Source organism: Physella acuta, unplaced genomic scaffold (assembly GCF_028476545.2).
Source record: "Physella acuta isolate Inbredline_101_S28 unplaced genomic scaffold, ASM2847654v3 ptg000114l, whole genome shotgun sequence".
NCBI lineage: Eukaryota > Metazoa > Mollusca > Gastropoda > Physidae > Physella > Physella acuta.
Genome location: NW_026731634.1, coordinates 187,810 through 435,000, shown reverse-complemented (window position 1 = coordinate 435,000; position 247,191 = coordinate 187,810). Strand labels below are relative to the sequence as shown.

The 247,191-nt window shown below is 38.2% G+C and overlaps 8 protein-coding genes across 12 annotated transcripts in view; 3 read left to right on the top strand and 5 right to left on the bottom strand.

The window, feature by feature from the left end:
- Positions 1 to 147, bottom strand: part of LOC131934614 (guanine nucleotide-binding protein G(o) subunit alpha-like) — a 108,930-nt gene extending 108,783 nt beyond the window's left edge. Inside the window, exon 1 of the mRNA XM_059290682.1 lies at positions 1 to 147. This exon is cut by the window's left edge and continues 25 nt beyond it. Coding sequence (XP_059146665.1) covers positions 1 to 17 — 17 coding nt within the window. The 5' untranslated portion in view covers positions 18 to 147.
- Positions 148 to 33,953: 33,806 nt separating this feature from the next.
- Positions 33,954 to 54,977, top strand: LOC131934643 (calmodulin-A-like). Its single transcript, XM_059290712.1, has 7 exons — positions 33,954 to 34,227; positions 39,056 to 39,391; positions 43,804 to 43,840; positions 48,931 to 49,074; positions 49,862 to 49,955; positions 51,175 to 51,323; positions 54,578 to 54,977. The coding sequence occupies exons 2-7, from the start codon at positions 39,389 to 39,391 to the stop codon at positions 54,604 to 54,606; spliced, it is 456 nt and encodes a 151-aa protein (XP_059146695.1). The 5' UTR covers positions 33,954 to 34,227; positions 39,056 to 39,388; the 3' UTR covers positions 54,607 to 54,977.
- A 12,415-nt stretch (positions 54,978 to 67,392) lies between these two features.
- LOC131934632 (uncharacterized) lies at positions 67,393 to 68,613 on the top strand. Its single transcript, XM_059290702.1, has 3 exons — positions 67,393 to 67,400; positions 67,651 to 67,936; positions 68,068 to 68,613. Exons 1-3 carry the CDS (start codon positions 67,393 to 67,395, stop codon positions 68,611 to 68,613), a joined length of 840 nt encoding a protein of 279 aa, XP_059146685.1.
- A 4,830-nt stretch (positions 68,614 to 73,443) lies between these two features.
- On the bottom strand, positions 73,444 to 97,368 carry LOC131934616 (cilia- and flagella-associated protein 99-like). The gene is made up of 19 exons (XM_059290687.1): positions 97,294 to 97,368; positions 95,722 to 95,874; positions 95,011 to 95,155; positions 94,271 to 94,365; positions 93,813 to 93,925; positions 93,308 to 93,399; positions 91,549 to 91,607; positions 91,181 to 91,288; positions 88,976 to 89,125; positions 86,933 to 87,024; positions 86,247 to 86,451; positions 84,815 to 84,873; positions 84,270 to 84,352; positions 83,806 to 83,858; positions 82,341 to 82,481; positions 81,906 to 81,989; positions 80,054 to 80,133; positions 76,328 to 76,508; positions 73,444 to 73,804 (listed from the first exon to the last, which is right to left on the bottom strand). The coding sequence occupies exons 2-19, from the start codon at positions 95,833 to 95,835 to the stop codon at positions 73,685 to 73,687; spliced, it is 1,974 nt and encodes a 657-aa protein (XP_059146670.1). The 5' UTR covers positions 95,836 to 95,874; positions 97,294 to 97,368; the 3' UTR covers positions 73,444 to 73,684.
- A 720-nt stretch (positions 97,369 to 98,088) lies between these two features.
- On the top strand, positions 98,089 to 187,361 carry LOC131934621 (uncharacterized protein ZK1073.1). Of its 3 annotated transcripts, XM_059290692.1 has the most exons (15): positions 98,089 to 98,241; positions 99,274 to 99,324; positions 114,291 to 114,348; positions 114,952 to 115,069; positions 117,266 to 117,301; positions 166,641 to 166,703; positions 168,526 to 168,586; positions 170,587 to 170,673; positions 173,215 to 173,292; positions 175,459 to 175,470; positions 179,096 to 179,211; positions 180,343 to 180,378; positions 180,989 to 181,133; positions 181,539 to 181,590; positions 182,364 to 187,361. In XM_059290692.1, the coding sequence occupies exons 1-15, from the start codon at positions 98,221 to 98,223 to the stop codon at positions 182,561 to 182,563; spliced, it is 1,134 nt and encodes a 377-aa protein (XP_059146675.1). In that variant the 5' UTR covers positions 98,089 to 98,220; the 3' UTR covers positions 182,564 to 187,361. The 3 variants fall into 3 exon arrangements, with proteins under 3 accessions (XP_059146675.1, XP_059146677.1, XP_059146676.1); XM_059290694.1 differs by lacking the exon at positions 117,266 to 117,301 and having other exon boundaries at positions 98,090 to 98,241; XM_059290693.1 differs by lacking the exon at positions 175,459 to 175,470 and having other exon boundaries at positions 98,090 to 98,241.
- A 763-nt stretch (positions 187,362 to 188,124) lies between these two features.
- On the bottom strand, positions 188,125 to 195,775 carry LOC131934619 (putative GMC-type oxidoreductase Mb1310). Its single transcript, XM_059290689.1, has 5 exons — positions 194,791 to 195,775; positions 194,201 to 194,348; positions 191,259 to 191,432; positions 189,658 to 190,595; positions 188,125 to 189,155 (listed from the first exon to the last, which is right to left on the bottom strand). The coding sequence occupies exons 2-5, from the start codon at positions 194,319 to 194,321 to the stop codon at positions 188,415 to 188,417; spliced, it is 1,974 nt and encodes a 657-aa protein (XP_059146672.1). The 5' UTR covers positions 194,322 to 194,348; positions 194,791 to 195,775; the 3' UTR covers positions 188,125 to 188,414.
- Positions 195,776 to 196,616: 841 nt separating this feature from the next.
- Positions 196,617 to 205,806, bottom strand: LOC131934620 (alcohol dehydrogenase [acceptor]-like). Of its 2 annotated transcripts, XM_059290690.1 has the most exons (6): positions 205,640 to 205,806; positions 204,924 to 205,186; positions 203,605 to 203,761; positions 200,403 to 200,576; positions 198,271 to 199,184; positions 196,617 to 197,619 (listed from the first exon to the last, which is right to left on the bottom strand). In XM_059290690.1, exons 3-6 carry the CDS (start codon positions 203,714 to 203,716, stop codon positions 196,963 to 196,965), a joined length of 1,857 nt encoding a protein of 618 aa, XP_059146673.1. In that variant the 5' UTR covers positions 203,717 to 203,761; positions 204,924 to 205,186; positions 205,640 to 205,806; the 3' UTR covers positions 196,617 to 196,962. The 2 variants fall into 2 exon arrangements, with proteins under 2 accessions (XP_059146673.1, XP_059146674.1); XM_059290691.1 differs by lacking the exon at positions 205,640 to 205,806 and having other exon boundaries at positions 204,924 to 205,427.
- Positions 205,807 to 211,182: 5,376 nt separating this feature from the next.
- Positions 211,183 to 236,478, bottom strand: LOC131934638 (uncharacterized). Of its 2 annotated transcripts, none has more exons than XM_059290707.1 (10): positions 236,398 to 236,478; positions 221,908 to 222,020; positions 218,887 to 219,032; positions 216,764 to 216,925; positions 216,053 to 216,183; positions 213,654 to 213,756; positions 213,186 to 213,317; positions 212,679 to 212,764; positions 212,104 to 212,190; positions 211,183 to 211,479 (listed from the first exon to the last, which is right to left on the bottom strand). In XM_059290707.1, exons 1-10 carry the CDS (start codon positions 236,415 to 236,417, stop codon positions 211,389 to 211,391), a joined length of 1,071 nt encoding a protein of 356 aa, XP_059146690.1. In that variant the 5' UTR covers positions 236,418 to 236,478; the 3' UTR covers positions 211,183 to 211,388. The 2 variants fall into 2 exon arrangements, with proteins under 2 accessions (XP_059146690.1, XP_059146691.1); XM_059290708.1 differs by lacking the exon at positions 236,398 to 236,478 and adding an exon at positions 232,622 to 232,688.
- Positions 236,479 to 247,191: the final 10,713 nt, after the last annotated feature.

Below are 247,191 nucleotides of genomic sequence, written 5' to 3'. Positions count from 1 at the left end.
TGTTTATCTGAAGCCATTATCTAGGTGCTCGGATTGAAGATATAATCCAATCAATAGAAAACAGTCTACCGGGATAATGCCGGGCAGATTGGTGTACACCGAAACTCCGAGGTATGAAAATGTTGTAAGAGAATCGAAAGGACGAAAACCATTGAGATGAAATGTAAATACGCCACAGTCAAGGATGACAACTCGATAATTCAGCTGTGGGTTTTTTTTCACCGAAGAGTTGCCGTTCTTGTATAGAGATCTCTTGGCTGATTTTTTTTTCTTTACTTTTTAGTTTTGTCTAGAGTGGGAAGGGGGTGGGGTGTTAGTTTTTTTTTTCTTTTCTTTTTTTTCCCGCCAAGAAGCAGTTTGTCTTGAAGAGGTCACGTGTTCCCGTAAGTGTCGTCTTGCATGTTGGCCCCCCTTAAAATAAATGGGAAATAGATTTTTGACAAGTGCCTGTTTCTTTACTCTGAAAATTTTCTGAAACCGGCCCGACGGGCGGGTTGAAGAGGATGAGGGGGTAGAATCATTTAGGTCAACTTCCGTCTGCCACTTTGATTCTGGCACCAGCGCCGACAACTCTACTCCCCCCCCCCCCCACTTGAACTATTTACAAATAAAGGGAGACGATTTCTGTACTGCGCTGACCAGATCTCGTGCGGACTGGACCACGAGAATTAACCATAGATAATTCATAGTCGTACCCATAGTTCATAGTCGTACCCATAGTTCATATTACTACTCATAATTCATATTTCTACTCATAGTTCATATTTCTACTCATAATTCATATTTCTACTCATAATTCATATTTCTACTCATAGTTCATATTTCTACTCATAGTTCATATTTCTACTCATAATTCATATTTCTACTCATAATTCGTATTCATATCCGTAAGTCACACTGTCACTAATAATTTATATTGGTATCCATAATTGATTTTTGTACCTATTACTGAAGTTATCGTTCTTGTTCTGTATTCGCATTGTTTTCATTTATCTGTTACAATTTGGTCATGCTTTTACTTTTAGATATCTCTGTAGCCGTAACCCTTCCCCTACTAATAATTCGGACGGCTTGGCCTAGCGGTTAAAACGCCCTTGAGTCTACCCAGCTCTGATGAGTACCTAACTCACGTTAGGAAAAGTAAACACGGCTAGGGATACTGCTGACCACATTATTCCTTCATATGCCGTGGTAACAGAAACAGGTAAACTCTACTTCACTTGCCCCATGGACGGTTAGGTATGGAAAAGGGAACTGTAGTTAATTTTCAATCCTAATTCAGATAGCAAATATATCACAATAAGATACGATATTTTCTTTCATGCGATTGAATACGATTCGGAGAATGTTGATTGCATCAACGTTTACAAACAGCTCTTCATTTAATTCAACCATAACATTTACTCGATGTCTGTCTTAGGATTTGTTTTATTGGAAAGGGAGAGAGTAAAGGGGAAGCGGTGCCATCCTTAAAGACATTAATTAATTACTTAAATCCATCAAATATAGACTTCTGGAGATATATTACCGTTTATCCGTCTTCGCCAGTTACCTAGCTTATCAGTTTTGTAGATTTCAGCTGCGTAGTATTCAATTCTTGTTTTTTTTTTTTCTGGCGATATCTAAAACTGTGTGCTCTTTCTCAACATTAGCCGCCCATTAATTAAATTACCCCCCCCCCCCCCCCTACCGCCGTCCCGCACACCTAATTTGACCCATCTTCTGGACGCCTATCACCACACAGTGCGACTAAACCAGTCGATGACCGATGGAGAAGTCTGGAATTCCTGACTTTGACCAACGTCTCTGTTCCTAAGAAGTCAGTCTCCATTGGTTACTATTCATTGAGTCTCCGGAGCTAAGTATGTCAAGATATTTATAGCAATTACTTCAGCCAAGGGGAGAACACTGCTTTGTTTTGAAATATTCAAATGTATTATTACTTCGTAGTTATCTTTTTTTGTTCAAATCGTGTAGCGGTTTTCTTTTAATTGGTTATGTACATTTATGTTTACAATTTTAAAATATGAAATAAAATGTAAGTAATAGATTGAAAGCTGGCAACTAATTCCTTAAATGTTCTAAGAATCTTCGATCCATTTTTTGTAGCTTAAAATAAGGTTCACTAATCGTAATAATTCTTGAACAATTTAGTTTTCATTTATCGTAAAATTCCTTCGTAGATTTGACTGTATAAAGTTTGGATTATGACTGTATTAAATATGGATTATGACTGTATTACATAGGATTATGACTGTATCAAATATGGATTATGACTGTATTACATAGGATTATGACTGTATCAAATATGGATTATGACTGGATTAAATATATGGATTATGACTGGATTAAATATGGATTATGACTGGATTAAATATGGATTATGACTGGATTAAGTCGGGATTGTCCACACACGAAAACAGACGTATGTTTCCCTTTATTTGTTGCAAAAATTTTTCAGTTTGTTTCTACCGAGCGGTGTGTACAATAGTACTCTTCTTCTTCTTCTTCGTTCTTAATTATTAGTGTTGAAGGGGATCGAGATTTATCTGCCAGTGGGTTTAACAACCATGAGCTTTACCGACTCGATCACGCCGACCCTTTACAAATAGTAAAATGAATAGGCTACAGTTGTAGTCTTATGTGATAGGTATTGGGGTTATATTTGTTATTAGATAAACATACGTGCCACTTACATCAGATAATCGTTCTGTAACTATATCTATCATCATTGATGTAAATTTAAAAACAAAAAACAAAAACAAACAAATAGTTTTGGTAAAGTGGTTCAACTTTTTTTTTCCCGCTCTCAGACCAACAAAGATGATGTCGAAACTCAACTCGAACCTAGAATTCACTCCCCTCGAATTCCCTCGGCCTATATCAGCTATCTACCCTAGCTAAGATAATTTGGAGAATGGAGAGGGGGATGGCACTGGAGCTGATCTGACTTCAGTCTGGCTTGAATAACCTGCACATTATTTGCTCTTTAACCAGCCGCTTCGTCTGTCATACGTCATCACGTCTGTCCGTCTGTCATCCTCCGCCTGCCTTACAATATATAGTATCTACATCCGTCATCTTTCGTCCGACAAACAGCATCACTTCTGACAACACGTTATAGGTTGAAGATACATCATTATCGTCGAACATCTGACCATCTGACTTTCAAAAATGTCTATGAATTTCTCCTATAATATATATATATATATATATATATATATATATATATATATATATATATATATATATATATATATATATATATATATATATATATATGTAACTAGGGTGGGCCTAGTTACTAGTCACTATTGTTGAGAACGCGATAGTGCAGGTGTTGGACTGATAAGCCAACTGATAACGATCATAAAGCCACGGCGTAATTTGGAAGGATACGACAAGCGCTGTCAACTTTGACACGACTTGGCTGACGAAACAGTGCAGATGTTATATTAAATCGGACTGTACGACAGAAGCGGCGTAATTAACATTCTGATGCAACAAGTAGAATCGATTACGACTACGATTATGATAGAACCGAATACGACTACGGATACGAAGGGGATATAAGGAAGGCGACGGCTCAGTCTCTCGCTCTCTCGATCAGTCAGTCAGTGTGGCAGTATCAAGTTGGTTATTGAACGGGTTAGCCGTATTGTGTTAAGAAGGACGATAGACATGTGCATTCAGTTATGTGAAGACTAGTGAGGACTGTTGGGGGTCAGTTGATTCAGACTATTATTGTGAAACATCTCTCTTGATTCATTATATTATTGTGAAGCATTTCTTTGATTCATATAATAAAAGGATCAATAATGAACCTGCATCTTCGAGTATCTATACTGTAGTCGATGTTGTGTAGAATGAGTGGTTAGACTCGTTACATTTGGCGTTGTCGGCAGGATAGACTCGGGAAGGTTACATTCGGCGCTGCGAGCAGGGTGAATTCAGAAGATGCAACTAGCCTAGGTCACATTTGGCGTCGTCGGACAGGATGAATTCAACTAGACTTGCCGCTTTAGGCACCCATAGTCAACCTTGTTCATAACTGTGTTTCGTGTGTGTGTGAATTCGAACATTCAGGAACAGTGAAAATCGAGGAACGAGGAAAATTTTTCATACACACACGGTAAGAAACGTCTTTTTTTTATTTGAAGGAAATAAATAAAAGGGAAAACTGAAATCAGAATCGAGGAAATTGAAAAGAACAGAGATGAGACACCTTTCATTATCATTCTCGCTTGGTGTCACATGCTCTTTTGCTGCTGCAAGCATGTGGCTCAGTATACCCCTAGTTGTAGCACCAGCCACCCTGGGGACAGCTATGGGGCTGACCACCAGCATCCAGATAATTGTCATTGGTATCTCCAACTGGGTTGTTGGACAAATACTGGGCAAAGATGGCAACCAAGATATGGATGTAACTCTTGGACACTGGAAATGTGTCATGATCTCCCTTTTGGGCAACACTATCTGCTGCATAGCTGCAACATTTTTCCTTGGTGTGAGTGGCAGACGCGGGAGTGATATTTTAGATATCGGAAAGGAACAAAAACTCCTGCTGGCCCAACAATCTGAGTCAGATAAGATAGGCAACGGTAAAGATGACCCTTTGCCTCCAGATGGACCAGGACAAAATGTGGACAAAAAGCCGATCCATATTGTGGTCCTGCCCAGTGAGTCCCACATCAACAAATTTTACGGGGACGGTGATCCAACCTTAACCAACAGGTTCAGTGAAGAGGTCAGGGCTGCCTGGGCCTCAAGATACATGTCACCAGAGGAAAGATTAAGACTGCTGATGGGAAGTATAGGAGAGACGGTCAGGGCAGAGGTAAAATGCCACGATAAAACCATCCAATCAGATCCAGATAAGGTGCTGGATCTGATTATGGAGACCTTTGGGGAGAGACGGTCGGGTTCGCAACTGCTAACGGTGTTAGTAGGCTTGAAGCAGAGAATGGCGGAGAGTGTGATGGAGTATTCACACCGAATGAACGGGGCCTTTGAAGCGGTAAAAGGCAAAATACCCGACATGGATGCGCGCCTGCTGAGGGACCATTTCATCGAGGGGCTGGCGACCCCTATGTCAAGAAGATATTTGAAAGAAGAGGTCTACAAAGACCCACAGTTGACCTTCCTTCAGGTCAGGAACTCAGCGATCCGCAGGTCCGAGGATGAGGACCAATCGAACTGCTCGGTGGACAAAGTCTCTGTGCCGGAACAGAAACAATCCCCACCCACAGGGACCGGCACGGTGGAAACCATGATGGCTCAACTGTTGGCTCACCTGGATAAGGTTGACCAACGATTGGAGAGGTTGGAAAGCAGGCCAACAGCAGAGAATCAGGACAAAAACGGGACAAAACAGAGACAGGTTGGACAGCCGCGACCCGCCGGTCCATCGCTCCGGTGGACGGCTGATGGTCGACCAATTTGCCTGTCCCGCTCACAACCCGGACATATGGCACAACACTGTCCGGTGAAACGATCGCTCTCTGTAGGGCAGGTCAAGGCTACAGAGCGGCGAGGTTATGGCGTAAGAAACAAAAGGGGACAAACAATGAAAGAGTCTCAAACAAGACTTGAAGAAAAATTATCAGATATTGAAAAAGAACTTCAAATTACAGCAAGGCTGGGATCCATCGAACAGCGATGGGCAGCAGAATTGGCACTCTTTGACCTAGAGATAAAATATCGCCCGGGGCGGTCCAATGACAATGCGGACGCCTTATCAAGGAATCCTTACGAGAGACCGGGCGATGAGGAAGAAACGCTGACAGGAATATGTGAGGTCAGAGCGTCAACAGATATCCCTCACGGGGTGCAAGTGATGCAAAACGGGCAGACCGGGGTGGAGCACATATCCACAGAGCCCGGACATATGGACATTAGTGATTTTAATTGCCTTAATCACAAAGAGATACGAGATGCCCAGAGAACGGATAGTGGCTTACAGCCGCTGTTGAAACACGTCCAGGAACAAAAATTCCCAGGAAGAAGGGAAAGAGAACAATTTGGTCGAGAAACAAAGAAAATACTGAGTCAGTGGGACCGTCTCAGTATAAAGGATGGTGTTCTCATGCGGAGAATTCATGACCAAATTGATGGGACAATACACCAGGTGGTGGTGCCTGGACAATTACGAGAAGAAGTGCTAAGGTTGGCACATGACAGGGCAGGACACCAGGGTCAGGACAGGACGCACAAAATATTACGACGGAGGTGTTACTGGCCCAATATGGAAATGGAGGTCAAACGCCATTGTGAGGCTTGTGTTAGGTGTCAGCATGCGAAAATGCCAGTTGTCAAAATGAGACAGCCATCAGGACACATACTAGCGACAAAACCACTAGAGATTGTGGCTATGGACTTTACGTCGTTGGAGCAATCATCGGATGGGACGGAACATGTGTTGGTAATGACTGATGTATTCACCAAATGGACTGTGGCGGTGCCCACACGAGATCAGACTGCCAAAACAGTGGCAAAGGTCTTAATAGAACATTGGTTCATCAAATATGGCATACCAAGACAATTACACTCTGACCAAGGAAGGGCCTTCGAGTCAGAAGTAATTAACCAACTGTGCAGCCACTACGGGATCAACAAATCTAGAACAACCACATTTAATCCGAAAGGAAACGGACAGTGCGAGCGGTTCAACCGCAGCATGCATGATTTGCTGCGTACGCTAGAACCTGAACAGAAAAAACGTTGGCCTGATTTTCTCCCAGAGTTGGTATATCTATACAACTGCACCCCCCATGCCACAACCGGCTTTTCGCCACACATGTTGCTGTTCGGACGGGAGGCTCGACTCCCTCTTGACTTGTTCCTAGGAAAAAAGGAGAGTATGACTGGCTCATACACTGCACTGGAATATGTGAATGAACATATGAGACGAATTAGAGAAATGTACAGGGTAGTACAGGAAAGACTAGAACATGAAGCACGGCGAAGGGAACCGCCGGTACAGACAAAGGACCCGCCACTCAAACTGAACGACAGGATATTACTGCGTAGCCACCCGTTAGGCAGAAACAAAATCCACGATCTCTGGGGACAGGAGATATGGCAAGTCGTGGAGATGCCTAAAGTAGCAGGTGGCCCCTTTAAGATAAGACCCATCGATCACGCCAAACCGGATCGGTGGGCGAATATTGCTCAATTAAAGAAATATTGTCATAGTCAAGAAGAGCAGTTACACACAAGGAAACCCAAGACAATTAGGGAACCGGAAACTATAACGGAAATTCACATACCCATCCCGGAACCATGTCACCATCAACAGAACAACAGCGAGACACAAGTGGAGGATAACGGCAACGAAGAGGATCCCGTTCCTCCCAGAAGCAGAGAGACAGTAGACCATCAGATAAGTGGTCCGCGGAGAAGTTTGAGAAACAGAAAGAATACGAAATTTTTTGTCAGCAACCATCAATTCTTTCATGGTCGCGCTGGTATGAGAACAGACTGTTCAAAAAGTCATACAAGTGAACTGGTGAAGGCACCAAACAAAAAAAGGTGGATGTGAATTCTAGAACTGTTTTGTGTCTGAGGAAGATGATGTAGACACATTTGATATGTGAAATAGGGATAACGGTCAATCTTATACGAATGTGACGACATTGACAGTGAGGGGAACAATAAATTTTTTTTTTTTTTACGATGGTGCGATGGACATTTAGGAAGTGCACCTACCAAGCGTTGTTTGTGGTTGAAAACACACAAAAAAAGGCGGCGGTGGATGTAACTAGGGTGGGCCTAGTTACTAGTCACTATTGTTGAGAACGCGATAGTGCAGGTGTTGGACTGATAAGCCAACTGATAACGATCATAAAGCCACGGCGTAGTTTGGAAGGATACGACAAGCGCTGTCAACTTTGACACGACTTGGCTGACGAAACAGTGCAGATGTTATATTAAATCGGACTGTACGACAGAAGCGGCGTAATTAACATTCTGATGCAACAAGTAGAATCGATTACGACTACGATTATGATAGAACCGAATACGACTACGGATACGAAGGGGATATAAGGAAGGCGACGGCTCAGTCTCTCGCTCTCTCGATCAGTCAGTCAGTGTGGCAGTATCAAGTTGGTTATTGAACGGGTTAGCCGTATTGTGTTAAGAAGGACGATAGACATGTGCATTCAGTTATGTGAAGACTAGTGAGGACTGTTGGGGGTCAGTTGATTCAGACTATTATTGTGAAACATCTCTCTTGATTCATTATATTATTGTGAAGCATTTCTTTGATTCATATAATAAAAGGATCAATAATGAACCTGCATCTTCGAGTATCTATACTGTAGTCGATGTTGTGTAGAATGAGTGGTTAGACTCGTTACATTTGGCGTTGTCGGCAGGATAGACTCGGGAAGGTTACATTCGGCGCTGCGAGCAGGGTGAATTCAGAAGATGCAACTAGCCTAGGTCACATATATATATATATATATATATATATATATATATATATATATATATATATATATATATATATATATATATATATATATATATATATATATATTGTGATGTATTTGTTTATATAAAGTGTGTGTGAGAGTGGCCTCCCCTTGTAGTGGTGTGCAAGCGAGAGAAGAAGTGTGTGAACTGTGTGTGTCAGCGGTGTGTGGTGTAGAGCGAGTGAAGTAGGGAATGTTTTTGTTTACCATGTTCATTGTTCCCCTGTAGAAGTTGAAAATTATATTGGATTATTACATTTGAACTGTGTTTTAAATTGTGTTATACCTTGTTCCACTATGAAATGGAAAGCTAAGCATAACAAGTGAGGGCTTAAGTCCGGGATTTGAAACAACAAGATTTTTGACAAGTTTTGACCCCTAGACAAAAAGAAAATGGCAGAGAGAAAGCGGACGGTCAGCGTCAGAAAGAAAATAGATGACGAGATACAAGTAAAACTGAAACAGATGGAAATTGATGCACAGAGGGAACTGGAAAGGATGAGAATAGCGAAAGAGTTGGAAATGAAGGATAGAGAACTGAAAGAAAAAGAAATAGAGAAAGAAATAAAACAAATTGAGGCCGATAAGGAAATACAGTTGGCAAGGCTAGAGAGAGAATGTAATTCACAAAGGGAAGATAACCAGAATTTCGAGGCAGTTAAATATGCCAAATTAGTCCCCAAGTTTGAAGAAAAAAATATTGACCAATATTTTACGCAATTCGAAATAACAGCGTACAATTATAACTTCCCAGAACAATGCTGGCCAATGATGATACAACCGGCACTAACTGGGAGAGCCGCTGAGGTGTTCACCTCGCTGACCCGAGAACAACAAAGGGACTATCACTTGGTGAAATCCTTGATTTTGAAAGCCTACGAATTGGTGCCTGAGGCGTATCGAAGAAGGTTTCGCGACTTGAAGAAACAGGAACAAACACATGTAGAATTCGTAAGAGAAAAAGAGCGACTGCTAGAAAAATGGATCACATCCAAAGAGGTGGGTACCAGTTTTGAAAAATTAAAAAATCTAATATTAATGGAAGAATTCCAAAGCTGCGTGCGGCAAGATGTCCGCACTCACATAGCGGACCGAAGAGAAGATGATGTGCACAAAGCGGCAGTGTTGGCGGATGACTATCTCATCACGCATCAATTCGCCGAAATGACATCAGTCAGAGAACTAGATGATAGAAGAAAGGAAAGTGACATAGAGATGTCACCAAGAGGTCAAACCTCTTGGAGAAGTGAGGTTAAAAAACGAGAGGCGTGCACCTATTGTAATAGACAAGGGCACACACGAAATGATTGTTGGAGACTTAACTCAAGAAGTGATAAAAAGGAGAGTAAAGTTGTTGCCTGTGCTACATCGTATCCGACGAGAATCTATTGGCCCACACCCCTCAAACCCAGCAGAAAAGTTGGGCAGTCAGCAGATGGTCGATCAGAGTTATCGAAAACACAAACAGAGACTGAACTTTCAGCAAGAAAAGAGGTGAACTTTAAATGTGTCAGTGAAGTTGCAGATGAGAACACCGAGAGTCTCAGTGAGAAAGACCTGAGGGGAGCTAGTGCACCCATGGCCAGAATGCAGAAAACCTCCTGGCAAGAATTTGGTCCTTTTGTTTCGGAAGGATTTGTATCACTACCCGGCGAGTCGACTAAGTGGCGACCCATCCGTATCCTGAGAGATACTGGTGCGGCTCAGTCATTAATACTGGAGGGAGTCCTACCCCTATCGGCATCTACGGAGACCGGAGATTGTGCGCTGATCCATGGAATAGGACAGGGGGTAAATCGTGTGACCCTCCACCACATTGATATCAAGTCAGATCTCGTCAGTGGACCTGTGATTGTCGGGGTCCAATCTGAATTTCCAGTAGAAGGCATCTCGCTGTTGTTGGGCAACGACCTGGCCGACATAAAAGTGTTCGCCAACCTACATTCCACTCCATTCTCTAACCAACGAACACCGCTAGATGATGACTTGGAGGTAAACACAGTGGGCGCCGTTACCAGAGCCATGAGTTCAAAAACATACCAAGAACCGACTTCCGTTGGAAAAAGAGATGACACTGAGGTAGAATTGGCGGATACATTCCTCGCCAGTTTATATCAACGACAAGACGAAGGGGGAAAACCCACAAAAGAATATTTAATTGAAGAACAGACCAAGGATGTGGAGTTATCCGAACTCCGCGAGAATGCCCAGCCGTTGGAAGAGACTGAACCGGGCCCGTGTGTGTATTATTTGAAAGACGGAATGCTCATGAGAAGATGGAGACCCCCCGAGGCATCGGTAGACGAAGAGTGGAGAGTCCTCCATCAAATTGTCGTTCCGACCAAGTTCCGAAGAGACATTTTGACCTTGGCACACGATACGCCTCTTTCAGGCCATCTAGGAGTAAAAAAGACGTATCAAAGGATAGCGTCACATTTCTTTTGGCCACAATTGAGAAAAGATGTGGCCGAATATTGTCGAACATGCCACACGTGTCAATTAATTGGAAAACCAAATCAAACGATACCACCTGCTCCTCTACATCCGGTTCCGGCCTTCGAAGAACCTTTCAGTCGGATTATCATCGACTGTGTAGGACCACTACCCAAGACCAAATCTGGCCATCAATACTTGTTGACCATAATGTGCGCTGCGACCAGATTTCCAGAAGCTGTTCCTCTCCGGAAAATTAAAACTCCAAACATTGTGAAAGCGTTAATCACATTTTTTACAGTGTTTGGTCTACCCAGAGAGGTGCAATCCGATCAGGGAACCAATTTTACTGCCAGATTGTTCAAACAAGTGATGAAACAATTGGGAGTAAAACAGTGTATGTCGAGTGCTTATCATCCAGAATCTCAGGGTGCCCTAGAACGATTCCACCAAACACTGAAAAACATGATCCGTACATACTGTTATGACAACGAAAGAGACTGGGACGAAGGAATTCCCATGCTGCTGTTTGCTTCCCGAGAGGCGGTACAGGAATCTCTGGGATTTAGTCCTTTCGAACTGGTGTTTGGCCATACGGTTCGAGGTCCACTGAAATCACTTAAGGATATGTGGATGTCTTCGACCCCAACCGAAGGTCTTCTAGATTACGTCCTTCGATTCAAGAATCAACTAAGTGACGCCTGTCAACTGGCCCGATCTCACTTGAAACAATCACAGCATAAAATGAAAACATGGTATGATAGGAGGGCGAAAGCCCGTTCGTTTTCACCGGGGGATGAGGTATTGGTGTTTCTCCCCATACCAGGTCAGACACTACAAGCCAGATATTTCGGCCCATATGAGGTCGAATCCAAGAACGATGACTTGAATTATGTGATAAAGACCCCCGACAGGAAGAAGAAGAGACAATTGTGCCATGTCAATATGTTAAAGAAATATTTTAAGAGAGAAGAAAGCCAAACAGCCCCAGTGAAGACTGTCGCTATGATAAACGTTTGTGATCCTGAGGATGAGATCCCTACAGAAAAGGCAGGACAATATAAATTAAAAAATTCAGAGATCTTGTCCAATTTACCAGCCAAACTTTCACATCTTTCCACTGACCAACAAGAAGCTGTTACGTCGGTAATTAGAGATTTTGCCACTTTATTTCCTGACATTCCAAACAAGACCAACCTCATTGCTCATGACGTAGATATTGGGTCAGCATCTCCGGTTAAACAACATCCATATAGGGTAAACCCAATCAAGTTGGAGATAATGAGAACAGAAGTGAAGTATATGCTGGAAAATGATATTATTGAACATAGCAAAAGTAACTGGAGTTCCCCGTGTGTTCTAGTACCTAAACACGACGGCAGTTATCGGTTCTGTACCGACTTTAGGAAAGTGAATGCGGTCACTAAAGCTGATTCGTTCCCAATTCCTAGGATAGATGACTTGATAGATCGCATGGGGAATGCCCGTTATGTCACCAAGATAGACATGTTGTCGGGGTATTGGCAGATTCCCCTATCCGATCGAGCCAAGGAAATATCTGCGTTTGCTACTCCTGACGGACTATACCAGTACAAAGTAATGCCCTTTGGTATGAAAAACGCTCCGGCAACATTCCAACGCCTCATCAATAGCCTCATCACAGACTTAGAAAATTCAAGTGCGTACATAGATGACATCATAGTCTACAGCAATGATTTCGTGAGCCACGTGAAACAAATACGAGCTCTGTTTAATAAACTAGACGAGGCCGGGTTAACAGTTAACCTGAACAAGAGTGAATTTTGCCATGCCACAGTCGAATATCTTGGTCATGTCGTCGGACAAGGACAAGTGAAACCGATCGCTGCTAAGATAGAGGCTATTCAGGCTATTTCACCTCCCAATGATAAAAAGCAGTTAATGAGGTTTCTGGGGATGGCAGGGTATTATAGGAAATTCTGTGAACAATTTTCAGTGATAGCCGCCCCCTTAACCAACCTTCTCAGAAAAAACGCCAAGTTTATTTGGTCACCAGAATGCGAAGAAGCCTTTGTGAGGATTAAAACCATGCTAACTGGTTCTCCGGTATTGGTAACCCCAGATTTTAAACGTCAATTCCGAATAGCTGTGGACGCCAGCGATTCCGGTGTCGGAGCTGTCATATCCCAGTTAGACGAAGAAGAAGTGGAGCATCCGATTTGTTATTTCTCGAAGAAATTTAATAAGCACCAAGCCAATTATTCAACGGTTGAAAAAGAATGTTTGGGCATAATCCTGGCGTTGCAGCAATGGGATTTTTATATCAGTTGTTCGGCTCAACCAATCCTGGTGTTAACGGACCACAACCCCCTGACATTCCTCAACAAGATGAGCACAAAAAACCAGAGGTTACTCCGGTGGAGTTTATTTTTACAAGAATATCAATTGGACATTAAGCACATAAAGGGGCTACACAATGTCGTGGCTGATGCCTTGTCTCGGTGTTAAATGTTCTGATGAATTGTATTAAAAATTTTGCAGTATATGTTAAATAGTTGTGCAAGATACACCTTAGAAGTGCTGTCTTGTAGGTAGTTCTTGGTTTGACGGAGAGAAGCCAAAAAGGAAACGCAGGCTAAAACAATACCTAAGAGAGTTGGATGGCCTACTATTCCAAAATTAGAATGAGATACGAAGCTGTAGTATAGGAATAGCTTCTAGCTTTCAGTTATCATCATGTAATAGATTTCTTCAACATTTCTCATTTCATATAACCCCGGAAAGGGTAACTACTGTAAAAAGATTTCACCAAATGAAAAGAAGAAATCTATTTTTTTAAGGGGGGAGGTGTGATGTATTTGTTTATATAAAGTGTGTGTGAGAGTGGCCTCCCCTTGTAGTGGTGTGCAAGCGAGAGAAGAAGTGTGTGAACTGTGTGTGTCAGCGGTGTGTGGTGTAGAGCGAGTGAAGTAGGGAATGTTTTTGTTTACCATGTTCATTGTTCCCCTGTAGAAGTTGAAAATTATATTGGATTATTACATTTGAACTGTGTTTTAAATTGTGTTATACCTTGTTCCACTATGAAATGGAAAGCTAAGCATAACAATATATATATATATATATATATATATATATATATATATATATATATATATATATATATATATGCACACACATATATTTACATTTATATGTATATATATATATATATACATAGATATACATATATACACATCTATAATATAAGCGGGCTGAGCGAGTGTCAGTCCATCATCGCTATAGAATTTGGAACCATAAAAGTAAACATTGCACCATGCTGTGCTTTTCAGTGCACCGCAGTGTTTTATTATAAGTACTAGAGTAGGGTTTGTTTATATAACGGCATAGAGCTATTTTATAATTGCCACTGTTTTTACTTTTTTGCATAACGTGAAGAAAATATTAAATACACGCACACTGCTAAAACATATTAAAAGTATTAATGTCAAATATCATTTTCGTTTATATTCTCAGAAAAAGTGGATACATTTCAATAACATAATAACAGTACGGTAGAAAAATCAAATTAATTTAACTCTTTTTTCTAATTTTGCAAAGGAGGTAATTTAAAAATACATTAAACTCACACTAATAAAAAATGTGAATGCAAATATACGTTCGTCATAGAAGGAATTAGTGTTGCAATAATATAATTAGCAAAATATGAATGCAAATTATTCGGATGTGTAAGAGGAAATTATTGTTAGAAAATTATAATTAGCATGGATTGATAAAAGGCAAACTTTTATTTATTTTATTCACTAAATGTAGGCCCCACTGTTTATTACTTATAATTTTTAATCAACTATTCAGCACTATTATAGACGCGTCATCACGTTCATTAGGTGCGCAATGGTTTTAGTTATGAAACTTTATTGTAAATTTTTAAAATTTAAAGTACTGGAAAAAAAATGCGTGAATGGATAAAGTGAAATATTGTAGGTAAAACACGGGTATTTTAAATACTGCCTATTATTTATACTGTTTACTAATTATTATTCTATCTTTCGGTTTGCGGACAAGCTAGGGGTTTTATAGGAGAGGCGTAGCGAGGGGGGGGGGGCATATGTCCCCGGGTGCCGACCTTAGGGGGCGCCAAAGTTGGTTGGAAAAAATATGCGAGGGGGGAGGGTGGAAATCGAAAGTTTTAGGGCGGGGGGGGGGGGGGAAAGGGGTGCAAATCGAAAGTTTGAGGGGATGCAAATCACCGGAAAGGGCGCGATTTGGCGCTACGGGCTAGACTGTGAGCAATATGCCTTTATGATTGTATTTAAATTGTGTTTATGTTATGAGTGTTGTGTTTGTTTTTTCGTTTGTGTTTTTTTCGTTTTGCGTTCGTTTGTGTTGTGTTTAGTTTTGTTCTGTTCCCAAGTTGGTACATTTAAAAAAAAGATTTACCGTGGCGGGATGCAGCTAGTACATATATACGCACATACACACATACGTATAAACATATAATACCCATATAATACCCATATATATATATATATATATATATATATATATATATATATATATATATATATATATATATATATATATATATATATATATATATATATATATATACCCATTCTCTAGTATAAATCGATCGTTTTAATGTTTTAAAAAACTCATTGAATATTTTACGTTATATGTCTTATGAGATAAATCACTTCTGTTGGTTATAAAACCTTAAACATGTTCTACCAAGTTTTGTCAGTTGTAAAAGCATGTATTTATTACAAAAGTCTAATCTTTGTAGTGTACTAGTCTCCTTCGTGTTATACAGATTTTAGTATTTAATGTCTTCTATATGGTGTAAATATCTATTATAGGCTAGACAAGTATTCACAGAGTTTTAAACATCTTCATTTTATCCAGTACGCACTCCATGCCCAAATACAATCAACGTTAATCAGTGAGGAAACGTACGCACAAATTAGCCTTGATAAAAATAAAATTTTCGGAGCAAAGCTCCTAAAACATTGAAATCTTGCGGGTAAACTAAACATACATAACACACGGACGACAAAAGACAAAAACGAAGATTTGTATCTTGTTTTTAAAACCAACGCAATAAGAAACGGCACAAATAATTAGCCCCTTAAATAAACAAATGTTTTTCGTAATCGTTGTTTATTGGCCGAGGTTCTAGAGTGATTAGGCTTGCAGACTGGGAGATACAGACAGGTGAGAAGTTCCTGGTTTATTGTGCAGGTAGATTGAAAGACGAAGTTTGTCCGGGGGGGGGGGGGGAAGATAAACAAAGAAAATTAAGATGGGGGGAGGTACTATCTGATAGGCATGAGGAGATGCAAGACCAACATTTTAAAATTATCAAACAACTTGATTGGATGGATGAGATTGCATTCAGTGATTGAGTTGTTTATTATTTTTATATCAGAATCTTGGTTCTGATTTTGGACGTCCGATTTCTGAACGTGATATGGGATTTTCAATTTTCTGAATCTTGATTTTCGGATTTCCAGATGTATTTAATAGGCGAGTTTCTGACTCTATGTTTGTAAATTCAATTCAAGAATGTTATCTTAAATGTCCAATTTCTTGCTTTACTTATTAATAGGATAATTTCAGTAATCTTGTAAATTCATTTCCTGAAGTGAAAATTCGGTGTAGTTTTTTGTTGTTATCTCTGAGGTCCTAATTTTTTTTTTTAAATCAGGAGATTTTGTTCAACGTTTGAAAGCTATGTCAAGGGTCCAATTTCTAAATATGATCTTGAAATTTCAGTTTATAGTATTAGTCAGTTGTCAAATTTTCGATTAAGATCTTGAAGGTCAAATAAAATAAATAATATCCGTGAACAAATGATTTAGAACGAAATCAAGAAGATCTCAAGCATCTCTAGGGTTAAAGCATATACCGGTTCTAAATGTTTTATGTTATAAACAAATGATTTTTCACTTAGTTTAACTAACTGATGTATAATCAATGATATCCCATCTCTAGTAATATCGTAAACATTCCATTTTGACCGAATGAAACGAAAGCGACATTTCTAATTGAATTCTAACTATAAGCTGATAAATATAGTTTTTCGATTTTAACCAGGATTGTACAATCTGTGTTTGCAATCAATTTAATTTGTTAAAATCACGTGTGTTAGAGAATATCTGATTCTAGGCGAGCTGATCTTAAAGTTAAAATTCTTTCAGTCTGAGAGCCAATAGGTTTTTTTTTAATTAACAGGCAACGTTTTCGACATAAATATTGAGATGTCTGGAGATTGTTAAGATAGGCGTGTTTATGATTGGTTGTGTGGTTATAGCGTTGTTGTAGGGATCTGTCGTGGTGATTTTGGTGTGGTGAGTTAACGTGTTACACAGGTGGTGATACCCCCAACAATACTAAGACGAGTTAGACAGGTGGTGACATCAACGGGTTAGACAGGTGGTGACCAACAAGCTAGACAAGTGGTGACACCCGCCCATAAAATACAAGACAGGTGGTGACATCAACAAGCTAGACAAGTGGTGACACCCCCCATAAAATACAAGACAGGTGGTGACATCAGCGGGTTAGATAGATGGTGACATCAACGGGTTAGACAAGTGGTGACACCCCCATAAAACATAAAGCAGGTGTTTACATCAGCGGGTTAGATAGATGGTGACATCAACTAGCTAGACAAGTGGTGACACCCGCCCATAAAATACAAGACAGGTGGTGACATCAACGAGCTAGACAAGTGGTGACACCCGCCCATAAAATACAAGACAGGTGGTTACATCAGCGGGTTAGACAGGTGGTGACCAACGAGCTAGACAAGTGGTGACACCAACGACTTACTCAGGTAGTGACACCCTCACACAATATGGACAATAAACGATCCACTTGTTATCCCCCCTCTGTCATCACTGCCAACTCTCACCTTACTCTCCAAGCACCAAACTGTGAACAAATCCATTCACACCGATTACCTTTTCTTATTCACGAGTCTAAAACAAGACCTACCTATCTATTTCTATTTCGTCACACAACACTTTGAACCCCATTTCGTAGATCATATAACAATATATCACATTTCTATAGACTCCCACTACTCGTGGCATTTAAGATACCACTCCTTTTGGTTTATTACTTACAATTTATTATATACCACTCCTCATGGGATTTAATATTTCACAATCCCGACCACCCCCACCCTCGTCCCTAGCCCCATACATACACATACAACAAGTTCCGTCCACCCCTTCGTCACTTTAATCGCAGTGGCGTAGCTACCGCAAAGCTAGCGTAAGCAAGGCATAGGGGCCCAAGGCAAATAGGGGCCCTTTTTCGAAAGTTTGAGGGGGGGGGGCGCAAATCGAAAGTCTCAGGGGGGGGGGGGGGGGGTTGCAAATCGAAAGTTTGTCCCCTGTCGCCACGCCTCTGAGTGGCCCACTTACACTTTTTGCATAGGGGCCCAAAAATCCTAGCTACGCCACTGTTTAATCGACTTGTTTTTGTAAAAGCAATTCGTTATTGTCATTGGCAGTCATTATTTTTATAACAAGTCAGTTATATTGATATAAACCAGACTGATTATCTACAGCACCCCTACTAACTTCTGATCCCTCACCCCATCACCCCCCCCCCCCTCACACACACTACCCCTCTCACCCAACTGCACCGCCGAATTCTTCGGATGGTTTCCATGGTAACGGCGTGTGCCGACCACCGTCTAGCCCTGGTCTAGACCTGATGTCTGTCTCAAAGTTTACCTACGTGAGTGCTAGCATGCCAGCTTCAGGGTGGGTCAGTGGGTCTCACGGTGGGTCTTACAGTGGGTCTCACATTGGGTCTCAGTGGGTCTCACAGTGGGTCTCACAGTAGGTCTCACAGTGGGTCTCACAGTGGGTCTCAAAGTTTACCTACGTGAGTGTTGGCATGCCAGCTTCAGGGTGGGTCAGTGGGTCTCACAGTGGGTCTCACGGTGGGTCTCAGTGGGTCTCACAGTGGGTCTCAAAGTTTACCTACGTGAGTGCCAGCATGCCAGCTTCAGGGTGGGTCAGTGGTTCTCACGGTGGGTCTCACAGTAGGTCTCACAGTGGGTCTCACAGTGGGTCTCACGGTGGGTCTCACGGTGGGTCTCACAGTTTACCTACGTGAGTGCCAGCACGCCAGCTTCAGGGTGGGTCAGGGGTTCTCACGGTGGGTCTCAAAGTTTACTTACGTGAGTGCTAGCAGGCCAGCTTCAGGGTGGGTCAGTGGTTCTCACAGTGGGTCTCACAGTGGGTCTCAGTGGGTCTCACAGTGGGTCTTCTAGTGGATCTCTTAGTGGGTCTCACAGTGGGTCTCAAAGTTTACCTACGTGAGTGCTAGCATGCCAGCTTCAGGGTGGGTCAGTGGGTCTCACAGTGGGTCTCAGTGGGTCTCACAGTGGGTCTCACAGTGGGTCTCACAGTGGGTCTCAAAGTTTACCTACGTAAGAGCTAGCATGCCAGCTTCAGGGTGGGTCAGTGGGTCTCACAGTGGGTCTCAGTGGGTCTCACAGTGGGTCTCACAGTGGGTCTCAAAGTTTACCTACGTGAGTGCTAGCATGCCAGCTTCAGGGTGGGTCAGTGGGTCTCACAGTGGGTGTCACAGTGGGTCTCAGTGGGTCTCACAGTGGGTCTCACAGTGGGTCTCGCAGTGGGTCTCACAGTGGGTCTTACAGTGGGTCTTAAATTTGGTCTCACAGTGGGTCTCACAGTTGGTCTCACAGTGGGTCTTACAGTGGGTCTTACAGTGGGTCTCACAGTGGGTCTCGCAGTGGGTCTCACAGTGGGTCTCAGTGGGTCTCACGGTGGGTCTCACAGTGGGTCTCACAGTGGTTCTCACAGTGGGTCTGACAGTGGGTCTCACAGTGGTTCTCACAGTGGGTCTGACAGTGGGTCTGACAGTGGGTCTCACAGTGGGTCTCAGAATTTACCTACATGAGTGCTAGCATGCCAGCTTCAGGATGGGTCAGTTGTTCTCACAGTGGGTCTCAGTTGGTCTCACAGTGGGTATCACAAAGGGTCTCACAGTGGGTCTCACAGTGGGTCTCAGTTGGTCTCACAGTGGGTATCATAAAGGGTCTCACAGTGGGTCTCACAGTGGGTCACACATCAAAAAGTGTCTCACAGTGGTTCTCACAGTGGGTCTCACAGTGGTTCTTTTAGTGGGTCTCACAGTGGGTTTCACAATGGGTCTTACAGTGGGTCTCACTGTGAGTCTCACAGTGGGTCTCAAAGTTTACCTACGTCAGTGGTAGTATGCCAGCTTCAGGGTGGGGCAGTGGTTCTCATAATGAGTCTCTAAATGGGTATCTTATTGGGTCTTACACTGGGTCTCACAGTGGGTCTCAAAATGGGTCTTAAAGTATGTCTTAGAGTGGGTCTCAAGTTGGTCTCAAGTTGGTCTCACAAAAGTCTCACAGTGGGTCTCACAATGGGTCTCACAGTGGGTCTCACAGTGGGTCTCACAGTGGGTCTTCTAGTGGATCTCTTAGTGGGTCTCACAGTGGGTCTCAAAGTTTACCTACGTGAGTGCTAGCATGCCAGCTTCAGGGTGGGTCAGTGGGTCTCACAGTGGGTCTCAGTGGGTCTCACAGTGGGTCTCACAGTGGGTCTCAAAGTTTACCTACGTAAGAGCTAGCATGCCAGCTTCAGGGTGGGTCAGTGGGTCTCACAGTGGGTCTCAGTGGGTCTCACAGTGGGTCTCACAGTGGGTCTCAAAGTTTACCTACGTGAGTGCTAGCATGCCAGCTTCAGGGTGGGTCAGTGGGTCTCACAGTGGGTCTCACAGTGGGTCTCAGTGGGTCTCACAGAGGGTCTCACAGTGGGTCTCGCAGTGGGTCTCAAAGTTTACCTACGTGAGTGCTAGCATGCCAGCTTCAGGGTGGGTCAGTTGTTCTCACAGTGGGTCTCAGTTGGTCTCACAGTGGGTATCATAAAGGGTCTCACAGTGGGTCTCACAGTGGGTCACACATCAAAAAGTGTCTCACAGTGGTTCTCACAGTGGGTCTCACAGTGGTTCTTTTAGTGGGTCTCACAGTGGGTTTCACAATGGGTCTTACAGTGGGTCTCACTGTGAGTCTCACAGTGGGTCTCAAAGTTTACCTACGTCAGTGGTAGTATGCCAGCTTCAGGGTGGGGCAGTGGTTCTCATAATGAGTCTCTAAATGGGTATCTTATTGGGTCTTACACTGGGTCTCACAGTGGGTCTCAAAATGGGTCTTAAAGTATGTCTTAGAGTGGGTCTCAAGTTGGTCTCAAGTTGGTCTCACAAAAAGTCTCACAGTGGGTCTCACAATGGGTCTCACAGTGGGTCTCACAGTGGGTCTCACAGTGGGTCTTCTAGTGGATCTCTTAGTGGGTCTCACAGTGGGTCTCAAAGTTTACCTACGTGAGTGCTAGCATGCCAGCTTCAGGGTGGGTCAGTGGGTCTCACAGTGGGTCTCAGTGGGTCTCACAGTGGGTCTCACAGTGGGTCTCAAAGTTTACCTACGTGAGTGCTAGCATGCCAGCTTCAGGGTGGGTCAGTGGGTCTCACAGTGGGTCTCACAGTGGGTCTCAGTGGGTCTCACAGAGGGTCTCACAGTGGGTCTCGCAGTGGGTCTCACAGTGGGTCTTACAGTGGGTCTTAAATTTGGTCTCACAGTGGGTCTCACAGTTGGTCTCACAGTGGGTCTCACAGTGGGTCTAACAGTGGGTCTTACAGTGGGTCTCACAGTGGGTCTTACAGTGGGTCTCACAGTGGGTCTCGCAGTGGGTCTCAGTGGGTCTCACGGTGGGTCTCACAGTGGGTCTCACAGTGGGTCTGACAGTGGGTCTGACAGTGGGTCTCACAGTGGGTCTCAGAATTTACCTACATGAGTGCTAGCATGCCAGCTTCAGGGTGGGTCAGTTGTTCTCACAGTGGGTCTCAGTTGGTCTCACAGTGGGTATCATAAAGGGTCTCACAGTGGGTCTCACAGTGGGTCACACATCAAAAAGTGTCTCACAGTGGTTCTCACAGTGGGTCTCACAGTGGTTCTTTTAGTGGGTCTCACAGTGGGTTTCACAATGGGTCTTACAGTGGGTCTCACTGTGAGTCTCACAGTGGGTCTCAAAGTTTACCTACGTCAGTGGTAGTATGCCAGCTTCAGGGTGGGGCAGTGGTTCTCATAATGAGTCTCTAAATGGGTATCTTATTGGGTCTTACACTGGGTCTCACAGTGGGTCTCAAAATGGGTCTTAAAGTATGTCTTAGAGTGGGTCTCAAGTTGGTCTCAAGTTGGTCTCACAAAAAGTCTCACAGTGGGTCTCACAATGGGTCTCACAGTGGGTCTCACAGTGGGTCTCAAGTTGGTCTCACAATGGGTCTCACAGTTGTTCTCACAGTGGGTCTCACAGTGGGCCTTATGAACTTTCGATACAATCGCTGGTCCACCTTTGGATGGTCTGTGAACAAAAAGAGACGAAGTAAACACCGGGACCTTGTGAAGCCACTAGTGCTGGTACACTCCATGTGGGTCAAGAGCTGAAACCAGACTTGTTCGTTTTTTCTTCGCGGACAGATTTAGTTGGGCAAAAAAAATCTTAACACGTATGCTTGATCAAACAAGGTGTCAAGAATGACCGCTAGCCATAGAGACATTATTTACAGATGTTTCTTTACAACTCGGTCAAGTTGGGTTTTAAAAACATTGGCAATAGAGTTGGTTTTTCAGGCAGTTTAAAAAAAAAATGTAATGTAAACTTTTATGTTTAGGATCTGGCATTGCAGGTTTAAAAAAAAATTAAAATAAAATAAAAACTTTACATGCTTAGGGGGTCGTCCACTATTGACGTCATACTCGCTAAAGTGGAGGGATTCGAAATTTTGTGACAATGTGTGACGAATGAGATTTAGGGTGGGGGGGGGGGGGGGGTTAAGTTTTTGAGATGTCACAGTTTTTTCTTTTTTTTTTTTAAATGCTAGACAGTAAGCTATTTTTGCGCTCTTGATTTTTTTGAGTCGTAAAAAAAAATTAACTGGATTACTGCAATCAATGTGCACTGAGCTCAGATAGTGTATTAGAAAAAAAAATTCAATTTAAAAAACAAAACAAAATTGCAAATTCAAAGGGGGGTGGGGGTGATGTTGTTGGCTGGGATGTGAGGTCACTTTAGGGGGAGGGAGTTTGTGACAATGGGGAGGTAAACATCTTCAAAATAAAAATTAAAAAAACTCGACCATGCACTTATTAAGAACCCAGCCATCTTTATTTTTTTTCCAATTAAAACAACGTTAATTACAATAAATACATTCCACTGTTTTTAAACTGTTTGTAAAACTGACAGGAATGTCAAGCTTGATTCAATAATCTCGGATAATGTTTACTTTTTTTTTTAATAAGTCTGGATTCCCCTTCATCAAAACAAAAGCCTATATTAAATCCAGAAATCCAACACAACAACAACACCAACAACTGATAATTAAAAAATAATCCAAACCAGACGCCCGCCCACTCAACCAATCCAGGTACCACCAATCACTACGGTCGCGGCAGGTATTGTTACGCATGCGCTAGATCAACATGGCTAGCCGCTATTGACGTATCGAAAAACTTCACAATTTTTCTTCACTTGATTTAGCATTTTAATTTTTTTTTTAAATGTCAGGGTAATGACGCAAGAGTTCGAGGGGAATGGGGGGGGGGGGGGGAAGGATCATATATTTACATGTTTTTTTCTCCATGCTCCAGTTTCTGGACGCCAACTGCGATTCGTAATTAGACATGTTGCTATGTTGATACATTCGTTGTTTTTTTTTTAAACTGCTAGAGTTATGATTGCTGTCAAGTTCAACTAAGGTAGTAGTCAGTTCAGAATCCTGAACTTTTTATAGAACATGAGGGAGATGGTATATCATTTTGTTAAACTGTTATATGGGTTAGGGGTCGTGATATAAGGCAAAGTTATATCGCTATTTTAATTTTTTTTTTATTTTTGACTGCTGACACGAAAGTTACGAGTTCGAATTCAGGTTCAAGTCAGTAGAATGTCACTGAGCCCACCCAGCTCTGATGGGTACCCAACTCTCGTAAGGAAAAGTAAAGGCGGGGTTACTTCACTTGCCCCATGGACTACCGGGTTCGACAGCTTACATGTTGATTTTTTTAAAGTTTTCATTAACTACAAAGCATTAATAGTTATTGCTAATTAAGATAGAACAAGCAATGTTCTTGAATCAAGCTGTGAGTTTAAATAGGTTAGGCAAGCTGATGCCCCTCTTAAAATATAGGCCGAGGACAAGAGCTTTGTGCAAAAAAAATTTTTATAAATACTTTTTTTTTCTTCGGTTTTTGTATTTTCAAAATGTGTAAAGATTTGTATGGTTGATAAATGAAAAACAGCGAAGACAACACAGTATCCTTATATATCGAGGTAATTTAACAACACAAGCATCATTTACAATTGTGAGCCTGCATTATTCAATAATACAACCATCTGTCATCCGACATCCAGGTTATCCACCTAAGTCAAGACATCCAAGTTATCCACCTAAGTCAAGACATCCAAGTTATCCATTAAGTCAAGACATCCAAGTTTTCAAAACTTGACACAACACTTGACCTAAAAAATTACGACAACAAAAGAAATAATTTCCTCTGACAGCCTAGTTGCCCTATCTCCCTCCTCACACAAGTGGACTAATGGCACCATTCTCGGCTATTACAGGAAGCAAAGCTCTTCCGAGCATGCGCCACAGGCACTTCCTTAAAGTCCAAATATAGATTTGACTTACGGCGAGAGGCCACTTTCTGTTGACTCTTCTCGGCGGTATCTGTCAGTCTCTCAAGTCACATTATCTGTCAATCATTTCAAGTCACTTTATCTGTCAGTCTTTCAAGTCACTTTATCTGTCAGTCATTTCAAGTAATTTAATCTGTCATACTATCAAGTCACATTATCTGTCCGTGCTTCAAGTCACATTATCTGTCAGTCCAAGTCACATTATCTCTCAGTCTAAGTCACATTATCTCTCAGTCCAAGTCACATTATCTCTCAGTCCAAGTCACTTTATCTGTCCGTCCAAGTCACATTTTCTCTCAGTCTAAGACACATTATGACTTTGCTGTGTACTGATATTACCTCAAATAAAATGTGAGCCTATGACTTTACTCAAGTAAAATCCAAACAAACTACGAACCAGTCCCTCGTAGACCCAACCGGCTTCAATCAACAGCTAGGAAAGTGTGTGTGTGTGGTGGGGGGGGGGGGAGGGGGGGAGGATAGCTCTGTGTTAGAATTAAAGATCGTTCACGGCCTAATTATAGCTCGTCTCCTGCGTAATATCCGGTCTAAATGAAGATCTATTTTTAAACCGGAAGCCTAATAAGACGCGAGGTATGACGCTGTTGTGACGTGGATCGGCAACAGCGCGCCACAGGTTGTACTAGAGCTAGAACACTGAAAATGTAGTACTCACCTTTAGAAATGTAAACAGTCTCTCCTCCCCTCCCCCCACCGTACCAAATCACATTACCTAAAAAACAAATATCTTTAAAAAAAAAAAAACAACACTATTTTGTGGAGTAGCCAGGGTTCGGGAGATAAACTCGTTAAGAAATTGCATTTCTGTTATTTTTAAAACTAGGGCATAATAAAAAGAAAAATGAAACTTTATGATTAAATTTTGCCAACAAGCTTTTTGTGACCTAAAATCATAAAATAAGCATACATTTACTTTAGCTGTAGCTGTACTCGTAAAAGCGTTGGTTGCTAATTAGCGAAAAAGATCTTTTCATTGCTAATTAGTAATTAGTACTGTCAAGATTTTGAGAGCGACCAATGCTGTTAGTATACTATCTTTTACAAAAATAGTTTTTTTTATGCATGTAAAAAGCATGATTTTATAATGTTATTAAAAGTGTTTTATTTTCTAAGTTTTTTTTTTTTTTTGCAACCGTAACAATTACAAATATTCAGGTAAAATATTAATATTTTTTTAAAATTGTGGGCTACTATTCTTTTCATCACGATCGTTCATGAGTTTAACTATGTAAAAAAAAGTGCTACCAAACTACAAGTAACTGCTATTTTTATAAAAATAATTTCGAGTCTGTAATATATACACATGTTGTTTGTAAACAAATTCCACGTGAACACAAACTCACCCGAATCATAGAGTAATCTCAGTAATCTAGTTGTCTCCCATTTTGTTAATGTACATTGTAATTTTAAATCTATTTTTAATTTTAATGGCTAGTTTATTATGTAGTTAAAATAAAATAATATATTCTTGCCTTGCTATCGAAAATGCACTTCTCTTCAATGATGAAAAATATAATAATATGAGAAAAAAAAAAGGTTGGAATTAAGTTACAGACATTGACATTGTGAAGCGCCCAAATTTTTATATAAAAAAAATCCATACCTGCGAAAATTTGAACACGTTCAAGGTTAAATGTTCCTAATATTTGGGGAACGTGCATAGACTTGTTCAACTTGTATGACAAGAATTGTGTCTATATTTAGCTTATTAACCAATAATTAGGACTTCTTATTATGTGAAATAAAAGTAGACAGAATAAAACCAACATTGACAAAACTATTTTTAATTTTTTTTCCCTTTTAGATTTGACAAATCAACCTCGCCTAATTAACGTTCGTCTTTCATAATGATCGATGACGTCAAGTTACGGGCAATTAAGATTGGGGGACCAGACATTCACGCACAATAAAAATCGATTCCAATGACGTCATAGTTGGAGGAGGACATTACGGATTAAGTTAATTAGTTGGTTTAGTATTACCAAGTTTGTTCAGGTAGACAGGTATAATTGGTACACTCCCCCCTCCAGACAATGGGTCGTCTGTGTTTTTCAACACGCTGCACGTGACTACGATTACTATTTTTGGTTGACTTTGTGGAGTTAAAAATAGCTTTTCCGGGTTTTCCCCCGGAAAGTAACTTTTAGACTTTGACATGTATCAAGTTCTCGTTCTGGTGTACTGCAGTTAGAGATTCGAAAAAAATTGTGAAATACTAGATTTTTTAAAAATATAGGCCTCATTAGAGAGTGGGGGGGGGGGGTCATTGTCTAGGGAGTGTATGTTGGTGTGGAGGGTTAATGTCCATGGGTATATGTTGGAAGGGGTGGGGGGGGGGGGTTGTCAAGAGGTTGATGTTGGAGGGGGGAGGTAATGTCCAAGGAGTATATGAGGTAAGGGGTCTATCGGTAACTATTGCGGTGAGGGGTGACTAGAGTTTAATGTCGAGGGTGGGGTTTTATGTCCCGGGACATATGTCACATATGGGCGGGGGGATATCTAGGGATTAATTTCGAGATTGGGGTTTTATGTCCAGGGGATTATGTCGCAAGGGGGGGGGGGGGGAGGGGAGGTGCTGGTGGAATGTCCAGGGATTAATGTCGATGGGAGGGGTCTTTCAGTGTAAGGTGGTTTTTACGACGACCCTGTGATAAGTGGTACGCTCCAGTGTTATGGCTAAGTTAAGTTCGACATAGGCTTGGAACACCTGACGAGCTAAAAAACATTAAAAAAAAGTCCGTCCTGTACCCTACACAAAGACCTGACCGCAAGTTGTGATCAACACATTCTTCGTTTGATCTCCAACGTTAAAAACAGGAGACGACGAAGAAAAAAAAATTCAACATTAAATCTAACATTAAATCTAACAAAGAAATTTAAAAAATATAATTTAAAAACATAGATCAAAAAGTTTCATGTCTTGTCGTGATCGAAAAATCAATCACCCGTGACGTTCACGCCGTTGTGGGGGCCCTCGTATGTAATCACTTGACTCCCGTCATGCATCGCTTCCCAGCGTAGAGTCGGCGGTCACGGTCGACTAGATCAGTGGTAGGGTTTGGAAGAGATAAGTTGGGTTGATTAACGTGTAAAGCACCTGAAATTGTTTTAAGCTGCCCTTGGACATAAATCTAGCATGTTTGGTTTAAGGGCTTGAAGGATAGGTTATGAGTAATTTGATCTCTGTGTCGGTAAGTTAATCCACAGTTGGGGTCAGTTAATCCACTGTTTGGGTCAGTTAATCCACAGTTTGGGTCAGTTAATCCACTTTTTATGTCACTTAATCAAGTATTTTGGTCAGTTAATCCACAGTTTGGGCCAGTAAATCCACAGTTTGGGTAACTGAATCCACTGTTTGGGTCAGTTAATCCACTGTTTGGGTCAGTTAAGGCTAGGTGCGGTACCAAATTTAGGTGAATCGGGTGTCTGATGTAGAATTTCAGTTTTGACCTAATTATTAAAATACATTCATTTCTAAACATAAAAACATATTAGTTATTACTAGAAAATAGTGATTTGTATTTTTCATTTATTGAGTAGTTTTTAAAATTTTTTTTTTTTTTATTTCTTTCGCGTTTTCTCAAAATTACAAATTTGACACTTCAAATTGCTACTCCTCAGTTAGTTCTACTTGTATCTTACTGAAACTTTACCTTATTATTCTACAGATACATACACATAACTTCTATGTTCAATTTCTATCAAAACTTGCTTTATTTTTATTTTAAAGCCAGAAATAAGCTACATTTGTGCACGTTTTAGCGTTTTTTATCAGTTTGATAGAATTTTTTTTTTAGAAAAAATAGTTAGCTTGGCTTTACTTAAAATGTGAAACATAGAACTTAATAAGCTTAAATCGCCCTATATAATGCATGCATTTTGGTGTGTTTAGCACTTGTGGTTATAGAGCCTTAGCATTTTGAAAATGATAAACAAAAATCCAATATGGCGGCCGTTACCATGGCAACCATATGATAAAATAGATTCTTATACTTTTTTTAAAAATAACTTTCAGTATATATTATATGGGTAAAGTTTTAATGGATTAGCTTGAATAATAACGAAAAAGTGCATTTGGTGTAGCACCTAACCACAGTTTGGGTCAGTTAATTCACTTTTTGCTGGTTCGAGGCAACTTATACTCTGATTGTTTCGCAGCCCTCTGTTGGGTTCGCTTAGCCCTGTACAGATAATTGTATGATTTATCAGACCAAAACACTGGCATCCAAGAGATTTGAACCCAGGACACCAGAACATGAGCCCTAGGCTGTATTCTCCGAAACTAACGCGGAGTCACCCACTCAAAGAAATATAGTGACACGACTTCTCAATTCACAACAGTCAACACGACAGTCAAGAGACAGCAGTCAAGAGACAGCAGTCAAGACATAACAGTCTAGAGACAGCAATCGAACTAAATTTTCGAAATACGAGTTGGATTAGATAAGCGATTTAGCCAGCTTGAAAACATGTTAAATCTGTATTGAATTACTAGTGTCTTATAGCAAGGTATTTTATTAGAATACCCGCAACAGAATAATATCTACATCTTGTTCATTAGCTTGTAGAATGATTATATTATCACGAGTGAGCTAAACATAAGCCCGTCATTGTTTCAACACAAGCCCAACATATTTAAAACACAAGCCTGACACAACTAGGTATAGACTAATCCTATAATCCTATCAAGAGATTAGCCAGATGTGTGTTGACACTGATCCCAATTAACTATCAACATTACGTCGTATTTGTAAGTCTTAAAGATTTACTAGTGTGGATCTCTGGGTACATGTATCTTAATGACGAGACTTAAATTACCGACGCTGTCGGAAGAAGATTGATTCGAGTGGAACACGGTAGAAAATATGGTTCTCGAAAAAAAACTGGACGCTTACTTTTGCATACATAAATAGCCAAGAATATTTTAAATTTTACAAAATTTAAGATTATAAATATTTATTAAGTCTTTTGTTGAGGTTAGTATTATGACTGTTAAAAGAGACGCGTTTTGCACCAAGGTTCTGATTAGGTTATGGATTAACTGTATCATCCTTAGTATCAAGGATATGTAATGAAACCCGTGGAATGGTAAAAAGGAAACATGGGATGGGGGGGGGGGGGGGGGTTGTGGGTTCAGAATCGAACTGAAGGCTAGATAAAGCTTTAAGCTATTTGAAGAAAGTCAAGCCCTTCTATTTGCTTAGGTTATTATACGCCACCAACACTGTTTATGGTCTAAAGCAAGGGTCTCCAAACTACGGCCCGCGGGCCGGATGCGGCCCGCGATGTCCTCTCATCCGGCCCGCGGAGATATTTTTGTGCACGGAAAAATACATTTGTTGGTGATGGCTGAGGAACTTTGCCCAGAAAAATCAAAGACAAGCCTGGAAGAAACTGGCCCCCGAACTGAAATTTGATAGTTAATGCGGCCCTCGGACTGAAAAGTTTGGAAACCCCTGGTCTAAAGTGTTTTCACAAGAACAAATAAATGGAGCATTATACTTTTGTATAAATGACTACGGCTTATTCGGAAAACAATATGGGACTATGGCTTCTTTAGCGCACACGTTAATCCGATACGGAGTGGGTTAGGGGTGGGAGAATTGTTAACGTTTTAGTATGAACTCAGGTATTTAACATTTCAATGATTTAGGTTAATTCCTTTGATTAGGATGTAAAAACGGTTCATTTGATTAAAATAATGTCAAACTTTTTTTGACACCGAAATTAAATATAATATCAGCCCGCTAAAATAAACTACGGTGATTTCGCAATGTATTACTAGGTAGTCTAAATATAGTACAGCGCTATGGGAAAATTGTGACAGTGTATACGTGACCGGTTATAGACAAAGGCACAGGTAATTCTTCAAGGGTAGCGGACCAGGGTTGGGCGATCCAGTGAAGCGTGTCCCCCTGGGTCTCAGAGCTTTTGTTTGACAGCCAGATATACGCGGCTATCTGCATGTGTGTCTGGGATATGTCTGAACAGTGCAGAAATCTCTTGACATGTTCACAAGGTGGCCTAGCAGGGTACCGGTTCTATTTGTGTGATCGTGTCATATTTTTCTTTGGTAAAACTGACATCCCACATAGGAACTTGATCCACTAACTGACGTCATAGATCTAGACTTGATCAACCCGTTTTCCCACCAGTTCCCCCCACACAATTCTTCCATTTGTTCACCATTTCCCCAACAACTGCCCACACAATGCCCTATCAGTTCCCCCAGTTCCTCACCAGTTCTCCACCAATCCCCCGCCAGTTCCATTCCAATTCCCCACGAATTCCCCAGTTATTCCTCACCAGTTCGTTTCCAATTCCCCACCAGGTGCCCACCAATTCCCCACCAGTTCCTCATCAGTTCCCCATTAGTTCCCCACCAATTCCCCACGAATTACCCACCTATTCCCCACCAGTTTGTTTCCAATTCCCCACCAGGTGCCCACCAATTCCCCACCAGTTCCTCATTAGTTCCCCATTAGTTCCCCACCAATTCCCCACCAGTTCCTAATTAGTTCCCCATTAGTTCCCCACCAATTCCCCACGAATTCCCCACCTATTCCCCACCAGTTCCCTTCCAATTCCCCACCAGGTGCCCACCAATTCCCCACCAGTTCCTAATTAGTTCCCCATTAGTTCCCCACCAGTTCCCCACCAATTCCCCACCCATTCCCCACTAATTCCCCACCAATTCCCCACCTGTTCCCCACCAATCCCCCCATCAGTTCCCCACCATTGTCCAGCTACCCTACTGATCTCATAACCATCAAGTACATCCGCACTTATCTTATTGACCAACAGCCCCGACCAATCCGCAAAGGTTAATTAATTCACCCTCTTATCAAGTCCTCAAATGTCCTAAACTTGTCCTCTTAATGAGCTAAGGACGACACGACCTGAAAGATTTAGTACCCTCGACAGCAGGTCGATAAAAAGATTAAAACTTCGCCCATCAACCTCCACACCTTTTCACATATCGGGGATTTAATCTTACATTTGAAGGAAAATCGATGAAATTTTATATAACATTTTAAAGAAAATCGTTTCTCCAAGTCTGAAGGGAGATCAGTTGAGAAAAGATCGAAATGTCATCCGAGTTAACTCCCCATAGATTTCAAATTTTAACTCAATTCTTTAGTTACATTTTAAATGGTTTTTTTTTTAAACTAATGGTTAACTTTTTTTTCACACGGCGACATAACAGATTTTATTTCATGCAACACGTTGATGTGTTGAGATATATGTACACATGATGTAAAAACTATGTTTTCCTAACGTGAGTCAGGTACCCATCGAATATGAGCAGAATCACGGACGATCTTATTGACCGCAACCTGGATTCGAACTCGACACTTACAGGTTGGCTGTCGTAACAACTATCGGCCGGCCATGCCGTTCCTCAATCATAGCACTTAAACCGAATAAACTATATCGATAATCACAAAACCATATTATCGATACATCAAAGCATCGATACTGATAAATCATAGCATCGATACTCTTTAAATAATAGCATTTATTCGGAGTAAATCATATCGATACTTACTTACTTAATCATAGCATCGATACTACCTGCTTGCTATATCTATATATCTTCAATATTACAAAAAACATTCATTTTATTCAACCACTTTATCCTCTCATCGCTGATCAGAAATAAAATGTACCAGCTTAGTTTAACTTACCTGCCCCAAAAAAATATTTTATTAACTGAAATACACTGAAGTTAAACGGGTATCTTTTCCTAAACTTTCAACGTCATTTTTAACCAGACATTAAAACAGCGACATAAATCTTTCAACAACGTGAGTCAGGTTAAAAAAAAACAATTTGAAAACTCAGGGAAAAATATAGTTTGCACGTGATATCATGCACATTCGTGAGTTGTGATTCTCACGTGCCGGTTCTAGAGGTAGAAAAAGGTTGTACATGTATTTTAGAACGTAGAATTGTAGATGGTAGATGCGTGAATGATAGATTTGTTTTTTGTAGATCTGTAAACGGTAAAATTGTATTATTGTAGATCTATTAATGGTAAAATTGTATATGGTAGTTTTGTACAATGGACCAAAAAAAGGTAGATTTGTGAATGATAGATTGCTTAATTGTGAATCTGTAAATTGTACATTTGTGAATGTTAGATTTTTCTATTGTATATCTGTAAATGATAAATTTGTTAATGATAAATGTGTCAATAGTATATTTGTAAATTATATGTTTGTATATTGTAGAATTGTATATGTTAGATTTGTACAAAGAAGTAGATTTGAACAGAGAAATAGATGTGCACAAAGTAAATAGATTTACACAAATTAAATAGATTTACACAAATCAAATAGATTTACACAAATCAAAAAGATTTACACAAATAAAATAGATTTACACAAATCAAAATAGATTTACACAAATCAAATAGATTTACACAAATAAAATATATTTACACAAATCAAAATATATTTACACAAATAAAATAGATTTACACAAAGTTAACAGATTTGTTCAGTTGTGTGAGATAAAAAGCTACGAGGTACATTAGTAGAAGACAGATGTGTGTACAAATGTACAGATTTGTAAATTTTACCATCAGTTGAAGGTACTGATTACTTTGGCCAACAACAAAAGGTCCCTAAACTTTTATTAATCGATGAGTGATTGGGCTTGTTGTTTAAATCCTCCATAATATACTAAATTAAGAACGAAGAAGAAGAAAGAGAAGAGATGAATGACCATCGTCAAACCCCGCAATTTTATAGTCTTGTCTCACACCAAATAACTTTCTTTTATGCATTAATACTTTCTAGAATTATAACCTGTTTATTAGCCTAATCTAATCATATAGTCAAGTTCAAGCTAAAACTAATTAAATCTGATTCCGATAATTTTAGAATTATATTTCTCACGGAATGACCATCAAATTCCATAACGAGCCCATCAATCAGAGCTGCCGTACATTCCCCTACCCAAACAATCGATCGAATGCCAATTGATTGTTATTACAAGAGAAATAGGCCGTTTTGTGTTACGAGTTCCGGTAACTCTTACCTTTCCGAATTTTTTTCATTTTTCTCTCTCCGATATTCTTCTCATGTTGTATTTAAGATGTGATAACTTTAGAATAATAAAGAAAAAAAGATAAAAAAAATAACACGATTTACTCGTTTTCTATTTTTGGTTTACGTATTCTCTAGCATTTTTTTTTTCAAATATGAAAAGGTAAATTTCGATAAAGAGTTTTCTTGCCTCCCCTGAGCAATGACGTACATGTAGCAAGGGAGAGAATCCACCTGAGTGGGGCGGTGTTAATGAAAATAGTCGATCAGAAAATACTTCACGGCAGGCTACGCTTAAGCTCAGCTCCGGTGTACGACATACCGTGGTCTACAGACTTTTGATTCTTGAGGTGGTCTATAAAACTTTGGATTCTTGAGGCTACACCTGTTTTTACGGTCTAGGCGGAGGGAATTCGCAGTCTTGATTTCTTTAGACGTGCTGACTAGTTACGATGGAACTTTAATTTTTCTTGCTTTAATTGCTGGAATACTAAATCAGTAAGTACGTTTGATCTTTTAAAGTTTTTTTTTTTTTTTAAATTTTCTGCGTGGATGTGTGTTACATTGACTACTTGCGTCTTTAATTTGGTTAAATATTACTATAATTATGTACATTTTTAGCGTTAATCAACATGTACAGACAGCTTTAATCCCAAACATATTTAAACAATTTATCAAGCCCTTTATGCTAAGTATATATATATATATATATATATATATATATATATATATATATATATATATATATATATATATATATATATATATATATATATATATACATATACATATATATATATATATGTGTGTGTGTGTGTGTGTGTGTGTGTGTGTGTGTGGGTGGGTGGGTGTGTGTCCGCGTATTCGTGTGCGTGTATTTGTATGTGAGTGTATATTAAGTTTTGTATAGATGAATGCATTTAACGTGTTTATCTCTTATATATATATATATATATATATATATATATATATATATACACATACATATATATACATACACACACATACACATACATATAAATATATATACATACACACACTTATATAAATGTATATATATATATATATATATATATATATATATATATATATATATATATATATATATATATATATATCGAGAAAGAGGGACAAAGAGAGCGATAGAGAAGGAGGAATAGAGAGATAGGGAGACATAAAGCTTTAATTACTCAAATATTCTCAACGTTAATTGAGCAGACTACACCCTAAAGAAGGTCGACATTACACATGAACGCTGCCCCGTACAGTATGCATAACGCTATACCCATACAGACAGCGCTAAATGGCGATAACGCGCAAAGAGAGCAGACAACAGCGCTAAACGAGTGGGTTACAGCGTTAAACGGGTAGACGACGTAAAACATCTGGTATCAGGAAGTACTGTAACAAAAAAAAATTTAATCTCCCAGTCTGGAAGGAATTTTTAGACCGTTTACCTGGCCACTTTCTTGTTTACCTGCCCCCCCCTCCCCTCCCCACCCCCACGCCACCCCCTCATTTACCCACTTATCTTTACATGATTCATATCCCCATTCTGTAGGATTAAGGGTGATGCAAGAACGGCAACTACAGACTAAATTCACCGACTTAATTCTAGTAAACAAATACCACGGTTACTGCGATATTATATAGCAGTTTACTTGGATATTATGTAATAAATTTAATTCTGATTAACTTATCAGTTTACTGGGGAAATTCATACCAGATTCATTTTTAGTAAACATATTCAACTTAACTTGAATATTTTATCACAGAGTAGATTTAGGTAAAAAAAATAATTATCAGTTTACTGGGATAGTGTTGTGTATGTATTAAAAAACAGATTTTATTCAGGTAAAAAAATATAAATTTACTGAGATATTATATACCGGACTAAATTCAGAATAACTATAAACTATAAATAACTTTATAGTTATTTATATAGTAGTGTATTTCTATATATTTAAAGAAAATCATTTATTTGCTACTATTTAGTGCATTATTACATAAAAGCGTGTTATTAAAATGTTTTTAATGAACTTTTTTTCAGTACTTAAAGTTTTAAAAATTTATAATAGAGTTGCATGACTAAAAACCATCGCGCACCTAACGTACATGATAACGCGCGTATTTATATATATATATATATATAATTCTCTTCTTGGAGACGTTAGAAAACAAGCAGTAAGCGCGTCTTGCAGTCCCATCTCTTCCTCTCTAGGAAATTTGGTGAGCTGTGGTTCACGCTAAATGTTTACAATCGTAGAGCCGGGTTTAGTGACGGCTATTAGGGGCAGATAATTTAGTTTGAAACGATTTTAAACTTAGGGGAGGTAGCTAAGAGGAGGCTGCTTTCATTGGGGGGGGGGGGGGGTTAGGGGTTGGGGGAAAGGAAGGGGGGGGGGTTATCGTCCTTAACGACTTACTGATAGTGTTTTAAAGCAAATATTTTCAGTGACAGCAGTGGTACTGTCGAATTCACAAATTATAGCGGCGTATGATAGGCCGCGGGTCGGCTCGTATATATATAATTCTCTTCTTGGAGACGTTAGAAAACAAGCTGTAAGCTCGCCTAGCAGCCCCCTCTCTTCCTCTCTAAGCATATACCCCTACATGGTCTGGTGAGCTGTGGTTCACGCTAAATGTTTACAATCTTACAGCCGGGTTTAGTGACGCCTATTAGGGGCAGATAATTTAGTTTGAAACTATTTTAAACTTAGGGGAGGTAACTAAGAGGAGGCTGCTTTCACGGGGGTGGGGAGAGGTGTAGGATAGGGGTTGGGGGAAAGGAGGGTGGGGGGGGGGTATCGTCCTACTGATAGTGTTTTAAAGCAAATATTTTCATTGGCAGCATTGGTACTGTCGAATTCACAAGTTATGAATTACTTTAAAGTAGAAAATTAAACAACTAAATAGCGGCGTATGATACGCCGCGGGTCGGCTCGTAATAGTAATAGCGCTTAATAGTTGGATAAGACAGCCTACTAATTTGGACACAATTTTAATTAATTCATAAAATTAGGCATCCAATTAAGTCACATTTAATGTCAGATTGTATTGTCTTAATGCCTTAACCCACGTGCCAACTTTGAAACAAATCTATCAGTCAGAAGTGCCCAAAATTTCGCTCGGACTTTTCGATCTATGACAACATACAGACTGAGGACAGACATAGTTAAATAAAAGCTTGTAAAAAAGACCAGTTTACAGGGATATTATTGTTATAAATTAAATTCGGGTCATCTAACATCAGATTACTGGGATATTTTTAAACATGCCATAGGCGAATAAACTTTTTTTTTTGTTTGGTGACATTTATTTACAAACCAACAGTGTATAAATGTACTTTGCGATGGTTGTAGGTAGTGTAGAAACGAAACTTTTTTTTCTAGATTTAAATGAAACTTGATATAGATCTAGTTCGTTCTAAAGGTCTACAAAAGTATGCATTTAATAAAAAAGAAAAACACACTACCTGCATGATTTCTAAAGAGTTAGAGGGCAAATACGACTAGAAAAGCGAGATGGATCGTAGCAAAAGTATCGTGATTACACTATCGTATGACCGGTATCGTAACGATTTTATCATAGCGTCTGAGTCTCAATGACAGTTATGATAGTATCGTAATACCATAATTGTAACGACAATATTATAGCATCGATATTGTAACGACAGTATCGTGACGACATAATGGTATAGACAGTATGGTAACGAAAGTATCGTAACGACAGTATTGTAACGACAGTATCGTTACCCCAGTATCGGGCAAGTGGAATTGTACAATGTTCTCAACCTAGTATCGTAAAGACAGTATCGCAAAGACTTTATCACAACGTAGACAACAAGTGGAATTATGAACTGATCAAAACAGTATCGTATTCTTTGTTTTTATGCCATCATAATGTAGCCTAAAAATAAAATCACATTTTTAGTCCAGTGCGGGGGTTTAATTCAACGACCCCCGCCTGTTTTTAATGCATTGAAGCATGTCGGGGTAAGTTTTTGTATCGCGGATTATGGATTTTCACTTGAAAGGATTACGTCATTTCTGTCAGATATCACGATATGTGATTGTAGGCGTTACATCACGTGATCCTAGCCGTCACGTTACGTGATTCTAGCCGTCAGGTTATGTTATCGTATCCGTGATCCAAGCCACCACGTCACGTGATCACGGCCGTCATGTTATGTGATCCTATCCGTCACGTCTAATGATCAGAACCCTGACTGACTAGAATGGTGGCTGCATGTAAAACAGTCGAGGGGTTAGCAGGGCATTTTGACGTTAGAACCAGGGTAGGACACTCGTTAAGGAATTTATGGGTCAAGAGGTCAGGAGCTTAAGACTGAACATGATAGTTTGTTGTGATGTAGTCGTAAGCCTCGTTTAGATAATCGTGGATCTCACAGTATCTGACGTCATCTTGCATCATATCATATCACCTCACATCACATCACCTCACATCACATCACCTCACATCACATCACCTCACATCACACCACATCACATGCTCTGACATCATCTGACATCATCTGACATCATCTGGCATCATATCACATCATCACACATCACACATCATCACATATCATCTACCAAATAAAACATCTCATTATCTACCAAATAAAACATCACACATCATCTACCAAATAAAACATCACACATTATCTACCAAATAAAACATCACATCATCTACCAAATAAAACATCACACATCATCTACCAAATAAAAATCACACATCAACTACCAAATAAAACATCACACATCAACTACCAAATAAAACATCACACATTATCTACCAAATAAAACATCACACATCATCTACCAAATAAAACATCACACATCATCTTCCAAATAAAACATCACATATTATCTACCAAATAAAACATCACACACCATCTACCAAATAAAACATCACACATTATCTACCAAATAAAACATTACACGTCATCTACCAAATAAAACATCACACATCATAAAACATCACACATCATCTACCAAATAAAACATCACACATCATAAAACATCACACATCATCTACCAAATAAAACATCACACATCATTTACCAAATAAAACATCATACATCACCACACATTATCACACATAATTTACCAAATAAACCATCCCCCATCACCCCACCCCTAAACAAGACCTCCCCATCCCCGAGCTATTACCTAACACGGTCACATGACCACTCTTTCCGCTCCCGTCTGCCACTCAAACCTCGCGCGCTATTGTAAATATTTTAACGAGTCAATTTTCTAGAATTTTCCAGACTTATAATCCCTAAAACATACCCCCTTCCACCCCCTTCTCTTTCTCCTAGGTTTCCGACAGGTTTTAAAAAGCCTGACACGCTGAAAATAAACCCTGTCAGCCATCTTGCTATCTGACTTCTCGGGATATACTGACGTCACACGGCAGGTTGTCACGTGGTTCAAGGTATTCTACACAGACAAGATAAACCGGGCATTTATATTTTCGGCCTGGTTTTTTGAGGATAATTGTTGGATTTTTGTGGATTTTGTTTCTCACACCGGGACCAACTAAAGATTTTACATGTAAAGGGAAATCATCAGGACCAAGCAGTTTTACATGTAAAGGGACGTAATCTGCACCAAGGAGTTTTACATGTAAAGGGACGTAATTATATCAGATTATGGTGAGTAGTCTTGCTTTTTTTATATTTCACGTGTTCATTAGTGTAATTAATTATCACGAGGACTGTGTCGTAGAAAATAATAAATGAGTACTATGGAGACATTTAAGTTAAGTGAAATTTGGATAGAGGGTGAGGGGATTGGGAGGTAGGGGGTGAGAGGTGTGTGTGGGGGAGGGGGGGGGGAGGGGGGGGGGGGGTTGAGATGGGGTAAAGTTTAATGTTTTTAGTCACTGTAGTTCAAATATAAAGCAGTTAGTGCTGCAAGGTTTAAGCTGCTGAGCTTAGGTAGGCTGATGATTTGAGAAGCTGAAACACATATACCTCAAAAACACATCACAAAATTAGATACCCTTTGAAAAACAAATATCTAAAATATGTCGCCCTATACTACATATCTCAATAACATATATTCTGTTACGTAATGTAGAAAAATATGTCCCTCTAGCTCACAACTTTAAAGTAATTACATATCTTATGTTATATTAACATATGTGACATTATATCACACACCTTAATTACATATATTCTGTTATTTAATTCTGTAAAGATATGTGACTTTATATCATATAATTACTTATATTCTGTTACATAAATCTGATGTGACTTTATATCACATATCTAAATTACATAATCTTCTGTTATATAAATCTCTAAAGGTATGTGACTTTATATCACATACCTAAATTACATATTTTCTGTTATATAAATCTCTAAAGGTATGTGACATTATATCACACACACCTAACTTCCATACCTTTTGTAATACTTCACTAAAATACAAATCCAACACCATTCATCTTTTCACCAACATCAACATCACTAACAAAACATATCAACTACATCACATCTTTAAAACCATAAACAAACCATTCACATTACAGCACATTTAGAAAAACACCGTCATCTAATACATTTCTAACCCATACATTCCATACCACATATCTTCAACAATTCCTCACAACAACACATACAAACTAAACACAGTTAAACCACATTACATTTACTAAGTTAAGCCTACGCTTATCTAAAACACAAATCATCAAAAAGCTCTAAAATCTACTTCCTGTTCTACTCATTTCTAAACTACGTTCCAACTCCAACTTCACCACTGCTGCAGACATGTCTCAAGACGTGTGGTGGGTTCAGTAAGATGAAGGCTAATTAACAAACTTGTTGTACACTGCTCTTCCTGCTTCGTTACAGAGATAATTATTTTTATGACTTTATTTATACAACTAGCAGGTGACGTTAATTAAAACGTTTTGAAAAAAAAATGTGAGTAAATATTTCTAACACTTTGCAAATCAACAGCATATGTGCTGACCTGCTTTTAAAATATGGGTTAATCAACATTTGAAATATGGGCTCATCAGCATTAAAAATATGGACTAATCGACATTTGAAATATGGGCCAATCAACATCCACCATCACATAGTTTAGTCAGCAACACCTGCATAAGATGCAATTTAGGAGTTAAAAGGTCACTGTACAATAACTCCAGATTCACAAATAACGTTTCTCATTCCTGTACTGTTAGCTTAAGATTCATACATATCAATTCTCTTTCATTATCTGTTATAGATATAATATACTCTTTTACGCACACAAACAATCATTCACGCTGATAGACTCTCTCTCTCTCTCTCTCTAACGCACACACACACACACACGCACACTCACCCACTGTCTCAGTCCTTCATTCATATATGCGAGTATTCACTCAAACACACACACAAACATTCCTACACACACACACTGACAAACACACAGCAACAACTATCTACCATTGCTGCCAACTGAACCTCTCACTTCTTGAGATTACTGCCTGAGGTACTGTACTGGATTAACCCCTCCCCACCCCACCCCCCTCCATCTTCCTCGTGTACACTTCCACTTGACCAGGCACTCAGGTAATTAAATATACGTCACGCTACCAAAATGGCCGTCTACACTTGAAGTCAAGGGAAGCAAATCTCTCAACACGGCCTCTACACCAAGTCATCGCAATAACTAAACCACTAATTAGTATTGCGATTGAGAAAATAATTAACTTAATACATTCAAAGCCATCTTTAAAATTAATTATCTTACGGAATATTTTAGATTTTAATATGATTTTATATTTTAATATTATCAAAAAATTCAATATTAATTATTTTTTTTAAAAGCAACAATATAATTATCTAACTGCATACAATTTCCTCCCATTTAAAATGAGGTACATGCCTACATTAATATGGATTGAGAATGTATATTTCTGTGTTAGGTGCGTTTGGTTGCTGCTATGATAGGAAGACACAACATATCCCTAGTGTTATGTGGCTAAGACACCATTTATCTTTTTGTTGGATGTAGCTTATCAGACACATTTTATATGCTATGTAGCTACAACAGAATCAATGTATATGTGATCTGTTCCCTTCATAAAATAAATATGTTAGATTTAACTACAACATACATCATGTTATTTACATCGACATAAAAATCCCAAACATCTAAATAAATCAAGAACTATTTATATCCCAAACTCACTCAACCGTGTCTGTCCTTAGACCTCACTGTACCCTCAGGCTTCCAACACACACGGACATAAACTGTAAACATCAGTGATCGATTAAGTTAACCTTATTGATTTTAATTTTTTTTTTTTAAATCAATACGTGGAAGATAGGACGGAAATAGACTTTTAATTAACTTAAGTATTCCTAATGTATTCGATTTTTAATTGAATTAAGTTTTCCTTGTGAATTATTAATTAGATAAGGATACAAATGCAACATAATTTTATTCTATTGGAAGTTTGGTAGTTAAACGTGATTAGATATTAATTGTCGCGAGGCATTGATTAAAACGATTTAAATTAATTACTTGCTTCCCAATTAATTTGGCGTCATATTTAAAGAAACGAATTGTAATATAAAACATTATTTTGTGTTTGAAAAATTAGACCGTTTGAACTAATTAATGGCGTCATAAGGCAATGAACTCGAGTCTGTAGAACGTGTCTGAGTCAACCCAGCTTTGATAAGTACCTGACTCAAAGAAAGTAAGGCGGCTGGACATCGTGCTGACCACGCTATCCTCCTGCATGCCGAGGTCACTGAAACTGTATCTGCTCCATACGTCATGGGAAACTATGTTAATGATAAGTCAATTCGCTCCCCAGGTTAAACGAATTAGGATATAATCTTAGATGTCAAGCGACAGTAAACACAGTCTTTATTTTGATGTGTATCCGTGGGTGTTAATATACATCATTATTCTAAACACATTCTAAAAACTAAACCTAAACTTAAACCGTTACGCAAAATATATGTTACCCTCAACCAGTTTAAAATTCATGTTAAGTTTTACCTTGACCTTAAACCTTCAACCTTAACCAGTGACAGAAATTTGTGTAGCTTGGTTAAGTCACCTATCCCATAATTATTTTACCTATTCTATTTGATTAAGTCAACTGACTCATAATAGTGTACCATTTTATTTCATGAAGTCATCCATGTTGTACCTACATTTTATTAAGTCATAAGTCCCACAATGTTGTACCTACATTTTATTAAGTCATTAGTCCCACAATGTTGTACCTACAATTATCCCACAATGTTGTACCTACATGTGTCCCACAATGTTGTACCTACATTAGTCCCACAATGTTGTACCTACATGTGTCCCACAATGTTGTACCTACATGTGTCCCACAATGTTGTACCTACATGTGTCCCACAATGTTGTACCTACAATTATCCCACAATGTTGTACCTACATGTGTCCCACAATGTTGTACCTACAATTATCCCACAATGTTGTACCTACATGTGTCCCACAATGTTGTACCTACATGTGTCCCACAATGTTGTACCTACATGTGTCCCACAATGTTGTACCTACATGTGTCCCACAATGTTGTACCTACATGTGTCCCACAATGTTGTACCTACATTTTATTAAGTCATTAGTCCCACAATGTTGTACCTACATGTGTCCCACAATGTTGTACCTACATGTGTCCCACAATGTTGTACCTACATGTGTCCCACAATGTTGTACCTACATGTGTCCCACAATGTTGTACCTACATGTGTCCCACAATGTTGTACCTACATGTGTCCCACAATGTTGTACCTACATGTGTCCCACAATGTTGTACCTACATGTGTCCCACAATGTTGTACCTACATGTGTCCCACAATGTTGTACCTACATGTGTCCCACAATGTTGTACCTACATGTGTCCCACAATGTTGTACCTACATGTGTCCCACAATGTTGTACCTACATGTGTCCCACAATGTTGTACCTACATGTGTCCCACAATGTTGTACCTACATGTGTCCCATAATGTTATACCTACATGTGTCCCACACTGTTGTACCATTCCCACCTTGTAACGATTTTATATCATTGTCCCCAGGCAAGCAAATACAAGTTTTCGGCTGAACAAATACAAAGTAAGTTTTATCGATCTCTCTAGTGACTTGAAACATAATTCAGAAGATTTCATTCATTAAATATGATCGTGTATATTTACTTAAGATTTATCTATCTCTCTACTGACTTTTAGAAACTTATATCTAAATTCATTAATTAATTAAGATCTTGTTTGTTTACTTAAAGTAAGACATTGATCCCTCCACTGGCTTTTGAGAAGCTTAATTCTAAAGACATCATTCATTAGTTAAGAACTTGTTTGTTTACTTAAAATAAGACTTATCTATCTCTCTATTGACTTAAAGGTTTATTCTAAAGTTTTCATTCATTAATTCAGATCTTGTTTGTTTACTTAAAGTAAGATTTATCTATCACTCTACTGAATTTTAAGAAGCTTAATTCTAAAGACATCATTCATTAGTTTTAAAAAATCGTGTTTGTTTTCTTAAAGTAAGATTTATCTCTCTACTGAATTTTAAGAAGCTTAATTCTAAAGACATCATTCATTAGTTAAGATCTTGTTTGTTTACTTAAAGTAAGATTTATCTATCTCTCTACTGAATTTTAAGAAGCTTAATTCTAAAGACATCATTCATTAGTTCAGATCTTATTTGTTTACTAGTCTACCTTCAACCTTGAACTCTCGACCCACTGAACCACTTAAATTATCATTCTCCCCCCCCCCCTCCCCCCCCCCCCTCCTCACCTTCATGATAAAGCACTTCTGCCACGTCCTGATCAAAGGGGCAGATAACGTCACAAAACTGGGTATTTAATGTGTATCTACACACACGAGAGCGCCTGGGTATTGACCCATTTGTGTATCGAACTACTAATGAAGGCTGTACAAGTTTGGTTGTGATAAAAACACTCTTCGGTTAGCCGTACCATAGTTAGTAACTGGAATGAAATTAGAAATTTGGTTAAAATGTATAGGGTTAATGGCTGTGTGGGTTGAAGAAATACTCTTGAGTAAAGAATTACGTCGTGGAATATAAAACTATGATTACTACATAACCGACTTCAGATAATCCATAAAACATCATTTATAGATTGAGAAAAGACATTCAAATGGAGGTTTAACGTAAAAAAAACAAAAAAATCAATATTTTATTGTATGAAAAATAGCGTCCACTTTCACAAAATATGTTTAATCGTACATCACTAATTATAAGCATTTTCATAATTACAACCTCAAACTACTAAACTTGTCTAATATTCAGCATAACATTTTTTTTTTTAATTTCCATCTAAGTTTTCATATTTCTGTCCAGCTTTTAGATTTCAAATTTAAATTTCTTAAAAATATAAAAAAATAAATAAATACTAACGAACATCATAAAAAATAAGGTAAACGTTTGATTTAAAAAATGCACATATAAAGAGCTTTAAAAAAAAATTTGAGATATTTTCGGAAGCATTGATCACCATGGCAACAGATAGACGCCATTCATACCAGCCCATCCTCGCTGTTAGGCCGGCATTAGATTGTCGTGAATCGGTTGTCAGAACATTCGCTCAAGTGGAACAAGGTTATTATCACGTAACCAGCGAATAGATCAGTAGCGAACTGGGAAAGTTGATCTCAACCTACCCGGTTGAATGGGGGAAATCTACTTCAATCGTTGCTGAGATCTAAGCAACTCTCAATGATGAAACGTAGGCATGGAGCTAAGCAACACTGAATGATGAAACGTGGGCATGGAGCTACGCAACTGTCAATTATTAAACGTAGGTATAGATCTAAGCAACGCACAATTATGAAACGTAGGCATGGATCTAAACAATCCTCAATTATGAAACGAAGCAATGGATCTAAACAATCCTCAATTATGAAACGAAGCAATGGATCTAAGCAATCCTCAATTATGAAACGAAGCAATGGATCTAAACAATCCTCAATTATGAAACGAAGCAATGGATCTAAGCAATCCTCAATTATGAAACGAAGCAATGGATCTAAACAATCCTCAATTATGAAACGAAGCAATGGATCTAAACAATCCTCAATTATGAAACGAAGCAATGGATCTAAACAATCCTCAATTATGAAACGAAGCAATGGATCTAAGCAACTCACAATGATGAAACGTAGGCATGGCTCTCAGATACTCTCAATGGTAAAACGTAGGCATGGATCTAAGTAACTCTCAATTATGAAACGTAGGCATAGATCTATGCAACTCTAAATGTTGAAAGGTAGGCATAGATCTAAGCAACTCTCAATTATGAAACGTAGGCATGGATATAAGCAACTCCCAAAGATAAAACGTATAGATCTATATCATTCTACATTATAAAACGTAGGCATGAATCTAATTAACTGTCAATGATAAAACGTAGGCATGGATCTAAGTAATTCTCAGTGACAAACGTTGTCATAGATCTTACCCACATCTCACTAATAGATCGTGCACTACTCACAATTTTTTAATAGAACGTAGGCCATCGTCTACACAACTAAATCCTATTTAAAAAGACAGACCAGCATGACAGTGAACTCATTTCCCATACCATAGTCCAGTGTTATGCAATCAACTAAATTATGTGAGTGGATTAGAGGCTTTATTCCATGAAAGCTGTATTAGCACCAAGTGGGTAACGGTGGCTTATCTATTGGTTATGTTATTGGTTGAACTATTGGTTATGTTATTGGTTGAACTATTGGTTATGTTATTGGTTGAACTATTGGTTATGTTATTGGTTGAACTATTGGTTATGTTATTGGTTGAACTAGTGGTTATGTTATTGGTTGAACTATTGGTTGTGTTATTGGTTGAACTATTGGTTATGTTATGGGTTGAAGTATTGATTATGTTATTGGTTGAACTAGTGGTTATGTTATTGGTTGAACTATTGGTTGTGTTATTGGTTGAACTATTGGTTATGTTATGGGTTGAAGTATTGATTATGTTATTGGTTGAACTATTGGTTATGTTATTGGTTGAACTATTGGTTATGTTATTGGTTGAACTATTAGTTATGTTATTGGTTAAACTAGTGGTTATGTTATTGGTTGAACTATTGGTTATGTTATTTGTTGAAATATTGGTTATGTTATTGGTTGAAGTATAGGTTATGTTATTGTTTGAACTATTGGTTATGCTATTGGTTGAACTATTGGTTATGTTATTGTTTGAACTAGAGGTTATGTTATTGGTTGAACTATTGGTTATGTTATTGGTTGAAGTATTGGTTATGTTATTGGCTGAACTAGTGGTTATGTTATTTGTTGAAATATTGGTTATGTTATTGGTTGAAGTATAGGTTATGTTATTGTTTGAACTATTGGTTATGCTATTGGTTGAACTATTGGTTATGTTATTGGTTGAGCTAGTGGTTATGTTATTGGTTGAACTATTGGTTATGTTATTGGTTGAAGTATTGGTTATGTTATTGGCTGAACTAGTGGTTATGTTACTGGTTGCACTAGTGGTTATGTTATTGGTTATGTTATTGGTTGAAGTATAGGTTATGTTATTGGTTGAGCTAGTGGTTATGTTACTGGTTGCACTAGTGGTTATGTTATTGGTTATGTTATTGGTTGAGCTAGTGGTTATGTTATTGGTTGAACTAGTGGTTATGCTATTGGTTGAACCATTGGTTATATTATTGGTTAAACTATTGTTTATGTTACTTAATATAGGGTAGGCTGGCTTCACGGAGCAATGCTATATAACACCCTCGTTGAATTTAAGATTGCTTTTTAGAAAGATTCCCTTAAACTATGCGATAAGTAGCTAACATAGTAGTATGGGAAAGGACAGGACAAATCCCAGGGGTACTATACATTCGGAGAAGAGAGTAGGGATGGACAGGCCACACTTTAAGGAAACCGCTAACACGTATTTCCAGACAAGGCATATCATGGTATACAGAAGGATAAAGACAAAGTATATCATGGAATCCACAAGGATTTAGAAAAAAATAAAAGAAAAGCCCAAAAAAGAGCATAGGGTCAGTAAAAAGACGTGAAAATATTGAGAAAAACTGGAATAAAAACGGAAAAGTTCAGAAAAAACATGGATGGATGTTGTGAATGGTGTGGTGCATGCATTACTGGTAGTTGGAAAGGTGATGTGGAGAAGAATATTAGAAAGGATGGTAAAAAAGTTGCATAATGTTATACGTGTAGGGTCGGCAAGAAAAATTCCCTTGCTTGGTACGCAAATTGTGCACTGTGTGACGTCCACACGTCCTTAGCACCATGTGACGTCCACACGTCCTTAGCACTGTGTGACGTCCTCAAATCGTTAGCATTGTGTAACGTCCCCCACTTCCTTAGCACCATGTGACGTCCACACGTCCTTAGCACCATGTGACGTCCACACGTCCTTAGCACCATGTGACGTCCACACGTCCTTAGCTCTGTATGACGTCCACACGTCCTTAGCACTATGTGACGTACTCACGTCCTTAGCACCATGTGACGTCCACACGTCCTTAGCACTGTATGACGTCCACACGTCCTTAGCCCTGTATGACGTCAACACGTCCTTAGCTCCGTCCACAAGCCCTATGACGTCTCCATTGAGTACCACAAGAAGTTCCACCGCTGATTCGTATTGTTCCTATCTTTACATTTCACTGACCGCGTTCAGCGCTACCTAAATGTTAGATCTCACCAAATCAATAGGCTCTTATATTCCTCTAATCTTCTATGCGATAATGGAACGATCTTGTTCAGATAATAATCAATACAGGTGTCATATAAACAGGTCCGCTCTGCTTAATTAGTTGCTTTTGTTTAATAAAATTGTAAGCCAAACGTTAATTCTACAGGAACTCATGTTTATACCTCGAAAATTTTCCCAACGTAGTTTTCTGACAACATTCCTGCGTCGATAGTAACTTGACGTACTGAATATTTTTGTTTGTTCAAAATGTTTTTTTCTTTAGAATTTACGCTTTGTAAATTAATATTATAGGGTCGCTTTATTATTTAGTTATAAGAGAGTTTTATCATATACACACTGAGTTTTACATAAAAACTTACTTGAACAAAAAGTGGTGTAATAGGAGTTTATATTTTCCCACTACGAGATTCCAAATTCCAACCTTTCAAAATGCTAATTTAAACTTACCCCCAACCCCACCCCTCATGTTTCAGCGTTCAAAGAGGCATTTGCTCTTTTTGACAAGGATGGCGACGGGCAGATAACTGCCACCGAACTTGGTATAATCATGCAATCTCTGGGACATAAGCACACACAGGCGGATTTGGAGAGGATGATAGCAGAGGCTGACACTGATGGTACGGGGTTGGAACTTTTTCCTATGGTTTAACACACATATACTAATATATCTATATATACAAAAAGTAAATATTATATATATATATATATATATATATATATATATATATATATATATATATATATATATATGTGTGTGTGTGTGATATGTGTGATATGTGTGTTTGTATATAGAGATATCTCATCATATAGTGCCACCTGTATCTTTATATATCTATAAAATATATTAGTTCTTTCTAAGTTAACTGCCAAGCCTACCCCCGCCCCCTTCCGACAAACCTATAATTCTCTCCCTTTAAAAATATGGTTTTTCCATTTAGTTTGTACAGATTTATATCTGAAACCTTTAGATACTCTATACAAACCTATATTTTATAAAGAGATACTCAATACAAACCTGGATTCTATAAAGAGATACTCAATACAAACTTAAATTCTATAAACAGATATTTAAAAAAAAAACAGATGAAAACACATGATCATCCAAATGTCAACAAAACATTAGCATTCAATTTTTACATTTTTCTTGTAACCCTTGGATACTCCGTGACCTACATATGACCTGGTTAGAACATTCAACCCTGTTTGGCACCATCCAGCGACAACCTTCGCTTCAATTTCTGACTTTCTCCCGCAAGCGAAATTTCAAAATATTTTAAGTTTACACAAAGCTTCCCTGAATATCGCTTCCCTCCTCTCTCTTCCCCCGCCCCCTTCCACATGGTTATTGTGAATGTCGTTGCACGTAGAGGTCAGTGACGTCATTTCCCTTTCTTGATTACCCAGGTAACGGCACCGTGGAGTTCAAAGAGTTCATGGACATGATGGGCAAGGTCATGAGCTTGGCTGACCCAGACGAAGTCATCAAGGAAACATTTCAGTAAATTTTTTGTTGACTGTGTTCTTTATTAAGCTCATTAGGGAAACATTTCAGTAAATTTTTTGTTGACTGTGTTCTTTGTTAAGCTCATTAGGGAAACATTTCAGTAAATTTTTTGTTGACTGTGTTCTTTGTTAAGCTCATTAGGGAAACTTTCAGTAAATTTTTTGTTGACTGTGTTCTTTGTTAAGCTCATTAGAGCAACATTTGTCGACTGTGTTCTTTATTAAGCTCATTTGGGAAATGTTTCAGTAAATTATTGACTGTGTTCTTTATTAGCTCATTAGGGAAACATTTCAGTAAATTTGTGTTTTCTTTATTCAGCTCATTCGGGAAACATTTCAGTAAATGTGTTGACTGTGTTCTTTATTAAGCTCTTTTGGGAAACATTTCAGTACATTTGTTTACCGTGTTGTTTATTAAGTTCATTTGGGAAACATTTCAGTAAATTTTAGTTTTCCTTATTGAGCTCATCTAAGAAACATTTCAGTAAATTTATTTACTGCGTTCTTTATTAAGCTCATTTGAGAGAACTATTTTAAAGAACTATATTTTCCAACCTAACCACTTAGATCAAAGCGCCATTAAAACTGTAAAACTAGAAACGAGATCTTAAGTACGTCAATTATCATCAGAGAACTTTTTTTTACAAAGCGCTAATTGGGTCAACATAATCACGTGGTCGCGTATTTACAGTTAACAATAAAACGAGCTGTTTCTTTTTAGTTGGTAATTGCTGCTGACATTTTATGTTGGGCCTCTTTTGTGTAAATAAGTTTACAAGGGCAATACTAGTTCTTGTGTAGTTTGTCTTTTATTGATGCTTACGTTGGTTTAAGGCAAGGGTTGGGAATAGATACAAGTCTAGAGTTAGCATTAAGGATGCATAAAAGACGCTTAAAGTATTTTTTTGCCGTTATAAAAGCTGCCTAGAGTATTGTTTTTGCCGTTACAAAATTTGCTTAGAGTATTGTTTTTGCCAGTACAAAATTTGCTTAGGGTATTGTATTTGCCGGTACACAAGCTGCTTAGGGTATCGTTTTTGCAGTTACAAAATTTGCTTAGGTGATTGTTTTTGCCGTAACAAAATTTACCTAGGGTATTGTTTTTGCCGTTATAAAACTTGATTAGGGTATTGTATTTGCCGGTACTAACGTTACTTAGCGTAACCTCTGCTGCTTGATACACAACGCCAACTAACGACCTTGACCTTGAACAGGGTGTTCGACAAGGAGGGCAAAGGTTACATCGCAGCAGAAGAACTGAAGCGGGTCATGTCGACCCTGGGTGAGAACGTGACGGACGAGGAGCTCGACGAGATGATCAGAGAGGCGGACGTCAACGGGGACAGGAAGGTGGATTTCAACGGTAGGTGGAGGGTGGTGGATTTCAACGGTAGGTGGAGGGTGGTGGATTTCAACGGTAGGTGGAGGGCGGTGGAGGGCGGTGGAGGACGGTGGATAACGGTGGAGGGCGGTGGATTTCAACGGTAGGTGGAGGGCGGTGGAGGGCGGTGGATTTCAACGGTAGGTGGAGGGCGGTGGAGGACGGTGGAGGGCGGTGGAGGACGGTGGATTTCTAGCGGTAGATGCGTATAAGTGTTGATGGGTTAAAATGATAATCGGTGTTTCTTTCTGACTATATTCTCCGGGGTGGGAGGCACTTGAAATTTAAGATGGGGGGGGGGGGGGCGGACTTGTTTTTCCGTGGGGGAGGGGGGGGGGGGGGGGAATGGGACACTGGTAAAGTATGTAAATTTCTATATAGATTCCATTTCGTGGGGCAGGGGGTAGACTTTTCCCCAGAAGAGATGCCTGGAAGAATCTGATGATAAAGAAATAAAATGGTTGTGGAGAAATACACATTCTATTGATGAGGGGATACACTAACAATGGGAATGGACTAGCATAGGAGAAATAAAAGATACAGTACTGAGGGGAAAACATGGTAGGGTGGTATACTGGATCTAGTAGAAATTAGGATTATAATGAGGGGTGGTATACTAGATCTAGTAGAAATTAGGATTATAACGATGGGTGCTTTACTAGATCTAGTAGAACTTAGGATTATAACGATGGGTGCTATACTAGATCTAGTAGAAATTAGGATTATAATGATGGGTGGTATACTAGATCTAGTAGAAATTAGGATTATAACGATGGGTGGTATACAAGATCTAGTAGAAATTAGGACTATAATGATGGGTGGTATACTAGATCTAGTAGAAATTAGGATTATAATGAGGGTGGTATACTAGATCTAGTAGACATTAGGATTATAATGATGGGTGGTATACTAGATCGAGTAGAAATTAGGATTATAATGATGGGTGGTATACTAGATGTAGTAGAAATTAGGATTATAACGATGGGTGGTACACTAGATCTAGTAGAAATTAGGATTATAATGATGGGTGGTATACTAGATCTAGTAGAAATTAGGATTATAATGAAGGGTGGTATACTAGATCTAGTAGAAATTAGGATTATAATGAGGGTGGTATACTAAATGTAGTAGAAATTAGGATTACAATTATGTGTGGTATACTAGATGTAGTAGAAATTAGGACTATAATGATGGGTGGTATACTAGATCGAGTAGAAATTAGGATTATAATGAGGGGTGGTATACTAGATCTAGTAGAAATTAGGATAATAACGATGCGTGGTATACTAGATCTAGTAGAAATTAGGATTGTAATGATGGGTGGTATACTAGATCTAGTAGAAATTAGGATTATAATGATGGGTGGAACATAAAGCTGGGTGGCTAATAAATCAGCTTTCCAGCAAATGTTGGATTGTAAAAGTTGCTTTAGTTAAGTGTAGGTGGGGATAAGCCTTGTACAATTCAATCACATCTGTGTAGTTACATGGAGAGTAATGTTAAACTTGTCACTATATAGTAGTGAGTTGTCCGTTTCTTATATGTCTTTGTAAGTAATGCTATGTCCCTGCTCTTTGTTTGCTCTGCTCGATCAAGCGCAAACAACGAGAACTGTGTGAGAACCACTGAGCTGAACATATCTAATACCCCACTCTGACGGTAGAGTTCACTCAGCTTTAATCAGTACCTGACATTCATTGGTGTTAGCAAAAGACAGATTTTTGAGTCCTGGGGTCAATCTTTTTGTGAAACGTAAACACACACACACACACGCTTACACACACGCATACACACACGCATACACACACACCCATTCTCAATGGGGCATGACGGACATATACACTTGATTGGGTACAGTAGAGTGGAGTAAAGGGGCGGAACAATACAAGGGAATGAGTGGGATTAGGGATTAAGTTGTAGAAATTAGGGAATGAGGGGATTATTAAAAAAATATACAGAAGACCATGAGATAAGCAGGTGGTACAACCTTCTTCCCTTCCCCCACCCCCACCCCCAACAAGGAATGAAACACAAGAGACACCAATTGTTCTAGAATCGTCCCCCCTCTGAAGCGGACAACCCTTACCCCTGAGACAAGAAAATAGTTCCTCGGTGTCTTGATACCACTTACCTCATACACCTTTGACCCATTTACCTCCATCGCACAGAAACTACCCCCCCCCTATTACCCCCACCCCGTATGAAGCAGCATGATTAAAATAGACGGCCCCTATTCACGTCGTGTTCACCCACCCGTGACCTGGGTTCCCTGACTAATCCCAGACTTGTTCCGGCAGGCTGGAATCACGTCAGGCCACGCTTGGTCGCGTCTGGAAAGGTTTGTTGTGATCCGGTTAAAAAAAAAACCCCGCACACGATCCTCACAGAACCGACACGGTCCGGTTTTTTGTTTTGACAAGATTGTTGTTGTCAACTAAAGAACAATAAACAGAACAATAACCAGTAAAGTTCTGATAGAAATTAAAGTACTAAGCAGCCACTATGTCCGCACCCTATGTATTAATCCACTTTACTCCTCCCCCCAACTCACCCAATCCACACACCCCCCCCCCCACCCCCCCCCCCCCCAAAAAAAAAAATGAAACAAACAAAAATTGCCCCTCATTTAATTTTTTTTTGTCCGAATACATCTAGTAATAAGCATTTTCTAAACCGTGACGGTAATCTCACAAGCAGTGTTTCTTTCAGGCAGCTCTACGGGGGGGGGGGGGGATGGGAGGGGGAGACACCACCCTTGAAGAATGTCTACCGACCCAACACTAACCCCCTCCCAAATAAAATAGAATTTATATAGAAAAAATATACTTTTACCACTTTTACCAGTGTCCCCCCCCCCCCCGGAAATTTTTTATAATTCAAGTGTCGCTCTCCAACACCCCGCCTTTTCAACCCCCCCCCCCCCCCCATTCCGGAGAAAAAAAATCTGAAAGAAACACTGTTTACTAATACTACAGTGGACGGGGCGAAGCTATGCCGTGTGGAGTAGTGGGTTCGGATCCCGCAAGGTTAAAACTACTCTGTCTTTTCAAACGCTATATTGTGTCCCTGTATCTACTTTGGCATCGTAAATTGTAATAATACATTTTGTCTACATAGCTACAACGATATGTGCCATTTTTATATTGCATCACATAATCCAAATTCCCCCCCCCCCCCCCCCTCCGAGTCAGTCTTACATAATCCATTAAAACCACTTTACGTTACATTTCTTTCAGAATTTGTTACTATGATGAAGACAACGTAGCACCAGTTCTCTCCCCGTACATGCTCAAGAATAACGATTCATTCTATTTTTGAAACATTCATGTTTAGGTTTCCTTTATTCGTATTTGTATATTTTTGTTTCATGAACATGTATATTCCACCCTTTTAAAGTGCAACTCTAATGTGCAATGGACATATTTTCCCAATTTCGAATAGCTCTCTATCTCTCTATATGTATATTTGGAATTTTTAACACAGTTTTTTTGTCAACTGTACAGTTTTAATTAAATTTATACATTTGTAATTTATGGAAACAGCCATCAAGATTTTTTATATTGTTTCTCTTAGTGTAGAGACATTCATATATACACACAGTAGGCCACACAAAGTAACACACAGACAGTTATATATATATATATATATATATATATATATATATATATATATATATATATATATATATATATATATATGTATATATATATATATATATATATATGTATATATATATATATATATATATATATATATATATATATATATATATATATATATATATATATATATAGGGGCATATATATGTATGTATATATATATATATATATATATATATATACATATACATATATATATGTATATAGGGGCATATATATGTATATATATATATATATATAATGCATGCTTGCTAGTATGAATGTATAAATATATACGCAATATAAACTATCGAATTGGCCTGTTTGATGTGCCCATCCTATTTGTACAATGATGTACGTATATGATGTACATATGTATATGTATATATATATATACATATATATGCCCCTATATACATATATATATGTATATGTATATATATATATATACATATACATATATATATGTATATAGGGGCATATATATGTATATATATATATATATATACATATACATATATATATATATATATATATATATTTATATATATCTATATATATATATATATATATATATATATATATATATATATATATATATATATATATATATATATATATAATGCATGCTTGCTAGTATGAATGTATAAATATATACGCAATATAAACTATCGAATTGGCCTGTTTGATGTGCCCATCCTATTTGTACAGTGATGTACGTAATTTCTCGTGGAAGCTGTTATCGATTAGGTCGCCAAATGATCTTCATTATCTCCCCTTCCATGCCGGCCAACCAAACCAAACACTAATACAATCTATTCATTGTCAGTTCATGCTATGCCTAAAATAGAACAAGAACAAAAAACCTGTTTGGTCTTAATGTTTACTCTAATTGATTGTGATTGGTTGAGGGGGGGGGGGGGGGGGGCAGAGCGGTAGAAAAAAAACACAACACATTGCATTGATTAGTCGGTATTTAGACTAAACCACGTGGGGGGAAATATTAATGGCGTGTACATGTTTCCGGTTTGGCAAACGCGTTTTTCATCACTTCCGTCCGCCTCATAACAAAGCTCTTGGAGTAATCGTTCGTGTTGTGGGGGGAAAAAGAGTGGGATGGGGGTGTTGGCAACTACAAAATCAAAATAATGTTATCTTGTGTTTTTATTTTATTTTTTTACCACCCAAATGTTGTACTGTTATCGTTCTTTAAAAGAAAAAAAAAATGGGAAAAATAAATAATGACCGCATCAATCGAACATGAATACATCGATTATTTCAGGAATAAAAAAAATATGTTTTGACAAACACGAATCATTTGTTGCGCACTGTTAGCGTAATTAATGCCGATCTCGCTGTGTGATAGTGCACGCTACACTTTATCAAAGATATTCTACTTCAAGTCTTGAATCAACTTCTTTCATCTTGTGAGGCGGTTCTTCTATAGGCGCTGAGGTGTTGTGATGTGGTGAATTGTGGACGAAGGTTAATTAGATTAGTGTAAGATAATTGCTTTGTGGTTTGATTGCCAGTGCGATGAAGTATTCTTGTTTATGTTTGTTTTTTATATTAAAATCATGTGCTATTTTTTAAAATTCTTCGTATGCGGGTTTTCTTTCTTAAGGTTGGGGTATAGTGTCTGTTGTTTAAATTTCACCTAGATGTCCGGTCATTAAATGTTATCACACGAAGAAATTAAAGAGGGGGGAACCTTTGATGTTTCGCAGAGGCAGACTTGGGGGTGGGCGGGGGGGGGGGGGTCGATGGTTAATGTAACTTGTTGGAGTAAAGACGGTCAGGGACCGTAGTTGGGGTTTAAGGGGTCAAGGAATGTGGTTGGAGTTTAGGGAGTCAGGGACTGTAGTAAGGGTATAGGGGTCGGGGACGGTAGTTAGGGTAAGGGGGAGGGTATAGATACTGTAGTTGGGGTTTGGGGGGGAGGGGGGTCAGGGACTGTAGTTGGGGCTTAGGCAGGGGAAAAGTTGACTGTTTATTTTAATTGGAGAGAATGAAGCTGGGGATACGGTAAGGGGGAAACTAGGTATGTATACAGAATAAGGTTAATGAATCGGATATGAAATAGGGCTACGGAATAGGGCTACGAAATAGGGCTACGGATTAGAGCTACGAACTAGGGCTACGGAATAGGGCTACGGAATAGGCTAAAAGAGGGCTACGAAATAGGGCTACGGAATAGGCTACGGAATAGGCTACGGAATAGGGCTACGAAATAGGATACGAAATAGGGCTATGAAATAGAGCTAAGAAATAGGGCTATGAAATAGGCTATGAAATAGGCTACGAAATAGGCTACGGAATAGGGCTACGGAATAGGACTAGATTCTACGGAATAAGAGTACGTCTAGTTGGAGAAGAGCGGCGGGGATCATGTGACCACGATGTGTCTGACAGAATGCCTGGCCGTTTTAGTCTTATCTCAACTTAAACGGGCTCGACATTTTAACACAACACAGATTTCTGGACGTGTTAACACTGAGTTTTGGACATTTTAAAATCTAAAACAACAAATTTGTACACAACCAAAATGTTTGGGACGTATACAAAATTGATTAATTAATAATAATAATAAACTAAAAAAAAGCATGCAAAATTTGCAAAGAAAATACCATTTTTTAAACAAAAAATATAACTATAGCAACATTTTTATCATCATTAATTTTAATTACCAGTTCACTACTTTGTGCATTCCATTTATTCTACACACACCCACACCTTAAATAAATTAACCCTGTATACATTTTTTTCCTAAATTTTCCAATTGTCATTTAAGTTTTTTAAATCCGTTTAACAGAATCACCTGCTAATTAGTTAATTAGTGATTCAGAAACTCGAGTCACAATCTGCACCGGTTACACTTTTTAATCAGCACTTATTCAATTATTTCACCTCGTCGACTCATTTTCTCATCAATAATTCGACGGTTTTTTTTCAATATTAAAAATGAATTCATCGAATGTAAAAAAAAAAAAAAAAAAAAAAAACTTTTTTTATTTGCTAAATCTACATCAAAGCATATGTATATTTCATCGTTTGTAATTTTCTTTCACAATTCAATATAACGAGTTTTTTTAAAGAGATTTATTGATTTTTCAAAGACCTATTTTTTATTGCAAGAATCTTATCTCGTTCTGATGTGTTAGATGTTCTGATTATGTACAGACTTAATGTAAATTTTTAAAAATAAATTATGCCACATACATTGTTAAGTAGTTGGTTATCTTTTTTGTTGGGAATTGCTTTATGATTTGTGTTGTGCGTTGTTTTTTTTGGTGAGTTGTATTGTAAATAGTTTTTTTTAATGTTTTCTGTTGTGAGTTGTTATTTATGTTTTATGCCGTGGATTGCTTTTTGTATGCTGTGAAATGTTATTTATGTTTTGAATAGTTTTGGGTGTGTTTTGAATAGTTGTTTATTTTATTTATTTTTTTGTGTTTAAAAATTAATCTTTGTGCTTTTTGTAGTTCTATGTCCCCCACCCCTCCAGCTCCCCTCCCCCAGCCCGCCCAACAACAAACATAATGTCAAGTAACCTCTTAATCCCAAAAGGTAACTATGGCAGGTGAAGTAGAATTCTTCTGAAACTACACATTCGGTATCCGCCCTTTGTAAAGTTCAATACTTTCTGAACCCCACTTAGGATCGAAGAGTGCAGGTCAAGCAGCAGCCTTGACCTTGAGAGAGCAGTTTGTTGTCTACACTGGCTTACAGTTCTGTCTGGTCAAATCGATAGCGGAGTCAGGCGAGAAATTGGCTGACAGGATTAGAAGTGAGGCGAGCTAATCATAAGTATTCGATTTCACGGTCCAGTGGTCAGATTGATTGATTGGTAGAGGGTTAGGGGGAGGTGGTCAGGGTGAGGTGGTCAGGTGGTCAGGGTGAGGTGGTCAGGTGGTCAGGGTGAGGTGGTCAGGGTGAGGTGGTCAGGTGGTCAGGGTGAGGTGGTCAGGTGGTCAGGGTGAGGTGGTCAGGTGGTCAGGGGGAGGTGGTCAGGGTGAGGTGGTCAGGTGGTCAGGGTGAGGTGGTCAGGGTGAGGTGGTCAGGTGGTCAGGGTGAGGTGGTCAGGTGGTCAGGGGGAGGTGGTCAGGGTGAGGTGGTCAGGTGGTCAGGGTGAGGTGGTCAGGGTGAGGTGGTCAGGGTGAGGTGGTCAGGGTGAGGTGGTCAGGGTGAGGTGGTCAGGTGGTCAGGGTGAGGTGGTCAGGGTGAGGTGGTCAGGTGGTCAGGGGGAGGTGGTCAGGGTGAGGTGGTCAGGTGGTCAGGGTGAGGTGGTCAGGGTGAGGTGGTCAGGTGGTCAGGGTGAGGTGGTCAGGTGGTCAGGGGGAGGTGGTCAGGGTGAGGTGGTCAGGTGGTCAGGGTGAGGTGGTCAGGGTGAGGTGGTCAGGTGGTCAGGGTGAGGTGGTCAGGGGGAGGTGGTCAGGTGGTCAGGGTGAGGTGGTCAGGGTGAGGTGGTCAGGTGGTCAGGGTGAGGTGGTCAGGTGGTCAGGGTGAGGTGGTCAGGGTGAGGTGGTCAGGTGGTCAGGGTGAGGTGGTCAGGGTGAGGTGGTCAGGTGGTCAGGGTGAGGTGGTCAGGGGGAGGTGGTCAGGTGGTCAGGGTGAGGTGGTCAGGTGGTCAGGGGGAGGTGGTCAGGTGGTCAGGGTGAGATGTTTAGGGTGAGATGGTCAGAGTAAGATGATCAGATTGAAACATCCAGAGTTTCAAGTTGTCAAATGACCAGAGAGCGCATCAGTTGTCAATTGATAAAAAGGTATATAAGCGACCAGCATCAGCCACACATCAACCACACGCATAGACCACACCAACCACACGTATAAACCATACGCATAGACCACACCAACCACACGCATAGACCACATCAACCACACTCATATACCACACCAACCACACGCATAGACCACATCAACCACACGCATAGACCACATCAACCACATGCATAGACCACACCAACAACACGTGTAAACCATACGCATAGACCACACCAACCACATGCATAGACCACACCAGCCACACAAATAGACCACACCAACCACATGCATAGACCACACAAACTACACGTGTAGACCCCATACATGACTTAAACACCCTGTACCATTCAATATATTTTACCATCACCCATCTCTGCGATGCCATGATTCCGTGTTGATGTAACTGAAGATGATAATCCTGTCTGAAAGATGCCAGGATGACAGCAACATAAAAAAAACAACAAATAGGATTCAGCCATGCGCCATCTGATGTCACGTGATTTCTATAAATTAATGAGTCTTTCTTATGATTAGGAAATTTTTAAAAAGTTGACAAGATTTGTAATGCATGTGCATCTTGAGAAGTGATATAGGAATGTCTTTATTCACTGTGTCTAAGCTCCCGTGACACCTAATAATACGTGTTCCATACACATTTTGGAACTACGTGGTCGGATCGTAGAGCTTACGCTGTTTACACGAAAATCTCGAGTTCGGATCTTCGGCTCGAGTCTGTTGGGCGTCCCTGAGTCCACTCAGCTTTAATGGGTACCTGGCTCAAGTTGAGGAATGCTAAGGCGGCTGGCATAGTGCTGACCACACAATCTTTCCAGTCTACCGAGGTGATTGAAAAAGATGAGCTCTACTTTATCTGCTCAATGTAGCCCATACCCCCCCCCCCCTGTTAGCCAGCTACCGACCAATCTTCACCAGCACATCATAAACACTATTAACTGACTACCCGAATTGATCACACCTCACAAATACTGACCCCACCCCCACACATACTGACCTCAACTCACCTCTCTGTCTGACTAAAGATTACACAGCCGTCGAGATCAGAGAAGTTCAAACAACCAACTCAACAATATGTGACTCGTATTTAGAACACTTCTTATTATGAGTGACCAAGCTTAATATTGAAAAAAAAAGTAACAGAACCCACAACCATTCTGCCCCACACACCATGAAATCACACAGGGTAAGTACCGAAACTCATTTATGATAACACAAACATGATTTTGTTTTATGTTACTTTTAAAATTGTGTGTATTCAATTGTTCTGACACAGTAGCAGCGCTAAAATTTAAATTAAACTGTTTTTGTTACTGGGCAAGGGCTAGGGCGAGGAGGGTGGGGAGGGGGGGGGGGTTGTTTTTAAGTTTGACCCAACTTCAAAACCAGTCTTTGTCCTCTTTCAACAACCATTTAAGTAGAAAATATCCCTCGAAATAAACGATCAATGTTTTAGATTAACATAACACTAACAAAAATATATAGATCTCACTCATCCTAGGATGTTGGTCTCCCCTCTCTCCTCCATGTTACACTTTCCCATCTGAGACTCCAAGAAACCAAATCAATGCAGTGTTACAATTGCGTTGCCAAGAATTAGTCGTGGTGAGGAGTCGGGGGGGGGGGGGGGGGGGGGGGGGGAGGGATTATATATATATATATATATATATATATATATATATATATATATATATATATATATATATATATATATATATACATATTATAAATACATATACATATATATGTATATATATACATATATGTGTATATATATACATATATATGTATATATAAACATATATACTTACATGTAGATATGTATCATACCATCTCTATCACATAGATAGAGAGATTTATAGATACAGATATATTCCAGACCAAATTTAAGTAGGTATGGGTAAAATTCGTTGTTTTTAAACACTCCTAATCATGCCTTGCGGGTCGGGGTCCATGTATGGTTATGACACCCCCCCCTCCCCAAACACTCCCTGCATACGCCACTAGTCTACTCCAACCATCCAATTTGAAACTGTATCCCAGAGATTTCTCCAGCCATCTAGAGACGGAATAAGATTTTTGACATTTTCAATCAAGGCAGCCATAAATGAGATGTGTCTCCCATAACAGCTCCGTTGATCAACTTCATAACATACGCGCATGGTTTGTTGAGTACATATACACATATATATTGCTCAATACCGCAGCCTATATATAGAGCTGACTTAGATCATTACACGTTCAATACATCAGTACAGCCCCATAGACCATACATCTGAGTACATCTGTACATGTGTACAGTGGCGTAGCGAGGTCGGGTGTCACCCGGTGCGGCTGTTAATTGTGTCACCCCTCAGAGGCGTAGCGACCCTTCCCGGGGACAAACTTTTAATTTTCGATTTACACCCGCTCCTCAAACTTTCGATTTGCACCCCTCCCCTCCCTCAAACTTTGAATTTGCACCCCGTATCAAACTTTCGATTTGCACATTCCCCCCCCCCCCCCCCCCCCCCCCCACCCCTCAAACTTTCGATTTGAACCTCTTAAAACACTATTTAACACTCGAATTATCATTTTTCTCTATATATTTTGCTATTTTTTTTTGCTTTGGTGTCACCCCCCCCTAAATGGTGTCAACCGGTGCGGTCTGCACCCATCTCGCTACGCCTCTGCATATGTACACTGCACCCCGCCCTATCCATGCTGGTACAGCCCACTACACCATCATACATCTACCATATGATTACTAGACAGTAGACACACATTTCTACTGTAATGTTTGACGCTCAAGATACGGCTTTATCAAACCTAATTAAAGTCTTAGGTCATTAAAAATTAATTAAGATAATATACTAGAAAATTCAATTAGGATAATGCTTCACTTAATTGAATTAAGATTATCGAAAAGTAAACTTAATTAAGATAATAGATCAGACACTTTGATTATGATAAAATATGAGTTTTAATTGAGAATAATACATTTCTAAATGTAATTCATATATCACTAAACATAATTCAAATAAAATATTACTTAAGATTATCAGGGTAATCGACCACCAAACTTATTTCAGATAGATTGACAATCTGTCATATTGGTTTAAGATACATATATGAAGGGTGCATCAAAGTTATGTAAACATTTTTTCAAGAAAATATAAATTCACATTTTTTAAAACCCCTGGGCGCTTGTTCAATTCCAGAAAGTCAGATGTGCTTCTGATTTTAATAAATATACGAGGTACATTCGTCTAACTTAATACGATCAGAGATAGATCATATCACATACAACACAGCAAGCAAGTTTTGGTGAGGTTAGAGAGGGTACGTTGTTGAGCTTCTTACGATAATGCTCATCACAGATGTTAAATTATCTGATAATAGAAAGCAACTAAATTAGCACTTAATTAGCAGCAAGCAGTTAAAAGCAGTAAAAAAATACAGCAAAAAAAATCTTTGAAGCTGTATAATATTTAAAACGAGTTTTATCAAAACAGCCTAACGCCACTTCTTATGTTTTCCTCTGCTTGTAAGTTGTTTTGTCCTATAGAATTATTTTATTTTTATTTCTACACATTTAAGTAAGTCCCTTTCAATAGAATTACTTCCCTTCGTGTTCTTGAAAATACACCCGCCGACTGTTTACACAAATGTATGACGGTTCACGCTCACAACACATAATGTAGATCAAAAGTGTACTCGAAGAAAAACAAGTACAAACATAGTCTATTTTATTCAAATGGGTTTTAATAGCCCTACATAAAAATATACCCGGCTGAAAACAAACTAAATAAAAGAGTTGAGGCCCAAACCCATCGAGTTCTAGGTTGCTTTACTAATATCTTCAAGCGGAACAAAAGACACGGTACGTGCGCACCAGAATCACAAGCCAACAATCACGTGATCAATTTCGGTGCACTAGACCCGAAACAGCAGTTTACAACAAACAAACACATCGCTGGGCGTGTGCATACAGTCTTTGATCCAACAACAAACGGAAATATTTTTGGCTATCTCTGTCATACAGACACTGGTATTTCTTCAAACATTTCTTTCTGTACACTTTGTTTTTGTAAACAAAATCCATTATTTTCTGCTCAATTATATACATATGTATATATATATATATATATATATATATATATATATATATATATATATATATATATATATATACATATATACATACATATAATAACGAAATCCTGTCATCGCTGTATGTATGTTTAAGTGTATGTTTATGCATATGTTAGTGTCTTTATAGATTAATAAATAATGTGTATATTTTTTTAAAATAATTAAATGACTAAGGAAGTTGTGTCATATGTTAATGAAAAACAGGCATGATGGTTAGGAGCTAATGAGAGGGATGTTTTATATATGGCTATTTAGTCTACAGTTAAATAGACCGAATGACATCCAATCGTTACATAGATCCAGCCATCCCCCCATTTATGTATTGTTATTCCGGTTTACGAAAAAGCGCCTCCCTCCTCCCAGTTGAAAATATGGATGACTCTTTTTTACCAGTCACTATCATATAAACAAGGGTAGAGGGGGTCATCCTTAAATGACGTCACACTGTTTTGACGATTTTTACCTCCCCCCTCCCCTCCGTCACACATCGTCACAAAAAGCCAGACCCCCCACCATCCTTAAAAGACGTCACACTTCAGCCTACCCCCCCCCCCCAAAAAAAAAATTGCTGTTGAATTTTTCTTTAAACATCGATATTCCTCCAAAATCTATTCTGAGTTCTGTCAACATAGAGTATTTTAATCAATTCCTATTACAATTTATTAGGACAGTTTTCTAAAACGCGAAATAACGGCTAAAATTCGTTTTCTAATATTGCTTTTTTATAATGCAAAAGTGTGACGTCACACCATCTGAACACCCCTCCCCCCCCACCCCCTCCCCCACATCACACACCGTCACAAAATTACGGATGTGACGTCATTTATGGACGAACCCAGAGAGCTAAACTGCTAACCCGAAAAGTCTCGAGTTCGAATCCGGATTCAAGTCAGTAGACCGTCCCTGAGTTCACCTAGCTCTGATGGGTACCTAACTCACGTTAGGGAAAGTAAAGGGCATAATGCTGACCGCAGTATCCCTTCATATGCCGAGGTCACAGAAACAAGTGAACTCTACTTCACTTGCCCCGTAGACCGTCAGGTTTGAAAGGGAATTATCTGAATTATCTGAAGGGAACTTTACTACTACTTACTTGATCCTGTAACAGGTTTTACTTTAGTGTCAAGAATTGTTGTAGAAAACACCTATATAAGTCTGAAAATCCAAATAGCTGTCTATTTTCTTAACCTTTGACTGTGTATAATTCAGTAAGCAGCTCTAGATCTAAATGAACTTTTTTTTAAAAATAATTTTCCCCACCCGTTCAGTGCCTCTATAGGGCAGAGGCGTAGCAACCCCTCCCGACGCCCGGGGACACACTTTCAACAAAACTGCAGCTCAAATCGGCGCCCGGGGACATATGTACCCCCCCCCCCTTTCGCTACCACCCCTCTAATATAGACCCGCGTCCAAGCCTCATTATACGCTTTTATTGCTGCGTATGTTATTGTTATACAGTGAATACCCAAAAACCCTTACAGCGCGCCGATAGTCGCATGCGATTGAAAGAATCGGTTTTCAAAATCCTGATTATTAATTCAAGTATGTGAATTGGGGAGGGAACGAAGGCTGTAGAATAGGTAGGGGTTAAGATTAGTGTTTGTGTTAGTTTGTCATATTTTGTTTGTATTTGGGTAGTATAAGCAATGATTAGGGTTTGAGTATAATTTGATGAATTGTTATATATATATATATATATATATATATATATATATATATATATATATATATATATATATATATATATATATAAAGAAATGTATTATAAGTATTTTAAATTATTGAAGTAAAACACGGGTTTTGTTCTTTTAGAAATTATTTAGTGATGCAGGGAGATAACTTTGACATTATTGTGTGGGGAGATAACTAAAATCCTCTTACAATAATTAGTCTAATATTTCTTTCGAGCTAAACATAAAAGCGCACGTTTATATAATACAAAGCAAAAACACATATAATTAACGATTAGTCAAATTAGTTGTATTGATTGTTTATTTTTATCAGAATAACTAACGCAAATCCTTAAATCAAAACCTTCAACACACTAATGTATTAAATTACTTTCTATCTAAATAGGCTGTCTAAAATTATATATTCTTTACTAAGATATCCGAAAAAATCGTAGTTCTATTAATTACAGCAACAAAAAAAGAAAAAAAAAATTACATCTTTAGACGAGCTTTATCAAGACATTGCTTAGCAGAGTATGAGCTCCTACACAAGTCTGCCAAACGTCCAAAAGTTCAGGAAAGTCTTTTAAAAGAAATTGATAGACTTAAAATAGACATCTTAAGTTTGGAAGCAAAAGCTGCCTTAGCAACAAAAGGTATTGAAGAAAAGACATGCACATCAGAACGTTCAGCAGAGGCGTAGCGACCCTTCGATTTGCACCCCCCCCCCCCTCAAGATTTCGATTTGCACCTACCTCCTCAAACTTTCGATTTGCACCCCCCTCAACCTTTCAATTTATTTTTTCAACCCATTTTGGCGCCCCCTAAGGCCGGTGCCCGGGGACATATGTCCCCCCTCCGCCCCCCCCCCCCCCACGCTACTGTGCCTGGGACGAATCAGACAAATTTATGAAGCTGTATCTGACTCTAGGTGGTCTTGATTCTATAACAGAGCAAAATGTAAAGGCAAGTTTTACTAACAAGTCCGTTAAAGTCAGACTTCAAATTAAAATCAGTACATTGCACATTGCTAAGTTCTGTGAAGAAATTGTACCTAAGGACTGCTATTGTAAGAAAAAATCGGATTATGTATTGGTAATGTTATAAACGTCAGAGCCTGGCTAAACTTGGCCATGGGTTCAGTAGCGTAGCGAGGGGGGGGGGGGACATATGTCCCCGGGCGCCGACCTTAGGGGGCGCCAAAATGGGTTGGAAAAATTCGAAATCTTGAGGGGGGTGCAAATCGAAATCTTGAGGGGGGGGGTGCAAATCGAAAAGTTTGTCACCGGGGGCCGGGAAGGGTCGCTACGCCTCTGCATGGGTTACAGAACGAGAGAAAAAGATAAAAGAAAAATAAAACAAGCCAAAATTTGACGACTCTGAAGACCCAAGTGTTGGAATTACATAATTACTAAAAAAAAACAAATGTAAGATGAGGGAGAAGACGAAATGAAACGCACAATATCCAAAGCTTATTATGAATCACAAATGAAACAAAATAAAGAACCTTTTGGGGGATTTATAATTCCGAAATAACAATAGATATTCAACTTTAAAAAAAAATTACACATGCATTTTTACGATGTAAATTACATGTCCGACGCAGAAAAAAAAAAGCATTTTCAGGTATAAATTGAAACTTGGTAAGACACTCTGTATACTGAAAAGTAAATTATCTTAAATGAATGAAAGTACTTGTCCGAAAAAAAGTATTACTATCGTAAATCTGTATCAGTCTTCACAAGCCAATGATGAAAACTAATACTAAAAGCGGCCCTTTGCTCCTCAGGGGCCACCAAGGAATTATGATGATTATGAATACTAAAAGCGAACATGGCAAGGTATTAAACTAACGCTGGCATTTTATTTTCCCACATAGTTCACCTTTTTGTTCTTGTTATAAACATTTTTGTAAAAGTTTGAATTATGTTACAGACTAACGAACATACATATATATGATGATGTACTTGTTTATATTTGAAAAGAAAAGTTGAAACAAAAAGTATAACACCAGCAGCTGAGGATGAAAAATAATTATTTGTATAAAAAAGTAAGATCTGAATGTGATTGTTATATTGTGTATGTTATAAGGGTCGATCACTATGTCAGTAAGGCCGACCAATGTGTCAGTAAGGCCGACCAATGTGTCAGTAAGGCCGACCAATGTGTCAGTAAGGCCGACTTCTATGTCAGTAAGGCCGACCACTATGTCAGTAAGGCCGACCACTATGTCAGTAAGGCCGACCAATGTGTCAGTAAGGCCGACCACTATGTCAGTAAGGCCGACCACTATGTCAGTAAGGCCGACCACTGTGTCAGTAAGGCCGACCACTATGTCAGTAAGGCCGACCAATGTGTCAGTAAGGCCGACCACTATGTCAGTAAGGCCGACCACTCAGTAAGGCCGACCAATGTGTCAGTAAGGCTGACTAATGTGTCAGTAAGGCCGACCAATGTGTCAGTAAGGCCGACCAATGTGTCAGTAAGGCCGACCACTATGTCAGTTAGGCCGACCACTATGTCAGTAAGGCCGACCACTATGTCAGTAAGGCCGACCACTATGTCAGTAAGGCCGACCAGTGTGTCAGTAAGGCCGACCAATGTGTCAGTAAGGCCGACCTCCATGTCAGTAAGGCCGACAAACGTGTCAGTAAGGCCGACCAATGTGTCAGTAAGGCCGACCAATGTGTCAGTAAGGCCGACCACTATGTCAGTAAGGCCGACCACTATGTCAGTAAGGCCGACCACTATGTCAGTAAGGCCGACCACTATGTCAGTAAGGCCGACCACTATGTCAGTAAGGCCGACCACTATGTCAGTAAGGCCGACCACTATGTCAGTAAGGCCGACCACTATGTCAGTAAGGCCGACCACTATGTCAGTAAGGCCGACCACTATGTCAGTAAGGCCGACCACTGTGTCAGTAAGGCCGACCAATGTGTCAGTAAGGCCGACCACTATGTCAGTAAGGCCGACCACTATGTCAGTAAGGCCGACCAATGTGTCAGTAAGGCCGACCAATGTGTCAGTAAGGCCGACCACTATGTCAGTTAGGCCGACCAATGTGTCAGTAAGGCCGACCAATGTGTCAGTAAGGCCGACCAATGTGTCAGTAAGGCTGACTAATGTGTCAGTAAGGCCGACCAATGTGTCAGTAAGGCCGACCAATGTGTCAGTAAGGCCGACCACTATGTCAGTTAGGCCGACCACTATGTCAGTAAGGCCGACCACTATGTCAGTAAGGCCGACCACTATGTCAGTAAGGCCGACCAGTGTGTCAGTAAGGCCGACCAATGTGTCAGTAAGGCCGACCTCCATGTCAGTAAGGCCGACAAACGTGTCAGTAAGGCCGACCAATGTGTCAGTAAGGCCGACCAATGTGTCAGTAAGGCCGACCACTATGTCAGTAAGGCCGACCACTATGTCAGTAAGGCCGACCACTATGTCAGTAAGGCCGACCACTATGTCAGTAAGGCCGACCACTATGTCAGTAAGGCCGACCACTATGTCAGTAAGGCCGACCACTATGTCAGTAAGGCCGACCACTATGTCAGTAAGGCCGACCACTATGTCAGTAAGGCCGACCACTGTGTCAGTAAGGCCGACCAATGTGTCAGTAAGGCCGACCACTATGTCAGTAAGGCCGACCACTATGTCAGTAAGGCCGACCAATGTGTCAGTAAGGCCGACCAATGTGTCAGTAAGGCCGACCACTATGTCAGTTAGGCCGACCAATGTGTCAGTAAGGCCGACCAATGTGTCAGTAAGGCCGACCTCCATGTCAGTAAGGCCGACCAATGTGTCAGTAAGGCCGACCAATGTGTCAGTAAGGCCGACCAATGTGTCAGTAAGGCCGACCTCCATGTCAGTAAGGCCGACCTCCATGTCAGTAAGGCCGACCATTATGTCAGAAAGGCCGATCAATGTGTCACCTTGAGATTTGCACACGACGTCAAAGATGGCGCTGTGATCTTATCACACAATGCCGTTGCTATGGTAATGCGTCTGTGATTTGATCGATTAATTCTGCTCTGCAAAGGATTTTTTAAAAATCCAGTAGATAAAATGAATTAGACTATTACAGTTTAAATAATTATGCTTTCATTTAAACCAAATTAAAGTGCTCGTCTATAGGATGTCGCTCACACTATTATAGTATCAATGTCAACTATTTTAAAAATCCAAGTGTAGGCCTTTATATATATATATATATATATATATATATATATATATATATATATATATATATATATATATATATATATATATATATATATATATAAAATATATAACTCTTTTAAAATATATCATCAAGACAGACACAGCTGCTTGTAAACCACTAGTGTTATTTGAAACAAGCGGGGTATTGTACATATGGAGCAACCTAGATCTTGACGATGTATACTTTACGAAAACACACTCAATTATAAATTCTGGAGCAACATCTACGTCGAACGTGTAGCCTTTGCTTCTCTTGTAATTAGCAATCAGCTGTTGAAGGTCACAACAGCCCGCGACACGAAAATGGTTGTTGGAAAGGAGAAGGGGGGGGGGGCTGTGATTCGCGTTTCCTGCATCAGGATTATTTTCCATGTCTCTTCCCACCCCCCGCCTTCCAGCCACACAAAAAAAAATGGATGTAAATTTCATAAACAAAACGATGTCATAATCGCCTCTGATAATTTTTCGTTATCTCCCCCCCCCCCCTCCCCACTCCACCACCACCCACACAAACACTGACTGTTAATTCTATAAACAAAACCATGTCATATCCTACACAAACATTTTATCTCACCTGTTAAATAAACATCTTTCACATCACGATTACCTGGAGCCTCTGACGTCAACAAGACGATCAGCCCGTCTTAAAAGATAACTCTCGCATCTTTTGTTGTGGTCAGAACGACTTTTTCTCCAATCTGTAGCTGAATGCAGATGACTCCAGTGATAGCCGCATCTCCGCTTTAAAAATATACCGGGAGCGATCTCCCCTAAACTTTAAAAATAAACTGGGAGTGATCTCCCCTAAACATTCTCGAATATTCTTATATAAAACAACAGGGGATGGGAACTCGGGCTATAGACATGATTTTTAATCCATTTTAAATACTTAAAATTTTTAAAATAGAATAAAATCTCGTAGACAAAAGAATTGCACACCAAGTGAACGCCAAATAAAAAAGTACATAATAGTGCGCAATATTATTAGTACTTTATAAATTTACATGCGTTTTTTGAGAAATCGGAAATAGCGTAAATTAGTACTTCCGGTCAACGAAAATTACTCAAAATTTGACAGAAGGTAGAGAATTAGATCTTTTACTTACATGTGAAATTTCATTTATCTATCTGAAATAGTACTCAAGTTATAGGCTTTTGAAAAATTCAAAGTAGAAAAAGTACCACTTCCGGTTATCGGAAATCGCCCAAAAGTTGATACGGATCTACGATTTTGATAAAATACTTATATATGAAATTTCAGCCCTTTTTTCTAGTCCCGCCACTGGTAAACCGTCGAGATTTGTAAAAATCACGATTTTTTGACACACCCGCACACGCACACACACACACACACATATATATATATATATATACATACATATATATATATATATATATATATATATATATATATATATATATATATATATATATATATATATATATATATATATATAGTTGGTGCGAAAAAACCGCTGTAACTGCTTAGGCATTATTTGTGTTAACCTCTAAGTTTGACAAAATTAAATGTCTTTAGGTTTCTTGACCTTTAATTAGAAACATTTAATTAAAAATGCATCCATACAAATGTGTAATTCAATCAAGGTAAAGCAACACCATTCTCACAGTACCGTGTTTTATGTTTAGGATAACGTATTTTATGTTAGATGTACTTTGCTTTATGTTTGATTCACAAACCCTCAATCGCTAGACGATGGAATATGAAAATACAATAAAACCCTCAAGACCAAAGCCATAAATCATTGTTTCCATATACGGCAGTAGTGAGGGGGTGAAGTGGAGAGGGGGGTGATTGTGTGGGGCACACTTTACGGTCTGTGCCGTTATCAACGGGTCACACGATCGCGCCCGGGGGGCAGGCAATAAGCCCTTTAGCTGTCTGCTGCTATAGTGGTGGGACCCGGGACTTATTCATTGACTATAACTAGAGTGTGTGGAATATGGGGGGGGGGGGGGGGTGCGGGATACAGGGAACGGTTGTCATGGTTACTGGTTGTTTCTGGTTGTTGACCCAAACAACAGTTCACGTCTGCTGGTTCAGGTCACGTGATCTGGGTTGTACTCAGGGGGGGGGGGTGGAAGTAATCCGCTTAATACAGATCTACAGTAGGAGGGGGATAATCCATTTGGTACTAATGTGTGTAGGGGGGGGGGTAATCTATTTGTAGACAGGTGAGGGGATTTGAAAATGTGTTGCACTGGGGTAGGTGGTAGACTGTGTACACACTTTATTAGAAAATTCAGATAGAACCCTGAGCTAGCAGTGTAGCTGCAGCTAGATAAGTACCCTTTACCAATAGTAGCTATGGCTAATTAAATTAACACCCTCCACCAATGGTAGTGATGGCTACCTTAAAACCCTCCACCAATGGTATCTGTGGTAACCCTAACGCCCTTTATTAATAGTAGCTGTGGTTAGTTAAACAACCTCCACCAGTGGTATCTGTATCTACATTAACACCAGCTACCAATCCATCAATGGTAGCCGTGGCTGGTTAAACACTGTACATTAAAGGTAGCTGTTGCTTCCTTAACACATAGCCCCGACGGTATTTTAGGCTACCACTGCATATCAGATAAAAAATTTAAATGCAACTACACTTTTAATATTCTATGCAACACAACTGGGCAATGAAAAGCAAAATTATTTTCATACATCTGGAGGAATTATTTTTAAAATAAAGTCACTAAGTTAGGTCAATGATATTTATAATGGGAGAATACTCAGTTATGATTTTTATCAAGTGTTTCTTGACAATTTCTTGAAAAAAAATTTCATAAAATTAAGGAAAAACACAAGTATTTTCATTCTTAGTTTTTATTAAAGATCATAAAACTCGACCTCAAAAGTTGTGTACATTATTGGTAGTTGTTAAAAAAAGGCGTACATAAAATGGAATGTCTGAGGTTCACAACTTCACATAGTGTGCTAAAAATGACATCAGCAAAAAAATTGATTATACCAGCACTGTCGACATTATGTTTAAATTTTGGCTTTGGGGGAAAAAAATTGAATCACAAAAAAATAAAAAATATAAAAGTGTTTGCTTAAAAATACGCCAAATGGTTAAAAAAAAATAACAATGCAATGTAAAAATAATTCGGATTTTGGCTTACAATTATATAAATTTTGCAAAGTAAAATGTAATTTTGGCATCAATTTCAACAGCTTGAAATATATTTTTGGTTTTTATCAGCAGTAATTTTTTTAGTCAAATATAGAATTTACCAGCTAAAAATATAATTTTGGCTTTTATCAGCAGAGATTTTAACAAGGTAAATATAAAATTTACCAGCTAAATATATAATTTTGGCTTTTCAGACCAGAAACCATCTAAGGTTAATTCCTCATGTATAAAAATAGCATTCAGCGAGTATATTTAACATATTGTCAGCATTATATAAAAACAAACTTTCAATTGTGTATAACTGATAACACAATACTTCAAAATACATTTAAAAAATAATTCATCATTAGATCTGATGGATTTGTTTTATGTTTCATTAAAATAAACAACAAAAAACTAAAATTTTAACAATACTGTTTTCTTTCTTAACATAATGTGCAAACCATTATATTCTATCAGAAAGTGCACTAAAATTTAAAAAATTTTTTTAAATTTACATAAAAATTCAATTTTAAACAAGTGCCTGTGAAAGATAGTATTGATAAAATATGTTCAAAACATTTTTCAAAACATTTTTTTTTCGATTTCATTAGTACTAGAACTATAAATACTGATGAAATTCTGATATCTTGTTTTTATTCAGGATTGTTCACAACGACTTCAACTTCATTTTAATCTCACAAAAACCTTACAAAAAATATAAAATCAACACCTTGGTATCACAGTTACAATAGACCAGAAAACAATAGGTTGGTTCAGCTTGCTGCAGCTAGTCTGAGAGTTGCAGCCCTTATCAGCTGACTCTGGGAGGAAAGTTTGGCTGCTCTCTCTTGGGCCTGCTCCAACTCCTGCCATCTTCTAGCCTCGATGGCTTTCTGGGGAGGGAAAACATAAAAAAAATACAAACAATGAGGTTTATATGATAAAACATAATTATAGCTTTCTGGGTAGGGAAAAAAAAAATTTAAAATAAAAATACACAATGATAAAACATAATTATAGCTTTCTGGGTAGGGAAAAAAAATTTCAAATAAAAATACAAACAATGATAAAACATAATTATAGCTTTCTGGGTAGGGAAAAAAAAATTTCAAATAAAAATACACAATGATAAAACTTAATTATAGCTTTCTGGGTAGGAAAAAACTACAAAATTTAAAAATAAAAATACAAACAATGATAAAACATAATTATAGCTTTCTGGGTAGGGAAGAAAAAAAAATTAAAATAAAAATACACAATGATAAAACATAATTACAGCTTTCTGGGTAGGGAAAAAACAAATTTAAAAATAAAAATACAAACAATGATAAAACATAATTATAGCTTTCTGGGTAGGGAAAAAAAATTACAAAATTACAAAATAAAAATACAAACAATGAGGTGTATGATAAACATAATTATAGCTTTCTCCTATGACTTTATGACTGAGGGGAAAAAGAGATGAGAGTGAATACAAAACAAGCCTGCACATATTTCCTTTAAAAGATCCTTTTTTTTTCTGTCACAATAAAAACAAACAAACTAGGAATCCAATTAATTTGGCTGCATTCAAATGCAATAATTTTATAGTTATGTCTGTTAATTTAATGTTAACAACCTCAAATTAGTTATTTATCTTTTGTGGGTTTTTTTTTTTTACTATCCAAACACTAATTCAGCCCCAGTTCTCTATTGATTGGATTTTTTTATAGGCCAATAAAACAGCTTAATGATTACAGCATTTTTTTTTTACTGTTATAGTTGAATAATTATGTCTAAATAGAACAAGATTATTGAACCGTAAAAAAACTCAAACTAAATAAAAAATAAAACTGGGAAAACATGTAATATCACGGCAGCAATCTCTTGGCATAAACACACAATTGAATCAGCTCTGCTGCACGTGAAAATAGATTTAATTTTGGATTTGTTTATACAGTAGCCAGGTTAATTCATCATTATGGGAGATTACTCTGGTGATAATGATTTTAATACTCTTAAATGTAAAATGTTTATTTTTATTCAATACACACACGTTAGAATTTTAACATGATGTCTCAGAATAAGTTATATTTTAAAAAATAATAAAATGTTAAACTGAAAAAGAAAGTAATTGAAATAAAACAAATAATTAAATTACTTGCCAATTTAAAAAACCAAAAAAAAAATTAATTAAAAATATAGATGAAGAAGAAAATATTGATAGATTTTTACAATTTTTATTTTAATAATTTTCAAAGAAATGAAGAAAAAAAAAGAAGTTTAAAAAAAATTAACATTATATGATATTTCATTACAGCCTGCTAAAAGACGCAAGTAAAGAGGTATAAATAGAAAGAAAGTTTTGCTTGCTGTAAGCCCTTATCACCATAATATAGATCAACACACCCTATGACACAAAACAATCGTTCAAATTAAGTTTGGTGTCTCTTTTACACAAAATAATTATCTTGAACATCATTTAGTTTATAATTTTCATGAAAACATAAATATCTCAATGGAATTTACACAATTCACTTTGTAAAATTGCGGAATAAATATATATTTTAAAAAAGTTGTTCCCAATTAAAAGCAGTAGTGATAAAGTCCACTAAATACAAATATAAAAATATGTGACATATTTTAGTTTAGCAGAGGAGTAATAACATTTAATTTAATTTAGCCCTATACAGTAGGTTAAAATGAATGAACTGGTTCTCACCTAATAGTCTGTATGGTAGATGAAGTAGAATTTATCTATTTTCTTTCACCGATGCATACGTAAGGACTTATGTTCTGAACACTACCCAGCTAACTCTACTTCCCTGCCTCAAGACAGGTACCCACTATAGCTGGGTGAACTCAGGCATTCCCTCTGCATTCATGCTCAGGTCATCCATTAACCAAGCCATCTCATTTAACTGAAGACTCATTGCACAAGCCTAACTAAACAGTGCACCTAACCCTAACTAAACAGTGCACCTAACCCTAACTAAACAGTGCACCTAACCCTAACTAAACAGTTCACCTAACCCTAACTAAACAGTGCACCTAACCCTAACTAAACAGTGCACCTAACCCTAACTAAACAGTGCACCTAACCCTAACTAAACAGTGCACCTAACCCTAACTAAACAGTGCACCTAACCCTAACTAAACAGTGCACCTAACCCTAACTAAACAGTGCACCTAACCCTAACTAAACAGTGCTCCAAACCATAACTAAGAATTGCAGTTAACCCTAAAGTTCTTATAAAACAGCCCAAAAAGTCCTTAAAATCAACATAAACCTTATGACTCATGTAAATTACGAATTCGTTTAACCCTATGACTCCTGTTAATAAATAATGCATTTAACCCTATGACTCCCGTCAATAAAAACGTCTTTAACCCTCCAACTCCTGCAAGTAATCACACGGATAAAGCTTTCTCCAAACCTTTTGAGGGATGAGATTGGCCATCTTACGGCTGGGTGTCTGTGACAGGGGTCGCTGGTTTTTCTGCTGCTCCGCCAGCCGTTCCATTCTCTTGACCTCCAGTTTTTTCTCCAGTTCCAGTACTGCGGAACTTTTGAACTGGGGTCCTGCAGGGGGCTTCGTCCTCCGGCTTTCTTCAAGTCTGTAACATTAATTTGAAAAATACAAACGGGTAGTTAATTTTATAAATCACTTCCCTCGAATCAAACTGTCAAATTTTCAAAAAAACGATGCATATTTTATACTAAAATAAGAGTAATTTAGAAATTTATATTAATCTAAAATTTTAAAATTTTTGATGAAGTATTCAAGATCTTTTAACATCATGTCATGTCATCATGTTTGCCTGTCGTCCCTACTGGGACATAGGCCGCTGACAAGAGCTTTCCAGACGTCTCTGTCCAGGGCTAGTCTCTCCAACTGTCCCCAGGTGTATCCAATCTTCTTGGTGTCTTCTTCCAGGTCACGTCTCCAGGTCTTTCTTGGTCTGCCTCTCTTCCTCCTGCCTTGTGGATTCCAGGTGAGGGCCTGTCTTGTTATGCTGGATACAGGCTTCCTGAGTGTGTGGCCAATCCATTTCCATTTTCTCTGGAGGATCTCTACTTCCACTGGCAGTTGATTTGTCCGTTGCCATAGAACATCATTTCTGATGGTTTTAGGCCAGCGAATTCGCAGGATCTTTCTGAGACATGCGTTTATAAATGATTGTATTTTCTTCTTATTTATAGCAGTTATTCTCCATGTCTCGGCTCCATAGAGTAAAACAGGTTTTACTAGTGTGTTGAAGATCCGGATTTTTATTCTAAGGGTTAAATCTCCCGAACCCCAAACATTTTTTAGTTGGTTGAAGACTGCTCTTGCCTTACCCGTCCTTATTTTTATGTCTGCTTCTGTCCCACCCTGCTTATCAACAATACTTCCAAGGTAGGTGAATCTATCCACTTCTTCTAGGGCTTCTTCTGCCAGTGTTATAGGGTTGTTGTTTGATGCATTGACTTTGAGAACTTTACTTTTCCCTCTGTGGATGTTCAGACCCAGGCTTGTAGAAAAATTTGCAACCCTGTTGGTTTTATCCTGCATTTGCTGTTGTGTGTGAGAAAGGAGGGCCAGGTCGTCAGCAAAGTCCAGGTCATCCAGCTGGCTCCACAATGTCCACTGTATACCGTTTCGCGTTTTCTCTGTTGACATCTTCATAACCCAGTCTATGGCCAGTAGGAACAGGAATGGTGAAAGTAGGCAACCCTGCCTTACTCCGGTCCGTACTGGGAAGGCCTCTGTAGTCTGTTGGCCATGCACTACTCTACATTTGAGACCTTCATATGAAGACATAATAATGTTGACTATTTTCTGTGGCACCCCGTAGTGTCTCAACAATTTCCACATTGACTGCCTATCCAGGCTATCAAAGGCCTTCTCATAGTCTATGAAATTAATGTAGAGAGATGAGTTCCACTCTTGGGTCTGTTCAATGATGATGCGCAGGGTAGCAATTTGGTCTATGCATGACCTTTCCTTCCTAAAGCCCGCCTGTTGATCTCGAAGCTGGGGATCTATGGCTTCCTTCATTCTGTTTAATAATATTCTGTTGAAGACTTTGCCTGGGATGGACAAAAGTGTTATCCCTCTATAGTTAGAGCATGCACTAAGATCGCCTTTCTTTGGAAGCTTTATGAGTAGTCCCTCCTTCCACTCCTCTGGTATTTGTTCATCTTCCCAGATTTTCTTGAAGAGTGTGTATAGTAGTGTGGTGCTAGTTTCTATATCTGCTGTCAGTGCTTCTGCCGGTATACCATCTATTCCTGGAGCCTTCCAATTTTTCAGCTGCTTTATAGCTCTATGTATCTCTTCTTTTGAAGGTGGGTTGCAGTCTATAGGGAGGTCACTTTCAGCTGGTGGTATGTCTTGCGTGCACTCTGGTGTTGGTCTATTCAGTAGTTCTTCAAAATGTTCTACCCATCTCTTCATCTGTCCTTCCGCATCAGGTATTGTCTTTCCATCTTTGGTTTTCACTGGCCTCTCTGGCTTACTGTACTTACCAGATATCTTCTTAATTGTATTGTACACGTCCCTAATATTACCATGGTACAGTGCTTCTTCCGCTTCTCTTGCCAGCAGTTCCAAATAGCTCCGTTTGTCTTTCCTTATGTGTTTCTTTACATTTTTGTTCGTTTCGGTGTATTCTTCCAGTGCTTTTAATTTCGTAGCCCGTGTGCGGCTGTTGTTTAATGTTGCCTTCTTTCTTTTTCTCTCTTCAATAATTTTCATGGTATCTGCTGATATCCATTCCTTCGCTTGTCCTTTGATAGGGCCTAGCACTTCTTCGCATGTTGATGTTAATATACTTTTAGTTTTTTCCCATGTTTCCTCTATCGTCTCTTCTTCTATTAGTTCTTGTAGTACCTGGAACCTATTGGACATATGAAGTTTAAATTCGTTGAGTTTAGATGGGTCCTTTAGCAGGCCTGTGTTGTACCTGTATTTCCTTTTGTTTTCCAACATGTTTTTCTTCAGCTTGAGTTTTACTTTAGCTACCAGTAGGTGATGGTCTGAAGCAACATCAGCTCCTCTCTTGACGCGTACATCCTGAAGTGATCTCCTGAACTTTTTTATGATACATATATGGTCTATCTGGTTTTCTGTAGATAGGTCGGGTGATACCCAAGTAGCTTTATGTATCCTTTTGTGATGAAAGAGACTACCTCCAATGACTAAATTATTTGTGGCACACAAGTCAGCAAATCTTTCTCCGTTTTCGTTCATCTCACCTAAACCCTGCTGTCCCATACATTCTTCATATCCTCTGTTGTCGCTTCCAATCTTAGCATTGAAGTCGCCCATGAGTATAAGGATGTTTCTTCTTGGGCGGTTCTGGATAATGGTCATTAGCCTGTTGTAGAATTCGTCTTTGTCCTCCTCTTTGCTGTCATTTGTTGGGGCGTAGGCCTGTATTATGTCCATGTTTATTCGTCTTATTTTAGTTTTAAAGGTAGCTGTTATGATCCGCGGGCAGTGTGCCTCCCATCCGATGAGAGCCCTTTGTGCTTGATTTGATAGCATGAGTGCAACTCCTTGAGTATGTGGTGCATTTTCATCCTCATGACCTGAGTACAGCAGTAGCTCTCCTGTTATCAGCCTTTTTTGTCCTGAGCCAGTCCACCTTGATTCGCTGACACCCAGGATAGCTATTTTATAGCGTCTCATTTCTGCTGCTACTTGGGTTGCTTTTCCAGCTTCGTACATCGTGCGGACATTCCAAGCTCCAATATTGATGGTGGTCCTAGTGGAAATAATGGTGGTCGACCTGGTAGTTTCCAATACATATTGGCTTTCACCACCCGGCTTCATAAATTCTCCATCGGGAGATCCATTTTTCCCCTGGTCCGAGCTGTCTGCGTTTCTGTAGCGGGTAATTTGTTTTACGAGATAAGGTTGCTTACCTTATGCTCAACCCCCAACCTGGAGGACCAGGATGCTAGCTTTCGTCTGACCCCTACCCGCGCAGACCTTCCCAGCTTGGTTGAACCTGCCAGGAGTTAACACTCCCGCTGGTATAGCTCTGGGGGTCGTCAGGGTACGCAAGCTGCCAAGCCACGACAAGGCCCTAGCACCAGATGACAGATCTTTTAACAAGGGAAACTAATTCAGTTTGGAAAGTTATCAAAGAGAAATGAGATTGTTTCCCCTTACTTGAGTGCAGCAGCTCTGGTCTGTTCTGATCTGTGTTTGGCTATCATGTCCAGTGTGTCAGACAGGTACTCAGCCTTGGCCTGCAAGCATGTCCAGATGATGTGACATATGTATGACATACATATACAAGATACATTATGTACAATATGTTATGTACAATATACATTATGTACAATGTGTTATGTACAAGATACATTATGTACAACATGTTATGTACAAGATACATTATGTACAGCATGTTATGAACAAGATACATTATGTACAACATGTTATGTACAAGATACATTATGTACAGCATGTTATGTACAAGATACATTATGTACAATGTGTTATGTACAAGATACATTATGTACAATGTGTTATGTACAAGATACATTATGTACAACATGTTATGTACAATATACATTATGTACAACATGTTATGTACAATATACATTATGTACAATGTGTTATGTACAAGATACATTATGTACAATGTGTTATGTACAAGATACATTATGTACAACATGTTATGTACAATATACATTATGTACAACATGTTATGTACAATATACATTATGTACAATGTGTTATGTACAAGATACATTGTGTAGAACGTGTTATGTACAAGATACATTATGTACAATGTGTTATGTACAAGATACATTATGTACAACATGTTATGTACAAGATACATTATGTACAATGTGTTATGTACAAGATACATTATGTACAACGTGTTATGTACAATATACATTATGTACAACGTGTTATGTACAATATACATTATGTACAACATGTTATGTACAATATACATTATGTACAATGTGTTATGTACAAGATACATTGTGTAGAACGTGTTATGTACAAGATACATTATGTACAATGTGTTATGTACAAGATACATTATGTACAACATGTTATGTACAAGATACATTATGTACAATGTGTTATGTACAAGATACATTATGTACAACGTGTTATGTACAATATACATTATGTACAACGTGTTATGTACAAGATACATTATGTACAATGTGTTATGTACAAGATACATTATGTACAATGTGTTATGTACAAGATACATTATATGTACAAGATACATTATGTACAACATGTTATGTACAAGATACATTATGTACATGTTATGTACAAGATACATTATGTACAACATGTTATGTACAAGATACATTATATGTACAAGATACATTATGTACAACATGTTATGTACAAGATACATTATATGTACAAGATACATTATGTACAACATGTTATGTACAAGATACATTATGTACAACATGTTTTGTACAAGGCACACTTATGTACAAGATATGCTATAAACTTCTTCTTCTTCTTTTTCTTTGTTCTTAATTTTAGTGTTAGAAGGTACTCCCTACAACACAATCAAGTATACGTGTCAACTGGTTATTCGCCATTGAGGCCATTGACTCCAATTTCAGCCTGCTTTCCTTTTTGGATTTGCTTCCATAGCCTATGTTCAACCAAGAACAAACTACAAGGCAGAAGTTGTTTGATTTTGGAGTAGTCTATGCTAGAGGAGTGGCTGTCCCCAGCTAACGAGACTCATCTGCCCAGGGGTTCAAACTCGAGACTTTTTGGTTTTGCAACCATGAGCTTTACTGACTCAATTATGCCAACCCATGCTATGAACAATATATACAGTTTTAGATAAATGTGCATCAAAGACAAAGTAATATGAAATCTATTCCATTTAAAAATTATCAGTAAACTTTAGTAGAAGCTAACAAACCACTTTTAGTCATCTGTTCATCATGAACAAACTAGATAGAACCAAACAAACATGGAATTAATTAAGTTTGACACCTTTAGGCACCTTTTCACCATTGTTTACCTGCTTAGCGTTGAGTATAATGTCTCTTTTAATTTCCTCGTCTTCTTTATTCTGTGCCTTCAACAATGCCAGTCTCTCCCTCAACTGTTTGACAAATAAATGTCACAATTTTTTTTTATCAACCTTCCATGTTATTTTAAAGTCCCAAAAATTTTTAATTATTTTTCTTAATGTGCGACTTATAATTTGACAATTTATTTTTCTAATTAACCTATCTAGCTAGATAAAAAATACATGTCACAATTCCTTTTTATAATTAACTTTTTTGCTATGCGACAAATAGATGTCATATTTATATATGTAAATTATAAATTATACACATATTGTAAAGCAATTCACTACCTTTATAAAGATTTAATGATAAAAAAAAAAACAACTTAGTTTCACTGATATTCAATAATTAATCCATATTTTGAACAACACACTGGTGCCTACCTCTAGGATACTCATCTCATTGAGCAGGCCCATCCCTGAGGTAGCAGCCAAGTCCACCATCTTGACCCGATTAACTGGTGTAGACTCCATCACTCTGATCTGCTGGATCAGCTCCATCTTACACCTCATTTCAGCCTCGGCCTGGTGGGAGTTAGGAGAGGAGTTTGTACAAAATTAGAAGGAGTTTGTACAAAATTAGAAGGAGTTTGTACAAAATTAGAAGGAGTTTGTACAAAATTAGAAGGAGTTTGTACAAAATTAGAAGAGGAGTTTGTACAAAATTAGAAGGAGTTTGTACAAAATTAGAAGGAGTTTGTACAAAATTAGAAGAGGAGTTTTTACAAAATTAGAAGGAGTTTGTACAAAATTAGAAGGAGTTTGTACAAAATTAGAAGGAGTTTGTACAAAATTAGAAGAGGAGTTTGTACAAAATTAGAAGGAGTTTGTACAAAATTAGAAGGAGTTTGTACAAAATTAGAAGAGGAGTTTTTACAAAATTAGAAGGAGTTTGTACAAAATTAGAAGGAGTTTGTACAAAATTAGAAGAGGAGTTTTTACAAAATTAGAAGGAGTTTGTACAAAATTAGAAGGAGTTTGTACAAAATTAGAAGAGGAGTTTGTACAAAATTAGAAGGAGTTTGTACAAAATTAGAAGGAGTTTGTACAAAATTAGAAGAGGAGTTTGTACAAAATTAGAAGAGGAGTTTGTACAAAATTAGAAGAGGAGTTTGTACAAAATTATGAGAGGAGTTTGTACAAAATTATAAGAGGATTAGAAGAGGAGTTTGTACAACATTAGAAGAGGATTAGAAGAGGAGTTTGTACAACATTAGAAGAGGAGTTTGTACAAAATTAGAAGAGGAGTTTGTACAAAATTAGAAGAGGAGTTTGTACAAAATTATGAGAGGAGTTTGTACAAAATTAAAAAAGGAGTTTGTACAAAATTATAAGAGGAGTTTGTAAAAAAATTATAAGAGGAGTTTGTACAAAATTATAAGAGGAGTTTGTACAAAATTATAAGAGGATTAGAAGAGGAGTTTGTACAACATTAGAAGAGGATTAGAAGAGGAGTTTGTACAACATTAGAAGAGGAGTTTGTACAAAATTAGAAGAGGAGTTTGTACAAAATTAGAAGGAGGTTGTACAAAATTATAAGGAGTTTGTACAAAATACACTTTATTTTCCTTGCGGAGCTTAACTATACACAACCATTGTAATTTTTTTGTTTGTAAACCAGTTAAAAGCAGGAATTTTTTTCTTAACCTTGAATTCATTTTTTTTTAACAATACAAACTTTTACATAATTTTACAAATATTAAACCCAAATAATAAAAAAATTAGCCTACTGGAATACTAGGTCTATTATTGTTACAATAACAACAATAATTCAAATGATATTTATCTCAATCAGTGAGATAATGAAATAAAAACAAAAATGGCCCCCAGTAATTGGCCATCTAATTACCTCCTCTAGGGCTTGCCTCATTAATTCTCTGCTCTCTTCTGTCACTTCTTGCACTGTAACAAGAAATGTGAAAACAATTTGTTTCAGTATAGCCAATATGTCTATATTCTGTGAAATATTACCCAAAAACAACAACAATTGTGAAAATTATATGTTTCAGTTTAGCCTACATGTTTCTACTGTATCACTTCTTGCACTGAAAGAAACCAACAGTGTGAAAATAATTTGATCCTCAACATGCTTCTACTCTGAGATGTACTGCACTAAAACAAAATATGTGAAAATCATTTGATCCTCTATAGCCAACATTATATATTTCTTGCACTAAAAAAAAAAAAAAAAAAAAATGTAAATAATTTTTCTATATCACATATGCTGATATTTTAGAAGACATGGGCTATTCTATGCAGGACTTTATTGATCCCTTAGAGACGCATCACCATTCAGAACTTTACATAGCTTACCTATCTGTCTTTTGTACTCTTTTAATTTCTTTTTGGCTTCTTTTGCATTTTTGTGCCCTGCCATTGTATTCTCAACCAGCGTTCTGGGAGTCAGAGAAATAAAGTAAATTTTAATTAGAAATTTTGATTAAATAATTAATAACTAATAAAACTAATATATGTTTGAATGTGAAAAAAAAACATACAATTTAAAATCCATAATCTATTTCATATTTTTTAGTTTAGTCATTACAATTGTGTTTGAAAAATGTATTCCAAAACAAAATTATAAAAAACATTTACAAAAGTAAATTAAAAAGTTGTCTAGGTGAAAGGAAAACATGATGGAAGCCAACAAAACAAACTGATCAAATAATTTATTCAGCCAAGTCTGAGAGAAAATTTTCAATTTCAAATTTTAAAATAACTTTTTAAAAAAATATTCAAACTTTTGTCAAAAAAAAAACAACAGCAATTACTTTAATTTAAGAGGATTTTTCTTCTAATTGCTACTGCTTCAAAGCCTCTAAGGTAAAAATTAAAATTCGATCACCAGCATTAATTACCTCATTTCCTGTTCCTCTTTAAACTTTTTATCCAGGTATTCCCTCATGATTTCCGCAGACTGAAGCAACAAAACAGGCCGTTAGAAAATACAAATCTAACACAATGTAGCTTGTAAAATAATGGAGGGTTTACAATTTATTTTGAAAATATTTTCCACCCAAGTGTAACAAATTTATTGAACTTAACTATGTTTTAACTGAATCAAAACTGCACATTTTAAAAATAAAACATTATAGAATAAATTTTAAAATTTTTTTAAAAATTTAATATTTTTTGTATAAGTGTTACCCTGTGTATGGTTTATACGAGTTTATGATTATAATCCTAAATGAATTCAAATATTACTGATACAGTTGCACTAGCTTATGATTATAATTCTAAAAGAGTTCAAATATCACTAGCACGGTTGCACTAGCTTATGATTATAACACTAAAAGTGCTAAAATTGAGTTCAAAAAGAAAATTCTGATTTTAATCAGACAAGAGTTTAGATAGAAATGAGAATTACAAAAAATGAGAGATAAGACATAAATTAAAACAAGGCTGAGCACTTAATGGGAGCATGTTGCAAAACTATGATGGTTTGTATAGTTTCAACATAAAGACCAGTAAAGTAAAGGAAAAGTACATTTCTTTACCAAAAGGGAAGTAATAGAGCATGTATCAATATACAGATGTACATATCAGCTGTAGCCAGAGACAAAAGCTAAAAGGTGGGTGTGGTGATGTAATGTGTATGAAAGGTGTGTACTTGGGATGGATGACAATGTGTGTGTTTATATCCTGTAGAGAGATGGCCAGGTGTTTTGACGTGTATGTTGTTGTACGGAGTGAACGAGGGTACAAGGGAAGCGACTGGTCAAGTGACAGCTGGTGTGATGTGAGCAGGAGAAAGAAGGTGGGTTGGGATGAATGCGGAGGGCAGTTGAATGTTGGGGTGAAAGTAGATAGGTTGTTGTAGAACTGGAAAGGAGATTGAGGAAAATAAAAGAGAATGTTATACCTAGCCTTAATGTGTTATTAGTGTTTTCTATGAGATTCCTGATGCCCTCACTGTGGGGTTCTGACAGGGATTGGTTAAAGAAATCCTGGAGGACAGTAGAAGATGAGGCAAGGGCTGACAGGCTTACATGGGCACACAAAAAAAGGACGCTCAATGGACAGTTGTAGTTGCAGCACTTAGCTTCTCAGGGGGACACAAAGGAGTAAGTCAAGTTAAGTCTGACAAGGGATAATGTGATAGGTCCTCCCCTGATAATGAACCCAGCACAACTCATGTGATAGGTCCTCCCCTAATAATGAACCCAACCCATGTGATAGGTCCTCCCCTAATAATAAACCCAACCCATGTGATAGGTCCTCCCCTAATAATAAACCCAGCACAACCCATGTGATAGGTCCTCCCCTAATAATGAACCAATCACAACTCACCTCCTTCTTAATGGTCTGAACGCGGGCTTGGTTCTCAGCCATGACATTGGCTCGAGCCAGGATGGCCTCCTCGTGGCTCAGCTTTCCCATGAGCCGCCGCTCCTCTACCGCCATCAGCTGCCACTCTGTGTCCTTCTGCTTCATCTCTGTCTGCCACTTGTTGAAGAAAGTGTCGTCATAGGAACCAGCCTCCAGCTTCCTCAGCCTAGCCAATCAAAAGTTGTCACACAGTTAAGTCAGTCAGCCTAGCCAATCAGAAGTTGTCATACAGTTAAGTCAGTCAGCCTAGCCAATCAGAAGTTGTCATACAGTTAAGTCAACAAGTCAGCCTAGCCAATCAGAAGTTGTCATACAGTTAAGTCAATCAGTCAGCCTAGCCAATCAGAAGTTGTCATACAGTTAAGTCAATCACTGATAGCAAATACATTTGCTAAACAGTAAACATTGCATGAAAAATCATGCAATAAAAAGTTTATGTTTGCATTGAATGTTAAGCAGAGTTAACAATCAGTGATTTTCACACCATTGCTTTTAATCAGCAGTTCAAGTTTGTGGGGGGAAAAAGGTTTTGAAAAATATTATCCAAGTTTTTGTGCCCTTTAGGTTTTTTAAATCTATACATTCTAGCAGTAAAATCAAGTTTAAAAGATCAGTGACAGGTTTACATTGTAAACAGGTTCTCTTACTTTTCCATGACTTCATTTTCTTGTTTTTGGTACAGAAGAGCTTCCCTCATAATGGCTGCAGCTGTCATTTTCACAGGGGCCACATTACTTTTCTGAAACAAAACAATGTGAAAACACTTCAGAAAAAAAAAACATAAACAAACTAACTAAAAAAATTCTGTTTTACAATTTTTCTGTTTTAACTACCACACTAATACTTAAAATCTTGAACATACTTAAAGGGCAACTTATAATCTTTCGGAATAGAGTTAGAAATATTTATTTATAAAACTTTTTGATAGATTTTGATACTCAACATAATTTTTATTCTTTTAAAATACTTTAATTTTCAATATCAAACAAATTAATCAAAATCATAATCATTTAAATTAAATATTTACATCAACATGTCTCCTAACCTTTTAAAACAAAATACTTTTATTTTTTTTTAAACAAAAAGTACATCAACATCACATTATATCAAATGTTTACTAAACAATGCCACAAAAGAGTTAACTTTGGTGAGTTTAACCATGAAATTTAGAAAATTTAAGTGGTTGGAAGATGTCCAAGACTCCAAAATTAATTAAACGTAGTTAACAATGGAGTTTAGGTTGAAAAGAGATCAAACTCTCTTAAATTTAAAAGTTTGACTATTGCAGAATATTTCTGTTATCAAATACAGGCTAAACAGCACCAAGTTTTAAAACAAATTATAAATTAACACTATATTGACTTTTGTTCTTTTATACCTTATTGACAATTTAAATTTGGTTTTAACAAGGTCGGAACACATTAAATGAGAATGTCACATGTAATTATAGGCCTTATTCACAATAATCTCCCTTGGAACAATAACAAAAATTATCAGGATAAATCTATGTTGAATGTTGCATAAATTATTTTTTAATTAACAGTTTATAATACTGTCTTTACTTGATTGAATGTAGATTTTTATAGCATATAAACACAAATATTTAGATAATTATTCCTGTTGTGTATACTAATTTAAATTTAGAATTTATAATAGTGTTTTCACTTGATTAAATGTAGATTTTTATAGCATACTAGTCGACCCGCAGCATATCATACGCCGCTATTTAGTTGTTTTATTTTCTACTTTTCAGTAATTCATAATTTGTGAATTCGACAGTACCAATGCTGCCACTGAAAATATTTGCTTTAAAACACTACCCCACCCCTTTCCCCCAACCCCAAGTGGGTGGTAGTGATAGTGAGGAAGAGAGGGGACTGCAAGGCGTGTTTTGCAGCTTGTTTTCTAACGTCTCCCAGAAGAGAATTATATATATAGATAAAACACAATGATCTTGATAATTAGGGCTCACAAAAGTTGGGGGACAGAGCATAGTTTTTTCATTAATGGTGGGCAGAGCGTATTATTGCTCAACTTTAAGTCTCAAATTGAGATTGATTCTATAACATATATCTTAGCCCACAATAGCTGATAAGGGGTCGTCCATAAATAACTTCACATTGGTAGGGGGAGGGGGTCCGTAATTTTGTGACGGTGTGTGATGAGGGGGAGGGGGGGGGTTCAGATGGTGTGACGTCACTTTTTTGCATTATAAAAAAGCAATGTTAGAAAACGAGTTTTAGCCGTTATTTCGCATTTTGGAAAACGGTTATTAATAAATTGTAATAAGAATGTATCAAAATACCTGACAGAGTTCAGTCAAAATTTTGAAAAGATATCAATGTTTTAAGAAAAATTCAACAGCAATTTTGAGGGAGGTTATAGGCTGAGGAGTGATATCATTTTGGGGGGGAGGGGGGGGGGGTGGCTTTTTGTAACCATGTGTGACGGAGGGTAGAGGTAAAAATCGTCAAAAAAAAAATGAGCACAGCGCTGAACACAAAAATGCTGCATGTGTTGAACCCTACCTCATTTGCTCTATGGATGGTTAAAAGTGAACTAAGCTTTTCACTTTAATGTGTCTTCACAAAATACAACTGAAGATGTTCTCAACTTACAAAGTCTGGGAGAGGTCTAGCTTTGATCCTGTTGGGATCAACTTTATACAACTGAAGATGTTCTCAACTTACAAAGTCTGGGAGGGGTCTGGCTTTGATCCTGTTGGGGTCAACTTTAGCATTCTCATTGGCAACAATGTCCTCCAGTATCTGCTTGGTTTTTTCTGTCTTTTCATTGTTGGCGCAGGCAAACTGGATCTTGGAGGAGTCCATCAGTAGATCCTGACATAAGCAAAGTATAATTTGTCTTACATTTTTTTACAGTAATTCTTCTTCTTCTTCATTCTAAATTAAAATATTGAAGGGGATTTCCTTCAACACAATAAAGTAAAGTATAATTTGTCTTACATTTTATTACAGTAATTCTTCTTCTTCTTCATTCTAAATTAAAATATTGAAGGGGATTTCCTTCAACACAATAAAGTAAAGTATAATTTGTCTTACATTTTATTACAGTAATTCTTCTTCTTCTTCATTCTAAATTAAAATATTGAAGGGGATTTCCTTCAACACAATTAAGTAAAGTATAATTTGTGTTACATTTTATTACAGTAATTCTTCTTCTTCTTCATTCTTAATTAAAATATTGAAGGGGATTTCCTTCAACACAATAAAGTATAGCATAATTTATGTTACATTTTATTACAGTAATTCTTTTTCTTCTTCTTCATTCTTAATTAAAATATTGAAGGGGATTTCCTTCAACACAATAAAGTATAGTATAATTTGTCTTACATTTTATTACAGTAATTCTTCTTCTTCTTCATTCTAAATTAAAATATTGAAGGGGATTTCCTTCAACACAATTAAGTAAAGTATAATTTGTGTTACATTTTATTACAGTAATTCTTCTTCTTCTTCATTCTTAATTAAAATATTGAAGGGGATTTCCTTCAACACAATAAAGTATAGTATAATTTATGTTACATTTTATTACAGTAATTCTTTTTCTTCTTCTTCATTCTTAATTAAAATATTGAAGGGGATTTCCTTCAACACAATAAAGTATAGTATAATTTGTCTTACATTTTATTACAGTAATTCTTCTTCTTCATTCTTAATTAAAATATTGAAGGGGATTTCCTTCAACACAATTAAGCAAAGTATAATTTGTGTTACAATTTATTACAGTAATTCTTCTTCATTCTTAACTAAAATATTGAAGGGGATTTCCTTCAACACAATTAGGCAAAGTATAATTTGTCTTACATTTTATTATAGTAATTTTTCTTCTTCTTCATTCTTCATTAAAATATTGAAGGGGATTTCCTTCAACACAATAAAGTATAGTATAATTTGTCTTACATTTTATTACAGTAATTTTTCTTCTTCATTCTTAATTAAAATATTGAAGGGGATTTCCTTCAACACAATTAAGCAAAGTATAATTTGTGTTACAATTTATTACAGTAATTCTTCTTCATTCTTAACTAAAATATTGAAGGGGATTTCCTTCAACACAATTAGGCAAAGTATAATTTGTGATACATTTTATTACAGTAATTTTTCTTCTTCTTCATGCTTAATTTAAATATTAAAAGGGGATTTCCTTTAACACAATTAAGTAAAGTATAATTTGTGTTGCATTTTATTACAGTAATTCTTCTTCTTCTTCATTCTTAATTTAAATATTGAAGGGGATTTCCTTCAACACAATTAAGTATTATTTGTCAATTAAGCAAAGTATAATTTGTGTTACAATTTATTACAGTAATTCTTCTTCATTCTTAACTAAAATATTGAAGGGGATTTCCTTCAACACAATTAGGCAAAGAGTAATTTGTGATACATTTTATTACAGTAATTTTTCTTCTTCTTCATACATTATTTAAATATTAAAAGGGGATTTCCTTTAACACAATTAAGTAAAGTATAATTTGTGTTGCATTTTATTACAGTAATTCTTCTTCTTCATTCTTAATTTAAATATTGAAGGGGATTTCCTTCAACACAATTAAGTATTATTTGTCAACCTGGTATGTGCGCAGTTGGCTAGGATTTCAGCCTGCTTTTCTTTTTGGGTTTGCTTCCATAGCCTTTGTCCAACCAAGAACAAACTAAAAGGCAGAAGTTGTTTGATTTTTGAGTTGTCTCTCCTAGAAGAGTGGCTGTCCCCCTCTTTCGAGCCTCATCTGCCCGAGGGTTTGAACTCGAGACTTTTTGGTTTAGCAACCATGAGCTTAAATGACCCGACCACTAAGTAATGATTGTGTTACATTTTGTTACAGTTTACAGCAGTTAAAAAAAAAGACTATAGAGAATAAATGTGATGTAAACCTCTGCCTGTCTCCTGTTTTCCTCCCGCTGTTTGGCCAACATTTCCTGCAGTAGTGGAGGCTTGTACAAAGAGGGGGGAGGCGGCTTGGATTTCATTAACTTGGGAATCTGGTAAAAAGCAAATACACAGGTAACAGCAGACCCACACAGACTGCACTCTAAAAAATTTAAAATGATCATCTAAATAAATAATTAATTTTAAGATTTTTACATAAGCATTCTTTGAGAAAAGATGATTATTTACTCTTTACATAAGTAAATATTAAAATATGTTAAGAGTTAAAAATCACATCATTTGTAACTATTAAAATGTAATTAATCGTTGTAGGTTATGATAAATGATGAAAAACTATAAACACTAGACTAACTTTGTTTGGAATCGGAATAGATCTTGGTCTCGGCTTTGTTAGGTTGAAGGGTTTGACTTCTGTTGTAATAAAAGAAAAAAAAGTTTCAAAGAATTAAAATGTTTTTAAAAATAGCAAGTAATTTACTGTACTACAGATGATATTATACTTGTTATGTAGATCCAACCAAGTGCTTGTTTAGTGGTTGTGTTTTATAGTTTTAACTGGGGACTGTATTGTCCTTGTGGTATTTTATAATAAGATTAGTGTTACAGGTATGAGTGTAAGTGGCTATAAACATATCCTTGACATTTGTATTTTTAACACGTTTTTATTAACTCAGCTTCGCGTGGATGTGTTTGTTGTTAAAATTGACATCGAAAATTAGCCCACTTCTGATTGCTCTATAGATCTGAAATTTGGCATGCAGGTTACTTTCGCCTAACAATTTCAGATGCAATCATAAAAACTAGCAATTAGAAACCGTAATTAGCTTAATTTAATTACGCCCAAAGGACCATAAAATTGAGGACATGATTTCTAAAGATACCGACAAGACTGGAGGCTTGTTGACACAGTTACTTCGGCCCCAATCGATGTGAGCGCGCTGGCCGTGATCGTATAGTGGTTAGTACTTCGCGTTGTGGCCGCGACAACCCAGGTTCGAATCCTGGTCGCTCAAGATTTTTTTAGTCCGTGTATTTATAAACACTTAGTCAATTCATACTTAATCAAGTCATTAGATAAAGTAGAAAATAAACTATATAAAAAACTTTTTTAAAAACCACGTTTTTCATGTGTAGCAACGGACTAAAAAGGAGAAAATAAAATACTTAAAAAAAAAACTTTTTAAAAAACCACGTTTTTCTTGTGGACTAAAAAGTAGAAAATAACTATTTACATACATTTGATGACAAAAAACGTGGGTCGGGCAGATGGGTCGGGAAATTTGATGGTGAACGTACCCACGTTTTTTGTCATCAAATGTATGTAAATAGTTATTTTCTACTTTTTAGTCCACAAGAAAAACGTGGTTTTTTAAAAAGTTTTTTTTTAAGTATTTTATTTAATAAATTATTTTAGTGTGAGTATCCAGCAGTACGTGAGGTGGTTTTATAAAATGGTACATGCACTCTTGTCTAAAGAGAGCTGGACTGCGAACCCGTTAGTCTCAAGTTCGAATCCGGGTTCAAGTCAGTAGACCGTCCCTGAGTCCACCCAACTCTGATGGGTACCTAACTCACGTTAGGGAAAGTAAAGGCGGCTGGGCATAGTGCTGACCACACTATCTCATCATATGCCAAGGTCACAGAAACAAGTGAACTCTATTTCACTTGCCCCATAGACCGTCAGGTTTGAAAGGGAAACTTTACTTTACTCTTGTCTAAATATTTAATTAAGGGGTGCCATCTAGGGCGGTGGCCAACACAAAAGTTGGCTGGATTCAGAGGCATAGCGACCCTTCCCGGTGCCCGGGGACAAAATTTCAATTTGGCGCCCTCTCTGGAGCAAATTTTCGCAAACTGCAAAAATGCAGCTAAAGTGACATTTTTATTTGTTTTTACAACCCACATGTGTCCCCCCCTGCCCCCCCCCCCCCCCCCCCCCATCGCTACGCCTCTGGCTGGATTATGTACTTGGCCTTCATTCTTAACTTAAGGCAACTACGCTATACACATAATAATGTTCAGTTTCTTTGTATTCAACTTAGCTATTCACACAATTAATTTTGTTTGTTTTAATTAGAGAACTACCTTATTCGCACAGCTATAACTCTTACCTGTCACCTGGACTGGTGGTTTTTTGGGTTTGAGTTTATTATCAATTTTATTTTTCATCAACTTCAACAGATCTTTCAGTTCTGGAATCCATCTGGTGATAGAATTTTCAAGTTTAAAAAAGAATTCAACATTTTTTTCAACTTGTGTGAAAATTATAGGATTTAGGCCTACATATTTACTCTATTATACAGCCTGCTGTTAAGTTAAAATAACACTGTTAAAATTGGGTTTAATACAAATGTATGGGTTATGGCGGCTGAGTGGTTGGTCACAAGCATATAACTTAAAGGCTGGTGATACAGCAATTTAAAACTCAACAACTAGGGAAAATCCCTGAGCCTATCCAGCAATGTTGGGTACCCAACCCTCAAGTCATGAAAATCAGACCACACAATCCGTAACATCAGGCAGGATCTACTTGATCTACCTTCTTGACTTGAAGATTGAAACAAACTTTAGTTTTAAACTTATATTAGTTTCATGTTCAATGAAATTCTTCCCCACCTCTGTAATGGGGACAGTATGTTTGTTTGAACATAGGCTGACTCATAAATCAAATTCCAGCTGTCTTTCATCCATGTTGCCAGACTTTTCTCGTCAAACATGAAGTTCAAGAACTGGAATACACAAGACAAATACAATTTATCAATAGCATGGCAACATTGTATATATTATTGACATAATATCAAACACTATCTAAACTAATTATAGGTCTGCTATAATACATTAACCATTTCAAAAAAGAAATCAGAAAACATGAAATTTATATACAAAATAATAGCTAAATATATCACATCAAAAACATGTGAATTTTCATAAAATTAATTTACTTAATTTTGTTTTACACTTTGCAAATGCGTAAGTAATAAATTAAATTTAATATATTTGTTATTTGTTGGGAATTTTAACAAAATTTAGAATCAAGTGCTTTAATTAAGACTGCAGATGTTAAAAAGACTTACCTTAAAGGCAGTATTTATATCCAGCGCACTAATAAACTTTCTGAAGTGAGACACCCCCAGTTCATCCAGACGAAACAAGGCTAGATATGCTATCACTGGTGATAACATTTCAAGTTCAATTAGCATAAATTATGTTTTATACTCACAGCATAGATGGTTATAGTTAGAGAAAATCATAGCTCTGTATCACAGTTTCATTTGCAGGCTTCCTTTCATTAAATTTAGATTAGTATACAACATGCATGGGATAACATGGTTAAATGGTAGAGCATCCAACTGCTAACATGAAAGTCTCAAGTTTGAATCTGGGTTCAAGTTGGCAGAATGTCCTTTAGTACACCCAGCTCTGATGGTTACCTGACTCACATTAAGGAAAGAAAAGGTGGCTGGGCATAGTGCTGACTTCACTAACCCTTCGAATGCTGAGGTCACAGTAGCATATTATTTCTACTTCACTTGCAAGGTTCAAAAGGGAACTTTACCTACTTAAATAACATACTACAATGTTTTAGAAATATATCTATAATAATATATACAAAGAATTAGCATTTAAAATGGTATCCGATATTTTTAGAAAAATTAAAAAAACTTTTAGAGTTTTATTAACACAAAGTTTTTAAGGAGTAAATATTTTCTATGAAAGAAGTAACACAGTAAAACAGGCTTTTCGTCCAATAATGTATGAAAAGTGACTTAATTTAATGAATAGCATTCATACGATTATCAAAGAGCTATCTCACCAATAAACATATTCTGCGTTGATCTCAGTATATTCCGTCCATCTTGAGAGTAGAACCCATCAACAACAACATTCATGACAGCCTTGTGTCTTACGCACCCAGTAAAAACTTCTTTGATAAAAATCACATCATCATCATCCAGTATCTGAAATATTGCATACATCAATAAATAACATTGGGTAACAATCAAAAGCGCTTTAAATACTTAATAATATACCTCAATTAAGTTGGCGTTAGATCTTTCATAATGTACAACATTTCTATGAAATATATAAATGTTATGGTCTATAGATTGCCCATAAGAGTTTGTTTTAAGGGTAGGCTAGTTGTGAGATTTTAGGTCCAATAAACTCTTGCAACCATGTTTGTAGACCTGCATTTGGTAAACTAATTCATTAATAAAAAGTACTCTTTCAAACCTTACAGTCTATGGAGCAGTGAAGCAAACTTCACCTATTTCTATGACCTAAGCATATGAAAGATAGTGTGTACAGCACTATGCCCAGCTGCCTTTCTTTTCCTTAACATGAGTTAAATACCCATCACAGCTGGGTGGACTGAAGGATAGCCTACGGACTGCTACCAGTATTCAAAATGGAGACTTTAGAGTTAGCAGAGAGTTAGCAGCCGAAGGCTCTACCACTTGACCATCGTTCCCCCTTTAAAACAGTTATATTTATTTATTTAAAAATAAAAAAATAAAACAAGCACCCTGTTCTCAGAGAGATACCCATCCACATGCTCATCTACCCCTGTAGTTTCAGCATCATAGAGGTCTAAAAGCCTGGCACAGTGTGTGATAAGCTGCTGGTGTTTAGCATCCATAGTGAGAGTAGGACATCAAGGTGACACAACGAATAATGGCTGGTGAAACAAGCACACATAGAACATATATCAGTGACACAAAAATCTATATAGGACATCAAAGTTAAACAACGAATATTGGATTTTTAGTAGGCCTAATCTATATATTGAAGCAATACCATTGTAGTTAACATTATTAAAATTACCACCAAATTTATCAATATATTAGTCTATATCAGTCAAGTGTTTTAAAAAGAACCACCTAATATAAAAAAATAACATCATTTACATAATTATATGTTTTAGAGCCTGTAAAAACAGTATTTGAAAAATTGAAAACTCTCTGTAACCTCCAACTAAAACTGTTTATGAATATTCATGATGCGTTTTTCAATGAATAACAATCTTTAATGAATTGAAGACAGTTTGGAAGTCAAAGTGAATCCCCTTAGTACCATACAAAACAAACGATTCATAGTCAAGTAGTAACTAATTACCATTAATGGTGAGATGATGATTTAAATATAAACCACTGGACTAGGAAATGGTAAACATACCAACATTAAACTATGGCATGGTACTTTAAAGCAAAAATATAGATTATGGCATACAAAATTTATAAGCTAAGGTTTATTTCACTTTGAAAATAATGATTTAACTTTTTTCAAGAATCGATTATAAAGTAACAAAGACAAACTTGTAACTGTTTCAACATAAAACAAGAATAAAAACCAGAACTTGGGTGTCAAAATCATAACATAAAAGGCCGATTCTAGTCGGAATAAGACACGCTTGCGATACGCATGCGCAATGGAGAGAAACTACGACTTAGCGGCGATGTTTTCGATGGTACTGCGCATGCGTGTGTTTACAACCGCAGAACCCTAATACCAACCCTAATCCTATCCTTAACCTATCCCTAATCCTATCCCTAACCCTAACCCTAACCCTAGCCCTAATCCTATCCCTAACCTTAGCCCTAATCCTATCCCTAACCCTATCCCTAATCCTACCCCTAACCCTCATTCTAGCCCTAACCCTAGCCATAGGTCACTGCGCATGCGCAGAACTATCTTTTGCCGAAAAATCTTATTCCGAGTAGACACTTCGAACATAAAAACATGGAGAACATTTAAAAAGTAAAAAGTCAAGTGCATCTGTCCCAGCTAGAGAAATAAATGAATCTCTCTCAGTCTCTCTAGCTAAATTGCTATCTTGACTTTTCTTAAATTAACCTTTTATTCTTTAGTAGTAGATCTACTCCTATTCATCAATTTAATGAAATGTTTTATGTTTAAATTTTAAATGTTTTTTTTTTTAATCTTTTCTTCTGTACTGTCGACTTCTCAATTCTTATTCTAGAATATAGAATCTAGAGAAGTCTTAGTTTTTTTGTTGAAAATGTTGTTTCTGAATATTGATTCTGATAATTTATAATACATTAAATGCTAAAAATAAATCTTAACAAGAATTTTTTACCAGAATTATAAAAAAAGGTTTTGAAACATAAACAAAGTTGATTATCCAGCCATTTCTATTGCTAGGGACGCCATGTTAAAAACAACGACTTCCGGTATTTAAGTTTTAAGGAATTAATATTTTATTCAAACAGCATTGACAATTTTAAATCAAAGTTAAAACTATTGTAACGTAAAACAAAACACAGATTAAAGTTAACCGATTTCTTCAAATACTTTTATTTAATTTTTCTTTAATTAAAAAAAAACATAGATCTAAGTACCAGGCTTATTTGCTCGCTTTTATTATTAATCAAACGAGCTTCACAGTGAGGGTATATTTTTATTGTTTCAAAAGGTAAAAACGGGAAATTATGTTATTAGATCTAGATCTATAAAAAAAAATATTTAAAAATGATTTGGAATGTAGCCTGCATGGAATCCTATTAAGTCCTAAAATAGAAGATATGTGTATCTATAATGATTAATAAAAACCAATACATAATTCATTTAAGCAACAGAATGCTTTTCAATTGAGAAATATTTGTAAAAATATACCCCCCCCCCTCTAATACTAATATGTGTATGAGCTTATAGTGCATTATAGACTTATAAATATATAAATATATTGCGTAGTTGAACACAAATTATTCTTATATTGTACCCGTCTTATGATACTTCCTCACGGTAATGTTTAATTTCCTGTTAGCATAATTTAATTAGTTTTGCTGCGAAGCCTTTTCCAAGAGCGAGAGAGGTGACAAATTTGTTGATTGCGGCGGCAGGACTAGACGCGAACGCTGGCGTGACACAAACCGTTTGGCTTTTCATGCAGCCCCCGATAAAAATCTGGCTAAGCGCAGCGGACGAACAACATTATTATTAGCATGAAACGCTAGACTTTCGCAACACAGTTGTATTGGACTATCGTACGAGAACGTAAACAAACATGAGTCAAGCGCCTTTAGAGGTAAATTTGAACTTGGTATCTCTTTGTATCGGTGTTGTGGATACGCTTTGGTCGTTTGGTGTTTTGCAATCGTTGCGTGCAGCGATTTATTTTGTTTCTTTTCTTTGACCTTGTTCTCGTGTAAAGCGCGTCGGCTGAGCAAGACGCGAGTCGTGTGCAGAGTTTTCTAGCAAATCTTCTTGGGTACTCACTCGTCGCTGAATACTGATAAGGCCTAATGAGAGAGAAAAAAAATTTAAACGTGACAACGTATAATTGGAGATGACCAGCATCTCTCACATAAAAGTGTTTAGAGACGGCTAGTTGTTTTTTTTAATATGCCTACAATGACAGAAATATAAATCTAAAAATAAATAAAAAATAAAAACAAACCATAATCTATTAATCTTTACATCTACTCCTATGTCTACATAAAAAAAAACAAAGTAGATCTTCTAGTATCTACTCTAGGTCTGTTTTGAATTATTTTTCATGTTGTTGGTTTTTGTGTGCTAGTGTCTTTTTGGTGGGTTGTTTTGTTAAAGTGATTTTTTTTTAATTTGCAATTTAAATTAAATCAAACTTTATAGGCCAAACAATAAAAGTTACAGCCAAAAAGTCAACCATAATATTTTAAAAACATTTTTTTTCCACCATCATAAAAATATATCAGCCTATCATTATCAACTATGACAATATTTAATTATGTATGTGCAATGTTTATTTTGCTGTAAGAGTACTATGAGTATTAAACAGCAGAAGATATTTAAAGTCTAAACAAAAAAATATGTGTATGTAGGGATTGTAGGTCCATACAAATATCACAACTTGTCTATTTGTAATTTAATCTTTACCCCAACTGTTTGATAAATATGAAATATAAAGCATTAGGCCTATGTGAAGGTTTATTTTTCCAAATGTTCAAAAACATCAAAACATTTTTTTCCTATTTATTTAGTTTTAAAACTATCACCTGTACATTAAATATTTTATCTTGAATTATGTTTATACAGTTTCATTAGGTTATTAAATTGGATTAATTTATTCTTGCAGCAACGAGAAATATCTGCCCCAAGGGTCGGACGTTTCAAAGTTTATATTCAGGTGAGTCTTTGATGCTATTAAAAAAGTTAGAAGAAAAGTTTATTCCTTATTTAAAATCTTGAGCTGGTTTGATAACAATATAGATGGCACATGTTTATCAACCCTGCAGCTTCTTCATAACTTTTAAGATTTTTAAATAAAAAAAAATTAAACAAGCAGCTTAGAAATTCAACCTGCTATAAATTAAGTGTTAATGGGCCAACATAGCTTTCTGACAGTATGAGGGGGGGGGGCGGAGATTGGTTGTCTACCAGGTGCCACTTGCACAAAGTTGATGGGTTTGTTTACATTATTTGTGCCTAGCTTTATAGCTTAATGGAAAGCTAAAACAGAATACATTGGAACATCAACACTATTTATAAAGGTATTACTTACTAATGCATCAGGATTATTTTCTATTTATATATATCGAAAGGATTTTCCCGTAAAACAAAAGTTAACATCAAACAACCAAACTGGCAAATTGCTAACTGTAGACAAAACAATCATTGGTCTTTATTTTTAAACCTTAGATCAAGAGTTCGGAAATAATCAAAGGCATAAAGATTCATTGGGTTTTCCCTGATACATTTGTTGTTATATTTAAAACTTCCAATATGTCTGGCGTTTTTTTTTTTTTTTTTTTGGATTTTCCTTAAATCAGTGTTAGACAATAATTGTTACCGCGGCCTTTCCGTGTTTACATCCTAGCTGAACTCTCGTGACCTTCGTGTTTAAAAGTAGGTCACCGCCATCACGCACGCTGAGTAGTGTAGCCCGCCCCCTCCCTCCCCCTGTCCCGTCATTTCAAATAAAAGAAGTTACAGTAGGCCTAATGCTCGAGACGGCTGACAGCTTTGGTCCCGTGTATTGATTTGTTATGTCCTTAACTCCGTATTACAGATGTTTACATGCTTGGGAGGAAAGGGGGGGGGGGGGGGAGAAAGGAGAAGGGATCAGTACATTCGAAGCCTTGTGTGTGCGTGTGTGTTAATTATATAATAAAAGTAGATGGTTGATAATCAAATACAGGTTTATAGATATATCCGGTCGCTATAACGGATGTAAAGATCTATAGCTATCCTGTATACTTGTCTATACAACAATAATGCCCTGATCGCTGTTTAGTATACTCGTTTTTGCAACAATGAGACTCTAATTACCTACCACGGTATTTGCCTGTACGCTCCTGCACAGGACTTACATTATACTGCCCTAAAGCTGACCCTACAACAAAAAGCTGTATACTTAATTTTTCTTCTTCTAAAACAAGGGTCACTTTGAAATATTTTATGTGGTCGTGTTTACCCCCGCCCCCCCCCCCCCCCACCCACCCCCCCCCCACCCCCCCACCCCCCCCCCACCCCCCCCCCACCCCCCCCCACCCCCCCACCCACCCTTACCATTATCTCCCTTCAAGGTCAGGGGGAGAACACTGCGTTGTGGTTTTTATATTCACAATCCCTGAATGTTTAGCAAACAGAACAGGTCTCTGGTTTACGAACCATGACCTATTTATTACCACCTCATCGCCCCCCCCCCCCCCCTTTCACCTTCCCATTTCCTCCTCTCCATAAATAAAGCTGTTTTCTCGCGTGGTTTACCAAACAGGTTAAAAATGTGCGCCTCTTGTATCTGTTTCCCCCCTCGTTTTCTCTGTGTGTATGGAACATCTCTGAGAGAATTTGATATTTTATGAGTTGTTTATCTCATTTGAGTCCTGATATGAATGCATTTTTTGTACGCTTTTATCAGCAGGAGGCATTAGACAATTAGTTTAACTAAGGCTAGTGTTTGTATCCAGTGTTTCTTCCAGACCTTTTTCTCCGGGCGGGCACTTGAAATTTTCGGGGGGGGGGGGGGGGGAGTGGGCGGTAGACTTTTTTTCGGGGGGGGGGGGGGCGGACACTGTTAAAAGTATATATTTTCTATATTAATTATATAATTTTCATTTCGTTCGTGGGGGCGGTAATAAAAATTTCGGGGGGGGGGGGGGGGCAAAGCCCCCCCCCCCCCCCCCCCCCCCCCCCCCCCCCCCCCCCCCGAAGAGATGCCTGGAAGAAACTCTGTTTGTATAGATTTAAGTTATTGACTTGCGTTTAAATAGAATGTTCATTATAAGCCAATTTTGTTACCATGAAACCATTTTTTTTACAAACTTGTTTACAAACGCGGGGTTGGGGAGGGGGGGGGGGTGCATGCTAAAAATAGGTATAGATATAATAATCCGGTTATGTGTTGACGGATATTATATCATTAAAGAAGGTCGTAGACTTATTATCTTAAACTTAAATACATAATTACGGGGATGGAGATTTAGATACACATCATTCGGAGGAACAGTGGCGGTGTGGTAATTCATAATCTTAATTTCATTAAACAAAGCGCTCTGAGAACGGGTTCTTAGTTAACCCGTCTAAGGTCGACAATCAAACCAATTAGTGGGCGAACTTGAGGCGTCGACTGACAGGCGACAGTTCAACAGATATTGACTGCGTTTTTGAGCTGTTGAATATTTTATGGTCTGTGTGTGTCGGGTGGGGTGGGGGGGGGGGGGGGGGGGGAGAAGAGACGCTACGCAGTTGGTGTTGCAATCTTGTATTGTTGGACAGTAGAAGTTTTGTTGTCTATACCCAGGACGTCAGAAGGTGTGTAGTCATCTGGTGTTAAAAGCGAACTAACTCAACTAACTGTAAGGGTTATGGGCTGTATTGAAAAATGGGGGGGGGGGGTCCTCCGCAAATTCTTATTTTAATTTTATTAGGGGTAGTGGGTAGGGAAATGGAGTGTTATATTGAAAGATAAATTGTGTGTGTAGAGGTGGGATGTATTATAACTAGTTGTTTAAGGTTTCTTTTAAACTTTTTCAAAGATACAGGTCTGTTATAGTGGGAGTTACGGGTCTTGTCCAGAAAAAACCCCGCACTAATGCAAAAAGATAATGAGTGAAAAGTTAAGCCCCGCCACTTCTGAATTTTTCTTTTTGTCTAGACATTTTATTATTTAGACAGCTGCTTATCCGACTCTGAGGTTGGGGTTAGGGTTAAAAATACCAAAATATAGACCTTTTCCTGTAAATTCTTAATCACATGTTCCAATTCCACCCTCTGCAATTGAATTAAAAGAACCATTTTGATATCCCCTTTTTTTTACTTTGGCTGGCGGGGATTTAACTTTTTTGCTGAGCTTATCTGGACAAGATCGCTAGTTGCTAAATATTCTATTAGCCAGCTGTAGGCAAATTTTTTGATATAATTAAATATTGCACCTGTACAGACAACATATTTTATTTTTGTGGTTAATTAAAAATTGACCCCTGGTGTTGACGGGCGTCACGTGGTATTGTTTACCTGCTTTATTGCTTGCCAGACATACCATGACGGCTTCATTATCGCCCCTTTTTGTAATTTAAATTTGATTATCACTGCGTCGTTGGTGGTGTGTGGTGGATGTGTGTGGTCATGTTGTTGTCACGTTGGTGGTGTGTGGTCCTGTTTGTCACGTTGATGGTGCGTGGTCGTGGATGTGTGTGGTCATGTTTCTGTCACGTCGGTGGATGTGTGGTCCTGTTTCTGTCACGTTGGTGGTTTGTGGTCCTATTTCTATCACGTCGGTGGTGTGTGATCCTGTCTCTGTCACGTCGGTGGTCCTATATCTCTCTCATCAAACAAACAACACCCCATCCCCGGCCTGACGCCGTAAACAGTACAACGTGTAGATAACCCATTGGTCACGCAGCGTGACATCACCTCTCTAGTTTACCTACGTGTCCATCCATTTCTCCCCGCCCCTAATGAACCACCTAAAGTACGATCGAGTCCATTGATTATTCCATTCAAGGCCTGACGTCATGTCTGCTAAGCCTGAACGCGGTGACGCAGATTTTTGTTTTGTTTCGTTTGTTTTCGTTCCACATTTTATTTTAGCTCAGTGCATGTGTTCTGCCTTCTCTAGAACATCGAACTTTAAACTACTGCTATGGGGCAACATTCTATATTTTGTTACTCAAATCTTAACTGAGTTACAAGTACAAGGCGACATTGTTACAGATCTCGCTCATGCGTGAAGGGGCCAAACTTGACAGAAGTAAACCCCCCCACCCTCCCCCCTCCACATAACGAGCCCCAAACCGTCTTCCTGTCGTTTCAGCTTTCCTTTACCCTCCCCCCTCTCGCTTTAAACGTATCCGTTCTTTTAGCTACCCTTTATGTTAAGGCTCTATGCTTCTATATTTAGCCCTAAGTTATTCAAAGTATTGAGAGAGCAACTCATCCGAAACCATTTCGTGGTGAATTATCTCCCTCCTCCGCCTTATTCCCCCCACACCCGATTCTATTTATAGACACGCTATTTAAAATTGTGGAGTGTGCTATTGCGCGGCACTGTCAAGAATCCCTGGTGTAGTTCACATAATGAGCGAGGCTATCTGGCTGCAATAGTTCTTTTAAACAGGATTTAGCGATGACCAACACATATGTGCACATGAATATAGAGCAACTACTCCCACAGGCTCTAAGACACCGTGCATCATCGTGATAACACTACTGTTTCTTACAGTGTTTCTTCCAGACTTTTTTCTCGGTGGGAGGGGGGGGGGGGGGGCGGACTAAAATTTCCGATGGGGGAGGGGGTGGCGGACACTGTTAAAAGTATATATTTTCTATATAAATTCATTTTGTTCGGGGGGAAGGGGGGGGGGGGGGTAGACTTTTTTTTTGGGGGGGGGGGGGAGGGGCTCTGCTCCCCAAAGAGATGCCTGAAAGAAACTCTGGTTTCTAAACCTGCTCACTCGTCAATCGCCAGCTGACATGCATGCATTCCTACCATTTTGTTGTCGTGACCTTGGCAAGTTTATATCAGTACGCTCCATTGATCCGCTTGTTGCCCCCCGGTCATAAAATAGTGCCCGCGGTTCGATACAGCTCCACACTTCTACTCGATCGACCCAACCTGTCTTAAAGACGTAGAAATTTACACCTGCATCTGATGCGCGGAGAGCCGTTTATCATACACAAAATTACTTGTGTAAATGGGGGGAGGGGGGGAATGGGACGGCGTGGCCTAGCGGTGGAGCGCTATACTGCTAACCCGATAGTTTCGAGTTCGAATCCGGGTTCAAGTTAGAGGGACGTCCCTGAGTCCACCCTACTCTGATGGGTACCTATCTCACGTTATCCCTTTATATGCCGAGGTCTAGAAACAGATGTACTCCACTTCATCTGCCAAATGGATCGTTAGGTCTAAAGAGAAATCTTTCCTTATGTGGGGGGGGGGGGGGGGGAGGGAATCTTTATTCATAAACATAAGTCCAATTCACCACATATTGGAAGAGGATAATACCTGAAGGAAAGCGTTAAAGAAAGTTGCCCAAAACCTAGTCCGGTGTAGGGGTATGGCTGCAGCCCTTTGTTCCCCAGGGGCCACGAAAACATAAGAAAGAAGAAAAAAAAGAATAATTCCCCACAGAGCAACTAAATGCAATAGTACTCATAGACCGACGCATCAGCAATGTCCTTATAGACCTAAGCATGAAGCACCAGCGTCCTCTACACATCGGACTTTTAATGCCACTTGGAATCGATACGATTCTCCCCACCATCAGTACTGCGGTACCTCTGGAGTGTCTGTCTTCTAAATGTCGAGAGCATCTCAACAAGACACTGTGTTCACGCGATCCCATCCTTGTACATAAGTCCAATCTGAATTGCTGCTACCGTTCTTATTTTTTTACTTTCTCGTATATACGAAGTAAAAAGAAAGTCTTGTAATCGTGCAAAAAAAAAAAATCGAGATTTTTACAAATCTCGACGTTTTACACCTCACTGATACGTAAAAACATAATTTTGCAATCTTGTCTGTATGTCTGTGTGTGTGTGTGTCTATCTGTGTGATAACTTGAGTACCGTTACAGCTAGGTTGATGAAATTTCATTTTATCAAAATCGTATATCCATATCAACTTTTGAGCGATTTCCGATAACCGGAAGTGGTACTTTTTCTACTTTGAATTTTTTAAAAGCCTATAACTTGAGTACTATTTCAGATAGATAAATGAAATTTCACATGTAAGTAAAAGATCTTATTCTCTACCTTCTGTCAAATTTTGAGTAATTTCCGTTGATCGGAAGTACTAATTTACGCTATTTCCGATTTCTCAAAAAACGCATGTGAATTTATAAAGTACTAATAATATTCCGCACTATTATACACATCTTTATTCGGCGTTTGTTTGGTGCGCAGTTCTTTTTTTTATGAGATTCTATTCTATTTTAAAAAGTTTAAGTATTTAAAATGGATTAAAAATCATAACTATATTTTATATAAGAATATTCGAGAAAGTTTAGGGGAGATCACTCCCGGTTTATTTTTTACAAGTTTCTATAACTTAAAACGTTTTTTTTTTTTAAATTTATCATGCTTTAGTTCTTTATTTATGAACATCTTTTTGAATATTTTTTTCATTTTTTTATGACTTTTGAAACTAGTTCTTTCAAGTGTAAAAATGCTCCGGAGTTAGGACGCATGAATGCGTTTTTTAAAACGTTTTTGACAGACGCAATCACGTGATGGATTAATCTGTTGATTTCAAAGTACAAGTTTCAAAATGTATTCACGTCTGCTTTGAGATTTTCGAGTAAAATGACAGACTTTAAAATCTTTGAGCTATTGGCAATGCTTTACGTTACTTCAGTCAATCAACCACAAATGAGGAGACGGGTGTCCATGATGTGGGCAGGGTCTTAAGATTTATACACACGTGAACACAACGATGACCTGTAACCCATGGTCGTGTGGAGCTAGTTTAGAGTCGTTTGTTCGTTATTGTACCTTATCCCAGTGTTCGTCTTATTGTTCGTTATTGTACATTATCCCAGTGTTCGTCTTATTGTTCGTTATTGTACCATATCCCAGTGTTCGTCTTATTGTTCGTTATTGTACCATATCCCAGTGTTCGTCTTTAGGGCTCCTGTGTATTGGCGGTGGGGCATGCAATAACATGGTTGATAGGAGTCTAAAAGGCGTGATTGGTGGTATTGTAGGGGCAATGGTTATAGTGAAATATAGTGGGATTCTGACCAGTGGTTATAGTGGGATTCTGAAGACAATAATTATGGTGGGATTCTAAAGACGTGTTTGGTGGTATTGTATAGGCAGTGGTTATAGTGGGATTCTGAAGGCAGTGGTTTTAGTGGGATTCTGAAGATACGCTTAGTGGAATTCTGGAAAACCTGATGGATGGGATTCTGAAAGTCATAATCGGTGGGATCCCAGCTAGAGTGTTTGGTGGTATCCTGTAGGACGTATTAGTTGGTATACTAAACGACGTATTAGGTGGTATCCTTAACGACGTATTAGGTGGTATCCTTAACGACGTATTAGGTGGTATCCTTAACGACGTATTAGGTGGTATACTAAAAGAAATGATTGGTGAGATTCTACAACTCAATTTGGTTAGATTCTGATGACACGTTTGATGATTTGTAGGAAGATTGCAACATTGTCCCAATACAACTAAGATGAACAGATTGATGTGTGACTGAATGTCTATTGACATTCTGTCTGTGTGTCGCCGTTTGAAACAAAGGAATGTAATTGTATGACTTGACTTTTGAAATTTTAATTTTCTTTTCCTTTTCGAGACAAGAAAATGTCATACAAATCGATATTCTCAAGGATTTTTGATAGAAAAGTTGGCATTTGGAGGCCTTGTGGCATTCGATATGTCGGGTTGCGTTGGGGGTTTACTGTGTCGGGTTGTCCCAATATGTGGACCCCATTTTGACATCCGAAGGACTTTTGGCATTTGATATGTTGCATTGGTGGTTTATATAATACGGTTGGGGAAGGGGGGGGGGCGTTCGTAATTTTACTTATTTCTGTTTTACTGTTTGAGTAGGTGGTCCCGTGTTAACTTGGATGACTATGTGGTCCAGTGTTAACTTGGATAACTATGTGGTCCCGTGTTAACTAGCCTGAGTATGTGGTCCAGTGTTAACTAGCCTGAGTATGTGGTCCAGTGTTAACTAGCCTGAGTATGTGGTCCAGTGTCAACAAGACTATGTGGTCCACTGTCAACTAGCCTGAGTATGTGGTCCAATGTTAACTAGCCTGAGTATGTGGTCCAATGTTAACTAGCCTGAGTATGTGGTCCACTGTCAACTAGACTATGTGGTCCAGTGTTAACTAGCCTGAGTATGTGGTTCTATAAGTATGGCTAACACGTGACTATATGTTGGCTTATAACGCGTGACTCATAGAACTGTCACACCTTTCCTAGACACAAAAAAATAACCCCTCGCCCATGAAGAAACTTCCTCTCCACCCCCCCCCCCCTCCCCCAGTCGTCTGACCTAATCAGTTTCTCGTGTCTACTGTAGCATATGGCGACGACACAAAAGAAATATAGATTTTTTTCCCCTTGCTCGTATTGTCCGATAGTTCAAACACATTGATACTACAGCGACGCTAGAGCTTGATTTTTTTACTGTGTTATTTCTTTTAATAAAGTGCCGGCATTAGTATTTGTCACTTCCTCGCCTTTTACATTACAACGATATTATCTATACATACACATTTTAATTAATTAATCAGGGCTAAGCTTATAACTCCACGAAACAACTATAACCAATACAAAAAAAATTGAATAAAGAATTCAGGCAGGAGAGTATTGGTGCATCACAGCAAGAGATCTTGATGTGTTTTTCACTTATTTTTTCTCCGACCGAGATATTTGGAGGTTTAGTATAGCTGTACACGCAGACAATACGGCCCACCGGTGAAAAGTACCGTAAATCGGAATCTTAAAAGCTAATCCTAATCTTAACACCGCTTTTCGACAGAAAATAAAGAAAAACATCTTTTGAGACTGACCGTAGTATAGACTTAAGGCAGTGGTTTTTAAACCTGGGTTGAATCGAACCCTTTGGGCTCGGTGTCTCAGTGTCAGGGGTTCGGTGGAATACACACACCCCGACACATATGATTCACGGTCGGATTTTCGTGACCCACGAGGTCCTCTCATCCGGCTCGCGGAGATCTTTTTGTCCACGGAAAATGTGAAGAACAATTTGTATATATTTGAGGGAGGGGGGGGGGGGGGGGGGGGAGCTAGAAGAAACTCTGGCCCCTTTAACTGATATTTGATAGTTAATGCGGCCCTCGGAAAGAAAAGTTTGGAGACCCCTGGTGTAGACTATAGAACTAATAAGGATTCTGTAAATACGCAAAACTGGTGAGGTTCGGTATCTCCAAAAAGGTCAAAAAATCACCGCCTTAAAGAGAATACAGATATAGCAGGTTTATTCTTAAACTGACGTTTTATGAAACCACCTCATTAAACAGCGCAATGTGGGAGGGGGGGGGGGGGGTGAGTGGTTGTTAAAATACATTCAGTATTCGGGTTAAAAATAATTAGTTAAGTGTTTCAATAATGCCTGACGATAATTACAAGCCATATTGTTTTAACTGATGTGAATCTCACTTTTGACATTCCGGAGTGTCGGCTTACCCCAGGAAAATAAAACTCGTAAAAAAACAAAAAACAAAAGAAATCCACCACTTGGCTCCATTGAGGCCAAGTGTAACAGAACTCTAGTGGGCATTTCAAGTGGTTGAAATTACACTAAACCGGCTATTTTATCTCTGGATAAAGTTGCTGGAAATAGATTTTATATTAGGTGGTACGCAGATTTCGCAACACGCTATTATTTTAGTGCTGAAATAACATTTTTTTTTCTTCTTCTGTAATTGGATTTATGTAACGCTAGAAATTCCGAATATTAGTGTTTAAGTAAAGAGCCGGGTAGTATTTTTAACTTTGTTTTTCATTGAAGGAGTCTAGCGACACATCCGGCCTGTTTACTTGTAGAGCGGGAATACCCGAAAGATATTTATATCAAAGCGTTGTTGTGTAACTGTTTTCCCCGTTCTGATTTGCAAGGCGAATAAAAAAATAAATAGTTTTAAAACTTGTTTAGCTGTTGTTGATGTTTTTAAGCACTGTAACCATTGAAATTTCGACAGCTTTTTAAATCAGCATCGTCGAATTTAACCCCATTGTTGACAGTTTAGCTGTGTCGTAGGTTAGGACACAATTTTCCCGCAGCGCCGTCTAGGCTCGGTTTAATTAAAATTCAGGTGTAATTAACATTAATTGGAGGATTGGGGGATGCTTTGAAAAGTGTAACGGTTATTAAAAAAAACAAACTTAAAAGTGCAACAGAAACTCGGGACAAATCTCAATGAAGGGTAGGCCGATTACAACGGTGTTATCAATATCTTTTTAAACCCCCCCCCCTCCCACTTCTTCCATCCTGTTATTGTCGAATGAAGATAAGACGTAATAGATAGTTACTGAGACCACGGCATGAAGTAGGTCGTCACCTTCTCGGCAGACTGGGAACACTCGGCATCGGCCTCGTGCTGCCTTGTGTGTTTACATTTGATCTCAAGGTCACGACCCTGGCGCTCGGGGTCAACGCGAAGTGCAGCTGCACTTTTATCGAAGGGGGGAGGGGAGGGGGGCGGTGACAAGGGCATACCGGATCGACAATGTATGTGTGATGGTAAACAATAGGGAATTGGGGGGGGGAGACATAAATAGGTTAGAGAAAAAAATTATTTATAGCGTAGGGATAGGTGCATAATATTGATTAAGTGCATAATGAGGGATTGTGAACAATGATTGAAGAGATTTTGGAAGGATTGAAGTATATCATCATTGATCTGTAGGGTTAGAGAGGGGGGATACAATTAATCAAGTGGACTTGGTTGGATATAGGACAATCATCAAGGGGGAAAAAGGAACAGGGGGAGGCGTGGGGGGGGGGGGGGGGGGGGGTAAACAAACACGAAGTCGGCCCGATCCACTTTAGGGAATACAGTGACGTAATTAATCATCGTAAACAGGCCTGTTGCGAGTGGTGACCTTTTCCCACGTCAACACAAACACGTCCCGTCATCCTCACATCAAGGTCATCGTGGGGTCGTTGGTGCCGTGTATTGTAGTCTGTCTTTCTTTGTTGTGACGCGCGGGATGTTGTTGTAGATGCAGAGTGTGGTGGTCTGTCTTTCTTTGTTCTGTAACAAACTGAATGTTGTTGTAGGTGCTTCTTATCCTCCTTTGTTGTGTGACGCGCTGGTATTTGTTGTAGGCCAAATTAAAAAAAAACAACTTGTCACGTATGTTTGCTCTGTGCCATTTGCCCCAGTCCTTAAGGCATTGTGTGTCGACTTATTTACTTATTGCTATTGACAGACGTTGTCAAATGATTTAGTCATTCAACTTTTTAGAAAAAAAAAGTGGTATTCCATACACACAATTTCAAACCTAACCCCAAATGATTCACCAGTTCTAAAACATAATGGATACCTTTGTTCATAGCTAAATGGAAATTCGCATTACACTACACTAGCAATAAACACAAATCCGAAGCAGGTACGGTTAAACAATTTTTCGTTTCCTTTTATATGACCCTCCTCCCCTTCTTTATGATACATGTGATCTTACATGTGAAACCAAATTCCGAATGGCATACAATCACCCGTCCATTCTTTTTGGGGAGGCGCTGCTAATGAATAGACAATGTTATCAACCCCCCCCCCCCCCCTCCCATCCCCAGTTGACTTTCCTTCTAGTACGTACGCCACAGTTGTGCTACGCTAGTACTCCCTGCATTAGCTTTTCCTCCAGATTTAAACCCTCGACAGCTGATCAACAACCCCCCCCCCCCCCCCCCGCCTCGTAAGTACGTCACCGTTCTGCAACACCAGCTTAACTTCAACTGTACCTCCAGATTTAAGCCCTCGACAGCTGATTAACAACCCCCACGCCCCCCCCCCCTCCCGTGACTCTCGTACATACGTCACCGTTCTGCAACACCAGCTTAACTTCAACAGTACCTCCAGATTTAAAACTCACGTCAGCTGATCGATTTTTAAAAAAAAACGTTTCATCTCGTCAATTATCTCGTGCGTTTGTTGGTGAAGTTCGTATCAAGCACCGATGGATGCGTGGTGCACCTTAATGTAGTGGAACACCGGTATCGATTGGTTGGCCTTCGTGGGTTAATTTAAGATTGTGTGGTCGTTTGGTTTGTCGTTAAATGACTGCTGGTCGTTAATCATTAATTTATATATATATATATATATATATATAATATTATATATATATATATATATATAATTTAAATTAGCTAGTAAAAATTTTATTAATGTGTTTTTATTTACTACTCAGAAGAAAATACATACATTATATGTCTATTGTTTATTTAAAACAATTTATAAATCACATTCCTCTATGTTTAACTTTAATAGTGCAGTATCAATTTCGTTTTTAATGAATAGAAGAAATAATTTGGTATCACACAATATAAATCGTGGATCCCTAGCTAAACAATTGAGAACCATCGGGCATATTGAAAGGGGCGTAACTGTACTCTGTCTCATAGTTTTGAATTAGCTTGGCTTGTTTTACGACATGCCTAACCTATAAAATGTAGCGCTACACACTGCTGGTATCCGAAGGTCATTACCGACTCTTTGTATCGGCTACTTGGGTCTTGTCCAGATAAGCCCCGCCACTAATGCAAAAAAATACGCGCTAAAGTTAAGTCCCGCCACTTTCTGCCGGCTCCAATCTAATGCACGCGCGTAACCTTGAGGGTTAGGGTTTAAGGTACCAAAATACAGGCTTTTTAACTTAGCGCCCCCCCCCCCCCCCCACCCCGGGACAAACAATGATCTTGCCCCCCTCCCCCCCCCCATATATTTTTTATATTTATAATGCAAAACTGCAGCTAAAATGAGCTTTTATTTATATTTTTCAACCCATTTTGGCGCGCCCTTGGGTCGGCGCCCGGGGACATATGTACCTCCCCCCCCCCCATCGCTACGCCTCTGACTGGGTTTATCTGGTCAAGATCCAGCCACTTTATTCCCCGAACCTTTGACATTTAGTTAGTTACTGGTCGCAATAAAGGTGACCGTAGTTATAATAATGGTTAACCTATTAAAAATATGACAGTTTTTGTAAATATGACCCTTTTATATAAAAACTTAAATCGCCTACGTGTTTCCGTGTAAAAGCGTAAATTGACCTATCTAAAAATCGCATAAATACCTCGGCCAAATCCATTAATTGATCTCCATTAAGATAGATATCTGCGACTGAAACATAAGGAAATGTATTGTAAAGTCGCTCAGGGGTATCTATATAAGAATCTAACTGCTAGCACCGTTTTCTATTACGCTGCCATACCGGCCACCTCGAGTGGAGCAGAAAGCGGACGCCCAGGGAAACATTAGGTGGCGCTGCCTTGACATTTCAGTTCCCTGATTAACCCGGGTGTTTGTAGCTGCTGTAGAGCACGTGGCCAGGGTTGATGGACCTAGTTGTGACCTTCACATTGGACAGCGAGGCTTGCGATGGGTTAGGACGGCTAGGAGCGTCCTTCTCTGATTATAGATAGTGCGTCCATAACAGAGGTCGGCAGGGGGATATTATTTTTGGAATATAACCCTCTAGGGAACGTCGGGCCCCTTAGATAGTAATGGTAGCTGTACTTGTACGGAATGTGTGTTAAGGTGTAGTTTTTTGTCATCATTTGGCCGAGTTTTTGACCAACATTTAGGTGAATTGTTGACCAACCTTTGAATGACTCAGTTATTGAGCAATATTTGACCAACCTTTAGCAAAATTATTGACCAACATTTGATAACTATTGAGCAACGTTTGACAATTAATGACCAACATTTGATAACTATTGAGCAACGTCTGACAACTATTGACCAACATTTGACAATTATTGACCAACACTTGACTCAATTATTGACAAACATTTGACAATTATTGACCAACATTTGACAATTATTGACCAACATTTGACAATTATTGACCAACATTTGACAATTATTGACCAACATTTGACAATTATTGACCTACATTTGACAATTATTGACCAACATTTGACAATTATTGACCAACATTTGACTCAATTATTGACCAACATTTAACTCAACTAATGACCGCATTCAACTAAATATTTGACCAAGATTTTGCGTTGGTGACAAATGTTGATCACAGCCAGAAGGTACCCCACCTATAACTTTACTGTAGGTACTCATTGAGTCTGATAGGATACCACAAAGTTGATAATAATAATACTTACAAAATTACTTTGCTATCTCTCAATTAAAGTTAAAAGTACCCACAGTCCTTCTGTTCCATGATTTTAATTGTTTCATTTTACATGTGTTTAGTCTAATCTGATACATTAAATACATTGTGGGAGTGTTCACTGATGGTAAAATCATAACAATGTGATAATCACTTGTGTGACTGTAATATGCTATATATAATCCTATAACATGTTTATATCTTGAGAATCCATGAAGCATATAAAATAGGATCATTTTCCCACGAGACATTTTATTCAATAGAAATTTAACCCCCCCCCCCCCCACCCTCCCTATTTTGCAATTATTCACTGATTAAAATCTCATATCTGCTGTAGTAAGGCTGAGAACAAAACGCCACATGAGCCAATTAAAACAGCCCCCCCCCCCCCCCCCCCAACTTTTTTTTTAGGTATCATGTGCATGGTGAATACAACCCGAATCAGCACACAAAACCCTCTATCAGACTTCATGAGCCAGATTGGCTTTCCCCAACCTCCCCAATAAAATGTACTTTATGTGGCCAAAATTTAATCAATAATCAACTTGGCATGTTTGCCAAATTTATCCCTGGCCAGGATAGCACATGAAAATCAAAACAAATAACCCAGTTTTTTTTTGTGTGGCTTTTTCCCCATCTGCACCATAAATTATTTTATGATTCTCTTCATATATTTTGGTCCACGTAAAATATAAAAAACCATTAATTGAATAAAGAAGTAGAAGGTGTATTTTAAATAAGTTTTTAAATTGTGTTCAACAAGTTTAAATATGAATAAATAATCCTAAATTGTGTTTACATTTTATTTTCAGGGGGACCTGAAGCACAGTCAGTTTATCATTTTAACTGTTCATGACTTAGGATGCAATCGTAAGTCAATTCAGTTTTTTTTTATACATTTGACTGCTTCCAAAAATCTTGCACATCACAGTTGACTGTTACAGTTACATATTTGTACCACACATATTATGTATGTAATCAGAGGCTAATATACTGTTACCAGAGGTGTTGCAAGGAGAGGAGGGGGGGGGGGTTAAAACAAAGACATGAAAGCTTTTATGAGGGGGGGGGGGTTGGTGAGGCGAAATAAACAGCAAAATTTAAAGGGATTAAAAAAAGGGGAGCGACACCTGACATAGCGGCACCTGACATAGCGACACCTGACATAGCGACACCTGACATAGCGACACCTGACATAGTGACTCTGCTGACTGTCACCACACTATATAGACATCACACATATAAAGTAAGTAACCATTGGCTAGTTTGGTGTTACCATTACATACAGACACCACACATAACATGTAATCTGTTGCTAGTTTACTCTTACAATAACTCCACGTAGACATCACAAATAATGTTTATCAGTGGCTAATCCACTGTTACCATAACACAGACACCCCACATATAACTTACATCACATGAAAGACTGAATCAATGTCAAGCCAGAAAACTCCAACTTTTGTCCCCCAGATTCCATGTGGACCAACTTCTTGGCCTCACCCTCCATGGAGGAGATCAACAGGCGGGGCGCCTTCATACATGTGGATATCCCTGGCCAGGAGGATGAGGCACCTGACCTACCTGCTGAGTAAGTGACCTTTGACCTGTCTGTTAGGTGACCTTTGACCTGTCTGTTAGGTGACCTTGCCACTTACCTGTCTGTCCCTCTTCACACCTTTTTGTCTTTGCTAAAATAAAAGAATGTGATGCCAGCTCTACAATGAGTTGCCAATGTCCACTACGCAATGTCCACTACTCTTATGGCCCTAGTGGTCGTAGAATGCACTACTGTGGTACCAGTGTTTAATTAGATCTATCAAGTACTGAGAATAATTAGCAATCAGTTTACACTGCATGTAAATCAGGCAATTTATTTTCATGCTCACTAATTGAAATGGGATATAATATACAAAAAAATATGTTGGCTTAATTAAAAAAAAATAGAGCACTTTTTTGTCACATGATCAATAACTGAATTACCACAACTATTATGGAAATGTTTCCTAATTAAATCTCTTTATTTACAAGCTGTTCCCCTCCCAATTACCATATTAACAGATGCTGCTTTGATTCTATAACAAATATTCTAATTTATGAGGGCACTGATATATGTATTATTTAGATTTACCTAGTGCAGTATTACCAAGTGAATTTGTAATTAGTTTGATCATAAATAATATCTAATCCTCTAGAATTTTTTTCTTGATGGTGCAAATTAAAACCAGTTTGTTGTAACTCCCGAGTTACCATTTCCCCATTTTTAAAAAGTCTAAATAATTCTTGGAATTCATACGAGTATCAATTTTGATGTAACAATGATTTAATCATTAACAATTTGTATCAGTTCTAGATGTTTGTAGTGTATAATATAAGGAAAAATTATTTTTTTTAAAAAGTGTTTGCAAAATTTGCCAAATCACCCTAATATTTAATATATTATTTTTTTTTAATAATTATTTTTTAACATACTGCAATTCTAACTTTTAAAAAGAATGTATTTCATGTTAAAATTGTAATGAAACAGAAGCTGCCAGTGTAATTGTCTAGGTAAGATAGGTTATTCAGTGCGAGTACAGGTTAGTCGGGGGGTCAGTTCATATTTTATTCACTGCTGCAGCCATCACTAGTCAGCCATGCCAGTTTGTCATTAAAAAAAGTTTCACTTCGCTGCAGTCAAAAAAAAAAAATTAAAGCCATATTTTTACTATATATATGACGACTGAAGAAGTTGTTTTATCATTTAGTTAATTATTTTCACTTTATAATTTGGTTATTTTATCATTGAATTTTTGTTGTTGAAATGACACACTTCTAAAGTGCCTAGCTGCGTTGTACAATTTATTTTTAAATCGTTTTCATCAAACGCTATTGAATTTAATTTTTAACAGCTCTGGCTAATCTAAATGGTAGCTCTGTTTCATTGTGTGGTTTGACCCCTGAAATCCTGAAGATTTTAAGTCAAATTTTGTAGAAATCCAAGTTATTTCTGTATTGAAAATAACAATAATTAAATCTCCATTTGACTTCAGACTACCCTGTGAGGGAATGAAATAAATAAATCTCCACCAAATGTCTTGTTTAAAGGGTTGTGATAAAAGTCTTGCTCCCACTCCCAGTTAACTGACCACTAGGGCAACGGCCAGCCTTTGCTTGTGATGGTGTGGTTTAGTTTTGTTTGAAATTTGTTTAACACAACTTTTTTATCATTTGGATTGTACATGTCAAAAAAGTAGAGTTGCCTGATTTTAATTTAATTTAAATTTTTGTTTCAAATACAAAAATTGCATCTCAAATGCTAAGTTTTTTTTAAAAAAAAGGTTCTTATTTCAATGTAATTAAAACTTACTGATTTGAGAATCAATGCATCTAGACTATATAGAAGTAGGTTTTTTTGTGTCTGGATTGAATTGTTCATGTTGTTGGTATTGCTTGACCTCATCTGGTAGAAAACATTGGAATTCTGTTCCATGCTAGGGATAGCTGTGGTTCTGTTCTGCCTTCAATTTTCTAGATCTAAATGACGCTGTCTTTTTAATGCCTGGGTTCTTTTTTTAAGACCAGTTGCAGTTACAGTAGAGCTGGTCTGAAAATACAGACTGCTGTTAAATAATTTAAAAAAATAATAATAAAATAAAAAACAGCTTTCGGGGCAAAAAAAAAAATAAATAAGAGGAAAATCAAGCTGTCTGACAGTTTAAAATGATGTGTCAGTTTTTTAGCATGTAGCACACACTGACTAGTTTGGATGATTGTTAACCTTTCATCTTTCTGTCTGCTGCGACAGATACCCGCCCAAGCACAAGTCAGGTTTAAACATGTGGTAATTAATATCTCATTATTTGATGTGAATGAGTTTATGACGTCATCATTTGTGGGTCTCCTGAATGACGAGAGACCCTAGAATGAACCAGCTGCCTGTTATGGCTATTTTTTTTTTAATTTCTCTTTGTACACTGCCATCTATTTTTGCGTTGCCTCGTTCCTCTATATTTTCACTCTATTATTTTTCGTTTACTTTTTACTGTTATGATTTTGCAATTACAGAATGTTTTTTTTTTTTTAATTTCTTCTTTCCATTAGCTTCTTTTAATGCTATTTTAATTTATTATTTGCATTTTTTTCCATGCATTTTCTTTTAAAACGAAAATTTTAACTAGAAAAAAGTGTGCATGAACTACTGACTGCATGGATAGATTAGAATGATACACCTCAACCACTGCGTGAGTTGATAAAGTAGGGATAGCTAAAGCAAGCTATAGATCTAGTCATTTGTTTTTCAGCCATCGTTAAAAAACAACCCAATATTGATAAATAGATATAATTATAATTGTTTCTTAAGTTTTGTTGGTGAATCATTCATTTATAAAAACGATTATTTTGTCCATATTTTCCATTAAATTTCATACAATTTTAAATCATTTCTGTACCTACATTTTTACTTTAAAATAAATCATTTCTGTTCATTTTTACTTTAAAATCGCTAGTGATGGCTGCAGTGTTTCATCATTTTAAAAATGTCAAAACCATATTTAGCTTGTTTGCATTTTTGAAAATCCTAGCAAACAGACTAATTTTTTTCTTTTTCAACATTAAAATGTGTGAGGTTATTTAAATTTATATTGGAATAAAAAGACTCCTCCCTCACCCCCTAACCTTAACTCCTGTTAATGTTCAACAAATGGTTAATCTCTTTACATCGACCATGAACAGTGACAAGGGAGACAAATCCGTGGCCCAATAATCAATTATATTAATTAGGTCACTTGATTGATTTTTTAAAACGGTTTTATGTTGTCTAAAATGTTCCAAAATATACAAACTAGCTTACACTTTTATAAATCGATTAGCTGTTAATTCACAGACTTAAGAGTATTTTCTTAGAAATTTATATAAATCTCTCAGTATATTAGTACTATCAGAAACAATTCGAAAAGTGCTGGTATGTTTTTGTGGTTGTTGTTAGTTCTGATATTGTGGGTACCTTTTATTTGACTTGATGTAATGTCGTAAAACGGCTTAATGTCGTAAGGAAGCTTCGTGCCTAGTGCTGTATTACTTGTTGTACAATGTAGCCTACATTGATCTCTACACATAAATAGAAAATTATTTTTTCTCTAATTAGATCTTTTAGAAAACCAGACAGCCAGTAAACAAATGACTGTAATAATTGGCCCCGAGGCATTTGGGTGCTGAATTAATTTGTTTGTATCATTATAAACCTTGTCTAAGTTTTGTCGTGCCTGAGTGCATAGGCCTTCATCATTACAATCTTATTTTTATTGTGTCTTGTATAAGATTTCATCTCGTTGTTTAGACAGACAGTAATGGCCATAGGCGTACTAATGCGGAGGTTCAACAGTACAGCAGCAGCATCGTTCGCCGATTAAAAAGAAGATTATTATATTCTCATAATGTACAGATTTAACATGTCCAAGAGACAACGAATTCAGATAAAAATCCCAGTGTCATTGCATTTTGAAATAGCCTATTACTTTTTCGCGAGGTTTGGACTTCGGTGGCGGCTAAAGTTTGTAGGTCTATAAACTTACCGTTTGTAGGTCTACAAACTTAACGTTTCTAGGTTTACAAACTGAACGTCTGTATCTCTAAACACTTAACGTTTGTAGGTCTACAAACTTAACGTTTGTAGGTCTACAAACTTAAAGTTGCCCAGCTCATACTTACATCAGTTTGTAATCCCTATATTTAACGACTTATTTTGGTATCTAAAAGTCCACACCGGCATATTACTATCACAGCTCGACTTGACTTAGTCCTCTTTGCTCCTGTTGTAACATTTAGATCGCAAAATTAATACAATTAATACAACATATACTATTGTGTAATTTCAACTTACCAGATATATATATATATATATATATATATATATATATATATATATATATATATATATATATATATATATATATATATATATATATATATATATGAAAAAGTAATATCTGCCTTCCACTAGTCACCCACAGAAATTTCAGTTGGTAGCTCAGATTCGTCTGGCATTTGGTAATAAATAAAAGCCAATGAAAAACGATAGTTACACGGAACGAACAGCACTTTTGTTTACTTCGTGTCTACATTCGTTTCTTTTTTTTTATGACCCCGCGAGTTTCGGTTTTGGCTCTAGGTTTAGTTGTGTGCGCGTGTTGTTGCACTTCATTTTTTTTGTTTGACATATGAGACTGGCCTTGACCCTTAGGGCCCAGTCAATCAATATGAATCTGTACTGTTGCCAGCCAATCCTGAATTCATGGCTTTTTCGGTTTTGGGAGGGGGGGGGGGGATCGGGGGGGGGGGGGGGGGTCGGTGAAGGATTGTGGCAAAAAAAAAATTGTGTATAGAGCGGGGAAGATGTCTGCAATGACGAAGTACCGACGTAGTGAAACTGAAGAAAGCAGAAAACAGACTTATTTTTTCTCCCCTAAAGTATGCTATTATTTCGGGACTTGGCTAAACTTGTAAACACTTTCAAATAGATTTACAACTCGGTCCTGTCAGGATTGTGGAGTCTACTAACGCGAGGAAGTGGGTAGGAAAATTAAATAATAAAATAACACCCCCCCCCCCCCACCAACTTGTATGTTTTTGATTGATGAACCATTAGCACTTTACCAACACACTTTAGAGTCATCAGTCTACTGGGTATTTTTTATTTATTTTTATTTTTGCCAAACATGGCTAAGATTATGCTTTTTAAGTTTGGGTATATATTCTATGGAGTGTATCTGCATATCTAAGTAATTTTTTAATTATTGTTCAACATTTGTTAATTAATTACGTGTTTCATACACATTTTCATGTACTTATAATTTCGAAAACGCGATTAATGTATAAGAACTATAATTTCCCCATTGACAGTCGTCTTCTTCTGTTCCCACCCCCACCCCCCCCCTCCACCCCCCTCACCAATTTCTACCCACTCTCCCATCAACTTTTCATTCATTACCTCCTACTTCTACCAAACGACCAATTCAACGTTCGTAACTTCCTACCATTTCTACCCACCCACAAACTTTTCACAACCCACCATCTCCACTCACCAACCTTTTTAAAAGCTTCCATATCTATCCAACAAATTACCCAACATTCATAATCTCCAATTTCTATCCAACCACTTGTTAATATTCATAACTTCCTCCCATTTTTAACTACCCACAAACTTTTCACAACCTCCAACCAAATTTAAAAAAAAAAACTCCTATATCTATCCACCAATTACTCAAACATTCATAATCTCCAATTTCTATCCAACCACTTGTAAACATTAATAACTTCCTCCCATTTTTAACCACCCACCAAACTTTAAAAACCTCCTATATCTATCCAACCAATTACTCAAACATTCATAATCTCCAATTCCTACTCACCAGCAAACCGACGCGCGTGTCCCACTTATCGATCTATCCTACAGGTTATGTTTGTCTGCGCGAGACAGCTCTCCCTCGTGACCTCATGCCTCGTTTTCGATGTAAAACATCACTTTAATTATTGACGCAATCAGAAGCCCTTATTTTCGCGTTATAATGTTTGTTTTAAATTGTTTTTATCATCTGCTTGTTGTTGCTGCTAAAAAAAAAAAACAACTGGTAAAGTGCGAACCAAGTTCATCCTTCAGTATTTAAAAGCCATTACACCCCCCTCCTCCCACTGCATTCCCTAACGCGAGTAGCGTTAAAGTTGACATGCTCACGTTCAATCAAATCTACTCGGATCTCAATTAGAGCACGATCAATTACGATCGCTCGGTTGATTGATACAAACATAACAAACAAGAGTAATTAAACAAATGTTCAACTTTTTAAAAATTGACCGGCATGATTATCAACCAGACCCCCCCTTCCCCCACCCCTGGGGTTTTATGTTGTCCGGCATCACTTTTAATAAGCCCCCCCCCCCTCCCCTGAGGCTTTCTATCGTCACGTTTTCTGTTCATTATGTTTGCTTTAAAAAGCCCATCAACTAGACTACCTAGAGAATAGTACATTGAGAAAGCCCATAAACTGGATAATCTATTGTCGAAATGGTACATTTAAAAGTCCATAAACTGGATCATCTATTGATGAAATGGTGCATTTAAAAGCCCAGAAAAAACTGGATTATCTCTTGATGAAATGTTACATTTAAACGCCCATAAACTGGATTATCTATTGATGAAAATCGTTGCTGGCGAATCTACTTGTTGTTGGCGAACACCACTGACATTGTTGGCGAACACTACGAACGTTGTCGGCGTACACCACTGGCAATGTCGGCGAACTCAGCTATCGTGTCTCCCTGCATTTAACCCCAGATAACCTCGACCCCCTCAGGCTGCTCACACACAACAGGTGAATTGATTTCTTGCCAAGGTCACCGCGACCCTGAACTTTGTGTGAAGATCTTTGCGTTTTTTAATGAGTGCGCTTAATTCGGCGGCACTTGCACAGACGAGGACTAATTAACCATAACGATCTGGGAATAGCTTTTTGATCTACCCGCAGGAATCTTTGTATTGTTAAATCTGACACCTGCGTGTAAAAATAGGAACATGAAACAACAGCCCGGCGTGGGAGAATATGTGCTGTAGATCAAATTACATCGATCGTTAAATGTATCGCGATATCGAGGGGCATCATATATATATATATATATATATATATATATATATATATATATATATATATATATATATATATATATATATATATATATATATATAATCAAATTAGCATGATTTATTCTAAACGTATGTTAACCTACACAAGTTTTCACTATTGTTGAAGCTTAGCTAAACTCTGACCACTGTCCTTTTATCCTAAAGCCGACTCTTACTATATCCTAGTGCTTACCGTTGAACAATATCACTGTTGTCTCTATTTAACGTTATAAATAGACTGCAACTGCTCGAGAAATGTAGATTTTGTGTTGTGATTTTTTGTTTTTGTTGATCAAACTATGGAACCCCGCCTTGTAAAATAACTGCAATACATTGATATCCTGACGGATGACAAAGGTTACGTCAACACACGTACATGGTAGTGTGGAGCACCAGACATTTGTTTACAATCTGTCACGTGATACCTTCACTCAGATCTGGCGGTCACGTGCTAGTCACGTGCGTGTGTGTGAGCATGTTTGTTGACATCGGCCGTAGGCCATTGATTCAACCTTCCTATCCTACAGGATATATAGGCCTTTTGACATATTGATTTTTTCTAGTTGTTGATGGGGGGGGGGGCACGTTGCATCTGTTAAATATATATATATATATATATATATATATATATATATATATATATATATATATATATATATATATATATATATATATATATATATATATATATATATATATATATATATATATATATCCAACCAGGCAAGCTGCATTGAGCCCTAATCCTAACTTATAAGATTTTCGTCCTTATTGATGTGTTGTGAATTTGATAATTGAGTTACGCTATCAGTTTGTTGCTTTCTTGATCGGCTTACAACTAATGAATACAATAATGACGGCTGTGATTAGGGTTTAGGTTTTGGGCATTGTGGTGTTGACGTAAGTGTTATTTTAATAGTATGCTACCTTTCAGCGTAACTTTTCTATGTTGAAAATACTCAATTATGAAAGCATTAATAAATATCAGAATCATTTTAAAAAAAAAAAAAAAAACCACCCCTTTCTCAGGAGTAACATTAGTTTTCTTGCCAACTTTGACCTTTGGCGTTATATTGTCACTGGGTTTGTTGTTTCACAGATACGAAGAACGAACCTCTGCGCATAACAAAAACAGAGTTTGTTTCCTGGGTTGTGTTTAAAACTTGAGACCACTCTATTCCAGTGTTTACCGTACGTGTTGTCCCATCTCTAAACACCAGCCTCTGACGTCATCGCCTTCAAAGGCGTCTCCGGTGAAGGCATCACCGCACGCACACCCTCCCCGCCTATTTGCACAAATTAGCAAAGGGAATCTTTAATTACACGCTCAATACAAAGGGGGGGGGGTGGATATAATCCACGTGTTCAAGACGCGGATGAACCATTGTAAGTCACGCGATACTCTAAAGTGCAAGGACATTTCCACAGAAATAATCTTTAAAAAAAATAATAATAATAATAATAAAATTCTGAATAGAAGGTTATAATGGTGGACCAAAGGCTCGCGTAATTATTTCCCTAACGATGAACCTACCCGCCCTCTGTAGGTTTCAGCTGCATCCCCCCTTTAATATATTAAATTAGTGGTAGACTCTATGATTTAAAACGAATCAAGACAATTGATAATCAACTTGAATTGTATTAGGAATATATAATGTATTTCAGATTATAATTATTTTAAACTACAGTCTTTTAGTTTTTAATGAAAATAATTTTGCAGAATTCTAAAGCGTTTCTTCTCTATAATCTTCACTTGGATTACTTCTAACACAATTAAGTATTACGTGTCAACTGGTTATGCGCCATGTAAACTGTTGACTTCGATTTCAGCCTGATTACCTTTCTGGATTTGCTTCCTTTGTTCATCCAAGAACAAACAACAAAGCAGCAGTTGTTTTGATTTTGGAGATACAAAGTGGTTGACTGTTTTCCTTGCACAATGCTTAACAGTATAACTTCCCTTTTTTTTGTCGAGCAGAATAGCTGCCCTTTGCGTGGATTGAATACACTACCTTACTTTTCGTTGTTACAGAATTAAGCAACATCCCCTGTGAAAATGGCCATATATATATATATATATATATATATATATATATATATATATATATATATATATATATATATATATATATATATGCATATGTGTGTGAGCTAAACAAAATTCCTCCGTTAACTGCCTGTAATCACCGCCTCATTTGTCATCCGACCTCCTCACAAACCAACGGCCTGGGACGCTGTATGGCTGGACACGGCCGTCGGGATACACGCTATTCGAGGCCCATGTGATTTCCCCTGCTAATTGTCGCCATAGAAGGCATAGCATGTTTGTGTGTGAGCGTTAATCCCACGCCATGATGGAATACGGGAGCCATCAACCACAGTGATGGAATATGGGAGCCATCCAACACAGTGATGGAATATAGGAGCCGTCCAACACTGATGAAATATGGGAGCCATCCCAGGTCACGATGAAATATGGGAGCCATCCCAGGTCACGATGAAATATGGGAGCCATCCCAGGTCACGATGAAATATGGGAGCCATCCAACACAATGATTTAATATTTGAGCCATCCAACACAATGATGGAATATTTGAGCCATCCAACACAATGATGGAATATTTGAGCCATCCAACACAATGGAATATGGGAGCCATCCAACACAATGATGAAATACGGGAGCCGTCTAACACTGAATATGGGAGCGATCCCAGGTCACGATGAAATATGGGAGCCATCCAACACAACGATATATTTTGGTGAGGAAGGCGAGATAAAAAAATATATGGATTCATTGTTATGCCCGGCTTACTGTCTACGTTGGTAGCACAATGGCTAGGTTTATTTCAAATGCTAATTTATGAGCAAAAAATTTAATCACCGTACTGTTGAGAGTAATCACTTCGTATTCTTATTGTTAACGTTTGTCTTTAGAGAGTAGCAAGGTAGTATTAATACTTTATCGTTCTCATTGTAAACGATTCTCTTTTTGTATGTGTAGAAAAACTGTCTTATTTCTTGTCGTTACTGTACTCAATGTAATCTTTGTAACTATTCAGTCAAATATGGAAACATCTTGAGCGAAAAAACGAAGTTTTTTTGTTTATATACTGAGATTAGCTACTGTATGAAATAAATTTATATCTACAACTACCTCCCCCCCCGCCCTCAATTTGCATCCACTGCACTGTATGTACGAGTGCGCTTTCTTGATAAGGAAATATTTGTTTATATTTCAACGTTGCCATGTTTTCTTGACTTTTTTTCCTACAGCTAATTTAGAAAGAAACTTATATTCGTGGTATGTTAGTGGTATGTTTGTTGTATATTCGTAGTATGTTGTTGGTTTTATTTTAATGGTGTGTTGGTGATTATGGTTCATATCGATGAGATGTACCCACATACCGACTAATATGTTAGGGTTACATACAATCTTGCACATTGTAATTACTAGGGTTCGAGCTAGGGTTATATTTGGGGGTGAACTATGATGATCGGCCATACAGATGTATCTGTAGGTTAAATCCACATGAACGTTGTATGTTTACCATACTTCAATATGTCTTGTGAACAAATGTGTGTACTTCAGTATGTTGTACAATTGTAGGTTTTTTTAACGCAAACATATTCTTACACATACGACCTTAAGTTGCACATTTTGACTTTTGGTTAACTTGTTTTCTTTCTCCAAATCGGCACAATTTCATGCATTCCTTTTCGGACAGATATGAGAGACCCAACATTTTGTATAGACGCCCCTACCCCCACACTCCCCAACACAAACTCCACTTTCCCAAATGCCCCCAACACAAACACCCCCACCCTCCCAACGCCCCCAACACAAACACCCCCACCCTACCCAAACGCCCCCAACACAAACACCCCCACCCTACCCAAGCGCCCCCAACACAAACACCCCCACCCTACCCAAACGCCCCCAACACAAACCCCCCCCCCCCCACCCTACCCAAACGCCCCAACGCAAAATCCTCCACTGTACAAACTCCCCCACTCTGCAAAACGTAAAAGTTGGGCTGGAAGGGTAAAACCACCGCTATTGATCCAGTCCAGCAATTTTCTAACCGACCTCTCTTTAAACTTTCCCCCCTCCCCCATCTCCCCCAATCGTCTGCTCAGGAATTCTCATGGCCCTCGCTTCCAAAAGTGTCCTCCGATAATTTCCACCTACCGACGGAATAGCGCTCGCGAGAGGAAAAAAAAAACCGAAGGCCGTAAGAAGAGAGAGCACTTTTCTTCCTGCCCCCCCCCCCCCCCCACACCCCCCCCCCCAGCCTGACAAACAGAGCGTAAAAGGGGCGCCATCGACTGACCAGATCACTGTCAGTCAAGACAGTGGTTGGTGGAGTGAAGGTGGGCGTCCTACGTAAATGGTCGGCTTTTTTTGTTGTTTATTATTATTATTTTTTTTTTTTTACGTAAGACCGTAAGATGATATCGATTTAAAATGAAGTATCTTAATTTAGGTTGTGAAGAACGCTGAAGAGTACACGGATACTTAACTTGAATAGTTCTAATTTGGTCTTCCGTGTTGAGCTTTAAAAAAAAATCGATCCAAGTTTTAGTCATAGATGTCAAGGTTATTGGAATGGTAATGATGACGCATGTGTTTACAGTTGAAACGTAACCAGGTATTTTGTTGATGTTCTGGTCGGCCGTAGACCATTCACAAGTAAAGCATTGAGTTGGGATGTCCAACACAAACTAAGGCCATCCAACAAGGCTGTACAACACAAACTACGGCCATCTAGTTAGGTTGTCCAATACAACCTTGGCCATCTATTTGGGATGTCCAACACAAACAATGGTCATCTAGTTGGTCTATCCAACACAAACATTGGCCATCTAGTAGGTCTATCCAACACAAACAATGGCCATCTTGCCAGGCTGTACAACACAAACTACGGCCATCTAGCAGGTTTATCCAACACAACATTGGCCATCTGTTAGGGCCGTCTAACACAAACTACGGCCTCTAGGGTACGTGTCTCGTCGAGCTATTGCACCTCTACACTTTGATTCAGAAATCCTACCAGAATATACCGTGTAGTCTATCCTACAGAAACAACTGACAAACTTGTGTTTTTGACACAAATGGTACTCCATACAACGCCCCTGGATACAGTAACGATGAATATACACGCAAGGCATCTTTAACATTGACACACGCATAAACCTCATCCTTAAAAAAATTCCTATCAGGCTCGTGGGGAACATTACGCGAAGATTACAATTAATTACATGGCTTTACCTATCGCCATGTACTGACAGCATAGATCCTATAGCGCGCTTAACAGGCATCCAATCCCTGATATTCAATACGTTTTTATCTTTCTACGTTTTGCTATTTTCTATCAAACTAATATTTCAATTTTTTTTCTCCAGTGAACTTAACATGGTTATGTTAATCTGTGCAGTAATCTATACTTACATGAATATCTAGTTTAGCCGTATGAATATCTATTTTAGCCGCAAGAATATCTATTTTAGCCGCAAGAATATCTATTTTAGCTGCAAGAATATCTATCATAGCTGCAAGAATATCTATTTTAGCGCAATAATATCTATTTTAGCGCAAGAATATCTATTTTAGCGCAATAATATCTATTTTAGCGCAAGAATATCTATTTTAGCTGCAAGAATATCTATCATAGCTGCAAGAATATCTATTTTAGCGGAAGAATATCTATTTTAGCGCAAGAATATCTATTTTAGCGCAATAATATCTATTTTAGCGCAAGAATATCTATTTTAGCCGCAAGAATATCTATTTTAGCGCAAGAATATCTATTTTAGCCAACGTTGCTGAAAACTGGCCACACTTTATTAGCACGCGCAATATGTAAATTAATTTATGTTCTAGCTTTGAGCATCTAAGCTCCAGACTTATATTATTTATCTGGCTATGTCATACTTTACACTAAATAAAAACTGAATACACACATACACCACATAACCCGATTATTATTATTTACCTGGCTGTGTGATATATTAGATACTTCAACTAAAAAACGGAACACAATTACACACAGATCTCATATCCAGCTCCATAATTTATGTGTCTAATATATTAATTACTTCAGCTAAAAAACGAAATACATACACATACACACAGACACATATCACATATCCAGCTTCATAATTTATCTGTCTAATATATTAATTGCTTCAGCTAAAAAACGAAACACATACACCTACACACAGACACATATCACATATCTAGTTTCATAAAAACGGAACACATACAAACATAAACATATGACATCACAAATCCAGCTTCATAAAAACGGAACACATACAAACATAAACATATGATATCACAAATCCAGCTTCGTAAAAACGGAACACATACACACAGACACATATCTCATATCCAGCTTCATAATTTACCTGGTTTTGTAATACGTTCGGTATTTCAACTAAAAAAACCTAACACACACACACACACACTTTTAACTAAAAAGTCACACACATGTTTAACTAAAAACACATACATACACACACCACATCTGAGAGTAACACCAAATAGTACTCACAGGGCCACCATTTTAATTATCTACCGCACATTTAAACCAGCTGTACTAAAGTTAGGAAACATTCTGCTCAACATTTTATTTTACGGACGTTCTAATTCCTGTGGTGTCTTGGTCATCGACTGCCGTGTATCTATATTTGACTTATTATTATATAATCTGTGTATACAATCAATTCATTTTATCTTGCATAATATGATCAGCATATTTAGACACCATGTCAGGTCTCAGTATATTTAGACACCATGTCTGACATTACCTGTATATTTAGACACCATATCAGGTGTCAGTAAATTTAGACACCATGTCAGGTCTCAGTATATTTATACATCATGTCAGGTTTCAGTATATTTAGACACCATGTTAGGTCTCAGCATATTTAGACACCATGTCAGATGTTGCCAATATATCTGAACACTTGACCTTCAGTGAACAGTTAGACACGATGCCACCCGTCCTTGACCCTTGAACCTACCATGACAGTGGCTGAGACTGACCTCTCTGGAACCATGACACCAACAAGCGTGTCGCGTCTACCGGCACATCTCGCATCACTCACACGTCCTCACCTGACATGGAGACTCCTGTCATAGTGATAGCACGACTAACACGTCCTTCATCGTTAGTCTAATCCTGACAGAGATTGATGTCATAGTTTTTAACTCCTTTTTTTCAGTTGCAGTTACAAAATCTAATTTCTATCTTTTAAAACAAGGTTGCCGTAGTTATGGTGTGTTTAATTTGTGAGGATTCTAACACTATCCGTTTTATTACTATATTATAAAAATGAACTTTTTATCCCGTTCTCACGTGAAACATAAGAATAATTTCCTAACCGAGTCTTCCTTTTTGATGTTACTGTCGGCATGAGAGACTTGTACGAGCTTACCTACCCTCGCTTTATGATGCCAGATTGTGTTTCACGAGCAACCACATACAGACAGAGACACATACAGACACAGACACACAGACACATACAGACACATACAGACACACACAGACACAGACACATACAGACACATACAGACACAGACACATACAGACACAGACACATACAGACACAGACACATACAGACACAGACACATACAGACACAGACACATACAGACACAGACACATACAGACACAGACACATACAGACCAGCCATAACGAGGTTTGTGAGAAGTCATATGCATGACTGTGTCCTTCGGCAACGTTTTGAGTAGCCGTACACAGGGACCGCGTTATTTCTGATAAAATATGCGTTAAAACTTAAACCGCTTGCAAATAACCAGCGTTAAACTTCAACTCAACCCTCTTGAATACAGGTATGGTTGTGCTAAATGTGTGCTGCCCGCTTGTGTGATTTCTTAGCAGCCATGCTGCACTCTCATTCCCAGAATTGCTACCTTGCTACACTAGCGCATCTACATCCAGAGTCGTTTGTCACCACATCACGAGCTAGCCACATATGCCCTCCCGTGCCCTCCCATATGCCGTGTGTCACCACACCACGAGCTAGACACATTACACCCCCTTGCCCACCCATATCTCTCACTTGTTACCACACCCCCCCCCTCCCCGCTTTAGATCTGTTTCTAATTAAAGCTTTACATTCTCTCGCCTTCCCTCCATCAATCCATCCTCAATTATCGGCTACAACCCCCCTCCCCCAGCACCCCCATCTCCCCCCTGTCGACATGACTTCATTCAGATTTATCAAAACCATTATGCCGACTGACGTCATTTGTTGGTCACTGTCTCCCAAGCCCTCTAATATTGATCTCTGTGGAAAAATAATCCCGCTCTTCTTTATTCCACAATTGGAAAGTGATTTAGGTAAGGTTGCTCTGGCAGGGGATCTAACTACCGACATCTTTTTTTTTTTAACTCATCCCATTTCCTAATGGACTAGTCCAGTTTATTCTTTCACAGTTGAGGGGGGGGGGGTGGTTGAACGAAAAATAACGGTTTTAACAAATACCCCGCTGCTATTGTACATTTATTACTCGCGGATTTTAAAGATCCAGGGCTTAAAAAAAAGAATCGTCGACTGGGATTTGGATGTGATGGTGGTTTGTTTATGTGTCTTTAATACAGGAACTTTGTTTTTTTTTTAAGTTCATCTGGTGCAGTGGTTCTTAACTTTGGTTCAATCGAACCCTAGGGGTTTAGTGAGTTAGTTTCTAGGGTTCAGTGGATGTCAAGACACACACACAACTTGCATAATTTACGATCGAATTTAGCCAATGCGGACGATAGAACTATTTAGAAGGGTTCTGTGAATGCATATATAAAACTGGTGGGGTTCGGTACCCCCAAAAAATGTTAAGAACCACTGGTTATTAAGTGAAAGAAGAAAACGATACATTAAGCTAATGGCCAGTGATCCGCTTACTTGGAAAGGGGGTTGGGGGTAAGTGTAATTTGAAGTAGTGGTAACTTTAAGCCGGTGGTTTAGTGCTGATAAAGTACCCTTTCGGACCTTACGGTCCATGGTGGGGGCAGGTGAAGTAGAGTTCACTGAAGTGACCTCGGCATATGAAGCTATAATTTGAGTTTGCATCATACAGGTTTGCAGTATCAGCTCAGATCCCGTACAAACACACGTTGCTTTAACCTGTGCATTTAGCCTTTAACAAACAAATACACAATATAGTTACCCGTGCATTTAGCCTTTAACAAACAAATACACAATACAGTTACCCGTGCATTTAGCCTTTAACAAACAAATACACAATACAGTTACCCGTGCATTTAGCCTTTAACAAACAAATACACAATACAGTTACCCGTGCATTTAGCCTTTAACAAACAAATACACAATACAGTTACCCGTGCATTTAGCCTTTAACAAACAAATACACAATACAGTTACCCGTGCATTTAGCCTTTAACAAACAAATACACAATACAGTTACCCGTGCATTTAGCCTTTAACAAACAAATACACAATACAGTTACCCGTGCATTTAGCCTTTAACAAACAAATACACAATACAGTTACCAGTGCATTTAGCCTTTAACAAACAAATACACAATACAGTTACCCGTGCATTTAGCCTTTAACAAACAAATACACAATACAGTTACCCGTGCATTTAGCCTTTAACAAACAAATACACAATACAGTTACCCGTGCATTTAGCCTTTAACAAACAAATACACAATACAGTTACCCGTGCATTTAGCCTTTAACAAACAAATACACAATACAGTTACCCGTGCATTTAGCCTTTAACAAACGTATACACAATACAGTTACCCGTGCATTTAGCCTTTAACAAACGTATACACAATACAGTTACCCGTGCATTTAGCCTTTAACAAACAAATACACAATACAGTTACCCGTGCATTTAGCCTTTAACAAACGTATACACAATACAGTTACCCGTGCATTTAGCCTTTAACAAACAAATACACAATACAGTTACCCGTGCATTTAGCCTTTAACAAACGTATACACAATACAGTTACCCGTGCATTTAGCCTTTAACAAACGTATACACAATACAGTTACCCGTGCATTTAGCCTTTAACAAACGTATACACAATACAGTTACCCGTGTAAACAGCCCTCCTGGACGCCCTAATCAGTTCTTACCTGTCTGACCCCTACCTGTTGTTTAACAGCGAGACCTGATTGTGCTCAGGTAAATCTGCTACCTATTAAAAACGGCTTTGCCAAGTCCGGCTACTGTGGATTTGCCACCAGATAATTAACATGAAGATAAAAAACCAGGGGCGATAATCAGCTAAAACAAAATGTTGTCTTGGTTTAATCTAATAAAAAAAAAGTTCTCTGTGTTGCTGACAAAACTACCAGCGTGTTTGAAAGTTTCTAAGAAGTGGGGGTGGAATTTTGGGATTTAATTTATAAGATTCTGTAGGATGAATTTTTTCTTTAATTTTATGCTTGGGACACACACTATTGAAGTGAGCGCAACCAAATAAACTTTTAGTCTCGATTACGATCACATTTAAGTGATATGCTCGTAAGACTGATAAGATGGACATACCCCCGTGTATGCTATCAAGGATATACTTTCGAAATACCAAACATTCCAATTAGACCAGGGGTCGGCAACCTGCGGCTCGCGAGCCGCATGCGGCTCTTTTGATATCAAGATGCGGCTCTCCAGCTCCTTGCACAAATACTAATAATCTTAATCAAAAAATGAAATATTTGAATAAAAAAAAATGTTAGTGGCTCTTTGAAACCAGGGAAATTTTGAAAATTGTAACTTTTGGCTCTTCCGCTTCAAAAGGTTGCCGACCCCTGAATTAGACAATTGTATTGTTCTCATGCAAACAAAGCTCTTTTCACCTCTTTAGAAAGCTAACAAAAAAAATACCAACACAAAAAACTCGATATCTAGCTTGCAGACACCTTTTTGTGTGCGAAATCTTAAAGCTAATGACAGCTCCCCTGTTGTGTCATGTCCTTCTTTAAATGACAGCCTCCCTAATATGTCATGCCATGACAGCTGACAGCACCTGAATGTGAAATCGATTTTTTGTTCAGGTAATTGTATTATCCGGATTACATATCAGGGCCGAGTCCAACTGTTCATGTTTAATTATCCACTGCCAACGGCGCCACTTTGAGCAAACCCCCTCACACCCATCCCCCTTATTTATGTAACAGTAGGGGTCAAGGCTAGGCCCTGTATTGATTTCCTGCTGTTCTTGATGACCCCCACCAGCCTAGGACAAACGGATCGAAGCAATTGTTTGAATAAAATACAGTAGAGTGTTGCACAATGTTGCAGTATTGTGTGAGATGCTACTCTCTAACTCCACTGGAACAATCGTCCCGCTAATGGCGGTCGTTACGTACAACCTTGGTGGATGCTGTCTGTTGTAGCTGACGTTGTATCCTACAGCTATAGTTGTGTTGATGGCAAGTATTGTAGGCTGGCGTTGTTAGCTGCGGCTATGGCTGTATAGCTGCCAATTGTTCGAACTTGACACGATGGCTGTATAGCTGCCAAATGTAAACTGAGGCTATGGCTGTATAGCTGCCAGATGTTCTAACCTGATGCTATGACTGTATAGCTGCCAAATGTTCTAACCTAATGCTATGGCTGTATAGCTGCCAGACACGATGGCTGTATAGCTGCCAAATGATCAAACCAGATACTATGGCTGTATAGCTGCCAAATGTTTCAACCAGGTACTATGGCTGTATAGCTGCCAAATGTTCCAACCTGATACTATGGATGTATAGCTGCCAAATGATCAAACCAGATACTATGGCTGTATAGCTGCCAAATGTTCCAACCAGGTACTATGGCTGTATAGCTGCCAAATGTTCCAACCTGATACTATGGATGTATAGCTGCCAAATGATCTAACCAAATACTATAACTATATAGCTGCCAAATGTTCTAACCTGAAGCTATGGCTGTATAGCTGCCAAATGTTCTAACCTGAAGCTATGGCTGTATAGCTGCCAAATGTTCTAACCTGAAGCTATGGCTGTATAGCTGCCAAATGTTCTAACCTGATGCTATGGCTGTATAGCTGCCAAATGTTCTAACCTGATGCTATGGCTGTATAGCTGCCAAATGTTCTAACCTGATGCTATGGCTATATAGCTGCCAAATGTTCTAACCTGATGCTATGGCTGTATAGCTGCCAAATGTTCTAACCTGATGCTATGGCTGTATAGCTGCCAAATGTTCTAACCTGATGCTATGGCTGTATAGCTGCCAAATGTTCTAACCTGATGCTATGGCTATATAGCTGCCAAATGTTCTAACCTGATGCTATGGCTGTATAGCTGCCAAATGTTCTAACCTGATGCTATGGCTGTATAGCTGCCAAATGTTCTAACCTGATGCTATGGCTATATAGCTGCCAAATGTTCTAACCTGATGCTATGGCTGTATAGCTGCCAAATGTTCTAACCTGATGCTATGGCTGTATAGCTGCCAAATGTTCTAACCTGATGCTATGGCTGTATAGCTGCCAAATGTTCTAACCTGATGCTATGGCTGTATAGCTGCCAAATGTTCTAACCTGATGCTATGGCTATATAGCTGCCAAATGTTCTAACCTGATGCTATGGCTGTATAGCTGCCAAATGTTCTAACCTGATGCTATGGCTGTATAGCTGCCAAATGTTCTAACCTGATGCTATGGCTGTATAGCTGCCAAATGTTCTAACCTGATGCTATGGCTATATAGCTGCCAAATGTTCTAACCTGATGCTATGGCTGTATAGCTGCCAAATGTTCTAACCTGATGCTATGGCTGTATAGCTGCCAAATGTTCTAACCTGATGCTATGGCTATATAGCTGCCAAATGTTCTACCCTCCCGCTCTGGATACCCCCCACTCTGTAGATAGTGCCGGAAGTTGCTGTGTGATTGACACCCAATCGATCTCTTGTATTTTCCTGATCTTCACATTTATTCAAGCAATGCTTGCTACAATCTCATCACAAATTGACGTTTCGTATTTTTCAATCGAAGCAGGCAGATATTGCCACGTATGATAGAAATATTATTGTGATTTTATTTATTTACGTTGTGTTAAAACTGATCCGATTTTTCAACATTCGGCAACGGGGACTGTTTGCGCGTATGGAGAAGTCAAGTTGGAATTTCTTGAATAACTGTTCGAGTTGTGGTACTTGTATGACGCGACCCACGCATTGTAATTATGAACAATAGTAGAACTTTTTGGTCCCCTCTTTGATGGTCCACGTTTTTTGTGATCCACGCTTACATGATCCATGTATTGTTAGTCTACATTATTGGGCTTGTAAGTTGTTAAAGTAGCTTACCAAGTTCTCGCTCCGGTAGTTGCCAGATGGCGTTTTTTTGTTTTTTCAAACCAAATGTGAATATTTTTTATTTATTTTTTTTTAAGTTATGAAATCTACTTTCGTTTTTGGAATAAAAAAAACTCCGACAATAAGTTGTTTTAAGTAAATTAAGTTTAAAATAACACACACACACACAAATATATTATATTTTATATAGATCTAGAATACAACCTGTATAATAATAATACATCTATAGTCTATATAAAATATGATATTTATAGGCCTAAAAGATTTCAATCGTAAATCTGAAATCAAGCCTAATTTAATTAATAAATATATATAGCCTAGATCTAGAGTCTAGATCTAGAATTCTATTTCTAGATCTATGACTTAAAAAAAACCCTCTTGAAAATTCCGACTTAGACAGTAACATACGACATACAGGATTTATTTTTAATTTATAGACTCAAGAGTAGTCTAGAGATCTAGATTCTAGATCTAGTTTCTTTTATTTTACAGTGTAGTTGAGTGGAATTAATTACTAAATTACTAAATAGGCTATTTACTTTAAGACAGGTAGACTAGAATATGTTCAATATCAATTTATATATAGAATCTAGATTATTCTAGATCTAGCGAAGTTTAGTGTAGTCTTGTTGTAGAACTTAAGAACTAAATCTAGAGTGTAGGCAACTGTAGTAATTTAGATCTAGAATCTAGTACTGTGTGACGTCATTTTAGGGGGTGGGGGTCTGGCTTTTTGTGACGATGTGTAGGGGGAGGGGGGGGGGGGGGTAAAAATCGTCTAAAAAATGCGTGACGTCATTTATAGATGACCCCCATGGAGAAGATCCACACAGAAACAGTTTAAGGAAATGGGCCTAACATTCAAACAGGTAGAGGTACCAACATGATTTTAGAGATTATGTAGATATACATATATATATATATATAGGGAGAGGGGTAGAGAGAGAGAGAGAGGGTTCATCTGTAAATTGCATCACACATTTTATGATGATTTTTACCTCCCCCTCATAAAGGAGGGCAGTAAAAAGAAGAATGTATGTTAGCTGGGTAATCCTAATTTATATAAGCAGATTATTGTGGTAAATAAAAGTCAACATATCTAGCCTAACAAAATGCCATGAATTTAAAATATATATTATGACTTAGAGAAAGTTTGGTGAAATGGAAATATCTGCAAATTTGATTTATTGATGATGTGTAACTTGTTTATATTATTCCTTTGGAGCTGATATTAATAAAAAGTTAATGAAATTATAGAGTTTTATCCAATTGATGTTTCTAAAGCCTTGCATGAACTTAATTTAAATATATTTAGCTGCCCAGGCAAAGAACCCATGAATTTTCCAGAATTGGCTTGTCGTTTGACCGATGGTAACAAAGAGAATCACCCAGGATCTTCGCTGATAAGAAAATCTGAAGACATACCTTATTCTTCTATATCTAAATGTGATTTGTCTAATGAAAATATTTATTCAGTGACAATTGCTAAAGATATTTTACCATTATTTCAAACATCATCTTTTGAAATGTTGTTTTCTATCTCTAAACCTTCCACAATTTCTTCAAGTTTCAAGAGATATTTTAACATCATTGCCTACTTCCCACAGTTCTTATGTTCAAAATTTGCAATTTTCTGAGAAACAAAGTAATGATAAATTTGTACCCAGTGTTTTAGTTTCAGCTCCATTAAAATTTAATAAACCAATCAATTTCAAAATTAAATGTTTCTTATCCCATATGAAAGTAGTCTGTTTTATTTAAGAAAAATCACCTTTAAAAAAATTTAATGTTTGAATGTCAATAAATTGTTGACATGGACTGGTTTGCGGGTAAGCTTTTATACTTAGTGTACAATAAAGATTCAGTTTTGATGTCAATATAGTTGCTTCTGAAAGAATTAAACTATAAACAATAGCATTTATATTAATATCTCAATGGCAGTTCTATACTTTCATCATTGTTTTCAAATAACAAAACAGAACTACAGTTTTAAAATTGAAAAAAAAAATGAAAATAATTTCATAAATGGATGGTTTTTTAATTACTTAAAACAGAAGATGCATCAATACAGCATTACAATGTATATGATTAATATTTCTTTTCATGGACAATCCTCATTTAAATTCTTCATTAAAAGTTAAATTCAGCTTCCTTGTGTCTAAAAATCCACATCCATGCTGTTCCATTTACCTAGAAATTAAATAAATAATATTTTTAACAACTTTCTGTAATATGAAAAAATTAATCATTGATTAAAACAGACAGCCAATATAGCAGTTGAATTAAAATTCACCTGTTTCTGTGACATTTGCATGTAAAATTAGAGTGTTCAGAGGTATATACCCAGCCACCTTTAATTTCCCTATCTTGAGCCAGGTACTCATGAGAGCTGGTACTCATGAGACTTAGGACATCATACCAGGACTAAAACCAGGGATCTGAACTCTTATCTTTTAGGATAGAAATGTGAAAGCTACTGTCTGACAGTCCCACTATCAAGCCATACATATTAATACTTACAGTATATAATCTTAGTAGCAACATATTCTTTAAGAATTAGAACACTGAATCGATTTCAAACTTGGGCTTAAGCTGAAAAATGGCTTATTATAAAAAAAAAATTCAGCTCACCTTTAGTTCAAGATCAGCACCAATAGCCACAGTAAAGTGTGAGAAAAGTGCTTGCCAAGTACCTAGGGAATTTAAATATAATAAATTATTAAGTTTATCCATATATTATATTAAAATAATTATTTAACTAATATGAGATATTAATATATATATATATATATATATATATATATATATATATATTTATAAAAGGTTTAATTTATTGTAAAGGTTCAGTTTTCTATCTACTTAGCTTGTCTTAAAAACTAAAATATCTGGTTTACAGTTAACCATATCTTAACTATTAGTTTCATTTTCATTACTTGTAACTAAAAATTGTAGTCAATAGATCTAAAACTTAATTCTATTAACAGCTAACTGTAACCATACTGACTCTGACCAATTTATTAATTTTTGTACCCTGTAATTCATTAATAATTAGGCTTATACTAAAAGGCCGAAAGTTATCAATTGTAGATTTTATAGTCCCTGGTCTAGACTAACAAGACTAGCCTACAAGTCTAATAGTACTTATACACATGATCTAGTTTATAAGTTTACTACTAGGCAACTTGCTAGAAGACTAGTACTTAACCAAACTTTAACTTGCTAAAAATAAAAGGGCCTAATACAATAATAGATGGGTGTGGGGAAATTGCGAGACGCGAAAAGCGAAATGGCGAGGCGGGAAAATGCGAGAAGGGCGCGAAAACGGTCGGTCACGTGACTTTTTTGTCTCGCAATTTACCACAAGCCGATACTTACGCTGGGTGGTGTTGAAATGCGAAGATTTCTGCGAAAAATTTACCGCACCTGATTTTCAGTGGTATCTGGTCCAGACTTCAAAGACGTTTCGTTTACATTGTTAAAACTTCCGATTTTTCCGTCGCTAGACATACTGATGATTTGTCAACTCCCCCCATCTTTTGTGTCGCCTTAGAATACCACCTTGTTCGAAACCGACGGAAATACCGCCGACGATAGATCAACTTCTTTCTTTTGTGTGGAACGCCGAGGCCGCTTGATTTACCGTCTTTGAAGATCGCCGTGCCCGGATCCGCTGCCGCCGCAAACATATTTTCTATTGTTGCATAGAAATTTTGTATTATAGCCGCCGCCTACGATTTTTTTCTAGCTTTTTTTACCATATAAATCTAAGCACAAGGAAATGCCTACATCATTTGGATACAACAAAATAAAGTGACGTCACCGATATTATCAGTGCTCGTGCCATATCGTAAGCTATGGGCCTACTTCAAATATTTTTAAAACCAAGTTGAACTTATCTGAATTCTTTGGTTTTGGTGGTGGTATTATTTGGGGTCTTCCATAAATGACGTCACACTCGTAAGGGGGGGGGGGGGTGTCTGTAATTTTATGACGATGATTGATGAGGGGGAGGAGGGGGGGGGGGGGTAGATGTGAAGTCACACTATAAAAAAGCAATGTTAGAAAAAGAATTTTAGACGTTTTTCGCTTTTTAGAAAACTGTTTTAATACATTGTAATAGGAATTGCTTAAAATACTCTATTTTGACCGAAATTAGACAAGATTTTGGAAAATATCGATGTTTTAAAAAAAACTCAACTGCTGGTGACAACAATGAGCAAGACATTGCCAAAATTACAGAAATGATAAAAAATACAAATTATAAAAAACGGAAAACAGATGTTGAGCGTGCGGATGATGATGATGAGAACATGGGTGCCAGTGTTGTTTGTGGGATGAACGAGGAGGTCAACTGTGATGAGAATGTGAAATGTTGTGAATGTGGATTGGAAGAAGTAGCAAAAGAAAAATGTATAAATGGGAGTCTAATGAACTGGGTTAGATGTACTATGTGTGAAAGATGGTGTCACGAGGTGTGTTTGAGGACTGTTTCAAAAGATTTTGTTTGTAAATTTTGTTTGTAATTAAAATTACTTAATAAAAAAATAAATTGCACTTTTTAGAATTATTTATACTTTTACACTTTTTGCAAGTACAAAAATCCACAAATAGATGTTGCAAAATATCTCTCCTGCTGACAAGATTATACCAATTCACAATGACACAGCTCACGTTTGTATAAACATGAGCGGGCTAGATTTTTAAATTAATGCCGACTGAGACGGGATTTTCCTCTGCTAACAAGAGCGGGCGATGACAGTAGCACAGCAACGATGTTAGGATTTTTTAATAGATAGATCTAGATAAAGATCTATCTATCTTCTTAGTATCTAGATAAAAAAATAACAACATACAACTCTCGTGTTAAATGGTATGGCTAAATGCTTGTTTATTTTAATTTAAATAAATAAAGATGGGAAAAAAAAGGAAAAAACTTTTTTCGCAAAAAGTGTCTCGCTATTTTCCCTTTAATTCCGCAGGTATGTCTCGCATTACCTTCTCGCATTTTCCCGCCTCGCCATTTCGCTTTTCGCGTCTCGCAATTTCCCCAGTAATACTTTTTTTTTACTGTGGTACTTACACTGCTTTTGGTACTATTACTATGATTAACTAACTACTAACTAAACTCTATTGTAGCTTGATGGAGATCTATCATCTTGCTCTTCTAGTAGTATACACTACTTACTACTTAGAAAAGTAGTAGCACTACTGTAACAATTTCAAACTAAATTTAATCTATATATTACTAGATCTACTCATTGCAACACTGTAGTCTGATAAGTCTGTAAGCCCTAAATGTATCTAGACCTAGATTCTAGTCTAATTTAGTTTCAGTCTAGTTATTAGTACCTACACTCTACAATAGTCTACAGTACTCTACACTACACTCTACTACTACTCTAATCACTCTACTGGCTACTGATCTAGATCTAATAAATAGCTAGAGTAGATCTAGTGATCTAGTCTAGATTCTAGATATAAAAAAATTAATTTAAAATTAAAAACAGGTTAACCTTACTAGGCATTACTAGCTCTTACTAAACTTAACTAGATCTAGGGTAGGTTTTTTTTACCTAAACTAGATCTAATCTAGATCTAGATCTAATCTAGAATCTATCTAGATCTACTAGATTCTCTAGATCTAGATTTTAGATCTAGGGCCTACCATACTACCATCTGCAACTAGAATCTAGATCTATTCTACTATCTCTATCTAGATCTAGTAATACTATCTATCTAGCCATCTATCTACAAGCTACTTCTAATAACTAATAGATTCTATATAATATTATTATTAATAGGCCTACTTCTAAAATATTAAACAGTAAACAGTAGGCCTAATCACTGAGTAATCAGTACTAGAGTCTAGTTCAGTAATCTAGCTAGATCTAGGTCTATTAACATTAACATTGTTGTCTAAGTTCTAGATATCTAGATCTAATATCTAGATCTAGAATCTAGATTCGATTAATATTAATTCAATAATTAATCGTAGGCTGAGTGAGACTGGAAGTCATCCTCATTTTCCTGTTGTTTTAGTTTTTACCGTCATCCTTTTCTTAATATTTTTAATATTTTATCTAGATCACTAAAATACTAGATCTAGATCTAATATATTCTAATTCATGAACTTATACTCTTAGAACTAGATTAAAGCAATGTAGATCAGGTCTGGGAATCTTAAGTCTCGTAGCAAAGACTGAGTCAGAGTAATGTCCCCTAGCCTTGGACAAACTATCAACAAAAGAAATAAAATCAATATACTTACCGCCACAAAACTTTTATATTAAAAAATGCATACACATGTGTTTGTTCCCATCCATATGAACAAAACAGCGTTGAAAGTTTTTACAGTTGTTGCGTTTCTGGAACGTTTGATGATTTTGAAATCTTGAAGCGGGACCTACTAACAAATAGCCGCCATGTTTTTTGTTATCAATGGGAAACCCCGTTCACAACAATTGGTTTAGTTCGAAAACTTTTATCTCTCCCTGGCTAACCAGACACGAATTAACGCGAGAAAGAACGATAAACTTACAAGTTCTATAGTCGTTGTCGAATTGGGTGTCCACGTTTTAGTGGTCCATTTTTTTATGGTCCAATTTTTGATGGTCCATTTTTTATGGTCCACGTTTTAATGGTCCATTTTTTATGGTCCACGTTTTAGTGGTCCACTTGTTGGTGGTCTATTTTTTTATGGTCCACTTGTTGGTGGTCCATTTTTTATGGTCCACGTTTTGATGGTCCATTTTTAATGATCAACGCTTTAGTTGACCTTTTTTATGGTTTACGTTTTACGTTTTAGTTGTTTTCGTATTGGTAGTCCACGTTTTAGTGGGCAATTTTTTATGGTCCAATCGTTGGTGGTCAATTTTTTAGTATTGGTGATCTGCGTTTTAGTAGTCCATGTTTTATTTTAGGTAAATACAAATGACGGGCGAACTTGTTTGAATACTCTATAAACCAGAAGCCCTAAAACAGCATCTCTTTCAGTCTCAATTTAGCGCTGCTAAACCCATCTATATCTGAAGCTAAAGTGAAAACCCATGCTATGGCATCTTCCAATGACTCCACTGACTCCCAGTCTGGTCAAGTGCAGCACCTACTGGCTGACGTGCCCACCACTAATGACTCCGCTGACTCTTAATCTGGTCCAGCGGCGCTACTAACACCCCAACCACTCTCATTGATTGGATATCGAACCATCTCTAATCACATAACGCGTTCTTCCGACTGGCGAACCAAGTGGGCGAATAGTATGTTGTCTTCGATAGAACTTGTCCCACTTGTGCCCACCGATGTCACGGCACGATTCAGAAAGTGAGTGAAGCTTTAACATCTCAATAATGATAGAAGTACTAGACACTACATTGATTCTAGACATGACCTTGATTCTAGACCTGATCTTAATGATTTTAGATCTGACATTGATTCTCGGACGTTGGTTTCTAGATTCTTGTCATTAAATCACGCATGTCGAGTCTCAAGTCTAAAGACATCCATTGTTAAACGCTACATCATATCATACACTTTTTTATGGCTGTGGTTTGGCAAAAGTTATATTATTCAAGTATTCAAGTCTTTCTCCTAGTGCCAGTCTTTTGTTTAGCCGTCACACTTCCTTCCCCCCCCCCATCACCCCCACCAAGATCTTTGGTATTTGCATCAGTTAGTGTAAACAGATTCTTCTCGGAACCAAACATCAGCAGGTGACTCACACTGTTAGGTCTGACATACCTGTAAGAAACTGTGGCTAGGTGTGTTTACATTCTCACACCACCCACCACACAACCCCATCACACCAAACACCACACAACCTTCTCACACCCACCCACCACACAACCCTCTCACACCGCCCACCACACAACCCCCTCACACCACCCACCACACAACCCCTCACACCACCCACAACTCAACCCTCCCACATCAGTCAAACCCAACCCTCTCACACCACCCACCACACAACCCCCTCACACCACCCACCACAACCCCCTCACACCACCCACCACAACCCCCTCACACCACCCACCACACAACCCCCTCACACCACCCACCACAACCCCCTCACACCACCCACAACTCAACCCTCCCACATCAGTCAAACCCAACCCTCTCACACCACCCACCACACAACCCCCTCACACCACCCACCACAACCCCCTCACACCACCCGCCACACAACCCCCTCACACCACCCACCACAACCCCCTCACACCACCCACCACTAACCCCCCTCACACCACCCACCACAACCCCCTCACACTACCCACCACACCACCCCCTCACACCAAACACCACACAACCCCTCACACCACTCACCACACAACTCCCTCACACCACCCACAACCCAACCCTCCCACACCAGCCGAACCCAACCCTCTCACCCTGGCTACCACCCAACCCCGACGTGAGTACCATATAACGAGCCGACTAAAATCAAATCTAGCCATTTCCTACTCACCTTCCCCCACACACCAAACATGACACAGAGGGATCAGCGATAACCCCAGCTAATCCCTACATTAATCCACGTTAAGCCACTCAATTGTAGCTATCGGGAATTACAGCTTTCATCCTGCTTTATTAGTATCTGTTATTGCTACCGTATAAAAGTTGAATGATCTTTTATCAGCTCTAGACCCTCAGACATAAACATAAAATACATTTTTATCTGTAATTCTACACTATGATTTGCAAAACTAAGATTAAAACGTGTTTTTTTTTTGTCTTTACTGGAGATCTTTTTTTTTAGTGATGGCAGTTCACGTTGAGTAGACTATCTTGTAATGTACAAGTGTGTACTTGTTGGACTAGAGTTTCCTCGGCTTAACTGGGCACGTTTTAGTACTCACTGATTGTATAGAAAATAAAATCAGGTGATCGTGATATCTGGTTAGTAGTGCTACTGTTAGTAGTGCTACTGTTAGTAGTGCTACTGTTAGTAGTGCTACTGTTAGTAGTGCTACTGTTAGTAGTGCTACTGTTAGTAGTGCTACTGTTAGTAGTGCTACTGTTAGTAGTGCTACTGTTAGTAGTGCTACTGTTAGTAGTGCTACTGTTAGTAGTGCTACTGTTAGTAGTGCTACTGTTAGTAGTGCTACTGTTAGTAGTGCTACTGTTAGTAGTGCTACTGTTAGTAGTGCTACTGTTAGTAGTGCTACTGTTAGTAGTGCTACTGTTAGTAGTGCTACTGTTAGTAGTGCTACTGTTAGTAGTGCTACTGTTAGTAGTGCTACTTTTAGTAGTGCTACTGTTAGTAGTGCTACTGTTAGTAGTGCTACTGTTAGTAGTGCTACTGTTAGTAGTGCTACTGTTAGTAGTGCTACTGTTAGTAGTGCTACTGTTAGTAGTGCTACTGTTAGTAGTGCTACTGTTAGTAGTGCTACTGTTAGTAGTGCTACTGTTAGTAGTGCTACTGTTAGTAGTGCTACTATTAGTAGTGCTACTGTTAGTAGTGCTACTGTTAGTAGTGCTACTGTTAGTAGTGCTACTGTTAGTAGTGCTACTGTTAGTAGTGCTACTGTTAGTAGTGCTACTGTTAGTAGTGCTACTGTTAGTAGTGCTACTGTTAGTAGTGCTACTGTTAGTAGTGCTACTGTTAGTAGTGCTTCTGTTAGTAGTGCTACTGTTAGTAGTGCTTCTGTTAGTAGTGCTTCTGTTAGTAGTGCTACTGTTAGTAGTGCTACTGTTAGTAGTGCTACTGTTAGTCGTGCTACTGTTAGTCGTGCTACTGTTAGTGGTGCTACTGTTAGTGGTGCTACTGTTAGTGGTGCTACTGTTAGTGGTGCTACTGTTAGTGGTGCTACTGTTAGTGGTGCTACTGTTAGTGGTGCTACTGTTAGTGGTGCTACTATTAGTTGTGCTACTATTAGTAGTGCTACTATGCGTTGACGTGATTTTAACGTGACCTTGATCTATATGGGTAGTCGCGTGATCCAGTAAAGACGTGTTTTAAATCAAGTAAAAAAAAAACCCCACTGCGTTCTGGAGTAAGGCTTACATTCCATGCTTTATTTCATGCTTATCTGCTTTAACTTGAAGACAAAAACACTTAAAGGCGATCTGTGATTAAAAGGTTAATTGTCCTCAACAACTCTCTCACCCCCCCCCCCCCCCCCCACCTTCCCATTAAACAATTTATCTGAGGGCAATACGTTCTCCACGAGGTGGTCCCTGTCATGTTTTAGTTTTAATCAGGGGAGGTCATGCAGGACCACACGTAACTCACGAACTGTCGCTTTTGTTATTCTCATAGCGCCATACTTTCAGCAGAAAGTAAAAACCTTACTCTTAAAGTTGGTTTCTTTTTCTTTAAAAAAAAATCGACATGAAAACTATTTTAAGTTATTGATGTGCAATAGTAAAGTAACTTTTTCAGACCGAGAGACTAATAGGGCAATTATAACTGTTCAAATATTTCTTTACCCCGGCATATGAAAGGATGGAGTGGTTAGCACTATGGCCAGCCGACTTTATTTTCCCTAACGCGAATCGAACCCATCAGAGCTGGGTGGACACTGGGGCGTTTTGCATACACTTAACACAAATCCGGACCGAGTACTGCAATATTTGATGTTTTTACTTTAAGGTACTTCTGATTTTGATCAGTCCTTGCTTAGAGCGAGGTATCTAGTATGACCACACTCGTCTATAAAAAAAAAACTACTGCATTCTGGAGTAAGGCTTTCATTCCAGCTTTATTTCATGCCTATCTGCTTAACTTGAAGACTTAAAGGCAATTTGCCAATTAATTATCACACTCGTCTTTGTGTCAGTTAATTATCACACTCGTCTTTGTGTCAGTTAATTATCACACTCGTCTTTGTGTCAGTTAATTATCACACTCGTCTTTGTGTCAGTTAATTATGACATTTGCCTTGTGTTTGTAAAAGAACGACGCTGGTCACGAGTTTCCTTGTCCAATATCTGACACAAATGTTAAATGTATCATGGTCCAAAAATTACAGAACATTTTCGTTTCGTGTTTGAAATGTTTTTAAAAGTAGCTATAAATACGTATATGTGTGGGGTGAATATGAAATCACACAACGGACTTCTAAAAAAGTGAATATTTTCATGGAGTGAATGCTGCATTCGTGAGTGGAAGTATTCTGAAATAATAATATAACACTCTTCGTGATCGCTCAATGTTTTTATGTTGTTATTTTTAAAATAAGTTAAGCTTTGGAACTATACAAAACTTGAAGCTGAATGGGATTCAAATATTGATCCGTTTTAGATTGGAGCTTTGTTGGGGGTTTGTTTAGGGTTTATGTTTACTATGTTATGTCATGATTGGAATTTTGTTGAGGGTTTGTTTAGGGTTTATGTTTACTATGTTATGTCATGATTGGAGTTTTGTTGAGGGTTTGTTTAGGGTTTTATGTTTACTATGTTATCTAATGATTGGAGCTTTGTTGAGGGTTTGTTTAGGGTTTATGTTTACTATGTTATCTAATGATTGGAATTTTGTTGAGGGTTTGTTTAGGGTTTATGTTTACTATGTTATGTCGGGACCTGCTACTCTTAAGCTTTTTGTGGATTTCATTGGTACATGAGCTGATAGGTCCATGTGTTAAAATGTCCATGTGTTTATAGGTCCATGTGCTGATAGGTCCATACACCGATAGGTCCATATGCTAATAGGTCCATGTACTTGTAGGTCCATATGTCACTACCTACTCGCAATCTCTCCATGAACAACTGACAACAGAACCAACACCCACAACCAACTTAACCGCACATGAACCTTTAATAAACATTCATCAAAGTACCGCCATTCCTTACAGTGAAAATCTTCATTACTGAACCAAAAATACGCCTTAAGACCAGAATAACTTGTTTTACATTCAGCTGATGGTTTAACTAAGCATGTCCCATCTTAGCATAGAAGACGGATGCTTTCACAGCATTGAAATAACTTACCACTTCCACAGAACGTGCTAGTGTTTTAGTGTGTTGTTGTTTTCGTGAAGACATTCATCACAGCCCATAGAACGTGTAGTGCCCAATTGTACATTGTCTGGCTTAATCCATAAACAAATCAATCCATGAACATCCCAATACATAAACAACTCAATCCATCAGTAAGAACGCGTAGATCCCGGCTAGAGATTGCTGTGTGAAGTTTTACCCTGAAACATCTCAGCTGACTCAACGTATACTTTTCTGATAGTTCTTTCCCCTACAGCAGTAAACAGCCCAAAGATTCTCCTCCATCCCAACCCCCCAAGCAGCCCATAGACCCCCCCCCCCCCTTTTGCGTGGTTGTGTCAAGCCCTTCTTACGCACGACCAGAGACACCCCCCCCCCCAACAGCTCATAGAGCCACCACCAGTAGCCTATAGAACCTCTACAGCCCAAAGAGTCCCCTACAGCTCCCACTCCCCAAAGCCAATAGACCCCCCCCCCCCTCGTGTGGTTGTGTCAAGCCCGTCTTATGCCCGACCATAGACCCCCCCCCCCCCAACAGCCCTTAGACCCCCCCCCCAAACAGCCCATAGACCCCGCCCCTAACAGCCCATAGACCTCCCCCCCCCATGTCAAGCCCGTCTTATGCCCGCCCATGCCAGGATCGATAAGGTGAGCTACGAGACATGATCAACACACATTGATCCGATTACTTAAAATCCGGTATCGACCCCCCCACCCCCTTAACACTCCACCTGCTCACACTTCGCCCGCGCTACTCGAAGCGCTACAGCCGTCATATACATTTACATATATACAAAACTGCTGACACGGCAACTTCCCCCTCATGGACGGGTATCGCCTTAATACGGTATCGATACCGGCGATGCGATAAAGGAAACGTCGATATCCCTAGCAACGTTTCTGACACGAAAAGGAAGTGTAACGGAAGTCCCGGTCCCATTGTGTCGCAGACGACACTTGTGTTCCCATGATGCATTTCTTCTTTGAAACAGTTTGATTAGGCTGTCGGCCGGCAATCGTCTGCTTGTGTGGTTTTTTTTTTTTGGAAAAATGGTATCGCGTTGCGTGTCGGAAGTCAAGTTGAGTTTTATCGGTGGCTTTTGATGAAGGCTTGATGATAACGGTGTAGAAGTGCTTTTGATGTTGAGGAACGTCGCGTTTGGGGGGGGGGGGGGGACTTCTGAGGGATGGTGCTGTACCTATTGTAGAATTGACATCTGAAGTTTGATTGCTCATTCCGTAGCACTTCTGACTGACGTTGTGTGTTGTATAATATCGTGCGGCGTCAAAACGGCCAATGACAAAACGGTTCCCTCAAATCGGCCCCGACAAATAGGCTCCGACATAAGAGCCCCGTCAAATCGACCCCGTCAAAAGGGTCAGCGACATACGGACTCCGTCATATAGGCTCCCGACAAATAGGCTCCTGACAAATAGGCTCCTGACAAATAGGCTCCCGACAAATAGGCTCCCGCATCTGCTGTTGGTTGGGTAGCAGTGTCATGTGTAAAAAAACAGAGTCCAACCTTTAGTGTACTGCAACCTCCAATTGTTACTAAAGAATATTAAAATTAAGCTTTTTTTGGAGACAAGTGTTGTGTTACCATAGTAACTGAAGTTGTTTTTCAACCTATGGAGCGGATAAGGTAGAGTTAATCTACTTCTCTTATCTCGGCATATAAATAAACAGTATGGTCAACACACACCCCCCCGTCCCCCCCGTCTTAACTTGACCCTGACCCTAGACAGGTACCCGTCAGAGCTACGGCCTTGACCTCAGGATTCAAGATAAATTAACTCCGTACCCGCTAGTGTACGATCAGTTCGTGTTCTTTATCGACGTGTGTTCTGTATACGTTTGTGCCGGGGTACTTTTGTCCCCATGTTTGTGTCGGGTCTCGTGTTTGTGTCGGTGACATTTGTCCCGTTAATACAGTCTTTTAGATTTTAAAGTTCCCCACATTCGCGAACTTCACAACATTTTTTTTTAAAAATCCATTCATTGACTGATATCAACCTCTTCATGAATATCTAAATACCCTCGACCAATTTCCCCGTCTTGTTTATCAAACAATCATTAACTAATTTATCAGTCATTACGACTAATTAGTTAAACCCCTTCCCCCAGCTGTGTCCATCTAAAACAAAGTGCATCAACATTAACTCGCTTAGGCCAGACAAAGTGGATTTACTTCCCCTCCCTCTGTTGTTCCCGGCCATAATGTCGGAGGCGCATGTCATTGAATCAGCTACTGTCTACTCACATTTTGACAGATTTGGCAATGTGGCCTGCCATAAGTTTGACAATATTCATCCTTTATTCAATCGTATCGAAGAAAATGTTGGATTCCTATTTTGTTGAAAATTATTTTCAAAATAATGATTGCGTATTGGTAAAAAAAAAAATTGCTCAACGCTTTTTTTCAAACCGTCAAAAATTATCTAAAAAATTGTCCTAGGTATTTTTTTTCCGTCATGCAATTTTCTTTGATGCATCGGATGAAACCCGACGTTCAAGGCTAATTACTGCCAAGACCTTAATCACAATACGATCCTGTCTTCTGATGAGTGTAGTGGTATCATTTTCTGAAATTTGTAATTGTTAACCTGGTTTGGACTTGGCAGCTGCGTACTCGGTGTAATCGGTTACATGGACTGGTGTAATCTGTTACATGGACCGGTGTAATTAGATGTAAGGACCGGTGTAATTAGATGTAAGGACCGGTGTAATCTGTTACATGGACCGGTGTAATCTGTTACATGGACCGGTGTAATTAAATGTAAGGACCGGTGTAATCTGTTAATGGACCGGTGTAATCTGTTACATGGACCGGTGTAATTAGATGTAAGGACCGGTGTAATCTGTTACATGGACCGGTGTAATCTGTTACATGGGCCGGTGTAATTGGTGTAAGGACCATGGTAAGGAACGGTGTACTTTGTGTCCAGCACAGGTGTAATTAGATGTAAGGACCTGTGTAATTTGTTGCATGGACCGGTGTAATCTAAGTTCTGGACCGGTGTAATTAGATGTAAGGACAAGTGTAATCTGTTATATGCACCGGTGTAATTTGTGTCCAGCACTGGTGTAATCTGTTACATGCAACGGTGTAATTAGATTTAAGGACTGGTGTAATCTGTTGCTTTGACCAGTGTAATTAGATGTAAGGACCGGTGTAATCTGTTACATGGGCCGGTGTGATTAGATGCAAGGATCTGTGTAATCTGTTACATGCACCAGTGTAATTGATGTAAGGACCAGTGTAATTTGTTACATGGACCAGTATAATTAGATGTAAGGGCCGGTGTAATTTGTTACATGGACCAGTATAATTAGATGTAAGGGCCGGTGTAATTTGTTACATGGACCAGTGTAATTAGATGTAAGGACCGGTGTAATCTGTTATAAGGACCGCTTTAATATGTTACATGAACCGGTGTAACCTGATGTCAGGAGAACCATAAAATCCTGTGGAGTTTCTCACAGCACCATTGCCCATTGCCAGCATTCCAAGGGTACCACGAGAGAAAAATTTGAGAACCCTCAGGAAATCAAGACGCTGTGAGATAGCAAAAAAAAAAAAAAACCTCACAATCAATGCTCCCTTGATACAGCTGCTTCTATTGGTCAACACGACCTTGCTCGTTAGCGACATCTACTCCCATTGGTCGACACGTCCTTATCTTCCCACTAATTGTAGTTGACTTTTGGGAGAGGCTTAAGCTATTAGCCGGCCATTCTGCCCGCCAGCTGTTGACTTAAGGCTAGTACGGGAGGGGGGGGGGCTTTCGTTCACCCTCGGGGTTTTGGGGTTTAGTTTTCTACCCCATCTGGGTTCGGGGTTCAGAAGGTAAACAAATGACTGAAAATGAACTTTAAAAAACCCTATATAGAGGGTATTGTTTTAAAATGTCAAATAGTGTGGTCAAGCGAATGTCGAGTACGTACGTAAGTACACACTTCAGCGGAATCTTGTCAAGATAAGCCACGCCAAAACAAAGTTAACCCCCGCCACAAAAAAAAGATGATATGAAAATAATACTTTCAGATTTTATTGCAGAGGGTGAAATTGTGCAATGTTATTAATAATTTCTATGAATAGGTCTGTATTTCGTTACCTTTAACCCTAACCCTCTAAGTTGTGTGCGTGCATACAATTTAAACTGGCAAAAAGTGGCGGGGCTTAACTTTTCGCGTGTGCACTTTTTGTATTGGTGGCGGGGCTTATCTGGACAAGACCCCTTCAATTGTTTGTGAAAGTTTATTGGCTGAGCGTTTTCTTAACCACACAGCCACTTTATACACCGAAGTGTAAGAAATAGAAGAACCTTTAACTTTACATTTGTCAAACAGACTGCTAGGTCGGGGAAAAATTGGTACAAAAAAAAATAACTCCAAGTATTAGAAAACGCTGTTATCATTTTAATCTAACAATGATAATTCCTGATGTTAAAACTTGAATGATTACCCAGCTATTACTTACAAAAGCTACCCTGAGTTCGCATTGAACACAGCTATTACTTACACAAACTACCCTGAGTTGGCATTTGAACACAACTATTACTTACAAAAGCTACCATGAGTTCCCATTGAACCGTTCTTTAGTTACCTTAGGACGGATCCGAGCTAACGAGAAAATGGTGTTATGATGACAGAAAGATTGGACTAGACATTAGCACTTCCGTCTGCTGTCTGTACGGAACAGCCCCCCAGCAGACGATCTGTTCCCAGACCGTAAACTCTGGCGCCACGGTAGCGCTGTCACCTGTCCGGTGCTCGCACCTGTGTGACACCTGTTAATCCGTGATATATTTGGTGTAAGGGCCGTTAATCCGTGATATATTTGGTGTAAGGGCCGTTAATCCATGATGTATTTGGTGTAAGGGCCGTTAATCCGTGATGTATTTGGTGTAGGGACCGTTAATCCGTGATATATTTGGTGTAGGGGCCGTTAATCCGTGATATTTGGTGTAGGGGCCGTTAATCCGTGATATATTTGGTGTAGGGGCCGTTAATCCGTGATATATTTGGTGTAGGGGCCGTTGTTAATCCGTGATATATTTGGCGTAGGGGCCGTTAATCCGTGATATATTTGGCGTAGGGGCCGTTGTTAATCCGTGATATATTTGGCGTAGGGGCCGTTAATCCGTGATATATTTGGCGTATGGGCCGTTAATCCGTGATATATTTGGTGAGTGTTTTAACTCCCGGTCCAAACAAAGAGACGCATTTTATGTTGGATTTGTAGCCTGTCGAGATTGATGTACACCAATTATTGAACTCACCCCCTCGTGGCCACCGCCCTCCTTCCATCCCCTCACTAGTTCATCCCTCTACCTCCTTCCCCCCTCGCTCCTCCCTGTACCTCCCCCCTCCTTCCTTCCTGTACCTCCTTTCCATCCGCGCTCCTCCCTCTTCCTCCTTCCCCTCTCTCGTTCCTCCACTCCCTCGTTTTTCCCTCCTTCCTCCACCCTCATTCCTCCCTCTCCCCCCTCGTTCCTCCTTCTACCTCCTACCCTCCTCCCTTCTTTCTTTATCCCTCCTTCCTCCCCTTCCCTTATTTCCCAATCCCTCCCCCCGCTACCCCTCGTTTCTCTCCACCACCCCATCCTATCCTCCCCCCCCCAAATCCCCAAATGTAATGACAATCCCATAGATTGTAGTCCTGGGGTAGAGAATGTGTTGCATCCCCCACAAATGAACGTTTCACAGACGTGTGCGCGCTCAGAGCGCTCTAGTGTATGTGCCCCCGGTACAACTCCACTTCCGGCCATACACACTCAAGTGCTCACCTTCATTTCGAAATGGCCCGAGGTCAGACATAGACACGGGGTTTTTGTGTGTGGGAGGGGGGTTCTGTGTGGGAGTGGGGAGGTCGATGGCCTGCCTTTACACTTGTTTGTGTCGCTCTATGGGTGGCGTTTGAGGGGCTGGGGACGTGGATATATTTGAGGAATTTGAGTTAAGATTGTATATCGATGATTTTAAACAGTTATCGACGATTTGCTTTGATGAAATGGGAACATACTTTAATGAAGAGGGTGGGTTGGGGGGGGGGGTGCCTATACTACGTCGAAGAGGTTTGATCGAGTAAAAATGTATATTCATCTGTATCGATGTCTTTAAATTTATCAAGGTTTTGTTTTTCCATTATCCCTACTGTTGTGAAAATCTGTTTAATGCCAAACTATGGGTATGCTTTTAAATACGTGTCAATAAAAAATTTATATCTATATTGCTAGACGGAACATTCTATGTAAACAAGGATATTTCCTTTACATTTCTCATCTGTAACTAGACAATGAAATTTCTTTACAAATAATTCAGGAGGAGAGAGTTACCTCCCCGTAAACTACCTAAAACAAAGAGAATATTTTAAAGTAAAGTTAGTTGTAGCCTTGAAGTCTCCACCTTGATAAATAGATTATACACGAATACTGCAGTAGCTTTAGTGTACACGTTTTGTTTGTGATCAGACTTCCAGCCATACTTTCTATTCAACTTGTAAAAAAAATATTCTATTTTTATTTTTCAATTATTTTAAGAAAGTATAGTTTTTTAAAGATAAAATTGCTTTCACAATTAAATACTGTTATTAACTACGATCCCGGCGTATTGATCCCTTACGATTGCTGCTCATAAGATTGATGTCAAAGAGTTTGTGACGCAGTGTTAAAGGTTTGTCTCGTTGTTGATATCCTTGACGGAAATTTTAAAATCTTTTAACCTTGCAAGGAACTGGTGTGTCCCGTTAATCACTGCTACAGCTGGCTAACCCTACCTTTAAAAAAAAAAACATTTCTGGAGAGACGTTAGAAAAAAAAATTAACGTTTCAGTCATTAATTAGCGCGGTCCTGACTGAAGCACGCTACTACTTATCACCGCGACGTTCGTGCTAATGTGAATTGTACGCATGTTCTAAATTTTTTATGTCAGCTGTTTTTTTTTTTTTACTGTGGCCCAGATGTGCTGTTTTTTTTTTTTTTTAAATATATTTTTATTTTTTTATTTTTTTTAAATATAGATTCTATGTTTTTTAAGTACAAATGGATCTGTAAAAAAGTCAAGTTCCCTTTCAAACCTAACGGTCTATAGGGCAAGTGAAGTAGAGTTCACTTGTTTCTGTGACCTCGGCATATGAAGAGATAGTGTGGTCATCACTATGCCCAGCCGCCTTTAGAGTTTGGTGGACTCAGGGGCGGTCTACTGACTTGAACTCGAGACTTACGGGTTAGCAGTCGAGCTCTCTACCGCTAGACCACTCCGTCCCATGATGGTTTATGGTAAAATTGGTGAGTCCTAACCCTGACCAATGAATTTGTTCACTTCGACTAGCCAGTAGGCCGTACGCATGGCTAATCTCCAACATAAGACGTGTTGAAAGAGCTATGGGGATATACTTTAGTAGTGCACCCGAGGTATGCGCATTGAATAAAATGGTTCATGTCCGATTTGGTGTCCCTATCCTTGAATCTGAGACCGTAGTATCATCCTTAAAGCCAGGTGAGCATGTATGTGAACTGCTCACGTGCATCGTGAGTACTCAATTGGAAAGTGGTGCATGACAGAATCCCACGACACAAGTATATAAACATCGGCAAAACCAACAATAATCTTTTATATTTTTTTTTATCTCTGTGTCTTATGGATTATGTTATGTGCTCCAAAAAAAAAAGTGTGTTGAACACTGAAGTAGTTAGTTGGAGACTAGTGAATGGATTATTGATTGGAAAACTTGAATACCGAGTGGAATTAAAACATGGCGGACATGGTTTCAAGTACGTGTATCATCGTTTCATTTTTTATGTTGTTGCATACAGTTGTGTTAGAGCAGTTAAGTCTTGCACTTCCGGCATGCGCCGTAACTCCAGCCAATGGATGGATTGATTGGGTGCCATACAAAGCTCTAGACAGCTATCCATTTAAGCCAAGCCAGTTTTTCTAATGCGTCAAGCGGAAAGATGTTCAGTTTGAGAAATCCTACACGGCATCGCAAACTGAACAGTTTTAGACGGTATTTTTAATGCCCCTTTTTTAATGTCCATTTTTAATGCCCCTTTTTGTAATCGGGTGTTTTGTAAATTAAGTTTCCGTCACTGTTGCCTAGAGCAGGAAATGGACAGATGAAGAATACATGATCATTCTGACGTCATCGATTAGCATACGCTCGAGGGGAGGGTGTAATTAGCATCTACTTACACCCCCTGTAAATGTAACCACCACTAACACCCCTCAATACCCCCTTTTCTTATAAATATAGCAGGTCGACTGTAATTCACCCCTCCACACCCCTGTCAGGTAGCCCCTAACCACCCCCTTACGCCCCTGTAACAATTTGCCACTAACCCACCCCAACACGCCCCTGGAAATGTAGCAGGTCGCCACTAACCACCCCACTTCGCCCCTGGTGTAACAGGTCGCCACTGCTCCCCAGCACCCCACCACGCCCCTGTCCGTGCCGCCCCTGTGACCTCCCCTAACGTGACAAACAGCCTGGCGTCTGACTAGAACTAATCCATGTTATTCGTCAGACGCCGGCCTCTCTCTAGCGTCTCATACACATCTCACGCCGACGTTCTTTGCATTTTTGAACGACACTAACGTTTGTTTTGATACAAATGTTCTCTGAGACCAGTAGCTGTTGAAGCTACAATACTTAATTCTAATACAATCTGTTTTCATTAAAAATTCGTGAAAGTCCAAAAGAAAATGGACTGGATGCTAATTAAATATTTCTAGACCATGTGTAGTCCATCTCTAGACCTTGTTTAGTTCATGTCTAGCCCATGTTTAGCCCATTTCAAGCATTTGTCCATTTCTAGTCCCCCTTGCTTTTGCTATGCCTAGCCCTTTAAGTATATGTCCATACCATTTCTCTCCCTTGTCTTGTCCATATCTAGACCTTGCCCCTGTCTAGCCCATTTCAAGCCCATGTCTAGACGACGTCTTTATTTTGTCTACCCTCTACCCGATGTAAGTCATAAAATCCTGACACGATGAAAATGGAATACATTAACAACTGACAACCCCATTAACCGTTATGTCATACGTCTCCATTAAACAATGCGAAATTTACCGTTGATTGAAATCTAAATTAAATGTCAGTCTGACCTGTTAGCTGACCCCCCAGGTAAATATGTACTTTAATCATTCAATAATTTACAGAACAAACTTCGTTCTGTGAGAGTGGTCTTTTTTCCTTGATTCAAACATTTATAGAACTTAGAAGATCTTCTTTTGTGGGCTAATGTTCTATCGTCGTTAATCCTTATTACAATGTTCAAAAGTCTGATTAAATTTCACATGCCTCAGGCGTTAGGAGCTCTAGAATTGGTAATCTTGTTAGCAGGGATGGCGACGTTGTGGGGGTGTGGGGGATTGGTGTGGGGTGTGGGGGATTGGTGTGGGATGTGAGGGATTGGTGTGGGGGATTGGTGTGGGGTGTGGGGGATTGGTGTGGGGTGTGGGGGATTGGTGTGGGGTGTGGGGGATTGGTGTGGGGTGTGGGGGATTGGTGTGGGGTGTGGGGGATTGGTGTGGGGTGTAAGGGATTGGTGTGGGGTGTAAGGGATTGGTGTGGAGAGTGAGGGATTGGTGTGGGGTGTAAGGGATTGGTGTGTGGTGTGAGGGATTGGTGTGTGGTGTGAGGGATTGGTGTGTGGTGTGAGGGATTGGTGTGGGGAGTGAGGGATTTGTGTGGGGTGTGAGGGATTACTTTTGTGAGCAGGGAAGTTTATGTGTGGGGTGTGGGGCAATGATCTTGTGAGCAGGGAAGGTACGTGTGTGTGTGGGGGGGGGGGGAGTGAGGCATATATAACCGTGTTGAGCCATACAGTGTTGTAACTTCTCAAGTGCCACACGATTATATTTCTATTGTGTAAGTCAAACATCTATGTATTTCACAATGCCACCTTGTTGTATCATACATTTCACAATTAAAATGCTCGAATCGATAATGAAACAGGGAGACAACTCCCGTCCACTGACACAGAGGGGACGCTACTCTGAGACGAGTACACGAACCAGGGGGTGGGGGGAGTAGGCTGGCGGAGCAAGGGGTTAATCCCGGCTATAAATCAGGACGTGACGAGGTGCTGCACAAAAACCGGTGACGTCACGTGCTGGCCACTTGTTGCATTAGCATAGTCAGGAACTCCTCGGAAGGTTCTGAGCTTCTACATTAGAGGGTGAACATGTGGTATGCTTTAGGTGACACGGGCTTCTCGGGGACTTGAGGCATGCTTTTGACATTTTTTTTGAGTGTTGTATTTATATATAGTTTCATATTTTGAAGTGGTTCTAAGGCTAGCCCTTAGGATTTTAACTATATTATAAGCCTCGCTAAAAGCAAACACAAACCAGCATATATATATATATATATATATATATATATATATATATATATATATATATATATATATATATATATATATATATATATATATATATATATATATATATATATATATATATATATATATATATATATATATATATAATGCTCTTATGTATATATATGTATATGATCTTATGTATACACACACACACACATATATATATATATATATATATATATATATATATATATATATATATATATATATATATATATATATATATATATATATATATATATATATATATAGTGTGTGTGTGTGTAATTTGTTGATATAATTTAAATATAAATTATGAATATAGTGCTTAGTGTAAAGAACCCCACCCTGCCTTCCCCTCCTACACTTTGGAGTGTTTGCAAAGGTTTTTTTTTTTACTTTCTCGTATATACGAAGTATAGAGAAAGTATTGTAATCGTGCAAAAAAAATCGAGATTTTTACAAATCTCGACGAATTACATCTCACTGATACGGAAAAAACATAATTTTGCAATCTTGTCCGTATGTCTGTGTGTCTGTCTGTCTGTCTGTCTGTCTGTCTGTGTGTGTGTAAACACGATAACTTGAGTACCGTTACAGCTAGGTTGATGAAATTTCATATATAAATATTTTATCAAAATCGTAGATCTGTATCAACTTTTGAGCGATTTCCGATAACCGGAAGTGGTACTTTTCCTACTTTGAAATTTTCAAAAGTCTATAACTTGAGTACTATTTTAGATAGATAAACGAAATTTCACATGTAAGTAAAAGATCTAATTCTCCACCTTCTGTTAAATTTTGAGTCATTTCCGTTGAACGGAAGTAGTAATTTACGCTACTTCCGATTTCTCAAAAAACTAATGTAAATTTTTAAAGTACCAATAATATTGCGCACTATTATGCACGTTTTTATTTAGCGTTCATTTAGTGTGCAATTCTTTTGTCTACGAGATTTTATTCTATTTTAAAACTTTAAGTATTTAAAATGGATTAAAAATCATGTCTATAACCCGAGTTCCCATCCCCTGTTATTTTATATAAAAATATTCGAGAAAGTTTAGGGGAGATCACTCCCGGTTTATTTAATTAATAAATCGCGTGATACATTTTTTGAAGCAGCTTTTTTAAAATTATTTATATATTTTTGGTAGTGTTAAAGAATAAAAAAGAGTTTTGCCCGAGTGTGTCTGCTGTAAGGACATTGTGAGAACCATTCCGTGCTGCCGTCTGACGGTGAAAGGTCGTGGTGAGAAGAGCAAGGGAAAATAACTCCGGTTGGATTCGGATGTTTGTGATAGATTGGCCAGCACAATTTGACGCGTGGGTTTTTTTGTTGTGCCATCTCTGAAAGCCTTGTTGTTTTTACACCGATTTTTTTTTATCTGTGTGTATTGTTTAACTTGCCAAATTGGGCTTCAGAAAAAAAAAGAGAAACGTCTGGGCCACATTTTGATCTGGCAACTTCAGTGGTTTTTAGACACACAAAGATACACAATTACCGATATTGGCCACAAAACCTATTTGTTAAGGTCCTGTGGACTATTCCTTCTTTGTGTTGCTTTAAAAAAAAACAGAACTGTACTAATAGTCATTAACCCCCTGAGGTCATAATTAACGTCACGTCGACATTCCAACCACCAAGCTTGCGAAAACAAGGATTTTATGGTATTAAAAAAAAATTCCTGTAAAAAAAAAATACCGTTATGTAATTCTGTCTCCATTAGAACGAAAGCCAAAAATAGCCCTTGAGCTCTTGTAGTTTTTCACTACCGAAATTGGACTATTCTAATGGCCTCGCCTGTCCCCGACATTAACCAAAATAGCAGAACACATTTATTTTTTATTTTTTAAAAACTTTCTGACACGATTTTCACCCTCAAAACTTCCCGTTTGTACCTTGTTTAAGTTAATCTTTTTTTTTTTTAAATCCGAACTTCACACAGTAGAGACTGTACTTAATTTTTACAAGCTTTTATTTAACTCACTTCCTCTGTCTGTCGTAAGTCTGTCTTGACGGAAACGCAGGAGTGAAAATTCGGACAGTTCTACTTGACCGACACGATTCACAGTTGGCACGTGGGTCAAGACATGAAGACAATGCAATCTGAAACTAAATTTGACTTAATTGGATGCCTAATTGATTTTTTATGAATTAATTAAAATTTGGACCGAATTAGTAGGCATGTCTAGCCAACCACACCACACGCGTCATCAATAGCTGCGCCATCACGACCACGTAATGGCTGCGTTCAAAAACCATTGCGCGCCTACTGAACGTGATATTCAGTAGGCGCGCAATGGTTTTTAGTCATGTAACTCTATTGTAGATAAAACATGTAAAGTACTGAAAAAAAATTCATAAAAAACGTTTTAATAACAAGCTTTTATGTAATGATGCACTAAAAAGTAGAAAATAAATTATAGACTACTATTTAAATAACTATAAAGAAAAGCGTGGGTGTCTTCCTTAACATTAGTAAAGGTATCCAATAGATACTAAAGTGACCCACGCTTTTCTTTATAGTTATTTAAATAGTAGTCTATAATTTATTTTCTACTTTTTAGTGCATCATTACATAAAAGCTTGTTATTAAAACGTTTTTTATGAATTTTTTTTTAAATATTCTTTTTGGCTTTTCTGTACTTGATAAGTTATTTGGAAGAAGAATGCTATGTTAACGAAGGTTGGGGATAAACTGGGAGGGGTGGGTGGGGGTGAACTGGGATGGGTGTGGGGGGGGGGGACATTTGCCCTTTGTAGCTTTAACCTGACGTATCGAAGATAAATCAACAGTGGCATGCACACAGATCGATTAGGCGGGGGACTAAGAGTTTTGCTGTAGGTCAGCGACTGGTTGTTCTATTGTGCGGGACGTAGGTCTCATCAAATTAAGGGCAGACTTTTTCAAATGCAAATGTCTGTGGTTGGTTCTTTTTTTTTTACCAAACCACAGTTTTCCCGGTGTTAAGCGTTGAGTATTCAGAGCTGGGATTTCAGAGCTGGGATTTCAGAGCTGGGCTTACAGAGCTGGGCTTTCAGAGCTGGGCTTTAAGAGCTGGGCTTTCAGAGCTGGGCTTTCAGAGCTGGGCTTACAGCGCTGGGCTTTCAGAGCTGGGCTTTCAGAGCTGGGCTTACAGAGCTGGGCTTTCAGAGCTGGGCTTTCAGAGCTGGGTTTTCAGAGCTGGGCTTACAGCGCTGGGCTTACAGCGCTGGGCTTTCAGAGCTGGGCTTTCAGAGCTGGGCTTACAGAGCTGGGCTTGCTTTCAGAGCTGGGCTTGCTTTCAGAGCTGGGCTTGCTTTCAGAGCTGGGCTTGCTTTCGGAGCTGGGCTTTCAGAGCTGGGCTTACAGAGCAGGGCTTACAGAGCAGGGCTTACATAGCTGGGCTTACAGAGCTAGGCATTCAATAATACCTGCATACCTTTGTAACCTGCACAAATATGATATCATTTTTTTTTAATCTTCTTGTCTTGAAGGAAAATCTCTACCCCTTCCTTTCTTTCTGTTAAGACACTCCCCCCCCCCCCAAAGTATTTAGCTCTGTTATCTTCACATGTTTGTACACACGCCAACAAAACGTGTGCTCAACAACAGCAGAAAGTCGGTCATGGACTTTCTGGAAACTTCTCTGCTCACGGATGTCCCTGTATCATGCCTGGCCATATTACCGTGGTGTACTATGTGTGGAGGGTGGGGGGGGGTTCTCTTAAATATAGATCTAATAAAATCTTGTGTATTGTGTGTTGCACAATGATTGAACAAACTGAACTGATTTTCTTCAACTTTCAAGTATATAATTAAAATCACCATCTAACGTTGTCATACTTTAAAATGGACCACGAAAAAAAAAATCAAATACTGAGCTTTGAGTTCCTCCATATTACGAGCATGACCCGTTATGTAGCTTGTATCTTGATAACGTTCGCTGTTTTCTCATTGCATTTGGGTAACTGTAATTTCTCTGCCGAGTCTATATTGGTTCGAGATAGACATGTTTTATTGTATTTCTCTTCAAGAAGTTTAATACGGTAAAGGTAGGCTCACGAAAATACAATTATTATTAATCTATGTTGTTGTGGGGTGAATGCATGGGTTAGTAATTCATCAATACCTCCAACTAACTATATAAATTAGCAGGTTTTATTTCGAAATCACTACGTGGATATCTACTTCCTAATGTGTTTACCATCAAAGTATCTGTAATATTGTATTTACTTTCGTGACAGTCATCAATACCTCCATCAAACTAACTATATAAAATAGCAGGATTTATTTCGAAATCACATAAATATCTACTTCCTAATGTGTTTACCATCAAAGTATCTGTAATATTCTATTAACTTTCGTGAGGGTCATCAATACCTCCATCAAACTATATAAAATAGGTTTTATTTCGAAATCACTACGTGATTATGTACTTCCTAATGTGTTTACCATCAAAGTATCTGTATTATTGTATTTACTTTCATGACGGTCATAGTTGTACAAAAAACAATAGTCTCTCTGATGACAACACTGTCAGTAAACAGCTGCTCCTGTTCATACTTAGGTGTCGCCCAGCGCCAACAATACAAGCAGGGGCGGTAATCAACGCAGTTAACTTTTCTTGAGCCGAGTCCCATTTCGCCAGACGGATAATTAATCTCAAGGGGAATTAACGCTGACTCTACAAATATCATACGAGTGTGAGAAAGAAGAAGAAAAAAATCATAAATAATTATAGGACTGTTCTGATGTCAGAAGTAGCTTTGGTTTACGACTTGAGACAATGAACTGAATAGACGGAGAAAATACGAGTATAACATGTTTTAATAATCCCCACAAGAGGTAGCGCACTTACTATGTTTCCAGTACATTCCTGTTCAAACCCAACCTGAAAGCAACTTAGAAAAGTGATAAACGTTTAACGATACTGGATCCAAAGCCTAATCTTAATCCTCCAATCTCAAATTTTAAAGCCTCTGCATTTCGTGTACTGAAATCAAGGTTTAGAGGAAAGTAACGAATTTTAAAAAGTTACCTTGTTAAAGGATAGTTAAACAGTTGCAAGCATGAGCTAATTACAATCTGATGAATTGGCAAGGAATTCTGGGAACTATTATGTCTTGTTTTCATCACGTGACTGTTTACTTGTACGTTTCTTGCTTGTCTACCTGCTGTGACCTAGATGTGTGTTGTTTGACCTGGAGCCTGGAGGTCGGGGGTTGTACAGGTATTGCCGGTTATTAGCTGACCTTTAACTCCAGGTATTTCTTATACCTCAGGTCTACTATCAATTCATTTACCCAATTACATGTTTTGTGTATATGGGCGGGGGGTGTGGGGTGATATAGAAGGGCGGATATGAAATCAACTTTGGGAGGGGGAGGTGGGAATATGCTGATGGAAGGCTTGGATCATAAGGGGTGGAGGTGGTAGTGGTTGAGAGCAAACAAATAGAGGCTGTAGTTGTCAGCTTCTTCTGTGGTTTGTACAGTAGCCGATGTTGGACGGAACGCTTGTCTATAGAGGCTTCTGTGAGCAGCTAATCATTGCATCAAATTGGGCAGCTAATCATTGCATCAAATTGAGCATCTAATCATTGCATCAAATTGAGCAGCTAATCATTGCATCAAATAGAGCAGCCAATCATTGCATCAAATTGAGCCCATTGCATAAAATATAACAAGCTTATCATAGCATCAAATTGACCAGATACTTGACAACTTTGTCCACCTTTACGCCCCCTGCTCACCGCACAAAAATTCCATTCATCGTTAACTCATTGAAAGTAGATCTATACGATTTTCTCATCCCGCCAACTTGTGTAGTTTTGTCTGAGGTACAGATTTTACCTTATTACGACTGCATTTCGTTACCACAGAACGCGATTTGAAGATACCACAACAGTCTAGATTAGAAGATTTTCTAAGACTTGATAAATTTAGCATAAGACAAGATTAGAAGATTACCACGAGACTAGTGTTGATTTGACACAGTATTCTCTAATCTTTTCGCTCCCTCTTCTTCCAAAAATTGTCCTTTTACTCAGTTCCCTCCCCTTGTTGTTTTTCTATAGGGTAACGCGTTGCTTATGTCCCCTTGTTTACGATTTTGTTTTTCACCGAACTGGTGGGTTCGCACTGAAGATAACGTTTAGTCCTTAATTGTTGTCTGAGCGGGGGGGGGGGGGGGGGGGGGGAGAGTAGTGTGTGTTTTGAGACGGTGCATATGCCTAAAATAAGGCTTCTTAGAAAGTAAAAATTATTTTATTATTTAGGCCTATGTCAGTTTCTTTACGTTTTTTTTTAAAAATTAATTTACAATTACATTTTGTTAATTTTATTAACTTACTTACTTAAATGACCTTTTAAAAACACATTCAGTTATTTTTTTTTATTTTTTTTCTGAGTGCTAGACGTACCAAACTTGCTGTAACTTCCAACCAAAAAAAAACCCATTGAACAAGTTCCATCCATTTGACCCGAGTCAACGCTGATAGTTGTTCTCTCCCCTGATAATGGTTTAACTCCCTTTAATTACCTACCCTGTGCCCAGACAGTAAACATTACCTGACTTCTTGTCAGCTAAGTTGTCAGCCTTCCTCCGTGTACTCAACTGTGTATACGTGTACTAAACTGTGTACACGTCTACTTAACTGTGTACACGTCTACCTAACTGTGTACAAGTCTACTTAACTGTGTACACATCTACTTAACTGTACATGTCTACTCAACTGTGTCATTGTGTACTCAACTGTGTACACGTCTACTTAACTGTGTGCACGTCTACTTAACTGTGTGCACGTCTACCTAACTGTGTACACGTCTACTTAACTGTGTACATGTCTACTTAACTATGTACATGTCTACTTAACTGTGTACACGTCTACTTAACTATGTACATGTCTACTTAACTGTACACATCTACTAAACCGAGTACACGTAGTCTGGTAGTACATGGCCGTGCAAATAGTACACAACTCTGTACTTATAGTACACAATGATTTGCATGTACATGCACAATATGTGCACATACTGCAAGCTGCATACGTTTTTAACCTGTATGTTTAAATTATGAAAGTTATGCTGCTCAAATCCGACCTTTAACCTACAGTTTCAAAATCTACCTACGGATGACCTTGTCCATACACAAGCATTAGCATCAACCTCTACCCCATATATCATATGACCTTGCCCATATATCACATGACCTAGTCCACACACAACCACTGACATGACATACCCCATATATAACATAAAAAAAAAGTAAAGTTTCCCTTTCTATGGTGCAAGTGAAGTAGAGTTCACTTGTTTCTGTGACCTCGGCATATGAAGAGATAGTGTGGTCAGCACTATGCCCAGCCGCCTTTACTTTCCCTAACGTGAGTTAGGTACCCATCCGAGTTGGGTGGACTCAGGGACGGTCTACTGACTCGAACCCGGATTCGTACTCGAGACTTACGGGTTAGCAGTCCAGCTCTCTACCGCTAAACCACTCCGTCCCACATATATAACATGACCTTGCCCATATATCACATGACCTAGTCCACACACAACCACTGACATGACAGACCCCATATATCACATGACCTAGTCCACACACAACCACTGACATGACAGACCCCATATATCACATGACCTACTCCACACACAACCACTGACATGACATACCCCGTATATCACATGACCTAGTCCACACACAACCACTGACATGACAGACCCCATATATCACATGACCTACTCCACACACAACCACTGACATGACATACCCCGTATATCACATGACCTAGTCCACACACAACCACTGACATGACATACCCCGTATATCACATGACCTAGTCCACACACAACCACTGACATGACAGACCCCATATATCACATGACCTAGTCCACACACCACCACTGACATGACATACCCCGTATATCACATGACCTAGTCCACACACAACCACTGACATGACAGACCCCATATATCACATGACCTACTCCACACACAACCACTGACATGACATACCCCGTATATCACATGACCTAGTCCACACACAACCACTGACATGACCTTGCCCATATATCACATGACCTAGTCCACACACAACCACTGACATGACCTTGCCCATATATCACATGACCTAGTCCACACACAACCACTGACATGACAGACCCCATATATCACATGACCTAGTCCGCACACAACCACTGACATGACATACCCCTTATATCACATGACCTAGTCCACACACAACCACTGACATGACAGACCCCATATATCACATGACCTAGTCCACACACAACCACTGACATGACATACCCCTTATATCACATGACTTAGTCCAAACACAACCACTGACATGACATACACCATATATCACTTGACCTAGTCCGTATACAAACACTGACATGACATATAACCCCGTGTATCAGATCCTGCATTGTGTGCCCTTAGCATGACAACACATTATATTAACAATCCTTTTGTGACAATAAAACCTAACACAGACCTTTTGTCTTCTTGGATTTGTCAAGTGTGAGACCTCAGTGCCTCACACTATTTTTACATATTACATCAGACTCAAATTACATTACAGTGTGTTGTGTATTGGTTTTAACGCTTTTTTGTTGTTGCTTATTTGCAACTTAAACTGTATAACATTGTTTTTTTTAACTACGTAAACAAGAATAAAAATAATAAATTATCAAATACATTAAATTTCAGCAATTTTTATGTAGACTTTAATTTTTAAAAGTGTTTCTATCTTCAGAAATTGTGATGAATCTAAACTGTCTCTAAATGATACTGAGAGGAAAATTTAGTTTAAAATATGTTTACAACCACCTTAAATGATTGTGTTCTGACAGGTTTTTACCTTCTTCTCTTGCAGCTACACCTTCCCCAGCATGCAGAGTCTCGGAGAGGATCTGGTGTGTGTCCTTGATCAGCTTGAGTAAGTTTGTCTGGCACTACACTTCATTAGTTAATTAGTGTAGGTTAGCTTGAGTAAGTTTGTCTGGCACTACACTTCGTTAGTTAATTAGTGTAGGTCAGCTTGAGTAAGTTTGTCTGGCACTACACTTCGTTAGTTAATTAGTGTAGGTCAGCCTGAACTAGTTTAGCTGACCTGTACATCACTGCCACCCACCCTGCATTTGATCTTCTATTAGTTCATCACATCACTTGTTTGATCATTTTGTTCATTTGTTTTTCATGTATGTATATTGTTTTAAATAAGTGTATCATAATGGTTATATTTTGGGACCATAAAATAATGGACAAAAAAAATCTGATTATAGTGATTGGAAACAAGTATTTTTCTATCAGTTATTTGACCTAAGTGAACAAGTATTTCTTTTAGACAAAATCTCTTTGTTTTAAAATCTTTTTAAAAATATTTAGTAAGAAAAAATTTTCAAAGAAGAAAATAAAGTGTTTGGAATCTTTGCCCAGTATTACAAATCTCAGTCAAACAAATGGCACCCTCTCCGTTCTAGCATGAAGTTTCCACTTACCATTCTAAATGAAATGAAAGTGTTGAGATGATGAATCCATCCTTCTGGTAAATTCTACAGTTATGCGTGATTGGATGGCTTCATGCCAAGGCAAAGTCAAGTGTATTCTACTTGACAATCTCCAATCATTTTACCTCAGTCTTTGATCGTTTCAATCTCTCAATCATCATAAACTGCAGCCTCTAAAAAAAAAATACATTTTTTAATGATGTACACTGTGGTTGGACCAGGGGCTAGTGCCCAGATAGCTTTGGCTAGTATTCTGTCAGTGTAACTTCTAGTTCTCCAGTTTAAAGACAGACTGAGCAGTGTACAGAAATGTTGTTGTTAGTATTTGGAAAAGTACGTAGTTGAAGTTTTCATCTGTCCAGAATGTATATTGTTGTTGTTACTTATTAAATCAGTCCAGAATGTATATTATTGTTGTTACTAATCAATATGTAGGAAGAGAAATGTTGTTTTTTTAGTATGAAACTATTTTTTTAAAATCTTAACATGGAAATCCAATCAGCATACACACACACACACACACACAAACACACACACATACATACTTACACACACGACTGGACATTTCCTGATAATCCCTGGGTAAATGTCCATGTTGAGCCGCATATTGACTCTAGACCAGCCAGCTCTATGTGTGGTCACAGCATTAGCTGGTCACTACCCTCAGTCCTACAGCCCAGCCACACTGCTGGGTTAATGTAATCAACCTCAAGTGACCATTAGCTGACCATTAGCTGACCACCAGTCTCCTGCGTCTCACTTCCTTTCTTTCCTACAGCTCCAGAGATCCTCTAATTTACATAAGCTCCACCCCCACCCTCCTCCCCTTGTGGTTCAGGGTTTGAAATGGGACTTCATTTCTTTTAAAAAACATTTAGGATTTTATACTGCTGGGTTTTTTATGTTTCTCAACAGTTAAGGGGAATAACGCTGGTATAACATTTTATACAATACTTTCTTAGATCAAAAGGTCTTGTATTAAAAATTGTAAAAAAAAAATTAGTAAAAAAAACTTATAGATGCAAAGGTCTTGTATTAGAAATCTTGTTTTAAAATTGTAAAAAAATAAAAACATGATTTAAAATAATCTCATAACATGTTTAAAAAAAGTAGTTGATGTGAGATTGGTTCTGAAAAACGAATATTTGTACATGTGTTAAAAACATAAACATCTATAACATTTCTTCAATTCCATTCAAAAGTAACGACATCAGTTAACTGAAACTTAAATGTCAACTTTTCTATCCCCAGTGTCAAGCAAGTCATCTGTGTGGGTGAAGGAGCCGGTGCTAACATTGCTGCTAGATTTGCTGTAAGTCTGTTGTTGTAGCACAAGTCTGCTGTAAGTCTGTTTTACTTCGTTCACAGAGTCTGTTTGTGGGTTTGTGGCAAATCTTGTAACTCAATTTTGAACCACTTCTAATGCAGAGATTGTGATCAAACTTTCCAGATACCTTCTTCTTTGATGACAATGCAAGAATATATTTCTTAAACTAATTAGATAGACAATAAGTCATTAAAATTTAAATAAATGATTTTGAAGCTATGGGGAGGTAACAAGGATAAGTACTTGGGATTGCTTGATTAGCTAGCTATCAGCAGTGAACTGTTGGTCATGGTTGGTTGCTTCATGCTCAAGAATGGCCAATTATGAATTACTAAAGATTAGAAAAACAAATTTAACAAAACTTGATAATAACATGCATTGAAAATAAGAAAATAAAACTATTTTGTTTTCTTTTTAAAAAAAAAAGCTTTGGTCGCTAAAAATTGTAAAAAAAATCTTCCAAGCAACCAAACCTTTTATTAAAGAAAGTAAGTTTTATTTTATTTTTTCAATCCATCTATTTTATGAGTCTCTCAGTCTGTTTGAAGGCCACAAACTGTTCAAGCACATCGTATTCACCATTCCCACAATCTATTGCCAACCAGATACAACACAAAACCTAGAAAACTCAAGAGCCCACGTATTTCTATTTTATCTTCAAGTTTTTCTCCTCCCCTCATGTGTGATGATAACTGCTGGCCCTGGGGCTAGCTGCGCCCAATCAATGGCTCCCTGACAGCGGCTGCTAATGTTTGGCTGGGGCAACTTGGTTAAAGACAGAATTTACACACGGCTCAGTGCCTTTCTATACAAGTTCTCTGAACTAGCCTCCCATAGAAGTTCTCTGAACTAGCATTCCATACAAGTTCTTTGAACATGCAAATTCTCTAAACTTGCATCCCAAACAAGTGGTCTCAACTGCTGTCCTTTAAAAAATTTCTCTTGAACTAAAATAAAAATTTTCAGTTTGTGGTTGCAAACAGTCTAAAAATATTTGAAACCATTTTCTGTTTAAATTTGATTATAAATTTTTTTTTAAATTCTGACAATTTAAGGGGATATGCTATGTTTTTTTCTATTTTTTACAGTTTAAGATCTAAAGCCTTTTGAATACTTTTATCATATTTGGCATATAATAGTAAGTATTAAACAGCAAAAAAAGGGTCGAAAACAATTTTGGTTGTCATGGAAACCCAAAAAAACTTCCGCCATTTTGAATTTTTCGGTACTTTTAAAAATACTAAGGCTTTTTTATTTATGCACCTATAGCAATCAAATTTAAACTGCTTATATTTCAGTATATATTAAAACTTTTGTCACGACAACTTTTTGAAATAATTACTAGTAAGAATTTTACAAGGTCTAAAAAATCGTACCCTTTTTAGTATTCAAAAGTTTCAAAATTTGCATATTAATTACCAAATACTTTTTTTCTATGAAAGCAATCACAATTCCCTAGTGACAAAAGTTGTATTTTTGCATCAAGAACAATTACTGAAAATGTGGTTGGCATTGTTTAATAAATAAAAAAGTAGTAGGCTTTTTAGTGTTAAAAACATGCGAACTGAGAAAAACAGCCAAAAGTAACAAAAACTAGGTCAGGAAAGTACCATATCTGTGTAAACTGCAAAGCCGATTGTAAGCTTTGGGTGTTTCCGAGATGTAGGAAATTAAGTTTCTTAGATACATGAGAAATCCAGCTTTCCAATGATGTCAAATACAATATAATGACGGATATACAATTTTTCATAGAGAGCTTGTAAGATTGGGAAAAATTGATTATTTTTTAATTAATAGGGTCATAAAAATCGTAATTCAAACACATAAAATATTTTTTTCTCTTTAAAGTTATTATTCTCTTTATACAAAAATGGACAAAGTATCCAAAAGTGCAAGAAACCCATCATGACGAAAAACAAGAAATTTTGTGATTTTTTTCCGCGCATATCCCCTTAAAATTTAAAAAAAAAAATTTTGTTTTCTAGATGGCGCAACCTGAAAGAGTTTTGGGCTGTGTCCTCATTCATTGCACTGGTACCACAGCAGGTGTCATGGAGTCTCTTAAAGACAAGGTAATTAGTGGCATACAGGTAATTAGCGGCATACAGGTAATTAGTGGCATATAGGTGTACACTCAAGGACTGGCTCAGTTTTAATCAGTTTAAAACTTGAATATATTCATGGTGATTTTATTGAATGTCTGCTCCTGTAATAAATTCTAGTGGTCACAACAAATGGTCTGTTGCCATAGAATCCACTCTGCACTAATAGGGCCCCAGCATTAGTTTAGTTCAAGGTTAAAATCTAATAGGCTAGCAACATCAACCACTTTTAGCTAGGCCTTGACAGAGATCTCCATCATTAAGTAGTACATCAGTCACCAGAAACTTTGTCAGAATTTCTGTCTATACAGTGAGATGCTAACTCCAATAAAAATTGACAAGCTTGCTAAACTTTCAAATTTAAAGGTTTTTTAATTTTCTTTAAAATTTGTATTTGATTGTGTTTTTTTTTTTTTAAAAGACGGAAGTTTCTAGCAAATAATGTATCCATTAAATGATTTAAGACAGAGTGTTAATTTACATTCTTTTCTGAGCGTTAATGTCCAGTAGAATTTATCTTGTTACTCCTAAGCCTAACACTACTGGTGATTGAAGTTTTAAGCCTAGCACTACTTGGTGATTGAAGTTTTAAGCCTAACACTACTTGGTGATTGAAGTTTTAAGCCTAGCACTACTTGATGATCGAAGTTTTAAGCCTAGCACTACTTGATGATCGAAGTTTTAAGCCTAGCACTACTTGATGATCGAAGTTTTAAGCCTAGCACTACTTGGTGATTGAAGTTTTAAGCCTAGCACTACTTGATGATTGAAGTTTTAAACCTAGCACTACTTGGTGATTGAAGTTTTAAGCCTAGCACTACTTGATGATCGAAGTTTTAAGCCTAGCACTACTTGATGATTGAAGTTTTAAGCCTAGCACTACTTGATGATCGAAGTTTTAAGCCTAGCACTACTTGATGATCAAAGTTTTAAGCCTAGCACTACTTGATGATCGAAGTTTTAAGCCTATCACTACTTGGTGATTGAAGTTTTAAGCCTAGCACTACTTGATGATCGAAGTTTTAAGCCTAGCACTACTTGATGATCGAAGTTTTAAGCCTAGCACTACTTGGTGATTGAAGTTTTAAGCCTAGCACTACTTGATGATTGAAGTTTTAAACCTAGCACTACTTGATGATTGAAGTTTTAAACCTAGCACTACTTGGTGATTGAAGTTTTAAGCCTAGCACTACTTGATGATCGAAGTTTTAAGCCTAGCACTACTTGATGATTGAAGTTTTAAGCCTAGCACTACTTGATGATTGAAGTTTTAAGCCTAGCACTACTTGGTGATTGAAGTTTTAAGCCTAGCACTACTCGGTGATTGAAGTTTTAAGCCTAGCACTACTTGATGATTGAAGTTTTAAGCCTAGCACTACTCGGAGATCTGAGTTTTCTCCCCTTGTTGCCCTTACCTCCCGACATTAATTGTAAAATCAATTCCATCCCAAAAAGCAAATTGTTTCTTGACCATGTTTGCCTTGTAAAATTGAGTTTGTCATGTAATTACAGTTTGTAATGGCGATAAACAAAAAAAAACTATAAACATGACGGCAATACAAAAAAAAATATTTTGTATTTCCATCATGTATATGCTGAGAGGGAGGATAGTGTACTCACCCCCATAGAGCCGTTGAGTGAAGTCATATCTAGTTATTTTCTGCAACTGTATAAGCCATGTAAAGTAATACTTGCTCTACTAAATAACAACTTTTGTGGAGTTGCTAGTACCTCCCAGCTGTCCGGAATCAAATGTTTACACTGGTTGGATGTACAATAGTGCTCAGATCAAACTGCAGATCTTTTAACATTGCTGTTACCATGAGACCTTTTATCATGACCTGTAAGACCTTTTAACATGACTTTTATATTTCACCATTGACCTTGAGACCCACCTGCACCTCATCTGTAATCTCAAGACCCCCCCCCTCCTCTGTAATACCCCTGAGCTTGACCTATAAGCTGTTCACATAAGACCCACCTGTAATACCCCTGAACCTGACCTATAAACTTAAGACTTAACCGTAATACCTCTGAATCTCACCTGTAAACTTAATACCCACCTGTTAGACCTCTAAACCTGACCTATAAACTTAAGACCTAGCCGTAATACCTCTGAATCTCACCTGTAAAGTTAAGACCTAGCCGTAATACCTCTGAATCTCACCTGTAAAGTTAAGACCTAGCCTGTAATACCTCTGAATCTCACCTGTAAAGTTAAGACCTAGCCTGTAATACCTCTGAATCTCACCTGTAAAGTTAAGACCTAGCCTGTAATACCTCTGAATCTCACCTGTAAAGTTAAGACCTAGCCTGTAATACCTCTGAATCTCACCTTAAAGTTAAGACCTAGCCTGTAATACCTCTGAATCTCACCTTAAAGTTAAGACCTAGCCTGTAATACCTCTGAATCTCACCTGTAAAGTTAAGACCTAGCCTGTAATACCTCAGAATCTCACCTGTAAACTTAATACCCCCCTGTGAACCTCACCTGCCCTCTGTGTCCCCCAGGTGATGAACTGGAAGCTGGAACAGATAGGCATGAACCCCTCCACTGAGGCCTACCTGTGTCTGCACCGTTTTGGCTCGGTAAGTTCACAGCCAGCTAGACACAATCTTACAACTCAACACATCCTTTTTAAACAAACCTTTTTTGTTTCGTTTCTTTTGCAGTGGTTTTTTTTTTTTTTTTTTTTTTTTACTATAATTTTATTTTTAGATCAGTAATTATTGCTATAATTTAAATTTATGTTTGATATGATTTGTTTTATATGTTTTGACCCTATTTTTTCCATAAAAGAACAATTGTAATGTATAAAAACTGAGTTAAAAAGACCAACTTCTGCAGACTAGAGTGAGTGGAGAATTAAACCATGTCTTGTCCAATTGTTTAGAGTGGCAGGTCTCTGGCGGGAAGGAAAGCCACCAGGGCGCCACTCATCAGTGTAATCAAACTGCCCGCTCAGCAGGACTTTAATTATGCCACCCTTTTGGTACTCTCCACTTTCAGGTTTCACTTGTTCTATTCTTTTAGCTCGACTAATTTTTTTTGGGGTTTTTTGTTCACACTTAATCTGATTTGTCATTTTGTTTTACTTAAAGGTTTTTTTTATTATTACTTTTTATTTATTAACAAAACCTACACTATTATTTTTTTTATTATTTTGTTGTTTTCGCTGAAATATGTTTCATGTTTATTAATATTTAACTTGCTAATTTCAAATTTGTTTACTTATTTACATGAAGAGTGTATAACTAGGCATATAATAAAATTAACTAATTTAAATGAATTCTCGAATTTGTTTTATGCGGTAGAAAATTTAATAAATGATAACATAATTCCTTTAGAACTATTTTATTTTAAAAACTGGTTATAGCTTTAGATCAGTTGCATTGTTTATTTTCATTAAGGTATTTCACACAGCTCATCTAGGTGATTATTTGAAACCAATCACTAAAGCTAATCTTAGATGCCTTAGGACTTCAAAGAAAATTTTTTAAATATTATTTATCAAATTATGCTGTTTTTATGTAAACAAAAAATACAAAATTAATTTCAAAGTCCCTTTACAAAAAATGTCTTATGTCTGTATAAAATAACAAAAACTGACAGACTAATGTTAGTGTTGTGTAGCCGTGTCTTCCCCTCTGTGTTGTCTGATATTAAACCCTGTTGTTTTGTACCGTAGTAGTTTGTTTCTTCCTTTCTGTTTATAGCTGTAGCTGTTGTTATCAAAAGGGTTTGATAGTTGAGTGAATGTGTCTGATGGTCCCTTCACCATCTTGTAATGGCACCATTTATTGTGGTTTTCTAATGGATTCCTTTAAACCAGACAATTTGACCCATCTATGTGAATTTTCTATGGCCCTATTTCAGTTTCAAACATCGAAGTAATTTTTATTTTAGATGGGGATCACAGTAAAATACTTTCATTGAAATATGACATTTTGTAGCTCTAAAAATTGTGACGGTATTTTTCTATTTTTTAAATAAATTTATAATCAGCTAGTTTTTCCTTAGGGAATTTTATGTGTTAAAAATGTTTACGGTATATTTCTGCTTTTTAGGATGAATTATCTTGAGCTATGTTTGCTTTTCAGATCCTATACATTAACTTCACAAAGTAGGCTATGTTGTGTATGTTGCCATACAACTTTGTTTACATTAATTCCTGCAGGATACAATCTGTATAACACAGTATTTTGTAGGATGCAGATAATCAGCAAACTCATTTCACTGAACAATATAATAGATGATGTGTGCTGTAATGGTTGAAAACTTCATACTTTACACCAAAGTTTATGTGTTTTGTACAGCTTTATAACTTCACACTTGACAACATAATGTATAATGTGCTGTAAAGCTTTAAACCATCACCCTTTACACCAGGGGTCTCCAAACTACGACCCGCGGGCCGCATGCGATGTCCTTTCATCCAGCCCGCAGAGATTTTTTTGTCCAAGGAAAAAATGTTTGTTGGTGATGGCTGAGGAACTTTGCCCAGAAAAATCAAAGACATGCCTGGAAGAAACTGGCCCCCGAACTGAAATTTGATAGTTAATGCGGCCCTCGGACTGAAAAGTTTGGAGACCCCTGTTTTACACCAAAATGAAATGTGTAAAGCTTTAAAACATCACAGTTTACACCAAAATGATATGATGTGTGCTGTAAACCTGACCAAAGCTGATATCTCTTTCTTTTCCTCCTCTCCCTCCTTCCCCCACCCCCACCTCTCTCTACTTTATGGTAACTAGGTGACACCTGAGGTAACGTACACTCTCTTCTCATGGTTATATTACCACTACTCCCTTCACTCAATTAGTAACTTCAGTTTTTTTTTTTTTTTTCATTTTTTTAAATCATGTATTCAGAATTAGCCAATTTTATTTTTAAATGTATTTTGTTTACTCTTCTATAACCACATTAATCTAGCTGTAACTCACACCAATATTGGGTTCTGGTACACTATAGAGGCATTATTTAATCAAGATTTTATACTGGTCTTGTAATTGTTTTGTTTTTTTGTAGCGTTTGCCAATTAAATTACAAAATTTTAAAATTATTCAATGAAGCATTAGTTAAAACAACGCTTTTTTTTTATTTGATAGATGCATCTGAACTTCGAATAACATTTCAGTCAATTTGTTTTTTTACTGCTTGACTTTATTGTAGTCTATTGAAAAGCTTGATCACTACTTTGTGATTTTTAGATTTTGTTTTGTTTAATTGAAATTTTATGCATTTAAAAATGTGTTTCAGAAGTCTTGTTTGTATTTTCTTCAACACTTACACAATTTTTTACAATAATGCAACTTTGTCTGTTATAATTTTTTTTCTAAATTTTGCATATATATATTTTAAAAAAGTGTATAAAATGTATATTTACTAGTTCCAGAATTAAGAAGAAAAATATTACCTGCACAGGAACACGCACTGTGTTCAATACTAACATGCAGGCCGTGGTTCTCTCCCCTTACAAAAGTCACATAAACATTTCTAGTGCATGCCTTTTCAGTACCTTTATGCCCAGTACTAGTAGTTGAATTAATTCATTACCTTCTATACACACATTACAATATAAAACAGTGTAGGTTTTTTAAGACTTATCCTTAAAAATAATTAAATTAAGATTTTTTTTTTCTAAAAATTCACTTTTAAAAATGTATGCATTTATTTATTTTTTTCATAATTGTTAAATATGTAGTTTAAATTTTTTTTAAAAACCTATTTTGTTCTTAAAATGCACAAATCTCAAAACAAATTGATTCCCATTTCTTTTTACTCCCCATCCTGACTAAACATTACGAGTAAGTGAATACGCTGTACAACATATGCTTGTTTTTTCTGTGTTGTCTTCCGATGTGACTTTGTCCTCTATACTTACTGTTTTAACATAGACAGCCCTCTATATTGACTGTTTAAGATATACGTTTTAGACATATTTTAAGACAGAAATTTTCTTCATTTCATAAACATTCATCGTGAAAATTAATTTAACTTTTTATAAGCTGCCTGTTGGGCCCTATCAGGGATGTTTTTCATTTTTTTTAAATGACTTAAGCAATTATTCTAGTTAGACATTAATTACTGTAGAACTAGAGTGTGTCGTTTAACTGTATTGGTAGCATTGACTTCACTTTTTTTTCTTTAAATATGATAAATAATGACAGCTAATTGCAATCTTTCACAGTGATGCAATTTTTTAATTAATTATTTTAGTGATATTCCTTTCCATGTTTTAACGCTTTTTAGCTAACATGAGTCATTCTTTTTGTCTTAAAACTCAGCTTTAATCATTTACATTCAGACTCTACTAAAAATATAATACCTTTAAAAAATTGTACCATAATAAATTGTACCTGATGTTCTAGCTAATACATGTCTCTATAAATAAACTCATTGTTGTGTCTTGTCCTGGGCAGATTGGTATATTTAAGGGTGATACCAACATTGCTTGTGGATTCTTTACCTTACTCAAGATGTATAATTAATTGTCTTGCTTCATTTCTAGACTAGCACTACTGGTCTAGATTTTAACAATGCTTCTGTATATTCATCCACATTACTCAAGAGAATCAATTCTTGTATTTGCTTTTTAGTTTAATAGGGTAGCTTGGCTTAAATAAAACAATTGACTCAGAGCATACAACTCCTATTATATTTTGTATTCCAATAATGAATTCTTAAACTGAGGTCTAAAGTCATAAGCTTTTTTTTTTCTTTTATCATATAGGAAAGTCCTAGGTAGCTTTTAACTTATAGGCTGCATGCAATGTTACATGTAATCCAGTTTACACCTAATCCTAGTTAGTTAAGTTAAACACTTCTTGTGTAACAGATTAAGATTTACTCTAATCCATTCTATGCTCATTTAATTATTCCATCTTCGTTAAAACATACAATAAGATATTTCCCTTTATTAGTATTTGAACTTTTAAAAATAAGATCAAACATGTATTTTCAACGTATGCATTCAGTTAAACTCAAAAACGTTTTAGTCTACCTTACAATTTCTACCAGGTATAAGATAATACTTAATTTAAAATCTTTATTGATTAAGTTGTTTTCTGTATTCTCTAATACCCCCCCCCCCCCCCCCACCTTATGTTGGACAAGCTAAAGCATGTGTGTGTTGCTTTCAGTTTACAAACCATCAAAACAATGAATCCCATGTCTGGTCCCTTTTAGGTAGAATAGTAACCCCAGTCACGCCATTGTTCCAAACTCCTAATCAAAGTCCCAACTCCCATCCAACACAACCCCTATTACACTCTAACCCCCCACCAATTCTAAGTGTAACCCATCCAACCCCTATTACAGCCTAACCCCCAGACCAGAAATCCCTCCTTTTCCAAATCCCTAGTTTTAAAGTCTTTTCTTAAATAATCTGAGCCCAGTCTGTCTTGGTTATACCCCCACACCCAACCCCACACCCAACCCCACACCCACCACTCATCTACCCCTTCCCCCTCCTACCAGTAAGGTTGTATTTTCTAAAATAGTTCAGGTTGATAGAGAAGCTACACTTTAAGCCCCCACCCCTAATCTTAATCTCCCTTCACTTATCTACCCCCCCCCCCCTCCATGTTTTTTGTGTAACCTGAGTCTGTTTCACCCCAAATAGACTAACCCCACCCACCCAGACCCCACCTCACCTATTCAGCCCTACCCCCCCCCCCCCCCATCTTTTAAAGATGTTTTTGTGGGAGTTGATGCCTCACCACCTAATATAGACTAATCTCATCCACTCAACACCCACTCAGCCCCTCCCCAATCCACCAGTTTACCCCCCCCCATCCATTAGTAATGTCATAGACTAACTCCAGCCATTCAGCCCCACCCCACCAGTCTAGCTGTCCTAATGTCCCCCCCCCCCATCACATGTCATGTTGTGTGATCTTAGACCTGACCACCTGACATAAACTAACCCCACCCACAGCCCCCAACCCACCCATTCAGCCCCCCTACCCCACCAGTCTAGCTGTCACACTTCCCCCCCCCCCCCCCGCCATCCCATCCCATGTCATATTGTTGTGTGAGCTAAGACCTGACCCCCTGACATGAACTAACCCCAACCCCTAATGTTTCCCCTACCCCACCAGTCTAGCCCCCCCCCCCCCCCACCCCTTGTTGTGTGAGCTAACACCTGACCCCCCAGACATGAACTAACCCCAACCCCTAATGTTCCCCCTACCCCACCAGTCTAGCTGTCATCCCCCCCCCATCCCATGTGTGAGCTAAGACCTGACCCCCCAGACATGAACTAACCCCAACCCCTAATGTTTCCCCTACCCCACCAGTCTAGCCCCCCCCCCCCCCATCCCATGTTGTGTGAGCTAAGACCTGACCCCCAGACATGAACTAACCCCACACCCTGGTGTGTCTCTACAGTTTGAGAAGGCTGAGAACAAGGAACAGCTGCAGAAAGTCATCGAATCTTTCCAGGAATCTCTGAGGTCAAAGATCAACCCAAGAAACCTCAAGAGATTTGTCCAGGCTTTCATGAGGTCAGTTTCTTCTAGGGTTCAGTTTCTTCTAGGGGTCAGTGTTAGCCAGGGGTCAGTGTTAGCCAGGGGTCAGTGTTAGCCAGGGGTCAGTGTAAGCTATGGGGTCAGTGTTAGCCAGGGATCAATGTAAGCTATGGGGTCAGTGTTAGCCAGGGGTCAGTGTTAGCCAGGGGTCAATATTAGCCAGGGGTCAGTGTTAGCTAGGGGTCAGTGTTAGCCAGGGGTCAGTGTTTACCAGGGGTCAGTGTTAGCCAGGGGTCAGTGTTTGCCAGGGGTCAGTGTTTTCCAGGAGTCAGTGAGTGCTAGGGGGTCAGTGTTAGCCAGGGGTCAGTGTTTACCAGGGGTCAGTGTTTGCCAGGAGTCAGTGAGTGCTAGGGGGTCAGTGTTAGCCAGGGGTCAGTGTTAGCCAGGGGTCAGTGTTTGCCAGGAGTCAGTGAGTGCTAGGGGGTCAGTGTTAGCCAGGGGTCAGGGTTAGCCAGGGGTCAGTGTTAGCCAGGGGTCAGTGTTAGCCAGGAGTCAATGAGTGCTAGGGGGTCAGTGTTAGCCAGGGGTCAGTGTTAGCCAGGGGTCAGTGTTTGCCAGTAGTCAGTGAGTGCTAGGGGGTCATTGTTAGCCAGGGGTCAGTGTTAGCCAGGGGTCAGTGTTTGCCAGAGTCAGTGTTAGCCAGGAGTCAGTGTTAGCCAGGGGTCAGTGTTTGCCAGGGGTCAGTGTTAGCCAGAGGTCAGTGAGTGCTAGGGGGTCAGTGTTAGCCAGGGGTCAGTGTTTACCAGGGGTCAGTGTTTGCCAGGGGTCAGTGTTTGCCAGGGGTCAGTGTTTGCCAGGGTTCAGTTCCCACTAGAAGTCATTATGTGCTAGGGGTCAATGTTTGTGTGGGGGTCAGTGTTTGCTTAGGTTCATTGTTTGATAGGAATCAATGTTAGATGGGGTTCTTTATTTGCTAGGGGTCATTGTTAGCCAGGGGTCAGTATTTGCTAAGGCTCAATGTTTACATTGGCTAGTTTAGATATAGTAAAGTGACCCTTTTTCATTATTGATATATGCATTACTTTTTAAACATTTTTTTAATGTCAGCAGTTACATAATACATTTCTATCTTAATTTAATTAATATTCATCTTTTATTTTATTTTAGGAGGTCAAATATTGCTGATCAAGTTGGTAAAATCAAGTAAGTTAATTTTCCTGAATGGTCATTTACAATAAATTGTAATGGTCTACATTTTACTAAGGCATCAAGTAGTTTTTTATTATTATTTTTAATGTACTGAAAATATGATATTGTTTATATTGTTATATTTGAATTTTCTTGAATCAATCTTAAAATACCTGTGTTTATTATCATGTCATATGTCAGTCTTAAATTACCTGTCTTTATTATCATGTCGTATGTCAGTCTTAAATTACCTGTGTTTATTATTGTGTCATGTGTCAGTCTTAAATTACCTGTGTTTATTATCATGTCATATGTCAATCTTGAATTACCGGTGTTTATTATCATGTCATATGTCAGTCTTAAATTACCTGTGTCATGTCATGTCAGTCTTAAATTACCTACATTATGTCATGTGTCAGTCTTAAACTACCTGGTCATCTCATGTGTCAGTCTTAAACTACCTGTGTCATGTACGGTGTCAGTCTTAAACTACCTGTGTCATGTGTCAGTCTTAAACTACCTGGTCATGTCATGTGTCAGTCTTAAATTACCTGTGTCATGTGTCAGTCATAAACTACCTGTGTCATGTCAGGTGTCAGTCTTTCATTACCTGTGTCTCTGCCAGGTGCCGCGTCATGATGGTGACAGGCAGCAAGGCATCCTTCAACCACACAGTCCACAACCTGTTCTCCCGCATGAGGGAGAGGCTGGACAAGAAAGAATGTGACATCCTCGAGGTTGATGGGGTGGCCAATGTCTTGGAAGAGAAGGTAACTCTACTTTTTTTTAAAAACTCCTTCCATGATGGGAGACAACCCACAACCTCCATTAAGAAAATATCCCAGAGTTATCTTAGCATTAATTAAAAAAACAAAAATGTAGCTAAATACATCACTGATGTACAATCTTTTAATAGGCTGTTTTAATTACTTCTCATTAGTAAAAGATTAAACACAGTCTAAGAATTACTGGTATTCTCTCCCTTTAAGCTGAAAAACATCTTTCAGTTAAAGTATTTTTAACTATATTTTCATTAGTGGAGAAATTTTAACCAAGCCTTTTAAATTTACATCATTAATCTGATCAAAGACGACACAAATTCCCATTCATTAGCTAAGTCTACAAACACCTGTACACACCTATACCCACCTAATGATAATGTTGTCTTATTACAGCCTGAAAGGTTTGCAGAAAGTTTGCTTTATTTCCTGCAAGGCATGGGCTTAGGTAAGCAAACTTGTTGCAAGTTGATTTTTACTTAGCAGGTGCCGCTCATTAAAATCTAATTAGTATGTTATTTTGGCTCCTCCCTTGTGAAAACTTCGTCAAGTTAATTATAGCCCACTGTTATTAATTAAAATATTTTATTAAAGTTGTTTTTTTTTGCATGATTAACCTAGTGGTAATACAATGTGGTACCCAGGTTCCAAGGTTGTAAAATGTTATTTTACTTTAGAAAAATATTTAGTTAAATATTATTTTCATTCATTTTTTTTTTTGTAGTGCTATATTATGTGTAGATTAGATTAATTATAGACCTGTTGTTACATATTTGTGTGTTTACCTTTAACTTAGAGATTCAACAACTCTTATAATAATAGCACTCTTCTAAGTTTGAACTAAATAATCAAATCCCTCATATTTTGTTTTACACCTTAAATAAAGATCAAAACAATCGATTTTATTTATTTATTTATTTATTCAATAACTATAACAAAACATCTCTTCTATAGTTTTATGCGTCGACCTTTAAGTTTTAAATTTCTTACATAATTTCTTTTTGTGCTCTTTTGAGATTTGCTTTTAACAATCAAATCTCTTATATTGTTTTTGTACAGTTTAATATGTGCTGTGTTGAGATTTGTGTTTACCAATGTCATCTCTCATACAGTTTTGTATGTGTTGTGTTGAGATTTGCTTTGAACTATGACCTCTCTCATACAGTTTTGTATGTGCTGTGTTGAGATTTGCTTTGAACTATGACCTCTCTCATCTGTCAGTTGGCGGTGTCCCTATGCCGCGTGTCCAGCGCTCCGCATCCATCGACAGCACGGGCACGCCCCCCAGCCGCACGCGGTCCATGTCCATGGAGGAGGCGGACATGCCCCGGGGCATCTACTCCATGAGCCCACCCAAGTACGGCTCATCCCCAACCCGAGGCAGCTCCGGCGACGTCCTGTCCACTAGCCCTACAAGCTAAGCTGTTACATTTTGTTGACCACTGATTGACTGTTCATTGATTATTGTAGTGTTTACCTAAATAATCAGCTGTAACTACAATAGTTTTTTTTTTTTTTTTAATTTGTCACATGTTGAAAACATGGCTGATGTTTTAGTTGAAAGTTGGTGTCGACATTTCTGTTAGTATCTGTAACCCTAGACTTGGAGGTCTTAGAAGTGTAGTGGAAACTCCATTTTTAAGGACAATCTCTCCATTCGTGAATCAGGCATGTCTCCTCATACCTATACGCTGCATAATATAATGTTTCCATCCGACAAAGTTTAGATTATCTTTATACATGGCTCATATGAAAATGAAAAAAAAATATATCTAATAAACCCATTTTTTGTAACTATTTGTTTTTATTGTTTATAACTTTTTATAACATTGAGATAATTATGTTTGAATTATTAAATTGTTTTGGTTTTAAAAAATTTTTGCAGCATGAGTTATGTTTTCCAAAGATATTTTTCACTGATTTTTCCTTTAGTTAAAACAGTTTTATGTACGGCAGTGTAAGATGCTGCTTGCATTGCTTCCCCTTTTTTAATTCAATTGTCTATTCACTCAACTAAGTTTAACAACCTTTTTTCTACTATTTAAAATGTATTTTTCCCCTTAGTATAATTTTTTGAAGCCTATCCTTAAAATTATGTGAATCGATCAGTATTCAAAATTTTGATTAAATTCTCAAGTATTTTTTACTTAGTCATTTCCGTAGCATTTACTTTTTCTCTCACCTCGACAAAAAGTATTAAACAATTTTATGTTACCTATTACTTACCTGAACTCTTATATTTTTAATAAGGTTTGTTCAAATTATTTTTGAATTGCATTTAATTTAGTATTATTTAGCATCGGTAAAAGATGCATCCTAGCTCAAGTTTTGTGAGAACTAATTCAAACAAGCAATATAGAATAACTATTTGTATTGTGATTATTTTTAGCCTTCCTATTCTCCTTACAATCTACAATTCAAGTTCTAGAATTTAAAAAAAAATCAGGGTCATATTCTGTGATTTCCTTTTGAAGGATGTTTAATTTTTTTTACACAATCAGGAAATTTGAAAGTTTTATTTATTATTTCTGGTACCAGCCCAGCACTAGAAACTTTGGATGTTTTCTTGTCCAATCTTTAGGGTGAACTGTAAACCACAGTAACAAAGACAGTGGAGTTTCTGTGACATTCTCTTGTATGGAATAGGAATCACTCATTTTGCTTTTCTAACCGATGTTGTTTTTAGGAAGGCTCATTTATTACACTTGTAATTAGAGAATCTGTATCAGTTGATGTTTTTTTTTTATCGTGATTGATGAAGGAGTTTCTATTTAGTTACAGTTTGTTTACATTTAAAAGAACAATTTTTTTATAGAATTTATCAAAAAAAAAAATTGTATTTTTTTTCTGGGTTTGTAATTATTTTTCAATTATTTTGTTTAACGACAACTTTCATATTTTTTACAATATAAATTCACGTAAACTGTTATTGTTATGTTTCACTTTAAAGATCTAGTTTTTATAAGATTCTACTCCTTGAATTGATTAGAAAATACTGAATATTATATTTAACTATGCACATTGTTTCATCATTAGCTATGTTGTAGAACGACTCATTTTGTTTTTTTTTATTCTTTGGTGACAAAAGATTGTACAGGCTGGTGGGATCACCTCATCTTCCTAGATTGTGGTGACCCAATGTTGTGGTGAGTCATATGGTGACACAATGTTGTGGTGAGTCATGTGATGACACAATGTTGTGGTGAGTCATGTGGTGACACAATGTTGTGGTGAGTCATGTGGTGACACAATCTTGTGGTGAGTCATGTGGTGACACAATGTTGTGGTGAGTCATGTGGTGACACAATGTTGTGGTGAGTCATGTGGTGACACAATCTTGTGGTGAGTCATGTGGTGTACAATCTTGTGGTGACACATTCTTGTGGTCATTCATATGGTGACACAATCTTGTGGTGAGTATGTGGTGACACAATGTTGTGGTGAGTCATGTGGTGACACAATGTTGTGGTGAGTCATGTGGTGACAAAATCTTGTGGTCATTCATATGGTGACACAATCTTGTGGTGAGTCATAGGGTGACACAATCTTGTGGTGAGTCATAGGGTGACACAATCTTGTGGTGAGTCATGTGGTCAACTTCTAGAATGGTGACCCAATCATGTTGGCACCTACTCATATGGTGATGTGCTGTCCATCACATTAATGTCCCATCCTACCCAAGGCACAAGAAGTGCTTGTCAAAAGGTCATCCAGATAAAGTGCTTGTCAAAAGGTCATCCAGATAAAGTGCTTGTCAAAAGGTCATATGGATACAGTGCTTGTCTTAAGGTCATGTTGATAAGATCATCTATATACAGTTTGTCTAAAGGTCATCCGGATAAAGTGCTTGTCATTAGGTCATCTGGATGCACAGATATAGTGCTTTTCATAAGGTCATCCAGATGCAGAGCTTGTCATAAGGTCATATGGATACAGTGCTTATCATAAGGTCATCCAGATATAGTGGTTGTGAAAAGGTCATGCTGATATGGGCATCTATATACAGTATTTGTAAAAAGGTCATCTGGATGCACAGATACAGAGCTTGTCATAAGGTCATCCAAATGCAGTCCTTGTCAAAAGGTCTGGATATAGTGCTTGTCATAAGGTCATTTGGGTACAGTGCTTGTCATAAGGTCATCTTGATACAGTGCTTGCCATAAGATTATCCAAATGCAGTGCTTGTCATAAGGTTATCCGTATACATCATCAACTTGTTGGAACTCAATCAACATGAAGGGATTAGTATCCCTGTTAGAACTGATTAGATTTTTATATTACCACAATGACATGTCATTGTCACTGACATGTCATGTCATGACATCATTTTATGTTGTCTATGTATGTACATTGTTTTTTTTATCATGGCAAAATGTGGTTAGCTCGAGTTGTGGTAGGTGGGTGTGGTCCCTATGTTATAGATGAAATGATGGTGGCTATGGGTGAAATGTTGGTGGCTGTGGGTTTAGGTTGTGGGTGAAATGTTGGTGGCTGTGGATTTATGCTACACGTAAGCTAAGTAAGTGGGGAGGGGAAGTTGTTGGCCACTTAGGAACAAAATCTCTACTTAACTTGGCAGGTTTATTATTTTTTTGTTTGTTGAATGTACCTAGATCTGACTGTGTGTTTATGCACAACTTATCTCCAAGTGTACTTGCTTTGTTAGAAGTCCAAATTGTTGATGTCATAGCTCAGTTAGACTGATGTCATCTGCTCATGATGTCATCTGCTCATGGTGTCATAGCTCAGAGTGATGTCATTTGCTTATCATCATGATGTCATAGCTCAGTCAACTTGATGGCATCTGCTCATGGTGTCATGGCTCAGACTGATGTCATTTGCTTATCATCATGATGTCATAGCTCAGTCAAATTGATGTCATCTGCTCATGGTGTCTAGGTCTAGTTTGATTTATGTCTCTTTATGTTTAACATTAAAAAAAAAACTTGTCTTAGTTTTTCCAACATTCACTTTCTCTTGCTGTGGTCTCCCTTTGTTCAGATGACTTCCCTTGGTTGTGTTATTCTTATTGACTACCCTATTTACTTGATACATTTAATTAGATTATTTATATTTAACATATGAACTAAAACCCAAAACATGAAACCAGAACTGAATAAGTCAAGTAACAAAATGTATCTTGCATGTGACACCTATTTGACTTAAAGAAAATAATCAGATGTTTTTCAAGAATTTTTTTTTAGAATTACATTACAAACTCTTTAAATAAATTTTAAAAAAATTTATTACACTCAAAATATTAAAAAAAAACTTTTTTAGAAATGGAAAGAAATACTATGTTCCCTTTTGTTTGTAGTTTCCTAATACATTCTATCGTTGAGTCATGCCTAGACTTAACATTTGAAATTTTTTTGTATTCACTTCGAAAAAATATACGTTCTACCCCAGCTAGAACCTGCATCCGCTTTAAACTTTGTACACGCCCTTGTACACCTGTGTACACATTTTATCTTGTCTATGCTTTAAAGTTTGTTGTTGAAAAGCACCGTGGGGGATATTTTAATTTTTATTTTTCACTGACGACAAAAACATCTGCTGCTTGCCTGATGCTTGTCATGCTCTGCTGGGATTGGGACATTAAAGTTGGCGTTAGAAACTTTGTCTGGTTTGACAGTTAACCATGGTTTGTTGATGTAAGTTTGTAAGTGTAAGTTTGTAAGTGTAAGTTTGTTAATGTAAGTCCTCATCTATGAATGTCATGACTCCCCATATTTTGAGTATCATAAATGCCGTTTATAAATGTCATATGCCCCAATTGCTGAATGTCATACACCCCCATCTATGAATGTCATATATTCCATCTGTGAATGCCATACGTCCCTTATGGGAAATAGATTGGTGATATATGTGTAAATGGTGCCATTTTTTTTCTCATATTTTTTTTTGTTTTTTTATACATTAATCTCATCGTATAACCAAGAAAAAAAACTTACCATAACTCAATGTTATTTCATATCACCATTTTTTTTTAATCCGCAAAATTTTAAACAAGACAATAGTTGTTTTTTTAGTAACTGGTAAAAGCTGTTTTAATTAATTCAGCATTTTATTCAGAATTTTTTTTGTTATTTGTACTTCTAGACAAATATGAATAACTAATGCATATGCATGTTAATTGTAATGGAAAGCTATGGTAAGAGAAAAATTTTTGTTTCCTTTTATTTTTCTGAATCATACATTAAAACATACAAAAAATGCTGGATTTGGTGGTTGTTATTTGTGGTGATGAAAGTTTTATTAAGATATTTTTTTTTTAAATTTGTTTGAGAAGTAACTACACATTTTACCTTACTAGAGCTTCCCACACATATTTATGGAGCTTTATAGTGGCATACACTTTATGCATAAAGATATTTAATTAAAACAGTAAAGTTCCTCTTGAGACCTAGCGATCCTTTAGGCAGATGAAGTAGAGTTCATATGTTTCTTGACATCAGCATACGGAGAGGTAGTGTTTTTCAGCACTATGCCCAGCCACCTTTCCTTTCCCCAGAGGCGTAGCGACCCTCTCAGCGCCCGGGGACAAACTTTCAATTTGGCGCCCACCCCCATATATTTTTTATATTTATAATTCAAAATACCAGCTAAAATGAGCTTATTTTGGCGCCCATAGGTTCGGCGCCCGGGTACATATGTACCCCCCCCCCCCCGTCGCTACGCCTCTGCCTTTCCCCAATGTAAACCAGGTACACATTAGAGCTGGGTGGACTCAGTACGTCCTACATTCACAGGCCTGAACCATCATCCGAACTCGAGACCTGGCTAGCAGACAACCCACAACAAGATATTGTCTTAAAAACAACGGGATGGGGGTTGGGGTTTAGCTGAAGTCATTTTTGGGGAGGATCAGGGAAGTCATAAGCCCCAACAAACAGTGACGTCATTTATATATGACCCCCTTAGTAGCCATTTGACATCAACTTTGTATTCTTTATAAAATGGAAAGACAAAAACATGTAAAGCATTTGGTTAATTTATTTGTAAGAGCAAAAACAAGTTTGTCCTACTTACTTATTGAATTAAATGTCATGTTTTAGAATAATACTTATAAATAATACAATACAGGTTTGTACATCAATTATGTCATATTTAATTAAAATTAAAAGTCAGTTAAATTTCGTGAATATTTACATGGCGAATCCGTAGTGGTTATCTACTTAGCCATTTGGCGTAGGGTTATCCTACTCATATTTACAGCTATTTACACCTGTTTTTAAATATGTTCTGTTGACAAAAGATTTGTTGACAAGTTTATAAAACAGCTGACATGAAGTAGGCCAAGGCCACCGGAAGTGTGATGTACCATTGGCCAGACGTCATCGTTTGTCCGTTGTATGTATCGTCATCCAAGCCGGAGGTGGCGGGGTCAGGTGCGGCGGTGGTGGATGTTGTTGTTGTCGTGGTGCTGGTCGTGGCGGTGTCGCTGTGTACCGTTGGTGGTAGCTGCTCCCCTTTCATCATGTCCGCCGCCTTTTCCCCGATCATGATGACGGCGGCGTTGGTGTTGGTCGAGACGACGTACGGCATAATGGACGCGTCCACCACCCGCAACCCTTCCACCCCTCTGACGCGGAGCTGTGGGTCCACCACGGCCGTCGGGTCATCGGACGATCCCATCTTGCAGGTGCCGGACACGTGATGCAGGGTACGGGGCCTAGCTCGTATGACGCAGCCCCAGTACGCTTTGGTATCGATACCGAACTGCGAGCAACTACTCAACGGTTTGGTATCGGCCAGCTCGGCGCCTAGCTCCACCATCGTCTTAGACTTGAGAACCTGTTTACAGATCTCCACCGCTCTCACCATCGTATCCACGTCTTCCTGACGGTCGTAGTAGTTGGGGGTGATGGCTAGGTCGTCCTTGGGGTCGCGGGATCGAAGCCTGACGGTACCGCGACTTTCGGGTCTCATCAAGAGGGGCCAGAAGGAAAATCCGAAGGTGATGTTGTCTCTGTAGGCTAACTCCCTCACCACATCGTGGTTGTAGTGGTGCTGGAACAGAGGAATGGGCAACGATGAGAGGTTGGATGAGTAACGTAAAGGTACAGTAAGCCCTACAATGTTGGAGGTTAAGTGTTGACGTTTTACAAGACGATAATGGACCTTTCTCACGGTTTAATTCCAATCTTTGTTCTACAGTGTTTACGTATAGTGTGTACCATCTATTCGATTTATTTATTTATAATATTTGCAATTATAATATGATCTGGTGTAAAGTCAACTATGAAATACCCAACCCAAGCCTAATGCTCCTTGAAGAACTAAAGACCACATGGATATCTTAAAAGTAAAGTTTTCTCTTCGAACCTGACGGTCCCTGTGGCAGGTGAAGTAGAGTTCACCTGTTTCTGTGACCTCGGCATATGACGGGATAGGTTTTTCAACGTTATGCCCAGCCGCCTTTACTTTCCCTAATGTGAATTAGGTACCCATAAGACTTAACTCTAACATATAAAAAAAACTAAAAACTTACCACTAGCATCTAAAAACTTACCACTAACATCTCGTACGAGGAGGTCGGCATGAGAGAAAACAAGATCTTGACGTCCGGCCAGTCGAGGGCCTTCGTCTCGTTACTCGTGCTCGTGTGGAAGGCCACGCCCGAGTCTGGCACCGTCAGGGGGCCACGCCCCATCCTCTTGTACTCCTCCACCACCCAATCAGAATTCAGCAGGTGATTGGGCATGTGGACGGGCTTCTTCAACGACGCCACAAGGTCAAAGATCAAATGATCTTGCAGGTTCTCCCCCACGGGGAGATCAGCCACCACCGAGATGTTGAGGGACTCGAGGTGTTTTTTGGGGCCTATCCCGGACAACATGAGAAGCCTCGGTGACTCAAAAGTTCCAGCGGAGAGGACGACTTCCTTAGTGACGTTGACTTGAAATGACCTCCCTGCTCTAGAGATCTGGACGCCGACAGTTTTGTTATTTCTGATGACCAGTCGGGTCACTGTGGTGTTGATCATGATATCAAGATTCGCCCGGTGCATCGCGGGATGGATGTACGCCGTGGCCGTACTCGTCCGCGCCCCGTTTTCTATCGTGGCCTGGGACCGGGCGACCCCTTCAAGAGTGACGCCGTTGTAGTCCTCGTTGAAGGTGTACCCCGACTCCATGAAAGCGTTGATGAGTTTATCGCTGAGCGGGTACACGGGGATCGACCTGGTAATGCTGAGAGGCCCGGATGTACCACGGTACACCGAACTCCTCAACTCGGGGTTCGTGACGTTCTCCAGCTTTTTAAAGTAGGACAGCACGTGATCATATCCCCAGGTCTGGTCGCCGGTGTACTCCGCCCATCTCTGGAAGTCTTGTCTGGCGCCTCTGAAGAAGGTCAGGATGTTGATGCTACTGCAGCCCCCCAGGACGGTGCCCCGGGGCCATTGAGCCTGAAAGTTTTCCATGTGCTTGTAGCGGTCTGGGTTGGGTTCTGGTGAGGGAGAGAGGGTATAACATGAAGCAACGTCCAGAAAGTTCTGAAAGGTCACGTGTTCTATGGAGTATACCTTGCACTATTAGACTATTTTATTTTTAGACTAAAAACGAATCATATTTGTGGTGAAAATAACACCATCAGTCATTTATTCATGTATTCATTTATTCATTTATTCATTTATTCAATTACGGTAACAATAGTAAGCAGGAAGGCATTTTTTTCGAATTGGTCGTTTTAAAATAAACAAATAAAACAAGTCCATTTCTACTTCTAACCACTAACAGTAAGAATGATTTGTGACCAAAATAACTGGGTTTTTAAAATTGTTTTATGCAAAATTTAAACCCAGTTCAGTAAATGAAATGTGTTTTTATTATTTGTTCCAATTTAAAAAAAAACCCAACAAACTGCAGGGAAGTTATGGAAAAATAATATGCTACTGTCTAGTAGTTTAGCCAGCGAACTTACCACTGAAATAGTACTTCATCACTTTAACACTGAGTTAGTATTTCATAAACTTGCTACTGAAATAGTATTTCAAGAGCTTACCACTGAAGTAGTACTTCATTAACTTAACACTGAGATAGTACTTCATTAACTTAACACTGAGATAGTACTTTATTAACTTAACACTGAGCGAGTACTTCAAGAACTTACCACTGAAGTAGTACTTCATGAGACGGGCGTCGCCCCACGTATCTTTAGCAAGGGCCGGTACTCTGATGCTCTCGATATTCCGGTCATCTCCCCCTCGCTCCACTAACAGGACGGTCACGTTGGGGTTCTCAGACAGCCGGTTGGCCACAACTGCGCCGGCAGAACCGGCTCCAACTGTAAGGGGGGGGGGGGGGGGGTGAACAGAACATTTTGTTGACAGGTATTTATATAATATGTCACACCTCATCTTCTTTATCCGTTTGTGCCCACATGAGGCAGATGAAGTAGAGTTCAGCTGTTTCAATGACATATCACACATAGTAGAGTATAATTAATACATCACACATAGAGGTACGCTTGACTTAATGCACAAAACAACTTTACTAATGTAAAGTCGGGAGATGGCGAATTACATGATTCGGAGAGTCGATGGATGGAAATATAGACAAAGAAACTTAAGAAGGAAGCAAATTACGAAATTTAGTGAGTAAATAAATAAAGATACACATTAATGCGCATATGACCCTTAGGAAAGAAAGTTAAAGATAAAAAAACTTTAAAAGATACCGAATTACGTAACTAGTCATAAATATGCAAAAATATGCACATTGATGCATATTTGGCGCTTTGGGAAGAAGATTAAAGATCAAAGGAACTTTAAAAGATACCGAATTACGTAACTAGTCATAAATATGCAAAAAATATGCACAGTGATTCATTTTGGCGCTTAGGAAAGTAAATTAAAGATCAAAGGAACTTTAAAAGATACCGAATTAGGTAACTAGTCATAAATATGCAAAAATATGCACAGTTATTCATTTTGGCGCTTAGGGAAGTAAATTAAAGATCAAAGGAACTTTAAAAGATACCGAATTACGTAACTAGTCATAAATATGCAAAAATATGCACATTGATGCATATTTGGCGCTTTGGGAAGAAGATTAAAGATCAAAGGAACTTTAAAAGATACCGAATTACGTAACTAGTCATAAATATGCAAAAAATATGCACAGTGATTCATTTTGGCGCTTAGGAAAGTAAATTAAAGATCAAAGGAACTTTAAAAGATACCGAATTAGGTAACTAGTCATAAATATGCAAAAATATGCACAGTTATTCATTTTGGCGCTTAGGGAAGTAAATTAAAGATCAAAGGAACTTTAAAAGATACCGAATTACGTAACTAGTCATAAATAGGCAAAAATATGCACATTGATGCATATTTGGCGCATAGAAAAGAAAATTCAAGATCAAAGGATCTTTAAAAGATACCGAATAACGTAACTAGTCATAAATATGCAAAAATATGCACATTGATGCATATTTGGCGCATAGAAAAGAAAATTCAAGATAACAGGATCTTTAAAAGATACCGAATTACGTAACTAGTCATAAATATGCAAAAATATGCACATTGATGCATATTGGGCGCCTAGGAAAGAAAATTAAATATCAAAGGAACTTTAAAAGATGCCGAATTACGTAACTAGTCATAAATATGCAAAAATATGCACAGTTATTCATTTTGGCGCTTAGGGAAGTAAATTAAAGATCAAAGGAACTTTCAAAGATGCAGAATTACGTAACTAGTCATAAATATGCAAAAATATGCACAGTTATTCATTTTGGCGCTTAGGGAAGTAAATTAAAGATCAAAGGAACTTTAAAAGATACCGAATTACGTAACTAGTCATAAATATGCAAAAATATGCACATTGATGCATATTTGGCGCATAGAAAAGAAAATTCAAGATCAAAGGATCTTTAAAAGATACCGAATAACGTAACTAGTCATAAATATGCAAAAATATGCACATTGATGCATATTTGGCGCATAGAAAAGAAAATTCAAGATAACAGGATCTTTAAAAGATACCGAATTACGTAACTAGTCATAAATATGCAAAAATATGCACATTGATGCATATTGGGCGCCTAGGAAAGAAAATTAAATATCAAAGGAACTTTAAAAGATGCCGAATTACGTAACTAGTCATAAATATGCAAAAATATGCACATTGATTCATATTTGGCGCATAGAAAAGAAAATTAAAGATCAAAGGATCTTTAAGAGATACCGAATTACGTAACTAGTCATAAATATGCAAAAATATGCACATTGACGCATATTGGGCGCCTAGGGAAGAACATTAAAGATCACAGGAACTTTAAAAGATACCGAATTACGTAACTAGTCATAAATATGCAAAAATATGCACAGTTATTCATTTTGGCGCTTAGGGAAGTAAATTAAAGATCAAAGGAACTTTCAAAGATGCAGAATTACGTAACTAGTCATAAATATGCAAAAATATGCACATTGATGCATATTGGGCGCCTAGGAAAGAAAATTAAATATCAAAGGAACTTTAAAAGATACCGAATTACGTAACTAGTCATAAATATGCAACAATATGCACATTGATGCATATTGGGCGCCTAGGAAAGAAAATTAAATATCAAAGGAACTTTAAAAGATGCCGAATTATGTAACTAGGCCAAATTTAGTATTAAGATGCACATAATGCATATTTTACGCTTAGGGAAGTAAATAAAAGATTAAAGATACTTTTACAAGATACCGAATTACGTAACAAGGCATAAATATGCATAAAGATGCACATAGATGAATATGATGCTCAGTGAAGTAAATCAAAGATCAAAGCAGCTTTAAAAGGTACCGAATTGCATAACAGATAACTTAATATCATAAAAATGCACATTGATGTATATTTGACCTTTAGGGAAGTAAATTAAACATCAAAGATACTTTTACAAGATACCAAATTACATAACAGCGCACGTGTTTGCATAAAGGTGCACGTCTGAATTGCGAATGTATCAAAATACATGAAAATAAATGCTCAAGTTTAGTGAAATAAAAGTAGGATCAAAAGTATCCCCAACGGCAATGAATGACGTAATGAGTTGTGTTTACTGACCTACAATGTAATCGTAGTCAACTCTAGGCTGTGTCACGAATTCTTTGCCTCCAGCGATACCCAGTATCGTGAACACGTGAAGACTCCACCAGCAAACATTATCGGTACTCCGTACTTTCATCGTCAGGCTGACTGGTCACCTGTTTATCTAAGATGTGTTGTTGTAGCGTTTGAAATTTTTGTTTTATTGATGTGTGCATGGGCCAACTGTACACGTCAACAATATTTTATACATCTCAGAAAGGTTTATTTTAATTTTATTGAAAAATATAACTGATGTTGTTTATACAATAAATAAAGTAGACGTATTGCTAAAAATTGCTTTCAATTTACATTTTTTAAATTAAAAAAATTAAGAAAATCATAAACTAGCTATGTATACGTAAAAAAGAAAGCAAGATGGAACACTATCTTTCACTTTTATAAAGTTATTTTAAAAATTAGAATTCCCTACAAAAAATAAAAAAAGTTAAAAGAAACCAAGATGGCATATAATCTTCCACACTTACTTTAAATTAGATTATTTTAAAAAAAATTCTTAGTCCAAACAGAAATGATTAAATTGTTAAATTAAAACAAAATAAACTTACATTAAAGCAAGCTTACTCTCCAAGACTTGTCAGACTTTAAACCACTTCAAGAAAATCAAATTCCTTTTTATCAAACCAACTCCGGGGCTATTGACCCTCAAATATTGATCCGCATAGCTCTAGATTTGAACGACCAATGACGAAAGTCAATACACCCTTGTTTATTATTGGACCATGGCTCCCCAAACGTGAAAGCCAAACTCGAACAATTGTCGCACCTTCACATTTTCCCAATTTACTTTTGTAATTGCTTGCACCAAATTTTCTAAACCCCACCTCATCTGTCTCTATTCATATAAGATCCGTAAAGTAAACCTTCATTGTAAACGTTCACCTAAATCTTACTGTTCTAAAATTTTAAAAAATAAAAAATTGGATAGGGTAATTACATTTTTGTAACAAACAAAGACCTTTTTTAACAACACGAATGTATCGTGCATTCTTAACATTATTTGTTGGTTAATTAAGCTCACATAAACAGATTATATAAAAAAATATTTCTATTATTCTAATTTTAAAACAAAACGAAGACGACATTGCAGTTGATCACGTTAAGAAATACAATAAGTTATAACAATGGCTTTGTGCTGTGCTGTAGCATTCATAACCCAATGGTAACTAACAAAGGAAGATTATGGACGTACATAAAAACACTGGCCACAGGACGTGTGTGGTCAATAGGATTAGTGCATCTACCTGACAGGTATTGTTGGTAGAGGGTCTTGACCTGTGGGCTAGACCACTCACAACAAGACACAATTATTTTATAGATAGGTAAACAACGTGTGAGCTGACACTTTTGCCGTAGTTGGGTAGTTTTGTTTATGTGTTTGTTTACATGTGTTTGTTTACGTGTGTTTGTTTACATGTGTTTGTTTACATGTTTTTGTTTACATGTGGTTGTTTACATGTGTTTATTTACATGTGTTTGTTTACATGTGTTTGTTTACATGTGTTTGTTTACATGTTTTTGTTTACATGTATGTGTTTACATGTATTTGTTTACATGTGGTTTTTTTTACGTTTTGTTTACATGTATTTATTTACATGTGGTTTTAGATGGGTTTTTGTTTACATGTGTTTGTTGATATATGTCTGTTTGCATGTTTTTTACATGTGTTGTTTTCATGTGTTTTTTTGTTTACATGTGTTTTATTACATGTGTTGTTTACTTAGTTTGTTTACATATGCTTGTTGAGATGTTGGTTTTTTACGTTTTTGTTTACATGTGTTTGTTTACATGTGTTTGTTTACATGTGTTTGTTTACATGCATTTGTTTACATGTGTTTGTTTACATGTGTTTGTTTACATGTGTTTGTTTACATGTGTTTGTTTACATGTGTTTGTTTACATGTGTTTGTTTACATGTGTTTGTTTACATGTGTTTGTTTACATGTGTTTGTTTACATGTGTTTGTTTACATGTGTTTGTTTACATGGGTTTGTTTACATGGGTTTGTTTACATGGGTTTGTTTACATGGGTTTGTTTACATGTGTTTGTTTACATGTGTTTGTTTACATGTGTTTGTTTACATGTGTTTGATTGTGTCAAGGTGGCTTGATTGTGTTCTAGTCTCCCCCCCTCCCACACATACACATAAACATACATACACAAACTGAAATATAAACGCATTAATAGAACAGTATTTAAAAATCGTTAATCGAGTTAAAAACAACAAAAACAGTATATTAAATTACTACCTAGAATAATAGCTTGAAATAAAAATGACATAAGTGTAACGACCGAGTTAAGTACACATAAAAACAATACAAAAATAATAGTTTTAATTAAAATATATATAATAACTATTAATAACAAATCTCATTTTAGTAAAGAGAAAAATTTGTATTCAGAAAAAAAAATCACGTAAATATGTTTCGTTGAAAAATATGTTGATGTCGAGTTGGTCGGTCTTAGAGGTCAAGTCATCGGGGGAAAAAGCATCCATGACGTCACACACGGGAGAGCGGTGGGGGAAAGGTTGGGGAGAGGTGTTTTGTGGGGATGTTCCTCGGGGTGGGGGTCTACATTTTGCGGTAATATACATTGAGTTGAGGGGGGGGGGGTATCAAAATAAAGATCGTTCTCATTTAACTTCAATAAAAAAATAAAAAAAATACTTGATTACTATTTTTTTACATTGTTTTGTACACATCTACGTTTGTTTTATTTAAAATACTACACCTACCATCAAACACATGGCACACATCAAACACAAGCTCATATTCAACCTGAAGCAACTCATGCCGTTGTTGCCTTCTGTAAACGGCGGCAGTGACTTCCCTTTGATCAAGTCGACCACCTTCTCCCCAATCATGACGGTGGCGGCGTACGTGTTAGCTGTGGTGATGAAGGGCATCACAGAGGCGTCGGCCACCCTCACGCCCCGGACACCCCTCACCCTCAGCTGGCTGTCCACCACGCTGGTGGGGTCACCCCCGGGCCCCATCTTGCACGTGCCCACCTGGTGGTAGTAGCTCAACGGCCTCGCTTTGACCGCGCATGCCCAGTAGTTATCCGAGTCGTACTCGTGTTCTTTACACACCGTCAATCGCGTGGTATCCACCAGCGTGGCGCCAATCTCCGCCATGGCGGGGGTGTGGAGGAGTTTCTGGCACACCCGGACAGCGCGCACCAGCGTCTGCGCATCTTCCGGTTTGTCGTGGTAGTTGAGGTGGACGATGACGTCATCGTCCGGCTGGTCGCTCCGGAGCCGGAGCAGGCTGGAACTGGAAGGTCTGGTTGCCATGAGCAACATGGTGAAGCCGTTGGTGACGTTGTCACGTCTGGCGAGGTCAGTCACGGTCTGCGGGTCGTAGTCATTCAGCTGGAACGATACATACATGTCGTTATATAAACCAGAGAGACGTGAACATCATTTTAGTAATAAATATTGCTATTTTAAGTTTTTAATATTTTCCTCTAAAAATAAATGGATTCTTCATGTTTAAAATATACAAATAATGTATGCTTCGCTCAAGGTATCGGATAGTTGTATGAGACTATATTCTACAAAACTTTGCGAAAATCCCGAGAGAAATTGTAAGCTGTTATCTTTTCAACTTACATTTATATACAAGCTTGACATATAAGGTAAGAACAGCATCACCGTTTTACCAACCACAACACTGCTACAACAACACAGCCACCACAACACAACACCATAACAAAACACAGCCACACCAACACAAGAAACCCACCACAACACAACACACCCAACAAAACACAGCCAACACAACACAGCCACCACAACATAAACAACATAACATGGCCACCACAACACACCCACCACAACACAACCCATCCACCACAACACAACCCATCCACCACAACACAACCCATCCACCACAACACACCCACCACAACACACCCACCATAACACACCCACCATAACACACCCATCTCCAAACACCTACCACCACACACCCACCACCGCACACTCACCACCACACACCCACCACCACACACCTGTACTCACCATTGCTGCCGTAGTAGCCACAGAAAAACGAAAGGCGACCTTCACATCCGGCCAGTCCTCACCCCCCGTACTGACGTGAAGATGTACCCCCGCGTCCGATACAGCCAGGGGTCCTTGCTTTAGAACCCTGTACATCTCCCCCACCCACGGCAGGCTCAACACTTTTGGTGGCACCAACGTCTCATTGACAGCCACCGCCAGATCAAACAAAACATGATCCTGCAGATTCTCCCCCACAGGTAAATCAGACACCACAGGTATTTTCATCTCCTCCAAGTGCTTCCTCGGCCCCACCCCAGACAGCAGAAGAAGCTTAGGCGAGCCAAACACCCCCGCAGACACAACCACCTCCTTTGTGACGTTAACCTGAAGAGTTCTACCACTGACAACGTGGACGCCAACAACTTGACCTGCGTGGAAGAGAATCTTCTCAGCCCGTGCGTTCAGCAACACGTCTAAGTTAGGCCGAGTTAAGGCAGGGTACAGATAAACCCTAGCCGAGCCCCATCTCTCCCCTTCTTTAATATTACATTGAGTTCTAGACACGCCTTCGAGTTTCTCCCCATTGAAGTCCTCGTTGAACTGATACCCTGATTCAATAGCCGCCTGAATCAGTTTGTCCGTCAGGGGGTACAAAGAATTTGTCCGGGTTACCGGTATCTGTCCGGTAGTGCCGCGATACACGGAACCCACTAATTCGGGGTTCATCACCTGCTCGATCTTCCGGAAGTAGGGCATCACGTGACTGTACCGCCAGCCTACGTCACCAGTGTGTCGGTACCATCTTTCATAGTCCTGCCGGTCCCCCCGGAAGTAACCCAGGCCGTAGATGAGGCTGGTGCCCCCTAGGGCCGTCGCGGCCTTGAACTTGAGCGTGCCATTCTTTAAACTTTTGTATTTCTCTCCCCTTGGTTCTATGGACATCAGCAAAACAAATATTTTTAAAATACGGTTAGTGTTTCTTCCAGACTTTTTTCTCCGGGGGGGGGGGGGGCACTTGATATTTTCGGGGAGGGAGGGGAGGAGGGAATGGGGGGGGTGGTGGCGGACAGCGATAAAAGTATATGTTTTCTATATACATTTCATTTCCTGTTGGGGGGGGGGGTAGACTTTTTCCGTGGGTGTGGGGGTGGGGGGGGGGGGCTAAGAGATGCCTGGAAGAAACTCTGTTTACGTTTATCTTTGTCGTTAAAAAAAAGTACTCTGTCTTACTCGACCAAAACTGTATATATAAATACAAACTCCAAAACCATAACAAAACAACATCGCATGTGTTCATATTTCAACTGTGCGGGGAAAAAATGTTACCAGAAAAAGACAACAAAGATACCAGTTAAGTTTTTCCTTTTTCTTTAGTATATTCCTCTTTATAAAAAAATAACACAAATTAAAACAGCGCAAGATAAAATAACAAAACAAACAATTACCTTAACAAGACACTACTAATTATCTTAAGAAAACTCCTGAAATCAATGTAATAAAACAAAAGTTACATGATCAAAATAATGTAGAAGAATAACGAAACTAGAAAACAATCACCTATAGAGTAGTGAAAGACAAGTTAGTAAAATAGATGGATAAAGGTTACCTGAGCTATAGCTTACCTGAGGTTAAGGTTACCTGAGCTATAGCTTACCTGAGGTAAAGGTTACCTGAGCTATAGGTTACCTGAGGTAAAAGTTACCTGAGCTATAGGTTACCTGAGATAAAGATTACCTGAGCTATTTGGTTACCTGAGCTATAGCTTACCTGAGCTAAAGATTACCTGAGCTATAGGTTACCTGAGGTAAAGGTTACCTGAGCTATAGACTACCGGAGGTAAAGTTTACCTGAGCTAAAGGTTACCTGAGCTATAGGTTACCTGAGCTAAAGATTACCTGAGCTATAGGTTACCTAAGGTAAAGGTTACCTGATCTATAAGCTACCTGAGGTAAAGGTTACCTGAGGTGAAAGTTACCTGAGCTATAGGTTACCTGAGCTAAAGGTTACCTGAGCTAAAGGTTGCATGAGCTATAGGTTACCTGAGCTATAGGTTACCTGAGCAATAGGTTACCTGAGCAATAGGTTACCTGAGCTATAGGTTACCTGAGGTAAAGTTACCTGAGCTAAAGGTTACCTGAGCTAAAGGTTACCTGAGCTATAGGTCTTCAGGATGTTCGGCAGTGTCCACACTTTATGGGTCAGACCAGGGACGTTGATGTCAGTGTAGTTACGATAGTCTGCCCCTTGTTCTATTAATAGCACCGTGACGTCACGATCCTCTGAGAGACGGCTGGCCACCACTGACCCAGCCGAGCCCGCCCCCACTGGGGAGAAAATACGTTCAATGTATAGGGTGAGTTTTGAGAGGAATTGTAGTGAATGTTACATTAGCCTGGGTATCACCCACATGAAAACCCACCTGTACACCCATCTGGACACACCTGTACGCCCATCTGCACACCTACCTGTACAGGCACCTATAGAAGCACCGGTACAGGCACCTGAACACCCACCCAACCCCCCACACCCACACACACTGATGAAAGTATGTGTTTTCTATATAAATCTTTTCTTATTGGCCAGGAAACATTACATTGAGCAAAAGAGTTACCCAAATTGGCCAACAAAGCTACCCACATTGGCCAACAAAACTACCCACATTGGCCAACAAAGCTACCCACATTGGCCAACAAATCTACCCACATTGGCCAACAAAGCTACCCACATTGGCCAACAAAGCTACCCACATTGGCCAACAAAACTACCCACATTGGCCAACAAAGCTACCCACATTGGCCAACAAATCTACCCACATTGGCCAACAAAGCTACCCACATTGGCCAACAAAGCTACCCACATTGGCCAACAAAGCTGCCCACATTGGCCAACAAAGCTACCCACATTGGCCAACAAAACTACCCACATTGGCCAACAAAGCTACCCACATTGGCCAACAAATCTACCCACATTGGCCAACAAAGCTACCCACATTGGCCAACAAAGCTACCCACATTGGCCAACAAAGCTACCCACATCGGCCAACAAAGCTACCCACATTGGCCAACTACCCACATTGGCCAACAAAGCTACCCACATCGGCCAACAAAGCTACCAACATTGGCCAACTACCCACATTGGCCAACTTAGCTACCCACATTGGCCAACAAAGCTACCCACATTGGCCAACAAAGCTACCAACATTGGCCAACAAAGCTACCCACATTGGCCAACAAAGCTACCAACATTGGCCAACAAAGCTACCCACATTGGCCAACAAAGCTACCCACATTGGCCAACAAAGCTACCCACATTGGCCAACAAAGCTACCCACATTGGCCAACAAAGCTACCCACATTGGCCAACAAAGCTGCCCACATTGGCCAACAAAGCTACCCACATTGGCCAACAAAGCTACCCACATCGGCCAACTACCCACATTGGCCAACAAAGCTACCCACATTGGCCCACAAAACTACCCACATTGGCCAACAAAGATACCCACATTGGCCAACAAAGCTACCCATATTGGCCAACAAAGCTAACCCATTTTGTCCAACCAAGTTACCCACATTACAAAACTACCCACATTTGGCCAACAAAACTACGTGATTCCCTTCACGTGAAATGAGAGCTATAACGTCTTACACAGGTCATGTCAACACGCCCCCCCCCCCCCCCCCCCCCCCCAAATTCATAGTTTTAAGAAAATGTTGAAGAAAAGAACGTAGCTAGGAAGGTCGCCTGGTGTTTATGTAACAATAAAAAATTTAAACCAGGAGGTTGAACGACCGTGTCCTGGATTTAGCACGATTTTAAAATACGCTTAGTCGACATAAAAACTATCAGTTAGACAACTAGTCGACATAAAAACTATTAGTTAGACAATTAGTCGACATAAAAACTATTAGTTAGACAATTAGTCGACATAAAAACTATCAGATAGACAATTAGTCGACATAAAAACTATTAGTTAGACAATTAGTCGACATAAAAACTATTAGTTAGACAATTAGTCGACATAAAAACTATCAGATAGACAATTAGTCGACATAAAAACTATTAGTTAGACAATTAGTCGACATAAAAACTATTAGTTAGACAATTAGTCGACATAAAAACTATCAGATAGACAACTAGTCGGCATAAAAACTATCAGTTAGACAATTAGTCGACTTAAAAACTATCAGTTAGACAATTAGTCGACATAAAAACTATCAGTTAGACAATTAGTCGACATAAAAACTATCAGATAGACAATTAGTCGACATAAAAACTATCAGATAGACAATTAGTCGACATAAAAACTATCAGTTAGACAATTAGTCGACATAAAAACTATCAGTTAGACAATTAGTCGACATAAAAACTATCAGATAGACAATTAGTCGACATAAAAACTATCAGATAGACAATTAGTCGACATAAAAACTATCAGTTAGACAATTAGTCGACATAAAAACTATCAATTAGACGCAATTAGATACAATTAATATACACTCCTATTTATACACTACCTAATATTTTTGACTCATATTCCAGGCCCATTAACTATGAATTTTGATTACTTTAATCAACGTTTGATTCAATGTCGAACTACTTTAGTCATTTGTAAACTCTAATTTATCATTTATATCTTCATCGATACAAAAAAAATATATTAAACGTTAACTAGATTCAAACATTTCTCTAACTAAAAATGCGATTCACAACATTTGTTATTTTCTTAAATATTCACAAGGTCAACCCTACGGTCTTAAAACTATGAGGGTTCATTTTATTTTGAGCCATAATTACCGTGGTCTTAAGATGGATCGCTACAACTACATAGATGCCGAGAGAAGGAGATTACAACAGGAGTTGGTTGAAAAAAATTAATTTGCTTTATCTTTTACCGAAGACAAAAAAGTAAAATGTAATCGAAATTCAAAAATTTAAAGTATGATAAAAAATGATTGAACATCTAACTTAGGGTTCGTAAAGTAATGACCAACAATAACTTTGTGTGCAATGCGCGATTAGTTTTCTTGATGCCATTTTTAGACAAATTCGTAAAGCCGATTTTATTGTAGTTATCTGTTTAAGTAGTCGACCCCTCAGAAAACCCATCGCCACCCCACGGGAGTAGTGACACACGGTGTGATAGCGTCATCTAAACGCGTTGCTAATTGCTAATAAATCACTAATAAATCACTTATAAATCACTAATAAATCACAAGTCACCGACAAATCACCAATAAATCACCAATAAATCACCAATAAGTCACCAATAAATCACTAATAAATCACAAGTCACCAATAAATCACCAATAAATCACCAATAAATCACCAATAAACCACCAATAAATCACTCACCAACAATGTAGTCATATGAAGCTCTGGTTTCTGTCACGATATGGCTCATGACAGCAAAGATGACAGCATTCAGGACAGCACATGACAGCAGAGTGGCCGTTAAAGCACGCATTATGTGGGAAGGTTAGGGACGTGTTCGGTAATTAGTAAACTTGTTCTGAAATCAGAAACAATATGGTGAAATCATGATCAGTGTTTCTTCCAGACTTTTTTCTCCGGGGGGGGGGGGCATTTGAAAATTTCGGGGGGGGGGGGGGGCGGTAGACTTCGGGGGGAGGGGGGCGGACACTGTTAAAAGTATATATTTACCATATAAATTTAATTTCGTTCGGGGGGCGGTAGACTTTCTTCGGGGGGGGGGGGGGGGCGAAGAGATGCTAGAAGAAACTTTGATCATGAAAAAATCAGAATTAGATGAACTGATATTAAAATAAAGAAACAATTAGATTAACTTATACTGAAATCAGAAACAAATGAGCTAATACTGTAATTTAAAAAAACAATTAACTTGTTCAGTAATTGGAAATAAAGCAGTACATTTACATTAATTAGTCATACGAATTAAAAACAAACATATATCCCCTTAATACCCAATATAAATGGCAGTCCCCTGAATTTGATATTTTTACTCATATTTAAAAGAAAAAAAAAACTCTGACCACTCCATTTAAAATAAAAAATGACAGCATTAAATATATACTTTAATTTCTATCGAACTAATGTTGTAGGTAAATCAAGTTCGAGAAATATAATAGTAGATTAAAGAGATGGCAAATACATTCAGTTGCTGTAGTTTCACATGCATGACATAAAATGTATCTGGCACAATACCATCTGCGCGCGGAGGTCGGGACGCACCAATTATTTAGACGTGAAAGTCAGTCACACGTTCCCACAACACTCATTGTGGTACGACGTGGGTAAACAACTAATTAAAATACCTTTGTCATGACCGAGTCTTTTATTCAAAACAACAGCGGGGTGCGTCTTTATGTTCACAAATGTGAAGGCAATCAATTCTTGTTTTAATAAGTCTCACATAAAACATAAAGCTCTCTCGGCTTTCACTGTTTGTGTGGTGTGTCGGACTCACTTGTTAGCATTAGGGCGGTTTTCCTATATATATATATATATATATATATATATATATATATATATATATATATATATATATATATATATATATATATATATATATATGAAAGTAAAAAAAAAATTCTCTTTTCGAACCTGACGGCTCATGGGGCGAATGAAGTAGAGTTCACCTGTTTCTGTAATTAGTTATAATTTTTTTATGGTTAAGTAAACATATAACTTACAATAATGTTGCAGGCCTATTGGAGTCAACCAGATTTTGATGCCGCGAAATGTAACTTTGAAAAAATATTTCACTTTCAATTTCAGTCGAGGAAGTCTTTGACGCTGTGAGCTCTGAAATCTAAAGTTCTGGACAATGGGAATTAACGTACAGTCAGGGTCAGGTAAGCAGCGTCCAGTAGTTACCTACAGGTAGACAGATGTTGAGCCACTGTAAAACATCCGGCACACCTGTCTTGGAGTCTCGCCTTCACTTGTTTATGACCTGTTTTTATACGGCCGAGTTTGGAACACACAAAAAATATATTTAATGGCAAGTAGAGCGAATAAAGCCCATTGCTGTCACGTGTTACTAGACTTCAATGAACACTCCCTCTGTTATGATTCTATGTTTTCGACATTTATACGATCTTGTGCACCCTTGTGGAGCTCAAAGATCGAAACGTTGATGTCACTGCTAGACAACAGTTATCGTTCTTAGAACAGTTAACTCCCCTGAAAAGGGCGGCAACTCAATATTTAAAAAAAATAAAAGCAACGCGACTTGACTACATGAATTGACTTTATGATATCCAAGAACTGAAGTTAAGGAATAAAACTACACGTTGATGATTTTATATTTGAAGTCTTAATCCTGCATGAGCAGCGTAGTGCCAACTACTGCCCTCTACATTTGACATGAGAAAATAAATAAACTTTTAAAAAAATGTATACCTACGTTATAAGAAAAAAGAACTGCAAATATTGATGTCAGAAATAAAATTCACAGCATAAAATATATTTTCCCACACTGCCAAAAGAACTTTTTTTTTTAGCTGAAAAAAAAATGTTTAGATTAAGCGAAAAAATCTAGTGATACGAGATTATAACGGAGTGCATCGTAACAACGGCTGTTTTGTTATGTACTGGGGGCAGGTCTAGACCGTTTCCTGTTGGCTACATCAATGTGTTGTTTCACTCATCGTAAACACGTCTTAATGCACTCGTTAACCCGTAACACAAGTAGGACAGGCTCGTACAAGTAGGTCAGTGAGACAAAACTAGGCGATGAGAGTAGGTCATGTAATATAAGTAGGTCAGACTGATAAAAACCATGGCGTGACAGTGAAACCGGGTGTTGCAAGTAGGTCAATGTGGTCTAAGTAGGTTAACCTGGTACCTATCGAGGCTTATCAATCTGAAAAATGTAGGTCACTACGAAATAAGTAGGTAATCTTGTTTCCAATAGTGACATGTCCATCCGTAACAAGTATGTCACGGATAACACACTCCTGTTTGCACGCTGAGAGAAGCTGATACCGAACTACGTGTTGTAAAACAAAAACTTGATTTTACCCCAGCCTACGTGTTTACACCCAACAGCAGCACACGGATGGTGTTCTGAATGGGGGTTTGGACCACGTGACCGATGTTTACAACAGGAGTCTAATTATAGCAGCTTCGTCACGTGGGTTTTGTTTACAAACTTAAAATGTTCAGCTTTGTCAGTGTAAGCTCAAAAAAACAATGTCTATCAGATTTCTCTAGTGTTAGTCAATCGATTAAACAACAACAACAACAAAACTTTTTATGATCAATTCTGGTTTATTTCCCTGCTGTAACGTGTCGTGACATTATAACACAAATACTGTTGAAGCTTATCAGATTATTGTTTAACAAAAATACATCTTTAAAAAAAACACTGTGTAGCAACAATTTTTTTAAGATGGGTAAAAAAAACCCATCAATAATGATCGTCTATAAATGACGGCACTCTTTGGGTAGGGAGAAGACTTTTGTGATGTGTGAAAAAAAGGGGTGGAGGGTGATATGAAAGTGTGACGTTCGGACAAACATACGGCTGTTTAAAAATTCACCAAAGAGTGAACTGTCATCTATTGACAATCTCACATAAATAAAAACAAAAACACTTGGGGAAAACATTGACTAGATAAATCTTAAAGAAGGGAAATGTGTCACCCTCTGTGTTCAGCTGGAAAAGGGATGTGTCACCCTCTGTGTTCAGCTGGAAAAGGGATGTGTCACCCTCTGTGTTCAGCTGGAAAAGGGGTGTGTCACCCCCTGGGTTCACCACCTGCTTTCATGAAAGCGAGATGTGTCATTGCTGCAGGACAAACAGCTATGCCCCATGGCTGAAGCTATGCCCCATGGCTGAAGCTATGCCCCATGGCTGAAGCTATGCCCCATGGCTGAAGCTATGCCCCATGGCTGAAGCTATGCCCCATGCTGAAGCTATGCCCGATTGGACAGCAATAGCTGTAAGAATGCCCGTGTCTATACGCTTGACGATTGTTCACACAGGTTGTCTATGCCTTCACTAAAGAAAAACTTGGACAAGATCATTCAATGATGATTTTATCACCGGGAATTTAAAAAATGAAGTTTTGATTACACCCACATCATGTTTTATGGCACATTAGTCTTCACATACAGTACAGCCTGCACTGTCTGTCACATACAGCCTGCACTGTCTGTCACATACAGCCTGCACTGTCTGTCACATACAGCCTGCACTGTCTGTCACATACAGCCTGCACTGTCTGTCACATACAGCCTGCACTGTCCCATACAGCCTGCACTGTCCCATACAGCCTGCACTGTCACATACAGCCTGCACTGTCTGTCACATACAGCCTGCACTGTCACATACAGCCTGTAGTGTCTGCCACATACAGCCTGCACTGTCCCATACAGCCTGCACTGTCCCATACAGCCTGCACTGTCACATACAGCCTGCACTGTCTGTCACATACAGCCTGCACTGTCACATACAGCCTGTAGTGTCTGCCACATACAGCCTGCACTGTCCCATACAGCCTGCACTGTCCCATACAGCCTGCACTGTCACATACAGCCTGCACTGTCCCATACAGCCTGCACTGTCCCATACAGCCTGCACTGTCACATACAGCCTGCACTGTCACATACAGCCTGCACTGTCCCATACAGCCTGCACTGTCACATACAGCCTGCACTGTCCCATACAGCCTGCACTGTCACATACAGCCTGTAGTGTCTGCCACATACAGCCTGCACTGTCCCATACAGCCTGCACTGTCCCATACAGCCTGCACTGTCCCATACAGCCTGCACTGTCACATACAGCCTGCACTGTCCCATACAGCCTGCACTGTCACATACAGCCTGCACTGTCCCATACAGCCTGCACTGTCCCATACAGCCTGCACTGTCCCATACAGCCTGCACTGTCACATACAGCCTGCACTGTCCCATACAGCCTGCACTGTCACATACAGCCTGCACTGTCCCATACAGCCTGCACTGTCACATACAGCCTGCACTGTCCCATACAGCCTGCACTGTCACATACAGCCTGTAGTGTCTGCCACATACAGCCTGCACGTCCCATACAGCCTGCACTGTCCCATACAGCCTGCACTGTCACATACAGCCTGCACTGTCACATACAGCCTGCACTGTCACATACAGCCTGCACTGTCCCATACAGCCTGCACTGTCCCATACAGCCTGCACTGTCCCATACAGCCTGTAGTGTCTGCCACATACAGCCTGCACTGTCCCATACAGCCTGCACTGTCCCATACAGCCTGCACTGTCACATACAGCCTGTAGTGTCTGCCACATACAGCCTGCACTGTCCCATACAGCCTGCACTGTCCCATACAGCCTGCACTGTCACATACAGCCTGCACTGTCACATACAGCCTGCACTGTCCCATACAGCCTGCACTGTCCCATACAGCCTGCACTGTCCCATACAGCCTGCACTGTCACATACAGCCTGCACTGTCTGTCACATACAGCCTGCACTGTCACATACAGCCTGTAGTGTCTGCCACATACAGCCTGCACTGTCCCATACAGCCTGCACTGTCCCATACAGCCTGCACTGTCACATACAGCCTGCACTGTCACATACAGCCTGCACTGTCACATACAGCCTGCACTGTCCCATACAGCCTGCACTGTCACATACAGCCTGCACTGTCCCATACAGCCTGCACTGTCACATACAGCCTGTACTGTCCCATACAGCCTGCACTGTCACATACAGCCTGCACTGTCTGTCACATACAGCCTGCACTGTCACATACAGCCTGTAGTGTCTGCCACATACAGCCTGCACTGTCCCATACAGCCTGCACTGTCCCATACAGCCTGCACTGTCACATACAGCCTGCACTGTCACATACAGCCTGCACTGTCCCATACAGCCTGCACTGTCACATACAGCCTGCACTGTCCCATACAGCCTGCACTGTCACATACAGCCTGTAGTGTCACATACAGCCTGCACTGTCACATACAGCCTGCAGTGTCTGTCACATATAGCCTGTAATGTCTGTCACATACAGCCTGTAGTGTCTGTCACATACAGCTTGCAGTGTCTGTCACATACAGCCTGCTGTGTCACAGCCTGCTTTGTCTGTTACATGCAGAAATAACTGTAGCAATAAAATATACATTCACATTTATGTCATGAGCTTAAAAATCATTAAAAACGTATAAAAGCCATTGTAGTCACTGAGTAAGTTGTCTATTAATAAGTAGTTTCTAAAAAAGTAGTTCCAAAATCAGTAATCACAAAATCTATAGTTCCTAAATAAGTAATCAAAAAATATGTAGTCACAAAATAAGTAATTCCTAAATAAGTTGTCCATAAATAATATGACATTAAATCATTAATTTTTTAGATAAGTAATGTATGGTCTGTGATTTTTCAAGCTTGTTTAGTATATAAATAAACATATGAATATATTTATTTAGGTTTTAAGTAAATGTTTTCAAGTAAATGCATGTCAAACTATAACGACACTTGGAATAAAACATATTAACAATAAACATTTGCCTTAATTTGAGGCAAGTGCCACACAGCAACATGTTTTTTATTTAAATAACAAGCAAAAAAAAAAACAGAAACAAAATATGTACCCACTTTGGTGAAAGCAGTGACTGAATCAAATACAACAATTTTTTTGGAAAACCGTTCAATCGAACAACATTTATATTTTAACATTTTTTAACGTTTTCATACACAATATCACATTTTAAGATTCGTATTAATAAACTTCATGTAGTTCTGTTAACAATTACCAAATTTCACTTTAGCGTGGTCCTATAAGCAGTGAGAAATAACAGACATCATAATTTTAAAAAAAATAATTTGGTCATGAAAATAATTTCACAATTTCTTCTTTATTTATGTTAGGCCCGGTTAAAGGCTGACAAATAAAAGTAGTGCAGGCCACATGGGCACCTAAAAAAAACCAATATTTAATTTTAAGAACTAAATAAGACTTTAATTTGCAGTACTGGCGATTTAAAATACACTTAGGCAAAGACGGAATGATAAAATGGATAAATGATTTTAACTGTGAATTTTAGATAATACTATTTGTAAAACAAGTGAAGTGAGCTTAAGGAAGCTTCACAATCCAATCATACTGAACTTAGGGAAGCTTTAGAATTCAATCATACTGAGCTTAATGAAGCTTTAGAATCCAATCATACTGAGCTTAGATAAACTTTAAATATCCAATCAAACTGAACTGATAGAAACTTCACAACTTTAAATATCCAATCAAACTGAACTGATAGAAACTTCACAACTTTAAATATCCAATCAAACTGAACTGATAGAAACTTCACAACTGATCACATATCAGACAATGGAAACATTAGATCAACAAAATACACCAAAAAAAATTCTAACTTGGCTCACTGTACTATTTCAGCCTTGATTTGGACAACACCACATACATCAAAGCATCCATAGTTCAATACAAATAATACTGTCAAATGGTTTTTGAATGACTAGCTCATAAATCTTTTTTACGAAATTTAATCTGTTAAAGAAAGTATGGTTGAATATTTCTAATATATATATATATATATATATATATATATATATATATATATATATATATATATATATATATATATATATATATATATATATATATATATATATATATATTTTATATATATATATATATATATATATATATATATATATATATAAAATATATATATATTATATATATATATATATATATATATTTATATATATATATATATATATATATATATATATATATATATCCTTATATGCATATATATCCCTATTTGTATTTTTTCCTTTTTATACATATATCCCTATATATATATATATCCCTATATTAATATATTATATATATCCCTATATATATATATATATATATATATATATATATATATATATATATATATATATATATATATGTATATATCAGTGTCAGTGGAGGTAAAATGTAGTCTGTATTGTCACATTTCCTAGGGTTACCTAAAGACAATCTGCTATAAAGATTTTATTACCTGTCTTTACCCTCATAGAAATCACCAGACTAAAACAACAACCCACAAATAAAATCAACTGTTGTAAAAAAATGTTCTCCCACTCAATCACTCAAGCTTGGGTTCCTTGTGTGATTGATTTACATTAATTTTTATCCCTCATTCTTGAGCCGTTTCAGCTGTTTCCAGTACTCAGCAACTTCCACACCCTCCCAGTTGGCGTTGTTTAATGGAGCCATAAACCTAGACCAGACAAGACCAGATTAGTGGGTCAGGTACATCATCAAGGGATTAGTGGGTAGGCTACAACATCAAGGGATTAGTGGGTTATGTACACCATCAAGGGATTAGTGGGTAAGGTACACAAACAGGGGATTAGTGGGTAGGCTACACTATCAAGGGATAAGACCTTTACTCATAATGTTAAAAGAAATACAAAATATAAATGTGATAAAAAGTAAAATTATTTCCAAATTAAATACAAAAAGGATTTTGTTAGTTCCATATTAAGTATGAAATAATTGTAATACCATCTCTGTAACATCTAAAGAATCAAATAGTAATGTGTTTTTCTTCTTTTTTTGTTCCCTTCTATATGTCCTTTCAGACAGTGTACATTTTTGTAGATAGAAAGAATTTTATTCCTTGTAAAAATATCAATAGTAATATTGTTTTAAAAAATGTGTATTCCTGCACATTGTTCCTACATTGTAAGTGTAAGTATGCATTTTTTTCTTTACTTTTCCATATAAAATAGCGTTTAAGTTACAGGGGACCTAACTTAAATTATGTCTGAACAGGCTGAAATAAAATAAGGGAGATAATTCTTCAGAAAGTATAACAAGAAAAAAAAAAGAGTTAAATTACTTTTCTATAACATCATTCAACACTTGTTGTTCCTTGTCAGTCAGTGGGGTGGACACAGTGACCAGGTTCTTCTGGAGCTCAGTCAAGCTGAAATGTGAACATGCATTACATTAGTCTTATCATTGTTTTTGTTTCTAAGCTCAATATCCATAGACCATTCACTCAGTCAAGCTGAAATGTAAACATTCATTACATTAGTCTTAACATTGTTTTTGTTTCTAAGACTCAGTCTAAACTCAATATCCATGGATCATCTATCCAAAAACAACAAGGTAAACCTGCAGCCTACAATAACTGAAGCAGTTTATTTTTAGTTTTAAATAAAAAATCAATATTTGACTAATTGATTCAATACACGGAAAGCGACACACTGCAATACACAATATATTTAAGATTAGAAAATACAAAAGAAGTTATTTTAAAAAAATATGGAAAACTAGTGTTGGTTATTATTTTTAAAATGTACAAATTTTTTTTGTCTGGAACATAATAAAAAAAATGTCCAGTAACCATTAAGAATTTTTTTAAAAATGCAAGCATAGAACTAGGGGAGAGAATCATGAAATTATCTTTACCTGGCAGTGCTGAGTAGAGTTGTAGGGATTCCCTCTTGTTCTAATGTAAATTTTATAGCCAGTTTGGTTATATCAACACCCTGGTCCTATGAGAATATGTATAATTTATCTGTTAGTGCTACTTGATGTCATATAGATTAAATAATCGAATTCATTAACGTCAAAATTACATGTCTAATCCTGCTTTATCTCTAAATGATGGGATGCCACATGTTATAAAACAAGTTACTTTGTTATATTTAATGTTTGTTTTTTTAACTTGAGTTAGGAAAACTTTTTTGAATTAGACCGTCTTTGAATTATGTTAAAAATTTTAAACCCAAACATTTAATGATACAATTTTAACCCTACATGTTGAGTGTCACAATTAAACTCAAACTATCCCAAGTGTCAGAATTTAACTTTAAACTATGGCAAGTGTCACAATTAAATCAACTGTGGCAAGTGTGACAATTTAACCCAACTGTGGCAAGTGTGACAATTTAACCACTTTCTGTAAAAATGTACCTGGCAGTAAGTAGCAGCCCTGGCACAGGCTAGTTTAATATTCTCTGGGGCAGGGTGCCAGGCTGGGGGTCCTCTCTCAGACAGCAGACCCATGCTGGTGGGGGAGGCGTTCACCACACCCACTCCTTTACTCTGTGAGGGAATTGTGTTTCAAAGTTTAATGCTGACTTAATACTGTACAAATTGTAACATGTCCAACAAAATATTGTACAAAGAAACTATTTAATAGTGTCCAACGAATTATTGTACAGCATATTATTCTCAAGTGTCCAAAAAAATAATTATTAAATGTCCAACAAAATATGGTACAAACTATTTAATTGTCCAAAAAAATATGGTCCATATAAATAATTGTTAGGTGTCCATCAAAATATGGTACAAACTATTCCATAGTTTCCAACAAAATAAGGTACAACTAAATTATAGTATGATTTTAGACATAAACACTTAGAATTTGTCCTAAAGTACCTTGAAATAGGGGAGCCAACTTTTGAGTGAGTTGTCGTTCATGGTTGATCGGCAGTAGGTCAAGACAAGATCAATCTTTATCGTGGATCTCTCTAAAACACTTCTGTGTACAGTAATACATTATATTTGTCATTGTCAGTGAAACAACAGATGTTATAGTTCACCTTACAGATGACATTTTATTCAATTAACTAGAGTCACGATCATTAATTATCGGATGTCACAGTGAGACATATGAATGCTAAAAGATACACTTACAGATGTGTGAGAGAGACAAAAATTGTGTGAGGTCAAACAAATTTAAAAAAAAATATATTAAAAGCTTTATGATAAAAGCTTTTAAATGCAGTGAAAGTAAGAAAATAAAACAAACTTGCTTTCTTTGTTAAAAGTTTTCGTCGTTAAAATATGTGAGAGATTTCATGAGTGAACAAAGCTTTTAATAATTTAAAAGTGCATTTAAAATCTTGATATTATAAGGGATTTTATTCGTTTTATTTCCCACTTTTTAGTTATTCCATCAAAATGACGTTGACACTTATTAGGCTGTGACAACAAAAATGTGCATCAAAACCTGACAAGTAGCTGGTGATCTCTAAAAGACAGTTATCTGCCCCTACTTTGTTCGTGGTTGGAGCTATATTGAGAAATCAGCCAACCATGACAAAACATTTACCACTGTATACAGACTGATCAGGTAATCGCTGGAGATTTGTTACCAAATTTAGAGATTCTTAAATTAAAATTTTAAGACTAATTGTCTTCTAATAAGATTTTTTTTTTAAAATTGATATTTATGCATCGTCATTGAAGAAGGTACATAGACAGTTTGAACGAAATTGCAAAATTAGCAGGTGAACTCTACTTCACATGACCCAATGACTGTCAGATTGGAAAGATACTTTACAAGATAATTCTGTACATGAGTTTATCATGTTATGCCAGAAAGGTAGAGCATCGACAGAGGTTAATTGGTAATTCTAAAACTTCCAAGTTCAGACCCCCGAGGACAGCAACCTATCTAGGAGAAAGTGGTCAAGTATGTAAACCAAAAAGTCTCGAGCTCAAACCCTCGCTCAAACCCTCGGGCAGATGAGGCTCAATAGCTGGTGACAGCAACTCTTCTAGGAGAGACAACTCCAAAATCAAACAACTGCTACCCTGTAGTTTGTTCTAGGTTGGACAAAGGCTATGGAAGTTAATCCAGAAACAAAAAGCAGGCTGAAATTGAAGTCAACCACATATGGCACATAACAAGTTGACAAGCTTAATTGTGTTGAAGAAAACCCCCTCCAAAAATAAGACTAATAATGAAAGAAGAGTTAGACCAGCCATAAACAGTAAGAAACCTACTGAAAATTGTTGAGTGGGTATCCTGTTATTCCTATAAACTTTTCCTTTCCCATAGAGTTAGACCAGCCATAAACAGTAAGAAACCTACTTAAAAATGTCGAGTGGGTATCCTGTTATTCCTATAAACTTTTTCTTTCCCATAGAGTTAGACCAGCCATAAATAGTAAGAAACCTACTTAAAATTGTTGAGTGGGTATCCTGTTATTCCAATAAACTTGACCTTTCCCATAGAGTTAGACCAGCCATAAATAGTAAGAAACCTACTTAAAATTGTTGAGTGGGTATCCTGTTATTCCAATAAACTTGACCTTTCCCATAGAGTTAGACCAGCCATAAATAGTAAGAAACCTACTTAAAAATGTCGAGTGGGTATCCTGTTATTCCTATAAACTTTTTCTTTCCCATAGAGTTAGCCCAGCCATAAATAGTAAGAAACCTACTTAAAATTGTTGAGTGGGTATCCTGTTATTCCAATAAACTTGACCTTTCCCATAGAGTTAGACCAGCCATAAATAGTAAGAAACCTACTTAAAGTTGTTGAGTGGGTATCCTGTTATTCCTATGAACTTGGCCTTTGCCATAGAGTTAGACCAGCCATAAATAGTAAGAAACCTACTTAAAATTGTTGAGTGGGTATCCTGTTATTCCTATAAACTTGGCCTTTCCCATAGAGTTAGACCATCCATAAACAGTAGGAAACCTACTTAAAATTGTTGAGTGGGTATCCTGTTATTCCTATGAACTTGGCCTTTCCCATAGAGTTAGACCAGCCATAAATAGTAAGAAACCTACTTAAAATTGTTGAGTGGGTATCCTGTTATTCCTATAAACTTGTCCTTTCCCATAGAGTTAGACCATCCATAAACAGTAGGAAACCTACTTAAAATTGTTGAGTGGGTATCCTGTTATTCCTATAAACTTGGCCTTTCCCATAGAGTTAGACCATCCATAAACAGTAGGAAACCTACTTAAAATTGTTGAGTGGGTATCCTGTTATTCCTATAAACTTGGCCTTTCCCATAGAGTTAGACCAGCCATAAACCTACTTAAAATTGTTGAGTGGGTATCCTGTTATCCCTATAAACTTGACCTTTCCCATGTCCTTGACCTTCTGCAGTGCTGGCAGCGTTTCGTTGATTATTATATCAAGTGAGGGGGCGAACTCCATGTCGTGGACCTGAGGGTGGTTAGGTCAAAGGTCATTAGTGGGTTTAAGTTGGAAAAACAACTGCGGGCATTCTTGTGGACATGTGGTAAGGGAACGATGTTGAAATAGGTAACGAAACAAAGGTTTATAGTTCAGATCTAGGAGAATAAAATTTTACATTAATCAACATACACTGTATGAGACAATGTGCCCTAGCGGTAGAGAGCTAGACTGCTAACCTGAAAGTCTTGAGTTCGAATCCAGGTTCAAGTCAGTAGACCGTCCCTGAGTCCACCTAGCTCTGATGGGTACCTAACTCACGTTAGGGAAAGTAAAGACGGCTGGGTATAGTGCTGACCACACTATCCCTTCATATGCCGAGGTCAAAGAAACATATGAACCCTACTTCACTTGCCCTATAGAGCGTCAGGTTTTGAAGGTGAACTTTACTTACTTACTTATTACATACATGGTGCAGGGACATATTTGTACCGTAAACTACAAATTGAGAACAGAAATCAGGAAAATAACCAAAGTGTTACAGTAGACCACACATCTACACCAGGCATCATAGAAAAAGTTTGTCCAGTTATAACCCGAGCTAGGTCACCTGTATGACGTCAACATAGTCCAGCCCCAACCTCTGGAGACTCTCGTCCACACTGGCCAGAGTTCTCTCGGCCGAGAAGTCGAACATCCGCTCCACGTCCTGCTCGTAGCGGCCGACCTTAGTGGACACGTAGTAGCTGGAGCGGGGCAGGGAGGGCAGCACCTGGGGGTCAGAGTAGAGGGTGGGGACAGCTGAGGGTGGGGACAGATGAGGGTGGGGGTAGATGAGGGTAATGATTAGGAGTGGGGACATGAGGGTGGCGATTGAGGGGAGGGGTGGGGGTAGGACAGATAAGGGAGTTGCCTCAGGGTGGGGACAGCAGAGGGTGGGGACTGGGGGTGGGGACAGATGAGGAAGGCGACAGGTGAGGGTGGGGACAACTGAGGGTGTTGCCTCAGGGTAGGGACATGAAACTTTCATGTTTTAAAATGTGGTATTGCAATAGAATAAAGAAAATATATCTGGCTATATAAAAAGTAGAGTGGGCGCAATAGTACTCCCCTCCCTACATCACTTAACATTATAGCACGTCAGAAAATAAAAATAAATTAACCCCCAACCCCCACTCTCTTGTACAGTCATGTTAAATGTCACAATATGTTTTTCTTGTTTTAATCCTTTACTCCATTACGTAAGTCTAAAATTCTCACTTCAGTCGAACGCGTGTAGCGTCATGTATTACATATCTTATATAAAACACCTATTACATGTCTTACACACTATAGACGAAGGTAAAGGCACTATAAGCCCCACACCAACAACAAAAACCACCAAACTGTTGAGAGGTTGTAAACAAAACTATTTCCCATGGTGATCAACATCAGCCTCGTTTTAGAGAAAATATCCCATACAAAAACTACAAAATTAACAATAAAAAAAGTTTGCTGCTAGTAAAAATCAAGTCTAAAATTTACAAAAAGAATTGACGGTATAAAACAACAACCTCAAACCAGAAGATAACACAAACAACCACAGAAAATTGATGAACGCAAGAAATAAGTTGTGAACGTCACAGTCTACAACAGACAAGCGATGGGGTTGTGTTGACCGTCATTTGAAAACGTCACAATCTAGACTTGACCTGTCCTAGAACTGTTCCAGAGCCCTAGAATCTGGACACAGTAGCAACTCGGACAATGACCCCCAAGGGACGCCCAACTTTTAAGTAATTAAATAAACTTTACTTATGAACGTTTTCTTTTTTTTTTTTATTTCATTGAACGAACGGAAACCCAGTTAACGATTCCCCTGGAATGTTCTTGATGGCTGGGAATAGTTGGCAAGTCGGCCACAGACTCGGATGACGTGTTGTGTTGCGTTTCTCTGAATTACAGTGTTTGTTTTTTTATATTTTAAGCGGAAAATATATGTGTCAATTTTCGTTTTGTGCAGAGTTTCTTCCAGGCATCTCTTCGAACGAAATGAAATTTATATAGAAAATATATACTTTTAACAGTGTACGCCGGAGAAAAAAGTCTGGAAGAAACACTGGAGTTTTGTGTGTTGAGGCGTTATCAAACTGACCAAATTTCAGCAACAGCCCGATATGTCAAAAGTCGATGTCAAACTTTTTGGGCACATCCACCGTCTATTGAAAAATGTAAAGTGAAGGAACAAGACCCTAGCGGACTAGAAGTAACAGTACTAGGGGAGTTCACTCTGCCAATAAAAGCCTCTAGTGATTCTGACTTCCGCCTTTAAACGTGGATGTTGGAACTTGTGAAACAATTATCCTGAGCTTAGGCATCTTCAATTCTCACCCACGGAAGTTCAAAATTGATTCATGAAACTTTTAAATAATGGATATTCGTGAGCTCAACAACTCTTGTTTTTTAGTCGCAATTTTTTTAAAGGAAGGAGCCAAGTACAGTTTTTAACAAGCAAATTCTCAAAAATTCCGACTTCAGCGATCGAACGATTTGGTGAGCAAACTACTCGGTGAACGAACGATTCAAAGTACGAACTATTCGACAAATAACTATTCGACAAACAAATTACTCGGTGAGCAAACTACTCGGTGAACGAACGACTCGATGAACGAATGATTCGATGACCGAACCCCGCCCAGACAATAAATTCGCTAACCGAGACATCGCGGTGTAACTCAGCCATGAAGACGTTACCTTCCCTAGAACAGTCTCAGACTTGCCCTGTCCATACCACGGTGCCGTGTCGACGTAGTTGATCCCCGACTTCACGGCCGTCCTGACGACATGGACAGATTCCTCCAGGTCCGTCTCTCCAAACACGCTGCCCACTGCGCTGCCACCTGGTATGGGGAGGGGGTGGAGGGTATGGATAGAAGGGGGTGGTTTAATTTAATATTAGAATATTCTGTATCAATATAGCATACCTACTGTGTGTATGCGTGCGTGGTTGTGTGATTATGACGTTGGTTGTATATGTGTCTATGTGCCAATGTAAATCTATGTATTTTGAGGTGGCGAAAATTTGTGACACAACTGGGATTCGAACCTGGATCTTTTGAATCCAGGTGGCAAAGACCTGACCCCCGTCTATGTAGTAAGGAGGGGGGTGATAAAACAAAGAGTGTGAGGACCGATGTCCTCTGACAATACCTGTGAGATGTGCCTGATAATTTAGAGGCGTAGCGACTCCTCCCGGCGTCCGGGGACATATGTACCCCCCCCCCCCCCACTCACCCCGTCGCTACGCCTCTGAGATAATTAGCTGTACTACTTACTGCAAAACGTTTGTTGGACTTAATAAAGCCTAGAGGACTAGCACCAAGTTTTTTTTTAAATTTGTTAATGAATGAAAACGTCATTTACATATGTTTGTAATTAATTCGGGATACGCTGCCCCAATCAGAATCTTCCCACCTCCACTATCATAAACCTTCTTACCCACCCCTGTCAACATGTCTACAACCCCCCCTCCCCTCTCGCCCCACCACGATAATATCTACTCCCACTTTCTTTCCAAAGTTTCAAGGTCAGGTAACTTGAACCTAATCAACGTCATGAACAGACTGGCGTCTTTTATTTTAAAGACATGATTACTCTAATATGAATCCAACTCAACATCGTGGACTAATGATCGCCGACTGGATCAATACTAAGGGCCGGAAGGTTACCAATACTCTACTGAAAGATTGCACTTACATCTACGTGTGTTCTACATACATTTTCTTTTAATATGCCTCTGATCGTAAGGTACATATAAATGATCATGTTGCTCTTGGTATCTTGATTTCGGATCTAGGACATCCCCCCCCCCCCTACCTCACCGTCCCTGGAGTCATTACTCCATGTCAATGATTGTCAATACCCTTTCCCGCCATCATGAAGAACCCCGACCCCAAACCACAACTTTAAACCTACATCTAACCCTAACCCTATCCTACTGGGCGGGGGGGGGGGGGGGGCATTGACAGGTTGGTAATTGACGGGGTGGGGGTGGGGGAGGGGGTTAATGTCCTGCTCCTCTTGCTTTCAATATATAGCAACACGTCATCACACGTAGCTATGAGTCACATCCACATGTTTTGTAGACCAGTTTACACATACAAATTGGTGTTCCATACATATTGAGTAAAAATATTACATTACAATGGGTCTTACATTGATAGCAGTGTTCCATACATTAAGTAGGGGTGTTACATTAACACTACGATTTTTAAATGTAAAAAAAAAATACCACTACTCATTATTCTTGGTTTGACTCAATGCAAACGTTTAGCGACCAAATCGGCCAAATATTTGGGTGGAACACCTACTCCATCCCAGCATGCCCCCCCCCACCCCCTTCCTAACACACCCACTCCCCCACCCCCTTCCTAACACACACACTCCCCCACCCCCTTCCTAACACACCCACTCCCCCACCCCCTTCCTAACACACCCACTCCCCCACCCCCTTCCTAACACACCCACTCCCCCCACCCCCTTCCTAACACACCCACTCCCCCCACCCCCTTCCTAACACACCCACTCCCCCCACCCCCTTCCTAACACACCCACTCCCCCCCCACATTCTTCACTAAAATACGCTGACATTTCCCCATCCCATCTGACGACCCACTCCTAGATAAATGGGAACACCAGCCACAAAAACAGGCCATAACGTCCACTCGACATTACCTCAGGGCTCAGGTCACGCGGTCCACTAATAGACCTTATCAAAAATTGACCAAGGACACCCACAATAACCCAAATTAAGCCCATAAACCCAAACAACGAAGAAAAAACCCACTAGGAAGTAACGGACGAAGATGATTAAATTTCACAGTTCTGTGAGTATTTATAGCATCCATCCATCCCTTTATTTTTGTGTTTTCGATCGAATTCAGTGCGCTGGTTTAGTACAATCAACGCAGCAGTTTAAAAAGATCTTCCTCCGTCATTTAAAGTAACTCGGTTATTTTGAAGTTCAAACTATTCCAGTTTTTAAATTTCCAATTTTAATTTTATCCACAAATTCTTACGTCGGAATTCCCGTAAAACTAAAAAAAAAAAAAAAACTTAATAAATGGTCCTTGAAATATTGACATTCAAATTGTATTTAAAATTGTATTAAGATAAAATAGCAATTTAAAAATTTACTAATTGCGCCTTCCAAAACGCGGTTGTCTTTTGATGCTCACCAATCTTTTCTCTAAGCATCATTAAATATATTTAAAACGAAGACGTTATTTGAACCGTATTTTTAATTGTTTCTATTTCGGAATTTACACAAACACGTTTATTGATAATTACTACACCAGTATTTAGACAGTAGGCTATTCAGTCTCCTTGATAGACAAATATTCAGACAAACAAGTTTATTTATAGATCTAATTACTGGTCCAGTATTTAGACGTAGTAGGAAAATATAGATCTAATTAACAGACCAGTATTCAGACAGGTACATAATGATGTACTTACTATATATATATATATATATATATATATATATATATATATATATATATATGTATATACTTACTAAAGTGTGTACACATTTACTTACACTATACACACTCATACATCCACATTTAGTTGACGCTACATGTAATGACAAAGCAACATGTAATTAGGGTAACCTAAATATGTGCCTTGAGAGTTGAATAGCTCGTTAACTCGGATGTTAATTACTAGTGACGATCGTAACAATGGACAGCCGTGCAGGACAGCTTTACTCACCTAGGCTGAGCAGTGAAACGTGGAGACCTGTGTTGCCCAGGGGACGGTAGGGCATGACCTTGACCCTGTCGAGGTCATGAAAACCTTCGACGTACGTCTCCGGTAGTTGAGAGCTAAAAACAAAACAAAATAATGGAAAAATGTAGTGATTAAGTCTTTATCATATGTTAATTAAAATAAAAAGAGTAATTATTATACATCTGTTAAAGATCTCTGCCCCCCCCCCCCCCCCCGTGAATCTGTTTGATGAAAACCGCGCCAGTTCATGTCAGGTTTTCTACCAATCCTGACATGATTGACGTCACGTGACTAGCATGCTAATTGAGGTCAGTGACCTCTGCAATGGTTCAGGGTGTCCTGCAACTACTCACAGACAATCTCGGTCGCACGTGCAACAAGTTCAAGCTGAAAACCTCTCGCCCTTTGATTCTCTGTAGTGGGGTTTACAAACATACCAGATTATCCACATAAAGCCATTTGATTCTCTGTTGTGTGGTTTACAAACATAGCAGATTGTCCACATAAAGCCATTTGATTCTCTGTTGTGTGGTTTACAAACATAGCAGATTGTCCACATAAAGCCATTTGATTCTCTGTTGTGTGGTTTACAAACATAGCAGATTGTCCACATAAAGCCATTTGATTCTCTGTTGTGTGGTTTACAAACATAGCAGATTGTCCACATAAAGCCATTTGATTCTCTGTTGTGTGGTTTACAAACATAGCAGATTGTCCACATAAAGCCATTTGATTCTCTGTTGTGTGGTTTACAAACATAGCAGATTGTCCACATAAAGCCATTTGATTCTCTGTTGTGTGGTTTACAAACATAGCAGATTGTCCACATAAAGCCATTTGATTCTCTGTAGTGTAGTTTACAAACATACCAGATTCTCCACATAAAGCCATTTGATTCTATGTGGGGTGGTTTACAAACATAGCAGATTTTCCACATAAAGTCATTTGATTCTCTGTAGTGTGGTTTACAAATATAGCAGATTTTCTATATAAAGTAAAGAATCGTATTTAGACCTAGCGATCCATTTGGCAGATGAAGTTCATATTTCTTGACCTCGACATACGAAGGGAAGGTGTGGTCAGCAATTTGTCCAGCAGCCTTTACTTTCCCTAACATGATTCTGGTTGCGCATTTTTCTGTTTGCGCTTTTTTCTGTGTGCGCTTTATTCTGTTTGCGCTTTCTTTCCGTTGCGCATCTTTCTGGTCACCCTAATTTATATGGGTTTCAGTATTCTATTCAACAATTTAAGCCGAGATTCATATGAATTTTAGTACTGTAGTAAAAAAACTCACCGAATCGATATGTATCTCAGTATTTTGTTTATCAAACTAACCTTAGATATACATTCATCTCAGTACTTTTATAACAATCACATCTCAGGTTTTGAGTTTAATAATCGCGTATTCTTTCGCCATTCCCAGCTTAGATACCAACCCAAAAGCCAGTAAATAATTACACACAAAAAGATCTTACCTAATCAAATGTTTACTTACTACAGCTAACCTCCCCCTGAATTTCCCAACATGTAACAATGAATTTTTGCAGACGTGCAAGAAGGCAGGGTTTAGCTTTGTTGCTTATGGTACTTTAATATTTTGATAGCAACAGTTTGCTATTTTTATCATATAGCTATGTGGGCGTCAGGAAAAGGGGGGGGGGGGTGGGTCGTGGTTCGGGGGGGGGGGGGGGGTACAAAATTAATTTTATTATATTAAACTCCAGTTTATAATCCGCCACGGGTGCAGATATGTGCAGCTTCACACTTGTACTGCTTCCGTTGTAAACTCACACGTGTCGCTAAACAATTAGGTTGACGTTAGTGGGAACTGTAGTCTCTTTAGTGGGAGCTATTGTCACGTTAGTGGGAGCTGTAGTCACGTTAGTGGGAGCTGCAGTCACTTTAGTGGGAGCTATTGTCACGTTAGTGGGAGCTGTAGTCACGTTAGTGGGAGCTGTAGTCACGTTAGTGGGAGCGGTAGTCACGTTAGTGGGAGCTGTAGTCACGTTAGTATGAGCTGTAGTCACTTTAGTGGGAGCTTTAGTCACTTTAGTGGGAGCGGTAGTCACGTTAGTGGGAGCTTTAGTCACTTTAGTGGGAGCGGTAGTCACGTTAGTGGGAGCTGTTGTCACGTTAGTGGGAGCTGTTGTCACGTTAGTGGGAGCGGTGGTCACGTTAGTGGGAGCTGTAGTCACGTTAGTGGGAGCTATTGTCACGTTAGTGGGAGCTCTAGTCACGTTAGTGGGAGCTGTAGTCACGTTAGTGGGAGCTGTTGTCACGTTATTAGGAGCTGTAAAAAATTAGGTTGACGTTAGTGGGAGCTGTAGTCTCTTTAGTGAGAGCTGTAGTCACGTTAGTGGGAGCTGTAGTCACGTTAGTGGGAGCTGTAGTCACGTTAGTGGGAGCTGTAGTCACGTTAGTGGGGAGCTATTGTCACGTTAGTGGAAGCTGTAGCCACGTTAGTGGGAGCTGTAGCCACGTTAGTTTGAATCAAGCCACAACCCAGATAGTTAACACAAAAAAACGTACAACAGATTTACAAACCACATGAGTTTATGCCTCATCTCTTTCAGCAAACCGTGATTAAATACCAGAACATTGTGCCCATCCTTCTAGAGGATGGAAGGATGGAGGCGGCAAGCAACGACATTAATTTGATCGTATTATTTTTGTGATATTTACCACCTTCCCCTAAAAGCAAACCAGGACGAATAGAAGGGGGGTGGTGTAATATTAGAATGTTCTTTATCAATATAGCATACCTACTGTGTGTATGCATGCGTTGCGGTATGATAATGAGTTATAATGGTTGTATGAGTGTTGCGTGCCAGTGTACATCTATGTGAGGTAGCGAAAATGTGTGACACAACTGGGATTCGAACCTGGATCTTTGTATCCAGGTGGCAAAGACCTGGCCCCTGTCTATGTGGTAGGGAGGGGGATGATAAAACAAAGAGTGTGAGGGCCGATGTCGTCTGACAATACTTTTGAGATGTGCCAGATAATACAGAGGCGTAGCGACCCCTCCCGGCGCCCGGGGACATATGTACCCCCACTCACCCCGTCGCTACGCCTCTGAGATAATTAGCTGTACTACTGACTACAAAACGTGTGTAGGACTTAATAAAGCCTAGCGGACTTATCTTAACAATTAGCAACTGATTTCTTTTAGATGCTGACGTCAACAAATAGAAATTGTGAAATTGTGGTTGAAAACAACCCCATGTATATTATTTTAGAGCACCGCGGGGTCGCGCGAGAGCGCGTATTTTTGCTAATTATAAAAGTCCCGAGTTCGGACCCCAGGCAGTTAAAGCTCGTTAATTAATTGGGGACAACAACCCATCTAGGAAAAAAAAACAACTCTGAAAATGAAAATTATTGGACACAGTAAAACAAAAAAAATTTATAAAATAGAAATAAAATTAAATCGCCAAATAATATTTGTTGAGGAAAATACAGTAATAACTATTCACCTTTTTATTTTCCTTTACTTTTGGATTTCTTCCGTGTTAGTAAAAAAAAAAAAGTCATCACACCGAAAATAAATATAGATGTACTTGTCTCTATCTACCCACTTTTCCCTTACACACACACACACCATCACCCCCACTCATTATCTCCACAAACATCTGCTCCGCACGCCCCAGTCTCACCTCCCCCCCCCCCACCCCCCTGACGCCGCTTTCCCTATCCATCCATATGACGTCACGAAGATCACGAGACTTACGATCAACGACCTTGACATTGCCAGCTTCCCACGTGCCCAGCCCGAGCTAAATCCCTCCCCACACGACAATTTTCTTGCATCTCCTCAGCCACCTAGCTCAACAAGAACAAAACAAATATATGCCGCCAGCCGCAGGGTTTCAATTACTTCTGCCTTCTGTAATTGTCTACTGGGCTCAAAGACGCGCGAGTTGATTCTAATTCCGGCGATATCTGAGACCGATGGCTCCCTCCCCCCCCCCCTCTCCTATGTGCTAATGATGTTAAATGTTGATTTCCCCACCCGCCATTCCCCGCCAGAGATTCATCACCATCAGGGTGTTGGGTGGGTGGGTAAACCAGTCGACAACAAACAAGCATCGTACGAACCGGATACTGCACTGCTAAGCTTTCCAACAATGTGATTACAGAGATAGATTTAGAAAGATAACGGGACGAAAATAAATCCTTAAACGAAGTACAAAAGAAAGTCAAGTTTAATTTTAATCACTTTTGTGAAAACCCAGATATCAAATTTATTCAATGTTTTTTTTTGTGTTTTGTTTTGTTTTTGTCATCACGTGCAGCTCAGGTTGGTTTGTATGTAAGGTGTTGTGTGTTTGTGTGACGTGGTGTTGTGTTGCAGTGTTTACAAACTGACACCAAACATAATTTAACACATTCGATGTATTATTTGACAAAGCTAGCTCAAAATGTTGTCAATGATGAACTAACTTTACCAGCTCGAGAATAGAGAATAATAACTATATCTACATCTACATTTATATCTGCATCTATCTTTATCTATATCTACATCTATATATATACATATTATGTGTCTGTATCTATATTTAAATATGTATCTATATTTATATCTGTATCCTTCTATATCTATGTTTTTATTTGTATCTGTATCTATATAGAGATCTAAATATAAATACACACCCACACATTCAGATATATATATATATATATATATATATATATATAGGCATATATATATATATATAGGCATATATATATATATATATATATATATATATATATATATATATATATATATATATATGCCTATTTATACTAAAATCTTCAACCCCCAAACCTCTCCGACAAAAAAAAACAAAAAAAAAACAAGAGGTATCTTCCTCTAAAAGGCCCTATACATCAACACATAACCCATCCATGATTGTGTTTGTGTTATGGGGACACTTTAATTCTTTCACCCTAACTCCTCCCCCCCCCCTTCCCCACCCCATACAGCTTCTGGATAAGAGAGGATACTAAACTTCCAACATTGCTTCCAGCATTTCTACAACACCATAGCAACTTGGATAACCACCTACAGAGTTTGTTTGCTTTTACATTTTTATAGCGGAATAAAACAAAACAAAGCCATTGTTTTGTTTTGTTTTTAAATCATTTACGTATTGCAAACTACTAGCACGTCTTTTGTGATTTCACATCTCCACATAAAATTTTTCCCTACAAAAACCCACCCAACACTGCTGGCAATTCCACCAATCCCTCCTACTTAATTCCCCATATCCCCATCCCTCCCTACTTGTAATTCTGTATGCATAATAAAAGCTTTCTAAATCCCTCGTAGAATCAGCCAGACCTTCTAAATTATACAACTCCAATCGTGAACAAAAATAAAAGTGTTATTTAATAACATGAAATATTACATTATCTAGAAGATTTTTCTTTTCTTTTTTTACTTCTCGGTGTTAAAACAGAAATAAACATCCGTTGAATTTCTAGCCGCGCCAGGAATAAACTGCCCGAGGAATCTGACCTCACTGATCACGTGATGTCGCCCACGTGCGTCATCTCCATTGACGGCCTTGCTCGGCCGACCAGTCGCGTGATGACCGGGAAAAACAGAAATACATCGCCCGGATCACGTGACCGGTTTCTCATTAAATATGGATAATGTTTTGTATGGAGGCGGCTAATTTCAGGTGGACGTCATTTCCGGGTAGTTATTACAGGAGCAGCTGTACGCACAACTATATATATATATATATATATATATATATATATATATATATATATATATATACATATATATATATATATATACATATATATATATATATGTATATATACATATACATATATATATATATATATATATATATATATATATATATATATATATATATATATATATAGGGGGTGAGTGTGGGTGTAGTATGTTCTCTGCAAGTAGGAGTTATTTGGTTTGAAAGGTAGGTAATGAGACAAATTTCAGCCATTTTGAAATGGCCTATTGGCACTTGCCGCAACAGGAAGTCGATACATGACAAATTAGTGGCGGGAAATTTTATACTTTGGCTTTACACTTGAGAAATAAGGCATTCGACGGATGTGCTTTTTGACATTTGAAACATTATCTTCGCTTGCCCATTGTTAACAATGAATCAATATGCTATCATAATTTAAGTTATTGTTTTTTGAAGGTAAAAAAAAATTAAAAGCATTAATTCTCTTCAAGGTGAAAATAATATAAAATACCCAAACTTTTTTTCCAACTACATTAAATATTTTTAATTTTTAATAAAACTACATAAAGATGAAACAGTCGACACAATTTCGAAATCTTATTTTCCCCCACCCCCTCGCTTTTGATAGAATTCAAAGAAAACCTTGAAATTGTTGGGAGAAAAAAAAATTAAATTTGAAATATCTTCTCTGCAATATTTAAACACGTTTGCCCCATTTCGAATGCATATTTTTGCCTCAACAATTATCAATGTTTTTTTTTTTTTTACTAAGTTTTAAACTTTGAAAAAAGATTTAACATCGCTGTAAAGAAATGTTATTTTATATTCAAATAAAATGTCGAAATGCATCCCGCGCAACTTTGCTACCTTTAGGGTCAAGTTAATGGATTGTCTAATCGTCTTCTAGGGGTCAAGTTTATGGCTCGTCTAATCGTCTGCTAGGGGTCAAGTTTATGGCTCGTCTAATCGTCTGCTACCAGTAGGGGTCAAGTTTATGGGTCGTCTAATCGTCTGCTAGGGGTCATGTTTATGGCTAGTCTAATCGTCTGCTAGGGGTCAAGTTTATGGCTCGTCTAATCGTCTGCTAGGGGTCAAGTTGATGGCTCGTCTAATCGTCTGCTACCTGTAGGGGTCAAGTTTATGGCTCGTCTAATCGTCTGCTAGGGGTCAAGTTTATGGCTCGTCTAATCGTCTGCTAGGGGTCAAGTTTATGGCTCGTCTAATCGTCTGCTAGGGGTCAAGTTTATGGCTAGTCTAATCGTCTGCTACCTGTAGGGGTCAAGTTTATGGCTCGTCTAATCGTCTGCTAGGGGTCAAGTTTATGGCTCGTCTAATCGTCTGCTAGGGGTCAAGTTTATGGCTCGTCTAATCGTCTGCTACCTGTAGGGGTCAAGTTTATGGCTCGCCTGCATATAGCAGCCTACGTCACACAAGCACTTGCAATACCACAGTCAACGCTAGCAGTCTAAAAATAAAGCCCATCGGCAGACAATCCGATTCCTGATTATTACGACATAGCAGCGATTTCCCCAGACATTGTCACAATATCCCCTCCCAACATTACATTCTATTTCTCTATGCTCAACCAGACTGGGTACTGCTTTTAGCTGAACGGTCACGTGACCGTTGTTATCATTACACCATAGGCAGCGATTTCCCCAGACATTGTCACAATACCCCCACCCAACATTACATTCTATTTTTTTCTGTTAAACAAGACAAGGTACTGCTTTCAGCTGAGCGGTCACGTGACCGTTGTTGTCATTACACCATAGGCAACGATTTCCCCATACAGTCATAATACCCCCACCCAACATTACATTCTATTTCTCTATGTTAAACCAGACTGGGTACTGCTTTCAGCTGAGCGGTCACGTGACCGTTGTTGTCATTACACCATATGCAACAATTTCCCCATACTGTCATAATAACCCCACCCAACATTACATTCTATTTCTCCATGTTAAACCAGAATGGGTACTGCTTTCAGCTGAGCGGTCACGTGACCGTTGTTGTCATTACACCAAAACTATTTTTGACTCAGCCGACGGTTGGACGTGCGTGGACGACAACACTTGAGTTTCAACACGACAGATGAAACGGTAAATCTCCAAGGTTAAAGTCGACAAAGAAACAATCACACAAAACAAAACACGAACGTATTTAAACACAAAGCTTTTAAATCTGGATGCACTGTTTGTCTCATCCCCTCTCCCCCAAACTCCTACCCCCCACCACAATCTTTGATAATCTCAGCTTACGAGAAAATTTGTAATTAAAAAAAAATTGTGATGAACTTGGCCACACAGGCGGCTAAATCTGGCTCGTTCAATTGGCAGAGCGTTGTTGCAACATAGCAACACTCGGGTGTCGGTTTACTCGGTATGTGGGGCAAAAACAGGGGTCGGCTGACCAAGTCACGAGATGGAGATTTATAAAACGGGGGGTCGCCTGCTCTTAAACCCCCACCCCCCCCCCCACACCTCCTCCATCCCACATATTCAATCTTGATTGCTTTCTCGCTCTCCGCCTACTGTTCAGAAAACCAGGTCTTTCATTAAACGCCCGCACCTTGTTGCACCACTTTCATCAACGATAATGTACCTCTCTCGACGATTTCACACGGCGCCCCACCACCACCACCACCATAATCTACTCAACGCCCGCCCGGTACACGGTCCTACCTCAAACACCCACGCCCTCCTCACTTTAGCACCCCTCCTCCATCAAACACCCCACCCTCCTCACTTTAGCACCCCTCCTCCATCAAACACCCCACCCTCCTCACTTTAGCACCCCTTCTCCATCAAACACCCCACCCTCCTCACTTTAGCACCCCTCCTCCATCAAACACCCCACCCTCCTCACTTTAGCACCCCTCCTCCATCAAACACCCCACCCTCCTCACTTTAGCACCCCTCCTCCCTCAAACACCCCACCCTCCTCCCTCAAGCACCCCTCCTCCCTCAAACACCCCACCCTCCTCCCTCAAACACACCCACCCTCCTCACTTTAGCACTCTCCACACTTAAACACCCCTACTCTCCCTCCTCAAACATCTCCACCCTCCTCCCTTAAACACCCCTACCATACTTCCTCGAACAGTCCCACCCCCTAAAACACCCCGACCCTCCCTTATCTGTTCCCTATCCATCTAGCTCTCACCCACGCAGTAGACACCCCACCCTCTTCTCTTTAACACCCCACACTCCTCCCTCAAACAGCCTGACATTCCTCACTTAAACACCCAAACCCTTCCCCCTCAAACATCCCCACCCTGATCCCTCAAACACCACGACCCCCCCCTCGTGTATACCCGGACCCTCCTCTATCTATCACCTATCCCTCTAGTTCTCACCCACGCAGTGCCCCCCCCCCCCCCCCACCCGGCCTTCCTGCCCTCCCCCCTCCCTTTACCATTTTTAATATCCTCTCACAACAAACATTTTACATCGTCTTAATTTGATTTCTAAACCTGGAAAAAAAACCAAGAACAAATCAAAGTGAAACAAAGTGTTCTGAACATCAGCTCAAGGTGAATCTTCAAGTTACGTGTGGGTGGGCACTTATTCGGATATCGTTGTAGGGCATCGGGGATTGTTTCAGAAGAAAAGTACATTATGAGGTATAAAACTAAACTATATAAAGGTCTAGAACACTAACACCCCACCCCTCCCTGTTAAATATAATCACCCACTGGTTTTTACCTTCTGCCACTACCCCCCCCCCCAGATGAGTTATCCCCTTTGTCAATTAACAATTCGTGTTCCCACTACAAAACGTACCATCCTACCTACCACATTCCTATTAGTTTTAGGGTCAATTAGTAATCGACGGGGGTGTAATGTCCTACTGTAGGTTATTATTTACTTATTTTTGTTTTAGAGGGATTGGTTGGAGTAATTTTTCAGGGGATGATGTCGAGTGGCGTGGTGGTAGGGGGGGGGGGGGGCGGGGAGGTAATGACTGGTGTTAATTGGAAGGGCGGTAATGCCCTGCACACACTTTATATTCTTAAGTTGAATAACAAATCCTGATGCCTTAAAGCTATTTTATATACACTAATTTATACAACAAATTTTACTGTTATCAGCACTTAATACTATTAATTTCACTATCATATCATAAAACAAACACTAATGTTATCCATAGCTACTTTATTTGATACTTTATAAAGGAAACAATGATTTTTTTAGAAAGCTAATTAAACATCTAATTAAGTACCATGTTATGTTACAGTGCATTGTCATCGAAGCCTTCCCCGACGAGTACAATTTGAGAGAAATAGGTCCGGTAGAAGTGATCTTTTTTCGAGAAATCAGAAACAGCGTACAGTAAAACTTCCGGTCACAGAAAACCACCCAAAATTTGAAATAATGAAGAGAGTAAGAAATTACACCTACTTATATAAGTTCGTCCACCTAACTGAAACGGTACTCAAGTTATTGGTTTTTGAGAAACCGGAAGAAGATTAAGTACCACTTTTGGTAACTGGAAACCGCTCAAAAGTTGAAAGGAAACTACAAATTGTATATATTACTAATACATGAAATGTCGTCAACATCACTTAGACGTTGCTCAATTCATCGTGTACATACGCAGACAGACGGATAAGATAGCAAAACTAAGTTTTTTCCGGGTCCGGAAGGTTATAACTATAAGAGGTCAAAACTTGTCAAAATCTCGAATTAGATTTTTGCACGATTACAATGCATCTTTTATGTTCCGCATACGATAAAGTAGGGAGGTTTAAAACGGCAAAAACGGTTAAAAGCGCATTTAGCTGTTGTTGTTGTTGTTTTTTTGTTGTTTTTTTTTTTTTTTGCACGATTACAATACTTTCTCTATACTGTGTACACGTGAAAGTAAAAAAATCATTGAATTAAATCACTGTTACACAATGATACTAATTCTACCAACACTGTATTGACACGTCGCAGTTTTAAATTCTACCAGCACATCCGCGTGAGCCGCCACCTTACCTCATTGTACTGGCTAGTGCAGGTACACGGGTGATTATCCAGCAACACTGACAAAGTTGTCTGCCCGCAAGTGCACATCAACTACAGCATAGCTATAAGGCTCTAGGTGCACAGCAGCTATATTACCTACAGCTGCCTACAGTGACACATTAGCATGCGTGATAAACAGAGGCGGAGATCTACCCCATTCTGGAATAGGGTAGGGGAGAGAACTTCAATAATCAGCAGAACAAATAAGTTGCATAAGCCAGAAAATGACAAGATACCAGTCAGATAGTGGCTAGCAGATAATATATATATATATATATATATATATATATATATATATATATATATATATATATATATATATATATATATATATATGACCTAAACTGTAGAAAATCACAGCCACACCAACAGCGCTAGCTCGTCTCTAGCCGTAAAAAAAAAATGTCTCCGCCCCTGACAAGTTGATTGACATGCAAGCCGAGCAGATCTTATCTAGACCTGGATAACAAGAGACTGCATGCGTGTAAGGGGGAGGGGTGGGTTAGTGTAACACATGCAGACCGGCTCGTTAGGTCACCCGAGTGACCTATTTAATGTGACCTACATTGATACCCGGGTGACCTTGGTGTGACGTCGGGTTTAGGAGCCCACATTGTGTCACACACACACACACACACACATATAATTACACAGACACAGACACCACACATACTTGCATACACACAGAGACACACCACACACACACACACACCACACAAACACGCACATAATGCCAGATATTCCCACACATTACTCTAACATGTGGTTTTCAATGACATCGGTAAACAAGGCTGATAAAAAGTTTACCATAACTCAGTATTTAAACTGACCACAAATGTGCACCAAACCTGACCACAAATGTACAACAAACTGACAACAAATGTGCATAAAAAACTGACCACAAATGTGCAACGAACTGACCACAAATGTGCATAAAAACTGACCACAAATGTGCACCAAAACTGACCACAAATGTGCACCAAAACTGACCACAAATGTGCACCAAAACTGATCACAAATGTGCAACGAACTGACCACAAATGTGCATAAAAACTGACCACAAATGTGCACCAAAACTGACCACATACGGGCAACGAACTGACCACAAACGTGCACCAAACCTGACCACACATGTACAACAGAACTGGCCACAAATGTGCACCAAACTGACAACAAATGTGCACCAAATTTAACAAGAAATGTGCACCAACTGACCACAAGTGAGCATCAAGATTGACCACAGCTTGGCTTTAAGACATCATTAAAACAAAATTTGACCTTACAGTAAAGATCACAACCTATATGAACCACCTGACATTAACGACATATCAACTTCACCCAACCCACAAGTTCAGCCTGTACACAGCTGAGGGTTAGTATACACCTGAACTTTAACCTCGTCACGTGGTTTAGTTTGTATATAAACCAACGAGATAAACAATCTACAGAACAGATTAAAATGTTTGTAACAACACATTTTCATAGGTTAAGTGACATTTTTTTTTTAAGATAGTCCTATATTTGTATTTTTTTGTATTACTAATTACATCATTCTGGTGAAACAAGTGTATATTATTGTATGAAAAAATATTATTTCATATTTAAAGCTGTTTATTTTAAATAACAAATAAAATTTATTTACCTAATCCTAATCAAACTATAAAATATTGAAATAATAAAACGTTAGTGGCGCTTTAAAAACTGGAAAATTTTGAAAATTGTAACTTGGGCTCTTCCGTTTCAAAAGGTTGCCGAGCCGTGTCGTCGACTCAGCTTCTCTGTGGGAGGCAGTTGCAGACGTCAGTGGTTTTTTTTTTTTTTTTTTTTTTTTTTTTTTTTAATAGGTTAGTTACAGTGCAAAGAGGCAAAAAACCTGTTCTCTCATTTCATGTCACCCAGCAATTGTATACAAAGTGCTTTGAATACTTAAATTTAAGATTTGAACTAAAAAATCTATTGCGTTCCTCGATTATTAAATAGCTGGAATATATTGTTAGAGTAAAAAAAAATGCATAAATAAATATTTGCTGAGACGTGAGTAGATCAAATCGTTTTAAAAATAGATCTTGGTTTAGTATTTTTTTTCTAAATTAAATAAAATCCCTGGCTAGTCACCAAAAAGTACACCTTCCATTTTTGTTATCTCCCTTACCTTCACTCAGACCGAACCTTTTTTATTCCTGTGTATTCAAGTGGTTTAAGACAGTGTATCCAAATTAGGAGGTCAAATATTGAAATGAGTGGGGAGTTTTTAAAAATATTGCTGTTAATCAAAGTAGCTTCATTTAACTTCTATTGTGGCATTTTTGAAAATATTATTGTGACTTAAAATAGCGTCCATTAGCTTTTATCGTGGCGATATCTACCGGCCAGATTAATTCCTCCAGTGTACATCCATCAGCATTTAGAAATGTATAAACCATTCTCTATGTAAATCTATTTTGTTTGTACATCTACATGTACATAATATAGATAGGAATATGTGCATGTGTACGTATGTATGTGTATATTTAAATGTGCGTATGTGTGTATATACATGTGCTTATAGGTATATGTATTACACAAGACAAAATGCTTATTATATGAAACAGTGATAGATTGGACCTTATACTGCATATGTCTCGAAGGTTTAAGTTCTACAACTATCCTTGGGTAATTGTGACAATACGTTACAATTAAATGAAAGAAAATGTCAGGGTGAAATATAAATAATATTTTCACCTTGACTATCTTTTAAGTCATTTTGGGATTTCCCGAACTCTGATATATTATACTCTGGTGACGCCTGCCATTCAGATTTTTTCCCCAGGCATTTCTTCACCCCCCCCCCCCAAACAAAATGTAATTTTTATTGAAAATATATACTTTTACCAATGTTCGCCCCTTACCCTCCCGGAAAATATCAAGTGCCCCTCCCCAACCCCTGGAGAAAATAAGTCTCTGAAAGAAACACTACTGACATTAACATCTTATTGACATGGGACGCTAATCTCTAATTAGTCGATTTTGAAACAGACGATTTCAGCAATGCTGTCATTGTATTTTTTCAAAATACAGAAATCATGTAACTCAATCTCGCGAGCTATTTAGCCCGGACTTAATTAACTCACCACATTTAACTTTATACGTCATTGTTTTGTTTTCTAACCTCCCTCGCCACTGTCACTGTGTGAGTGACTGGCGCGCGCGAACAACGCTACATCCCGTCGATAGCCGGTTGGGTGAGTCTATTAACCGTTTGTTTACATCGATGCTGACGCCCCTACAGAGATGGTTGAGCCCACAGCTCACAACGTGGCGGCCGCATCTCGTATCGATTACGTTTTGAAAACTGAATCGATATTTTTGGTGTTATAGTTTAATTTAATAACAGTAAAATACAAAATACCAGTCCGATTTATTATCATTAATGTATTCTGCAGAGTAATTTTAAATCACTAGCTTTATAATTAAGCCACATCATATTGATTGAATCTACATTTTGTTTACGAGTTTCACGAACCTGTTCACATTTTACGATACATAAATCCATTGTCCTATGTTACGCCAAGATTCAAAATGGGATCAATTCATCAGCCATCTAATAACCTCAACCAATCCCGAAGTTTGAGGTAAATAATCAATATCAGCGATTTAGCAACGAACGTACGGCTAATCGAAAAGAACCATATTTTACATCTTATCAGTTATCAATAATCTACAAAACGGTATTTGTTATCTAAATGTAAATATCAAATGTAGCTTACCGTATGCCGTCTGCACTCATTTTCAACGAAGAAGGGGAAGCCACTCTAAACTAGTCGGGTTTTTTTCCCTCAGCAGTCTGGGTCACGACTGAATTCTATATTTAGCCATCGACATGACCCAGTTTTCATTCGAGGTTGTCTTGACCTCGCTGTTATAATAATAATCACGATATTTAACATAAACCATTAACCACTGAACACTTTCGGAGTTTGACCGAATTCGATAATAAAATCAGAGCAGAGAAATATTGTAAAAAACTACGAACACCCGACTCGCTACGACGGGCTATTGATTCGGTGTTTTAAAAATTTATATAACAAAGCAGGCGGTCAAAGTTCAAGGTCGGAATTTCCACCAGTCCGCTGAATAAAAGAAAGCTCATTTATTCTATACAAAATTTAGCAACAAATCTTAGCTAAGGCAGCATAATATTCTTCGTGAAACGTGTACAAAATCTGAATCTACGAACTGTACCTTCAACAGTGAGAAAATATAAAACTCACTGATTTTTTTACGAACTGTAAAAAAATAAAACCATGTATTGATGATGTGATGACCTCTAACCACCGGCACACATCAGTATTTATGATGTTATGACCTTTCTGAACATAGTATTTATGATGTTATGACCTTTCTAAACATAGTATTTATGATGTTATGACCTTTCTAAACATAGTATTTATGATGTTATGACCTTTCTGAACGTAGTATTTATGATGTTATGACCTTTCTGAACGTAGTATTTATGATGTAATAACCTTTCCTAACGTAGTATTTATGATGATGTATGTAATGACCTTTCTGAACGTAGTTTTTATGATGACGTAATGACCTTTCTGAACATAGTATTTATAATGTAACCACCTTTCTGAACGTAGTATTTATGATGTTATGACCTTTCTAAACATAGTATTTATGATGTTATGACCTTTCTAAACATAGTATTTATGATGTTATGACCTTTCTAAACATAGTATTTATGATGTTATGACCTTTCTAAACATAGTATTTATGATGTTATGACCTTTCTAAACATAGTATTTATGATGTTATGACCTTTCTAAACATAGTATTTATGATGTTATGACCTTTCTAAACATAGTATTTATGATGTTATGACCTTTCTAAACATAGTATTTATGATGTTATGACCTTTCTAAACATAGTATTTATGATGTTATGACCTTTCTAAACATAGTATTTATGATGTTATGACCTTTCTAAACATAGTATTTATGATGTTATGACCTTTCTAAACATAGTATTTATGATGTTATGACCTTTCTAAACATAGTATTTATGATGTTATGACCTTTCTAAACATAGTATTTATGATGTTATGATCTTTCTGAACATAGTATTTATGATTTTATGACCTTTCTAAACATAGTATTTATGATGTTATGAACTTTCTAAACATAGTATTTATGATGTTATGACCTTTCTAAACATAGTATTTATGATGTTATGACCTTTCTGAACGTAGTATTTATGATGTTATGACCTTTCTGAACGTAGTATTTATGATGTAATAACCTTTCCTAACGTAGTATTTATGATGATGTATGTAATGACCTTTCTGAACGTAGTTTTTATGATGACGTAATGACCTTTCTGAACATAGTATTTATAATGTAACCACCTTTCTGAACGTAGTATTTATGATGATTTATGTAATGACCTTTCTGAACGTAGTATTTATGATGATGATGTAATGACCTTTCTGACCGTGATTACACTCGTGATGTAATGACCATTCTGACCGCAGTTTTATGATGATGTAATGATCTTTCTGAATGTAGTTTTATCATGATGTAATGACCATTCTGACCGTAGTTTTATGATGATGTAATGATCTTTCTGAATGTAGTTTTATCATGATGTAATGACCATTCTGGCCGTGATTACACGCGTGGTGTGTAATCTCCAGCTTGACCTGACCATACACATCTGCACTTGCCTTCAACATTGGTCTACGTCATCTGATCTCTTTTGTAAGGGATCTCGTGTACATTAAACACCCAATCCCCCCCCTCCGGGCTCAGTTCCCCCCACCCCCATTATCACCGCACACCATTATGATCTTCTTACAAAGGGCTATAACTATAAAGGCTGCCTTTGTTTAGCTATTACAAGTTATTTTTAGCAAGAGCATGACATGAGCGTGAATTAGTTTTTTTTTTTTTTTTTTTTTTTGCTGCACTGTAAAATAGTGCACTGTCGACTTGTGCAGTGTTGAGTGTAGCCTACACATTTCAACGCTTGATTACAGAACACGCACAAATAACACAAAGTCTCAGAACTAACACACACACACACACTCACACCATTCCCAAAACACCACACATACACACATCACAACATGCATCATAGAATTGACAAACACACTATACCTGCAATCTTCTATCACCAATTTTTATAAGAAAAAAACCGAACACATTAGTAGTAGCTGACACATCAAGTTAATTAGGCTAATTAATAAGTTCAACATCAGTTGTACTGACTATTTTATATCTAAATGTAATTAACAGTTGAGTGATTAGTTGAAATGGGAGGTGGGGATAGGAAGGTGTTAAACGTCAAGTTACTAATTATGTTCTTAGTGACTTGAACGTTCTCGGCATACACATGCACACACCCCCGCACACCCCCGCACACAAATACACACTCATACACACATACACAGACATGCATACACACACAATTATGCTCACACACATGCAAACACACATGCACACACACTTACAAACACATGCACACACTCATGCACGCACATACGCACATGCACACACATACATGCATTCACTCATGTACACACTCATGCACGAATATACACATTTACACATACGAAATCACCAACAAATATGCACACACACCTGCACACTCATGTACGCACATACGCACATACACACATACACACACATGCACACACACACATGCACACACACACATGCATGCATTCACTAATGTACACACTCATGCACGCATATACACACATGCACACACAAAATCACAAACACACACATATCCACACACGCATGCTAACACATACACACATACACCCGTGCTCACACACATGCCACAATACCCACATCTACACACAAATTACACACAGGCACACACACATTCACACACACACACATTAAAAATATACGCCTGGCCTTTCAAGACTAAAGTCACCTGACTTCAAACATAAAAATTCTCCTGACCATGTCATTAGTGATGTCTGTAGATGTTCAGATGTTATCCGTTAGACTAAGGAACAGTGCAATAATTCTTCAGCTGAAAATTTGTGAAAATTCAGAAAACGGAAAAATAGTAGACTTAAAACGAGGCCAGACACGTTTTTATAATTTGCTCTCTTGAAAACTTATCAGGCTTGGTAATCCCAATTTAAATTAATCATCGGATTATTTTTTTGGGGGATTTCCCGGAAACACAGCATACAGCACGACGAAGGAATACAGAAACTTAAAATCGCTGTGGGGGGAAAAACACATAAAAATATAATTGCGTATTTAGACAATATTAGGATCTTCCTTTTTGCATACATACGTCTGGTTGTATATAATAGCAGTCCAGGAACTGGGAGAACAATGTTCGTGTGTGTGTTTGTGTGTGTGTGTATGTGTGTGTGTATGGAGGGGTTTAACGACATAAATTTTTAATAAGTTTGGGTGTATCAAGGTAAAAGATAAATAGAAAAAAGATAAATATTAAATTAGTTATATTATAATGCAACACAAGGGTAAGGGTGTGGGTACGGGTAAGATTATTGTAGATTATATATATATATATATATATATATATATATATATATATATATATATATATATATATATATATATATATATATATATATATATATATATATATATATATATATGCATTCGGAAGTTGTTAAGAATACTCATAGGTAGGTTTCTGCGTGGGAAAAACGAAATTTCAAATGCTATTTGGCTCTCCGGGCTTTCCCGTGAGCGCTATGGCTCATTCGTTCGTTTTAAAGAGTGCAATAGAATATGAATAAAATTTGGTATAGTCGTTGACTAAATTGAATCAGGCACGTACGCCCTGGTATGGTGGGATTTGGCGCCGTGTGATATACCGTGGCGCCTACGTTAGTTTTAAGGAGCACACTGTAATACTGACATGGTGGCACACGACATTCGTTGATTACACCGAGCCAGGGACGGTTCGCGGCGCCCCTGCGGTAGTGTAACCGGGAGCTCCCGGGAGCGCCATTTTCGCCCCTGACACCTGAGCGGAGGCTGAAGTGAGTTCTACCTCACTATTACGTTAAGTGATTAACGTACACTCAAGGCTTTAATAGACCACGGGTGCTGGGTGGTAGTTTAGATAAACCCGTGTCCTGACAAATAAGTTCCAAGAAATATAGCGCAGGCATTGTTTACATTTAAATAACCCAGTTTTAGAAAACAAGGTCACACTTGTAAGAATATAAGATTGGTAACGTTTTGATGAAACCCTCCTAATATAGTTCGTCAGACTTTCTTCTAACCCCGCGGCAATGCGCGGGGACGGGAATGCTAGTATATATATATATATACTTATATATATATATATATATATATATATATATATATATATATATATATATATATATATATATATATATATATATATATATATATATATATATATATATATATATATATATAGGTGAGGGAGAAACTAAGATTCAGACCGTATAAGATGCATGTGTTCATTAAAGAAGAGAAATTCACATTGACCAACAGTAAAGCCTTGTATTGACGTCCATTTTTTGACTTCCCTCATCAATATATCAGATACAAAACAAAGACTCTTTGCATGTTTTTACCCTCTGGGTAACCTCATTAAGATGTCTGGCCTGTCAGGTGATTTCGTCAGCCAATCATCTTTCAAGGTTGGACTACTGACCCAGATATATATATTTTTTTCACTTGGTATATTTATTATTCAATAATGCTTATTACATTAAATTTACCGTCGTTTGTAAGAAATTACCATTAGGAAATTCTGTATTTTTTTTTTGTGAAGAGTAAAATTACGTAACACAGACATTAAAAGTGCGTTATCATAGATATGGTTTTTTATCGAATTAAATGAAATTTTTGCTATAAAGAAAATAAGATGACAAGATACTAAAATTATAGAGTGGCACCAAGTCTTTTGTTCCTATTTGCTTGATAACATTCTTGTTTTACGTAAAGAAATAATTTTCAGAACAGCAAAAGTTACTTATTTGATATCAAGGTTATGCATATTAATAGGGCTTAGAATTCTATTTTTCAATTTAGTCTACAATATAAATTTATCGAAAGCGGTCTAGAAGTTTGCTTCTGGTACATTCGCGTTGTAAGTTAAAATAAATGAATAAAACATTCTAACCAAGTAATCATTAACGTACACCTCGATCGCAACTTGATAAACTATATTTATAAAAATACAACTAGCGAATTGTGATGTCATTATTTATGCAATCTTACTTTGTATGACGCCGAACTTAAAGAAGTTCAGATCTAATTGTCATGAGAACAAGCAAGGATGGAGCGATGGTTGGTGGTGAACAGCTAGTGTAGTGCCTGAATACGAGTCCCTCCGTTTATATATATATATATATATATATATATATATATATATATATATATATATATATTTATATATAGTTAACTAGTCTAATAGACCTTCTGATGATTGCGCATTGGATATCAAAGAACAAAGTGGACGCTAAGTTGAGGAGAGTCAGATGTTGCACAGGTATCAGTCTCCCTCTCTCCGCACATCTGATGGACCCAAGGGACAGGACGTTACCTGTACACACAAACACACATACTCACGCACACACACACGCGCGCACGCGAAGACATACACACCCACACATATATATATATAGACCTATATATATATATATATATGTATATTTACACAGATATATAATATAATTGTACATACATATGTATATTTACATATATATGTGTGTATTTTATATATACATATATATATAGATATATATATATATATATAATATATATATATATAATTCATAAATGTATATATATATATATATATATATATATATATATATATAATTTATAAATGTATATATATATATATATATATATATATATATATATATATATATATATATATATATATATATATATACAATCATGCGTTGAATTAAGGTATGTATTATTTAGCACGTAGCAATCTCATGTAAGACTTTTCCATTTCCTTTGTTTTAATAGAATCTGGGTTTTCCCCGTAAATTGTGATCTCTGTCTGGAATAATTGAGGGGAAGAGATATCCCTGTGTTAAGTAACTTGAACAGAGTTCATTCCCCTGGATTAGTGCTATAGTGCTACGATAACATGACAAGAGTTTGCCGCAGTGCTGAACTTGGGGGGTCATCCATAAATGAAGTCACGCTTTTTTGACGATTATTACCTCCCCCCCCCCCTTTCCCTCCGTCACACGTCGTCACAAAAAGCTAGACCCTCCCCCTTAAAATGACGTTACACCTCAGATTGCACCCCCCCCCCCCTCAAAATAGATGTTTAATTTTTCTTTAAACATCGATATTTTTCCAAAATCTAGTCAGAACTGTGTCAACATAGAGTATTTTGATCAATTCCTATTACAATTTATTAAAACCGTTTTCTAAAACGTGAAATAACGGCTAAAACTCGTTTTCTAACATTGCTTTTTAATAATGCAAAAAAGTGACGTCACACCATCTGAACCCCCTCCCCCTCATCACACACCGTCACAAAATTACGGACCCCCCCTCCAGCATACGATTGTGGCGTCATTATGGACGACCCCTTGTCAAATCGTATGACCTCCTTGAAATTATTTCATCACGTAATAATGTAGATTATAATCACCACAACCAAAGTTTTTTCACCAACATACAACCTCCCTCAATCTTAAGTAATCCAGAGATCAAGATTTTTTTTTCGTATGATAATCCACTCCGGTAACTAATACATACTAATTATTTCTCTAAACTATACAGCAAAGTATTGATTGACAAAACTAAAGGGTAAAGAGCATAATTAATTCGGGTTGAATAAAATATAACCAACCATCATTTGATAGTTTGGTCTAATAGGCTTTGATAAAATATCAATTACACCCCGCTATATATAGGCGAATACCTGAGTCATTAAAGGGTTCATTGTGGCCTTACACTTTGTGTGTGATAACGTAAGAAAAGCTCCTCTTTAGACCTAGCGATCAGTCGGGCAGGTCAAGCTGAGTCAGTGGCGTAGGCGGGGGGGGGGGGGGGTTAAGGGGGGGGGGGGGTCATAACTGCCCCCATAGACCCCTCGGTATATATATAAAGTATGAGGGGGGGGGGGCGCAAATCGAAAGTTTGACAGGGGGTGCAAATCAAAAGTTTGGGGGGGGGGGGGGGGGGGTGCAAATCAAAAGTTTGTCCCCGGGTAAAAATTTGACCCCCCCCCCTCCCATGAGACGATCCTGGCTACGCTACTCAGTTAATGTTTCTTGGCCTCGGTATATGAAGGGATGCTGTGATCAGCACTATGCCCAACCTTATTTACTTTCCCCAAATTAACTCAGGTACCCAATAGCGCTGGGTGGACTCAGGGATGTCCTACAGCCACAAATCCGAACCGAGATCTGAACTCGAGACCTTTGGTCTAGCAGCTAAAGCTCTATCATTCGACCACTCCGTCCCACACACTTGTTGATAGACGTGTCTAAAACATCAGCTCTGGGGGTCAGATTACACAGACTGTGTGTCTGACGTCATATAGCTACGAGATAATGCACTACACGTCATATAGCTACGAAATAATGCACTATACGTCATATAGCTACGAGATAATGCACTAAAATGTCTGAAGGTTTGATTTACGTATGTGTTATTAAATCAAAGATGCTGCTAAAAATATACGCATTAAAACTATCTTTTAACGTCATGAAAAAAAAAAATTTCATTTTTATTCTTTTTCTGTAAACTTTATATTTTACTGTTTTTATTTTAAAAGGTGGACAGTTGTATCAACGTAACTCGACACAAAGTAAAATTACATTAACTACGTCACAAAGTAACATAACATTAACTACGTCACAATTTAGCTACGTCACAATGTGCCACTACATTAAGTACGTCACACAACAGACCACAACACAACACCAATCACTAAACATACCCCACCACAACATAACCCCACACCAACCACATACACTTCACAATATAACATACACAACACCACAACTAACACTAACTAGGTCACTATCCCATACTCCCCCCCTCCCCTTGAATCTATGCCTCGCGTGAGTACAATCCAGGGTCACGTGTTGATGTCGCATGCCATTAATCACTCGCCATCCTAACTTATAACCCGCTAAACCTAACTGACGTCTACAGGCTGTTTGCTAACGGACGTCTACAGGCTGTTTGCTAAACATAACAGACGTCTACAGGCTGTTTGCTAAACCTAACGGACGTCTACAGGCTGTTTGCTAAATATAACAGACGTCTACAGGCTGTTTGCTAAACATAACAGGCGTCTACAGGCTGTTTGCTAAACCTAACGGACGTCTACACGTTGTTTACATAACAGACGTGTACAGGCTGTTTGCTAACAGACGTCTACAGGCTGTTTGCTAAACCTAACGGACTTCTACAGGTTGTTTGCTAACAGACGTCTACAGGCTGTTTGCTAAACATAACAGACGTCTACACGTTGTTTACTAACGGACGTCTACAGGCTGTTTACTAACGGACGTCTACACGTTGTTTACTAACGGACGTATCCGGCTGTTTGCTAACGGACGTCTACAGGCTGTTTGAAGTCCTCCTACCACCGGAGAAATATTTCCCAAATACCAAAATCCTCCGGAAATTGAAGGTTAAAATTTAACTAGTTAAAATGTAACTAATTAGATAAAAGAGCCAGGCAAGGAAATGAAAACGTTAACCCGCCGGTTCCAAAACGTCACCCCCCAGACAGACGACTGGAAGTGAGTCACGTGATGAGGCGGCTGAGGGTTGACCTAGGAGGGGCGACTTCACAGGTTTCTGACCTTAATCACAGTCTCCCAGTGACTTTAAGGATTTCCAGCTTTTTTTTTTTTTATTTCAAGTCGAAAAACGATTTGGCCGTTAGGTTTACTTCCAAGGTTAGAAACTTTAATAATCCATTTTCGTTTTGAAAGTCACGCGACAAGCTGAGATTTGTTTTTGTCTTCCGTGGTCACGCGCCGTCATAAACTGTCGGATATTTGTTATAAAACACAACAACAACTCACAAAGGCTTATCCCACGCTCAAATTTTCTCCATAAAATAAATTCATAACGGTGTACTCTTGCAAAGTAGGGAGAGAAAATGACGAGTTGAAGTTAAAGAGGAACTGAAGCTAAATTAGGAGCTAAGCTAAAGCTACAACACGAGTTGAGTTAAAGAGGAACTGAAGCTAAATTAGGAGCTAAGCTAAAGCTATAACACGAGTTGTGCAGTTGTGCCCAAATTAAACTACGAACCGAATTGAATGAGCTAAACCTAAATTGGGAGCTTAGGTAGATCTAAACCAGGAGCTGAGCTATATATATATATATATATATATATATATATATATATATATATATATATATATATATATATATATATATATATATATCACTGACCCAAAGCTAAATATTGTGATGAGCTAAAGCTACACTAGGAGCTAAACTGAAGCTAAAGATAAATTATGACCTGAGTTAAATATAAACAAAGAGTTGCTTTAAAGCAGTGGTTCCCAACCTTTTTCGAGTGGCGACCCCCTTTTATAAAAATTAAGTGACCCGCGACCCCCATAGAATTAAAAAGCCGAAATTAGTATGGAAATTAATAAGTACTACAATAACATTTTCTAGTAGACTTTCAATATGAACTACTCTTGATAACTGTTTTAATAACATGAGTAAAATTGCATACTATTCACTAAACATTCGTGATTAATTTTTTTAAAGCATTTTTTTTGTTAACGCCAACCTATGTCATTATCATTATCTTAATTTTGTTTTTAATCGAAAAATAGTGTTGAAAATCTATTCTCGAAAAGTCAATCAATTTTACGTTTGGGTATGAATGGTGAATATAACACCAAAATTGAGTGTGCAGTTTTTTTATCTTACGCGGAATCATTCTACAAATCAAAGAATTCATCTTGTAATTCATCGGGAATGCTGGCAACTTCGAGGGAAGAAGAGAATGGATAATGCGTCAATGCAGATTCTTTTTTTTCAGCTCAGAGAAATAGCGCTGCCTTTCGTTTTCACTTGATTCAAGATGCCCAGAAATTTCTTCTTTCAAAATTTCAATTATCTCACAATTAGATTCATCTACCACACTGCAGAGTTTCTCAAATTTACAATATTTCCAAGATTTATTTTCTTCGCCGATTTTGCAGCTTTGATAAAAATGCCCCGAGATAATCATGGAAAGTAATAATATTCGTTCATTTTCCCTGAAGCTTCAGGTTAAGCTTATGTTGATGTTCGAACACATCTGCTAGGTATGATAATCTCCCCAACCACTCTATGTCGTTTTAAGTATACCAAAAGGTCTTGTTTCCTTTGCATTTCCAAGAATAATTTGATTTCAGATTTCAATTAAAAAACACGATTCACAACAATTCGTTTGACAGCCAGCGCACTGTAGTGTAGAAGAGCAGAACCTCGTGATCTTTATTCAGGTCTTTGCTCAGTTCTTTGAAGGCTCCAGATTTTATATAATTTACCACTTATACTAGCAATGGAGTCTTGATG

What these genes read in the sequence shown, in the direction of transcription:
- LOC131934643 (XM_059290712.1), top strand. An exon ending in TTCGGCTGAACAAATACAAA is followed by an intron (nt 43,841 to 48,930) that starts GTAAGTTTTATC and finishes CTCATGTTTCAG; the next exon opens with CGTTCAAAGAGGCATTTGCT. An exon ending in AGCAGAGGCTGACACTGATG is followed by an intron (nt 49,075 to 49,861) that starts GTACGGGGTTGG and finishes TTGATTACCCAG; the next exon opens with GTAACGGCACCGTGGAGTTC.
- LOC131934632 (XM_059290702.1), top strand. An exon ending in TCAGTAAGGCCGACCACTAT is followed by an intron (nt 67,937 to 68,067) that starts GTCAGTAAGGCC and finishes TATGTCAGTTAG; the next exon opens with GCCGACCACTATGTCAGTAA.
- LOC131934616 (XM_059290687.1), bottom strand. Translation starts at nt 95,835, where the DNA reads ATGGATGCTAAACACCAGCAGCTTATCACACACTGTGCCAGGCTTTTA. An exon ending in ATATAAATACTGCCTTTAAG is followed by an intron (nt 93,926 to 94,270) that starts GTAAGTCTTTTT and finishes TGTGTATTCCAG; the next exon opens with TTCTTGAACTTCATGTTTGA. An exon ending in AAAGAGGAACAGGAAATGAG is followed by an intron (nt 84,353 to 84,814) that starts GTAATTAATGCT and finishes TCTGACTCCCAG; the next exon opens with AACGCTGGTTGAGAATACAA.
- LOC131934621 (XM_059290692.1), top strand. Translation starts at nt 98,221, where the DNA reads ATGAGTCAAGCGCCTTTAGAG. An exon ending in TCATGACTTAGGATGCAATC is followed by an intron (nt 114,349 to 114,951) that starts GTAAGTCAATTC and finishes TTTGTCCCCCAG; the next exon opens with ATTCCATGTGGACCAACTTC. An exon ending in TGTGTCCTTGATCAGCTTGA is followed by an intron (nt 166,704 to 168,525) that starts GTAAGTTTGTCT and finishes TTCTATCCCCAG; the next exon opens with TGTCAAGCAAGTCATCTGTG.
- LOC131934619 (XM_059290689.1), bottom strand. Translation starts at nt 194,321, where the DNA reads ATGAAAGTACGGAGTACCGATAATGTTTGCTGGTGGAGTCTTCACGTG. An exon ending in TGACTACGATTACATTGTAG is followed by an intron (nt 191,433 to 194,200) that starts GTCAGTAAACAC and finishes CCCCCCTTACAG; the next exon opens with TTGGAGCCGGTTCTGCCGGC. An exon ending in CATGAAGTACTACTTCAGTG is followed by an intron (nt 190,596 to 191,258) that starts GTAAGTTCTTGA and finishes CTCCCTCACCAG; the next exon opens with AACCCAACCCAGACCGCTAC.
- LOC131934620 (XM_059290690.1), bottom strand. Translation starts at nt 203,716, where the DNA reads ATGCGTGCTTTAACGGCCACTCTGCTGTCATGTGCTGTCCTGAATGCT. An exon ending in CCTGAAGACCTATAGCTCAG is followed by an intron (nt 199,185 to 200,402) that starts GTAACCTTTAGC and finishes TGATGTCCATAG; the next exon opens with AACCAAGGGGAGAGAAATAC. An exon ending in TGGCTACTACGGCAGCAATG is followed by an intron (nt 197,620 to 198,270) that starts GTGAGTACAGGT and finishes GTATCGTTCCAG; the next exon opens with CTGAATGACTACGACCCGCA.
- LOC131934638 (XM_059290707.1), bottom strand. Translation starts at nt 236,417, where the DNA reads ATGAGTGCAGACGGCATACG. An exon ending in CTGAGACTGTTCTAGGGAAG is followed by an intron (nt 216,926 to 218,886) that starts GTAACGTCTTCA and finishes TCTGACCCCCAG; the next exon opens with GTGCTGCCCTCCCTGCCCCG. An exon ending in GGGCTGCTACTTACTGCCAG is followed by an intron (nt 212,765 to 213,185) that starts GTACATTTTTAC and finishes ATATTCTCATAG; the next exon opens with GACCAGGGTGTTGATATAAC.